Source organism: Marmota flaviventris, chromosome 18 (genome assembly GCF_047511675.1).
Source record: "Marmota flaviventris isolate mMarFla1 chromosome 18, mMarFla1.hap1, whole genome shotgun sequence".
Classification (NCBI taxonomy): Eukaryota; Metazoa; Chordata; class Mammalia; order Rodentia; family Sciuridae; genus Marmota; species Marmota flaviventris.
The window spans coordinates 16,427,271-16,715,628 of NC_092515.1; the positions used below are offsets into that span (position 1 = coordinate 16,427,271).

Here is a 288,358-nt window from a genome sequence, read left to right on the forward strand (position 1 = left end):
CAGTGTTCAGCAGTTTTATTAAATACATATTCAAATTATGATATTATCAACTTGTTATGGGTTTAATGGCATAAAACCCCATCGTAAGTTAGGGAATATCTCTAGTAGAGTTCCAAACTGGCCAGAGCCAGTAGGCTTCACTCAATCAGCAAAAGCAGGTGCACATACTACCCTAATGGACTTAGAGCCAAAGCAGCAGTCAGAACACTCTGACTCTCAGAGGCATAGAACGTGGACTAGTGCCCCTCGCCATGGAATAAATAGGAAGCTCACCAAATTCTTACTTGATCTGTACAAGCAGAAAAACCCAGGTCAAGAAAACAAACCTGAATCATAAAATCAGAGTCTCAGTCCCTCAATTGATCAAGTCAACTTGTAGAGGAGTCAGTTCACAATGTTTTTCTTTTCCCCAATGTGCAACCTTGGTAAGAGGTTAATTGTCAATCCAAGTGAGGAAGACTAGAAGAAAGATTACCGAGTATAAATATTTGGCAGCATACTAGGGACTTCCTTCCTTCCTTTTTTTTTTTTTTTTTTTAGTACCAGAAATTGCACCCAGAGGTGCTCAATCACTGACCCAATCCCCGGCCCCTTTTTTTTGTTTTGGTGGTACTGGGGATTGAACCCAGGGCCTTGTGCATGCAAGCGCCCTACCAACTGAGATATATCCCCAGCCCCTCTATTTTTTATTTTGGGACAGGGTCTCACTAAGTAGCCTACCGCCTAAGTTGATAAGGCTGGCTTTGAACTTGTAATCCTCCTGCCTCAGCATCCACTCCAGAGTCACTGGGATTACAGGTGTGCACCACCACACCCACATCTGGGGACTTCCTTAAAGGGACTCATTCCCCTGACTTCATTCAAAGTATTCTGTACATTGTGAAAAGGAAGAAAATCAGACCTTTTATGGATTACTGCATACTGGCTCTAAACTGATACTAATCCTCCCTAAAATGTCACTATTAGAATAGAGGCTCATAGAATTCAGGTGATCAGTGGAGTTTAGCTCAGATCCACCTCACAGTGGCTTCCTGAGCCCATCTTGACTATTTCAATAGTTCTTGAAGGCTTAGTTCAATATACTCAGTAGAGCACTTACACTGACTTCCCAATCCTTGGAGTGAGAACTATTATGTTGGGGAAGGTCCAGTGGAAGCCATTAGAATGACTTCTACCTAGAACGAAAGTAAACCAAAGCAATACTGCTTCCCTGGAGTGGTGGCAGAGGTTAGTGCCACCTTTGAGTACTAGAATCATGTGGGGTGGTGATTTCCACCACACTCCCCTTCAACTCACCTATTCAGCTTTTGCAGAAGGCAGGTGGATTTTGCAGAATGACCGTGGATGATTGTACACTCAACCAGGTGCTGATTCCAAATGCAGGTGCTGTGCCAGATACGGTTCCAATGCATGAGTAAATAACACATCCCCTAGTGTCTGGAATGCAGCTATTGATCTGGAAAATGATTTTTTTCTCTTCATCTGTCCATAGGCCCACCAGAGGCAGTTGCTTTCAGCTGGCAAGTCAGCGGTACACTGCTGGGAGCCATTAGCCAAGTAGGTATGACAATTTCCTTGCCAGCGTACCCCATGTTGCAGTGACATTGAATGTAGGTGACCTTGCTCAAGGACCAAGGCGGATTAGGGCGTTCCCGGTTTAGGTTCCAGGTTTAAGGTTTAAGATTATTCCTGCTGGGAATAGGGCGTATCCTGCTGCCTGAGTTCCCCTTGAGTTCTCACGGGATTCAGACAGTATATTTTGGAGATAGAAGCCCAGTGGAGGTGGATTTGGGCAGAGAACGTGGATTTCCCCAGAATGTGATTGTAGACGGCTGGTGTGAGTTCAGGAATAAAGAGTTGCTGTTTGAATCTACAAGCTGTGTGGTGGCTCGTGATTTTGTGCCCAGCCAGACTGTGGCATTTGTGCCCAGCCAGACTGCGGCATTTGGCGGCTCGTACGGGGAACTTCTGAAGCTTTGGAGGTAAGTGAAATTGCTCGCCCCTGAGGAAGAGCGAAAGAATGGGTGACCAATTCAAAAAACAATGTGTTATTGTTTTGATTTATCTTGTTTTTGTTTCAAGCTGCCTATCCCTAGAAATTTCTCAGGCAAACTGGAAAAAATGGTTGACTAAAGGTTTGAAGTTTGCCGGCCCTGAGGAAGAGAAAATTGATACAATGATATTTTATTCCGTTTTTGTTTCATTCAGTTTGGGTTTTGTTTTGTGTTATCTTATTGGGTTGCGTTATCTTTATAGTAGATTAGAAATTAGTAAAAAACAAACCGAAAAGATGTTAAGTAAATTGTTACAGGTTCAGACCATGGAGAAAGACATTTTAGATCAAACAAAAGAGAAGGTCTCTCGAGCTAGTCAGACAGAGGAAGAAAATTTAAAGGAAAAGGGGTTGTTAGGAAAAAGGCCACAACAGGAGGCTGTTACTAACTCCGTTTTATCACAAGAGGGCGTAATTCAACCAACAGCCCCACCGATGGAGATAGCTGAGTGGCCCTCAAACCCCGTAGTTGATAAATGGGATCCTGAGACAGGACCTCAAAGATTAGCATGCCCTGTACTTGAACAGGCAGGAGGGCAGCGAATTCACTGTGCTTTAGATTTTAAAACAGTGAAGCAGTTAAAGGAGGCTGTAACAACCTATGGTCCCCAAGCTCCCTTCACGGTAAGCATGGTCGAGTCCATTACTAACTTGGACATGACGCTAGCAGATTGGGCTAGCATGTGTAAATCTGTACTAAATGGAGGACAATATTTGTTATGGAAGGTTGCCAATGAGGAATTTTGCGCGGAGACAGCTAGGCGAAATGCAGCAGCCGGTTACCCTCAAAGAAATCTAGGTATGTTGTTAGGAAAAGGACCTTATGAGGGTCAACGGCAACAAATTGAATATGATCCTGCTATATATGCACAAATTGCTGCAGACGCAGTTAGGGCATGGAAGACTTTACAAGGACATGGAGATTTACAAGGTCAGCTATCTAAGGTAATACAGAGAGCTAATGAAACTTACGCTGACTTTGTAGATAGGCTAATTCAAACGGCTGCCAAAATTTTTGGGGATACAGAACAAGCAATGCCATTAATAAAACAACTGGCTTATGACCAAGCAAATCGTTGCTGCAGAGAGGTTATTAGACCATGGAGACATGAAGATTTAAACACATATATTAAATTATGTAGAGATATTAATGAACAAGGGCAAGTCTTGGCAGCTGCAGTACAACAGGCTTTAGATGCCAGGCCAAAAACATGCTATGATTGTGAACAAACAGGACATTTTAAAAGGAATTGCCCCATAGGAGGAGGGTTTAACAAAAGTAGGTATCAAAGGAATAGAATACCAGGTATTTGCCCACGATGCCGTAGAGGGAGACATTGGGCTAATGAATGCCGTTCTCAAACCACCATAGAAGGTACTCCCTTATCAAAAAACGGACAAAGACCAGGTATTTATCCAAGATATCGTGGAGAAAGGCATCAGGCTCCATTGCCAAAAAACGGACAGGGGGGCCCAATGCCCTGGGGCCCACAACCACAAATCTACAGGGCAGTGGAGGAAACCAGCAACACCATCAGGCTAGTGCCCAGGACACATTATCCATTAAATCCCTCATCAGACAAACCCGAGGGAGCGCAGGGTTGGACATCTGCGCCTCTGCCAGAGCAGTATTAACTCCAGAGATGGGAGTTCAAATCATTCCCACAGGAGTAAAAGGACCTCTTCCCCAAGGAACAGTAGGCTTATTATTGGGACATAGTTCATCTACATTAAAAGGACTTATGATAAGTCCTGGGGTAATTGATCCCGATTATGTAGGTGAAATAAAAATTATAGCTAGTTCTCCAAGAGGTATATCAGTAATTTCACCTGGAGATAGAATAGCACAGTTGTTAATAATACCCAGCCTACATAATAAATTTCGTAGTCATAGTGTAGAAAGAGGTTCCAGGGGATTAGGCTCCACAGGTGTAGATTGGGCTATGTTGTCTTTAAATTTAGATTCTCCCCCAATACTAAAACTAAATATTCAAGGTCATGAGTTTAATGGGCTACTGGACACAGGAGCTGACCTTAGCATCATATCTCATCAAGAATGGCCAAAACACTGGCCACTACAACAAGCCACTCAAACGCTTCGAGGCCTAGGAGTGGCGACTAATCCCCATAGAAGTTCTATGATATTAGATTGGAAGGATCCTGAAGGATGTGAAGGAACTGTACAGCCATATGTATTGGATCATCTTCCTATAAATTTATGGGGACGAGATGTCCTAGATCAATTAGGTTTGACGTTAACAAATAACATCAATCCTAATGCGCCCACTACTAGGGCTAGACAAGGCTTTAGGAAAGAAAAAAGATTAGGAAAACAAGGGCAAGGTATAGCAGCACGAATACAAATAGATCAAGGAACAGACAGACATGGGTTGGATTTTCAGAAAGGGCCACTGAGACAATCAAAATTACTTGGAAATCAGAAAGACCAGTGTGGGTTCCTCAGTGGCCCCTGACTAAAGAAAAGATACAAGTAGCCCATGATCTGGTCAAACAACAATTAGCGGAAGGACATATACAACCTTCCATATCTCCCCATAATACTCCCATTTTTGTCATCAAAAAGAAATCTGGTAAATGGAGATTATTGCAAGATTTAAGAGCCATTAATAATGAGATGGTTATTATGGGACCTGCTCAATCAGGGATTCCTCAATTGTCTGCTTTGCCAAAAACTTGGCATGTTTTAGCTATAGATATTAAAGATTGTTTTTTTTCAATTCCAATTCATCCCGAGGATAGTCCACGTTTTGCATTTACTATCCCTGCATTAAATCATGAAGGTCATGATCAGAGATATGAATGGAAAGTACTCCCTCAAGGGATGGCTAACAGTCCAACTATGTGTCAAATATATGTTAACAAAGCAATCCAGCCACTTAGAAATCAAAATCCTGAACTACAAATATTTCACTATATGGATGATGTATTATTGGCACATAAAGATAAAAACATATTGCTGGAATGTTATGCCACACTTACAAACTTATTAAAAAATTATAATCTAGAGATAGCAATAGATAAAGTACAATTAAATTTTCCAATTAATTATTTAGGAGTTCGATTATCCTCAACCATGGTCCGTCCACCAAAAATTCAAATACGAGTAGATCAACTCAAATCACTTAACGACTTTCAAAAGTTATTGGGAGACATAAATTGGATAAGGCCTTATCTAGGTATACCAACAGGAGAGTTGGGACCTTTATTTGATATTCTAAAAGGTCCATCAGATCCAAATTCACCCCGCATGTTAACTCCTAAAGCAAGAAAGGCATTAAAAATTATTGAAACATATATGGAAAATATGCATTTGGATAGAATTGATATAAGTTTGCCTTTATTATTTATTGTACTACCAACAAAAAATATTCCTACAGGAGTATTTTGGCAAGAAGGTCCATTATTGTGGATACATTTATCTTATTCTCCTAACACTATTCTTACTAGGTATCCTGAGGCTGTAGGACAATTAATACTCAAAGGAATAAAAGCAGCGAAGGGAGTGTTTGGAATTTCTCCCAATAAAATTATTACTCCATATACTATGGATCAAATTGATGAGTTAGCTAATGAGTTAAATACTTGGGCAATAATCATGTGTAAATCTAATGTTACATTTGATAATCATTTACCATCTAATCCTTTGTTGCCTTTTTGGTCTAAGCATCCTGTAGTTTTTCCTAAAATGACAAGAAAAACACCTATCATGAATGCTCCAAATATATTCACTGATGGGTCTAATAATGGTACAGCAGCAGTAGTTACCCCAGATCGAACTTTTACATTTTTAGTACCGAAACAATCAGCTCAAAAGGTAGAGCTTAATGCAGTTTTACAAGCTTTTTTGATGTTTAAAGATTCTGTATTTAATTTATTTTCTGATAGTCAGTATGTAGTTAATGCTATAGTATCTCTTGAAGATGCTGGTAGGATTTCCCCTTCTTCTACTGTTTTCTCTTTGTTTTCCACTATACAAAGTCTAATCTGGGACAGAAAAGATCCATTCTTCATAGGACATATTAGGGCACATACAGGATTGCCTGGAGCCCTTAGTTTAGGCAATGATTTAGCAGATAAAACTACACATGACATACATATTTTCTCTACATTTGAAGAAGCTACAAATTTTCATAAAAGGTTTCATGTTAATGCTAATACTTTACAAAAGCGTTTTAAAATAACTAAGGAATAAGCCAGACATATAATAAAACAATGTCAAAATTGTGTGACATTTTTACCACAAGTTAATCTTGGAGTCAATCCTAGAGGACTGATACCTAACCATATTTGGCAGATGGACGTCACACACTTGCCAGAATTTGGAAAATTAAAATATTTACATGTTACAGTCGATACTTCTTCCAGATTTTTGATGGGCTCCCTTCATGCAGGAGAAAAAACTAAAGATGTTATAGCTCATTGCTTACAAAATTTTGCCACTGTGGGCGTTCCTAAACAGTTAAAAACCGATAATGGTCCTGGCTATACCTCTACCTCTTTTAAACAATTTTGCTCATCATTTGGTATTACTCATATAACAGGAATCCCATACAATCCACAGGGACAAGGCATAGTTGAAAGAGCTCATCAAACTATTAAAACATACTTATTAAAGCAAAAAGAGGGAATTGGAAGGGGGTATATATCCCCCAAAGATAAACTTAAAATAACGCTTTTTACTCTAAACTTTTTAAATTTGGATTCATCAGGACTTAGTGCTGCGGAAAGGCATATGTATCCAAAAAATGTACATAAGCCTAAAGTACTTTGGAAAGATATTCTAACAGGACAATGGAAAGGTCCTGACCCAGTGATTGTCTGGAGTCGGGGGTCTGTTTGTGTTTTTCCACAGGGAGAACAGCAGCCGATTTGGATTCCAGAGAGATTAACTAAAACAATTTCTACAGATCGAAAAGAAGATGATTTGACTCAAATCCATAACAGCTGATATCCAGAACTCCAGCTTGGCCATTCTTACATCTGCGACAGTGATTAACCAGGATGCTTTTTTCAATAGCTATTTTATTATTGCATTTTTCCACATCATAAGGTTCTATTTTTATTTTTTGAGCTCATACAAACCTAGGTTAATGTTTTTCTGATCAGTTTTATTTTTTGACTGTGGAGTTTTTAAACATTGCAATGGAGATTTCACCCAGGTAAAGCTACAAGGCCTTTACTATTTTCTTATGTGTTGTACGTTTGTGTACACTCTTGTGTTTTGTGTTGTATGTCTGTATGTGCGTATGTCCATATTTCTTATATGAGGAGCGCTCATGAAAAAATGGATCCAAATTATTATTATTTTTTTTTATTCACGTGATTTAAATGGTTTAATTTAAATTAGGTAAACAGCTGTTAAGGATTGTTTTTAAAGTAGGTTAACAGATCTGTTTGTTTACTTTCACCTTTCTTTTTCATTATATTTAATAATTCTTTTCAGGATAATGTCTCTTTAGCATCATTGCCAGAATTCCTATCTTCATCCCAGTGCCGGTGAAGACAAAGATACAACCAGACTACAGCTTCTATGATAGCTATCACAGTAAACTGTATAAACTGATGCATCAATGAATATAACTCAACAAGTAATGCTCAATCAAGGAGTTAACTTACTTTGGGAGGAAACGGATTTTGGGAGGAAATGGACATATTGATAGATTCCTCTGCTTTGAACTGCTTGCAGAACTTGCCTGGACTATGTAACTATCGTTTGGTGCAGCGAATTGTGGTAATGCTGACATATCTTTGCTGATGGTGTCACCAGTGATGCAATTTTTCCCAAGGAGCCGTCAATTGGCTTGGTGTCGTGGCATTTCTGTATCCTCCTCCCTTCTGCTAGTGATGGTCTAAAATTTGGGGGCCAATGGCTATATGCTGGACCGGTAGTCAGTGACGGGTATGATCCAATTGCAGTGGTATCAACCTAAGACAGGAGGCTGATACCTAAAGGTCAGTTTTCCGATGACGGGTAAGAACCATATGTTGAATTGGACAACCTACCAGGCACGGTCCTTAAGCCACATTAACCTCACTCCCCCACTGGCACCAAGGCCAAATTTGGGGGCCAACAGAGGTGAGGCAAAGAACCTCACCCCCCCCACTGGTGCATAGACCTATCCACAAGTATGGCTGTATGCTGGACCGGTAGTCAGTGACGGGTATGATTCAATTGCAGTGGTATCAACCTAAGACAGGAGGCTGACGCCTAAAGGTCAGTTTTCCGATGACGGGTAAGAACCATATGTTGAATTGGACAACCTACCAGGCACGGTCCTTAAGCCACATTGCTTGTTGTTTAATTAATCAGAAGGGGGGAGATGCTGGGAGCCATTAGCCAAGTAGGTATGACAATTTCCTTGCCAGCGTACCCCATGTTGCAGTGACATTGAATGTAAGTGACCTTGCTCAAGGACCAAGGCGGATTAGGGCGTTCCCGGTTTAGGTTCCAGGTTTAAGGTTTAAGATTATTCCTGCTGGGAATAGGGCGTATCCTGCTGCCTGAGTTCCCCTTGAGTTCTCACGGGATTCAGACAGTATTATTTTGGAGATAGAAGCCCAGTGGAGGTGGATTTGGGCAGAGAACGTGGATTTCCCCAGAATGTGATTGTAGACGGCTGGTGTGAGTTCGGGAATAAAGAGTTGCTGTTTGAATCTACAAGCTGTGTGGTGGCTCGTGATTTTGTGCCCAGCCAGACTGTGGCATTTGTGCCCAGCCAGACTGCGGCATTTGTGCCCAGCCAGACTGCGGCAGTACACCTTCACTGTCCTACCTCGGGGTATATGAACTCTCTGGCCCTATGCACAAGTTAGTTCACAGGCATCTTGGTCACATTTTCCTTCTGTGATTTCAGACAAGTTCATTACTCTAATGACATTGCTGCAAATTGGACCTAGTGAGCAAGAAGCAACTATTCTGTATTTAATGGTAAGATACTTGCATGTCAGAAGGCAGGAAATAAATCTGACAGAATTCAGGGACCTACTCAGTGGAATTTCCAAGAGTCCAATGCCATGATGTATGTCAAAAAAATCCTTTTAACGTGAAGGCTATTGGATTGTGCCAAGGGAGGTGGGGGGAGGGGTGGGGGAGGGGTGAAGAGGAAGGTAGGATGAGACAGACACTATCACCCTATACACATGTATAATCACACTACTGGAATGACTTGCACCATGTACAGCCAGAGGAATGAGAAATTGTGCTCCATTTGTGTAGGATGTGTCAAAATGCATTCTACTGTCATCTATAACTAATTAGAACAAATTAAAAATTTTTTTAAAAATCAAAAGGAGAGGGACTGGGGCTGGGGCTCAGCGGTAACTCACTTTCCTGGCATGTGTGAGGCACCGAGTTTGATTCTCAGCACTGCATATAAATAAAGGTCTATCAACAACCAAAACAAACTTTTTAAAAACCAAAGGGAGTGACATAAAATAGTGGAAAGGGACCAGAGAGTCGGGGGAAGAAAGGGAAATAAAAAGTGCTGGGAAATGATACCAACCAAATAATATTGTTCTATTGTGTGTGTGTATAACTAAAATGTGCCAATTAAAACGTGGGCAGAAAATAAAACTTTTCTTGTAAAACAGTAAAGAAAAAAAAAATCTCTACACTGAAGCTGATTCTCCAGACAAGAAGAATTCCATTTTAATATTTACTGAATAATATTTAAATCCACTAGTCTCTAAGTACCACTTTTGGCCATTTTAATACCATAATAATAGCTACTGTAATATGGCAGCTACTATGTTCTAGATGGTGCCAACAGTGTTTCACACATGTATCATATTATCCCAATTTGTAGAGAAAAATACTGGGTTTCCTTTAAGTAACTGAAGACAACTACTACAAAGCAAGAGATTTGTAAATCAAATAGCCCTGTATGTTTCTGAAGTCTGTTCTATGGAGTCTATACCTCCCACGAATGATACTCTAGTACAAATAAATCAATCAATAAAGAAATAAAGTGAAGGATAAGCTGGGCATGGTGGCACACACCTGTCATCCCAGTGGCTTGGGAAATGGAGGCAGGAGAATCACAAGTTCAAAGTCAGCCTCAGCAACTCAGCGAGGCCTTATGCAACTCAGCAAGACCCTGTCTCAAAGTAAAAAATAAAAAGGGCTGGGGAGGGGATGTGGCTCAGTGGCTCAGCAGTCCTGGGTTCAAGCCCTGGTACCAAATAAATAAATAAATAGAAGGATAAGTGTTGCAGCTGACCCTCCTGCAATAAAAGAGGAGCAGTGACCATTTGGCCTCCTTGGAATTTGAGGAAATACATTCATTCTATTCTGGGTGTGCTACCCTGGTCCCCTTACCAAGTGATCCGAAAAGGCTGCTACTTTTGAGCAGAAGCCTAAACAAGTGAAGGCTGTGCGGCAGGCCCAGGGTGCCTTGCTAGCTGCGTCACCACTTGGGCCACATGATCCAGCAGATCCAATGGTATTTGAGGTGCTAGTGGCCATGAAGGCACGTGCTGTTACATGAAGAAGTTACATGCAGAAGTGACCCAAAATTCCAGGTCCTCACTCTTGCTGTGCTGCCTTCTCTCTCCCAGCCTGCATCCGTGGCCTCATGGGAAGTTTCCTACAATCAGTTGACAGGAGATGTGGGCCTGGGTTACGGATAGTTAGGCACAAAAAGCAGGCACCACTGCAAGTGGACAGCCGTAGCACTAGGATCCATTTCTGGGGTATCCTGAAGGACAGTGGTGGAGGGAAATTCTCCCAGTCAGCAGGACTTTGAGCAGTGCTCCTGATTGTTCATTTTGCTTAGAAGAAGAAATGGCCAAATGTGAGATTATATACCAGTTCAGGGCTGTGGCCATGGTTTGGCTGGATGGTCAGGGACTTGGAACTTACACAATTAGAAAATTGGTGACAAGGATGTCTGGGGAAGAGGCAGGTGGACAGACCTCTATATATGGACAAAAAACATGAAGGTATTCGTGTCCTAGGTGAATACTCATCAAAAGGTGACCTCGGTGGAGGAATATTTGATAATCAACTGAACAGGATGACCTGTTATGTAGATACCCACCAGCCTCTTTCTCCAGCCATCCTCTCATCATCAAATGTGTCATGAACAAAGTGACCACAGTGGCAGGGATGGAGGTTATGCCTGAGCTCAGCGCAGCATGGATTTCCATTCACCAAGGCCAACCTGGCTACAGCCACTCAGAGTGCCAACTTCAGAGATCAAGTCCCTGATGTAGCACTGTTCCCAGGCGGGCAGCCAGCTACCTAGTGGCAGACTTACATTAGACTGCTTTCATCATGCAAGGAGCAGTGTTCCAGGGTTCCTGGATCAGAGGATCTGGTTATGAATGTGCCTCTTCTGCATATCAGTGCTTCTGTTAAAACTCCCATCTGTGGACTGTCATGATTGTCCCCAGGGCTGCTTCTGACCTAGGAACTCACTTCACAACAAATGACATACAGCAATGGACCCAAGCTCATGGAATTTTCGGGTCTTATTGGTCTTCTGGTTCTTCGACTTCTGTGATGTAATGCGTATTTTGTTCCAATGGATGATATCTCACAGATTCCTGAGGCTCTAGTTATTTGGCATCATTTATTTTCTCTGCTTCTCAGAATGGGTGATTTCAAGTTTCTGATCTCCAAGTTTACCAATAGTTTCTTCGACCCTCAAATCTTCCATTGAATCCCACTAGTAAATTTCTCATTTCAGCTATTGTGCTCAGAATACTATTTAAAAATGTTTTTATTTGTAAAAGGACGTAATACCTTTATTTTGTTTATTTATTTTTATGTGGTACTGAGGATCAAAACCAGTGCCTCACACAATCAAGGCAAGTGCTCTACCATTGAGCCACAACCCCAGTCCCAGAATACTATTTTTAATTCAGTTATTTTCCCCATACATGACATTAGAGTGTATTTTGCATACATGGACTATAACTTCCCATTCTTGTGGTTGTACATGATGTGGAGTTACATTGATCGTGTATTTATATATAGACATAGGAAAGTTATGTCTGATTAATTCTACTGTCTTTCCTATTCCCATTCCCCCTCCCTTCCCTCATTCCCCTTTGTCTAATCTAGTGAACTTCTATCCTTCCCTCCCCTCTGCCTATTGTGTGTTAGCATCCCCATATGGCCTTTGTTTTTTGGGGGTTTGACTTATTTCACTTAGCATGATACTGTCCAGTTCCATCCACTTACTGGCCAATGCCATAATTTCATTCTTCTTTTTTTAAAATTTTTTTTTTAGTTGTTGATGGACCTTTATGTTTTTACATATGGTGCTGAGAATCGAACCCAGTGCCTCACACATGTGAGGCAAGCGCTCTACCACTGAGCCATGACCCCAGCCCATTTCATTCTTCTTTATGGCTGAGTAAAATTCCATTGTGTATATGCCACATTTTCTTTATCCATTCATCTGTTGAAGGGCATCTTTGGGCCATAGCTTAGCTATTGTGAATTGAGCTGCTATAAACCTTGATGTGGCCATATCACTATAATATGCTGATTTTAAGTCCTTTGGGTATATACTGAGGAGTGGGATAACTGGGTCAAATGGTGGTTCCATTCCAAGTTTTCTGAGGACTCTCCATATTGCTTTCCAGAGTGGTTGAACCAATTTGCAGTCCCACTAGCAATGTATGAATGTAACTTTTTCCCCACTTACTCTCCAACATTTATTATTACTTGTATTCTTGATAACTGCCATTCTGACTGGAGTGAGATGAAATCTCAGTGTAGTTTTAATTTGCATTTCTCTAATTGCTAGAGATGTTGAACATTTTTTTCATATATTTGTTGATCGATCTTATTTCTCTTCTGTGCCTGTTCAACTTTACCCATTTATTGATAGGGTTATTTGTGGTTTTGGTGTTAAGTTTTTTGAGTTTTTTATATATCTTGGAGATTTATGCTCTATCTGAGGCGCAGGTGGCAAAGATTTTCTACCATTCTGTAGGCTCTCTCTTCACATTCTTGTTTCTTTTTCTGTGAAGAAGCTTTTTAGTTTGATACTATCCCATTTACTGATTCTTTTTTTTTTAATTTTTGTAGTTGTAGATGGACAGCATACCTTTATTTTATTTATTTATTTTTGTGGTGCTGAGGATTGAACCCAGTATCTCACAGGTGCAAGGCAAGCGCTCTACCACTGAGCTACAGCCTCAGCACCTAGTTTTTCTTGCTATGTTTTCAGGTTCACTAATATTTTCTTCTATCCAGTGATTTTTTTTTAAATCTCAGTCACTATAATTTTCATCTTTCAAGTTCAATTTGAGGTTTTAAATATATATATATATATATATATATATATATATATATATATATATATATATATATATATATATATCCCAGCTGGGCATGATGGTGCATTCCTGTAATCCCTGCAATTTGGGAGGCTAAGACAGGATGATTGCAAATTTGTGATTAGCTTCAGCAATTAAGTAAGGCCCCAGCAGGGATCCAGGTGTCCTGATGGATGAGTGGCATCAGCAAAGAAGAGAGACAGGATGGACAACAGGTTGCAAGTTAGGAGCAGCCTTCAGAAGGATCTGCTGCCCCTAGAGGGGACTTTATTTTTATACCATTTTTGTAGGTGTTTTTTGAGGCAGTTAATGGATAGCCTCAAAGCTGAAACTTCTTTGATTTATGTAATTTTCAAAAGTTACAATCTTTTCTGACATATATTGATTACCTAAAATATTGAGTACATTGTTTAAAATATTTTCCTGTAACCTTTGCCAATCATGCTTAAACTTTTACATTTTCACCTCCATCACTAGGTGCTAGACTACACAACTCTACTACATGTCTCCTGACCTATTATTCACTTTTAACTTTAAAACATACCTATAATTATTTCATTAACTTTTAACTTTAAAGCATACCTATTATTGGTAAGCTTTCTTACTTCTAATCTAAAGTCTGTAAAACACACTTAAAATAGTGAGAGCCTATTAATCTGAAGTGCCTCTAAAATATATCTATGTTAATTATTCTATTTTTAATTTCCAGGGTAATTTCCTTTTTTCATATGACCTATTTAACTGCTTTCTTAAAGAGTTTCTTTGGTCCTTGATCAAAGCACACCAAGTCTTACGTCTTTGTAATTTTAACTAAAGGGCAGGCTCTGCACCTCAACCCATTTGCCATTAATATTAGCTATGTGTTCCCCATTCTCATCATAAATTCCTGTATAAGGCAAAGGAGGGTCTGCTGGTGGGAAATGTATTTTTATTAGCCTCTTGTCCTCGAGGGGGACACCATAATCTTCCTTTAATTAAGTAACCTACATATGGTGGTCCTTGTACTGTTGGCACAGCAATTGTTTTTCTGTAGCTAGGCTACACAGGTTGTGGCTTTAGAACTGTGCGGGGGGGTTGTATAACTTGTTAACCATGGGATAAACGTTTCCTGTAGTTTAGGCTTGAGGAATAACACTATTGTTTGTATCCTGAGAGATACTGAAACACTCTTCCAGGCATGTCTTAATTGTATCCTTAGTGTCATTCTGGGAATTTTCCTGCAATCTCAGGCAATATGTACTTTTATTATTGATTGACATATGCCCTGTTATCTGTATCATGAGGATCATAAACAAAACACTCAACATTCCCCACAGTTCTGGTTTCCAAATGGTGTGGCCCTGCCACAGCATCCCCCACGCACGCTGTGACCCTGTCAAACAGCGGGTACAGGAATGCCTTCACCACCTATCAACTTAGTGAGACCTTGACTCAAAATAAAAAATTTTAAAAGGGCTGGGATGTGGCTCAGTGGTAAAATATTTTTTGTTTAGTACTAGTGGATTCAATCCCTAGTACTAAGCAAAAAAATGTATACATATGTGTATATGTATATATATATACATATATATATATATATATATATATATATATATATATATACATATATATATATAAAACTATGCATACATGTGTGTATATATGTTAAAAAAGATAAAATCTTCTTGATTAATCCATTAACTTACATCAGGATTTTCTTGTATAGCTTTCAAACTTGATAGCTGAATTAAAATTTAAAAAGTACAAAAAATTCAGAAGAGACAACCCAGGAATCATGTACTTAAAAATAATAGTGATGGGGGCATGTCCTACAGATATTAAACATATTAAACATTATTAAACATTATTCTGAAAACACAGCACAAAACAGTTTAATAACTGCATATGTCTGAGACACCATAGAAAGGGATCAGTGTCAAACATAAATCAAAATACAATTCATTAAAATGAGTGTGATATTTCAAATGAGTGAAGAAAAGGTAAATTATTACCCCCACCAATCATTAGGAGAATGATAATGTATTAGGAAAAAGCACACATGAATCCCAGCCTCAATCCTGAACATCAAATGCATTTTACATGGATCACTGGTATGCAAAACTGTGAAGATAGTATAAGAAAAACAGTGACGAATTAGGCATGGTTATAACACTGAGACTGAAATGGTAGGAACCCAGAATTCTAAAGATAACAATAGTTGGAAGGACCAATAACACAGTGAGAAATAAATACCAGCAATGCATACAAGAAAAAAAAATCTAAATTCCTTTCTAATCAGCAGAAAAAAAAAAAACAATCATCTAGCTTTTAAAATAAGCAAATATTTTGCTGAAAGTACATAATAAAAACTCAGGCTCACTCATAAATAAAAGCAAATAAAATGAAATTGTTTTCATCTGACAAGACTTAAAAACTAGGATTAATACCTCTAGTTGTAGATGGAAGCAATGCCTTTATTTTTATTTTATGTGGTGCTAAGGATCAAACCCAGTGCCTCACACGTGTGAGATGATTACCCTACCACCAGGCCACAACCCCAGCCCCACTTTATAATTTTTATATTTGTTAAAGGACATACTATTCTTTGATTAGAATGGAGAAGTAAAGGAAAAGTGTTAGTTAAGAGAAAATTTTTAAATTATTTTTTGAGCTTAAAGGTAAATTGGTTCTTCATTTTATCTTGGTTCCCACTTAAAAGCTGTATACATATATACAAAGGGAAATGCACTTTAAGAATACAGCATTTGAGCGGGCTGATGTTGTGGCTCAGTGGTAGAGCACTTGCCTAGCACATTTGAGCACTAGGTTCAACCCTCATCACCACATAAAAATAAACAATATAAATGTATATAAATGGAGTATAACTTATATAAAAAAAAGAATACAGCATTATGTGTGTGTGCACTGAAGATTGAATTCAGGGCTTTGTGCATACTAAACATGCACTCTACCACTGAGCTAAAGCCCCAGTTCCCCAGCAATGTTTTATTTTGCTTTTGGTACTTGGGATTAAACCCATGGGCACTTTACCACTGAGCTACATCTCCAGCCCTTTTTATTTTTTATTTCTGAGACAGGGTCTCACTAAGTTGCTTAGGGCCTTGCTGAATTGCTGAGGCTGGCCTCAAATTTGCGATCCTGCTGTCACAGCCTCCTGAGCCGCTGGGATTACTGGTACCCAGCTCCCAGCAATGTTTTAAATAAAAGAAACACATTACAGATATGTGGCTACCTCCTAGGGGTGGTTTAAAGTGAAGAAATCTGTGTAATTGATTACATCAGAAAATTAAAGGAGAAGCTGGGTGTGGCAGCACACACCTGTAATCCCTGCTAGTTGGCAGGCTGAGGCAGGAGGAGCACAAGTTTGAGGCCAGCCTCAGCAATTTAGTGAGACTCTGTCTCAATATAAAAAATAAAATAAAGGCCTGGTAATATCACTCATGGTGCAGCATACTGGGGTTCAAATCCTAGTACCGCCCAAATAAATAAATGAATTAAATAAAAAAGAAAGAAAAAGGAAAATTGAAGTAGAAAAATATGTTCACATCAACAGATGATGAAATAGTTTTTGATAAATTCTAGTCCAGGATTGTGGCTCAGTGGTAGAGTGCTTGCCTAGCATGTTTGAGGCTCTGGGTTTGATCCCCGAACTACATAAAAATAAACAAATAAAAAATAAAGGTATTGTGTCCATCCACAACTAAAACAAAAATATGTTTTTAAAAAATCTAGGAGCTGGGATTGTGAACGTTTGCCTAGCACATGTGAGGCCCTGGGTTCGATCCTTAGCACCACATAAAATAAATAAGTGAAATAAAGGTATTGTATTAAACTACAACTAAAAAATAAATATAAATAAATAAATAGGTAGAATAAAGGTATTGTGTTCAGCTACAACTAAAAAACAAATATTTAAAAAATCTAGTAGGCATTAAATAAAATAGGGACTGATCGAAACTATGCATAACAAAGAGTACTTACTCTAAGAAAACCCATGATGCTAATGTTTAAAGACTGTGTGATTTCCATTAATTGAGTAAATGATGGAAATGACTGCTATTCCCACCAATACTCAACTTTATTCTGAAGATTTCAGCTGCTGCAATCAGGTGTGTAAATATATTAAATGTTGAGAGGGCTTATTTCTAGTTGAAGATTCATGATGACATGGCAGAAAACATAAAACACTAAAAGAAAGAAGGTTTAAAGAAGGTTTAAAATGAAGAATATAAATTTAGAACATTCGTAAAATAATAAACACCATTACAGATTTATAACTAACAAGTATCTTAAGAGAAATACGTCCAACTTTTATAAATGTTTAATATTTACAATGATCAATACCTGGAATATTTTAAGCATCCTGAAAATCAATGAGATAAGTAATCTAAAAGAAATAAAGCAAGCACACAAATAAAAACAGCACAGTAAAGTAAACATACATTAAAAGATGTTTGAACTTATCTGTAATCAGGAAAATAAATGCTGAAACCCATAGAAGATATAGAAAAATATGAACTCAGATTCAGTGACTGAAGAGATTCAAAACTGGTACAATAGAGTAAAAATCTGGCAATAAGTGGTGAAGCTGGAAGTAGTTACAGCCTATAATAATCAACCTCACCTCTAGATAACCTCTAGATAACACCTTGCAGAGACTGTAGGCTCTAAGAGAACCCAAAACTAGGCAAAATAGTATTCAATATAGGATTTTATTACAATGAAAAATTATTTACATCCTAATGACAGTGTAACCAAATAGTTGAGCCTGTTTCATACATACATGTCCAGGACAAGGCTGCGATCTTTTCTATTCTGTAGAGTATGATGAGAGCTGCAAAGAAAAGTTCCCCACCTCACCCCCTGCAATACAATCAGTCATTCCCATGTCTGATATGACATCCCTGTGGTTAGGGTAGCTGCTACCAAAGTGCTCATATACCAAAGGTCTTAACAGATATTGGAAGTGAGAATTCCCAATGAAATAAATTTTAGATACACTCAAATAAATTTTCTTTTCTACATCTTTTGAAAAGTTGATTACATGTACTTGGAATCCCCCGAAGCAGGAGATTTTGTTTCTTTGACTTGCTCATTTGCATACTTTTCCAAGAAAATATTTTCAAATATCATCGAGAATTAGTATTCCCTGAGACAAAACATGTGAAGAACATTGGGGGTTTGGGCTGTATACTGTGTTAATCACAGGTCTGGAGACATCTGGTGCTTGGGAAAGGAAACTCACTAACATATTAATGAAGACTGGTATTGTAATGAATACTAGAGTTGTGAAGAATACAATCTTCACTAATGAAGCTGGTCTAGATTTTGCTTTTTTAGGAGCTATCTTTGTCTAGTTTTATTATCAGGATTATTTTAGCTGTACAGAATTGTTAAAAATTTGTTAAGGATTATCTGTTCCCTAAAGCTTTTAGCTACACAGTTTTCAGATTTTCTTGTTCTTAAAAAAAGAGAACAAAAAAGGGGAGCTCACACACACACTCTCTCTCTCTCTCTCTATTGGGTTCTACTGTATCAAGTCAATTGTAACGCATTCTTAGAGAAAAATGTAATCCTTCTATATTTTTACACATTTTGAAACTGAAATGAATATTTCTGTGCAGGCATTGAACCCAGGGCCTTGTGCATGATAAGCAAGCACTCTTAACACTGACCTACATCCTCAGCCCTTTCTTATTTTGAGACAGGATCTCACTAACTTGCCGAGAATGGCCTTGAACTTGCAATCCTCCTGCCTCAGCCCCTCAAGTAGCTGGATTACAGGTATGTGCAACCACATTCTTATTAATTTTTTCTGTAGTTGTGTCACCTTTAGCATCATTAATACTCTATGTGTATTATCTTTCGTTTCTTTTCTTGGATTAGACTGCAAAAATCTAGTCATTAATACTATATCAAGTCTACTATTTTCTTAATTTCTACTTTACTGTACTTGGCTTCCCTTTACTTGTGCTGGTTTTATTCTGGTGTTTCTGGTTTCTTTACATAGATGCTTATTCATTCCTTCATGACACTTATCCATGTGACAGACCCTGTGTTGTTCACTTTGCATAAGTGAAGATGATGAAGATGGGCCCACAAATGAGACTTCATTACTACATCAAACGGCATTATTTGCTCAATGAATAAAACTTTGGTGACATGTGACATGCTAGATGAGCAAGCATCTCATCATTAACTTCTAAATAGTTCATAATCCCAATTTTGATTTTAAATATTTTATTACTGAAATGTTAAATACATACAAAAGTAGAAATATTAAAACAATAAGTTACCATAAACAAATCGCTGCACTTCAATGATTACCAACATTTTGCCATTCTTTCTTTTGCTAGAATATTTCAATGTAAATCTATGTATCTTATAATATCAGAAATATGTAAATATGTCTAACACATAGGATATTTTATTAGTAACCACATTGACATTATCCCTAACAAAGTTAATATATCTAACATTCAGTCCATGTCCACGATTCCTCCACTGTCTTCAAAAACTCTTTTAACATTTTGGTCAAACCAGATCCAAGCAATTCCCATGCATTGAATTTAGTGATGTGACTCTTAATCCTACTCTATTATTAAGGGTTGCTCCTCTTTGTTTTTCATGCCTCTCGTTAGTGGACAAAATCAGGGCATTTATTCTGTAGAATTTTACACATTCTGAATCTCATTGGTGACTTCCTTGTGGTGACTCTGACTTTATTCATTCATTCCCCAAATCTTGGTTTAAAGAATATGATTCAAAAGTATGATTCCTTCAGTTCACTGTTTTGGCAAGAAGGCCTCACAGGTAGTGGTATGTACTTCCTATTGGATTTCACCAGGAGGTGGACATTGTGTGACAGTCCCATTTTGACTAAGGCTAAAATTGGTCAAAGGATTCAGAAGTGGTCAGTATGATAAATCCACTATAAAGTCTTTCAACTAAAAGTTTTTTTATCCATGGAACACTGTTTTCAGGTCCATTATTCCATTAAAGTCTAGAAAATGATGGTTTTTCTAATCCTATCATTCTTTTTGAATTTATTGATTAGACTTTTTGTTAAAACAATACCATTTGAATTTGATGAATTTTTGGTGATGCTGAAATTTGGTTCACAATTTAATGATTTTAAGAATGATGATCGTGTCATAGCATCTTGCACAGCTGACAAACCGTATAATCACAACCAAGTCATAAACTATCAAACTACTATTTGTGGGGCTATCTCAAAACGCCCAATTTGTGTTGCTGAGGCTGGCCTCAAACTTATGATCCTCCTGCCTCAGCCTCCCAAGTTGTTAAGATTATAGGCATGCACCACTATACTTGGCAAAACACCTAATTTGAAAAAACTAATTGAAGATGGGGCAATTTAAGCATCAAAAAGCATACTGACTATAATGGTATTTTCTTTTATATATAAGTTTTACATACACACACATACACATACATTTAAATTCCCAACTGGTTAGTTTCTTTTATGCCATCTTTTTTGAGAGTTTGTGATATATCTTGAATTCTAGTCAGACAACTAGGATTTTAAGCCATTTGCTTTTTTAAAGGATCAGAAAAGATTCTGATAAATTCATACAGTTCTTTTCAGCATGAAATTTCTGATGCAGATCAAGTGATGAAGAACTTCTGATATTCACTATAATCTCCTAGATTTTACTAGAATAAATTATTTTCATTTTATTAAGTGCAGAGATGTAACAGGAGGCATTTCTATACTTATTACTCCTATAGAATCTTCCATGAGAATTCACTAATACTAATGATGTTAATATCAATTATAGACAGTATTTACAGAATACATGCTATGTGACTGGCTACTCTTCTAAGTATTAACTACTTAATCCTTACAATGATTATATTACACAGTGTGACTGGCTGACTCTTAATTGACTCCCAATGGTCCCTGTCTCCTGGTATTCACTCTCAAGTAATCCCCTTTTCTTGAGTGTGGGCTGGTCTAGTAATTTACTTCTATCAGTAAAAGGTAGCAAAGGTGATAAGATGTAACTGCCACAATTAGATAACACAAGATGCATCATGTCTATATTGCTAACAGACTTCCCTCTTGCTAGTTCTTGCCTTCTTGGCTTGCACACTTTGATGAAGTAGTCATGTGAAGAGGCCGCTGTAGCAAGGAACTGCAGTCAGCTTCAGCCAGTAGTCAACTAGAAACTGAGGATCTCCATCAAGAGCCCTCAAGAAAATGAATTCAAGCATTGTTAGCTTGGATATGGATCCTTAGTCTTGGCTGAAACTTTGTAACCTTGTAACTACAAGGACTCAACTAAGTCATGCCTGGATTCCTGATCCATAGAAACTGTGAAATAACCTATGTATATTATTTTAAGCTACTATGTGTTCTAGTAATTTATCACACAGCAATAAATAAGTACTACTATCATAATTTTAAAAATGAGCACAAAGGTTTAGTATCTTGTTCAATATCACAATGGTAGTAAAGTGGCAAAATGGAGATGACAGATAAAGCTAAACATTTTCCTACATTCATTAAATTATTCTCTCAAAGGAATTTGCTGAAGATAAACAATGTTTGAAGGGTGATGGAAGGCTCAAAGCAACACATTCCTTCCCTAATAGAAAATTTCTTACATTTAGTTGTAAGTGTATTTTCTCAAAAATGGATTTACTGGTGTTTTGTAACAAAATGCAAATTTGAAAGCTTTCTTGTATTAAATTCCATTATGAATCTTCTGATGTTGAGTAAGGTGTGAATGTTGTCTGAAGGCCTTCTTACATTCCTTACATTTATAGGGCTTCTCCCCAGTGTGAATTCTCTGGTGTTGAGTAAGAAATGAATAAAGTCTGAAAGCCTTACCACAATCCTTACATTCATAAGGTTTCTCTCCAGTGTGAATACTCTGATGCTGAGTAAGTTGTGAGAGCAGTCTAAAAGGCTTTCTGCATTCCTTACATTCATAGGGCTTCTCACCAGTATGAATACTCTGATGTTGAGTGAGTTGGGACAGCAGTCTGAAAGCCTTCCCACATTCCTCACATTCATAGGGTCTCTCACCAATATGAATGCTCTGATGTGAAATAAGTTGGGAGTAACTACTAAAGGTCTTCCAACATTCCATACATTCATAGGGTTTCTCACGAGTATGAATTCTCTGATGGCGAACAAGTTGCTGCCTTAATCTGAAAGTCTTTCCACATTCCTTACATTCATAGGGTTTCTCACCAGTATGAATACTCTGATGAACAGTAAGTTGTTGGCATATTCTAAAGGCCTTCCCACAGTCCTTACATGCATAGGGTTTTTCACCAAAATGAATTTTCTGATGTACTCTAAGGTCTGGGCCACATACAAAGGCTTTCCCACATTCCTTACATTCATAGAGCTTCTCGGCAGTGTGAAGTCTCTGATGTCTGGTGAGGTGTGTACATTGTCTGAAAGTCTTCCCACACTCCTTACATTCATAGGGTTTCTCACCAGTGTGAATTCTCTGATGCCGGGCCAGTTGCTGATGTACTCTGAAGGCCTTTCCACATTCCTTACATTCGTAAGGTTTTTCACCAGTATGAAGTCTCTGATGTTGAGTAAGTTCTTGGAGCACAGTAAAGGCCTTCCCACATTCCTTACATTCATAGGGTTTCTCACCAGTATGAAGTTTGTGATGTCGAATAAGGTGTGCACGCTGTCTAAAGGCCTGTCCACATTCTTTACATTTATAAGGTTTCTCACCTGTATGAATTCGTAGGTGCTGACTAAGTGTTGAGCGACGAATGAAGGTCTTCCTACACTCCTTACATTCATATAATTTTTCTCCATTATGAATTCTCTGATACTCAGCAAGAAAATTATTCTTTTTGTAAGTGGTCGTTTTTTCAGAGGTAATTTTCACCTGCCCAAAATAACCCTCTTGTGGTTCTTTTTGTCCCTCAATCTTGCTTTTACATTCCCAATCATTTCTAAAAATGGAGTCCTGAAGGGTATAGCTTTTAATTCTTTCCATTATCTCCCACTGTAACGAATATATTTCATAAATGTCCTTTTCTGGAGATGAAGTATTGGTCCTATATCTGGGCTCCAAATCTGAAAGAAAACAAGAAAGCAAATATATCCTCATCTTCAACAAAACTGTGCACCAAAAGTAAACTGAGTTTATAGGGAAATGGATTGGAGTAGAACATTTAGCTCTATATAATTTTATTAGGAGAATACTAACAAATAGTTCATATCTCAAGGGATAATACAAAAGACAGATCACTATGGTTGAAGCTCACTTTATGAACACTGGAATGCACAAAAATAAAGCAGAAACTCCGGATGTCAAGTGCTGAGGCACTGCATGTGTGGAAATAAAGCTCTGAGTTGGGTACGTGGTATGTGCCTATAGTCCCAGCTCCTTTAAGGCCAACCTGGGCAGTACAGTGAGGGAATGGAAGGAGGGAAGGAAGGGAGGGAGGGAGGGAGGAAGGGAGGGAAGCAAAGAAGAGGAAAAAGCCTCAAGTCAGTGAGGTAGGAGTAAGGTGAAATGCAGCCTGACTTGCTGAGTGTGGTAGTGCATGCATGTAATCCCAGCAACTTGGGAGGCTGAGGCAGGGGGACTGAAAGTTCAAGGCCAGCTAGTGAGGCCCTAATCAACTTAGCAAGACCCTGTCAAGTTGAAGGCTTTTGCCTTTCATGCTGAATCTTCTAAATCTCTACATGTGTGTCCTCACTTAAGTAGGAGAATTACCTGTAAATTTGTTCTACATGATACTACTATTATTCTTGATCACTACTAAATGAATTTATATCATGGAACAGGTTGAATTCCCGTACATATTGACAAAAGGCAAGGGAAACACAAAAGAACAGAGTCCAGGAGTGGAGGAGATGTGGCTAGTGATTAGGGAAACAAGCCAAATCAGTGGAGCCCTGATTTAAGTGTGGCTAAGGATCATCTAGAGACTTATTTAAGCTATGAAGAGGTTTTGTTTATTTGTTTGTAAGTTTTTGGGTACTGGGGGTTGAACTCAGGGGCACTGGACCACTGAGTCACATCCCCTGCCCTTTTTGTAGTTTATTTAGAGACAGGATCTCACAGAGTCGCTAAGTGCAACTGTGTTTTTTACCAGCATCTTGATACAGTGGCAGACTAACTTGTTAGCTTGCAAGCAGGGTAAAGTTGCAAACCTTTCAGTTCTTCTTCTTCTTCTTTTTTAAATATATATATGTGTAGTTGTTGATGGACCTTTATTTTATTTATTTATTTATTTATATGTGGTGCTGAGAATCGAACCCAGTGCCTTACACATGCTAGGCAAGCATTCTACCTCTGAGCTATAACCCCAGCCATTTAAATTTCAGTTCTTGATATTAGCAAATAACTAGCAAAACAGATTTGATATTTTGAAAATCATAGAGGACTACAATCTCAATAAAGGGTAATTTTCTAAGAAAGCATTGAGAAAGTCATGAGAAAGGGCCTATTCCAAAAAATAATAAAATCCAAATTATTTCTAAGTGAGTATAAAAATGGAGTCAAATCCTAATAAAGGAAAGCTATATGCCAAAATCACTTTTGAGAATCCCCCCCTCAAAAAAAAAAAATAACAAATCTCATCTCTAGGATAGCAGGTTAAAAGCCAGTCTCAGCAACTTAGGGAGGCTATAAACAACCTAGTGAGACCTTGTCTCAAAAAATCAAAAGGGCTGGGATGTAGCTCATTGGTGAAGTGCCCCTGGGTTCAATTCCCAGGACTAAATAAATAAAGAATACCAAATGTTTTTTTAAAAAGAATATATGGTTACTTCATTATCATGATATAAATGTATTTATTAGCTCAAAAGTTGGGCTTAACTTAGGAAACACTGGTGTTATAAAGAAATTCTAGAATCAGGTTGGGGTTGTAGCTCAGCGGCAGAGCACTTGACTAGCATGTGTGAGGCACTGGGTTTGATTCTCAGTAACACATATAAATAAATTTTAAAAAGGTCCATTGACAACTAGAAAAAAATATTAAAAAGAAAATCTGGAATCATTCTGAAACTTTACTGTGGTAGTAGTTCCACAACTATATGCCTTTGTTAACATTCCAAGAACTGGCCACCAAGCAGGGTGAATTATGATGTACATAAATTTTATATTCATTATCAATCAGACTTTTAAAAGTATTTACAAAATATTATCACAAAAATATCTAATCACAAAAGATATCAATTCTCATGAAATCAATTTATAAAAAAGGAATGCAGTTCTCAGGGGGTATATGGAAATCTCTGTGCCTTCTGTTCAATTTTATTATGAACCTAAAACTGCTCTAGAAAATGAAATCTATTTTTTAAAACAGAAGTAAAGTGCCTCTTGCCCTAAGTCACCACATCCTATGTCTTTATTTTTGTTCTAAAGTATTTATGAATTTGAAAGAATTTTTGCTCTTTGTCCATACATACTTCCTTCCAAAAATCAACTAGCAATGATTTTCTTTAGCCTGCTGGTCAAAGATATAAGTGGCCCAGCACAGTGGCATGTGCTTGTAATCTCAGCAGCTTGGGAGGCTGAGGCAAGAGGATAGTGAGTGCAAAGCCAGACTCGGCAAAAGTAAGGCCCTAAGCAACCCATTGAGACCCCGTCTGTAAATAAAATACAAAATAAGTCTGGGGATGTGGCTTAGTGGTTAAGTGCCCCTGAGTTCAATTCTTGGTACCCCCACCCAAAATGATAAAAATGCATTTTATATATGTGTGTGTGTGTATGGCTAGATGAAATATAATACTAATACAATAATTTGAATTAAGGAATAACATTATATTTTGAATACAAATCTGTAATTGGCTTTTAGGTATATTTAACAAGGACTGATGAGAAATTTTTGTTGGGGTGGGTGTTGTACTCACAAAGATATAGCTACCATTGATAAACTTGGATTATTGACCCTTTAAATCCAGGTCAGTCTCATTGAAATTAGATGGCTCAGTCCTTATTTATTAGGGTGTCACTAGCCTGACTCCATAATAAGAAGGTCTAGAGGATGTCTTACCGAGATAGCCACAGGGGTCAGGCTATAAAACCACTCCTATGCTGTAATATGTTACGACCTGCTAGAGGAAGTGCTGCCACTGTTTTGGGTGATGAACTTTTGAGAGGAAACAGGACAAATGGATCTCCCCCAAGAGATCCCAGAAGCATAAGAGATGGCAAGTAAACTGGATTATATTTTTATCGATGTTCTGTGAGGAGGAATAACAATTTGTTTTCTCCTAGAACTTAGAAACTCCTATTTTATCAAAATTATATACCAATATAATGATTGATTTCTTTATTTAATGCCTCTCAAAAATGAAATCTTGGGCTGGGGCTGTAGCTCAGTGGTAGAGTGCTTGCCTAGCATGGGTGAGGCACTCGGTTCGATCCTCAGCACCACATAAAAATAAACAAATAAAATAAAGATATTGTGTCTATCTATCACTAATAAAAATATTTTAAATGAATAAATAAATGGGCCTCTTAAGTGTGGGTGTGTCAGGGGGTGGAGGTCTATTTCTAGGGTTCCTGTGTTGTTCGTTATCCTTATGGCAATGTATTAATTACCATGTCTTGATTATTGTAGTTTTATAATAAATTTTGGAGTATCTTGAAGTCATATCATTTAAGTTCTTTTTTAAAAATAATTTTTTAGTTGTAGAGGGACACAATACCTTTATTTATTTATTTATTTTAAGAGAGAGAGAATTTTTAATATTTATTTTTTTGTTTTCAGCGGACACAACATCTTTGTATGTCGAGCTGAGGATCGAACCCAGTGCCTCACACATGCCAGACGAGTGCACTACCACTGAGTCACAACCCCAGCCCATATCATTTAAGTTCTATAATAAGTCCTTCCACCTTTCTAGATTATTTTCAAACATGCTAAGTAAGTCCTCTGTATTTCCAAATATGTTTAAAATCCGCTGGCTGCCAAGTGAGGTAGCACACACCTGTAATCCCAGCAACTCAGGAAGCTAAGATAAGGGGATTGAAAGTTCAAGCCTAGCCTGGGCAACTTAGCCAGACCCTGTCTCAAAAACTGAAAAATAAAAAGGGTTAAAGATGTAGCTCAGTGGTAGAGCACCCCTGAGTTTGATCCCTAGTACCATAAAAATAGAATCATCTTGTTAATTTCCAACCCAAAGAAGCTGGCTAGGATTATGGTTAAAATTGTATTGAATCTATAAAATTGAGTTTTGCAATGCTGAGTTCCATTTATTTAGGCCTTCTTTAATTTTTCTTAACAATGTTGCATAGTTTTCTTTGCAGGGGTCTTGCACATTTTATCAAAGTATTTTATGGATTCTGATGCTATTATGGATTGAGCTATTTAATTTTCTAATTTGTTTTGTTGCTCCTACTATATAAAACACTTTTGATTTTTTTAATATTAACTTTGAACCCTATGATGTTACTAAGATCTTCATTTAATACTCTGAATCATATTTTTTTTCTTCTTTTAATCAGGTGGTTGAATCACTGTCATTATTTTTTCTCTCTTTTTTTTTTTTTTTTCGGTACCGGGGATTAAACTCAGGGACACTCAACCACTGAACCTCATCCCCAGCTGATGTTTGTATTCAATTTAAACACAGGGTCTCACTGAGTTGTTTAGCACCTCGCCATTGCTGAGGCTGGCTTTGAACTCTTGATCCTCCTGTCTTAACCTCTTGAGCCGCTGGGATTATAAGCACGTGCCACCGTGCCCAGCCTAAACAGTTGTTTTTTACTATTGTTTTTCCTTTTTTTAAATGTATTTTTTAGTTGTAGATGGACACAATATATTTATTTTATTTATTTTTAGTGAGGCTGAGCCTCACACATGCTAGGCAAGCGCTCTCCAATGAGCCACAACCTCCGCCCCACAGCTTTGTTTTTTTTTTTTTTTAAAGAGAAAGAGAGAGAGAGAGAATTTTTTAATATTTATTTTTTTAAGTTTTCGGTGGACACAACATCTTTATTTTATTTTTATGTGGTGCTGAGGATCGAACCCAGCAACCCGAGCATGCCAGGCGAGCGCGCTACCACTTGAGCCACATCCCCAGCCCACAGTTGTTGTTTTGATTTCTTAGGATTCTTCATGTATACAATTGTGCCATCTCCAAATACAGACTTTTACTTCTTCATTTTTGTATATTTTATTTATTTATTTATTTTTATTCTAATTTGTTATATTTGACAGTAGAATACATTATAATTCATATCACACATATAAAACTCAATTTTTCATATCTCTGGTTGTATATAAGTATATTCACACCATTCATGTCTTCATACAAGTACTTAAGGTCATTTTTGTATCTTTTAACTTTCCTTATTTTATTGCATTGGCTAGAATTAAAATTAAATTTCCAATTTAATGTTAAATAGATGTGGGAAGAGTGGGTATCTTTGCCTTATATCCAAGCCTATGTAGAAATTCTTCAATCAAGTATCATGAAGTTTATAATGTAGTATTTTTTCTTAGCAGATGCCTTTTATCAGGTTAAGGGAATTCCCTTTAATTTCTAGTTTGCTGAGAGTTTTTATCAGATCTGGATGTTGAATTCTGTCATATGGTATATTTATTTATTTTTTATTTTTTTGTAGTTGTAGATGGACAGAATGCCTTTATTTTATTTGTTTATTTTTATGTGGTGCTGAGGATCAAACCCAGTGCCTCATGCATGCTAGGCAAGTACTCTGCTATTGAGCTACAGCCCCAGCCCCACATGGTATATTTATATCTATAGAGATGAACATATAATCTCTCACGTTTTCCTTTTAAAATGGTGAAATTACACAGATAAAATTTCTGAATGTTAAAAACCAAGCTTGCATTAATTAAGTATGGATAAGGCCCACTTGATCAACATTTTTTTTTTTTTTAATTTTTTAGTTGTAGTTGGACACAACACCTTTATTTCACTTGTTTATTTTTGTATGTGGTGCTGAGGATCGAACCTAGGGTCTCACACGTGTGAGGCGAGCGCTCTACCGCTAAGCCACAAACCCAGCCCTGATCAACATTTTTATATATTGCTGAATTTGATTTGCTAATGTTTTGTTAAGAATTTTACACGTATGTACTTGAGAATATGAGTGTAAAAATTTTTTTAATAATTTCTTTGTCAAGTTGTGTTGGCCTAATAAAGTGAGTTGAGAGATGTTTCTTTTCTGAGGATATTTATATAACAATGCTGTTATTTTTTCCTTAAATATTAATAGAATATACCAGTAAAGCCATCTGGGTCTGGCATTCTCTTTGTGGAAGGAGAAAGAATTCTGACAACATAAGGTTATTTGTTTTCTTTTTTATGATGTCAGTTCTGGTAACTATTTTTCAAGGAATTTTCCATTTCACTCAAGCTATCAAACTTACTGGCATAAAGTTATTCATGGAATTATCTTCTTATTCTTTTTTTTTTTTTTTTTTGGTAGGAGGGATTGAACCCAAGAGCACTTGACCACCGAACCACATTCCCATTTTTTTTAAATAAAAAAAAAAATTGCTTTAGTTATAGATGGACACAATTACTTTATTTATTTATTTTTATGTGGTGCTGAGGATTGAACCCAGTGAGGCAAGCGCTCTATCACTGAGCCACAACCCCAGGCCTCCCAGCTCTTTTTATATTTTATTTAGAGACAGGATCTCACTAAATTGCTTATGGCCTCATTAAGTTGTTGAAGTTGGTTTTGAACTCACAATCCTCCTACCTCAGTCTCCTGAGCTGCTGGGATTACAGGCATGTGCTACCATGCCCAGCTCTTGGCTCTTCTTATTCTTTTAATAGCTATAAGATGTGAGTGAAAAACCCCTCTTTCATTCCTGATATTAGTAATTTATGTTCTCTAGGTGTTGTTGATCTTCTCAAGAAATCAACTTTTGGCTTTATTAAATTTCTATACTTTTTCCATTTTGTTGATTCCTGCCCTTATATATATTATTCTTTTGGTTCTTTTCAGTTTTTTTCCTTACTGAGAACAGCTCTTCTCTTTGAAGTGAGAGAAAATAAGGGAGATTAGGAATAGTGTAATCAAGGTCAATACAAAGTTGCTTTATAAAGATCTTAATTTGCTTCAGGTCTCAAGCTTTTCCCTCACAGGCTGTGGGATTTTGAAGAGATGCCCAACAAATTCTCAAGAGTGTGCCACCAAGTCAGGTGTGGTGGCGCACGCCTGTAATCCCAGAGGCTTGAGAGGCTGAGGGAGGAGGACGTGAGTTCAAAGCCAGCCTCAGCAAAAGTGAGGCACTTAGCAACTCAGTGAGACCCTGTCTCTAAATAAAATATAAAAAAGGGCTGGGGATGTGGCTCAATGGTTAGGCGCCCCTGGGGGTGGGGGGAGAGTGTGTCACCTGCCTAGCCAGCTTAGCTATCACCTATAATAACGATTTCTCCATAGCTGCTCAGTTCTTACTCACCAGGGCAAGATCTTTTTATTCTTTCCTTCACAACCATTCCTTCTTCATCCATTAAGGTAATCATATCTGGTTTAGAAACAGAAGATCCTGCTTAAAAGAAAAATTCAAGTGAAATTATAAACCTAAAAGTTCTTACATTCAGATTTGGTTATATAAATTTACCGTTAACTATAAATAAAAATGGTACTCAATAATGCCTAAATGCAAACAGATGCAAGGAACATTTCTCTTGTCCTCTTTCTTTCTGAACTCCTTTGATTTTTAGGGAAACTTAGAAGCCATCTGAATATCCTCGCTGCAGAAAGATTAGAAAGGAACATGAAGCAACTATGTCAACTCTGATCTCAAATACAATGTGAAATCTGGTTTCTTGGGCAATATTCTGCCATATTCAAATTCAGCTCCTGGAATACTAAGGACACCAAGAATTAGAGTCTGAAGAAAGTGTGAAAAACACAGCAGGCTGAGAATGATTTCATGTTAAATGAAGGGGCTCATTTCCAATTTAACAAATCCTAAACCATTCTTTTTAAAAACAGACAGTAAAAAATATAGCTAGATTTTCAAAATATGTCCTGAAATAGAGAGTAAAAAAAGTTAATTTCCTTTGGGATACTCTTACCTAGTGAGAGGAAGTTGTTGTAGTTCTCCCACATTACGTCCCTATATAAGTCCCTCTGAGCAGAGTCCAGGAATTCCCATTCTTCCTGTGAAAAGTCTATGGCCACATCCCTGAATGTCACTGAACCCTGAAATATAAACTCATGGATTACTTGTGGAAATAGATTAAGTATTCTTTAAATGAAAAGAGAAAAGACTGATGATTACATGGTACAGTGAGAACTACATAGCATGTACATAGCACAAGGCTGAAAACTTATGATGTAAGTAGGGGACAGCAAGAAAATTAGCATCTCTAAAGCAGTGTCTATATGTTCTTGAATAATGCTGTGGCTACAGAAAAAATTTTTATCCAAACATATCTGGAAATGAACAAATAACCAAAAAAAATGTCAGACTAAATTATGCATACAAGCCTTCTGCTTCCACTATAAATTCTAAAGAAATATGAATGAGGTCTTCTACCCTCTTATAAATTCTAAAGAAATATGAATGAGGTCTTCTACCCTCTTATCCCTTTAATGATTATGAAAAAAAAACTGACAAAATTTCTCCCAAATGTACTTTAAAATCTCTAAGAAGCCTCAAGTTCACACAAAGTCAGATTTTATTAAAACCTTTTCCCATGTTCCAACCAATTCTTAAGTAAACTTTTCAAAATTTGTTACCTAGTAGTCCTCATTTTGAATATATTTGGTTCTCTTTTTAAAATTCAGATGTTTGAATTCAATGTAATCTCAAAAGTCTTCTTTTATTATCTATAACATCTAATATTTATGCATTTGAATAACCTTCTTATTCTTTACTATAAGCTCTCACTGAGCATCTTTTTTGTTCCTGAGTTACAGAATTCTGAATCATAAAGATATGGTAAAGAGAACACTACAGACTGGTGGTTTTCAAAAAGGAGTGATTTTTTTTTTAATATTTATTTTTTAGTTGGACACAATATCTTTATTTATTTTTATGTGGTGCTGAGGATCGAACCCAGGGCCTCGCATGTGCTAGGTGAGCACTCTACCACTAAGCCACAACCCCAGCCCCACCACAAGGAGTGATTTTGTTACCCAAAAGACATCTGGCCAGGGCTGGGGTTGTGGCTCAGAGGTAGAGTGTTTTCCTAGCATGCATGAGGCATGGGTTCGATTCTCAGCAACACATAAATTAAAATAAAGACTTTGTGTTCACCTATAACTAAAAAATAAATACTTTAAAAAAAAAAAAGGGCTGGGGTTGTGGCTCAGCGGTAGAGTGCTCGCCTCGCACAGGCGAGACCCTGGGTTTGATCCTCAGCACCACACAAAAAATAAATAAGTGAAATAAAGGTATTGTGTCCAACTACAACTAAAAAATAAATAAATAAATACACACACACACACACACACACACACACACCTGGCCATATCTGGAGACAATTTTTTTTGTCACAACTCAGAGGAAGGGATGTGACGTTACTGACACACAGTGGGTAAATGCCAGGAATATTGTAAGACAACCTACAATACACAGAATAATCCTTTAAAATAAAGGATTCTCTTGCCTCAAAATGTCAATAGTTCCAATGTTGAAAAATTCTGATCTAGATCAGCACATCCTATGAAAATACTCAATGACTTTGTTCCTGACATTATTCTTTCCGGGAGAAAGTCATCAGAAGTGATTCTTGATCTTTCTATTTGCAGCCCTGTTTCATTCACCATCCACTCACCCTAGTGGTGAGAGGTGATCTACCCTAAAAAAGCACTAGATATACAAACAAGCAGAGGCTAGACAGATGAGACTGACTCCAATTTATTATTCATATATACTCATAGTCTGAGGGAAGATGTCACACATCATAGAGGGCCACAGGGGTTACATTCAGAAATAAAGAGAACAACAGGGGCAATGGGAGGAAGCTAGGCTTTTAAAGAGGATGAGGTGTTCTCTGGTTCCATAGGAGAATGTGACTGGCTTGTCTGAATAATTCCATGGGCAGCCAGGAGGAGAAATCTGAGGACAACAAGGGGTATAACTTGTCCAGCTGATACAGGAACTAGCTAGGAAGGAAGACTTTTCCACTGGTTAAACGGGCATATCTGGTGTGAGCAGGGCACTCATGGTTAAACCTTTGAAAACTTGACAAAGATGTCAAGACAGCACATGCATGGCTGGGGCTGGGGTGTAGCTCAGTGGTAGAGCACTTGCCTTCCATGCTCCAAGCCATGGGTTCAATCCCTAGCACTACCACCAAAAAAAGAAAAAGAAAAGAAAAGAAAAAAGAAAAAAAGACAGTACACAACATTTTAGGTCCTACCATATAAGGTCTCAATTACATCCCTATCCAACCCATCCAATCTTAAAAGATCTCAACACATACAGAAGTTGAGATCAGTCAATGTTTAAATCCTAACTTATATAACTTAAAAATTCAGCTTGGTGGAGGAGTTTAGAGTTTTTCCCATAAAAAATCAAATAGGTACAAATTCTCTCTTTCATCAAACCACAGATATTCAAGGAATATTCAAAACACTATCAATAATCCATTCCTAAAAATCAGGCATTCTAATATATTACCAGATACCTATTTTTTTCATCATTTTAAATTAGAGATTAATAATACATTATATGTTAATTTCAACCTTCCAATTAGCTTCACAAGATTTTCCTCTAACACAGAATTGTAATATACAGTGGGTCAGAGCATATATATCATTTTAGACTTTTTTACTAAATTAATTAATATTAATATTTCTCATTTGCTTTGCATCTTTCTCCACAATTTTCTTCAATTGTTTCCAATCTTTAAAAAACTAATTTTATGCTAGAAAAACACCAAGAGCTTAACATGTGCAATACACTATGAAAAAAATTTCCAACAAGGACATAATAGTAGGAATGACCCACATTTATCTGATGCTCAGGTGCCTACTTTACCACCAGCAGCACCAGATATACACATTTCCTTTAATGACACACATATATTTTTTTCTTTATTAGAGAGAGAGAGAGAGAGAGAGAATTTTTTTAATATTTATTTTTTTAGTTTTCGGCGGACACAACATCTTTGTTTGTATGTGGTGCTGAGGATAGAACCTGGGCCGCACGCATGCCAGGCGAGCGCGCTACCACTTGAGCCACATCCCCAGCCCCAAGACACATATATTTTAAAACATCTGTAGGTGATTCTGGTGGTCTAGCAATTACATGTGGAATACAACTAGACTCTTCCAGGACACTGTTTTTGTTTTAAAAGATTAGTATTTTAAAAAATACTAATGAACTATATGATTCCATTTATAGTTCTAAATATAAGCACAACTAATTTGTGATGTTCAAAGTCAGGATAGTGGTTATATAAGGAGTGACTGAAAGAGGGGCATCTGAGGTGCTAGTAATACTCCTTTCTTGATCTGGAACCATAAATGTACTCAATTTAAGAAAATTCATTCAGTTCAACACTTAATATTTTTATGCTTCTCTGTTTATATGCTAAATTCCATGAAACAGCCTTACTTTTTGAAAATGCCACAAACCAGGGACATAAGTTTTTCTATATAAAGAGATCAAAAATCATTGTATTAAGGGAAATACATTTTTTCTGAAGTTTAAGAATTAAAATCAAAAGTCATTCCATTGGAAAATGTTAAAAGAGGGACATTCTGCAGATAAAGTCTATATTTTCTCAAGGCATTCCACTTTTGCTTTTGGCAGAAGGTTCTGAAGATGGGTGATGGTCAACACTAGTGAAGAAGGGAAGGCATGGGTGGGTTCTCTGACCCAGTCCTCTCAGGAATGAGAGAAATTGGAGCAGGTTCTTGGATGGAGTTCTGTTAAATCAGAAGATTCAGAAAAAGAAATGAATATGTACAGATGATATAGAAATTGATCTAGAATGATCACTCTAGAAATAATATGGAAATCTGATGTTTCAAAAAGGAAAGAGAAACATTAACTTACATGGGCCATGGTTTTAGAACTGCAAGAATTGATTTAGTCCTTTTCAATATATTTCTGTTGGAGAATTCCAGAATCAAAACAAACCAGAGCTGGAAGAAGAAAAAGAAGCTATAAGACCAGACCAAATAACTTATTTTTTTTTAATTACTTAACTCAAAATAATATTTATTAAAATAAAAGTGTGAACTACAAGAAAAGAAGGAACATTAATGAATGATTCACATAAACAAAAAATTAAATGCTCATTCATTGCATATATTTATAAAATATTTCATAAAACTACCTTAAAATTTAAACTTTAAATATTTATGTGGAAAGCAAGATAGTTCCAAATAACTTATTTTAATATGAACATTTTTTTCCTCTTCCATTCCAACTTCCAACAACTTCCCATACTATACCCAGACATACCCCATAGCCACACAAAACTAGAGGAGAATATGGGGAGTTTGATGAAATATAAGCCTTGAAAAAAATCCAAATGAATGATGATGGACTTGGTATAGAAGTCCAGATACTTCTACAGGAGGATTTCTGATCTCCATTCAGCAATGTGAATCTGGTCCCAAAATTGGACTAGAACTTCCTAAAGAGAAAAGACTAAAAAAAATCACACAGATTGAACCTGGCAGCTGCTTCCATTATAAGACTGCACTTCCTTTCCCTAGCAAGGACAACTCATCACTCCAGTTTCCCAATCAGGACATCCGTTTAAGTATCCAGACTGGGGAGGAGAAGAATCATGATTCCTACAGTTAGCCAACATCATTTTTTCATTGAGAATCTATGTGATGGGTACTTCACAAATATTTGTAAATTAATCCTCAGTATCATGACACAATGTAGTTTTCGCCTTTCGGCATACTTTTGCTCAGAAGTCAAACCAGTCAAGTGGAAGATGTTTGTTTTGAATGCACATTCTCTAACTAAAATGCAATTCTCTTTCAACTTTGGTTTTGGGTTCTGATGGACAGGATTTCTACTTCACTCAGAGAAGTCTGAGCATGAACATTTCCCTAAAAAAAGAAAAAAGAAAGAAAGAAAGGAAAAAACCCAAAAAACTTCAATTCACAAGATGGCCCAGCATGTCTCTCTAGCAATCTACAGAAACATCAATTAGAACAACTATATACAAATAAAAATACTTTCACATACGCTAGGAAACCATGAGCTAAATCACCATAATTGGTTGTAGCTCAACAATAAGAAAAGACACAATGAATAAGGCAGCAAGGATAGTTTTACATAACTTGTGTTTCCCCTTCCCCAACTCCAAGTTATATGGCACAGAGAGATATTATCCCCCTGGGGGAAAGAAAAAGAAAAAATAAGCACTGAACTATGCCTTGGAATCCAACTACAATAAAACCAGCAATGGTTTCAGGCTTACCGGGTGGACATGATCTTCAGCCTGTACCACCATCAGCACAACATCAATGGGCCCAGACTCTGCATATCCCTCAGCAGCAGGCGGACTCAGTGGCCTCTCACTTCAAGAAAGCCACAGTGCCATGACAGCCACAGCAGGCACCAGACTTCTAGTGTACCCTGGCATAGTGCTAGCAACGGTAGCCTGAAGCTTCAGATGTGGGCAATGCCGCTACAAGCATAGTAGTTTCTGGCATATCCCAACACTGGGCCAGGCACAGAAGCTCCAGGCTTATGGCACATCCAAGCTCCATGCCCACTGTAGTGGCTGAGGCTGAGATCACAACAGACACACCAAATCTCCAGATGGGCTAACTATTGAAGGGCCATCTCTCAAGACTAGAATAAGTACCTACTTCTTCAAATGCAGACACTGACAGATGGAAATAAGAATCAAGAACAACCAAGGAAACAGGACATTACCAATGTGTCAAAATAAAGAACCAATGACTGACCCTAAAGAAATGGACATAGATGTGATGCCTAACAAAGAATTTAAATTAACTGTTTTAAGGAAGCACACCAAACTTGAAGAAAATGAAAAGAGACAAATCAACCAAGGAAACAACAATGAAACAAAGGAACAATAAGTGACCAAAAGGAGAGATTTAATACAGAGTTTGAAATGATTAAAAAGAAGAAATCCTGGAACTGAAAAATAAAATGGAGGAAATAAAATATAGAACAAAGGAGCACCAACCTGAGAACTAATCAAGCAGAAGAAAGAATCTGTGAACTCAAAGACAGGTTATTTGAAAATATATAACTACAGGATAAAGAAGAAAAATGAAAAGGAACAAAGAAAGCTTTACAGGGTTTATAGGATAACAGCAGAAGAGCAAATGTTTTAGTCAAAGAAATTAAAGGAAGAGAGAAATACGTAGAAAGCTTACTTCAAAAAGTAACAGGGATGGGGGCATAGCTCAGCGGTAGAGTATGGTCAGAAAGTGTAAGGCCCTCGGTTCAATGCCCAGTACCCCAAAACAAAAAGAAAAAAAATGAAAGAAAGAAAGGGAAAGGAAATAGTAGCAGAAAAACTTTCCAAACCTGAAGAAACTGTAAATACCTTAGGATAGGAAGGTCAAAATTAACCAACCAGACTCAACCCAGACAAGACTACCATAAACACTATAATCAAACTATCAAAAATGAAAGACAAAGAGAGGAGACTGAAAGCAGCAGGAAAAAAGAAGCAAATAATATATAAGGGAGTTCCAATATGGCTAGTAGCAGACTTCTCAGCAAAACCTTACATGCCAGGAGAGGATTTGATGATATATTCAAAGTGCTAAAGGAAAAAAAACCTATAAACCAATAACACTATGCTCACCATAGGTATCCCTCAGAATTGAGAGCAAGATAAAGACTTTCCCAGACAAACAAGCTCAGGGAAAGCCAAGCGCAGTGACACATGCCTGTAGTCCCAGCAGCTCAGGAGGCTGAGGCAGGAGGATGGTGGGTCAAAGCCAGCCTCAGCAACTTAGTGAAGCTCTAAGCAACTTAATGAGACCCTGTCTCTAAATAAAATACAAAAATGGCTGGGGATGGGGTTCAGTGGTTAAGCACTCCTGGGTTCAATCCCCAGTACCAAACAAAAAAGCTGAAGGAATTTATCACATCTGAAACTATAAAATTCACTGGTTAAAAAGGTCAAACTCAGTATACTCCAAAACTGTAATGGTGGTATGTAAATCATATCTTTAGCATGAAGGTTAAAAGAAAGATATTAAAATAATAAGAGCTACAATAATTTTCAGGGATATGCAGTAAAAACATTAAATTATAACATCAAAAATTCAAAATGGGAGGATCAGAGTAAAAGTGAAGATTTGAGGGATTGTTTTGTGATTAAAGGTAAGTTGTTATCAGCTTAAAATAACCTGCTGTAGGATTTTTTTTAATAAGCTTCATGGTAACCACAGAAGAAGAACCTAGAGTAGATATTCAAAATATAAAAAACAAGGAATTAAAATATACCACTAGAGGAAAATGACTTAATCACAAAGGAAGCTAGCAAAAGAGAGAAATCAAGACACACAATGGATGAAGTTATTAAAAAAACAAAATGCTACTATATACTGCCTAAAGAGATTTACTTAACTTGCAAGAACCCTTATAAACTGAAAATGAAGGCATGGAAAAAGATATTTCATGAAAATGAAATAAAATAAAACAAAATAAAAAATGGCAAAAAGACAGAGAATGTCAGCATACAGTGATAAAATAGTTAATTTAGCAAGAGGATGTAACAATTATAAACATATATACAACCAACATCAGAGTACCTAAATATATAAAGCAAATATTGACAGATCTGAAGGGAGTGGAGGACTACAGTAGTGGAGGACTTCAAAATCCTGCTCTCAGAAATGGACAGGAAGAGAATCAATAAGGAAACATCTGCTTTAACCTATGCTCTAGACCAAATGGGCCTAATAGACACACGTTTGATCCTCAACACCACATTAAATAAACAAATAAAATAAAGGCATGCTGTCCATCTACAACTATAAAAAAAAATTTTAAAAAGAGATAACCTACAGAATGGGAGAAAATATTTGCAAACTGTACACCCAATAAGGTGTTAATATCCAATATACTAGGATCTCAAACGACTCAATAGCAAGAAAACATACAATTAAATTTTAAAATGAGCAAAGACATGAATAGACATTTCTCAAAAGAAAATATATAAATGGCCAAACAAGGGCTGGGGTTTTAGCTCAGTAGTAAAGCCCTCACCTAGCACGTGGGAGGCACTAGGCTCGATCCTCAGCACCACATAAAAATAAATGGATAAATGAAGGTATTGGTCCAACTACAGTTCAGGAGCCTGAGCAGGAGGATCACGAGTTCAAAGTCAGCCTCAGCAAAAGTGAGGAACTAAGCAACTCAGTGAGATTCTGACTCTAAATAAAATCCAAAATAGGAGCCATACCTCAATGATCGATTGCCCTTGAGTTCAATCCCTGGTACCAAAAAAAAAAAAAAAAAGAAATATATATATATATATATATATATATATATACACACACACACACACACACACACACACACACACACACACACACACACAAAGATCCTCACCTCACAAAAAAATAATAGATAAGAAGTACTGGAGAGGATGTAGAGAAAAAGAACCCTCACACTGGTGGCAAAATAAACTGGAACATTCATTATGGAAAGCAGTATGGAGACACCACTAAAAGTTAAAAATAGAACCAAAAGTCATCATACTAAGAGTATATAGTGAAAAGACACTGGCATTTTGAAGCAGTAGCCATACTCCTATGTTTATTATAGCATTCTTCACAAAAGCCACGATATGGAATCAACCTATGTGTCCATCAACAGATTAATGGATTTTTTTAAATGTGATATATATACACAATGGAATAACACCCAACCGTAAAGAGGATATCTTGCCAGGTATGGTAACAACTGTAATTACATCTCTAATTCCAGCTACTTGGGAGGCTGAAGCAGGAAGACTGAAATTTTGAGGCCAATGTCAGCAAATCAGTGAGACCCTGTCTCAAAATAAAAAATAAAAGGGGCCTGCGGTTGAGGCTCAGTGGTAGAGTACTTGCCTAGCATGTGTGAGGCACTGGGTTCGATCCTCAGCACCGCATTTAAATAAATAAAAAATAAATAAAGATCCATCAACAATGAAAACATTAAAAAATAAAAATAAAAGGGCTGGGGATGGTTGGGGGTGGTGGCTTATTCCTGTAATCCCAGTGGCTCAGAAGGGTGAGGCAGGATTGAGAGTTCAAAGCCAGCCTCAGCAAAAGCAAGGCACTAAGCAAGTCAGTGTTTCTAAATAAAATACAAAATAGGGCTGAGGATGTGGCTCAGTGGCCAAGTGCCCCTGAGTTCAATCCCTGGTACTGCCACCGCCCCTCCATTCAGTGGTAGAATACCCCTGGGTTCAATGCTCAGTACTACAAAAAAAAAAAAAAAAAATCCTCTCATTTGTTATAATATTGATGAAGGTAGAGGGCATTGCCAGGGCGGGTGGTCAAAGGATACAAATTCTAAGACAGGAGGAGTAAATTCAAGAGCTCTATTGTACAACATAACATAAGGCTGCCTCCTTTCTCATTTTTCTGACAAATGGGCTTATTTTGCTTCTGAACCAGTCCTTTATAGGCTAAGATGCCTATGAAGCCCTACGACATCTGCTGAAGCTTCTTGTCCTTTTTTTTAAATTCTTTTTAATTATTTTATTTATTTATTTTATTGTGGTGCTAAGGATTGAACCCAGTGCCTCACACATGCTAGGCAAGTGTTCTGCCAATGAACTCTAGCCCCAGCCCATCCTGCACATTTTTAACATTGGCAAAATAAAAATTGTAAGCTGGCCTCCGTCCCAACCAATCAGGATGCTGAGGTGGGAGGATCACTTGAATCCAGGGCTTGGAGACCAGCCTGGGCAACATAGCCAGACCCTTTCTCTAAAAGTACATAAATAAAAACTGTAAGAATTATATCTTACATTAAAAAATACATTTACCACCATGGCAATGTCATAGCTTCAGTATTATCTGAACATACCTTGATCGTAACTTTTTTATCATCAAAACTGGTATTTTTCCCCACATGGTGATGGATTACTAAAGCAAGTATTTTTTTTTTAAGTATACATAATGATAAGATTTGGTATACTGGTATACTATTACTAACATGCTTTGCTGTCAGACCCCCCCCCCAGGATAAAAACCTCAGCTCTAATAGTTATTAATCATGTTATCTGTTACTTTTCAATATTTTAGTGTCCCTCTAAATAAAATGGTGATAATTATAGGGGTTTTTTTTTGTTGTTTTTGTAGCTGGGATTGAACTCCTCGGGTACTTAACCACTGAGCCACAACCCTGGCACCCCCCCCACACACACCTGAGCCACATCCCCAGCCCTATTTTGTATTTTATTGTCTCGATGAGTTGCTATGCCTTTCTAAATTGCTGAGGCTGGATTTGAATTCACAATTCTCTTGCCTCAGCCTCCCAGGACACTGTGATTACAGGCTTGCGACATTACGCCTGGAATAGTTTCTACCTTTGACCTTATGTGGACTAAGTAACACATATCAAATAAAGCATTTAGAGTTGTTTCATTAAAAAGTATTTAATGAAAGTCAGCTATATCTTTTAAGATAAAGAATCCACATATCCTTTTCTCTATAATAATTAAAGAAACTCTTTTTGGCTCTTTTCTCTCTCAATAAAAAATAGGCTTCTTAGCCTTGCTCTTTTTTATTATGCTAATTAATAAACTACAAAGCATCACCTTTATAGGCAATTCTAGATTATCAACAATTTACAAAAGGAGGAAATGTGGATGTATAAAAGCAAATGTAGCAAAATACTTGTAAATTTTGGACCTAGACCATGAAGAAAAATACAGAATTACAACAGAAGAGTTAACAGTTAAATTAACTGTATCAAGCACTGTCTAAGGGGTTTTAATAGTTGTGTTGTTTTGTGATGCTGGGGATAGCACTCGGCCTCACGCATGGAAAGCAACTGCTCTACCCCAGACCTCATTAAAGGATTCTGAAGAGGATCTAAGGACAGTGGGGATCTAGAATGGCTGCTGTTTCTAAAATGAAATTAGAACAGAGATTACTTGGGAGATTGAGTGCTAGCCTGAGTGTTAATATGAGGTGGCTGGAATTGGTATTTCCAGTTACAAAATAAAAATACCAAAGCAACCCCTGGCCCAAGTCAGAGCTGCTTCTCACACAGCCCGAATTTTCCCATTCTTCCTTGAATGTGTATGTAATTTTCCTAAATAAACCTCTGTCTATTCCCCACGCCCCGCAGGGAAAAAAAAAAAAAGCAAAGCAACTTGGAGCATCATTCATAAGAAAGTCATAATCTTTAAAGAGGAAGTATTTATGGTATTTAACAACTGTGGTATGACCTAGGGGGAAATAATGTTTTCTATTAATTTTGCTTTAGCTGTCTCTTCTTTCCTAGCCTGATCATGACAAGGCTGCCGCTCTCCCGGCGCCTCCGCCCCGCCCCCGTCCGTTCGGATTTTGCTCTTTCCCAGAAGATGGAAGCAAAATATCCCATGCCTGGAAAAAATTAAAATTACATTTAATAAAGGAAGAAACACAAATTAATATTGACGTTACGTTTTTATATATGCAACAACAATAACTTCCTCCATTCCCTCCGCTTTCCTAAAGATCATCAGGATTGGGGAAAAGAGATGAGAATCGAAACATCGAGCCTTTCTTGGAGCCCGGCCTCGGAGCCCTGACTCAGGACCCAACTCCGCAGCCACTGCTACTCCCACCATCTTCCACACACATAAGCCGCTGGAAATGAAGACGTAAAGCCGACCCTTCCCAGGATCAGTGAGAAAGGCCACAGTACACCAAAGCTAAACTGCAATCTGTTCACCGACTTCCTAGGGAGGGAACGCCTTAACGCGGTGCTCTGGAGCTGTTCAGCAGTTCTCAGGATTGCGTCTTTTTGTTTGGGGGCCTTCACTCTGGGGTTCAGATACCTAACTCGGAGCCATTCCTGTGGGCCCAGAAGCTGGAGGGCAGAGGGCGCAGTAGGGCACCTGGTGCCCAGGCAGCGTCACAAAACTCCAGAGTCACTGCAAACCCGAATCACACAGAAGTCCGCGCCGCCCCCGCGCCGCCCCCGCGCCCATTTCCTCAGTGCACGCGACCAACTCACCTCTCCCAGCCGACAGCAGCAGGGAAGCCGGAAGGAAACCGCGTGGGGGCTTGTGGGAAATGTAGTCCGCCGTGGGGAAAGTCCGGCTCCAGTCCAACCAGCTGCACAGAGTGCGCAAGCGTGGGGGCGGGAGGTGGGGACCAGCGCAGCTGCTGGGGGTCGGGAAGAACTGGCTGGCCGGCTAGTGGAAGGACCAGGAGCTCTCCACCCTCTTAAGAGTTTTTATTGTTTCCCTACTAGGGTTAGAAAAATTCATGCTACCTGCAGACACCTAACATATGTACTGTGTGTTCAGTATATATACTCCAGCGGGGCGGGCCTATATATCAGACACCCCAATAAAAATACCCGCAAAGAGCGGGGGCTGTAGCTCAGTGGCAAAGCGCTTGCCTAGCATGCATGAGGCACTGGGTTCGATCCTCAGCACCACATAAAAATTAAAGTAAAGAAAGGCATTCTGTCCATCTGCAACTACAAAAAGAAAAAAAAAAAGAAAAGAAAAAAGAAAAAAATCTCGCAAAGTCCAGCAAAATCTACACGACTTGAAAGGTTGCTCCAGCTCCCTGAAGCTCTCAATGTCGCCCTGCCTCAGCCCCTTTTGCACTCTAGCACTCTGTCGCACACTACCATTGTGAGAGTTCCTGTTCTGTTATGTTAAAATGGTTGACATTGCCATTTTATTATTTGTTTGTTTGTTTGTTTGGGGATGTCTGGGGTCGAGCCTCAGGGTCTTTCCACCAAGCAACGCTCTCGGTGCTAGATATTTATTCTTACTGATTTTTAAAATCATAGTTCTGCTAGTTACCTAAAGAGGCTGTGTATTTTCCGTTTCGTTCTGTCAGGTTTTGCTAAAATATTTTCAAGCTCTCTTAAGCACATATATTTAGAATTGTTGTCTTCCTGATGAGGAGATTTGAAAAGTGAACATTAGAGAGAATGTGTTGCGAGATCTTTCTCAGAGGAGTTATTGAGCTTGTCCTGGCCTGGGTTCCTTGGGAAAAGACACAGATGAGCCCGCCAGGGAGTACATGATGGCATCCTCCCCATCCTAGATTGTTAATACATTATTAATAGATAGAAGATTGAGTTCTTAAGAATATAGTTTTAGCAGATCCTTGAAAATATCTAGGCTGATCTTATTAAGCCTCGATTTGCAAACAATAAATGTGAAGTAGGAGATAAAAGAAAATTCTGAGCTCCTTAAGATTTTTGTGAAAATATTTTAAAATTCAAAACAAATTACTATTTACATGTTTATGATTGAGTTTATGTGAGGAAAGCAACAATCCATCCAAATAAAACAAAAATAATAAAAAGGGGCTGGGGTTGTAACTCAGAGTGTGAGGCACTGGGTTTGATCCTCAGCACCATATAAAGATAAGTAAATTAATTAAAGGTTTTAAAAAAACTTAATAAAAAGAATTTAGTTTCTCCATATTTCCTTTTTTAAAATTTTTTTAGTTGTTGGTGGACCTTTATTTATATGTGATGCTGACAATCGAACCTAATGCCTCACATATGCTAGGCAAGTGTTCTACCACTGAGCTATGACCCCAGACCCTTCCTTTTTGTTTTGACTAAATTTTGAGGCATTTTGAAACTCTATAACGAATTTAAAATTTTTTAAAATTTTTTATTATTTTAAAATATTTTTAACTGTAGTTGACACAATACCTTTATTTTACTTATTTATTTTATATATGGTGCTGAGGATGGAACCCAGGGCCTAGCACGTGCTAGGCGAGCACTCTACCACTGAGCCACAACCCCAGCCCTCATACTGAATTATTTACACCCCTCACTAAGGAGCCTTGACATTTTTTTTTCTTTTTTTATGGGCTGGGGATTGAATTTTTTTAATGTTTTCTTTTCTTTTTTTTAAATTTTGAGACAGAATCTCACTAAATTGCTCAGGCTGGCCCACCTCCCGAGTAGCTGGGATTACAGGTGTGTGCCACCATGCCCAGTTAAGAACTGAATTTCTTTAAAAGATATAGGGCTTTTAGATTTCAATTTGTATAAATTCTCTTAAGTTGTATTCTCAGGAAATTTGTTCTTTTCATTTATATTGAATTTATTATAATGTTTATGATGACCTTTGAATGTCTATAATTCATGTATTCATTCTCTCTCTCTCTCCTCCCTCCCTCCCCTCCCCTCCCCTCAGAGGGTCATGCCATGTTGCCCTGGCTGGTCTCCAACTCCTGGGCCCAAGGGATCCTCCTGAGTACCTGGGATTATGGGTTCCCCTCACTGTGCTTGGCTATTTTTTCTCTCTCCATTAACTTGCTCAGATTTTTACTAATTTTATTAACATTTTTAAGAAACTAAATTATAATTTTCTCTGTTGTATACTTGTATATGTCTTCTTCAGTATGTCATCTCTGCTCTTCAGCCTTTCATTCTACTTGAGTAATTTATTCTTTGTAGCTTCTTAGCAAACAGGTCTAATTGATTTAAAATATTTTAATCTAAGCTTCCAAAATCCATAATTTTTCTTCTAAAGTACTACTTTAACTATATTCCACAAATTTTGATGTGTTGTCATTATTGTTTAGTGGGTATTTTTTGTTGTTATATTTGACATTTTTCTTTAGTTGTTCTATCAAGTCCAGAGAGTTTTTGAAATGATTTTTGAAATTTAGAGAAAAAAATTATTGAAGATTTGAAAAACAATTCCTAAAAGATTGACTTTTCCAGAAAACTGTAGCTACACAATGCATTGTCTGTCATGTTAAAACGTGCATAAGACACAAATACAAAAGCCATGAAACAAGCCACCATTCTTCAACAATTTGAGCAAAGATATAATACCTAAGGAATAATATGGATGACTTGCAAAGGATGGGTCTTTACTTTAAGCACTATTTAAAAAGGGGGGGGGGGGAGCAAAAATGGATGAGTGTATTCAGTTATACACACTGAATTGAAACTTTGGCACTAGGAATCAGAACATTTTATCATAGAGCATTAACATATTATAAAAGTGTATAGTGTCAAAGGAATAGAACCACCAGCATTCAAGAGCAGCTTTTGGGGTTGGGGTTGTGGCTCAGTGGTAGAGCACGCGCCTAGCATGTGCAAGGCCCTGGGTTCCATACTCAGCACCACATAGAAGTAAATAAATAAATAAAATAAAGTTATTGTATCTATCCATAACTGAAAATATTTTAAAAATTCAAACAGTTAAAAAAATTCTATTATACACCAACATCTTCAAAGGACTGCCGCAGTCTGGCTGGGCACAAATCACAAGCCACTAAAGCAGGAACAAACTTTATTTCTGAACTCCACCAGCACACTCCACACACACTCCCCGGGAATTCTCCCCAACGCCATGCATGCATCTCCTCCAGGAACCACCAACCGGAAATCCCTCCTCCGGCACTTCCCCAACCAATGGGAACTCTCCAGGAATCCCCACGAGAACTCCAAAGTAGCAGGCCGAGTTGGGCAGTAAAGATCTAATATACAACCGAATCAATCCAGCATCATCTTAATGGCTTGCCTCTCAACCAATACTATTGGCAAAATGCCAGGGGCCATTCTGACTTGGCTGTGGCTCTCAGCAAAGGATCAAGAACAAAAATGTGTTTACATAGATCCAGACACAAGTGAATGAAGAGCATCTCCTCACCCTGCTTTCCCATGGTACTCAGGAGGGGCTACTTCATAATCGCTGGCACTACACAAAGTTGCAGAATTCTTTGTCAGGTACTTGAGGAAATCGTGAGGATATTTCAGTAATAAAGCAAGGCTCTTCTCATCCAGAGGCGTATAGGCCAATATCGCTCCAATTCCTACAAATAATCTCAGTAGATGTGGCGCTCCATATACCTGAGACATGGGTGCATCAGGATGACCTACAAGAATTTCAGCATGGTGTGGTCTCTTGAATTTGTAGAGCAGTGGGGTGCCCATTGAAGTATTCTTTTAGTCCTGCCACAATTCATTAATAGCATACTTATTATCTATTTCCTCGAGATTTCTTATAAATTGTATAATATCTAGAATAGAATCCACAATCTTCTTTGCAGGAAGATAAAGGAGCTATTTTGTCTGGTAATTAAGTCCCAGTCATCAACAAGCCGTGGTTTTAGCTCTTCAGGAATCTTTACTTTAGCTTCAACTCTGTTCATAAATGTTTCTTTATTTTCAACAGTAGGATCTACCCGGGGCCCTTTTCTTCCAAGGAGGCTGAGGTGTCGCACTAGTTACTGCCACCATCTCCATTTCCAGGTGTTTTCTGTTTTTTCTTTTTTGTTTTCACCTCAACGTTTTCTGTTATAGACTAGATGTATTCTTTCCTGGAACCCCTCTTTCACCTCCCCCATGCATACTGCCCCCATTGGCTTTTTGGGGTTCTCGCTGTTTCTGCAGATCCGTGTCCATGTACCTGAGTACTCTGCTCACTGGAACCCATTCATCCCAATTTTTACTCCAACCGCTGTAATGTATAAAGTATTTCACTTGTTTGTCCTTTATGGCAACCTTAACACACTATGCTTCACAAAGAGGCCCATGAAAGCACCCTACTCGCTCACCCTCCTGGCATTTCAGCTTCGGGTCCTGCTTGAGCGCAGTTTATAAGTGACTCATCGCTGCCTCCTTCTCCCACCACTGGTGGCTACTGCTCCCTACTCTACCTGACCCAATTTCGCGTCAGAGGGGAGGTCAGGCACTGTAAGCTCCACGTCTTGGATCCGATTTGGAGTTTTGAAATTTCAAACCACTATTGTAGATTCATCTGTTTCTCCCTTTAGTTTGTTCAGTTTTTGCTTCATGTATTTTGAATATTTATTACTTGGTGCATACACACTTGTGTGTCTTTTTAATGAATTGACCCTGCTGTCATTCCTTTTATCTCTTAATACCAATTTTGTCTAATACTAATACAACCAGGCCAGTTTTCTTGTACTTACTATTTGGATGGCATATCTTATTCCATCTTTTTTCCTTGAACTTATTTGTTATTTTACATTTAAAATGCATCTCTTGGGGGCTGGGGAGGTATATAGCTCAGTGGTAGAGTGCTTTCCTCTTATGCACAATGCCCTGGGTTCAATCCCCAGCACCACACACACTCTGTCACACACACACAAACAACAACAACAACAACAACAAAACATCTCTTGCAGGCAGCATGTGGTTGAGTTTGACTTTAAAAAAAAAAGCCAGTATGACAATCTCTGGACCATTCACATTGATTATTAACTTGTCTGGGTTCATGTTTGCTTTTTTGTTGATTTCTATTTGTTCCATTTTAAAATCCACTACTTCTGCTTTCCTGCCTTTTTTGAGGGGGTTAATCATTTTTTTCTAATACATTTTTTGTATTTGCTTTTCAGCTATATTTCTATGTATCTATTGTAGGAATTACAATAGACATTCTTATTTAACAGAGTCTGCTTGGAATTAATATTGTATCACTTGAGTATATGAAGTTTTCTTAATTAGCTACGTACTTACTGGCTGCTTGCTTCCTATATTTTCATAGAGATTGGGAATCTTTTTTTGTGGATGTTGGTGATTTTTAGAGAGGGTCTAAGTTTCTTTGGGCCTAACTTGGAATCATCCTGCCTCAGTCTCCAGTCACTGGGATTACAAATGTGTGTCACCATGCCAGGCTTGAGGATTTGGTCTTTAATATTCAGTATTGTTAGAGGCTGGAACATTCTGTGGCACACTGTGTAGGCATGCATTGTACGTAAGCACTTTGTACACATTTATTCTTTGGTGAATCTGCTAGGTATGTAGTGATATCTCACTGTGGTTGTAATTTTTCTGTTTCCTTAATAAAAAAAATTTGAGCACCTTTTTGTTTGAAGTGCTTATTTGCTGTCCCCCCCCCATTTCCTGTTTGATTATGCTATTTACTGATCTATAGGGGTTCTTTATATATTCTGGATGAATCTTTATTCAAATACATTATGAACATTCTCCCACTTTGTGTTTTGTTCTTCCATATTCTTAATCGTGTCTTTTGATAAAAATAGATTCTTAAACTTAATATGGTAAAATTTACCACTTTTTTATTTCTGGTTAGTGCTTTCTTAGCTCTTTTAAGTAATCTTTGGGGGCTGGGATTGTGGCTCAGTGACTATGTGCTTGCCTCGTACATGTGAGGCCCTGGGTTCAATCCTCAGCACCACATAAAAAGAAAATTAAAGTTTTTTTTAAAATGCCCTCATTTGCTATTAAAAAAAAATCTTTGCAACCTCAGTTCTATAAAGATATTGTTTTCCTCTAAAGAATTTGTTTTACTTTTTAGAATTTGATCATTTATATATCTGGAATTGTTTGTGTGCAGTGTGAAGTAAGAGTCAAGAGTAATTTTTTGCCAGGCACAGTGGTGCACACCTGTAATCCCAGCTGCGCAGGAGGCCAAGACAGGAGGATCACAAGTTTGAGACCAGTTTCAGCAACTTAGCAAGGACCTATCCAAAACAAACAAACAAACAAACAACAACAACAACAAAACGGGGGGGGGGGGTGTGTGCTGGGGATGTGGCTCAGTGGTTAAGTGCCCCTAGGTTCAATCCTGGTAATTAAAAAAAAAAAAGTAATTTTTCATTCATACAGATATGTGACTGACCCAATGCTCCTTATTGAAAAGACCACAATTTCCCAACTACATTGCAGAGGAACTTTTATTATAAATCAGATGACCACACATATATATGTTGGGCCTTTTTTAGGGTTCTTTATTTTGATCCATTGTTCTATTTTTTCATTCTTAAGTAATACCATACTGCCTTAATGACCACAGATCACATTAACAAATTCAAGGAGAAAAACATTATTGTGCCAAAATGGCATCTGACAATATTCCATTGGCATTTCTAATAACAAAAGATAAGTAGGGTCTTCAAGAAACAACTGAGACAAACAGTCTATTTAAACCTAGAGTAAATATTACACTGATTTCCATTAAATTTGGAGAAATAATTAGATCCTGCTATCATCAATAATCCCACTAAACCTTTTCTGAAGGTTCTATTATAAGATTAATAAAATAATTACTATACATATTCAGGAAAAACCAAAATTATATCTATTTGCAGTTAACAAAACTGTTTAGAAAACTAAGAGTCTAGTAAAAACATAAAATTAAAAAGATTAGACCTTTGAAAATCTTTTGTGATAATGAAAACTATTATTGCATTCATATTTAAATTTTAACTTGACAAAATCACCATAAATACAGATATAAGCCACAACCTGGAAGACAGTTAAATCCATCACTTATAACACATAAAGGATTACTATCTGGATAAGAATATCACAAATCTTACATAAATTTATTTTAAATGGGCAAGATGTGAATTAGCAAGTTGTTTAGTCATGAAACAGATGTTTACAGATGCTTAACTCATTATTAACCAAGAAAATATTAAAACTCATACCAGACATGGATATAAGGAATTGCTTCACTAGTTAAAGGCATTATAAATTTACCATAATGCTACTCTACTTCTGTAGCAATATCCGACAAGGGTGAAAGTGAACATAAATTGTGAGAGAGTAATCTCGCTTTTTGATAAGCACCTTAGAAAAACTCTCATGTATAGCAAGAAACACAGAGATATTCAGTAAGGCATTTTTCACAGTGAAAAATTGTATATAATAAAAATATTTATCCATAAAAGGTTTAAATACAGACAGGGCCTATGGGTTTTCTATTCCATTGAAAAAGCACCTTGTATAGACTGTGGAGTGCTGGATATCAAACCTCAGGGCCACATGCATGTTGGGCAAGGGATCTACCATTGAGTCATGCCTTTAATCCCCTAAAAAAGCACCATTTTAAGTTTTAAAAATTCAAGCAGCTGGGTACATAGCATGTTAGTTGCTTTCTTTGCCATACAACCATAGATCTGCCATAATGGAGACATTTCAATCCTTGAAGTACTTCTGGTAATGGCAACATCTGCCCAAGAACATCTGGAATAGGTAAGGGGAATACAAGTTCTATATGAAGTCTGAGATGTTTTTGGTTTAGATAAAATGAAACAGTCTGTGAATATTTTTATAGGCACTTAATGTGATTCCTACCCCCAAAATTATGGCATGCAGAGCTCCTATGCTTGTTTTAACAAAAACATTTTCTTCAAATACTATTAAGTACTATATTTTCAGAAAATTTCAGTAAATGTGCTGACTCCAAGAAACCTCTGTTAACATGAAATTGTTACAGATTGTTACAAATTGTTATCAAACATCCATCTATAAGCAAAAACTAATTTTACTCTTATATCAGTAATTTTACTTAAGATATTATTTTTTGTGTTAATTTTACTCTTTATGAATACAAACAATTTGAAATCCTGAGTGGTAAAGATGTATTATTCCAGATGATGAATGATTGATTAGCGACAACTGCCCAATCAGAGCAAAATAGACTTGGAAGTACAAATCTTAAGGTATATCTTTAGCGGCATCAGAGATTTGGTTGAAAATAAACAGTTGTGACAATATTCATTTTAATTTGTAGAAGGTGCTATAGGTTGAATGTGTACCCCAAAGTTCATGTGTTGGAAAATTTTATCCCCAGTGGGACACTCATAAGAGGTGGGACCTGGAAAAGATGAATATGTCATAAGGCCTCTGTCTTTATGAATGGATTAATGTCATCATTTTGGAAGTGGGTTATTTATTGCAGAAATGGGTTCCTCTTCTTTCTCTCCCCACCCCCAGTACTGGGGATTGAACCCAGAGCTTTGCATAGCTAGGCAAATGTTTTGCCACTGAGGCCTCTACCTTCATGAGAGGATTATCATGAGAATGGGTTTGTTATAGAAGTGGGTTTCTTATTATAAAAGGGAAAGCTTACCCCTCTTGCTCTCTCTTATCCTCAATTTTTCCTTCCACCATGGGATGACAGAATACAAAGGCTCTCATTAGATGACAGCCCCTCAAATCTTGGCCTTTTCAACCTCCAGTACCATTAGCCAATAAATTCCTATTCATTGCAAATTACAGTCCGCAGTATTCTCTTATAGCAGCACAAAGCAGACTAGGCCAGAGGCAATAAATTTCATGTTGAATTTCTATGTTTTCATATGTATAAATTGCTGAGGCTGGTCTTGAACTTGCGAGGAGGTCTCCTTGCTGGAATTACAAGTGTGAGCAAAGTTGATGAAATTCAGATAAATGAAAATAGTTAGGAAAATAATGTAAAAAATCATTGGAGGGTTGGGGTTGTAACTTATTTGGTAGAGTGTTCGCCTAGCATGTGTAAGGCACTGGGTTCAATCCTCAGCAACACATTAAAAATAAATAAATAAAGGGATTATATCTGTTGCCTACAACTGAAAAAAAAATGGAGCTGGGTCATGTCTTTTGTCCAACATTGTTAAATTGTTCAAGTTAGAAATAAAAAAAATCTAGGGTCTGGGGATATAGCTCAGTTGGTAGAGTGCTTGCTTCACATGCACAAGGCCCTGGGTTCAATCCCCAGCATCTCTCTCTTGCATGCACACACACACACACACACACAAAAAAAAAAAAACCTAAAAAGTCTAAATACATAATTAAATCACAAGAGGTCAGAGCCCTATGTATTTCTGGCAAGATTATTTTATATTTTATAATTATTTTAATAGATATTGCATTCAATTTACTGATACTTTACTAATGTTTGCATGTATCTTAAGTAAAATAGGTCCAGACTTTTCTTTTGAGATGGTATTCTCATCTTTTTTTGTTGTTGATAAATACTTATTTTTATTGTAATTGGATACAATACCTTTATTTTATGTGATGTTGAGGATCGAACCCAGGGCCTCACAAGTGCTAGGTGAGTGAGTGCTCTACCAATGAGCTACAACCCCAGCCCTCTCATCTATTTTTATTATTAGGATATTTGCATTATAGAATAATATAGAATTTTATTAGAGATTATTAGTTCTTTAAAATATTTTATTACCTGAAAAACTATTAATTCTTTCTTTTTAAAAAATAAGATCATAACCACATTTCATTTTTTCCTTTGTCTATAGATCTGTTCAGGGTATCTGTAATATCTTGAGCCAATTTTGATAATTTAGGTTTCTTAGGATAACTCATTCTCTGTTTGTTTATACATATGCAACTATATGTATGTATTAACATATAACTTAAATTTTTAAAATCTCCTTGATATATTTAGCTATTTCACCTTTCTCATACATAAAGCTGTAACTGATTCATCTTCCCCCCCTCAATAACTGCCAATTCTGTATTAATGATCTCTGCAAAGAGAACACCCTTGGTTAGAGTCTACTACTTTATTAACTGTTCCATTTATTTCTTTTATCATATAAATTACTTCCTACTACTTATTGTATCCATTAGCTTTTCATCACTGTGACGACATACCTGAGGAAATCAACTTAAAGGAGGAAAGACTTAGTGTGGTTCATGGTTTCAGCTGGGTAGCTCCATTGTTTCTGAGCCTGTAGCGAAGGGAACATTAGTGAAGCAAAGCTGCTTACCTCATGGCAGCAGTGAAGAAGAGAGAGAGAGGCCAGGACAATATTTACCCTTCAAGGACATGCCACCAGTCACCTCCTTCCTCCAATTGAGCCCCACCTCCTAAAGTTTCTGCCATCTCCCAATACTGCCACCAGCTAGGGATCAAGTCTTCAACACATGAGCCTTTGGGGAACATTCCAGATATGCACGGTAACAAACACCTTAGTGTTTTTTTTCTTCTTATTTTAATCTTCTAGCTTAAGTTAATGCTATTTTTTTTCCATTGCATATCAACTGCCTGTTACGTGACAGTCATTATAGGTATTGGGAAAAGCATGGTGAACAAGACAAACACTGGTTCCTCAATCCAGGTTTTCTAAATGCATTGTTTGGGGTTTTCTGTTAGTAGAGCTTTGGTGATTTCCCACAAATTTTCATTTGTAGGCAACACATTATTATTCATCTCTAAATATTTTAACACTTCAGATTTGATTCTCTACCTTAAAATTTTTATTATGGAAATTTTCATATATACGTAAAGATAGTAAAAATAGCACAATGAACCCTGTGTGTCTATTATCAAGATACAACACAGCAACATTTTGCCAATCTTGTTTCATCTATTCCTCCCACATATTTTCAGTTACTTATAGGGATACTTTCTAAGGAATGCATCTTTAGGTGATTTCATTGTTATGCAAACATCACAGAGTCTACTTTGACACCTAAGATGGGTAATGACATTACATTAATATCATGACATTAATGACATTACATTAATGACATTAAGATAATAGGTGATAATATCTTATGGGATCAATGTTGAACATATGGTCAACTTTTTTGGGGGGTAGATGGACAGAACGCCTTTATTTTATTTGTTTGTTTTCATGTGGTGCTAAGGATCGAACCAAGTGCCTCACACATGCGAGGCAAGTGCTCTGCCACTGAGCTACAGCCCCAGCCCTGTGGCCCTGTTGACTGAAAAATCATTATGTGATGCATGACTACATTTTAAAGCAAATCATAGGGCATGATATAATTTTACCCTTCAATACTTCAGTATAGATCTCTAGCACATACTTATACACACACCCATAATGCCAACATAATGCCTAACATAATGAACAATTGCTTAGTATCATTTAATACATAATCCATGGTTATATTTACACAATATATAAAAACATTGTCACTAATTTGTCCAAATCAAGGTTGGACTGACTACATTTTCTGTACCCTTAATGCTCTGGCAGTTCAGGCCTTGATCCTGAAGACTCCTCCCAAGACTAGCTAATGCATAGATAGCAATAGTTCTCCTGTGAGTAGATCTTTGATATACAAACCAAACAATCCAGAGCCCATACTCCCAACCATGCTTTATCAAACTCACACACCGCATCAAAACTCCCCAGCCCTAAATTACCCTAGGGCCAGGTACTAGGAATCACCTCACAACTAGGAATCACCTCTGTAGCACAGAATCTGCCAAAATTATTCAAACTATCCACCCTAAAAGTACTCAAGTGTCTAGCCTGCCTTACCCATTCCTTCCCCCCAAATAAAACAATAAACAACAAATCATTAATAAAGGCCTTGGGGTATGCATTATCCTCTCTATTTCTGCTTTTACCCAAGTCTTTGGGTGCTTCCCCATATGGCCCTACATGCAAGCCATGCCTCCTGATAGATAGTAGAATACCTATTTTTAGGGATCTGAGAATAAACTTTCTTCAAGACAATCATTTTTATGTCTATCACCATGCGTAATTAAAACAAATCCCAAGTACATCAAAATGTTAAAACACAAGGATACCAATATGTTCCATACACTGTACTTGATATGTCTATTATTCTTGACATAGGATTATGGTTCTTTTTGTTCTTGATATGTATTTTGGTTAAGAAATTAAACCATTAATTCGGGAAACTTTTCAAATTGTGGATTTCGTTATTTGCTTCTTTGTGTCACTAATCTGTTCCTTAGTTCTCCATGTTTCCTGTAAAGGGGTAATTAGATTCAGAGACTAAGTTGTAATTCTGAAGCAAATTTTTAGCGGGGAAGGAGGGGGAATATTTCACAGGAGATACTTTGTATATTGATTGTATCACATATAGAAGGGCATAGCCTGGCTGATCTAATTTAGAAATGTTAATGTAGATTAGTGGGTGCTGCCATTCAGCACCACCAATCATAAGCTTTCTATCAATCCTTCACCCATGGTCTTGTATCCATGGATATCTCCACCAAGACCCATTATTTTATAAATAAGCATAATTTTCAAATTCTATCACTCCTTTTGATCTTTACCAGCTAGAATTTTCTATTAATAATCTATCCTTCACAACTTTTGGTTGTTTTGAAATGCAGTTCATAAAGGTAAGGAAAGATTTAAATGTTCCAGTCTTTCCCTTTATTTATCAATAATGCACTAGTGTGCTCCATAGTTGATCAATGCATTTGGTTAGGAAAAAAAGCAATCAAAGGCTACAGTGGTCTAAAAAAAAAAAAAAAAAAGGACACAGAAGCCAATATGAAGGGAGTCGAACTAGCCTATGTAGAATAATCCAGCATTTTTTTTTTTTAAGTTACAAAGGAGTGACTAAACAAACAATGTAGGCAGGCGTGGTGGCACACAACTGTAAATCAGTACTTGGGAGACTGGGGATCACTTGAGTTCAGCGGTTTGGACACCAGCCTGGGGAACATGGCAAAAAACTCATCTCCAAGGGGGCAAAAAATGCAGGAGTTATAATACAGGTAAGTTTAAATTTACAAATAGCTTCCTTTTATGTAATCTTTTGTTAGCCTTTAATTAAATATTAACTAGGACTTGAGAATGTAGATTGTAGAATACCTGTTTTATTATAAACTGGAAAATAATTTCTCACTTTCAGTATTTTAACAAGAATAAGGGATAAATGTTGGTAGAAGGCATATTTATATTCATTACTTCTATAGTCTTTTTTTTTTTTTTTTGTACCAGGGATTGAACCTAGGAGTGCTTAACCACTGAGCATAGTCTTTCAAGAGAATTCTCAAAAGATTAATATTAAGAATAAAATAAATAAAACAAAATATAGTGGCTTAAAACAACAACCAATTTTTAAATTCTTTTATGATTGTGTGCATCAGGAGTTGGGCAGGGACTTAACTGGTTGAGTCTTCTATTCCACATGGTGTCAGCTGAGGTTACTCAGTGGTGATCAGCTGGTCTAGAGGATCAAAAACTCTTTCAATCAAATATCTGGTGTCTTAAAGGGCATGTCTGGAAGACTGGATTCATCAGGTATCTCTCCCTGTATATATAATCTCAGGGCTTCTCCATTTGCTAGACTTTGTTACATGACAGTTCAGAGCTTGAGAAAGTGTTTTAAGAGATGAAGTAACCTTACCAGTAAAGCATGGGCCCAGAAACTGGCACAGAAGTACTTCTACTATGTTCTACTGGACAAAGCAGTCACAGATTCTGCCCATATTCAAGGGAGGAAATATGGACTCCATCTGTTAATGGGAACAATGTCAAGAATTTGCAGCCATTTTTGCTACAGTTTTATACCATCATTTTACAAAGAAGAAATTACCGCACGGAGCAGTTGTGTCTTCTTCAATATAACCAAAAGAAAAAAGTGATGGGATAGAGATAAGTATCTTTCCCACATTGTTATATTAATAGGATCAGTTACAACAAATGTGCTGAAATGATGGTAGAACATATCAACATAGCCTTTTAATGGTATAAAACCCCTTACGCCAAGTCAGCTACATGTAGGAAGCAAAAGAGATTATTACATTCATAGAATGTTCTACAACATAGGACTGATAAGATTTTCTTACATTTTTACATTATGAATTTTCAGATGATGGGTAAGGTGTGAATGTTGTCTAAAGGCCTTCTTACATTCTTTACATTCATAGGGTTTCTCACCAGAATGAATTCTCAAATGTTGGATAAGAGATGAATTGAGTCTAAAGGCCTTCCTACATTCCTTACACTCAAAGGGTTTTTCACCAGTGTGAATGCTTTGATGTAGAGTAAGTTTTTGGCGCAATCTAAAGGCTTTCCCACATTCCTTACATTTATAGGGTTTCTCACCAATATGAATACTCTGATGTTGTGTAAGTTGTGAAAGTAGTCTAAAGGCTTTTCCACATTCCTTACAATCATAGGGTTTAACACCAATATGAATACTCTGATGTGAAATAAGTTGTGAGTAACGACTAAAGGCCTTCCAGCATTCCTTACATTCGTAAGGTTTTTCACCAGTATGAATTCTGTGATGGAGAATAAGATGATAACCACGACTAAAGGTTTTTCCACATTCCTTACACTCATAGGGTTTCTCACCAGTATGAATTCTCTGATGGAGTGTTAGTTGCTGTCTTACTCTAAAAGCCTTCCCACATTCCTTACATTCATAGGGTTTCTCACCAGTATGAAGTTTGTGATGTACTCTAAGTCCAGAGCCACACAAAAAGTCCTTCCCACATTCTTTACATTCATACAGTCTGTCAGCAATATTAAGCTTTTGATGTCGAGTAAGGTGTGCATACTGTCTAAAGGCCTTCCCACATTCTTTACATACATAGGGTTTCTCACCAGTATGAATCCTCTGATGGAGAGTAAGTTGTCCTCGAACTCTGAAGGCTTTCCCACATTCTTTACATTCATAGGGCTTCTCACCAATATGAATTTTCTGATGTACTCGAAGATCTGGGCCACACATGAAAGCTTCCCCACAATCCTTGCATTCATAGAGTTTTTCTCCAGAATGAAGTCTCTGATGTCGAGTAAGGTGTGCAGTTTGTCTGAAGGTCATCCCACATTCCTTACATTCATAGGGTTTTTCACCAGTATGAATTCTGTGATGAAAAGTAAGTTGCTGGCGTACTTTAAAAGCCTTCCCACATTCCTTACATTCATAGGGTTTCTCCACTAATTGAATTCTCTGACGTGGAGTCACAGATGTGCGCTTTTGATAAGAGGATACTTTTTCAGATGTGAGTTTCACTTGACTGAAGTATCCCTCTTGAGGTCCCTCTTGTCCTTCAAATTTTCTTTTGGATTCCCAATCATTTTTTAAAATGAGGCCCTTAAAGCCATGGTTTTTAATTCTTTCCATTAGCTTCCACTGGGATAAATTTATTTCATAAATGTCATTTTCTGAAGATAATTTCTTGGTCTCACACCTGGTCTCCAAATCTAAAAGAAAAAATAAAAGAGGTAAAATTTTGGGGCTGGGACTGTGGCTCAGTGGTAGAGTGCTCACCTAGCAAGGGTGAGGCACTAGGTTCGATCCTCAGCACTATATAAAAATACATAAAAATAAAGGCATTGTGTCTAACTACAACTTAAAAAAAAGTATTAAAAAAAAAGAAGTAAAGTTTCGACAGTGGAAACAAGACAATTAATGAAAGTAATACTCAAACTCTAAATAATATGGGGGAAAAAAAGCAAAAAAAGGCAAAAAGGAACACCAGGAAAATGAGAGTTCATATAAGACAGACTAATGGTTAAGCATTTAAGCCAGTGATTTTCAAGTTGAGGTGTGAATCAGAATTCCTGGGGAGCTTATTACAAATACTAAGGCTTAAATATCGCCCAAACCATGTGCATCAGATTCTATATTCCCAGAGGAATATTTACTATTCTCCACACAATGATTCTGAAAGAGATGAAACATTAGGAATCCATACTTAATTTTTTCTTTTCAAAAATGTCTCTTTATTCTTAAAATTAAAATCAAGCTCATTTGGTTAACAAGGCCATTTACCTACATATATCTTAAACCTCTGTTCCCTTTATTGCTACCTGGAAAGGCCTCCTTTTGGATATTACGACATCTCCCAACTTCCTTTCATCTCTCAGGAATTTGCACAGTCTGCTCCATCTCCCACAAATTTCCTGATGGAGCTCTTTGCATGGCTGGCTCCTTCTCATCCTAAGCTCTTAGATTAAAAGTCACTTCCTTTGAGATCTACCCTACTTAGTACCTAAGTCTATGCTGTCATTCTTTATTTCTTGCCTTTATAACATATCCTACTTTTTAACACATATACTCACTAATTTTTGCCTTCTACATGATGGGCAATTGCTTTACCAGTGGCCTTTAGCCCCAGTCCTATTTTGCTTATTTTTACCCATAAATCTCAAGAGCAGAGACAATCCTAATTTACTCTCTATTAAGTAATGAATCCATAACATATAAGTTTACTCATTTAATTCCCATAGTTATATAGTTATTCTGAATAGATCTGTCTGCCCCTAGTCTCTTATACTTTCCTGTAATGATTAAATTCTCTCTTCATTCATTCAAGCTTGCTCAGCTAAATAAACAAATGGAAGAAGGTGGCTGCATATGTCCATATCTATGCAGTATTCTCTGTACTACCCTACTACCCATTTATTTATTCCTTCACATGGCTATGTGTTATTTTTTGTCTCTACATTATGTCAAAGTTACTGAAGAATTTTATTTACTCAATTTCCCCTTAAGTTTATTACTCATTCATTTCACAAATATTCAACTGGTTTCCTTCTTTCTTCCTCTTACTCAGGTCTCTTCCTTTCTCTCATAGGCAAGACTATTTCAATATTTTCTGGAAACATATTAGTGATTTTTAAAAAATATTTATTTTTTACTTGTAGTTGGGCACAATACCTTTATTTTATTTATTTTTCCTCTGGTGCTGAGGATCAAACCCAGGGCTTCGCATGTGCTAGGCAAGTGCTTATTGCTGAGCCACAGTCTCGGCCCCATATTAGTGATTTTTTGAGACAGGAAATCATATTTATACCTTATTGCAGTTCTTATGAAATTCTTAGGCAAGAAATAAAAAATGTAACTTACCCATATGCACAACTATATTATGACCAATTTACCTATAAACATAACTATATTGCCTTCTTCCCCTCTACCCCAGCCTAAGGACATTGTTACCACAATCATGCCTCTCTCCATTGCATTAATTTCCTCTATAGAATCATTCGCATGAGCACACAAATATGCTCTAATATATCATCAAATACACTGCTTATAATCCATATCCTCAATGTTAACTATCAACATATTTCTTAGCACCACAACTTTAGCCTTTAACTAAGTACATTTACCAAATTTTTTTTTAGTTGTGGACGGACACAATACCTTTATTTATTATTTTATGTGGTGCTAAGACTCGAACCCAGTGCCTCACATGTGCCAGGCAAGCATTCTATCACTGAGCCACAACTCCACCTCCATAACTAAGTACATTTTAAGTATAAGTACAATGTATTTCCCAGTAAGTATCAGATAAATAAACTCTCTAGACAAAATTCTAGTTTTAGAGACAATTACACAAAGAAGGTGCTTCAGGTCCATTTTAAAAACAATTGAGATTCTTTGAGAAAATTGCATTAGTCTTTCTTTTTATCACCGATTCCTGTTGGTCTTTTGTTGGTAATCCATTTCTGTCAGTATCCTTACAGTCAACTTTGCCTTTCTTTTTTAATCATTGGATTCTTGTACAGCTTTTCTAGGCCATATGCAACTAACAAAAGGGGAAATCATAGAATATATGTATAGCTCCAGAGAAGAATAGGAATGACAATACAAGGAATGCACACCACTGTCCCTGGCTCAAGCTCCTAAACCAAGAGGATGAAGTGGCCAAGGCAAAGTCCACATTTGGGAGGGAGGGAGGAGGACAAGCTGTCGCCCAGCCAATAAGCACCTCCAAACAGGATGACAAAGGATTCTGTGTCAGCTTGAGGACACAGGGCAGATGCCCAGAACCAGAGCCTGGCAGCTGGGGCCACAAACTCAAAGAGTCATCTTACATACATTCTCCTAACTGCCTCCCCTATATCTCTCTCATCAACTCACCCCAATCAGGTTTTCATCCTGAAATAAATATTTACAAGGTCATCAGTATTCTCCATCTTACTAGAACCTGAGATCATTTCTCAGTTCTCACTCTACTGTTGAAACATTTATTACTGTTTTTATTTATTTTCTCTCAGTGAGTGGATATTCCTTCTCTATCTCCTCTGTTGTCTCTGCCTTCAAAGGTCTAAGTTCTCCCATGAATCAGTTCTTAGGATTCTTTTTATATCCTTTCTTCTATCTGCATGCCTTCCTAAGTGATCACATCCAGATCCATGGATTTAATTCTAATCATAAAAGTAAAGATGCTCAAACATATATCCAGCTGTAATCTTTCCTGGCTCCAGATGGACATTTTCAATGGCCTCTTCAACATCTCAAACTGAAAAAGTTAAAATATACAAAATCAGAAACTGTCAATGTCAACCTTTCAAGCTGCTTTTCCTTATCTTCCCCTCTTAGATAAATTGTGCTTCTGTTCAACCAGCTTTTTTTAAGCAAATACCTTATCCTCCCTCTCCACTTTTTGATACTGGGGATTGAGTCAGGGGTACTTAACCACTGAACCACATCCCCAGTCCCCTTTTTTTAAATATTTATTTTTAAATTATAGATGGACACAATATCTTTATTTTATGTGGTGCTGAGGATGGAACCCAATGCCTCATGTATGCTAAGTGAGCACTCTACCACTGAGCCACAACCCCAGCCCCCCCAGTCCCCTTTTTTATATTTTATTTTGAGACAGGGTCTTGCTCAGTTGCTTAGGGCCTCACTAAATTGATGAAGCTGGCTTTGAACTCATGATCTCCCTGCTTCAGCATCCCGAGTCGCTGGGATTACAGGTTGTGTGCCATCCTGTCCGGCCCTTTCTCTCCACTCTTTACCACTTACTCCACTTGTAATCTCAGTAACATATTCTTTATGGTTTTTTCAGGGTTCTTTTTTTTGGGGGGGTGGTATGGGAGATTGAACCCAGGGGCGCCTAACCAATGAGGCACATCCCCAGCCCTTTTTTGTATTTTATTTAGAGACATGGTCTCACTGAGTTGCTAAGCGTCTCACCATTGCTGAAGCTGGCTTTGAACTTGAGATCCTCCTGCCTCAGTCTCCAGAGCTGCTTGGACTACAGGCGTGGCCACCACACCTGGCTTTTTCATGGTTCTAAAGATTGAATCTAAAATACTCCATCACTGAACTATATTCCCAGCTCTTTTTATTTTTTATTTTGACAGAGTCTTGCTAAATTACCCCAGTTAGCCTCAATCTTGCAATCTTCCTGTCTCAGATTCCCATGTAGCTGGGATTCAGACATGCACCCACATGCCCAACTCAATAGCATATTCAGCGCGCGTGTATATATATATATATATATATATATATATATATATATATATATGCTATAGATGGACACAATACCTTTATTTTATTTATTTTTATGTGGTGCTGAGGATCAAACTTGGTGCCTCATGTGTGCTAGGGAAGTGCTTTACCACTGAACTACAACTGCAGCCCTGGCAGTACCTTCTACATGCTATGACTCCAACAGTTTTCTTTTTCTTGGTGGGGTGAGTACACCAAAGATTGAACTTAGGGCACTCAACTGAGCTACATCCCCAGCCCTATTTTGTATTTTTTATTTAGAGATAATGTCTCACTGAGTTGCTTAGCACCTCGCTTTTGCTGAGGCTGGCTTTGAACTCAGGATCCTACTGCCTCAGCCTCCCAAGCTGCTGGGATTATAGGCATGCACCACCGCACCTGGTTTCTAACAGCTTCTTAGTACTTCTTATCATTGTCAGTCTTATCCAAACAATCATTATGTCTAGTCTGAACAACTGAAACTGGCTCTATACTGATCCCTCAGGCTTTTGCACTCAATCAGAGGGATCATTTTATAATACAAACAATGGCTTCTGATTTTTCTGATTACATTATCTGATCTTTTCCTAACACAGACTTCATATCTCTTGTTCCTTCTCCTTCTCTGACCATAATGGCCTTCATGTCATTCCTCAAACACAAAAGGCTGACTTCTTACCCAGACCATTTCCATCTGCTCAGAATAATCTTCTCTCAGAAAATTTTATGGTTTAAACCCTTACTTTATGTCTTTCCTCAAATATCAGCTCCTCAAAAAAATCTTCTCTCGGGGCTGGGATTGTGGCTCAGCAGTAGAGCACTCGCCTAGCACGGGCAAGGGCCGGATTTGATCCCCAGCACCACATAAAAATAAAGGTATTGTGTTGTGTCCATCTACACCTAAAAATTAAATATTAAAAAAAAAACTTCTCTCGTTTGTCCAATTTTCCATATGCATGCAATACTTCAATAAAACTTACTTAAAAGTAGAATAGAAAAGGAAAGGGGAAGGAAAGAAAAAAGAATGTACTCATTTAAGATGTCTAACTGTGAGACAATTATTATTTGGGCTAAATGCTTTCTGACTAAACTGATAACTTATTCATTTGGAATCTCTGCATTTCATTTTCTTTGAATGTTAATACTTGTAAATGTCATTTTACTACCTGAATTTGAATAAGAAAATAGGTTAGGATGGGGGGGGCAGGGTACCTTTTTTTTGGTAGAAAGGAAATAATGTAGGCATTAAAATTATCTTATTATTACAAAACTAGAGCTATTAGCCTAAAATGATTCTTCTCATTCAGACCTGAATATACAAAGGACAAAATACATAATATGTATCTCTACACAAAATTTTAAGGAATCTTTTTTAACAAAAGGTATAATGAGAGATGAAAATAGGTCAGAAGTAGAAGCTAAACCAAGGGATTATTGTCCCTATAGTCTACTACATTTAAGTTTCTTCTTAACTTGAAGGTAGATAAATTAAAGAAAATAGGAATGATATTCTGTAATTTGGGGTCTATCTTCTAGTGTAATTCACATGAAACTTTAGTTGCTGATAAAACATAATATTATAACAGCAAGCATATATATTTTCACAAATTAATGAGAAAAGTTGAAAAAAAGTTTTCTTCATCATAACTAAAATAGCCTTTCATGGGGCTGGGGCTGAAGCACAGTAAAGCGCTTGCCTAACATGTGTGAGGCACCAGGTTTGATCCTCAGTACCACATAAAAATTAACAAATAAAATAAAGGCATTCTGTCCATCTACAACTAGAAAAAAAAATTAAATAAAATAGCCTTTCATCCCATATCATTCTCTATCCTCTTACTCTGCTTACTTTTCTTCATAGCACTCTCTTTATAGCTGACATTTCTTTTTTTCCTCTCTTTTTTTTTATTAGTTGTTCAAAACATTACAAAGCTCTTGACATATCATATTTCATACATTTGATTCAAGTGGGTTATGCTGACATTATATTTCTATTTAATTACAGTAACTAGGTTTCTCTTATTACCAGGTAAACTCCACAGGGACAAGGACTTTATTGGTTTTGTTTACCACAGTATTGACAGCACCTATAATAGTGCCCAGCCCAGAGGTTATCTATCTATCCACCTACCCATCCATTAATGTAAAAGAAGAAAGAAACAGAATCAAAATATAGAATGGCTGGGGCTGGGGATGTGGCTCAAGTGGTAGCGCACTCGCCTGGCATGCGTGCGGCCCAGGTTTGATCCTCAGCACCACATACAAACAAAGATGTTGTGTCCGCCGAAAACTAAAAAATAAATATTAAAAAATTCTCTCTCTCTCTCTAAAAAAAAAAAAAATATATATATATATATATATATATATATATATATATATATATATAGAATGGCTGTCAGTAATGAGGACACAAGAAAAACTGAAAGAACAGAAAAAGAGTGGTAAGTGGATAAAGAAGTAGTTCTTTTAGTATCCCCAGCTTTAACCTTAATTTTCTCCACAGGTCTCAGGCATTTTTCCTTGGGCATTAGACAAAAGGATGTGCCTCCTTCTCATCCAGAGGGTTGCCTTCCCACAGTAACTGGTCCTCACTTACCTGAATATTGTCTTTTTCCTTTCTTCATAATTTTCCAGGGATCTTTTCCTTGTTCCAATAAGGAAATCACATCTGGTTTAGAAATGAAGCACCCTGCTTAGAAGAAAGGAAACAAAGTGATATGGAAATAAAACGTAAGTTCAAAATTACTTTGGTTTATCCTGGTTAAATGTGTAATAAACTACAGGTTAAAATGGTAATTGGTGGGGGACTGGGAATATAGCTTAGTTGGTAGTGTGCTTCCCTTGCATGCACAAGAGCCTGATTCACAAGCTGAGGCTGTAGCTCAGTGGCAGAACAGCTGCCTAGCATGTGTGAGGCACTGGGTTCGATCCTTAGCACCATATACAAATAAAATAAAGGCATTCTATCCATCTACAACTACAAAATTTTTTTTTTAAAAATCACATTAATCCAGACGCAGTGTTGCATACCTGTAATACCAGTGGCTCAGGAGGCTGAGACAGGAGGATCATAAGTTCAAAGACAGCCTCAGCAATTTAGCGAGGCATTAAGCAACTCAGTGAGATCCTGTCTCTAATAAATTACACAAATAGGGCTGAGGATCTGGCTCAGTAGTCAAGTGCCCCTGAGTTCATCCCCCGGTATCAAAACAAAAAAATTCACATTAAGGTTACACAATTAATAGAGATTACAGAGGGAGGGAAAAGATCTTTTAAAAATCTGTATTCATATACATCTTCTTCTTCAGAGGAAATCAATGGCTGAGATCATAGATCACACGGTTCAAATCCTGCCTCTTTCACCTCCCAGCTGTGTGACCCTGGGCATGTTACTTCTACATTTCTTTTTCCTTATTATAAATTAGTGTTATTGGGGCTGGAGTTGTGGCTCACCTAGTGCATGGGAGGCCCTGGGTTCAATCCTCAGCACCACATAAAATAAGTGAGTAAATAAAGGTACTGTGTCCAACTACAACAAAAATAAATATTTAAATAAAATAAATTAGTGTTAATACCGCCTCCTTACAGACTTATTGTGAATTTTACATGAATATATACTTATACCTAAATATTAGTCATCAGTTATTGTTATTTTACTGAGAAGAAAACAAGAAGCTTCCTAGGAGACATTAATTGTGATTTATTAGGGTATTCATACAACATTAATTGCAAAGCTCTTAGATTTTTAATTTTCAGTCATAAAAGTAGGTAAAACTGAATGTTTATTTACAAAAGGAATGAGTTATCTTGAATTGTAAATAAATCTTTTTTTTTAAAGACAGAGAGAGAGAGAGAGAGAATTTTTTTAATATTTATTTCTTAGTTTTCAGCGGACACAACATCTTTGTTTGTATGTGGGCTGAGGATCGAACCCGGGCCACAGCATGCCAGGCGAGAGCACTACTGCTTGAGCCACATCCCCGGCCCCTGTAAATAAATCTTGGTAATCCAATTTACCACTATGTAAATTATGTTTTCTTTTGATAGAGAAAAATCAAGACACAAGGTCTAGTTATTCTTCTTACAGGTATATAAATAAAATATCTAAAGCAATTCTGAGTTCAAAAACAAAGTGAAATATTTTCGTTGACACTGATAAGTCTATAAATCACCTAGATTTGAAGGACAGGGAAGCCAAGCATAGCATATTCCTGTAATCTCAGTCTCTTGGGAGGCTGAGGAAGGAGGATCACAAGTGTCAGCCCAGCCTGGGCAACAGAAAACCCTGTCTCAAAACATAGAAAGAGCTGGGGATCAGGGCTCGGGCTGTGGCTCAGTGGTAGAGTGCTTGCCTAGCAGTATGAGGCCCTGGGTTTGATCCTCAGCACCACACAGAAATAAATAGATAAAATAAAGGTATTGTGCCCATCTACACGTAAAAAAATTTTTTTAATTAAAAAACAAAAATGATAGGGAAGATGAATATACTTAATGAAGATGCTCACTTCCAATGAAATAAAGCTGAAACCTTTCCTTTAAAAACAGGGAGGAGGGCTGGGGATGTGGCTCAAGCGGTAGTGCGCTCGCCTGGCATGCGTGTGGCCCAGGTTCGATCCTCAGCACCACATACAAAACAAAGATGTTGTGTCCGCCGAAAACTAAAAAATAAATATTAAAATTCTCTCTCTCTCTCTAAAAAAAAAAAAAAAACAGGGAGGAGGGCTGGGGTTTTGGCTCAGTGGTAGAGCACTTGCCTATCATGCCAGGCACTGGATTCAATTCTCAACATCAATTATAAATAAATGAATAAAATAAAGACCCATCAACAACTAAAAATTAAATTAAAATTTTAAATTAAAAAAACAGAAGAAATTCAGTTATTTTTTTTAAGATGGACACAATATCCTTATTTATTTATTTTTATGTAGTGCTGATGATTGAACACAGTGCTTCACGTGAGCGAGGCAAGAACTCTACCACTGAGCTATAACCCTAGCCCCTAAGTTAGTTTCTTGAAAGATAGTCTTCTCTTTTTTTTTTTTTTTTGGTACTAGGGTTTAAACCCAGAGATTAAATCTGAGCCTTATGCATGTTAGACAAGTGCTCTGCCTCTGAGATACAGCCCAACTCTTTTTTGTTTTATTTTGAGGCAGATTCTTGCTAATTTGCTGAGGCTGGCCTCAAACTTAAGATTTTTGCCTCAGCCTCTCAAGTCATCAGGCATGCACCATTACATCCAGCTTGAAAGATAATTCTTGAAATTTTCAGAGGAAAAAGCTGATGTTAACAGAAGACACTTAATATAAAGGTAGAGAACCTTACCTAGTGAGATAAAGTTGCTATAGTTTTCCAGCATCACATCTTTGTATAAGTCCCTCTGTTCCAAGTCCAAGTATTCCCACTCTTCCTGAGAGAAGACTATGGATACATCACTGAACATCACTGATCCCTGAAATGACAAACATTGTTTGTCATATAATTGATACGAAAAAAAAATCTTGCAGGAAATGGAATATGATGGCAAGGAAAGAGCCTTGAAAGCTGGAAAGTTGTTAATACACCCAGTTCGGAAATGAGTGTGCCTGAAGCGGAGTACCTACCTGGTCCTGAAGAATCCTGTTGCTACTACAAGGCTGGGGTTATAGCTCATTGGTAGAGCACATAAACAAATAAATAAAGGTATTTTTAAAAAATCCTGTTGCTACAGATAAGCCTCTTACACACTGGTTTACCTCAATAATCTAAACAGGTGTGTGTGTGGGGTTTCCTATTAAATGATACCCGAGCCTCAAGTAAATGTTATACTGTATATAAATAAAGCAACTGCCTGTTATATGTCTGCATCATAAGTTCTCAAAAACATGAGTTCTTCTATCCCCCCTCCTTAAATAACAGATTAAAAACAAAAACAAAAAACCTCTCTATTCTCTGCCTTAGAAAAGGGATCTGTAATCCCAGAGGCTTGGAAGGCTGAGCAGGAGATCATGAGTTCAAAGCCAGATTCAGCAACTTAGCGAGGTCCTAAGCAATTGAACAAGACCCTGTCTCAAAGTGAAATAAAAAAAGGACTGGAAGGCTGGGTGCAGTGGCACATGCCTGTAATCCCAGTGGCTCAGGAGGCTAAAGCACAAAGATTGAGAGTTCAAAGCCAGCTTCAAAAAAGCAAGGTTCTAAGCAACTTAGTGAGATAGGGCTGGGGATGTGGCTCAGTGGTTGAGAGCCCCTGAGTTCAATCCCTGGTACCAAAATAAATAAATAAAAATAAAAATGGCTGGAAATGTAGCTCAGTGGTTAAGCACCCTGGGATCAATCTCCAGTACAAAAAAGAAAAAGAAAAGGTTCTGAGTCCAGTTAAAGAATTTCTTCTGTTTATATTCAAAATCAGAATATATGACAATTATTAATAATTTTTCCTTGTTACAATTTTTTTTCTTTTTTAACCAGGGATTGAACTCTCGTGGGGCATTTAACCATGGCACCACATCCCCAGCTTTATTTTATTTTATTTTTTATTTTGACAGTGTCCTGCTAAGTTGCTTAGGGCCTTGCTAAATTGCTGAGGCTGGCTTTGAACTTGTGATTCTCCTGCCTCCTGCCTTAGTCTCCTGAGCTACTGAGATTACACCATGCCTGGCATGACAGATTGGGTACTGGGGATTTAATGCAGGGGCCCTTTATAGCTGAGTCACATACCCAGCCCCTTTTTATTTTTTATTTATTTTTTAAATATTTATTTTTTTAGTTTGAGGTGGACACAATATCTTTCATTTATTTTTATGTGGTGTTGAGGATCGAACTCAGCACCCCGCGCATGCCAGGTTAGCGCACTACCACTTGAACCACATCCCCAATCCTTATTTTTTATTTTAACCCAGGGTCTCACTAAGTTGTGGAATCCTTGCTAAGTTGCTGAGGCTAGGCTTGAACTCACGATCCTCCTGTCTCAGCCTCCCTTGCTGCTGGCATTACAGGTGTGTGCCACTGTGCCTGGCCATTAGTGTGCAACTCTTTTTTTAATATTTATTTTTTAGTTGTAAGTGGACACAATATCTTTATTTTTTTAATATGGTACTGAGAATTGAACCCAGTGTCTCGTGCATACTAGGCAAGCACTTTACCACTGAGCCACAACCGCAGCCCCTAGTGTGCCTCCCCACATACTGAGGATGAAGCCAAACAACAGCAAATCTTATATACTTGGAAAACTCAAGAATAGAAAAGTTCATAATTTTCCTACAAGTGGTTAAATGGACCTATCTTCTCTCATCAACTCAGAAGGGATGGTAAAATATCTCCTGTGAGCAACTTCATTTCTGTGTCATCACAGCTTTTAGCAGAAGACTTGACACATATAGGAGATACTAAAGGATTTGTTCGATGAATACACAATGATTGGGAAAAGAGGTTTCATAGCATTGTGATATTTAGCTTCATCCCTCACTGAATTTAGAACTAGGGAGAAAGTTCCTGGATGTAGCTTTGATAGGCAGGAAGTTTCAGAAAAGAAATGTTCACAGGATCTGAACATTATAATATTTCCAGAAAGAGAAATAAGCAGTAACTTACCCGGGCCATGATTTAGTAATTCAAGAAATGGTTAAGTCCTCCTTGGGGTTTGTTTGCCAGGGGAAGTAGAATCCACAGAGGCCAGAACTAGGGGGAGGAAAACAAGGCCATGAGCTGAGATACACCCTAGAACTCCCCAAATGATGTGAGTTACTATGACTTTTTCCCTCTTCTGATCTCTCCATCACACACAGATATATACTTACAAGGAGAACTGAGAAAGTCTAGATAAATCTAATCCCTCTTAAATTTCATGGCTGATAAGGGGCCATATGATCTAAACCAGAGTCTCCTTCAAAGTCTGACAAATATCTGCTTGGATTCACTAGATATAAAAAGAGAAATTCAGTAATAATAATAACAACAACAACAAAATCTGACAAATAAGAAGATGGAAAAAAATCAGCATTTCCTTACAATATTTCCTTTACCTCTAGATGTTGAGGCTGGACAGTGGCATTTACAAATCCTTTTAGGATCCAGATTTGGAGGAAAGATTGTAACTGAGAAGAAAAAGTTGAAATGATCTAAAAATGAGGTCAGGGTGGATCATAATGAAGGGGAAAAATCTTAACTTTCTTAGTTTTTAACAGGTCTTTGGGAGACTAAGGATGCCCACCAGGCTGAGATGGTTTAATTAGTTGGCAATGCAAAGTTATAGGTCTTGTTGCTTCTTCATTCAAAAGACTTGGGCTCATGTCTTGAAGTACTAAACATCTAATCATCTTTATTATCCCTATTTTTTGACTACACAGGCACATACATACACACACACACACACACACGTGTGTGTGTGTGAGTGTGTGTGTGTGTGTGTGTGTATATATAATTTTTTTTTTTGGTACTAGGAATTGAACTCAGAGGCTCTCAATCACTGAGTCACACCCCCGCCTTGTTTTGTATTCTATTTAGAGACAGGGTCTCACTGAGTTGCTTTAGCACCTTGCTTTTTGCTGAGGATGGCTTTGAAGTCACAATCCTACTGCCTCTGCCTCCTGAGCTTCTAGGATTACAGGCATGCACCACTATACCTGGCATATTATTTTATTAATTGATACACAAAACTTGCAAATTGTATATATCAATGAGGTACCATGTTATGTTTTGATATATGTTTGCTTTACACAATGGTTAAAACATATTAATCATATTTGTCTTTTAAGTATACATCATTTCTTCATGGTGAAAACTTTTAAAATCCTTTTTTTATCTTTTTGAAATCTACAGTACATTATTGTTATCTAGAATCACACCAGAACTTCTGCTCCTATCTAACTGTAACTCAGAGCCCATTAGTCAATATCTTCCTGTCCCTTCCCACTCCCAATATTCTAGTGACCACCTCTGTATTCTCAATTTTATGAGATCAGCTTTTTAAAATGCCATGTGTGTAAGATCATGCAAGTAATCTTTCTGTGCACGGATTATTTCATTTAATATATGATCTCCAGTTCCATCCATGTTGTTGCAAATGAGAGGATTTAAATTTTTATGGTTGAATAGTATTTCATTGTGCATATGTATGTATTATTTACCCATTTATTAGATGATGGATATTTAGATTGACTTTATATCTTGGCTATGGTAAATAATGCTGCAATGAACATGGGAGCACGAGTGTTTCTATGACATACTAATTTCATTTCCTTTGGATATACACCCTCTGGTAGGAATACTGGATCATATGGTTGTTCTATTTTTAATTATTTGAGGAACCTCCAAAATGTTTTCCATAATGTCTGCACTCTTTTACATTCCCATCAGCAATGTGCAAGGATTCCCTTTTTTCCATATCCTTACTCACCAACATTTGTTATTTTTAGTATTTTTTTATAGTAGCCATGCTTACTGGGGTGAGGTGATATTTCATGGTGACTTTGCATTTCCCTGATGATTAGTGCATTATCCTTCTTCTGAGTTTTGCAGTCTCTAGGATTACAAACTCAAGAAAAAATTTCCTTTTTAAAATTTTTTTTGTTATCAACAAGCCTTTATCTATTATGTGTGATGCTGAGAATCGAACCCAGTGCCTCACATGTGCTAGGCAAGTGCTCTGCCACTGAGCCACAATTCCAGCTCAAAAAAAAAAAAAATTTCCTTTTATATGTGTATAAACTATCCTGTATTGAGAATTAGCAATAATACTTAGAACTAGAGTCTATATTGTCTCTACTTGGTATCTCTGGAGAATTGGTTTCTGGACCTCCTTGGATACCAAAATCCATGGATGCTCAATCCTTTAAATAAAGTGGTGTCATATTTGCATAGGACCTACGTACCTCCTCCTGTATACTTTAAATTAATCTCAAATTACTTATAATGCCCAATACAAGATAACTGTTATGGAAGTAATTGTTATACTATATTAGTTAAGAAATAATAAAAAGAAATCAGTCCTTACATGTTTCAGGACAGATTTAATGTTTTGAATGTTTTAAATCCCAGGATGGTTGATTCTATGAATGCCTAATCTGTAGATATCAGGGGCTTACAGTTTTCTTCATGAATTTCCTCTACAAATTACCTGCTAGAAGCCATAGAAATGATGTCTCTCTATATATGAGTAGTGGAGGGCTCCCAGTGTGACCTTGCTTGGAATCTTCAAATGTCTCCTAAATTCTGGAAAATTCTGGAAATGTGCTCTGAAGATTTTCTATCCAAAAGCCAGCTTTCATTCACAGGTCTCTGTGAAAGCAAAGTGATGGGCCCAATGATGAGAGCTTTAAATAATGAGAAGGGGATAGTCTGAAGAATGATTTCTCTCAAAGGAAGAAATAAAGAAGGACAAGCTTTTTAGGTAAGAAAGCAAGGCTTAATGTGGAGACATCCTGAAAGGATCTTACATGATGATTTAGCTTGATTTTGTTTATGTTGAAAATGAATATTCACACAGCTTTTATATTAATGATGGTGGGGATATTAAAGAGAAACAGAGAGTGAGAAAGAGTTTTGATTGAGTCATATAAGAATTAAGCCTGATGGCCATTATCACTGCAAAACTGAGGCACTGGCAGCCCAGCCTGTCAGCAGCCAGGACAACAGCTACCAAAATCCTTTGGGCTCATCCTATTTTCAATGAGAATTACCCACACTGTTTTCCTGCCTGACTTCATTTACCATTCTCTTTCTCACAACCTAGAGTGAAGAAGTATGGATTACTAGACAATAAAACATATCCACTTATCAAGAATTTCCGCTTTCCGGTCCCCTTCTTCCTCCAGGGAGAAGTCTTTTCTGCTGTCCTTTAATAAAGCCTTCTACTTTCTACTCTAAAAAAAAAAAAAAAGAACTTCCAACAAGGGTGGTGACAGACGCCTGTAATCCCAGTTATTTGGGAGCCTAAGGCAGGAGAATCACAAGTTCAAGTCCAGTTTGGGCAACTTAGTGAGACTCTGCCTCAAAATAAAAAATAGAAAGGACTGGGGATGCAGCTCAGTGGCAAAGTGCCATAGGGTTTCTCCTTGGTTAAAACAAAACTAAACTTCTAAGTAATGGGTGTTTTAACTGAATCTTCAGGACTGCTATTTAGTATGATATTCTTTCTAAAAATTTTTTTTTAGTTTTTGATGGACCTTTATTTGATTCATTATTCATATATGGTGCTGAGAATCAAATCCAGTGCCTCACACATAGGTAGGCAAGTGCTCTACCTTTGAGCCACAACCCCAACCCTTTAGTATGATATTCTATCCATTCAATAAATCAGAAAATTTGAAACCACTGGGAGAAATTCAATTTAGAAGTAGCAAAGCTGCATTTAAAATCCTTATTTTTCTAACCAAAAGCCAGCTTTCATTCAACTCTAGCCTCTGAAACACAGAATTTCAATTCCAGTGTGAGAAGCCTGGCATGCATGATTCTCTTAAATAAAAAAAAAAAAAATCAAATCACCAAAAGAAAGTAAATCTCACTTTAATACTGATGCCCATATTATCAAGTATGTGAGAAAATGAACATTCTAACCAGTATGCTATAGACTTAACTTACAAGTATGTACAAGCAGTGCTTAAACCATGCAAACCCTCTGACTCAGAAATTCTATTTGGGGGATTAAAGAAAATAATTATACACATGGTCAAAGGTGTATGTAAAAGTATACTGACATTGTTTCTAATGGGAAAAAGTTGGAAAGAACCCAAATGTCCTTCAGTAGGAAATAGATTAAATAAATCATAAAGCACCTATAGAATAAAAAAGAATGGGAATACAGCTTAGCAGTACTGCACTTGTCTAGGACATGTGAGGCCCTGAGTTTGATACCCAGTCCTGCAAAAAAGCAAAAACAAAACAAAACTATTATAATTTTAAAAGATGATGTATATCTTTAACTTAAATATGCTTACTACATTTTACTGAGTGAAGAATCCAGATAATAAAAGAGTTATAAGTACTGTATTTGTGTTTTGGCAGGACAAAAACATTTATGTGTATGTGTATTTACTTTAGTTCCCAATATCTACATCTACACTATGATTTCTAAGCTTGTTTACATACATTGGAGTTTTGCCTATTACAGAATGACTAACCATAACTAATGCCTTGTTTCAATGATGTTGCTTCTCATGATTTCTTGACTAATACATTTATCTTTCTTCTGAGTCATTTTAGTCATGATAGCACTCCAAAGAGCTGCTGAATTGTCTCATCCTGTTAGTCTCACTCTGCATCCATAGCTGAGCATAAAAACTTTAAGGCACAGCTGGGTGAAGCAGTGCACACCTGTAATCCCAGCAATTTGGGAGGCTGAGATGGGAGGATTTTAAGTTTGAAACCAGCCTCAGCAACTCAGTGAGACCCTGTCTAAAATAAAAAATAAAAAGAGCTGGGGTATGGCTCAATAGTTAAAAAAAAAAAAAAGAAAAAAAAAAGAAAGAAAAAAGAAATTTATCCTTATGAAATGTATGTAAAAGTAAACAAAGATGTATATGAAAGGAAGTTCATCAAAGAATAATTTATGACAACAAAAATCACCTAATGATAGACAACAGGTTGAATAAATTATGTTTTAAGATATAATAGCACATTGTGCAATTATTAATGATGATGGCTCTGGTCCATATTAACTAATGAAGAAAGATATTCCTGACAAATTACTAGGTATGATAGACTAAAAAGAATATGTGTGCGCGCACGCACACACACACAAAGAATATGCACAATGTCAGGAGGTGGAAAACTCTCATATATCAAAAACAGGCTTTCTTGTTAGCATTCAGGATATGAGTCTAAGCTCTGACAGTTATTTTTTGTATTTTTATTTTATTTTATTTTATTTTGTACTGGGGTTGAACCCAGGAGTGCTTAAGCACTGAGCCACATCCCCAATCCTTTTTAATATTTTATTTAGAGACAGGGTCCTGTTGAGTGGCTTAGGGCCTCACTAAATTGCTGAGGCTGGCTTTGAACTTGCAATCCTCCTGTCTCAGCCTCCCCAGCCTCTGGAATTGTGGACATGCACCACCTGAATATTCTTTTTAGATATACATCCCAGGCAGGAGGATCACGAGTTCAAAGCCAGCCTCAGCAAAAGCGGGGCACTAAGCAACTCAGTGAGACCCTCTCTCTAAATAAAATACAAAATAGGGCTGGGGATGTGGCTCAGTGATCCTGTGCCCGAGTTCAATCCCTGGTATATATATATATATATATATATATATATATATATATATACACACACACACACACACACACACACACACATGACAATAGGGTGTATTTTCATATATTATACATACATGGAGTACAACTTCTCATCCTTGTGGTTGTACATGATGTGGAGTGATACTGGTCGTGTATTTATATTAGCTCTGAGAATTTGGACATGTAACAACTTCATTGTCTGTGCTTCCTCATGGATAAATTGTCGAATAATAACTATCTACCTTATAGGATGAGATTAAGAACATAATACATGCCAAGGGTGGGAGAGCATGCCTGTCATGCCAGCTACTAAGGAGGCTAAGGAAGGAGGACAGCAAATTCAGGGTCAGCCTAGGCAACTTAGTGAGACCCTGTCTCAAAAATAAAAATTTTTAAAAAGGGCTTGGGCCGGGGATGATGGCTCACACCTGTAATCCTGATGGCTCGGATGCTGAGGCAGAAGGATCACGAGTTCAAAGAGCAACTTAGCGAGGGCCTAAGCAACTCAGTGAGACCCTGTCTCTAAATAAAACATAAAATAGGGCTGGGAATGTGTCTCTTGTGGTTAAGCACACCTGGGTTCAATCCTGGTTCTAAAAAAAAAAAAAAAAAAGTGGGTGGGGTGCTTAGGATACAGCTCAGTGCTAGACTACTTGGCCAGCATCCATGGCATGAGGCCCTGGGTTCAATCCCTAGTACCAAAAAACTAAACATTCTTAGATATTACAATCTTTAAATTTATGGCAATGGATGTGTATCTTTTGGGGTCATGTTAAATTACAGAATTTGTCTCCAGAAGAATGACATATTAACGAATATCTACAAAAAATTTTTACATACAGTTTCATAGGGTGTTTAGTCTGCTGAAAGACCTAAATAGTTTCAAATTACCCTGGTTAAGAATTCTTGTTCAGGGCTGAAGTTGTGGCTCAGTGGAAGAGCACATGTGTGAGGTACTGGGTTCGATTCTCAGCACTGCATATAAATAAATGAATAAAATAAAGCTCCATCAACAACTAAAAAAAAATTTTAAAAATAATTCTTATTCTAGGGCTGGGGTTGTAGCACAGATGTAGAGCACTTGCCTAGCATGCGTGAGACACTGGATTCGATTCTCAGCACAATAAAGATATTGTGTCCACCTAAAACTAAAAAATAAATTTTTTTTAAAAAAAATATATATACATATTTAAAAAAGAATTTTTGTTCGAGCTAATGTTTATTATCTACTTATTCTAAGAGTTCATAATTATAAAAATAAAGCCCACAAGGCTGATGTAAGCTCAGTGGTAGAGCGCTTGCCTAAAATGTGTGAAGCACTGGGTTCAATCCTCAGCAACACATAAAAAACAAACAAAAGATATTATGTCCATCTACAACTAAAAAATTCTTAAAAAAATAAAGTTGACAGAAGTACTGAAAGCATTCCAAATGGATACCCGCATAGAGGCACTAGGGAGCCAGCCTAGGTAGCAGTTCAATGAAGATAACTTTTAAAAAGAAGAGACCACAGTACCTCAAAAATAAATAAAAAGAGAGAGAGAAGGGAGCAAATGTTCCTATGTCCTAAAAAATAAAAATGCATTTCACAGAACAAGGGGAAACTATTCGTCTTGACCTTGACTTTTAAATGGTAAACGGCAATTCTTTCCTTTTCCTTCGAGGCATGTACAAGTTCAGCAGAACTGGGAAAGAAAGAAATCTTAAAATCCAGGCCTTTCTTGGAGCCCAGCCTGTTTAAATGAGGTCACAGAGCCACGACCCCATATGCCTCTACCCAGTCACGCCTACACCTATTCACCTATTCACACCAATTCAGAACCCTTCCCTGTATCCATGAAAGGCAGGGGTCACGGATACCCAGGGCTGGACTGCAGTTCATAATAGCTTCCTGGAGGGCACTCTGCATTCAATCCCTAGTACCTGAAACCTGCAGGTGGACCCCCATCCCCAGAACTGAGTGTGAGGGCGTGGGAGTCTGTCCGCGCATCGGGACGTGGTATGGTGGGAGTCCTCCCAGGAGCCAGGCTTGGAGGGACTCGTTGACTTCTAACATTCTTATCCCAAGATCAGGTCAGAGCCCTTTCGCTGGGAGTCTTCTCCCTGGCGCTCAGATGATGTCTGGAGGGGCCATTTCACTACTCTGGATTGGGTGTGGCTATATGGCAGATGTCACTGGGGTCACAGTCATACTCTCCACGGCCACAGCAACTTCGCTCACACAAGAGGCTTTGCATCCAATTCGGTCAAACGCCATCACGTACCGGTCCCGAGCTCACAACCGCTCCGAGTCCGGTTCCAAACCCAGGTCCTGTCACGCCCACCGACACAGCTACACCGCCCTTCTCACCAGCGGCCCGAGGCAGCGCGCTACAGTGCCTCCCTTCCCTCTCCTTACCCCCCGCGCCGCAGCGCCTTTGTTACGTAATGGCTAGGACCGACACTCCGGGACAGGACTGCTCACTTGTGGCGCCGAACACGTCTCAAGGTGATGCCCAGCCCAAGCGAAGACGCTCGGCCGGGAACTGTCTACAGCCCAAGGGACCTAACGGGCCGCACGCAGGGGTTGTTGGGAGGGCCAGCCGCGCGCTGAGTGCGCAGGCGCGCCTGAACAAAGGGGGCGGGTCCAGGCGCGCCTTGTAAGCCTGAGAGCTAGTTCCGCCCTTGTTAGTGTAGGCTGCCCAGTCCTTTGTCTCAAACCGTGTGCTGGCGGGGCGTGGAGAGGGGCGGGGACCGACTGCCTGCGAGTTAATGAAGGAGTGAAGTTTGAAAACATGACACTCGGTGGGGCCAGCTGAAGAACTCTGTCCAAGGAAGCGCTGTGTCTGCCCTTGGAGTGGTTCTGATGTGATTCGTCCTGTGTGGTTTGTGTTTGAGACAGTGTTTCTGGGGTAACCAGAATTACATATGTGAGGGAGGTTTTATGAATTGTGTGTCGGGCTCTGTAGGACTGAATGATGTGGTGGTCTGTGGGATAATAGGATTTAATGAGTGCATGAGATTGTGTTTCTGTGGAATTGTCTGTAACTCACTGTGAACATTTATGATAGGTTTGTCTGTCAGGTCGTCCCTGCTGTGCACATCGCTGGTGTGTTCCTATGTGAAAAAAAAAAAAATTTTTTTTTAAAGTGGTACAGAGGACTGAACCCACGGGCACTCTACCAACTGAGCTATGACCCCAGCCCATTTTTTAAATTTAATTTTGAGACAGGGTCTTACTAAGTTGCAGAGGCTGGCGTGGAACTTGGGATCCTCTTGCCTCAGCCTCCCAAGTCGCTGGGATTGCAGTTTGTGCCCTTGTGCCTGGCCTATCTGGATATTTTGATGTGACCAAGATACATGTTCTCCTCAACTCTGATATGGAGAGAGGAGTGCTGCATCTGCAAGGAGCATCGATTATACTGAAGGATTCGATTTGAAAATGTTTTTAATTATTTATTTATTTTACAAATAATCACGGGTATAATATGCAAATGAGCATAACTTTTAAAATAAGATTTTTTTAGCCAGGTGTGGTGGTACACACCTGTAATCCCAGCGACTCAGGAAGCTAAGGCAAGAGGATCACAAGTTCAAGGCAGGTCTAAGCAATTAACGAGACCCTGTCTCATAATTAAAAAGTAAAAAGGGCTGGGAAGGTGGTTCAGTGGTTAAGCACTGGATTCAATCCCCAATAAAAAAAAGGGGGGGAGATACCACCACCCCCCAAAAAAAGACACAAAACGTGAGTTCATACTGGCACAAGTAATTCAAATTTAACATCACAAATTTTTTTTCTAGGCTTTTATATTCAGCCTTCTTTAACAGAAATCCTGGTTCCTAGTCACACTAACATTTATTTCTTGGCTTTAACCAACTATTGGCATAAAATAGTTTAAAAATGCAACACCAATATTATTACTGACAATATTAAGTAAAATTTTAGATTGTAGTTCTTTTATTTTTTTTAAAGAGAGTGGGAGAGAGAATTGTTTTAATATTTATTTTTTAGCTCTCGGCAGACACAACATCTTTGTTTGTATGTGGTGCTGAGGATCGAACCCAGGCCGCACGCATGCCAGGCGAGCATGCTACCGCTTGAGCCACATCCCCAGCCCGATTGTAGTTCTTTTAGATCAGAAGTTGATAAACTGCAATCTGCAGTCCAAAAGTGACCCCTCATTTGTCATTAAGTAACAGCTGAGAAAGGTTTGTATATATTTAAATATTTAAAAGAAAAATAAAAGGGCAAATGATATTTCATGAGGTTTGAAAAGCATGCATTTCAAGTTTCATTGTCCATAAATAAAGTTTTATTTAAACATAGCCAATATGTATGTGTACTAATAGTCCATGACTGTATTTGAGCTACAAGAACAGAATTGAGGGGTTACACAGACCAAATTGTAAGCCTAAAATATAGTTTATTTTCATTATTCACAGTAGTTATGGCCTGTAAATTTCCTGCAAACACTGAATTGGTAAATACTAAACCATTGCTCTGAGAGGAAATACAGGTTATATATATATTTTTTTTTTGAGAGAGAGAGAGACTCTGAGAAGAGAGAGAGAATTTTTTAATATTTATTTTTTAGTTTTCGGCGGACACAACATCTTTGTTTGTATGTGGTGCTGAGGATTGAACCCGGGCCGCACGCATGCCAGGTGAGCGCGCTACTGCTTGAGCCACATCCCCAGTCCACAGGTTATACTCTAACAAGGATATGGCCACAACATTTTCACTAATAAATACATAAGCTTGTTTTGTGTTTCTATTATTTATTTTTTTTAGTTTTGGGGATTGAATCCAGGGACACTTAGCACTGAGCTACACACCTTGTCCTTTTTATTTTTGTATTTTATTTAGAGATAGGGTCTCACAAAGTTGCTTAGCACCTCGCTTTTGCTGAGACTGGCTTTGAACTCGAGATCTTCCTGCCTTAACATCCAGAGTCACTGGGATTACAGGTGTGAGCCACTGCACCTGGCAAAAGGGGAAAAAAATTCTTAATGAAAAAATAAAAGAATAGTCTCCACTGAGGTGGTCAGAACTGGTGAAGAAGATGGATTGTAACTGCCTATGCTCAACTGCCATTTCCATTTCTTCTTGGGGTATTTTCTGAGGAAAAAAAAAGGGAGAGCATGAGTGAGGGCTGGGAATTATTAAACCCTTCATTGCTCACTGAGCTGCCAGCTGGAGTGACCTAAAACTGAAGCTTATTGAAATAGCTTTCAACTTCCCTTCTCACCATATAAGGTACAGCAGAATGGAAAGTTCTATGGATTGGAGTTTTGTCCAGGCAGACCACAATGTTGCTCTTCCAAGGGTGAAGCTGCTACAGAATTTCTAAGTAGAGAGTTCCAGAAGCTGGGGCTTAGCTCTAGTCAGGCCTTATGGACTTTGTTGTGTGGTACCTGTTCTGGAGAGATTAGATCAACATACCTCTGGGCAGGGCAGATGCTGAATCTGCATCTCAGGAGACTACTAATTCTACTTGAGGAGCAGCGGAGCCAAACTTCCACAGGTCTCCCACACTCTGCTTCCCATGAATATGGCCTTCCCAGACTTAGTCCCCAAGAATAATCACACACCTCTTCAGCTTCCTGACCCCTTCAGCTGATCACTTGATTGGCCAGTCTCAAAAGGGAATTGAGTTGCACTCTACTCTGTATCTCTGACTTGAACCTCCCTGGGTACAATATTCTCTGTTTCTGTTTGCCTCACATTTTGCTAGGTACAACCTAGGCCATACAATAGATGCTTGCCAAAACAGTATGGCAATATTTGCAGCAGCAGTTTAAAGTGTAGCCTCCTCACAACGGCTACCAGATTCAGCTCTCTGCTTGCCAGTTGAGAAATACAAAGCAATTTTCAAACTCCAGCTCAGTCTACTGTGCAGGCTCTGGATCAGCTAGGTTCAGGATGCTTTTCTGTTCTACAAGTTTTTGTTCATTGTGATTCTCTGTGTCATCCCACCCCTCTGCAGTGAACCAATGCTGCTGTCACAGCCACAACCAGCTTGGCCCCAATGTATTTTTCTTGTCCTTTGTTCAATGCACCCAATAATTTCAGTGAATTCTCTCTTTCACATACCTTGCTAAGAATCAGGACTCCCACTGCTTGAATCCCTGGCATGGAGCGACTGGAAATGCAGCCTTCCTCTAGTCTACCATCTTGAATCTCTCCATACAGCTAATTTAACACAAAGACATTGTAGTCTCTTTGTGCTTTGGAGCACAAAAGAGCACTTCAGCACTTTAAGCAGCAAAATCACTAAAAAAAAAACAACACAAAAATATGAAAAAAGTGGTATTAAATAGACTGCAAAAAGGATACCTATTTATCTTATGAGATCTGAAACAAGAAAGATCAGGATTGTCCAATTTCAACTGAAAACATGACTACTAAGGGACACATTTCTCACAACTCTTCAAATGTCCATAAATGACCTCAAAAGTGCAGCAAATATTGACTTTGGGGAGGGACTTTACAAATACAAAATCCATAAATGAAGATTAATTATATTTATTATTATGTGGTCCTTTATAGAAAATTTTGCCAGCCCCTATATTTTTATAGTATATCACCCACAGATATATAGCTAGTGTTTAAAAACTATTTGATAACAAAATTTTCCCTATGTTATCAATAATATCTGTAAGGAACTGTAACCATCTAAATAAAAGAAAAGGGTAAATGGCAGCTCTCTTTATAGAAGAAAATGAGATAAAAATGTTTTATTTTACATGATTCATGTCAAATACATTTACAATATTCAAATACATTACAATATTTAGTTTTGTCTTTTTCTTTTTTCTTTTTTTTACAATATTTAGTTTTGATGGAGATTTTATAATATATATATATATATATATATATATATATATATATATATTAATTAATTATTATTTTTTTAAGTTCAAAGTCATTTCTACCTCACCTGCCTTACGTAAAACAGCAACATCATTAGAATTAATACATGGCACAAGGCTAGTCATCAGCAGGGTAATATTGACATGGCTCTCTAGCCACCAAGCCATGCAACCAGCACCCTGGTCCCTGAAGAGAAGTAATAGGCGAACAGCAGCCCAGGTGAGCTGAAGCACAGGCAGCAAGTACCTGCTGCCGAGTGGAGTCTGCCATGGATGCATGTGCCTGAGGGCCAGAGGGCCAGGCAGAGGTGAGCCAGGGCAAGCCAACCAGTCACCCTACACAGTCTAGCTTGCACATGGTTTAGATGCCCACTGCAGAAGTTCATTCCACACAGGCACTGCAGCTCCAGACATCTCAATTCAATGACTTCAATCTACTACTTCCCAAAGCAGGGGTGAAGAATGGAAGTAAGGCAAACCTGAATGAGATTCAGGGCTAACCACTAGCTTTAGTCTTTTCACAAACCCTAATTATCATAAGTTTCAACCAATAGCAGTGATCCAAGACAAACCCCTAGACTAGCACACTTGGATGGAGAAAATCTGCTCTTGGGTCCCTTCTTGCACTGTGAGAGTTCTATTTTTTAATAAATCCTACTCTTATACTCACTCTGTGGATTTCATTCTTTGAATATGCAAGACAAGAACCTGGAATGAAGAAGAAATTGATGGTGTTGCTAGGGTCTGCTGCAACACTAGAGGGCTAGCCCATCATTGAGAGCTGTAACACTTTCAGGGCCAAAGGCCTACAACCTTACACAGACCCCACCTGCCAGCAGCAGCAAACTCCAGTCTCACTTGGCAGCAGAAGCACAGAATCAAGTTTCATCTCAAAACTTTGGTTTCAATATGATAACAAAATTTATCAGGCAATACTGAATTTTCTTTGAAGTCAGTCTTAGACTGATTCCTCAGAATACTGTATGTCTACCTTTCCTGCTGATGATTAATTCTCCTGTTTCTTTACAGAGCCTTGCTACTCAGTGCATAGATAGTGGTAGAAACAAGGTACCCAGGAATTAGCTTTTCTTAAGCTGGGCCACAGGTAGGAAAATGAATTCTAGTTATGGAAACAGAGGTAGAAGCTCATGCACATCCTCAACTGCATTGGGGTTTAGTACTATACTGTTGTTGGGTCCCTGGGCAGAAAGAATGGCTGTTGTATCAATGATTCTCAGGTATAGACTTCCTGGATCTCACCTCCTATTTGCCTACTCTCTATTAACATTGCTTCCATGAGCAGGTGGGCTTCTCAGCTCCTCAGGACTGTAAGGACAAGCATTCTTGCATTATCAAAGTGAGAAATTAAAAATGCCTTAACTCCTTTATTTGTTTTGGATCTTTTATTATTGTCATTGTTATTTTGGTATTTGGTTCAATGGTATACAACAGTGTATTCATATATTAATGGAATGAGAAAAAAAATAATAAATAATAAAAAAGTGAACACAGCAAAGAAAAAGGAATGTGAGTAGGCATTTACTAAACACTGAACATCCCTAGTCCAAAAATCCAAAATCTGAAATGCTTTATAACCTAAAAGTTTTAGAACGCTAAGAAGATGCCATAAGTGGAAAATATCACAGGACAAAGTTTGTTCCAGGCACAAACTTATTTAAAATGCTATATAAATTTTTTCAGGTTGTGTACATAAGATATATATGAAATAAATGAATTTAGTGTTTAGACTTAAGTTCCATCACCAAGAAATCTCGTTTATATGCAAACATTCCAAAACCTAAAAAAAATTCCAAACTTCCAATTCTATTCTGGTCTCAAGCATTTTAGATAAAAGATACACAACCTGTAAAAGAAAAAAAATTGCAAAGAAACACATAAATTCAATAAGTTAATTAGATATCTCAAAAGAAATTGCAATTTAAATGAATTATTATAAATGGAGAAGATAAAATTTTTTAAAAATCAGTGATGTAGGTGTGGAAATGTAAAACAATCATGCTCATGAAGGCTTTTGCTAACATATCTGTGAAGCCCAATGAGTCAACTTTTTAAATTATTTTAGTTGTAGATGGACACAATATCTTTATTTATTCATTTATTTTTATGTGGTGCTGAGGATTGAACCCAGTGTCCCACATGTGTGAGGCAAGTGTTCTACTGCCTGGTTTCTGTTCTCGAGACTAAAAGGCTCAGGGATCACTCCAGGTAAACTGGGCTGACTGGGCTGTGCAAAATAACCACACAAGAGACACAAATACCTTTTACTTTGGGGTCGCTGTGATGGCTCCTCTGACCTTAAGGGTCTGCAGGAAGAGAGAGAGAGAGAGAGCACGTGCTGACCCCTTTTATTGAGGAGAAGCTATTCAAATGAGGCAAGGGGTCAGGTTTCAGGGGGCTGAGTCCATCTTCATGATGTCCACTGTCAACAGGTTGATTGACATCTGGGTAGGCCACACCCAAGGGCACAGTAAGAGAAGGGGACACACACAAGGCACTTCCATGGAAGATTCTATCTTAAACAGGACAAGGGGTTATATTACAAAGGTAAGCATAGCTTCACCCATGGGGCTGTAGGAAGACACAGTCACTTGAACCCTAGAAGAGTGGGGCAGTCTAGCAGCAAGGGTGCCTGAAGCCACATCGCCCAGCAGGGGAGTTAACTCAGTCACATGCGAGGTTGATCTCCCACATTCTACCACTGAACTACAGCCCAAGCCCAATGATTCAACTTTTAAGAAGTTATCTTATTGTTGTGACACACACCTGTAATTACACACATTCATGAGGCTGAGGCAGGAGGATCACAACTTTGAGGCCAGCTTTGGCAACTTAGCTAGACCCAGTTTCAAAAAAATAAAAATGGCTGAGAAGGTAGCTCAGTAGTAGAGTGCCCCTGAATTCTGGGCTCAATCCCTAGTACTTTGAAAAAACCAAATTTATCTTGAGCTGGATTTGTAGCTCAGTGGTAGAGTGCTTGTTTAGCACATGTGAGAGGCACTGGGTTTGATCCTTAGCACCACATAAAAATAAATAAAATAAAGGCATGTGTACATCTACAATTTAAAAAGTATTTAAAATTATCTTAAGAAAATAGTGGGACAGGGGCTAGAGTGGTAGCTTAGTGGTAGAGTGCTTGCCTTGCGTGTGTGGGTTTCTGGGTTTGATTCTCAGGACCACATATAAATAAGTGGATAAAATAAAGGCCCATCAACAACTAAAAATATTTTAAAAAGAAAAGAAATAGTGGGATAGACAAATGCACGAAAATGTGTGTGAGGTGCTTGTTCACCACAGCACTGTTTATAAAACTGCAAATTGTGAATGATTTGGGAAGTAGTAAATTTGCAGGCCTGCTACAGTTTGGATCTTAAATGTGTCCCAAAGGCCCATATATTAAAGGCATGGTCCCCAGAGTGGAGCTAGGGTGACGTAGTGAAAATTATAAGCGGTGGGGACTTGTGGGAGGGCCTCAGATCATTGGATGTGTGCACTTGCTAAGCATGGGAAGGATCTCAACCCATTCCTCTTATACTCTTTTGCTTCTAGCCATGAGTTGACTGGCTTTGCTGTACTGTGTGCTCCCAGCCCTGGTGTAGTGACTCACCACATGCAACAAGCCCAACTCATCATAAACTAGAACCTCTAAAAATGTGAGCCAAAATAAAACTTTTTTCTTTATAAGTTAATTCTCTCAGGAATGTATATTATACCTTTGTATGGTATATAGCTATGTTATAGTGCTGGAAAGCCGACCAACACAAGGTCCCATATGTAGACTCTTCATATAGATAAAAGATAGCATGAATAGTCTGGTCTGAAGATAAGTGATAAATACTTACTATTTCCTAAATAAGATTGTACAAATTGTTAGGTGCAGGACAGGCTGAATAAGTTGTCTGCAGGGCTTGCCAAATAAAGTTAGCTGCAGGGTGACCTGGCCACTCAAACCCTCTGTCTGGTTCTTTATCACCTGTTTGCTTCAAGCCCAAACGCCCAAGCCCCTGCTCAAGGCTGAACGCTTTGCCCGCCTGCTCAAGGCTGAACACTTAACCCTCCTAGTGCCAACAAGGCAGCTTGCAAACCCAGAGACCCTGTTAGATTTAGGCAGCACAGCAGAAGGGCTATAAAAAGCTTCCCCTGCCAGGGCACCCGGCTTTTTCTTTCTCTCTTTTCTCCTCTGTTGCACTGTTGCAATAAAAATCTCTTGGTTGGTCCACGTGTTGTGGTCACTTTCCTTTCACAAATAACCTAACCCTGAATGTAGGATTTCAGGAAAAATGTCTTTTTAGATGTTCATAAAGAAAGAAAAATAATGAATTTATTTTATATGTATTATAAAATCTATTAAAGTTAGCAGTTTAATGTCACTTTTCATCTTTATATTCATTATTAACATCAAAGTTAAAATGATATAATCAACAGTTAATTTATTGTACACCCTTAATAAGTTTAATGAATGTATATTATACCTTTGTATTGTATATAGCTATGTTTATTTCACTCTCACATGGAGTTTACCTTGAAAGGGAAGTGATCTTGTTCTGTCTAATATAAGGAAAAGTTCTGATTTACATGTTTGATCTTGTTCATGGTCCCTGTTATTAAAATGTAATTTCATCTCCTGCCTAAGTTGTTGTTGAGTTTTGAATTCTATCTTGGCCCATAACAAATTTCTCAAGTACAGAAATCACCCTCAATTAAAAGGTTTAGTTTCCAGGAAAATAATGCTTGCAATGTATTCCTTACCCAGCTCATAGGCTGGAGAAGGAGCCAAAGGGGTGACTGATTGCCAAAGCATGATTAAGCAACAAGAAGGAGATATTTTCAGCATTTTAGAAAAACCCAGGCTACAGGCAGAAATGTTTGGTTTTGTGCTTCTTGTAAGTAGAGAATAAATATTTCCCCTGTGAGATAAGTCCAACACAACTTATGAGGAATTTTTTCCATTTCAATGGAGAAATGGAGAAATTTCAGGAAATCAGCTGCTTTCATGCTTATATTTCTCCTCTAATGGAGATATGCTTATACACAGGAAAAGAAAAAAGATTTGACCTGAATTCTTTTCATTAAGGACCCAGCTATTTTTCTCCTGATAACAACTGCTTTCTCAGTGCAGAGCAAATGCCATCCTAGGCTAAATGACTCATAAGTCAACACATAATCTCTACTTACTCAGCAGTGCAAGTGAAAAGTAAAATGTACACACACATACACACACACACAAACACACACCCCCCACACACACACCATATATATGTGCATAATTAATTAGTTTTGGGTGATGAAAAGCTAGAGGGAAAGAAGAAGATGACAGAAAGCTCTTCCTTTTAGGACCAGGGATTGCAGATTGGGATGGTTGGAGACTTCAGCTATTAATTTTTGAGTTAACATGGCATCCTATCCATTCACAGCCATTTAAGTCCTCTTCCCCTCTTTGAAGATTTTCTGTAGAGGAGTCATAACTGGTGTTTTTTTTTGTTTTGTTTGTTTGTTTTTTTGGTTCTGGAGATTGAACCATTGAGCTACATGTATTCCACCCCTCTTAGTTTTTTTGGCTTTTCCTTTGTTTTCATTTTGAGACGGGGGATCCTTAAATTGCTTAGGGCCTTGCTAAGTTGCTGCCTCAGTGTCCTGGAGTCCTGGGATTATAAGTGTGGGCCACCACACCTGGTTTCCTTTACATTTTTATAATTAGAAAATTAAATCTTAAACATACATACATGTATAAAGCTGGGGAAGGAAATCAGGGCCTCAGACATGCTAGGCAGGTAACACTGAGCTATACCCCCCAGATCCCTATGCATCTTATCTTATAGACAAGCTCTGTGACCAAAATTCCTGTATTCCTTGTATGCACCTTACAATGCTATTAAATAATTATCTTTGGTCAAATTTTCTTAACCCTGGCATTATGTTTTGGGTAATTCAGTGTTGTGGGGCTGTTCTGTGCATTGTAAGCCACTACTTACTTTACCTAATAAAAGCTCCCTAATCTGCTAGTGAAAAGGGGAACATGTTACAACTATTAGTTATAGAAAGAAGACTGGAACATCTATCTACTTAATATGCATGTAGTTATTATCTCATTTATTTTTTTACTCTCCCTCTTCCTCTATATAAATTGAGTTACAACTTAGATGAAGATTATAGCATATGTACACAGGATTCTAATAAACAGGAGACATTACCCAACATACTTTTCAGCTGAAAAAGGAATGGCTACATTATTTTAGGTAAGGTTTGAATTTTCAGTTATGGGAAGAAACATGCACATTGTTGGGATGTCATCTTGTGAACACTGACCATTAATTTGGCTGCCCAGTATTTGTGTATCCTTGGGAAATACCCATCTTTAGAAGCAGAGGCCATTCCAGCTTCCTCAGCTGTTAATGTGTAGGGATGGAGTCTAGGATCTACCACTCAAACACCACCTCAGAACAGTAAGGCATAATGATGCAAAGGCACAGGTCCATGGAGAACCCATCTCTCCCAGAAGAGTGATTCCAGGTGAACAGTTGTCACTAGCAGGAATAGTCACAATCCAGCACTTACACTGTCAATCATATAAACTAGAGAATCTGTGCACAGTGATAATACCAGAGGTGATCTCACCACACAAATTCTGTTATTTGGGACATTTTTCCTGGCTCTCTATCTTTGCCTGCTTAGATTTTCTATTGTGGGGAGCCACATTGAGTAACCATGCCTTCCAGTCCTGATGCATCATGAGGATCTGAAAGATCACTCTTGTCTGGCGCAGTGACTTGATCTTCCGAGTTACACTCACCTGTTCCCTTGTAGTCCTGCCCCTTCTGACCTTTTTTGGATAGAACTTTCTAGGAACAGGAGTCCCCCCAATAAAATCTCACTTCTGAACGTGTTCCTTCTCTATTGTCAGTGACTTTCTCTTGCTCTCCCTTTTGGGGAGCCTGAGGCCGAGAGCTGGGGAAGCTTTCCTGAAGCTTGTGTAAAACAAGGTAAATTGTGTCTGGGTTTTATTTGGTGTTCCCGTAAATTCACACAAGTTATCATATTTCAGCTGCCCATGCTGGTTGATGACGACATTCTGTGTGGAACCCAATATCCTTTGACTGAGTTCCTTATCTCCTCAATTAAACAAAAATTAGAACATATTGTCGGTAACCAATGTGTTACCATTATTATTAGAAATAAGACAAAGAGGGCTTAAGTAGACATTTCTGTGTATTACTTATACCTCTTTCCTCCTGATTTCTAGACTGAGAAATACAGCATTTTTATGCTTTTGAAAGAGGCAGCTTGAACTTGAAGTTAAAATGCACATTCTGAAGCTTCATGAAACTCTAGATAACTGGGATATATACATAAAGAGCACTGGGCTAGGAGAGTAGGCATAGTCATAGTCTGCTGTAGGGACCATGAAGAAGTTATGAGTAGTGTAAGTTTTAACATATTTCACAAGGCAATAAATCATTTCTCTTATGATATATAAACATGAGTAGGGATGAAAATAAGAAGCAGAAATAATCCTAAAAAACTGACCCTTCTGTCCATAAAAAAGAAAATATAGTGAAAAGAAAAAATCCCATCCAACACCGTCACCAGGTCTTTAACATGCAAAAAGACAACAAACAAACAAACAAACAAAAAACATATGTAAATATTGTAAGATGGGTGTATCATCTTTATTTTATGATGGTAAAACCTGAGAATTTATCATCTTATAACTAATACCTTATAAAATATATTAAAATTTCAGATATTACTAGCATATTTTAAGTGTTGTGCAGCATTACATTAGAAGGTATTTTATTAGCTATAAGAGGATGAGAAAAATGAGGAGTAATCAAAGAAATTTCACAACATATGTATTAATAGATATTCCTTAACGGATATTCATCCATTCAATGTCAACTGTGCAGTCATTTGGGGTTCTCTGTATTTAAATAAAATAAAATTCAAAGTATAAACCCAATGAGTTTTTATTCAAATTGGATAAAACAACTTAAATTTTATGGAGAAACATCTGTCTTTATTTCCAAATAATAACCTATATATTAATAATATGCAATATTATTTATTTCCAAGCAATAAAAGTGTTTGAAAAATTTAAGTCAAACATTGATGGAACAAAGAAGATAGAAATAGATATGAGGATAAGAGCTACAATACATGACACAGTATTTTAATGTTCAGTAGGAGAAAAAATAATAATAATTGGTTCTAAGCACAATTCATCTTATTTCTGGATGGAAAAATACTGACATCCTGTATCATACTGTGAACCAAAATCAATTCCAAATAGATTAAAATGTTAAATCTATATGTTTGTATACACATTCACAGAAAATTGCACTTGGCTCCTTTATTCCATGGCTGTCTGAAATTTTCTATAAGCAAAACTTTTGTAAGAAACAGAAAACACTGGAAATAAGACTGGGAGTATAGTTCAGCAGCAGGTCTTGCCTGGCAAGCACAAGTTGCTGGGTTCAATCTCCAGAAACACACACAGAGAAAAAGAAAACATTGGAAATAGCTTGAGAAACAAAATAGATAAGAATATGAGAAAGTTTATTGTAGCATTACTCTTTGCTATTTTTTGTTTTATTTTTCTTTTTCCAATGCTAGGGACTAAACTCAAGACCTTGTACATCCTAGGCAAGTACTCTTACTACTGAGCCATATTTCCATCCCAGAAGCATTACTTTTAAAATATAAAGAACAGAAGACAAGCAGAAATAATAATTGGGGAAATGTTTGAAGAGGCAAAGGCATACATATACTGTGGAACATACTGTAATTATTAAAGACTTGAAGAAAAAAATTAAAAAATGTAGTTGAATGTAAAAAGGCAAATTTCAGAGAAATATATAAACTATTGTCCATTCTTTTTTTTAATTTATTTTTTAGTTGTAAATGGACACAATACCTTTATTTATTTTTTTTATGTGGTGCAGAGGATCAAACCCAGGGCCTAGCACGCACTAGGCAATCGCTCTTCCGCTGAGCCACAATCCCAGCCCCATCCATTCTTTTAAATATAATGATTTATTTTGTGTATTATCATTTGAGCATAAAGAAATTCATGAAGGGAAAGCTTTAGGCATTATTCAAAGTGAACAGCTATGGAAAGACAATGAGGAATGGACAGGGACAGAGATTGATTTTCATTTAATGGCACTATTTCATTGACCTAGTATAAAAGCACTATTTCTGTAATTTTAGATGAGGACTTAATCCTCCAAATATGCACATAAAACAAAATAGAAATGCATTTGGCAATTCTCATTGTTTACCAGTTTTCTTTGTGATAACAATGTGTAATAATTCTCCCATTTGCAGGTATTTTTGTTCACTCTACATTTCGCAAACTCATTATAAAATTTTACTTTTTTTTGGTTCTGGGAATTGAACCCAGTGGTTAAGGGGTACTTATGCACTGAGCCACATCCAAGCCCCCCCTTTTTAAAAAATATATTTTGAGACAGTGTCTCTCTAAGTTGCTTAGGGCCTTGCTAAATTGCTGAGGCTGGGTTTGAACTTGTGATCCTCCTGCCTCAGCCTCCCAAGCCTCTAGGATTACAGGTGTGACAAAATTTTACGTCTTGAGAGCTTGTCTGGAGGTTCTAGCAGGGGAGCACAGCTACTCATATAACCTTGACCAAAGAACAGTCCTCCTCTATCAGGGAAGGTCATCTTTGACCCAGCACACAGCTTTTGGAGGGATGCACATGGAGCAGTGAAGGAGGAAGGGACACCTGCTTAGCCAGCCAGATCAGCTGAATCAACCCTGGTGATCAATGGGGTGACAGATGTCACAGCCAGATCGCCCTCACATCCAAAAATTTTACCTCTTTAAAATTATAAAAATAAAGTAATTCAGTGTCCAAAACCTCTTACTGCCAAGTACACATGAGGCCTGGGATTTAATAGCAAGTACCACAAAAACAAAAACAAATCAAAAATCCTGTTTACACAGAATTTAAGAAAAATTAGAGTGGTAGGGAATGAAAGGATGGACCTCTGGCAACAATATATGGATTTCCCTTCCCCACAATGGTTACCTGTCTGGTAAACCTGACAGCTATTTGCTAAGCATGAAAACTGGGGCACAAGAAAAGCCCATCTCAAAACATTAACTTAATCCTAAATAAAGCCCAACTGTGGGTTAAAAAAAAACCCAACCAAAAAATAAAAATTTAAGGAGTTAGGTGGGATGGCACAAGTCTGTAATCCCAGTAACTCAGGAGGCTGAAGCAGGATCCCAAGTTGGAGGCAAGCCCAGGGAATTTAGGGAGACACTGTCTCAAAATAAAATGAAAAGGGGTGGAGATGTAGCTTAGTGGTAGAGCACCCCTGAGTTCAATCTCTGGTATCACAAACATCTTGATTTCTTTTTTTATAATTTTTTTTAGTTGTTGATAGGCCTCTTTTTATTTACTTATTTTATTTATATGTGGTGCTGAGAATCGAACCCAGGGCCTCATACATGCTAGGCAAGTGCTCTACCACTATGCCGCACCCCAGCCTGACAACTTGATTTCTTAAAGTATTTTTATTAGGCTTCTGTACTACAATGGCAGAGTTGAGCAGTATCAACAGAAATATTTTTTTATGGCCCACAAAAGCTAAAATACTTACCCCCTTTCTTGCCCTTTATGGAAAATGTCTGCTGACCTTTGGTCTAGAACACAATATATAATTCCATTGATGTATTTGATGCAATTGCAAAATTATGACAATCTGGGTTCTCAATAGGTTAACCCTAAAAAGTTTTATTTTCATGTATGTATTTATCTACAGCATAAGAATGATAACTGACATGATGCTTAGAATAAGTAAAAACTGCATATAGGGGAAAATATTAGGAGTAAAACAAGTCCTTACCTTGAAGAAAGAAAAAACCCCTTCATATTTGGATTCAGCTATTTCATCTCTGGAAAAAAATTTCAGCTGGAAACTGTTCACATCTATGAAACTTTAGGGAAATTACCTTGTACTGTACTATTTCTCCCGTGCCCCCAAACCTTTATAGGGCCAAGGAATTTGCCCCATTAAAAGCTCCTATTGTGGGGCTGGGATTGTGGCTCAGTGGTAGAGTGCTCGCCTAGCACGGGCGGGACCCGGGTTCGATCCTCAGAATCACATAAAAATAAAGGCATTGTGTTGTGTCCATCTACACCTAAAAAATAATTTTTTTTTTAAAGCTCCTACTGTGCCAGGCCAGTGGTACATGGCTGTAATCTCAGCAACTCAGGTGGTTGAGGCAGGATTTCCAGGCCTTGTGTCAAAATAACAAAAAGGGCTGGGGATATGGGTCAGGGGTCAGTGGTTAAGCACCCCTGATACAAATAAAACAAAACAAAAAACAACACTTGTAGAGATGACATATCTTCTTTGGCTTTTTTTTTTTTTTTTTTTTTTTTTTTGTATTGGGGAATGAACTCAGGGGCGCTTAACCACTGGAGTACATCCCCAGCCCTTTTCTATATTTTATTTAGAGACAGGGTCTCAACTGAGTTGCTTAGCACCTTGCTGTTACTGAGGCTGGCTTTGAACTGGCAATCCTCTTGTCTCAGCCTGCCCAGCTGCTGTGATTATAAGGTGGGTACCACCTGGCCTGGCCTTTTTTTTTTTTTTAATATGAATGATCAATTATAAATCAGGAGCTATCACTTCAAAAATGTAGATATTTGGTCAGGTGCAATGGCACACATCTGTAATCCACACTACTCCAGAGGCTGAGGCAGGAAGATAACAAGTTCAAAGCCAGTCTGGGCAATTTAGCAAGACCCTGACTCAAAAAAAGGACTGGGAGGGCTGGGATATAGCACAGTTGGTAGAGTGTTTGCCTTGCATGCAAAAAGCCCTGGGTTCAATCCCCAGCAACACACACACACACACACACACACACACACACACACACACACACAAAAGGACTGGGGACACAGCTCTGTGGTAGAATATCTGCTCAGGATGTGTGAGGCCCTGGATTTTATCCCCAGTACTAAAAACAACAAAACACTACCACCACCAGTAACAAAAACCCCAATGACAAAGTGAATTTCTGGGTTCTCTCTCTGGGCCTCTATTTCCTTAGAACATCACAGTTGACTTGAGCTGGACACTGGACATCTCACGTCCCAACGAGTTTCGTTTCTAATTTTCTTTATTAAATAGACACTTACCATTGGATCATTTGTTTAGGGTGCGCATATGCTTTATCTGACAGTGAAAAACAGCGGTCTTTTTCATACCTTCCTAATCAACTGCTGGCATCAAGATTTTTAGAATGGCAAAAGGAGACATCTACTGTTAATATAATGGTTCTTTGAACACTTGATAAAGTTGCTGCTTCATTATAACTAGTTAATTGATATCATGCTAATTTATTCTGTTCCTTATGTTTAAACTCATATTTGTATTTTCCTAAAAATAATTTTTTTTGGTTTTCAAATGTTTCTGAAAAAACATTGTATTCAGAATAACAAAGTCTGTATGTTTTTCCCATGAAACAATGCTGTTTGTTTTTTTTTTCTTCATGAGCATCACCAACGTTCTATCTGTAGTTTTTTATACCAGGTATCATATGATGTAGCAAAAAGGAGATTAGTCTAAGTCCTTCCCACATATTATTAACATTTCCCCCATCAACACCCAGGATTATTTCATGTTCAATAGGAAAGAAGTGATCATGGAAAAATTTCTTAACATATTACTCTTACATGGTCTTTAATACACTGCTTAATGGTAAAGTCTTCAGAAAGTTAATATCTTTCAACAAATAATACTGATGACAACAATGAATATAAAAACAATGATTAACATACAGCAAATATGTATTTATTACATGGCAGGCACAATTTTAAGCACCGTGTCTCAACTCATTTAATCCTCGCAAAGTATTATGAGGTAGGTATTATAAATATCTCCATTTTATAATTTCCACTGAGAAATACATCTATAAAAACAGGGCTGGGGGGGCTGGGGTTGTGTCTCAGTGGTAGAGCACTTGCCTGGCATGTGTGAAGCACTGGGTTCGATCCTCAGCACCACATAAAAATGAATAAATTAAACAAAGGTATTGTGTCCAATCTACAAAAAACAAATAAACAAAACAACAACAAAAACAGGGCTGGGCATGGTGGCACACATCTGTAGTCACAGCCACTTGGAAAACTGAAGCAAGAGTCACTTGAGTCCAGAGTTTAAGCCCAGTCTGGGCAACAGTGACATCTTGACTCTCAAACAGAAACAGTATCAAGGGTAAGTAACAAACTGATAATGACTATTTTTTGGAAAGGGGAATGAATAGAAGGATGGCAGTCAGTGGATATGTTTTCCTTATTTGTAATGTTTGTAAAATTTTTAATAAGCAAAAATATTCATGACTTATTTCTACATTAAAATAAAACACATAGTACAGATATGCCTAGACAGAATTTCCGAGGGACATGCATTTTTGCATGTATCATGGCAAAATAGATGGAGGAAAGTACAATGTCCATTAGTAGGGATTTAATAAGAGATCATAGTAGCACAAGGAAACATCAGGAAAGTGTTTAAAAATCCCTATTTATTGAGTGGAACGTCTTTTATGAATATTTTTACTAAAAGAAATCCTTAATTTTATAAGAGCTAAAAGGAACAAGCCACTTAGGCATGGTGGTATACACCTGTAAATCTCCAACAACTCAGGAGACTAAGGCAGAAGGGTCTCAAGTTCAAAGTCAGCCTCAGCCATTTAGTGAGATCCTGTCTCAAAACAAAAATAAAAAGTGGATGGGGATGTAGTTTAGTGGTAGAGTGCCCTGGGTTTAATCCCCAATACCATTTTTTAAAAAAGTCATCTTCAAAAATAAAAAGGTCACTTCTCTCAGTTATTAGAGATATTTTTTAAAATAAAGGCAGTTTACAAAACATGATGTAAAAACATCTTTATAGTCATATATTTAAGATAGATTAAAATATCAATAATGTAAGAATTATAGAAATAAAGGAAAAAAGAAAATGAAAATCACAGGATTATATAAGTGCATGAATTCTATGATGTATAAGAATATCAGAAAGGTCAAGTGTTTTTTTTTCAATATTTACTAGACTGAATAATCTGAATTCAAATGAAAAATGAATTTTTATTAAAAAGCTTCCAAAATATATTCTATATCTCCAGCATGATTTTTCTTCGACTGAATAAGCTATAGTTAATAAATAAAATGTTTCTACATTCTTATGTATGGAGGGGGTTATCAGAAAGATAAATTCTCTGACAGTCAAAAAGTTTTGAGCCATAATCAAAACCTTCCCACACATTTTGTACATTCTGGTTTATCACCAGTACAGATTTTGATGCTGAATAAGTTGTGAACTATAATTAAAGTTCTTTCCACAGTCCTTGTATTCACAGGTTTTCTCACCAGCATGAATTCTATGATGACTAATAAGTTGTGAACTCTGAGAGTAAGCTTTCCCACAAATCTTACATTCATAGGGTTTCTCACCAGTATGAATTCTCTGATGTCGGGTAAGGTCAGATCCAGAACGAAAAGCTTTTTCACATTCTTTACATTCATAGGGTTTCTCACCTGTGTGGATCCTTTGATGTTTAATAAGTTGTGAACTCTGACTAAAGGCATTGCCACATTCCTTACATTCATAAGGTTTCTCTCCGGTGTGAATTCTCTGATGCTGAGTAAAGTTTGAACTACTGCTAAAGGCTTTCCCACATTCTTTACATTCATAAGGCTTCTCTCCAGTGTGAATTCTGTGATGTCGAGTAAAGTTGGAACCACTACTAAAAGCCTTTCCACATTCCTTACATTCATAGGGTTTCTCACCAGTATGAATCCTGTCATGTCGAGTAAGGTCTGAGCCACAAATAAATGTTTTCCCACATTCTTTACATTCAAAGGGCTTCTTGCCAGTGTGAATTTTCTGATGATGAGCAAGTCTTGAGGGATGTCTAAAGGCCTTGCCACACTCCTTACACTCATGGGGTTTCTCAATGGTATGAATTATTTGATGTGTAGTAAATTCAGAGTCATGTCTAACATTTTTTCTATATTCTTTTGTTGCACAGTATTTTTCTTTATTATTAATAAGTTGCTGTAATGTAAAGGATGGGTGTTGACTAAAAGTGGGCACATCTTCATGGGTGATTATCAGTTCACTGAAGTGCCTGTCCTGAGAGCCATGTTGTTTCTCAAACTGGCCATTACAATCCCAATCATCTGTGAGACTAGAGCACTGAAGGTCATGTCTTGTCAATCTTCCCATTATCTCCCACTGGGCTGATTCTATTTCATAAATTTCTTTCTTCAGAAATAACTTCTTGGTCTCACATGTTGATTCCAGGACTGAAAGAAAACACGAAAGCACTCACTCAACATTTTTATTATTTGGGAAGAATGAAACTTCAATTAAAACGAGTGAATTAAACTGAAGTTTAAAAAAAATGGATGAGAAAAGAAGAAAGGAGGGGGGCTAGGGATGTGACTCAGTGGTAGAGTGCTTGCCTTGCATACTGAGGCACTGGGTTCAATTCTCTGCACTGCATATAAATAAATAAATAAAATAAAGGTCTATCAACAATTTAAAAAAATGAAAAAGAAGACAGTAGGGAGATCACACAGGAATACTGTCAAATATGTGGCACATAGTAGGTAATTAATATTACTGTGGAATAACATTCTCAATTAAATAAGGAAAAGAGCTTGAAATAACATAAAATCATATGGCAATGTATCACACTGAAACTTTTTTTTGATAGAGATATTAAATCTGATCATAATAAAATAGAGGACAGATTAGAAACGAATACTTTTTACCACATTCTCAGTAAGACTAAGAGTCATGGCATTGATAAAATAAGCAACTTATTAGAAAAAAATGATGTGAAATACCTACAAGTTAGAGTCATGATAGCTAAAATAAAACCTTAAAACAGACAATAAAAACTATTAGCAGAATAGAAATTGTCGGTGTTTGTCCCTTTGCAGAGACATCAATTTGAACAACTAGACATGTCTGAAAATACCCTCACAATTGCTAGGCAATCAAGATGAAAGATTATAATAGCTGGGTAAAGTTTAGAAATAAGAAAAAAGATACACTGAAGAGGGTAGGAAGACGGTGTTATATTACCCATGTCACCTTTTTGCAAAGCCCAGGCAGTGAAACAGGACAGAGATAACATTTCAGGGAAGGAACAAATTGAGTATCTGACTTTACTGCAGATGGTAACAATAGGTCTGTCCCAGTTAATCCCAGCACCAAATTGGCACAAGGCTTTAAGCCCACATCATTGACAGACTAACTCCTGTGGCCCCAGGTTCTAGCTGACTCACATAGGCCCAGACTCCAGGCCAGTCCAAGTGATAGCTAATCTATGCAGACCAATTAAACAGACCAGCACCCTCGTGGACCCAACTTCCAGGCCCACCCCAGCAATAGACCAGTCCTATGACCCCAGGCTCCAAGCTGGCCCACAAAGACTAATAACTCAGGCCCATTCCCATATAATCAGGTTGCAAGCCTGTCCCCACAAGAACTGCCCACATGTACCCAGGCTCCAAAAACACTCCCATGCTATGGGCTCCCAGGCCTACTCATGTGGAAGCCAGCACCAGGTTAATCCAAGACCCAGGGCCCCCATGTGTCCAAGCTCCAGACTAAACCCAATGGACCCAAATGTCAAAACCACCTCACAGAACCAGAAACCAAACCACATAGACATCATGAAAAAACAAGGGAGGAAGTGCCCCAAACAAATCAAGACACTACAACAATGGAATCCATAGATAGCTCAGTAGGTGAAATGTCAGAGAAGGAGTTCAGAATATAAATAACTGAAATGATTTGAGAATTAAAGAATGACTTAAGTGAGCAGATACAGGCAAAAATCAATCACTCCAATGAAGATACAGGTTGCAAGAGATTACTTCAAGAAAGAGATACAGATACTGAAACAAACAAACAAACAGAAACCCTTGAAATGAAAGAAACAATAAGCCAATTAAAAAACTCAATAGATAACATCAACAAGAGACTAGACCACTTGGAAGACAGGACCTCAGACAATGAAGACAAAATATACAATCTTGAAAATAAATTGACCTCACAGTGAAGATGGTAAGAAACCATGAATAGAATATCCAAGAATTATGGGATACCATCAAAAGATCAAATTTAAGATTTATTGGGAGAAAGGAAGGTTCAGAGATTCAAACCAAAGGAATGCACAATCTTGTCAATGAAATAATATCAGAAAATTCTCCAAGCATGAAGAATGAACTGGAAAATCAAATACAAGAGGCCTATAGGATACCCAAAATACAAAACTACAAAAGATTTACACCAAGACACATTATAATAAAAATGCCTAGCACACAAAATAAGGATAGAATTTTAAAGGCCTAAAGAGAGAAAAAATCAGATTACCTATAAGGGAAGACCAATTCGGATCTCAGCAGATTTTTCAACCCAGACTCTCAAAGTTAGGAGATCCTAGAACAACATATACCAAGCTCTAAAAGACAATGGATGCCAACTAAGAATCTTAAATAAACAAAAATGACTGGTAATACAATTCAAGTCTCTTTCAAGCCTTTTTGATAAATTTTTACACAAAAATATCTAAGTTTTCAGACTTTTGTTTATTTTGTAGTTTTTTGTTTTCCATTTCTCTTCACAAAGTCCACAAATATTTTCTTTAAAAGTTTTAGCATTTTATACATTATATTTTAATATATAATTAATCTAGTATGTATATATACATTGTCTGTGATATGAGTATATTTTACTCTCTTATAATTAAAAAAAACATTACTCAAGATTCAAGGATGAAAAAGATCAATCAGGGTAAAAATTGTTTAATAAGGTATTTAAAAAGGTAAGGGTAAGATTGAGGGAAACCAACAAATTTTGTGAAGCACCTTTCCTTCTGTAGACTTGGAGAGGTAGGAGGTGACATAAGAGAGAGCCATTTTGAAAACCTTGTAGGAGAAGGCCACCTAACTGAAGTTATTCCCACCAAAAGCATGAAGAAACCAACTCACAGTCTAATAGAATCTTATAGGGAAGAATAAAGCACCTCGCTTTACTCTTGTATATTCTAAGTTCATATCTTTGGTGTCCCTTTCGGATGGATCTCAACAAAAAATAACACATAACAAGGGGACTCATCATGCAGTCTACAGCATATCTCTCACCAAAAGGTAAAAGATGGAGAAAGGAGCCATTGGTTACATGAGGCTATTGGGTATTTGAAATGTGTCTAGTCTAAATTGAGGTATGGTATGTGTTAAATAGACATAAGATTCCAAAGAATTACTAAGATAAACAAAATGAACATGAAATATCTTACTAACAATTATTTTCTTAGCAAATTATGTTGGTAATCCATTGGGTTAAAGGAAAATATATTAAAATTAATTTCTCTATTAGTTTAAAAAAAGGAAGTGAAGGAGAACAAGGTAACATATTCTGTATCTTGACTGTAGTACTGTACATCCATATATGTTGTCATTTTTTCATATTTGTGTTGTCAAAATTCATATAACTATAAAACTAAGTAGGGCAAATTATACCATATGTAAGTTATATCTCAACAAACATGACAATAAGGGGTTGGGGATGTGGCTCAAGCGGTAACACGCTCGCCTTGGCATGCACGGGGCGCTGGGTTCTATCCTCAGCACCACATAAAAATAAAATAAAGATGTTGTGTCCACCAAAAACTGAAAAATAAATATTAAAAACTCTCTCTCTTCTCTCTCTATCAAAAAACCAAAAACAACAACAACAACAAAAAAAAAACATGACAATAAAAAGAAATGTAGTTCATGAAGTGTTTTAACAGTATTGGGCACATACTAACCACCTGATAAATAATGGCTATAATTATGATTCATTAAAACAACCAGCATCAGGCTGTTTCATAGTGGGGTAGGGAGGGGGAGCATGGGATGAATACACAAACTCTAGATACGGCAGAGGGGTGGGAGGGGAAGAGAGGGGGCATGGGGTTAGAAATGATGGTAGAATGAGAAAGACATCATTATCCAAAGTACATGTATGAAGATATGAATGGTGTGACTATACCTTGTATATAACCAGAGATATGAAAAAATGGGCTCTATATATGTAATATGAATTGCAATGCATTCCTCTGTCATATATAATAAATCAGAATAAAAAAATAAGAAAAGAAATGCCAAGAGTTTTTTTTTTCCCAAATAGAAACAAAAGGACATTCACAATGTGAAAATACAAAACTCACTATAAAGTAACAAACAGTCATATTTAGAAGACTCTAATAATATACCAGTAGTATATAAATTGCTTTTTTACTCTAGTTAAAAGACAAAAGTATTAAAAATAACTAAGCCAAGTGTAGTGGCATTTACCTGTAGTCCTAACTACTTGAAAGGAGGATCACTTGAACCCAGCCTAGGTAACAAAGTAAGACTCTCAAAAATAAAGAAACAAATGCCAAGCATAATGGCGTACACCTGTAATACCAGCAGCTTGGGAGGCTGAAGAGGATCTCAAGTTCAAAGCCAGTCTCAGCAACTTAGTGAGGCCCTAAGCAACTCAGACCCTGTCTTAAAATAAAAAATAAAAAAGGGCTTGGGAAGGCTGGAGTTGTGGCTCAGTGGTAGAGCACTTGCCTAGCATGTGTGAGGCATTGGGTTCGATCCTCAGCACCACATAAAAATAAATAAAATAAATTTATTGTGTCCACCTACAGCTAACAATAAAAAAAAAAAAAAAGGCTGGGGATGTGCTCAGTAATTAAGCATCCCTGGGTTCAATGCTTAGTACCACCCCTCCACAAAAAAAGGGGAGCGAGAGAGCATGCATCCAAGAATTATATGAGAAAAATGCATGTAGAAACTATTAAAATATCTACTCCTTATGGCACACTGTCTCCCATGAGTTTGGCTTCTATCCCCAACTGCTCAACCTACAATTCTTTGCCATACCTTTGTATTCTGTAGACTTCTAGACACTGGGGCACTTAAGGGTGCTGTCATTGCCTTTAATATATACTCATGCCCCTAGGTTATCTCATCCAGTATAATGCGGGGTATTTCTATAGTGAAGGCTCTCCAAATTCTCCAAACCTGATTTGACCTCGACTTATGTATTAAATTGCCTATATGACATTTATGCTATATCCAATTAGTATCTTGAGCTTAACACATACAAACCTGCCCCTGCTTTTGCAACACATGTTAGTAAAACAGTAAATACTGGTTAAAAGTATGATTGAATCAGTAAAGATTTGGAGCTTCTAGATCTAAAATGAAAAATTAGTTAAAGAAAATAAGTATTTGGTTGTGGGAAGCCACTCTGAATGACCCACGCCTTCATCCTGAAGCAAGAGGCTCTGACTGATTACTACATTTCCTGGTGACTTAGGCATTGTACCAGCCTAGGAAATAGAAGGTGTGTCTTCAGGAGCTAAATTCACCTATTCCTTTGTAATACTAACCCTTTGACCTGTTTGGGAATAGAATGTTCCATGGAAATGCCCTTTGTATGTCCCCTTCTCTTGCTTTGCCTTTGGGTGTGGCCTTCCTAGATGTCAGTCAACCTGCTGACAGCAGATGTCAGGAAGCTAGACTCAACCCCCTGAAACTTGACCCCTTGCCTCATTTGAATGGCTTCTTCTCATTAAAAGGGTTCAGCATGTGCGCTCTCTCTCTCTCTCTCTCTCTCTCTCTCTCTCTCTCTCTCTCTCTCTTCTGTGGACCCTTAAGGTCAGAGGAGCGGTCACAGGACCCAAAGAAAAAGGTGTTTGTCTTTCTTTGTGTGGTTATTTCACGTAGCCCAGTTCACCTGGAGTGACCCTGAGTATTTTAGTCATGAGGAATGTGACATTTGGCAATGTAGGAAAACATGTATTTCAGGAAACAGTGAGTTTTTACAAGACTAAATACAAGAGGATGAGAAGCTGGGAAGAAACTGGATCCAAAATATGGACAGAAAGGAATATCATTAGACAGGGTGGAAGAGAGTACTGGCTAATGAGCAGAAAAGCAGACAAAATGAGTTATGTAAGGGGAAAAGGTAACCTTCTTTGAAAGCTTATGCATTTGCACAGCTGGACTAAAGATTTTGAGGGGAGCTTCTCAGAGAGCATGTCAAAGAAGCTGTCTCTCCAACTGGATCTTTACCTGCTGTGCCTCACTTACCTGGCCATTGGCCTCTTGTCCACTCTCTGTCAACCAACCAGGGCTCCTTTCCTTGCTCCAAGTAGGAGATCACATTTGGTTTAGAAATGGAATGTCCTGCTTACAAACGAAATAATGAGACAAATGTAGAATGAGAATTGTCTCAGATTTCAAGTCTAGTCCCTTCACTGTAAAGAAAGACATGACATTATAGGAAGGATCAAAGAAAGGATGTAGGACTCCAACTGGTCTATGAAAGGTAGGAGAACATTTCATACTGGAGGAAACAAACCTTCAAGGGCAGAATCTGAATTATTATGGACAGATGTCCTTACCCATTGAAACCAGGTTGCTGTAATTCTCCAACATCACATCTCTGTATAAATGTCTCTGATCATCAGTCAGGCATTCCCACTCCTCCTGAGAGAAGTCTATGGATACATCACTGAACATCACTGACTCCTGGAACAACAACCATGTATATGACTTGATTAATAAAAAGAAGTGTTTTGTGTAGGAGAAAAAGATTAAGGTAGCAGAAGTGAAATACAATGAGCATATGAATATCTGGGATGCATATAGAGGACTGTAAAAAATAAGCACAACAGGATCATTGTGCTTCCATGTCATTCTATTTTCTCCAGACAAAACTCTCTGTTTAGTGGGTATTTTTATCATCTGAACAAGGGTGGGAAGGTACAAAAATCCAGCCAAGATGAGTATTGTAATTAATGGAATTGTGTTCACAATGTCTTGCATGATACCTGACATACAATAAATCATGAATACTGTGTGATCTTCATTTTCTTCCCCTTCTCTCAAATAGGTAAGAGTAAAATTTCAGAATAAGGGATAAAGACAGAACATTAAAAGCATCCAGAGGATAGCAGGTCATATAAAAGGCATTAAGAATCAGAGGGTCAATGGAATTTTCAAGAACACTCTAAAAGCAAGAAATAATAAGAACAATTCTTCAATATCCTGGGGGAGAAAATAAATTCTGACCTAGAATTCTAAAACCAAACTATCTACTCTGTTCTGAGTATTTAAAAATGACATTTCTAGAGATACAAGGACTCAAATACAATTTCCTAGGAAAACTACTGGAGGATATATTCCACCAAAATGAGGGAGTCAACCTGAAAAAGATGACATGGGATTCAGGAAACAGGTAAAGAACACTAGACAGAGTGTATGGGGGGGGGGATCCAGGGAAAGTGATAAAAGGAAAGTCTTAGGAAAGCTGTGTCACAGGTCTAGAGAATAACCAGATCAGATGGGAGTAGGAGACAATGGAATAGGGAAGAAGTTTCTATGTTCAAAGGGAACTGATGTGTTCCTGTGTTATTGACTGTGGCATGTGGCAACAATACTGGGAATTCTTAGCTATAACACAAACAACTAAACAAGTAGTAGAAGAAACAATTAACCCCAGGGAAAATGAAAGAGTATATTAAAATAAAGCCATGAGATGGCTTGATAGAGAATAATTTTTTCTTTTTTGGTACCAGAGATTGAACTTAGGGACACTCTACCACTGAGCCACATCCCCAATCCTTTTTATTTTTTATTCTGATATAGGGTCTTGCTAAATTCCTTAGGGTCTCACTAAGTTGCTAAGGCTGGCTTTGAACTTGTGATCCTCTTGCCTCAGCCTCCAGAGCCACTGGGATTACAGGCATGTGCCACTATGCCCAGTGAGAATGATATTTAAAGCCATGATAACATTACAGGCTTTTTTCCTGACTCTGTTTTTCCTTAACAGAGTCAGGAAAAATGAAAGGTAAAATATGGGAATATGATGTCCCTTTTTATTTTGAAGTGAATCGAGGGATCATTAATAAAACAAATTTATCAAAAGACAGCAATTAAACCATATTCAAGAGTTGAAGTTGGGCACAGTGACACATGTCTGTAATCCCAGTGGCTCAGGAGGCTGAGGTAGGAGGATCTCAAGTTCAAAGCCAGTCTCAGCAACTTAGTGAGGCCCTAAGCAACTTAGCAAGACCCTGTCTCTAAATAATATATTACAAAGGGCTGGGGATGTGTCTCTGTGGGTAAGTGCCCCTGGATTCAATCTCTCATACCAAAGAAACAAATAAACAAACAAAAAGTTAAATGCAGATGGGACAGGACTGGAAGAGTTTTACTTCACTTGAAAACATATGTAAATGGCTTTAAAAATATTTTTAGAAAATTAAATTTGCATATAATTTAAGACTAATTCATCCTGATGCTACTATCATAAGAACTGTTACAATAAATGCTTTTTATAAGTATATTTATTTCTCACTGAATTCTATCGTAAGGATATAAATATTAACTTTTTTTGCCTTCAATTAAAAATTTAGGCCAGAAGTGATCTTTAAAGACCTCCTTGACAATGGCTTGATATTAACCATCCACTGTCCAATTTTAATTTCTCACTGAATAATATTCTATTGTAAGGATATAAATATTAACTTTTTTTGCCTTCAATTAAAAATTAACCATCCACTGTCCAATTGTTCCTGAGTTATAGAAAAATGATGGTGGATGATCCAGATTAACATAATGGTATTATCAATTTTTCCCTCCAGTACTGGGGACTGACTCAGAGGCGCTAGATCACTGAGCTACATTCTCAGCCCTTTTTATTTTTTATTTTGAAACAGGGTTTGCTAGGTTGCTGAGGCTGGCCTTGAAATTGTGATCCTCTTGTTTCTACCTCCCAAGTAGCTGGGATAACAACCATGTGCTACCACGTCCCACTTGATATCGGTATCTCATGGACGCATACTGGAGTATTAGAGCTTTAATCAATCAGCAGTTATTTTCCCAAACCTAAAAATCTCATAAACCAGGGGATCTTGCCATGTACTAAGACTGAAGTTGAACAAAACCATTACAAAAATTCTTACTGGAAAACCAAGGTTTGTGGAGATAATTAGTGCTTCTCTCTATGTGCCCTAGTTACTCACTTCTTTCCCATTCAAGTGTCCAGGCAAATTAGATTAATTCAATATGAGGAACATATTTCTGTACTATCAGGATTTGTGGAAGAAGTTGGAGATAGGAAATGCTGGAGCACTTAGTAAGGGAGCATGTAAACATTGTTTTAAAAAGGGGGAAACTGTACCCGGGCACAGTAGTGCACACCTGTAATCCCAGCAGATTGGGAGGCTGAGGCAGGAGGATCATGAGTTCAAAGCTAGCCTCAGCAAAAGCGAGGCACTAAGCAACTCAGTGAGACCCTGTCTCTAAATTTAAAAATATAAAACTGGGCTGGGGATGTGGCTCAGTGATCGAGTGCCCCTGAGTTTAATCCTATTACCCGCCCCCCCCCACTCCCACCCCAGCAAAAGGAGGCAACTATAAAGGGTACTGGATTGTTTAGGAGGAAATGGAGCTCAGCTCCTGAAAGGGGAAACTGATAACCAATGTAAAAAACATTAAACCTGATCTAGGTCAGACTTTTGTTGTTGTTAAAGAGACAGGATTTCACTGTTTCCCAGACTAATCTTGAACTCCTATTCTAAAGTGATCTTCCTGCCTCAGCCTCCCAAGTAGCTGGAACTACAAGCACTTACTACTGCGCCTGGCTTTGGGTCAGACTCTTTTTTTATTTTTTAATATTTATTTTTTAGTTGTAGATGGACACAATATCTTTATTTTATTTTTTGTGGTGCTGAGGATTGAACCCAGAGCCTCGCGTGTGCTAGGCGAGCGCTCTACAGATGAGCCACAACCCCAACCCAGTCAGACTGTTTTTACATTAAATAATTTTTCAACTAAAAGAATGATGAGGAGTTGGGGTTTTGCACTTCCCACACAGTGTGAGGCCCTGGGTTCGATCTTTGGCACCACATAAAAATAAATAAATAAAAAATAAAAAATACTGTGTCTATCTATAGCTCAAACTATAAAAAGAATGATTGATAAACCATTTTCTGATGAAAATTCCATTTTAAAATTCTGTTTAAGGGGCTGGGATTGTGGCTCAGAGGGAGAGCGCTCGCCTGGCATGCATGAGGCACTGGGTTCAATCCTTAGCATCATATAAAGTAAAATAAAGACATTGTGTTCACTTATAACTAAAAAATAAATATTAAATTTTTTAAAAAAATTCTGATTAAAAGTTCTTTAGAGAAACATGGATGCCTAACAGTTACCTACAACTTAAGAGTATAAAAATTAAACAAGATTATGTAGCCATTTCTTTTTTCTATAACTATTACCAACAATGGAAAAAATTTTAAACTGGCCTACTAAAGACCCTTTCTTTTATAGAAGAGTAAGAACACTTTGGCACTACTTACAATGAGACTGTCTAAAAGGAGTTTTTAAAAAACAATAAAAAGCACCAAGATAAGAAAGCAAATGTTCCTATGTGCTAGAGGTAAAAACGTTTCTATCTGAGCAACAGGAAATAGCATCTCACCTGAGCCATGGCTTTGATATTTGTTGAAAGACCTCTGGGTTCCTCTTTTGGAAAGCGGTAGAGCTGGGAAAGGCAAAAGGAGAGACATGAGATCCCACTTGCCTCAAAGCTCCCAGAATGATAATCTCCCCTCTATTCACCCCACACAAACATTTGAGAGCTATCAATGAGAAGAATGGGCAAATCTCCTATCACCCCCAACTCCCAAGAGACAGTTATATTTGGACTCCAACAGGAGGATTTCAGCAAGATAAAGATGGCCTAAAGAATATATGTTTGTGTACATGCAAACATACACATATACAAGGATATAAAATTCTTTTTCTCTAATTGTAGTATATTATACATACTATTATAGACATTGCTATTTTTACTGGTTGGAATTCATATATCTTAAAATGAATCCCAACCAGTACATATTATGATATGTAATTGTCTTCATAATCACATTGCATTTCATTGAATAAACATATCTCAATTTTTCAACTCATCTGTAGTCAATGATCCTTTGGTTATTTCCAGTCTTTCACTATAATAAACAATGCTATAATATATATCCTGTGTGTGTATCATTTTACTTGTATCCTATGTAAATTCTGAATGGTTAATTACTTAAAGTAAGTCAACAGTTTTCAACTGTCATGTGTAACTAATTAAAACAAATTAAAAAAACTAATAAAAAATAAATACACATTAAAAAAAAAACAGTTTTCAGTAAGCTTGGTTAGTATGATTAGGTCCCAAGTCCTAACAAGAAAAAATAATCCTACATAGTTTAAGAGGATTTGCGGGATAACAGGTCTTGATTTAAGATAATTGAAACCCATAGGGCTGGGGATACAGCTCAGTTGGTAGAGTGCTTGCCTTGCATGCACAAAGCCCTGGGTTTAATCCCTAGCAACACACACACACACACACACACACACACACACACACTCACGATAATTGAAACCCAGAAAAGCAAACAAAATAATATTGCTGACCCAAAAGTCCCATATCTTCTGCCAACATCTGTGAAACTGTGTCATACTAACTTGTTACCTGACATGCAGGGTCAAATTTCAGATACTCTACTGTTCTTGACAGAAACTTGTGATTTTTAAATTGGAATTGAAGGTATGGGTTTGAATTTGTAGTTTTTTTTTTAAGTTTTTTTTTTTTTAAGAGAGAATTTTAAAAATATTTTTAGTTTTCGGTGGACACAACATCTTTGTTTGTATGTGGTGCTGAGGATCAAACCCAGGCCACACGCATGCCAGGCGAGCACGCTACCACTTGAGCCATATCCCCAGCCCGAATCTGTAGTTTTAAAATATATAAACAGCTGGGTGTGGTGGTACATGCCTATAATCCCAGAAGTTCAGGAGGCTGAGGTAGGAGAATCATGGCCAGCCCCAGTAACTTAACTAGGTCTTAAGCAATTTAGCAGAGACCTTGTATCAAAAAGAACAACAAAGCCAGGCATGGAAGCACATGCCTGTAATCCCAGAGGCTCAGGAGGCTGAGGCAGAAGGATTACAAGTTCAAAGCCAGCCTCAGCAAAAGCAAGGTGCTAAGCAATTCAGTGAGACCCTGTCTCTAAATAAAATACAAAACAAGGGCTGGGGATGTGGCTCAGGTGGTTGAGTGCCTCTGAATTCAATCCCTGGTACAACTTCCCTTCCACCCACCAAAAAAGAAGAATAAAAAGGGATCAGTGGTAAAGTGCTCTAGGTTTAAATCTCTAGAACAAGAACAACAAATACATATATAATGTGCAAACATATATATGTAAACACATATATATGTATACCAGATATAAATGCATGTAGCAAAATTTATATATATATATATATATCTTTCTGATGACTGAAATCCAGCAGTGGCACACCAAGTGCCCAGATCTTGGTTTATAAATTCATTCTCCGATAAAAGAAACTAGGGGTCCGTGAAGAAATTGCTGATTTCAGGGCTGGAAGAGGGAAAATACCAGATAAGTTCTGAATAGTGAATGGTGCTAGAAAGTAAGATGCTCATTTTTAAAAAATGCATTGAAAGGACACAGGATCAAACTTAAGTAACTCCTAATGGCCAAAATGGGCTAAACTCTGGGCAGCAAAATGAATAATGATAATAATGGAATAAAACTCATAGAATAAAATAAAATATATATCTAAGAGTCCATAAATAATTAAATATACATGAGGAAGAGACAGTCCTTCCTTATAGTAAAATTCAGATTAAATGTAGGACTGATAGAAATCACCATTAGTCAAATATCATGGTGTTCTTATAGATAAGATTCATAAATTGAGGATAAAATTAATAGGCAAAAACATGATGAGAAATAAGATTTTTGCACAGTCCTGAAGTGTCTGTCTCCCCACAAGATATTACTTAAGACAATGGTAATAGCAGTGATTTTATCAAGTGATCAAAGAAACACTTTTTAAAAAAATTTTTTAAAACACTAATTTTAAAAATTGTGTTGGGCCCAATACCTTTATTTTATTTGTTTATTTTTATGTGGTGCTTAAGATCGAACCCAGTGCTTTACATGTCCTAGGCAAGCGCTCTACCGCTGAGCCACAACCCCAGCCCCAAGAAACACTATTAATACCAAAATATAATATCACATAACTCTGATACAACACATTGAGAAGAACACCACCATTTCAGTGATCTTTTGCCAAAAATGCATAGTCTTAAGTTTAACCATGAGGAAATATGAAGGATGAGCCTAAATTGAAAAAAGCATCCCATTAGAAGGATGAAAACAATTCAATCTGCTGTTGTCTTGAAGATGAAGGGGACCATATCAAGGAAATGGGAACCTTGGTCCTAGAACCTCTAGGACCTAAATTCTTCTAACAACCTGGATGAACTTGAAAACAAACCTTCCCAAGAGCCTCCGAATGAGAGGACAGTCCAACTGATACCTTGATTTTAGTAGGGAGGCTCTGAGTAGAAGACTCAAGTGATGAATGCTGTGCCCACTGACTTTAGACCCATGGTAATTATTTGTAGTAGCAATAGAAAACAATTCCTGTATTATATTTAAAGTCTTTACTGTTTAGGGTGTTTTCATTTTGATTTTTCTGTTATTTATAACTGAAAGAGAAATTATGTATACTTATGTATAGCCTTCCCCTAAAAATTAGTTCTTTTTTTTTTTTTTTGGTACCAGGGATTGAACTCAGGGGCACTTAACCAGTGAGCCACTTCCCCTGCCCTTTTTATGTTTTATTTTGAGACAAGGCCTTGCTAAGTTGCTTAGGGCTTTGCTAAATTGCCAAAGCTGGTTTGAGCTTAAGATCCTCCTGCCACAGTCTCTTGTGCTGCTGGGATTACAGGCACAAGTCACCTCAACCAGGTAGAACTTTCTATTCTTACAATCTATTGAATGTTTTGCCTTTTGGATGGAAGACTGCAATTTTCCTTCTATTAACTGAATGGCTGTCAAGAGCTAGACTCTGGGCTAGTCAGTTTATAGATTTCACTCCAATCCTCAGATCATCTTTTATGTCACAGATAAAAAGCAAATGATCAAATATCGGTAGACAAGCCCAGCAAACATCGCCAGTGATAAGCAGAACAAGAAATATTACTTCAAAAAGGAAACAGGTTTATAAGAAAATAGTTTAGTTTTTAACCTGCCTCTAATATGAAAAATGTCCAGGATTTCAGGAGCCAGCTATTGAACAGAAATGTTTTTATCTCAAAGGGTTTTGACTTTCAGGCCACAAGCTGAAGTATGCAATAATTAAAAACAAAAGAAAGAAAGGAAAAAAGTCTATCAAATAACTGGCCAATATTGTTCAAAATCTTCTTCATAACAGATATAAAGGGCAGGCTGAAGCAGGAGGATTACAAGTTTGAGATCAGTATCTGCAACTTAGCAAGACCCTGTCTCAAGATTTAAAAAGGGCTGAGTATGGTCTGAGGTTGTGGCTCAGTGGTAGAGCACTTGCCTAGCATGTGTGAGGCACTGGGTTCGATTCTCAGCACCACATATAAAATAAAATAAAAGATTCATCAACAACTAAAAATATTATAAAAAATAAAAAGGGCTGAGTATGTAGGGTATGTAGCTCAGTGGTAAAGTGCTCCTGGGTTCATTCCTTAGTATCAAATAAAAAACAAAAACCTACTGGTGACAGAATTCTGAAGAGTGATTGTAAATGAGAAATGACAGAAGAGGCATCACAAGGGACCCATGTGGGATCTTGGCAAAGTTCTTAACATTGATCTAAGAGATTGTTAAGCACCAATGTAAAAAACATTTATGCGGAGGTGCAGAGGTCCAAGACCTGGAGCATTGGTGGTGAAAGATAGCTCTTTAAGTCTGCAATTTAAAAAATGTTCTCCAATAAAACTACATTGCAAAAATTGGGAAAGAAACAAAATGGAAAGAGTAAAACAAATTGACAGGAAGAGACTGAAGAATTTGTAATAGGAAAAGTACTAGATTGATGTATCATAAATGGAAAGAGGGAATTATTTTCTGAAGTGGAAGAGATTTAGAGATGCTGACAATACTTGGGAACCTGAAGAAAATTTAGATTGTCCAGAATTGATGCATTTCTTAATTCTCAAAAAGCTTGTAAAGAGGGGCTGGGGTTTTGGCTCAGTGGTGGAGTGCCTGCCCAGTGCATGCAAGGTCCTGGGTTCAATCTTCAACACCACATATAAATAAACAAAATAAAGGTATTGTATCAAATTACAACTAAAAAATAAATATAAAAAAAAGCTTGTAAAGAAAAAATGGTACCAAAAAAGATCTTTTTAAAAAATATTTATTTTTAAGATTTTTAGGTGGACACAATGTCTTTATTTTATTTTTATGTGGTGCTGAGAATCGAACCCAGTGACTCACGCATGCTAGACGAGCATGCTACCCCAGCACACCCCCCAAAAAATCTTTACCTGACAATGAATCTGATGATAGCAAGCCAAAAAGAAAAGAGAAACCACTGACAAACCAAGAGGCTTTGCCCGAGGTCTTGATCCTGAGCAAATAACTGGTCCCACAGACAGCAGTGGAGAACTGATGTTTCTCATGAAATGGAAAGATTCAGATGAGATAGCCCTGGTGCTGGCAAAAGAGGCAAATATGAAGTGTCCTCAAATTATAATTGCTTTTTTATTAAGAGAGACTAACTTGACATTCTTGTCCAGAAGATGAAGCTCAATAATTGTTTGTATTGTTTTTCATATGTGTAATACATAAAATATGGGTTTTGGTTTTTGCTTTACTAGTATGAAAAAATAACTACATTCTAATGAAAATCAAATTTGATATATTGGTTTTGAAAGTAGTATTGGGGTAGTTGTTGGGTTTTATTTTATTTTTTTTTGTTTTGCATCAATAGCACTAGTTACTTTGAACAAAAAACTTTCTTTAGTCGCATCCTTTATCAGGAAAGAACATTTGATATGATGGTATATTTCCTATGCTTTTCTAAAAGTTGGGGAAATTTTCCATAGTCATTACTCAGAACTTGTTTTTAACTCATATGCTTAAGGACCATTTTGGGGTTTTTGTTTTTGTGTGTGCGTGCGTATACACATGCACATGCATACATAAAATACTTACATAACGGATGGTTTTTATTTTTTAAAACATTCACCAAAACAAAAACCATGGGTGGTAAACCCATGTTCCTGAGATTCCATCATTCTGTGCAACCTAAGAAATAAGTCACTTCAAGTTAAATTGAAATTTTTCCTGAAACCATAACCCTTCAGGTTAAATAAATGATTCTATAGTTAACTGGATAGTTTAAATTGGATAATTAAAAGTAGCCACAAGGTGGGGCTGTGGGGATGGGAAGGATGGTAGAATGAGACAGACATTACTTTTACCCTAAATATGTATGATTACACTTACTGATGTGACTCTGCAACATGTACAGCCAGAGGATTGAGAAGTTGTGCTCCATTTCTGTACAATGTGTCAAAATGCATTCTACTGTCATCTGTAACTAATTAGAACAAATTTTAAAAATCCAACTGTTATGTATTATTATAATGTGCCAATAAAAAAAGGAAAATAAATAAGCCAGGTGTGATGGCACAAGCCAGGCATGGTGGCATAAGCCAGGCATGGTGGCACTCACCCGTAATCCTAGCAGCTCCAGAGGCTGAGTCAGGAGGATCTCAAGTTCAAAGCCAACCTTAACAAAGGTGAGGTGCTTAGTAACTCAGTGAGACCCTGTCTTTAAATAAATACAAAAAAATGGGCTGGGGATGTGGCTCAGTGGTTGAGTGCCCCCAAGTTCAATCCCTGGTACCAAAAAAAGAGGAAGAACTAAATTAAACATTAAAAAAAGAAAAGAAAAAGCCACATTAAATCTACATCTATAGTAACATAAATGCAACAGTTTTATTTGCAAAATTCTTGAAAGGAAAAAATACTATTACTCAACAACTTGGGCACCCAGACAAGTAAACTAGACAAATCCTAGTTTGTCTTAATTACCAAGACTTAAGCAGACATTTTAAGGGTTCTTTTAATTAGCCATTCCTTTTTTAAAGTTGAAATCTATGTAATAAAAGGTTATAATTCATGGAATGTCTTAGATTTGGCTCATGGAAACCTGATCAGATGACTAGAGATGCTGGCAATTTACAACCTGCTCACATAAATGAGTGACAAAATTTTTAATTTAAATTATTGACTTGCATATTTTTTCTCTATCCCAAATCATTCCTTACATGTAGGTAGGTTCAGTCTTTTCAGTATTTGGATTACTGGTTCAACACAAGCCAAGAAAATAACTTTGTAGTAATCAGAATGTTACCCAAATGTATATTATTTAGTTTATTGTAAGTACTACTGAACAATGGTCAATAAATATTCCTTTAAAAAATTTACGCAATTTACTATATATCTACTCATAAAAATTTTAAAAATTATTTTTTAAACATAGCTTTAACCGTGTTTTGATGGGAAAACAGAGCAATAAGATGTTTTAAACATTTCTGTGCAAGTGTAAATGTGTGCATTCACTTTGGTATATATTTTGCACCATTTGGTAAAGTGCAAAATATCGTTTGATGAAGCAATTCCTCTGGTGAACAAGCATGTGTGACCCTATGTAAAAGAATGTTAGTGGTAGTGTAACAAGGATTTAAACTCTTTACTTTTGCCTGCAAATATCCAATGGGTGGCTAAAAGTAGGATTAAAGACTTGGCATCTCTGTTTCGATTTCACATCCATCTCCTTTGCTTGTGGTAACCTTGGATCCAGGAACAGGGTCTGATCAATACATATATTGTGATGAATTGAAGTTAGCTCCCCTCCACGTGAAACAGTAACTCTCATATTTTAGATAAGGTTCTGCCTTGTCCTGGGATAATGATGGACCAGACCATGTCTGGTCAAGACCACATGCTCTGTCAACTGTTGAAAGCCTCCAGTTATCTAACTCTCAAACCTTGCCCTTATTTACCTTTTTATAAAACGTCAAAGTCACTGTCAGCCCCTTAAAGACAGGGCAAAGGACACCGGTCCCCTTGTCTTCTCAGTGTAGCTACACTGATTAAAGTTGCTTTCATGATTTTCTCCATTACCTTTTCCTTTTGTTTTTTGGGGTGTGTGGCTAGACCTGAGTTGTTGGATTCCCAAGAGTCAAGCTTCTGGCCTAGAGTATGAAAACAGCAGCATTATTTATAAAATAAAAAACTAGAAATAACTCAAATATCCTCCATTATTAGCAGGGATGAATAAGTGCAGTATATTTTAAAAAGAAAAAAGAAAAAAACTGAATGAACTATTGTATCTAATATGAAATATTCTTAAAAACATTTGAACAAATAAATAAATATAATAAAAGACAAAGGATTTCATGATTACATGCGTATTAAGTCCTAAAACTAGAGTATATTGCTTTAAGGTACCATTCAGTTCCAGGAAACCCACTCTCAAAACCACAGGCCACACACACCCAGAATCTCAAAAGGTCCTACAGGCACAACCGCACATTTACCAAGAAGAAGCTCAAAGTTACAACTGCGGTCACACACACGATTCACCTGTACCCTGGACACAGTCAAAATCCCACACTAACCACATGCACACACACAACTACAACCACACAGTCTGCATCTGTATTCCCACCTGTAACTTGCTGCACGTGCCCACAACGTCACACAATCATACACCACAGAGGAGACAACTCCGAAACGCCCAGCCAGTCACGAGCGCCCAGGATCCGCACACAATGCCGCGCGCGGTCCTAATGTCTCTCCCACACGCAGCAGGTTCTCCACTCCGTGTGACCATTAGACGGAAATACTCAACAGTCTGTTAAGACCACACGATCCTTCTTCAGAAACTACCACACACATTATAACAGCCACACAATTTCAACCTCAACTCCTCCGCGGCACAAAGACAAGCCTCGGCTCCAGCCCCGCCCTCCTCTGGAGATCTCACCTCAGGCCTCCCAAGCTTTCCAGGCAGTAAAACACTCCACAGCACTGGATTAACTGCTGGTGAAGCCCCCAGGATCCCGCCAGCGCGTGACTTTAAGGCTGAATTCCCGCGAGAAGGAGGTCATGCCGAGTAGTGCTCTGGGAAACGCAGTTAGAAAGGTAACCAGAGGTGGACAAGGTGGTTCCGTGTTTCAGGATTCCTGTCAGCGATTAGCTGCGGCCACCAGAAAGGATTGCACACTTTATTGAAACACACTGCGAAGGCCTGAGTCCTGGATCAGCCTCCAACCCCGGCTCCCAAAGAAGGCCGCTCCAGTGCGTTTGACATGGTTTTACTTTCCGCCCCTTCCTTACTATTGGTAGGAACCGGAGAGCCTCAGGAAGAGGAGGGCAAGTTTGCCTAGGAAGGTAATTCTCACCGCTGAGCCTTCTGGGAAATGTAGTTCGGAGCAGGGCAGAGGCTGTGGGCGCACCATTCAAAAGTTACCTCAGGCTGGGCGAGTTATCCCAGCGGCTTGGGAGGCGGAGGCAGGAGGATCAAAATTCAGACCTCGCACCAGCAATTCAGCGAGGCGCTAAGCAACTTTGTATTTTATTTAGAGACCCTGTCTCTAAATAAAATACAAAATAGGGCTGGGGATGTGGCTTACCAGTCGAGTGGTCCTGAGTTCAATCCCCGGTTTCCACCCCCCGCCCCCCCCCCCAAAAAAAAAATTCATCTCAAGAGATTAGCCTCTGCTTTGCCACTCCCTGGTGACTGATGCCTGGGAAGGCTAGTGGGCCTAGGAGGTACTCGGACACGGATTTCCTGGGGTGCAGTACTGTAATAGTGATCCCTTTTTTTAGGTGCAGGACAGGCTGAACTATGTTGTTTGCAAGGCAGGCTGAAGGAATGTTAGCTGCAGGATAACCCACGCACTAAAACCCCGCCCCGCTGTCTGGTCCTTTATCACCTGCTCAGGTCTGAACACCTAACCCCACTCAAGGCTGAACACTGGACCCTCACGCGTCTGGTGCAATGGAAACCCACATCTAGCCCCTGCCCCATCTGCCTAAACGCAGACATTACTGTATGATCCAATCACTGTTGCCAATAAGGCAGCTTGCAGACCAAAACCCCATTAGATTTGGGCTATAAAAAACTCCCTCCTGCCGGGCCCTTCTCTATTGCTCTTATCCCTTTGTCTCTCTCTCTTGCTCTCTCTTTCTTCTCTTGCTTTTGCTCTCCCTCTCACTCTCTCCTCTCCTCTCCTCCTCCTCCTCCTCCTCCTCCTCCTCCTCCTCCTCCTCCTTCTCTCTCTCTCTCTCTTCTACCCCCCTCTTTCTTCTTTCCCCGCTCTTTCTTTCTCTCTCTTTTGCACTGTTGCAATAAAGATCTCTTGGTCGCTCTGAGTGTTGTGGTCACTTTCCTTTCACCTTCACCTTCTGAATATAGTCCTTCTTGCTCGAAGGCTTATTTTTTAAAAGAACTTTTTTTCTCTTTGTCTCTTCTCCCCTCCCTCTCCCCGTTCCTAACAAGATTAGGGAGACTCTTTTTCTTCCCCTGGTTAAGTGCCCTTGAACACACCCACTACAGGAAGGAAATGTCTGCTGAGAATCTGGGAAGTGAATATCTCCCAAATGAACAAGTGAATCCTAACACCATCAGGACTCCCTGGGACCCCCCCTACCAGAGCACACCTGGAATGTAACCCTTAAAGACTTTCTTTAAACCCCTCCCTGTTCCTCCTGATGGAGCCAATCATAGCCTTGGGGACAGGAGTCCCCCGTGTTTTCTCCTTCTCCTCCAATAAACCTTCTTTTTCCTTTTTCTCAAAATTGTGTCCTCATTATTAAATTGGCATTAATTGGCATTGGGGACAAGGACTGAGCTTTCAGTTACAGTATCTGTTCAGGGATAAATTTGGGTGGGCATTCTTCTGTGCAGAGGGATCGGAGGGTCTGAGGCTGGGAGACCCAAAGCTGGTCTGGGAGGTTGAGGGGGTGGAGAGCAGGAGCACTCAGTGACTGGGAAGGCTGAAATCATGGATTTGCTTAAACATGCGACAGATTTGGGGACACTATTGCAAAGGGGTCTCTTGTTATTCTGAGCTACTAACCTCTGATGAGGAGGATGAGGGGTCGGTGAGGTGGAGTTTGCAGCAAGCAAGGAGAGTCCATGGGTGTATGACTTAGGTGTTGGGGGTTTGTAGAGAGAAACTGCATTTAGAAATTGTGTGTGTGTGTGTGTGTGTGTAATCAATACTTTATAATTGTACCTATGACTGGGATTGTATTTTGGGGGTCATCTTTGAGCCTCATCTGTAAAACAATAATAAAGATAGATCATTCTAGAGCATCAGTTTTTCTTGAAGATTTGAAGGGAGAAAGATTGTAACTGAACTTGTAATGACTTAACACTTATGTAAAATTAGAAACACCTATTATGGAATAGAAGATGAAATCGCTCTTGGTTTCTTAAAAAAAGAAATTGATTTCAAAGAATTTTGTGGGAGAGAGTGTGCACACGCGCCCTCTACAGGTGGGTTCTTGCTCTTTAGAGCACAGGCCCAGAGTTCAATCTGGGTTGTTTTAGAGTGCTGTAGGATGTTTGGGACCAGGTATAGGACTAAGGGATCTGATTTGGGAAGTCCTGGATTAAGAAACAACAACCTTCAAGATTGAAGAGTAGTGTTAACTGTTGCAATTAGCAGAGAGGTGAGTTAGGCCATGAAGAGACAACCATGAAAGAATTGCAAAGGGGTCCCTTGTTATTCTGAGCTACTAACCTCTTTTTGAAGGGTGGGAGACAAGAAGGATGAAGTTACTGTCAGGCCAGGTGTGTTTTGTTAGGTATGAAAATAAGTAGCTTCTAACTACAAAGATGTTCTCTTGAAATGTTCTGCTCTGGTTCTTTGACTATAATTTTAAATAGAAGGAGAAAATGAGGTAATTGATAGAAATTCATGTGATTATACGAACAAAACCATGGAGAAGTATAAAATGCTTAAGAATAACCTTATCAATATATAAAAAAATTAAATTAGAAAAAATTAAAACACTACTAAAGTACATGAAGACTTAAATGAAATCTATATCATATTTTTTTTAGTTATAAATGGGCACAATATCTTTATTTTGTTGATTTATTTTTATGTGGTGCTAAGGGTCAAATCCAGTGCCTCACATATGTGAAGCAAGTGCTCTGTCACTGGGCCACAACCCCAGCCCTCTATATCATATTCTTTTTAAAAAAATATTTATTCTTAAGTTTTAGGCGGACACATATCTTTATTTTACATTTATGTGGTGCTGAGGATCGAACCCAGTGCCTTGTGCATTCTAGGCGAGCGCTCTACCACTGAGCCACAACCCCAGTCCAATATATCATATTCTTGAGTGGAAAACTTACCATCTTAAACATGTCATTTTAAATTAACTTATGAGTTTAACACAACCCCATTGAAAATAATGTATTTTTTAAGCAAAATTCAGAAATTCAAGGATGATATGTTGTCTTTCATATGTGAAGCTAGAAAGGAAAAAGGGAAAGAAAGCTGGTGGAGGGGTCTCATGAAAATAGAAGGGAGATCAGAAGAGTGGAGGAAAGGGACAAGGCAAAGGGAAGAGGGGAGGTAAAGGGGAAATACTAGGAAATTATATTGGCCAAATTATATTGTTATATTGTGTGCACATATGAATATGTAACAACAAATCTCACCATTATGTATAACTATAATGCACTAATAAAAAAATTGAAAAAGGAAAATAGTGTATTTTTCTAAATAAGAGCTATTCTAAAATTCCAGTTTAAAAACAAAACCAAGAACAGAGTAAATCAAGGGGATAGAAAGTAATGTGAAACAGTTGGGGTTAGTCTCCCCAAGTAACAAAACATACTCTAACCTTTCAAAAGTTAAAATAATATAGGGGCCTGGGTTTATACTCAGTGGTAGAGCGCTTACCTAGCATGTGTGAGGCACTGGGTTCGATTCTTAGCACCACATATAATTAAAATAAAAGTCCATTGACAACTAAATATATATATATAATACATGTATAATATATATAATATGGCACTGTCAACTAACTGAACAGAATGGGTCATCTCAAATCAGTTGGGAAAAGATGACTTTTCAATGAAGGTTCTGAGGTCAATTTATTAATCTTTCTGGGGGAAAATAATGGGCTTTAAAGGTTCAACTCCAAATAGGTCAAAATTTATAACCAAAAGAAAAAAATTATAAGGGGTGAAAGATGGGAAACTGACTTTATGACCATGTAATGGAGAAAACCTAACTTCAAAATGTGAAACCTGGGCTGGGGCTGTAGCTCAGTGGCAGAGCACTTGCCTAGTATGTGTGAGGTATTGAGATTCTCAGCAACACATATAAATAAATTAATTAAATAAAGGTCCATCAACAACAACAAAAAATTTTAAAAAATATAATACCTGAACATAAGAGATTGATCATCCCTTTCATGTGAAATTTTTTAAAAAATTACAAACTGGCTGTAATCCCAGAGACTCAGGAGGCCACGGCAGGAGGATCTGAGTTCAAATTAGCCTTAGCAATGGCAAGGCCCTAAACAACTCCGTGAGACCCTGTCTCTAAATAAAATACAAAATAGGCTTGGGATGTGGCTCAGTGGTCAAATACCCCTGAGTTAATCCCCAGTACCCAAAAAAAGAAAACAAATTACAAGCTGGAAAAATAATTGTATTTTATATTATAAACACTCCCTAATATGTAAGAAGCACCAAAATACTGGATATTTTTAAAAGACTAATAATCCAATTAAAAAAGATAAGGAAAAAAAATAATTCACAAAACTGGGTCTCTGAGTTGATAACTATGAGAGATATTGGGACCATAACTCTACAGAGAGATAGTTTTTTAGCTACTTAGAATGGCAATAAATAAATACAATCCAAAAAAATTGAAAACTTGTAATGCTAGAGAGACTGCAGGCTGGTACAATCTCTTTGAAAGCCTTTTCTCTTTGTGTGTGTCCATTTTCCCTCTAATTTTTTGGGTGGCTTGCTGAGTCTTCTCTGCATTTAATTACTAATTTTTCCCCACTCTCTCATATTCCATTTTGGAGTCAGCATGGGAACCAGAAAGTGCTCAGGATACAACAGAAGCCTGAGTGAGTGAAAAGAGAGTTACGTTGGCATGGTGATACACATCTGTAATTCCATTACTTGGGAGGTTAAAGAAGGAGGATCCCAAGTTCAAGGCCAACCTGGAGAAATTAGTAAGACCCTATCTCAAAATCAAAAGTGCTCATTGGTGGAGTGCCCCCAGGGCTCCATTCCTAGTACCAAAAATAAATAAATAAATAAAATTGATGAAGGACTTGAGTAGACATTCCTCCAAAGATAAATAGATGTCCAATGAGCCAGTGAAAAGATATTCAACATCATGAATCATCAGGGAAGTGCAAATCAAAACCATAATGACATACCACTTCACTCCCAGTAGGTTGGCTATTGTTCAAACAATGAAATAACAAGTTTTGCTGAACATGTGGAGAAATTGGAAGCTTGTGCATTGTTGGTGTTAGTTTGGAGGTTTGTCAATATGTATGATTCAGTAATAATCCTTCTGGTTGTATACTCAAAAGAATTAAGAGAGAAAAAAAAGAATTAAGAGCAGGAACTCAAACAGATATCTGCAGTAGAGCATTATTCACAGTCATGCAATGATAAAAACAAACCAGATGATCATCAAGAGATGAATGGAAAAACAAAATGTGATATATTCATACAATGGAATTATTCAGTCTTTAAAGGTCTAAAATTAAAAACGGTTAAAATGCAAAATTTTATGTTAATATATATCTTTTTAAATATTTATTTTTTTAGTTATAGGTGCACACAATATCTTTATTTTATTTTTATGTGGTACTGAGGATCAAACCCGGTGTGTTGAGAGCCACAGCCGAAGGGGCCCCAGCAAACTTCCAGCTGCCAGCAATCCAGCTGCCGGCTGATGATTGGCTCACAGCGGCCCCAGCAACATCTAGCTGATTGGCTCCTCGGCCCCAGCAACATCTAGCTGATTGGCTCCTCTGCGGTGATGCTCATTGGACTGTTTCCCTGCCCTTTCAGACCACGGAGCTGCTCATTGGGGGACTTTTTTGGCTCCGCCCACGTGACCCAGCCAATCGGCCTCAAGAGCAGGAGGATTGGGGGAGGTGGAGAGAAGCTTGGGGGGGAGAGACAGGCTTGTGGAAAGCCGGTGGTGGCAGTTGAGGCTCTGAGGGTTTTTCCTGAGAGGCTGTTTTGTTTGGCGTGTTTGGTTCTAAAAATAAAGTTAGTTTCTTTTGACAAGTGGCTCCTGATTGTGCCCAGCCAGACTGCAGCATCTGGTGGCCCGTACGGGGAGCGACTGAGGGTAAGTGAAACTGCTCGCCCCTGAGGGCAGGGCGAGAGGATGGGTAGCCATTTTAAGATTCTTCTTTTGTTATTTTGTTTCACTTTTGTTTTAAGTTGCCTGTCCCTGGAGATGTGTAAGATGGAAGAAAAACAGCTCACATCTGAGGAACAGATAGGGAGAAAGGACGGATGGACATTTCAGGAGGCTATTATAATGATTTTGTGTTGTTTCAATTTTGTTTCACTCTGTTTCAGTTTTGTTAGGCGTCATCTTGTTGGGTTGTATTATAGTAGAAATACGGGATCAGAAATTAGTAAAAAACAAACTGAAAGAGTGTTAAGTAAATTGTTAGAGGAAGGAGGCATCCCAGTAAAATCAATAGCAGTCAGGGCATACGTTGATACAATACAAAAATGTAGCCCATGGCTTTTTAAGGAGGAGTTGTTAAATATATCACAATGGAACCATCATGGTGAAGATTTAAAAAGAATAGAAAATAAAAGCCCAGGGACTCTGCCAGTTGGCACATTGCCATTGTGGACGTTCATATCTTGTTTGCTTAGTCCAAAGCCTTCAGTTCAGACAATGGTAGAGGAAGGAGAAGACATATTGATTCAAGTAAAAGAGAAGGTCTCTCAAGTTAGTCAGACAGAGGAAAAGATTCAAGTAAAAGAGAAGGCCTCTCAAGCTAGTCAGACAGAGAAAGAAAGTGTAAAACAGAAAAAGCCATCAGGGGGAAAGTTACAACAGGAGACTGCTACTAACACCTTTCTATCACCAGAGGACGTAAGTGTCCAACTAACAAGGCCACCTCCATATGCTGGGAGGTCCCCAACCCCCGCAGTTGATAGTTGGGATCCTGAGACAAGATCTCAAATATTAACATGCCCTGTATTTGAGGCAGGAGGGCAGCGATTTTACCAAGTTTTAAATTTCAAAACAGTGAAGCAGCTAAAAGAGGCTGTAACAACCTATGGTCCTCAAGCACCCTTCACTGTAAGCTTGGTCGAATCCATTAACAACTTGAACATGACGCCAGCAGATTGGGCTAATATGTGTAAAGCTGTGCTAAATGGAGGACAATACCTGTTATGGAAGGTTGCCAATGAGGAATTTTGCAAGGAGACGGCTAGGCGAAATGCAGCAGCTGGTTATCCTCAGAGAAATCTAGATATGTTGTTAGGAAAGGGACCTTATGAGGATCAGCAGCAACAAATTGCATATGATCCTGGCGTATACGCACAAATTGCTGCAGATGCAATTAAGGCATGGAAGACTTTACAAGGACATGGAGGTTTACAAGTTCAATTATCTAAGGTAATACAAGGAGCTAATGAACCTTATGCTGAATTTGTAGATAGGCTTATTCAAACAGCTACCAGAGTTTTTGGGAATACAGAACAAGCAATGCCATTACTAAAACACCTGGCTTATGAGCAAGCGAATCCTTGGTGCAGAGATATCATTAGACCATGGAAACATGAAGATTTAAACACATATATTAAATTATGTAGAGACATTAATGAACAAGAGCAAGTCGTGGCAGCTGCAGTAAAACAGGCTTTAGATGCCAGAGACATTAATGAACAAGGGCAAATTGTGGCAGCTGCAGTAAAACAGGCTTTAGATGCCAGGCTACAATTGTGAACAAACAGGACATTTTAAAAGGAATTGCCCCATTGGAGGAGGGTTTAACAAAACTAGGTATCCAAGGAGTAGAATACCAGGTATTTGCCCACGATGCCGTAGAGGGAGACATTGGGCTAATGAATGCCGTTCTCAAACCACCATAGAGGGTACTCCATTATCAAAAAATGAACAAGGACCAGGTGTTTATCCACGATATCGTGGAGAAAGGCATTGGGCTCCATTGCCAAAAAATGGACAGGGGGGCCCAATGCTCCGGGGCCCAAAACCACAAATATACGGAGCACTGGAGGAACCCAGCAACCCCATCAGGGTAGTGCCCAGGACACATTGTCCATCAGATCCCTCATCAGACAAACCAGAGGGAGCCCTGCAGGGTTGGACATCTGCGCCTCCGCCAGAGCAGTACTAACTCCAGAGATGGGAGTTCAAATCATTCCCACAGGGGTGAAAGGACCTCTTCCCAAAGGAACAGTAGGCTTATTATTGGGACGCAGCTCTTCTACTCTAAAAGGACTTATGATAAGTCCTGGGGTAATTGATCCCGATTATGAAGGTGAAATAAAAATTATAGCCAGTTCTCCAAAGGGTATATCAGTAATTTCACCAGGAGATAGAATAGCACAGTTACTAATAATACCCAGCCTACATGATAAATTTTCCAGTCGTACTGTAGAAAGAGGTTCCAAGGGATTAGGCTCCACAGGTGTAGATTGGGCTATGCTTTCTTTAAATTTAGATTCTCACCCCATGCTAAAACTAAATATTCAAGGACATGAATTTAATGGGCTACTGGATACAGGTGCAGACCTTAGCATCATCTCTCGTCAAGAATGGCCAAAACATTGGCCATTACAACAAGCCACTCAAACGCTTCGAGGCCTAGGAGTGGCGACTAATCCCCATAGAAGTGCAATGGTATTAGATTGGAAGGATCCTGAAGGATGTGAAGGAACTATACAGCCATATGTATTGGATCATCTTCCCGTAAATTTATGGGGACGAGATGTCCTAGATCAATTAGGTTTGACATTAACAAATAACATCAACCAAAATGCACCCACTATTATGACTAGACAAGGTTTTAGGAAAGGAAAAAGATTAGGAAAACAAGAACAAGGTATAGCAGCACCAATACAAATAGATCAAGGAACAGACAGACATGGGTTGGATTTTCAGAAAGGGCCACTGAGACAATAAAAATTACTTGGAAATCAGAAAGACCAGTATGGGTTCCTCAGTGGCCCCTGACTAAAGAAAAGATACAAGCAGCCCATGACCTGGTCAAACAACAATTAGCGGAAGGACATATACAACCTTCTGTATCTCCCCATAATACTCCCATTTTTGTCATCAAAAAGAAATCTGGTAAATGGAGATTATTGCAAGATTTAAGAGCCATTAATAATGAGATGGTTATTATGGGACCTGCTCAATCAGGGATTCCTCAGTTGTCTGCTTTGCCAAAAACCTGGTATGTTTTAGTTATAGATATTAAAGATTGTTTTTTTTCAATTCCAATTCATCCTGAGGATAGTCCACGTTTTGCATTTACTATCCCTGCACTGAATCATGAAGGTCCTGATCAGAGATATGAATGGAAAGTACTCCCTCAAGGGATGGCTAACAGCCCAACTATGTGTCAAATTTATGTTAACAAAGCAATCCAGCCACTTAGAAATCAAAATCCTGAACTACAAATATTTCACTATATGGATGATGTATTATTAGCACACAAAGATAAAAACACATTGCTAGAATGTTATGCCACACTTACAAACTTATTAAAAAATTATAATCTAGAGATAGCAATAGATAAAGTACAATTAAATTTTCCAATTAATTATTTAGGAGTTCTATTATCCTCAACCATGGTCCATCCACCAAAAATTCAAATACGAGTAGATCAACTCAAATCACTTAATGACTTTCAAAAGTTATTAGGAGACATAAATTGGATAAGGCCTTATTTAGGTATACCAACAGGAGAGTTGGGACCTTTATTTGATATCCTAAAAGGTCCATCAGATCCAAATTCACCCCGAATGTTAACGCCTGAAGCAAGAAAGGCATTAAAAATCATTGAAACATATATGGAAAATATGCATTTGGATAGAATTGATATAAGTTTGCCTTTATTATTTATTGTACTACCAACAAAAAATATTCCTACAGGAGTATTTTGGCAAGAAGGTCCATTATTATGGATACATTTATCTTATTCTCCTAACACTATTCTTACTAGGTATCCTGAGGCTGTAGGACAATTAATACTCAAAGGAATAAAAGCAGCAAGGGAGTGTTTGGAATTTCTCCCAATAAAATTATTACTCCATATACTATGAATCAAATTGATGAGTTAGCTAATGAGTTAAATACTTGGGCAATAATCATGTGCAAATCTAATGTTTCATTTGATAACCACTTACCATCTAATCCTTTATTGTCTTTTTGGTCATTGCATCCTGTAATTTTTCCAAAAATGACAAGAAAAACACCTATCATGAATGCTCCAAATATATTCACTGATGGGTCAAATAATGGTACAGCAGCAGTAGTTACCCCTGATCAAACTTTTACATTTTTAGTACCCAAACAATCAGCTCAAAAGGTAGAGCTTAATGCAGTTTTACAAGCTTTTGTGATGTTTAAAGATTCTGTATTTAATTTATTTTCTGATAGTCAGTATGTAGTTAACGCTATAGTACCTCTTGAAGATGCTGGTAGGATTTCCCCTTCTTCTACTGTTTTCTCTTTGCTTTCCACTATACAAAGTCTAATCTGGGACAGAAAAGATCCATTCTTTATAGGACATATCAGGGCACATACAGGATTGCCTGGAGCCCTTAGTTTGGGCAATGATTTAGCAGATAAAACTACACATGACATACATATTTTTTCTACACTAGAAGAAGCTATAAATTTTCATAAAAAGTTCCATGTCAATGCTAATACTTTACAAAAGCGTTTTAAAATAACTAAGGAACAAGCTAGACAAATAATAAAACAATGTCAAAATTGTGTGACCTTTTTACCACAAGTTAATCTTGGAGTCAATCCTAGAGGATTGATACCTAACCATATTTGGCAGATGGATGTCACACACTTGCCAGAATTTGGAAAATTAAAATATTTGCATGTTACAGTTGATACTTCTTCTGGATTTTTGATGGGCTCCCTTCATGCCGGAGAAAAAACTAAAGATGTTATAGCTCATTGCTTACAAAATTTTGCCACTGTGGGTGTTCCAAAACAGTTAAAAACAGATAATGCCCCTGGTTATACTTCTACCTCTTTTAAACAATTTTGCTCAACATTTGGCATTACTCATATAACAGGAATCCCATACAATCCACAGGGACAAGGCATAGTTGAAAGAGCTCATCAAACTATTAAAATGTACTTATTAAAGCAAAAAGAAGGAATTGGGAAGGGGTATATATTCCCCAAAGATAAACTTAAAATAACGCTTTTTACTCTAAACTTTTTAAATTTGGATTCATCAGGACTTAGTGCTGCGGAAAGGCATATGTGTCCAAAAAATGTGCATAAGCCCAAGGTACTTTGGAAGGATATTCTAACAGGACAATGGAAAGGTCCTGACCCAGTAATTGTCTGGAGTCGGGGGTCTGTTTGTGTGTTTCCACAGGGAGAGCAGCAGCCGATTTGGATTCCAGAGAGATTAACCAAGGTCCTGACCCAGTGATTGTCTGGAGTCGGGGGTCTGTTTATGTGTTTCCACAGGGAGAACAGCAGCCGATTTGGATTCCAGAAAGATTAACTAAAGCGATTTCTACAGACCAAAAAGAAGATGATTTGGCTCAAATCCATAACAACTGATATCCAAAACTCCAGTTTGGCTATTCTTACATCTGCAACAGAACCAGGATGCTTTTTTCAATATCTATTTTATTATTGCCCTTTGCCATATCATGAAGTTCTATTTTGTTTTTTGAGCTCATACAGACCTAGGTTAATGTTTTGCTGATCAGTTCTATTTTTTGACTATAGAGTTTTTAAACATTGCAATGGAGATTTCACCTGTAAAAAGTTATAAGGCCTTTACTATAATGTTATGTGTTGTATGTATTATGTTATGTGTGCACACTTGTGTTTTGTGTTATATGTTTGAATGTCCATATATCATATATGATGAGCGCTCATGATAAAATGGATCCAAATATTTTTTTTTCACGTGATTTATATGGTTTAATTTAAATTGGGTAAACAACTGTTGAGGATTGTTTTAATATGTAAACAAAAAAGAAGGTTAACAGATCTGTTTATTTACTTTCACCTTTACTTTTCATTATATTTAATAATTCTCTTAAAGATAATGTAAATTGTTAAGAAAAGTGTTTTCTTTTAGTGCCTTCTGTAATGTTACATAATTTTTTCTTTAGCCATTATTGCCAGAATTCCTATCTTCATCCCAGTGCCGGTGAAGACAATGTAAATTGTTAAGAAAATTGTTACATAATTTTTTCTTTAGCCATTATTGCTAGAATTCCTATCTTCATTCCAGTGCTGGTGAAGTCAAAGATAAAACCAATCTACAGCTTCTACAATAGCCATCACTGAACTGCTTGCAGAACTTGCCTGGACACATTGTGAGCTCACCTGTATGCATTGTGAACTATCTGTTGGTGCAGCGACTTGTGGTAGTGTTGGGGTATTTTTGCTGATGATGTCACCGGTGGTACAATTTTTCAAAGGAGCCCTCAATTGGCTTAATGTCATGGCATTTTGCATCCTCCTCTACTAGTGATGGTCTAAAATTTGGGGGCCAACAGAGGTGAGGCAAAGAACCTCACCCCCCCACTGGTGCAAAGGCCTATCCACAAGTATAGCTGTATGCTGGACCGGTAGTCAGTGACGGGTATGATCCAATTGCAGTGGTACCAACCTAAGACAGGAGGCTGACGCCTAGAGGTCAGTTCATCCGATGACGGGTAAGGACCATATGTTGAATTGGACTGCCTAACAGACACGGTCCCTAAGCCACATGCTTGTTGTTTAAACAGAGAGGGGGAGATGTTGAGAGCCACAGCCGAAGGGGCCCCAGCAAACTTCCAGCTGCCAGCAATCCAGCTGCCGGCTGATGATTGGCTCACAGCGGCCCCAGCAACATCTAGCTGATTGGCTCCTCGGCCCCAGCAACATCTAGCTGATTGGCTCCTCTGCGGTGATGCTCATTGGACTGTTTCCCTGCCCTTTCAGACCACGGAGCTGCTCATTGGGGGACTTTTTTGGCTCCGCCCACGTGACCCAGCCAATCGGCCTCAAGAGCAGGAGGATTGGGGGAGGTGGAGAGAAGCTTGGGGGGGAGAGACAGGCTTGTGGAAAGCTGGTGGTGGCAGTTGAGGCTCTGAGGGTTTTTCCTGAGAGGCTGTTTTGTTTGGCGTGTTTGGTTCTAAAAATAAAGTTAGTTTCTTTTGACAAGTGGCTCCTGATTGTGCCCAGCCAGACTGCGGCACCGGTGCCTCATGCATGGTAGGCAAGTGCTCTACCACTGGGCCACAACCCCAGCCCTAATATATATAATAATAAAAAATAAATAAATAAAACTATAACCAAAGACAAAAAAAATTGAGTCAGCTGATTTCAGCATTGAGGACTGAAGCTTCCATAGTTTCATCACCTCCCCAGGTGGATCAAACTGTATATGTATAAGCCTTCTACTCAATGGCTCTCCTTTCCCAGGAGAGTTTAACTCTGAGAGTTAACTCTTCTTGAGTTTAACTCTGCTGAGACATGTTTTTTTCTCTGGGGACGCAGGAGGAAAATCTGCCATTGCCTCTACAAAAACTGTCTTCTCAGTGTACGTGCCAGATACACATCAAAATAGGTTTAGGACAGAAATCATCTTTAGGAAGAAAAGTTCAAGAATTTTGGAGAATTTCTTGTAATTAGTCTTCTTTCCCCAAATTTTACCCAGTTTTTAAAATATTATCCCAAGTAATCCTCCACATCCACCTCCTGGCTGACTGTACTTTGCCAAGTGCCACTCAAACTCAAGGAAAAGAGATTGCCAGTTCCCTACAAAAGTGGCATTGGGATGAATTGGAGTCTCTGAAATTCTTTTGTAAATTAAGATTATATACAGATGCCAAACTAAAGTCATGGTGGTGGTACTAGTGTCAATCATTTTCCCATCCTTTAGATGTGCAATCTAGTAAATAAATCTGAGATACAAAGAGGCAGTAAGATAGGCATTGATAACCCATCTTATAAACGTTACACATAACACCATGCACCATTTATCAGTCCTAGGAGAGCAGAACACTGCATAAGTTATCATTCCCAAAGGAGAATTCTAAACACTTCTGCCTATTGCACCTTGGTTGCCAAGGGAAACACAACATTTTTCCATCCAGTCAAACAATGATGAAACAATGCTTTAACCTACATAGAGAAAAAAACAAAAGGGTGAGCTTTGATAATATGCCTCAATCCCCCTTGGCCAGGGGTTCCCATTAACCAACACAGGGCAATGGGCTACAAGCATCCTTCTTCTGCCACAAAAGAATGACCCCATTCTGTCCCCTTTCCTTGGCAAACAGATTACAATAGTGGGTTTGGCTATAGTGGGGATTGAACCCACAGCTTTCCACATGCTTCAGCAAAACAAAGGCTTATGTCCTGGGCCTGAAATAGAGAAAAATAATTCCCACTCAAGGCAGTAAACCCAGCATAAGTTCTTCATCTTTTGATTAGGAAACATTCCAGGTCCAAGATCTATCTTATGCGGACAAGTGGGGGATCAAAAGACTTTGGGGTAAAAAAGATGGTGGAACGAGATGGACATAATTACCCTAAGTACATGTATGAAGACAAGAATGATATGACTCTAGATATGAACAACAGAGATATGAAAAATTGTGCTCTATATGTGTAATATGATTGAAATGCATTCTGCTGTTATATATAATAAATTAGAATAAAAATTTTTTAAAAAGATAGAGAGTAGGATATGTAGAATGACTAATTGCACATCCCAGTTTTCACCTTTTGTCCTTCTATGCCAACTGTTTTGCATTTCACTTTAATTTTCTTTCATAACAAAGTATTACTTTTAATACTTGCAATAAAAAAATCCTAGATGGTTTGGGTTAATTTCCTTTAAAAAAAAAAAAAAAAACAAAGACTTGGAGCTGGGGATGTGGCTCAAGTGGTGGCGCGCACACTTAGCATGTGTGAGGCCCTGGGTTCAATTCTCAACACCACGTAAAAATAAAATAAAGATATTGTGTCCACCTAAAAAACTAAAAATATAAATATAAAAAAGACTTTACATCTTTCCCCACAGTGTGTTCATATTCTCATATATCACAAGATTGCCTAACATTTATAAGGCTTAGAAAATAGGATTTGCTATGTTTGGGAATTTCCAGAGCCAGCTTAAGTCCAGGAAATCTAGGAATAACAATGGTATTTGGAAATAAGGGGGGATGATATACGTAACTGAAGCAATTAGTTAAGACTTCCTGGAGCTGGGGATGTGGCTCAAGTGGTGGCGCACTTGCCTGGCATGCGCAGAGCGCTGGGTTTGATCCTCAGCACCACATAAAATAAAAAATGAAGGTGTTGTGTCCACCGAAGACTGAAAACTGAATATTGGGAAATTCTCTCTCTCTCTCTCTTAAAAAAAAGACTTTCTGACATGAGGCTTCACTCAGAGGTTCTGGAAATTCAGCTTACAAAATCTAGAAGGTCAGGGTGAGAGTGGAGTTCATATCTCCACTGATTTCTTCATCTGAGAGTACCTGCTAAGGACCAAAGTTTTTCTACTTTGAGAACAATTCAGTCCCTATTTTTTTCTATTCTAAATTATGTTCAGCCTCATTATCCAACACAGGGTTTCTGCAATAAGGAATAATAAAATATCCAATATAAAATATACAAAAGTTGAGAGAAGTGCTTCCTTCTACTCAATTTTTCAGGGAGAAATTAAAGTTACCACACTAAAGTTAAAGTCCAAAGTAGTCAACATCCAAAAGAGTTGAGTTTGAAAACCTATCCTCTTTCTTCTTTGAAAAACACATTCCAAAATTCCAAATTTCATAAAATAAATAATGATTAAAAAGTCATTGTCTCCACCTTGTTATTCTCAAACAAAAGGGTTCCTGAGGACTGGCTTGAATTTAGATGCTTTTAACAGTTATGCCTGGGCTGCTTCTCATTGAAATTGTTACAGTTCCTTTTACATAGATGTGCAAATATTGTTTTTTAAAGACTCTAAGGAGCTATTTGAGCACATCATATCATCATAATACCTGCAAACTCTTCCCAAATATAGAAAGTATAGCTGGGCACGGTGGCTCACACCTGTAATCCCTGTGATTTAGGAGCCTGAGACAGGAGGATCACAAGTTCAAAGCCAACCTCAGCAACTTAACAAGGCCCTAAGCAACTTGGTGAGATCATGTCCAAAATAAAAAATAAAAAGGGCTGAGATGTGGCTCAGTGGTTAAGACCCCTAGTTCAATTCCTAGTACTCAGCCATGCGACCAGCACGCTAACTTCATATTAGAGGTTCGAAACATAGAAATTAACTAATGAGTTCAAATTAAAGACACATGACTCTCAATTTACCTTTTGTTTGCCCAGCTCAGAGACGGCTTCTCCCAGCTCTTGCCTCTAGCCACCTGATGCAGTAACGAGGTTTACACAAGAGGCCAGCAAGAGAGAGGGAAAAACACCAGGGAGTGAGCTTTTATTGGGGAACAAAAAATTCAGGGGAAAATTCCATCCAATGAAGGTCGAGGGGGGCAGCATTCCAAGGTCAGGGTCAGTGATTGGTTTTCAGGTCAGTGGTCAGTTACACCCCCACACGGACAAGCCCTCGCACCTGGGGAAGGGTGGGGAAGGCTCTGACACAGCTTGTCTAAGCGCCTCACACCCAGCCAGGGAGGTAGCTCAAATCACGTGCAAGAATGGCTTCCCACATAGTACCAAAAAAAAAAATTTAGAAAATAACACCCCTTGGGCTGGGGATGTAGATTAGTGATAGAGCACTTGTCTGGCATGGGCAAGGCCCCAGGTTTGGTCTCTGGCATTGCAAAATAAATTATATTTAAAATTAAAAGCACACACACACCACCCTCCAATTGTGGATACAATTAGCTCAGCTGCTGCAATGTGCACAGGGTCAGTAATTTGAATTGCCAAAGTGCAAGTACTCTGTGTTTCCTGGGAGAGAGTATAGATGAAGAAAATATTCACTTTGGTTTTACCAAAGAGCTGGTCAGTCTGTGTCAGGGGTCCATGGCCTGTGAATCTGAGCACAGTTGGAAATCTCATATGCAAGAGGAAATTATGGCATGTTTACCAACTCTGGGGCAAATTCTTCTATTCAGAATTCCTTTCTTTGAATCTGTATTTGAAAAACACTTTTTTTTTTTTTTGCAGTAGTGGGGATTGAACCCAGAACTTTGCCCATGCCAGGCAAGTGTTCTACCACTGAGCTACATTCCCAGCTCTCTTCCTAAAGGTTCATTAATGTAACGATGGCTGATCCAGTCACCAGGGTTTTTTTGTTTTTGTTTGTTTGTTTGTTTGTTTTTGGTACCAGGGATTGAACTCAGGGGCACTCAACCACTGACCCACATCCCAGCCCTATTTTGAATTTTATTTAGAGACAGGGTCTCACTGAGTTGCTAAGCACCTTGCCATTGCTGAGGCTGGCTTTGAACTTGTGATCCTCCTGTCTCAGCCTCCGGAGCCACTGAGATTACAGGCTTTCACCACACCTGGCTCAGTCAACTCCTTTCCTTCCCATTGTGCATGTTCAAAGCATCCTCATTTCTAATTTTCTTTTGAGTTCTGTTTTGGGATCCCTAGAACCACCTTGATGGTGGGGTGAAAATGAAGTCATGGCCTTTTCCACCTCCTGAAACAGCTATTTTCAGTTCTTTGCCATTGTAGATGTTGCTGTGGAATTTATTCATTCTGCAACCTCCTACAGTGAGGCAATGGAGGGACTATGTACTGGGTCGGATACTAGTATTTAATACCAAAGTTAGAGAAAGGCTAATACTAAATTTAAAATTGGATTTAGCCCAAGTTTGGATTTTTTATTGGGTTATTAATAATAGGTTTAGAGTGAAGAGAAGCATCTGGATTCAGGATAAGATCACGAGTTTTAAGAGACATGAAAGTTAAGGTTAGGTTTATAGATACAGAGCGAGTGCAGTTAAAGTTAGGGTTAAGACCAGGGCTAGGGCCTGGGTGGTAGAGTGCTTGTCCTAGCATGTGTGAGGCCTGTGTTCAATCTCTAGCACAGGAAAAAAAATGATTAGCGTTATATTGGGCCTTTATTGAACAATTGACCAAAGGTCAATATAATTAATAGAACAAGAGTTTAGGTAAAGAGCTTGGTTTAGTAAGGAGTAGTTGGTGGACAACTAGGTGTTCAGAAATGTTTGTAGTTAAACTCATAAACTTTCTGCATGAGAAACCAGGATGAATGTCAATTCAAGATGCTTGTTGGGTTTGAGTTTCTCATGCAGGTCAGACTAATTTCTTTATGGTTTTGATATAATATCTATATTTTCTATGATTCCTTAACATACATTTCAAGGAATTTGGCTCATGGCTAAAAACTTGTGAAATTTGTCATGCCTGACCACAGACAAATACAAAGGCTTTCCCCTGGCAGGTGATGAGGAAATGCTGCCTTCCCCGACCAGGCTTGGTGCACAGCCAATGTACCACAATCTCTGGAAGGAGTCACAGTCAAGGTCTCTGGTCCCTGGTGTGGGCCATGCTCTTACACATATTTGCACTTCTAGCCTAGGCACTGTCCTACAGAATCCTCTGTATCAGAGGTCTTGGGTGGTGGCCTTCCTCAGGCATCTCTGCAAATATCTTCTTATGGCAGCAGGAAAAAACAGGTGGAAATGCCAAAGACAGTCTATCACACTCACCTTCCTTTCTCTCCCCACATCCCTTCACCTTGAATCCTCAAAACTGCATGCAGTGACACACTCCTGTAATCCCAGGTGCTGGGAGGCTGAGGCTGGAGGGTCAGAAGTATTTTATTTTGAGACAGGGTCTCACTGAGTTGCTTAGTGCTTTGCTTTTGCTGAGGCTGGCTTTGAACTTGTGATCTTCCTGCTTCAGCCTCCTGAGCAGTTGGGAATTTTTTTTTGTTTTGTTTTGTTTTGTTTTTAGTTATAGATGGATGGACACAATACCTTTATTTTATTTGTTTATTTTTATGTGATGCCAGGGACAGAACCCAGTGCCTCACACATGCTAGACAACCACTCTACCACTGAGCCACAACCCTGGCCCCCAGCTGGGAATTTTTTCCTTTACGTTTTCCACATGCTATTCTCTGGATTTGCTCTCTTTACAATATGCTTTGCCCATATAGAAATATTCTTAGGTAGAGCATGGTGGTGCATAGCTGTAATCCCAATGACATGGGAGACTGAGGCAGGAGGATCACAAATTCAAGGCCAGTCTTGGAAACTTTATGAGAACCTGTCTCAAAATAAAATTAAAAAGGGGTTGGGGATGTAGCTCAGTGGCAGAGTGTCTGTTGATTAAATCTCCAGCACCACAAAAAAGAAAAACAAAAAACCCAGTAGCATCCTTAGATCTTTCATTCTTTAGTATAATAAAACTTTTTCAATTACCATTCAACTCTTAGCTTTTCTAAGCAAATATTAGTTTTTGTCACTGCTCAGATCAATTTTGTAGGTTTAGTATATTCAACTTGCTTTTTAAAAAAGTTGTTTTTTAGTTGTAGATGAACACAATACCTTTTATTTATTTACTTTTATGTGGTGCTGAGGATTGAACCCAGTGCCTCACATGTGCTAGGCAAGTGCTCAACCACTGAGCCCCAGCCCTTAATAATTAGTTTTAAAATATACTAAGCACATAGTTTCTACCAGGAAATTAAACATATATACAAACAAAACAAACATATATTTTTTGGTACTGGGGATCTAATCCAGGGGTGCTTTATGGTAAGCTGCAGAGCTAAGCCACAGAACCATATCCCTTGCCCTTGTCGGTTTTTTTGTTTTTTGGTATTAGGGATACCAATCAGGGGTGCTTAACCACTAAGCTATATCCCCAGTCTTTTTATTTTTCATTTTGAGACAGAGTCTTGCTAAATTACTTAAGGCCTCACTAAATTGCAGATAAGGCCTCAAATTTGCAATTTCTTCTTAGCCTCCTAAATCACTGGTATTAAAGGGTGTGTCATCTTTGCCATTGTAACCTTTTTTTTTTGTGGTGCTGGGGATTGAACTAAGGGTCTTGCACATGCTAGGCAACTGCTCTACCACTGAGTTGTTTCCAGCCCATGCTTTAATCATTTTTCCCCCTCCTTTTTGGTACTTGAACAGACAGGTACTGTACCAGTGAGCTATAGCCTCAACCCTTTTTATTTTTAGACAGGCTCTCACTAAATTACTGCTTCAAACTTGTGATCATCTTGCCTCAGCCTCCAATGGGATTACAGGTTTGTGCCACACCATTTTTAAGTATACAGTTTAGTAGCATTTAGTACATTCATGTATTGTGCAAACATCACTTCTATCCATTTTCAAAACTTTTTCATACTATTAACAAAACTTCCATGCTTAGTAAGTAAAAACTTCCCTTTTTTCCCCCCATCCTCTGTAACCTCTATTCTACTTCTTGTCCCTATGAATTTGCCTATTCTAGGTCCTTCATATAAGTGGAATCATTTAGTATTTGCCCTTTTGTATCTGAGCTATTGAACAGCATATTGTTTTCAAGGTTTGTCAATGTTGCATCAGAATTTCATTCCCTTATAAAGTCAGAGTAATATATCATTTTATGTATAATCACATTTTGTTTATTTGATATTTATCTGTTGATGAGCATCAGGGTTGTTTCCACCTTTTGGCTATTGTGACTAGGGCTACTATAAACATATATGTATAAATATCTCTGACTCCCCACTTTCAAGACTTTGGCAGTATATACCAAGAAGTTGAATTACTAGATAACATGGTGTTAGCTTCGTCTGTTTTATGTTGCTATAACAAAACATTGGAGGCTAGCTAACTTATCAAAAAAAAAAAAAAAAAAAAAAAAAGAAGCTTATTTGAGAGGCTGGGATTGTGGCTTAGTGGTGGAGTATTTGCCTAGCATGCATGAGGCACTGGGGTCGATCATCACCACCACATAAATGTAAAATAAAGGTATTGTGTCCACCTAAAACTAAAAAATAAATATTAAAAAAAGCTTATTTGCTTCATAATTCTGGTGGTTAGATGGCTCAAACAGCATGGTGTTAGTATAGCTAGCAGGGGCCCCTGGCTGCATTACGACAGAGATGTCAAAAGCAAACTGGTCTTCATGCAGAGAAGGCCAAGGTTTAGGTGGTGTCACTTTAAAACAACCCACTCTCACAAGAACTAGTCCACTCATGAGACTTGACCCACTTTCATGATAGCATTCATTCATTTGTGAGAGTGGCAGCCCTATGACCTGATTATATTCCTCTAGGCCCTACCTCCTGAAGATTCTTCCATCTTAATATTCTTATGTTAAGGACCAAGCTTTCAGCTCATGAACTCTGGGGAATGGGCTGGGGAGTGGACTACAAACCATATCCAACCACAGAACATGGCAATTCTATTTGTAACAGTTTAAGTGCCATCAACTGGTTTCCCCACACCTACACCATTTTACATTCCCACCAGTGATGCACAAGAGCTCCAGTCTCCACATGGTTGCTAACACTTGCTCTGTACTTTTTGATAATTGCCATCCTAGTGGGTACTAAGTGGTTATTGATTCTATGAACGTTTGTTTAAGGTGGCAAATAAGTGACAAGTCAATCAACAGGAAGTGACTGAGTATATTCCCAGTACATATTATCACAGAAATACCATGTAGCGATTGCTTCTTATTCTATATGACCATCACAAATGCTCCTTTATGCTGGCCGACCATCTAAAGGTAGCCTTCCTAATTTAGTTTTAATTATTTCCTAGTTCTTCTGATGCTAATGCTGAGCAAGGATATGCAATGAATACTTATTTTGAAAGAATGTTCAAGTAAAGCAATGTAAGGAATGGAAGAAAACAGAGAATAGTTTATTCATGTTGATATACATGTATTGTTTGGGCACATTATTTCAGAACTCAATACTTACCATTTTCAATCTTATCTCAAGACAAACCTTCAAAGATGTTAAAACCAGTGAAGTACTGTAGTAATATTATCACTTTATTATGTTAAATTTAAAAGAAATTAATATATCTGCAATTAGTCTAAGGCTTAATTGCTGTGTACTTTCATTTTTATCACTCTTCAAAAAGACTATTTACAGTTTTCTGGCAAGCTATCATGAAAAGGGATCAAGTAAACAAAAATCCTCGCAAAAATATTGACTTACAAGCTTCCTTTTCAGCACCACTTTTCCCCAAGGAAATAAACGTGGGGACTGACTGTATCTGGTAGAACTAAAAACAAAATTATGTGGCAGGTCAAAATTGAAGGTGAAATCCAAGAGTTAACTCAAAAAAATAAAATAAATTGAGTGACATGGTATCTTAAAAATTTAAAAATGCTTTTAAAAAATATTTTTTAGTTGTAGTTGGACACAATACCTTTATTTTATTCATTTATTTTTATGTGGTGCTGAGGATCGAACCCAGGGCCTCTCACATGCAAGGTGAGAGCTCTACTGCTAAGCCACAACCCCAGCCCCCAAAATTTTAAAATTTAAAAAAATGTCTAATTTCTAATGCTAATGTTGGTAATGTGAGGGTATTAAAATTTTTGATGTTTCAGTAAAAACTAATTCCAATTCAGAATATAAACGGAATGGTAGGATACTTAAATGTATGTGACCTAACCTGTTCCAGAAGTAAAGACAATGTACAGATTAATGTGACTTGAGTTAATTCAAATAATTGCATTTGTTGTCACCACAATATTAAAAAGTTATCTCATATTTGAACATATTAGCATTGAACTGAGAATAAAATCCATTATATAGTCACCCCTCCTTATCTGTTTCACTTTCTGCAGTTCATTACCCATGCTCAACCACTGTTCAAAATATCAAATGAAAAATTCCAGAATTCAGAAGTTGTAGATTGAGCACTGTTCTCAGTAGCATATTACATGTCCTCTCATTCCATTTGTCCACAGATGTAAATCATTGCTTTATTCAGTGTATCCATGTGGTGTACACTATCCACCCATTAGTCACTTAGTAGCATCTCCAGTTACCAGAATAACTGTTGGGTATCCCAATGTTTGTGTTTAAGTAAACCTTATTTTACTTAATAATGTAAGAGTAGTGATGATGGGAACCTGGGTATGCCAAAGCAAAGCTGTAGGTGAAAGTTCTCAAGTTAGTAGAAAAAAAAAAATTATACACTGAGGTTGCTGTGCTCTACAGTAGATCATTGTTAATCTCTTATGGCACTTAAATTTAAAAATTAAACTTTTATGTTAGCTATGTAGAGGAAAATCCTAACACGTATAGATGTTAAGCATCATTCAGAGTTTCAGGCATTGACTGGGGGTTTTAGAATGTATCCCCCAGAAATAAGGGAGAATTCTATCATATGTACTTCATGTACAGCTTCTTTACCCTTCCATTTTTTTTTTTCTTTTGTACCAAGAATTGAACCAGAGGCACTTAACCACTGAGCAACATCCCCAGTCCTTTTTGACTTTTTAATTTTGAGACAGGGTCTTACTAAATTGCTTAGGGCCTAAATTGCTGAGCCTGGCCTCAAAATTGTGATCCTCCTGTCTCAGCTTCCTGAGTTCCTGAGATTACAGGCATGCACTACCACACCTGGTACCACCTTCCTGCTTAAGAAAATAGTAGAAACAATAGAATGAATACATACATTACCACAACTCAGAATTAACTAACATTAGTCAGGTGAGGTGGTACACGCCTGAGCAGCTAGGCTGGCTGAGGCAGAATTTTGAGTTCAAAGCCAGGGTCAGCAACTCAGTGAGAGCCTGTCTTTAAATAAAATATAAAATAAGGCTGGGGATGTGGCTCAGTGGTTGAGTGCCCTGGAGTTCAATCCCCAGTAGCCACCCCAGCAACAAAAAAAAGAACTAACATTTTGTTACATTTACTTAGAATCTTTCTTTTTAATGGGAAATAGATTATTTTGATACACAACTAAATTGTTCTTTATTATGCTGGTCACATTTCCTTTCCATTTTCCTTTATGCTAGAGGCAACCATTTTTGGGGGCTGTTTATATATCCTTCTGATTCATTTTTAAAGAATTTTTTTTGTAGTTGTAGATGGACAGTATACTTTATTTTTATGTGGTGCTAGGGATTGAACCCAGTGCCTCACACATGGTAGGAAAGTACTTTGCTACGGAGGTACAGCCCCAGCCCCTTATTTATTTCTGGGGCTGGAGATGTGGCTCAAGCGGTAGCGTGCTCGACTGGCATGCGTGCGGCCCGGGTTCGATCCTCAGCACCACATACAAACAAAGATGTTGTGTCCGCCGAAAACTGAAAAATAAATATTAAAAAATTCTCTCTCTTTAAAAAAAATATTTTATTTATTTCTGTGCTCTTGGGGATCTAACCCAGGCTTTTGTACATAATAGGCAAGTACTCTATCACTGACCTCTCTAGCTCCAATTAACTCTTAATAGTTTGTTTATACAAACCTGGGTATGATGGTGACTCATGCCTATAATCCCAGCAGCAGAGAAAGCTTAGACAGGAGGATTCAAAGTCAGCCTCAGCACTTTAGTGAGGCCCTAAGCAACTTAGCAAGACCATATCTCAAAATACAGAAAAGGGCTGGGGATATGACTCAGTAGTTAAATGCCCCTTGGATCAATTCCTGGTACAGGAAAAAAAAAAGTTTCACAAAAAAGCATTTATCTATAACCAACGCTTAAGGTACAGGGGTTGGTTAGTGTTGATTTTATTTAGATTCACAAGGGTATCTCTACAATATATTCATCACTTCAGTTTTCTTCATTCTGTACGATTTTTCATATCTTTCACTGTTAATATACATACAAATTTAATTTGTACTTGACTGCTAGAGAGTATTCTACTCTATGACTATCACATTTTATATATCTATTTCACAAGCAACAGACATCTGTTTCCGATTTCTGGCTACCATTTTTCATGCTGCAATGAACAGACACATTATACTCCCTGTGTACATGTGTTAGTGTTTTGGGTATATGTATATATATTTAAAAGTAGAATTGTTGATTCTTCTGGAATATAATTTAGAAATTCTTTCTTACCCTAAGGTTTTAAAAACACTCTTGTATAAAATTTATATTATTGTTTTGCTTTTTGCATTCCAGCATTCAATAGTTTTGGATTTCATAATAAATAAATATTTTAATGAATAATGACAGAGGTCGCTTATTTTTCCAAATGAAGAAATCAATTACCCTGAGATCATTTTTAAAATAATCCCTAAATTTGGGATGCCACCTTTATGAATGACCAATTACCCACAAATTCAGGCTTAATGGATTCAGTACTCTGCCCCAACCTCAATTTTCTACAACTGCATCAACACCAAATACTTTGATGATTAGTTTTACAAAGTACACATATAGCAAAGCACATAACAAAAAAATAATTGTCTCTCAATTTCAAGTCCTTTTCTCTCATATAGTTGTCTTAATGTATCTCATAGGACTCCCAGAAACATGCTAGTTGGTCTCCATAACTGGATTCTAACTCAACAAGAATGCTCATAAAAGTACAATAATATTTATTGTGGAAGCTTTTTGCCCTGGCTACTTCTTATTAAACATCTTTGTATTTTGAGTTGCTGCAGGATTTCCCACATTTTGTGTCACTTTAATGTAAAATGAGTTTTTTGATATTATTAAGTATAAATTCTGATGGAGTTTTTTCTATATCCAAGGCCTTCATAGAGCTTTAATGAGTATGAATTCTCTGGTGTCTAATGTGATGTGACTTCTGGCTGAAAGATTTCCCACATTCGCTACATTGATAAGGTTTTTCACCAGTATGGATTCGCATGTGTAGAGCAAGAGTTGAGAACTGAGAAAAGGCTTTCCCACATTCATTGCAACCATAGGGTTTCTCACCTGTGTGGCTTCTCATATGTACAGTAAGAGATGAGCTTTGACAGAAGGCTTTCCCACATATTTTACATTCATATGGTTTATCACCTGTATGGATTCTCACATGTACAATAAGTGATGTGATTCGAGAAAAGGCTTTTCCACATTTATTACATTCATAGGGTTTCTCTCCCGTATGAATATTGTGATGTTTAATGAGGTATTGCTTCTGCCTGAAGATTGTTCCACATTCATTACATTTATAGGGTTTCTCTCCAATATGAATTTTCTCATGCTCAGTGAGATTTGATTTGCCACTGAAGGCTTTTCCACATTCCTTACAACTGTATGGTTTCTCTCCGGTATGACTTCTCTGGTGTCTAATGAGGCTTGACTTCTGAATGAAAGCTTTCCCACACCCTTTACATTCATAAGGTTTCTCTCCAGTATGTATTCTCTGATGGATAATGAGGTTTTCCTTCTGGCTAAAGGCTTTCCCACACTCATTACATTTAAAGGGTTTCTTTCCACTATGGATGTTCTGATGTTTAATGAGGTACTGCTTCTGGCTGAAGGCCCTTCCACATTGATTACATTCAAAAGGTTTTTCTCCAGTATGAATTTTCTCATGCTCACTGAGATATGATTTTCCATTAAAAGCTTTGCCACATTCCTTACATGCATATGGTTTGTTTCCTGAATGATTTCTCTGGTGTTTAATGAGGATTGGCATCTTAATAGAAGTTTTCCCACTTTCATAAGATTTTTCTCCAGTATGATGTTTCTGATGAGAAAGGAAGTTTCTCTTCTGGCCAAAGGCTTTTCCACACTTATTACACTTATAGGATTTCTTTCCTGTATGACTTTTCAAATGTAGAGTAAGTGATGAGACCCGAGAGAACACTTTACCACATTCAGTACATTCATGTGATTTTTCTCCAGTATGCATGTTCCTTTGCTCTATCAAGTTTTCTTTCAGGCTAAAGTTTTTTTTACACTCGTAAGGTTTCTGATCAGTATGAATTTCATCATGCTGAAGTAGATCTGAATCAGGCTGAAGACTTTCCAACATTCCTGTCATGCACAGGACAATTCTCCTAGGTTTCCCTTTTTCCTTGTAGCTACTGAAATGCAGTAAGGATGAAAGCTTTTCCACGTTTCACTAAACTTGTGTGATTTCTTTTCAGTATTCTCAGGTATCTAACAAATTTGAGCTAATGATGGGAGATTTTTCTCACACTGATATATCCTGAGATGAGATGATTATAAAAAGGAATGAGATATAGCATTCTCTTTGTATTAATGGTTCTTTCTTTCTTTCTTTTTTTTTTAGTTTTAGGAGGATACCATATTTTTATTTTATTTTTATGTGTTGCTGAGGATTGAACCCAGTGCCTCATGCATGCTAGGCAAGCACTCTACAACTGAGCCACAACCCTAAGTCAATGGTTCTTTCTTATACTGCTTCTTGCATATTTAAGCATAAATTATGTTTCAAATTCTTAAACTGAGTCCCATACACAGAAGTGTAGTCTTGAAGAATCAATGCTGTGCTCCAAGGAAATACTATTTTGTTTCCTCAGTCTATATTTTCACAGAGAACAATGAGACTTTACTCTCAAGTCTTTCACGTTGTATCTTTATTTGTTTATAAACTTCTCAGGTTTATTCTAAAAAAAAAAAAAAATCATCATGGAAAAACAGTTAACAAGTGCCTGTGCCTGGCATGTAGTAAGCATCTAATAAATTAGCTTATCATTATCAACAACATCACTAACTAGGTAAATTGCTTTTCAAAGTGAAAGCATAGTGAATTTTCCCACAATCATTAATATAATTTTAGAAAAGTGCTTTTAAAATAGACTATTCCAGAGTAGTCATCAGTATAAAAGTTCAAACACATATAACATTCATAGGTATATACATCTTTACTTTTAAATATAACCCTACACACACCATGAACAGTAAAATAAGAGAAAATGTAAAAACTAGGCTTACAATGAAGGGCAAATAGAAGATTGGAAGAATGTAGGATAAGAGCAAAACATAAAATGAACAGAGAGAATATAAATAAGGCATTTATTTCTACATCTTAATGAAATTCCACTAAAATTAAAAAAAAAAAAAGGTGAAGGTAGGCAAATACAAAAACTAAAAGCTTGAGACCCCGAAGTGAACAAAGTATTGTGGAATTCTAGAAGGAAAGGAAATGGAGAACTACAACTCAAGGGGACGAGTAAATGTTTACATATAGAATAGGCTGGATTCCCACAACGTTGGTGGTTGCCAGGTATCTACAGATGAATGGATTCTTTTCTGAAAAAAGGATAATCCAAGGTTGGGGTTATGGCTCAGCAGTAGAGTGTTTGCCTAGCATGCATGAGGCACTGGGTTCGACCCTCAGCAACACATAAAAAATAAATAAAATAGGGGCTGAAGTTGTGGCTCAGCTGTAGAGTGCTTGCCTAGCATGTGTGAGATGACACTGGGTTCGATTCTCAGTACCATATATAAATAAGTAAATAAAATAAAGGTCTATCAACAACTAAAAAAGGGCTGGGGATGTGGCTCAAGCGGTAGCGCGCTCACCTGGCATGCGTGTGGCCCGGGTTCGATCCTCAGCACCACATACAAACAAAGATGTTGTGTCAGCCGAAAACTAAAAAATAAATATTAAAAAATTCTCTCTCTCTCTCCTCTCTCTCTCTTTAAAAAAAAAACACCAAAAAAAACAAAAACTCTCTCCTCTCTGTCTTAAAAAAAAAAACAACTAAAAAAATATTCAAAAATAAGTAAATAAAAAAAAAAAAAGGCATTAAGTCCAACTACAACTAATGAAACCCCAACAAAATAATTTAAAAAGAAGAATCATCCACGAGAATACTTATAGACACTATTTGGAGTAATATATATATATATATATATAAAAAAAAAAAAAACCCTAGAGGGATTGGGGGTTTGTGGCTCAGGGGTAGAGCACTTGCCTAGCATGTGTGGGGCCCTGGGTTTGATTCTCAGCATCACATATAAATAAATGAATAAAATAAAGGTCCATCAATGTCTAAAAAACAATAAAAATTTTTTTTTATAATTTTATTTTTAAATTTATTTTTATGTGATGCTGAGGATCAAACCCAGGGCCCCGCACGTGCTAGGCAAACGTTCTACCACTGAGCCACAATCTCAGCCCCCTGGTGGGAAAAGTTATTTTAAATTAAAAAAACAAAAACAAAAAACAACACCTAGATTCCTAACTGATTGCTGCACAGTGAAGCTCACAATATAATTGGGCTATGTAGCTCAGTGACAGAGCTCTTGCCTAGCATGCATGAGGCCCTGGATTCAGTCCTCAGTACTGAAAAAATTAAACATTACAATTCATATCACAAAAAGCCAAGAGAAGCAAAAGAAGATTATTATAGCAATGAAATATTAACAGGGTTCTAAAAAGAAGTGCCTTTGGAAATTAACTTTAAAAGTTTAATGCATTGGAAAAAAAAAAAAAAAGGTTAGGAAATCTCCTGGAATAAAAAGAGAAAGAATGGAAGAAAAGGCAGAAAGTAATAGGGATAGATAGACATGAGTGATGGGAGCATGATATGAGGTTAAGGGAATAATTCTACAAACTGGGCTCACTGTGCTGACCCCGCCCCCAAATACTTTTGCTTTTTTGGTGATGGGGGGAGTACTGGGAAATGAACCAAGGGACACTTTATCACTAAAGCTTCATCTCCAGGCCCCACCTGTTGCATTTGAGACAGGGTCTTGAGAAATTGCTTAGGCTCTCATTCAGTTGTCAAGGCTGGCTTTGAACTTGACAATCTCTTTGCCTCAGTCTCTCCAGCTGCTGGGATTACAGGTATGCACCACCCATGCCTGGCTATGCTTTCACTTTGAAAAGCAATTTACCTACAGCCCTGTCTAGCTTAGTGGGCAGGATATGTTAACTCTGGGGAGCCTTTTTATTGTGAGAGGAGGGAGAAAATACTTGGGATTGAACCCAGGGGCACTTTACAACTGAGCTGTATACACAGCTCCCCCCCCTTTTTTTACTTTTTATTTTGAGATAGAGTTTCACTAAATTGCTTAGGGCCTCTTTGCTGAGGCTGGCCTCAAACTAACAATCCTTCTGCCTTAGCCTTCTGAGTTGCTGAGATTACAGGTGTGCACCACCACACCCAGCTCCCTTTCCTATCCCTTCTAAAGAACCATGCCTGTTACACTGAGTGATATGTCTGAAATCTTTCTGGCATACTTGCAAAAATCAAGGTTTGAAGAGGGGCCATTACACTGCCTCAATTTCATGGAAGGCCCAGCTCTGTAATGAAAGGAATAAAGAGAGTAATGATTGGATGGTCCAACAACTATTAAGAGTAGAAAGGACATTTGAACAAAAATGAATGCAGGGGGCTGGGATTGTGGCTCAGTGGTAGAGCGCTTGCCTAGCATGTGTAAGACACTGGGTTCAATTCTCAGCACTGCATATAAATAAAATAAAATAAAGGTATTGTGTCCATCTATAATTAAAAAAAATTTAAATGAATGCAGGAAATTTTCAAAGAATATAAGAAAATCTTTCAGAATTACAGATTGAATCTATGTATTGAACAGGCCCACTAAGTACAAAGAACATTCCATTTAAAAGGAATCTACCTTGGCTGGGCACTGTAATCCCAGTTGACTTTAAAGCTCCTACTCATTATACCTACAGAGTTGGACTTGAAGACCTTGAAATTGAACCCATCTATAACTGTATCTAGAGACTGTGCTTTTTTTTATGTAGTTGCAATTTGAGGCTCACATGTGCTAATCAACATAGTATATATATAATTAATGATCTACCCTCACCAAAGAAATAGACCCAAAAAACTATTTTTGCATTTAAACCTGGTTACTATAGTGTTTTAATTATCAATATTATCATTTCTGTGTAAAAACTGTCATTAGCATCAATTTCTGTTTTCATCTGTTTGCTTTCAGCAGGCCTGATATATGGATACCCAACTCTTCTGTAAAGAGCCTTTTTCTTGCTCTCTCCCAAAACATTTGTTTTTCATTCTTCAACATCATCCCGATCTTTCTGTCAGAATTTTATGCTTATTTTCTCATAAACCATTTTAAGAACTGAGTCTGGTAAATGCACTGTCACTCATATTAATGCTTTAACTTTCATAATTTAGAGAAAAAAATGGCCTCAACCCATTCACATATCATAAGTGAAAATTCATTTAAAACAAATCATGGATCTAAAACACTACAACTATTAAAGTAAAAGAAAAAAAATGATAGATTTCATCAAAAGTTCAAAACTAATGCTCCTGAATTACAAGCAACAATAAATGTTGGCGAGGACATGGGGAAAAAGGTACACTCATACATTGGTGGTGGGACTGCAAATTGGTGCAACCACTATGGAAAGCAATATGGAGATTCCTAAGAAAACTTGGAATGGAACCACCATTTGACCCACTCCTAGGTTTATACCCAAAGGACTTAAAATCAGCATACTATAGTGAGGCAGCCACATCAATGTTTATAGCAGCTCAATTCACAATAGCTAAACTATGGAACCAACCTATGGTGCCTTTTAACAGATGAATGGATAAAGAAACTGAAGTAGGGGCTGGGGATGTGGCTCAAGCGGTAGTGCGCTCGCCTGGCACGCATGTGGCCCGGGTTCGATCCTCAGCACCACATACAAAGATGTTGTGTCCGCCGAAAACTAAAAAATAGATATTAAAAAAATTCTCTCTCTCTCTCTCTCTCTCTCTAAAAAAAAAAAAAAAAAAAGAAACTGAAGTATAGGGCTGGGGTTGTGGTTCAGTAGTAGAGTACTCGCCTAACCTGTGTAAGGCCCTGGGTTCAATCCTCAGCACTACATAAAAATAAACAAAATAAAGGCAATGTGTCCAACTACAACTAAAAAATAAATATCACCCCCCCAAAACCTGAGGTATATATACACAATAGAATATTATTCAGCCTTGAAGAATGAAATTATAGCATTTGCTGTTAAACGGATAGAACTGGAGAATATTATACTAAGCGATATAAGCCAATCCCAAGAACCAAAGGCTAAATGTTTTCTCTGATATGCAGATGCTAATTCACAATGGGGGCAGGGAAGAACAGAGGTATTTTGGTCTAATTCAGAGCTAAATGAAGGGAGGGGCAGAGGTATGGGGGTAGGAATGATAGTAGAATGAATTGGACATTATTACCCTAATGCATATACGATTACACGACCTGTACAATTCTACATCATGTACAACCAGACGAATAAGAAATTACACTCCAGGCTGGGGATGTGGCTCAAGCGGTAGTGTGCTCGCCTGGCATGCGCAGGGCGCTGGGTTCGATCCTCAGCACCACATAAAAAAAAAAAAAAGTAAAACTAAAGATGTTGTGTCCACCGAAAACTAAAAAGAATAAATAAATATTAAAAAAATTCTCTCTCTCCCTCTCAAAAAAGTTACACTCCATTTATGTACTATGAATCAAAATGCACTCTACTGTCATGTATAACTAATTAGAACAAATAAAAGAAAAAGATGGAAGAACATTACAAAACAACAACAACAAAACTAATGCTCCTCAAAAACAGTGAAGAAAATGAAAGGGCAAGCCATAAGCTGGGAAAACTTTAATCTTGAAAAATACACAAACCAGGCTGGGGATGTGGCTCAAGCGGTAGCACGCTCGCCTGGCATGCGTGTGGCCCAGGTTCAATCCTCAGCACCACATACAAACAAGATGTTGTATCCACCGAAAACTAAAAAAAATAAATAAATATTAAAAAAAAAAAAAAAAAGAAAAGAAAAATACACAAACCAACCCTGGCTGGCTGCATGGAGGAAGGGGAGCAAAGCGATAAACAAAATTTAAAAGAATTTACAAAAAGAAAGCCTGCACTGCAGAACATTCTCAGCCAAATATTCCATGAGGAGGAAATGAAAAACAATGAGGAACATCAGCAAAGGGAAGAACTACACTAAAGGAAAAGCCAATCAAAGAAGAAACCAAGTTAAAAAAAAAAAATAAACCAAAATGACCGGGAATACAAACCATATTTCAATAATAAACCTGAATGTTAATGGCCTAAACTCATTAGTTAAAAGACATAGACTGGCATATTGGATTTAAAAAAAAAGACCCAACAAGATGCTGCCTTCAACAGACTCATTGCTTAGGAAAAGGATGGGAAAAAACACATCACTCAATCACTCACATGGACCATGTAAACAAGCAGGAGTTTCCATGTGCATATCAGATAAAGCAGACTTCAAACCAAAGTTAGTCAGAAGGGATAAAGAAGGTCAATTCATACTGCTTAGGGAATCATACATCAACAAGACACAATAATAATAAATATAGATCCCCCAAACAATGCAGCATCCATATATATCAAACAAACCCTCCTCCAATTTTAAGAAAATATACCAAAACACAATAATACCGGGTGACTTTAACATACCTCTTTCACCACTGGATAGATCTTCCAAACAAAAAATACACAATAGAACTCAATAATACAACCAATAATTTAGACTTAACCAGCATATATAGAATACTTCATTCATCAACAAGTGAATATATTTTTTTCTTAGCAGTGAATAGATCCTTCTCTAAAATAAACCATGTTATTCCACAAAGCAAGTCTTAGCAAATATAAAAAAACAGAGATTCTATACTGTATTCTATCAGACCATAATGGAATAAAATTAGAAATCAATGATAAAATAAAAAATAGAAGCTACTTCAACACCTGGAGACCAAACAATAGCTACTGAATGACACATGGATAACAGAAGACATCAGGGAGGAGATTAAAAAAAAGAAGAAAAAGTCAACAAATAAACAACCTGACATTTCATCTTAAAGCCTTAGAAAAAGAAGAACAAACCAATTCCAAAAGTAGAAGGCAAGGAAATAATCAAAATCAGGGCTGAAATCAATGAAATTGAAATAAAAGAAACAATTGAAAAAATTAACACACACAAAAAAAAAGCTGGTTTGTTAAAAAAATTAATAAAATTGATAAATGCTTAGCCACCCTAAGGAAAAGGAGAGAGAAAAATCAAATTGCTAAAATTTGTGATGAAAAAGGAAATATCATGACAGACACTACTGAAATACAGAAGATAATTAGAAACTACTTTGAAAATTTACATAGTAAAATAGAAAATCTCAAATAAAATAGTAAAATAGAAAATCTCAAATACACGGACAAAATTTCTAAAGGCATATGATTTGCCCAAACTGAATCAGGAGGACATACACAATTTAAACAGATCAATTTCAAACATGGAAACAGAAGACAACATGAAAAGCCTCCCAATCAAGAAAAGCCTGGGACCAGATGGATTCTCAGCCAAGTTCTACATGACCTTCAGAGGAGAATAAATACTGATACTTCTCAAATTAGAAATAGAAAAAGAAGGAACCCTTCCAAACTCATTCTATGAAGCTAGTATTACCCTGACGCCAAAACCAAAGACACATCAAGAAAACTTCAGACCAATATCCCTGAAGAACATAGACCCCAAAATTCTTTTTAAGAAACAAAAAATTTATGTTTTAGGTGTAGATGGTCACAACACAATGCCTTTATTTTTTATGTGGTGCTGAGGATCGAACCCGGGTTCTGCCAGTGCTAGGCGAGCGTTCTACGGCTGAGCCACAATCCCAGCCCCATTTTTTATTTTTATTTTTTAGTTTTAGGTGGACACAATATCTTTATTTTATTTTTATGTGGTACTGAGAATCGAACCCAGTGCCTCATGCATGCTAGGCGAGCATGCTACCACTTGAGTCACATCCCCAGCCCCCCAAAAATTCTTAATAAAGGCCCATGTGGTGACACATACCTGTAATCCCAGTGGCTCGGGAGGCTGAGGCAGGAAGATTGTGATTTCAAAGCCAGTCTCAGCAAAAGCAAGGCGCTAAGAAACTCAGTGAGACACTGTCTTTAAATAAAATACAAAATAGGGATGGGGATGTGGCTCAGTGATTGAGTGCCCTGATTTCAATCCCTGGTACCAAAAAAAAAAAAAAAAAAAAAAAAAAAATTCTGGCAAATTGCATACAAAAACATTAAAAAGATAGTGTACTATGATCAAATGGGATTCATCCTAGGGATGCAAGGTTAGTTCAACATATGGAAATCAATAAACGTAATATATTATATCAGTAGACTTAAAGACAAGAATCACATGATTATCTCAAAAGATGCAGAGAAAGCATTTGACAAAATACAACACCTCTTCATGTTCAAAATACCAGAGAAACTAGGGATAGTAGGAACATATGTCAATATTGTAAAAGCTATCTACAATAAGCCCATGGCCAACATCATTCTAAATGGAGAAAAGTTGAAAGCATTCTCTCTAAAAACTGGCAAGACAGGGATGTCCTTTTTCACCACTTCTATTCAACACAGTCCTTGAAACTCTAGCTAGAGCAATCAGACAGACAAATGAAATTAAAGGGACACTTATAGGAAAAGAACTCAAACTATCACTATTTTCAGATGACATGATTCTATATTTAGAAGACCAAAAACATCTACCAGAAAACTTCTAGAACTAATAAATGAATTCAGTAAAGTAGCAGGATATAAAAATTAATACCCATAAATCAAATGCATTTCTATACATAAGCGATGAATCTACTGAAAGAGAAATTAGGAAAACCACCCCATCATAAGAGCCTCAAAACAACAACAACAAAAAACTAAACTTGGGAATCAATCTAACAGAAGAGAAAGAATGAAAGAACTTTTGTTTGTGGTGACGGTGGTGAGGGGAGTGAGGGGAGGGGTGGGACTGTGGGGATGGTAAGGATGGTAGAATGAGACAGACATTATTACTCTCTCTATATGTGTGATTACACTACTGGAGTGACTCTGAACCATGTACAGCCTGAGGAATGAGAAGTTGTACTCCACCTGTGTACAAAATGTCAAAATGCATTCTACTATCATGTACAATTAATTAGAATAAAAAATAAATAAAAAATGCACATACACACGCAATTAAAAAAAATTAAAAGGACTGCCAACCCAAGTGAGAGTGCAAAGCAACCACAACACTCTCACATTGCTGGTCATAATGAAAAATGGCATAGCCACTTTGGAAAACTGTTCTATATCTTGATTTTAGCATTGGTTGTATGTTTATACACAATTAGCAAAATTTATCAAATATTTAAGGTGGTGACTTATTTTATGTAAGTTATATTTCAAGTTGAAAAGGCAAATCCTTCTACATTAGTGCTCTACAATAATCATGAATGATTTAATGATAACCTAGTTTATGCTCAAGACTGCAGATAGGAAGGATAAAATGCTGCCTTTTCTCTGAGTTTCATGTATGTGGCAGACATCAAAATGACAATATGAATATAAGTTATTATACAATTACTATCCAAGTTGCTCAGAAGCTATGATATGTGATGGGAAGCAGAAACTGGAGAGTTCGGGCTAGAAGCAATAGGAATGTCTTAATAAAAATGAAGCTCAAAGTGGGGTACAGTAATGCTAGTTACTTGGGGGGCTGATACAATAGGATTATGAGGACAGTCTGGGCAATTCAGTGAGACTCTCAAAAAATAAAAATAGCTGGGAATGTAGCTCAGCGGTTGAATACTCCTAGGTCTAATTCTAGTACCACTAAGTAAGTAAGTAAATAAATAAATAAATAAATAAAAAAGAAGCAGCTCAAGGTTAAATGAAGAATAGAACCTTATTAGATGAACCAAAAGTAAAGGTACAAAGAAGCTCCCGTCCACCTATGAAGCTCATGTCAAACCCATGAAAAAGGTGCAAATGATATTACTTAAAATAAAACAATAATTATAATCATCAACTGTGGTAGAGAAAAGATTGAAAATATACTAATAGCCCCATTACCTCCAGTGGAGTGTAAATAGCTATTGCTTAAATAAATCAAAGATTAGGGGCTGGAATGTGGCCCGGTGTAGAGTGCTTGCCTAGTATGATGAGGTTCTGAGGCCCTGAGTTCAATCCACAAATCAAGGATCAAGACTAAAAAAATGTGGGGCTGGGGTTGAGGCTCAGCAGTAGAGCGCTCGCCTAGCACAGGCGAGGCCCTGGGTTCAATCCTCAGCACCACATAAAAATAAACAAATAAAGGTATTGTGTCCAACTACAATTAAAAAATTTTTAAAAAGTCTAAAAAAATTTATGAAAATAAAGGTAGGTAACCCAGAAAGCTTTCCAGATTTTTCAGAAGAAAAGACATGCTCAAAACAAGCAGAGTCAAAAGATTCTATAAAGATAAATATGGGACAGAATATAAAACACAATTTATAAAAGAACTGGGCTGGGGATGATGCTCCATGGTAGAGTACTTGCCTAGCAGACATGAGGCCCTGAGTTTGATCCTCAGCATTATAACAACAAAAAGAACCAACACCAGCCATATTGTTCATGCCAATAAATGCAATTAGAGCAAATATGACTATAAAAAAGCACTATGATAAGCTATGTAGAGTATTCTCAGGCCCTATCCCACATCTCTTCTGTCAGACAAATCTGAGGTTGGGGTCCAAACAATCTGTATTTAATATGATTTACATGCCTGTGTTTAGCAATTCCTCATATTGCAAAATCCACCTATCCTCTCGCTACATAAGACACGTATCTAAAACAATATATATTAGAGATGCTGAAAATAATATACAATGAAGATAAAATAAAGAAGATACAAAAGCACATTAATAATGGAGAAAACAATGGGGCTGGGGATGTGGCTCAAGTGGTAGCGTGCTCACCTGGCATGCGTGTGGCCCGGGTTCGATCCTCAGCACCACATACAAACAAAGATGTTGTGTCCGCCAAAAAACTAAAAAATAAATATTAAAATTCTCTCTCTTTAAAAAAAAACAAACAAAAAACACAAATGGTAGCAACACCATTACACCCTGTTAAAAAAAAAATAATAATGGAGAAAACAATTTCTCTCAATTTATGAAATCAAATGTATAAGAACATATAAAAAATAAGAATATAAAGAAAAATAAGCCAAGTCCAATGGTTCATGCCTATAATCCCAGTGATCTGGGAGGCTGAGTCAAGCAGGAGGATTGCAAGTCTGAGGTCAGCTTGGGCAACTTAGGGAGACCCTGTATTAAAATACAATAAAAAGGGCTTATGGACTAGGTCAATTCTAAAAAAGGACAGGCAAAATACTCTGACTAAAAAAGTAACAGCAATTACAAAACAAAAATTAAAACTTTTTTTTTTTTTTTTAAAGATCTAATGATTTAGGCCAGGGGCAGTCACATGTACCTTAAATCCCAACAATCTGGGAAGCTGAGACAAGAGGACGTTAAATTCAAAACCAGCCTCAGCGACTTAACTGGAACCTCAGCAATGTAGAGGGACCCTATCTCAAATAAACGTAAGTTTGGGCTGTGGTTGTAGCTCAGTGCTAGAGCACTTGTCTAGCAAGTATGAGGCACTAGGTTCAATTCTTAGCACTATATATAAATTTAAAAGAAAAAGAAAAAAAGAGTTTAACAAACTCTTTGGCTAAAAAGGATATTTTAATAAACTTCAAAATAATGACAAATATTACTCATGAAAACAAAGTACAGTAGAAACTATGGAACATATTTGAGCAAATGCTTAGAGAAGAACCTTTAGAATAAATCTTTCCAATATTTAAAGAAGATATAACAACAAAAAGAAAATTAACAAAAAGAAATTTTAAAAAATTCATGAGTTGATTCTTCGGGAAAAATTTAAAAAGGAATAAAAGAATAAAAGAGAAAAAAAAAATAAAAGCAAAAACCTAGTGAAAATTACCTCTAAAACTGAAAATGTAAACAAAAAGAAAAGGAACAGAGACAATTATATTTCATTAACCCTAAGGCAGAGATGACTTAACATGTGAATTTCACCAAAATTTTTTTTTTTAACTTTTATTTTATTTTTTTTACATAATTTATTTATTTTTTTAACCATACGATTTATTTTTATTTTTTTTTTAGTCATACATGACAGCAGAATGTATTTTGACATATAATACATACATGGAATGTACATACATCAATCATGTTGTCTATTCTATTCTGCTGCCCTTCCTATCCTTCCGACTCCTCCCCTTCTCTCTCATCCTTTCTCTCTATCCAATCTAATGTGACACACTTTTTTTTTTCTTTTTCTCATTACAACATCATATATGTATTCTGTATAACAATGAGGTTCTCCTTCCATCTTCCATGCAACTCCCCTTCTCCCTCTTTTTCCCTCCCACCTCTCTTCCCTATTTAGTGGTAGTCTTCTTCTCATGCTCTTCCTCCCTATCCCATTTTGAGTCACCCCCCTTATATCAGAGAAGACATTCGGCATTTGTTTTTTAGGGATTGGATAATTTCACTTAGCATAATCTGCTCTAATGCCATCCATTTGCCTGCAAATGCCATGATCTTGTTATTTTTTAGTGCTGAGTAATATTCCATTGTGTATAAATGCCACATTTTTTAATCCATTCATCTATTGAAGGGCATCTAGGTTGGTTCCACATTCTAGCTATTGTGAATTGTGCTGCTATAAACATTGATGTGGCTGTGTCCCTGTAGTATGCTCTTTTTAGGTCTTTTGGGTATAGTCCAAGAAGGGGAATAGCTGGGTCAAATGGTGGTTCCATTCCCAGCTTTCCAAGGAATCTCCATACTGCTTTCCAAATTGGCTGCACCAATTTGCAGTCCCACCAGCAACTTTTATTTTTTAGTTGTGGATGGACACAATACCTTTATTTTATTTTTTCGTGGTGCTGAGGATCGAACCCAGTAACTCATGCATGCTAGACAAGCGCTCTACCTATGAGCCACAACCAATTCCTTCACTAAAGTTTTAATAGATAGTAATAATATTACTATTGATTTTAAATTTCCCAAGTTACTTTTTTTGGGGGGGGCGGGGGCTGGGCTGGGAATTAACCCACAGGTGCTCTATCACTGAGCTACATTACCCCAGCCATTTTTATTTTGAGACAGGATCTCATAGCTGGCTTAGAACTTACAATCATCCTCCTACCTCAGCCTCCCAAATATCTAATTACTTAATATGGGAAAATATGATATACAACAGATCAGGGCTTAATGTACTATATTCCTAATAAGAAAATAAAAGATTACTTATCCTTTGTAATTAAAGCCCCTCATATTGTTATAGGCATTACAATCAACATCCTTCATACACACATTAGAACTGAATTTTTCACACTGTAAGTAACGAGGCTGAAGTAGCTAACATTATCTGAGTACCAGGTAAAATGGTCCTTTCTACAGTATTTTTCTTCTGGTTTAAAAAATATTTTCAAAATATCAATTAAAATGCTCTAAAGGAAAACAAACTCTTCAATGTATCCTGTGTAAATGATGACCTATTAAAATGGGTTGGGGAAGAAACCACACTACCTATTTTATAAAGAGTTTTACTAGAACATACCCAAATTCATTCATTTTCTTATTGTCTATGACTACTTCAGTGCTACAATGCCTGAGCTGGGTAGTTTTAACAGTAACCCCATGGCTTACAAAGTCTAAAACACTTATTGTCTGGCTCTTTACAGAAAGTTTGCTATCTCCCTGTTCTCAGTGTGTCCTCTCTTTTCCAACTGTCTCTGTTGCCAGGCACGGTTGTGCACGCCTGTAATCCCAGCAGCTTGGGAGGACAAGGAAGGAGGACTGTAAATTCAAAGTCAGCCTCAGCAAGTTAGAGAGGCCCTAAGCAACTCTGTGAGACCCTGTCTCTAAAATATAAAAAGGGATGGGGATATAGCTCAGTGGTTAAGTGCCCCTGGGTTCAATCCTCAGTACCAAAAAAACCCCAAAAACAATAATAAACAAAAACAAACAAATGGCATTGTTAAAACAGCTCTAATCACAATTATTCACTAGGCAACCTAGAAGGACCCCTAATCCTTAAAGGACCTCAAAGACCAAAGATACCATACAAATCTGTACAATTTACCACATGACTGTTATATGACAAGAAATCAACTCCTGCATTCCTTAAACTAGTATAGTTAAGGTTCATTGTAGTCACTTAGCTTTACATAATTAGTACACTTATTAGTCCTGTCTCACTGCTTTACCCACTGTCTCAGAGATGCCTAACAAATGTTAATTAGTGATCTGTACCTCTCTTTAACAACTGATTCACATATTTAACTCCTTCTCAACATCTCTAGTTGGATGTCTACTAGGTATTTAGTTTACTTCCCCGAACCAATTGCTCCTGAATTCTTCTATCTTTAAATAGCAACCTAATCTCCCAGTTTCTCAGGCATACTTCTCTTTTTCTCAGATCATACATTCATTATACTATCATTTCTTTTTGGCTGTATCTTCAAAATATGTCCCAAATCTGGCCATGTCTCACCTCCTTATTGGGACCACCAAGGCCTAAGCCACATTATATCTTGTCTAGATTATTTACTAGGTTCCTCATTGGTCTTGCTACTTTTGCTTTTATGTCTTCACAATTCTCAACAGAGCAGTCACAGTAATAAATCAGGTCACTCACTGCTCTACCTAGAAGCCTTCTTCTATACTTACAGAGAGTCGAGGGGCTATAAATAAGGAGACATACTCTGAACTTCCTATCAAGTGTATGTATTAAATTTTAAGAATTATATTATTTCTTCTTAAAAGTAGCAGAGAAATGATCTAGTAGGATTAGTAATAAGTTCCAAAGTTGTAATATTATTAAAAGTCAAGAAGCAAGGAAATGTTAAACTATAATGACTCCAAGTAGGAAGACAAAAGGAAATGAAACTAATGGGATAAAATTCAATTCTGAGGCATTGAACAGTGAAAGGAGGGCAAAAAGACAGCAGTTAAATTGTAAAGAAAAGTATCTACACACTAGTTTTTATTAAAAATATTTTTAGTTGTACATGGACACAATAACTTTTTATTTTTTTAATATTTATTTTTTAGTTATAGTTGGACACAACATCTCTATTTTATTTATTTTTATGTGGTGCTGAGGATTGAACCCAGAGCCTCGCATGTGCTAGGTGAGTGCTCTACCACTGAGCCACAAACCAGCCCTACACACTAGTTTTTGAAGAACTGAATGCTTAAGGAAATGAGTCTCAGTAACCAAAGAAAAGTGAAAAATGGAGAGTGTCAGTGAAAGGAGAACAAGTATGACAGAGGCTATAAAACTCAAGAAAATTGGCCGCGGGTGGTGGTGCACGCTTGTAATCCCAGTGGCTGGAGAGGCTGAGACGGGAGGATTGTCGAGTTCAAAGCCAGACTTGAGGCACTTGCAACTCAATGAGACCCTGTCTCTAAATAAAAATACAAAATGAGGCTGGGGATGTGGCTCAGTGGTCGAGTGCCCCTGAATTCAATAACAACAACAACAAAAAAAATCATAAAATTAAGGCTATAATTGAGAGACTAGTCTCTAAATTAGAGGTTAGAGAGGCAACAAATCTTCTAGAATCCGAGCAAAAGGAAGCAAAGAATCTGGAAACCCTCCCTGAATAACTATAATGAGCCTTTATCTGATTCATAACTGCCAGGTTCTCACTCACCTAGAGAACTCTTTATATTTCTTCTCGATTATCCATTGATCTTTTTGTTTTAACTGGTGACTTTAAACTTGTAAAGAGACAAAGTGACACAGAATCTGCGATTATGGTTGGGAGTCAAAGCAGCATGCTAGAATTCAAGCTGAGTTCTTAAAATCCTCAAAGGTTTTCAAAGATAAAGAGAATGCAGCTCCTGGAGATTCATGAAATATCTGGCCTGCAATAGATAACAAGGTTACTATGGTTTGGCTATGAAGTGACCACTCCCCCCAATAAGCCCTTGTGATAGACAATGCAGAAATGTTCAGAGGTAAAATGATTAGATTATGAGAGCCGTAGCCTAATCAGTGAATTAATCCACTCAATGGATTAATAACTTGAAAGGATTACTATACTGGGTAGTTAACTGTAGGCATGTGGGATGTGGCTGGAAGAGATAGGTCACTGGTAGACTGTCCTTAGGGATTATATTTTTCACTCACGGCTCATCATGCCCTGTTTCCTAGGTGCCAAGGGCAGAGCAGGATTTCCTCTACCATGCCCTTCCCCCATGATGTTCTACCTCACCGTGGGCCCAGATCATTAGAATAAGGCCACCATGAACTGAACCTTTGAAACCATGAACTAAAATAAAACTTCTCCTCCTCTAAGTTATTCTTGTCAAATATTTTAGTCACAGCAATGAAAGCTGACTAACACATTATGATAAGGCTTGGGCACGTATACATATTAAAAGTACTTATAATTTCCATCTCAGGCTAAACCCATTATTCCATTTTAAAAAGTTCCACATATGCTGGGTGTGATGGCACATGCCTGCAATCCAGCTACTTGGGAGGATGAACCTGGAAGATAACAAGTTAAAGGCCAGTATGGGCAATTTAGGGAGTCCCTGTCTCAAAAAATAAAAAGGGCTGGGGGTATGGTAGTGCACATCTATAATCCCAGCGATTTAGGAGGATTCCAAGTCAGGATTAGCAACTCAGCGAGACCTTCAGCAACTTAGACATTATTTCAAAATAAAAAGTAAAAAAGTCTGGATATGTAGCTCAGTGATAAGCACCCCTGGTTCAATCCCTAGTTGTATAATATAAAACAAGGCTCTACATATTTCAGATATGGAAAACAGAAGATAACTTATTTTCAGAAACTATGAGTCTGAGTTATCATAGTCTTCAGAATCACAACCTCAACAGGTTTTTAAAAAAATATACATATTTTTAGTTATAAATGGACACAATACCTTTATTCATTTATTTATTATTTGGTTCTAAGGATCAAACCCAGTGCCCCACATGTGCTACGCAAGCACTCTACCACTGAGCTACAGCCCTCTCAACAATATTAAGCAGGTATCACCCCAGGCCTTGCTCTTGATTGAAATCAAATTTTGGGGTACCATTAACAACATTTCTCTTATAAATGTGAAGTCATCAACCTTGAGCAATATGGACAAAATATTAAGGAAATTATTCTGATAGTATTCATAGCTCAGAGCTCTTAAAAATTTTAGAGGCCTAAGTTTTATTAGGTTAGTTTACCCTAGGAGAAATTAAATGTAGTAAGTGTCCCATAATTATATGCCCATTCACTGATTCAGCAAATACATTTATCTAGTATATGTTATGAAGAAAACTTGATTTTCAGTTTTTAATGGGTTATGACAGAGAAAAAGGTCAAACTTACTCAGGGGCTTTTCTCCTACTCAGATGGTGAGAGCCTTAAAACCTGGCTTGACAGTGCTATGAGTGCTGAAACAGAGAATACAAAAGGGAGAATGAATGGAGGCAGATTGTAAGAGGCAGATATCAGTAAAATATTTTGGATGTAAAGACTCTGAAATTCCTGTGCATAAAAATGGACCCCTAATACTGGAATTGTTGCTGCTGATTAAGTACTTTGAGGTGAAAAAGATGACCAAGGCCAAAAATGTAGGAACACCAATAACAGATGGACAAGGAGAAATAAGACCTGCCTTCTTTATAGCTTTTACTAGTTTTTTAATATTTCAAAACTATTGTTTCTTTAAGAGTTTTTGTACCCTGGTACTTTTTCATTTAATTGAGACTGTGGGTAGAAGAAAATTTGTTTCACTACATTTACATAGGTCATTTGGTATGGGGAAAAACTGGTTAGGACTCAAGACTTCCCTGCCCTTTGCGACAAACTAGGGAGTCTTTAAACAGGTTCCTTGACCTTTCTTCACTAAAGGCAGGACAACTAGCTTTCCAATTCTGTGCTGTGCAAACTACCTTTTAAAGTTATTCCTTAATTCAAGACTTCTCAAAGCAGGTCTACCAAAGTTTCTCCAAAGTATTAAGAAATTCTTACTAGGAATCTAAGCACCCAACAGCACATTATTCTGAAATATTTTTTTCTTTTTTAAAAAGGTAATGTTGATTTCATCTTCTACTCCACAATGGGTCTGTTTTTATATGACACTTTTAAAATTACCAACTTAGTTCCTTAGCCCTTTCCCTTTCTTATTTTCCAGAAAAGCGCACCTTTATTGTTTTAGAAACGAGAATAGGGAGGATTAGCGGTTAATTTTCATCCTCACGAACTTGGAACTATTTCCAACTCTGCAACCCCAAACTAACCCTCACACCCTTGGTCACCCACCCTCAAATACATCCCAGATTCCTCCAGTTCCCCCTGCCCCCATCCGCAAAAGCTCTGAACTCAGCAAGTCACAGGAGGCGACATCTGTCACTTCAGCCTCCCCAGGCCCTTCGCAGGCGCTGCGAACCCTCCCCAAAAGCCTCCCTGGCCGGGTTCAGGACTTAGAAACCCAGGTCCTACCAGGCCGAAACCAAACTCACCAGCAGACAAAGACGACGATGGCGAGCCAGAAGTTCTGCGCCTGCGCACTCCTGAGGCGGGTTAGCGTTCCCAGAGGGCCCCTGGGCTCCGCCACGCCGGGCTCTGAACCCGCCAGGACCAACCGATTTTGGCGGGTCGTCTGCCTTTTTTTTTTTTTTTTTAAACCGTGGATTACATTTCCCATTAGTTTCGGTGGTTCGAGTAGCCTTTTCCGCGAACTCTTTCTGCCAGAGCTTGTGGGACTGTCTCCCCGGTGGCGGGGTGTAAGCAGACCGAGTCTCAGGACTCAGCTAATTCTACCTGCGTTTACCTCCGGGAGAGGGCAGTGGTGTCCCAACAATAAGCGCAGCTCGGACAGGGTGGTCCAACATTAAGAAGGGGCTCCTGGGGTCTTCCAGGCGCAGTTCGGTGATGTAGCAACTCCCTGGACGGCTCGAGGCTGGCGCCCTCACGTCTTTCGCGGCGCGGCTCCGAACTACATTTCCCAGAGGGCGCTGGGCCCTTGGCCCCTGCCCCTCCTCGCGCGAGCCTTAGTGTCTGAACCGTTCTCTGCAGTTGCAAGCCGACGCGTTCCTGGGGAGGCCAAAGATGGAGTTTACAGCCCGGGGCGGGGATTTAGAACGAGCCTTAAAGCCTGTTGGGTGAATGCGAGATGAGCTGTTGTGAAGTGGTGTGATATTTATTTATTTATTTTCCCCCAGCGTGGCTGTAACACCCTTTGTGCGGATGTGAGAAGTATTATGTGGGCGTGCTTTAAGTCCCTTTGGTATGCTTGTAAATGTGTGGCCGTATGTAACGCTGTACCTATAGGTGTGCGATAACTGGAAAGCGACTGTGTGCGCCCGCTCGCACAATTGATTGCGCCTCTTTGTGGGAAGGAATAAGGAGGGAGCTTTGTGACGCTGTGGCTGTGACTGTGTCTGTGGGCATGGTGACGGCAGCATTGCGTGGGAGATGCATACGTGGGAGCACATGACCGCTCGGCCCCTCGACAGTAAAGGAGCACTTTTCTGTGACGCCAAGTTTGAGTAGAAGCCCCAGTCCACTACTAATAGCCCTCCCACGGTGAGGGGCAGGCTAACTAAGCTCTAAACTTGCCGTGAGCTGAGACTCAGGAAGGTTTGTACCTTGTTTCGTTTCCTATTTCTGTCCTCCAGCAGAGGTGCCCAGGGGCTGGGGGTGTAGCTCAAGTGGTAGCGCGCTCGCCTAGCATGCGTGAGGCACTGGATTTGATTCTCAGCACCACATAAAAACAAAATAGATATTGTGTCCACCTAAAACTAAAAAATAAATATTAAAAAAAGAGGTATCCAGAGGGGGAGGAAATAATGGTTTTTAACATCTGAAACTTGTGTGTTATGTTGTTTAATGTTTTCTTTTTATTCCTGAGATGCTTCATTTATTCAGGACATTTTCTTTTTCTTTCTTAGAAATGTCTAAGACAGACCTATCAAGTAAGCTGGAATCTACTCTTTGGAAATATCTTCCTTGTACTCCCAAATTTTCTCCTATTAATGTGGCATATGTTTCAGTATATCTATGCTATTTTCTTTTTACATATATACACAAACATGCACATGTATGTAAATATAGGTACATATATGTATAATGTTTTCATCTGAATCAGTTACTTTTGTCACATATGTGGCCAATCCAATATCCATTCCCTCTTCTTTATTGCTAAAAAAGTCCTGACCTTGTTTTAAGAAAAATAAACAAAAAACTCTATGTTCTAACTTCTCCTGTAGTTGTAAGCAAAAGTTATTAGATTGAGTTTCTCAGATAATTCTTTAAAAATGCAGGGTGAGGGCAGGGCCAGACTCAGTAAGCAGGTATTCTTTTGGCCTTTCTCCACTTTCCATCTGGAATGTGGATGTGGTGCCACATGTGAAGCATTGAAGCATTTATCTTAAAACCATGCATTTACCATGAAAGGATGAATAGGAAGTTTGCTATATTAAATTAAAATAGAAGATTTTAAGTTTCTATTTTGTGAAAGCAATTTGGCAAAAAAAAAAAAAATTCTACCTATATATACATGAAATGTATAGAATTTTAATTTTCTTCATTGTAATTAAACTCAAATCGGTGTTTCCTTGTCTTTTTGTTTAGTTTCTTCCATGTTCAATTTACCACAATAGCTAGCCTGTGGTTTTGCTGTTGGTAAATATTTGATTGATGAAAGAATAATGATCATGTGATAAATGATAGTAGTATTATTTAGTTTGTTTTTGGTTGCACAGAAGAAACATGCACAGATTGCCTGATGTTTGCATTATTCTGAAATTACTGTCTCTATGTTAATTCTACCTCGGGTGTGGCATAGTAAGCATTCTTCAAACTAGGTATGAATTCTTAATAATCTAGAGGACTTATTTATTTGGTACCAGGAACTGAACCCAGGGGCACTAAACCACTGAGCCACATCCCCAGACCTTTTTTTTTTTTTAAATATTTATTCTTAAGTTTTTTGTTTTTTTTTAAGGTGGACACAATATCTTTATTTTACATTTATATGGTGCTGAGGATTGAACCCAGTGCCTCCTGCATGCTAGGCGGGCACTCTACAACTGAGCCATAACCCCAGCTCTTTTTAAGACAGGATCTTACTAAGTTGATAAGGCTGGCCTCAAACTTGCTATCCTCCTGCTTCAGCCTCCCAAGCTGCTGGGATTAGAGGTGTGAGCCATGTACCCAGGCACAGGACTTTTTTACAAGGAATGAAAGATATTCACTGTTCCTCAGTGTACTTTTGTTTTCTTTTATGCTTCCTTTATTAAATTTCTAAGCTAAATGAATAAAATATTTCTAATTTTTTTCTTAAGCACTCAAATTTGATTACTGGTTTTGGTTAATATGTATACCTTAAGATATTTAAAGTTCTCTTACAAATTTAAGAAGGCTTATTTTTTTTTTTAGTATTTTTTAAGACACATTGATGGACCATGATATTATTCATTTATTTTTATGAGTTGCTGAGAATCGAACCCAGTGCTTCACATATGCTAGGCAAGTGCTCTCCCATTGAGCCACAGTCCCCCCAAGGTTAATTCTTTTGGATACTTAAAAAAAATTTATTAGTTGTTGGTGGCCCTTTATTTATTTTTATGTGGTGCTGAGAATAAAACCCAGTGCCTCACACATGCTAGGCAAGCACTCTACCACTGAGCCACAACCCCAGCCCCTTTTGGATACTTTAAACATGGAAATATCAGAAAAGATCAGAAGAAGGTATAAAAAGTAGGGACAGGGCTGGGGTTGTGGCTCAGTGGTAGAGCACTTGTCTAGCATGTGTGAGGTACTGCATTCAATCCTCAGCACCACATATACATAAATAAATTAAATAAAGGTATTGTATCCATCTACAACTAAAAATATTTTTTTAAAGTAGGGACAGACTTTTAAAAGGTAATTGTGGAAGGGATAATAAGGAAGAGATAATGATGATCTAGACGAGTGAGTTGGTAGTAGAGATGGGAAGAAATGGATGGATTTTAGATACATTGAGAGTAAAATGGGAGAACTTGCTGAAGGACTAGATGTAAGAAAAGGGAGAATGAGGGCTGGGGTTGTGGGTCAATGGTAGAGGGCTCTCCTGGCATACATGACACACAGGATTTGAACCTCACATAGAAATATAATATTGTGGCTGGGGTTGTGGCTCAGTGGTAGAGTGCCTGCCTTGCACGCATGTAGCCCTGGGTTCAATAAATAAATAAAAATAAAGATATTGTGTCTATTTACAACTAAAAATATTTTTAAAAAGAAATAATATTGTGTCCATCTAAAACTAAAAAATAAATATAAAAAAGAAATGGAGAATGAAAACTGACTCAGGTTTCTGAGTAATTAAGTTGATTAGAAGTGGTACAAAGGAGGAGCCAAAGAAACATGCAAATTGTATCTGCTGGGGTCACTTTACCTAGTAGAGGACTGTTGGCATGCCAGACACCTCTGGTTTCTCTCCTGAAGTAGGTAAAGTAACTCGTAACTATTATGTGGTCTTGAGTTTGAATCTTTCTAATGATTATCACACAAGCTATTCTTTAATGTTAAGACTCTTATTTTTATATAAAAATTTAAAGGATAGAGGAGTAGGTAACAGAACACTGGTCATACTTTCTGGAGGTAAGAACTTGATGCTGTAACTTGGATTCAAATCATCTAAGTATTTGCAAATTTCTCAGATTGAAAATCAGAACAAGAATTCATTTCCCCAGTGTTATTTAGTCAAGAGTTTTTCCATCTGAATTTCCTTAGACATGGATTATGTCCTCACAGTCCATTATATTCTGAAATCTATGTTGAGAGTCTTTGTCACCTTTCCTCACTATATTGCTCCTCTATATTGGTCCACATTGAAATTCACTCTTTTCCAATAGGGATTCTTCACTTTTCTGACTTAATGAGCGACTGTAGGAACATAGTGACTGAAGCAGAAAGTGCACAAGAGAAGAAATTACAGCTGGGCATGGTAGTTTATACTTGTCTCTTTAGTTGCCTATGCTGATAAGATGAACTGGGTTCAAAGAAGCTGGCTGCAACATTAGACAAAGAAAATGGCAGAGAAATCATGCACCACACAGACATGAATTTCTCAGACTGAGGGTGGGACTGCTCTGAGTCCCTTCACATATGCTAGGCAAGTGCTCTACCATGCTGGACAGTGCTAGAAAGAGGGAGCGTACATCCAGAATCTATTTTATAGGGGGGGACACACAAAGGAGCTTCGATGGAATGTTCTTCACCAAATAAGGCAGGGGATATGGTTTTAAAAGGTGGAGTTTTGCAGTCAGCAGATGGATATCTTGGCAAGTCACGCATCTTAGGTGCTGTGGGATCACAGCAGAGCAAGAGGAAAAGTGCACTGATGTCACACAGCCCAATCAGGGCACAACGCCAGACCTGCCCCCTTATATAGCTCCAATGCTCATAGTTCACACCCATAGCCGGTGGATAGCTTGCAACATGCCTGTAATCCCAGCAATTTGGGAGGCTAAGGCAGGAGAACTGCAAGATTGAGGCCAGCCTCAGCAACTTCGTGAGATTCTAAGCAACTCAGGAAGACCCTGTCTCAGAATTAAAAACAAAATAAGAAAAAGGCTGGGAATGTGGATCAGTGGTAAATGTACCCCTTGGATTCAATCTTCAGTGCCAAAAAAGAAAAAAATTAGAAATTATTATTTTTTTATTTTTTAATGGTACTGGAGAGTAAACCTGGGAGCTCTTAACCACCGAGCCACATCCTCAGCCCTTAGTTGTTTTTTGAGATAGGGTCTCTTTAAGTTGCTTAAGGCCTCACTAAGTTGCTGAGGCTGGCCTTGAACTTGTGGTACTCCTGCCTCAGCCTCCCAAGCTGCTGGGATTACAGACGTGGTGTACACCAAACCTGGTCTGTACCGTACTTTCTGATTATTACAGCTTGATAGGGAATATTGAAATTGAATAGTCTTAAGTTCTCCAGCCTTGATCCTATTTTTCAAAATTATTTTGAGGGCTAGAGTTTTAAAGTGCATGCTTAGCAAGCACAAGGCCCCGGGGGGTTTCATCCCTAGTATTCTGCCTGCAAATTGTATTTTGGTTATTCTGGGTCCTTTGCATTTCTATATAAAATTTAGAATCTGCACACCAATTTTCTACAGAAAACCCTGCTGAAAATTTCATAGAGACTTATTAAATTAGCATTATCAATTTAGAGAGTTGTCTTAGCCTTAATAATATTGAATCCTCCAATAATAAAAATGGAATATCTCCCCCATTCAGATCTTTTATTTCTCAGCAATGTTTTTAGAACTTTTATTGTACAAGTCTTGGTTTTGTTAAATGTGTTTCCAATTATTTTATTCTTTTGGATTATATTATAAATAAAATTATTTACTAAATTTCACTTTGGCTGGCTTATAGTAATGTATAGAAATACCAGTATCTGCTAGGCACAATAGTGCATGCCTGTGATCCCAGCAACTCTGGAGACTGAGGCAGGAGAATTCCAGCCTTAGCAAATTAGTAAGACCCTAAGCAATTCAGTGAGACCCTGTCTCAAAATAAATAATAAAAAGGGTTAAAGGGGTGGAGCTTTAGCTCAGTGATAGAGTGCTTGCCTAGCATGTGTGAGGCACTGGGTTTGATTCTCAGCACCACATGAAAATAAATACAATAAAGGTCCATCAACAACTAAAAAAATGTTAAAAAAAAAAAAGGTTAGGGTGTGAGCTCAGTGGTGGAGCACACCTAGGTTCAATCCCTAGTACCAAAAAAAGGAAAAAAAAAAAAAGAATACTGTTATTTTTGCATGTTTATCTTCTTTAATAAAATACCTTTTTATTGTGGATTTTAAACATACACCATAACGTCATCTTCAAATAAAGGTAATTGTATTTCTACCTTTCAAATATGAATGCACCAATTTTTTAAAAAACTTATTGCACTAAAATATTTCAGTAATTTTTTTTTTATGAATGTATGTCCATTCTTTTCTCCACTTTTGAACAGTGGAGAAAAGAATGGACATACATTCTGTGATGTGGTGTGATTTGAAGGAAAATTCAGTTTTCACCATTAGTTGCTGGATTTCTTTTATTTTGGTGTTTATGATATCTTTAAAATGTTATGTTGCCTTCATTTAGGTAGGCTAAAATAAATTTCAAAGGGTTGCCTTCCTTGTATATTTTGTTTTGCCCAGGGCTGAGAACTGAACTCAGGGCCTTGTATAAGCTAGGCAACACAGTTTGATGACATAGTTTGATGACACTGTCAAGCAGCATTTATGGCTGCAACTGTTCTACCTTTTCTTGACTCTCCTTCAGCTTTCCTGACATTTGGGATATGGTTAATTCTGTGAACAAAGTTTTGGGATTAAGATACCTTCCATTTTTTTTTAAACAGGCACCTTATAGAGACTGCTTAATCAACTCCCATAATTGGACAAGTCGATTATGTCTAACAAATCCTTTAATATGTAGATACGTGTTTATCTCCTATTGGCTCTGCTTCTCTGGTTTGACTGCCATAATACCCTTTACCATGATGAAGAAATGTTTGGGAGGGTACCAGGGGTTGAACTCAGGGGCACTCGACCACTGAGCCACATCCCCAGCCCTATTTCGTATTTTATTTAGAGACAGGGTCTCACTGAGTTGCTTAGTGCCTCATTGGGGTGCTTTTGAACTTGTGATACTCCTGTCTTAGCCTTCCGTAATCCCAGCAGCTTTGGAGACTGTGCCACTATACCTGGCCTAAAGAATTCTTTTTTTTCCTACTTGTATTCCTAATGTTTTGGAAGTTTTAAGTTGAGAAATATATTAGACCATGTCAAATATCTTTTTGTGTCCACTGAGATCATCTTTTTAAACTTTTGAATATGTTCAGAGCTTATACCAATCAATATGTTTTGGAGTTTGACAAGTTCTCTTTTGGGTTGGTAAAGGTTTGGGGTCTATTCATCAGAGTCTGTATATTTCTTTGATATTTTTAAAAACATTTTTTATTTTTTGGAAGTAGTTGGAAACAATACCTTTTATTTTATGTATTTATTTTTATGTGGTGCTGAGGATCAAACCCAGGGCCTCACACATGCTAGATGAGTGCTCTATTGCTGAGCCACAATCTCAGCCCCTCTTTGATATTTTTTAATCTGCCTTTAGTACCAGCATACACTGATTCTCATAAAATGAATTTGGAAGTGTTTCCCCCTCTTCCTTTGGTTTCTGAAATAAATTATTAAGTATTGGTATTATTGTTTCTTTAAATAGTTCTTACATTTTATCTGGTTTTGAGTATCTGGTTGTGAGTATTCTTCTTGGAAAATTTTAAGTGAATAATTATTAAATCCTTTACTTATTATAATTCTACTTTTAATTTTTTTTAAGAAGCACCCAAGATCCCAAAAAACCAAACACCAAATGTTTTCTCTAATATGCAGATGCTAACTCACAATAAGCGTGGGGGGGGGGGCACTAGAGCTGAATAGTGTTACCTTAGATTAGGTAGAGGGAAGTGAAGGGAGGGGAAGGGAGGGGAGAGAATGTGGGGATAGGAAAGATGATAGAATGAAACAGACATTATTATTATTATTGTTATTATTACTTTATGTATATGTGTGACTGCATGACCAATATGATTCTACAACATGTACACTCAGAAAAATGATAAATAATATCAAAGTGCATAAACACATTCTACTATTGTGTATAACCAATTAATGCAAAAAAAATTGAAAAAAAAGAAGTACCCAAGAGATAATTTTGTGTAAAGACTAATTGCAGGAATTTTCCACATCACATATTAAGGAAGAGGGAAACTATGACCCATGTACATGGATAAAAACTAAAGGCTTTGGGCTGGGGATGTGGCTCAAGCGGTAGCGCACTCGCCTGGCATGCGTGCGGCCTGGGTTCAATCCTCAGCACCACATACAAAGAAAGATGTTGTGTCTGCCGAAAACTAAAAAATAAATATTAAAATATTCTCTCTCTCTCTCTCTCTCAAAAAGAAATTAAAAGCTCAGGGTTAATCATAAGTCATGGGTCTTTTAGGTCCTTCTGGATGTCCTACAAGGTATCTGTACTTTTCTTGAGCTGAGCATTCTCATTATTCTTCAGCTCTGATTGATAATGCTGGCTAATCCCCCAGGATTGAGAATACATGGAAAACTCAAGATTTCACTCTCAATGCCATACAGCTCCTTTGTCACTGCTAACTTTGGATGAATCCTGGATAGGTTTTTGAATAGGGATTCAATGAGAACTACATTTATTAATCCTATAGTCCAGTTGATCAATCCTTTTAGCTTGATGAATTCGCAGGCACTGCCAACCAACCATCTTATGTACTTACTTCCAGTTTTTACTATCATTATCCATTGCTACATTCAGATCCTGGAGAGGAACACTTGCCATGTTTACTCCACTCCAGCCACACTCGCAGCACACTCGATTTGCCATGTTCTCCCAAAATCCATCCATGGCAGCTGTTGAAATTAATGCCAAATCTTTCAGTCAAAAGATAGTGAAATCTAACAAAATTCAGTTTGCACCCACATTCAATCAAGAGTGTTTGGGTAACAGTTTCCAGGTAACACATATAAGTATGCTTACTGGGTTAGAAACAATTATGATGTAATGTCAGGACTGTATTTGACAATCTGAGGAGTAATGAATTTGAAAATATTAACATTTCTCTGCACAAGATTGAGACAACTCTCCTCTTCTTGCCAGTGGATTGCTGCAATACCAGAAATTTAGAATCTGCAGTCATGAATTCATCTTTACCAACCAATTTTTTTTCTTTTCTTTTTTTATGGTGGTGGGGATTGAACCCAGGGATGCTTTACCACTGAGCTACCTAGTCCTTTTTATTTTGAGAAACAGTCTTGTGAAGTTGCTAAGGCTGGCCTTGAATTTGCAATCCTCCTGCCTCAGCCTCCCCTATCTGCCAAATTTTTATGTCTGAAGAAACATGCTCCCATGCTTATTTTCACCATTTTCCTATTGAGCTTACCTTCCAAAACATCCTCAAGGGCAAATTCAATGGTAGAATTTTCCAGAATGTTGACAGCACACACAATAGTAGCTTGTCTAATACTCACTAATCTGATCTTACTGTTTTAGATCTTTGCCTCTTCTGCAAAGGGATATGATGAATTTTTCTGTAAAGGCTGCCATTTAAACATTTAATGTAATTGACATGATTGATTCATATTTGTCATTTTGCTGTTTTTTGCATATTTCTTTTGTTCCTTTGTTCAAACTTTTGTACTTCCCCTACTCTCTGGGTACTGGGGATTGACCCCAGTACCCAGAGGGTAGGCAAGTGCTCTACTACTGAGCTTCATCTCCAGTCTTTACTGCAGTATTACAAGATTTTGATTATACTACCTCTATACTAATCATGAAGTGTACATCCTCCTTTTTTTTTTTTTCAGTGTTGGAGACTGAATCCAGGGTCTCACACACAGTAGGCAAATGCTCCTACTGCCAAGCTACATCCCCAGCCTACTTAGTTAGCTATTCAAGATCTCTTAATATTCTACATGATATATAGGATGGGCTTTTATGTTTCTACAAAGAATAAACAGAAACAGCCATTGCTGTTTTAATAGAGATGGAATAAAGTCTATAGATTGCCTTGGATAGTGAAATTTCATTTCACTTACTTTTGAACAATGAAGTTTTCCAATTCATGAATAGGATATGTTTCCATTTATTTATGTCTTAAATTTCTTTCAGCAATATTTTGTTGTTTTCCTTGTACAAATCTCACTTCTTCAGCGTATTTATTTTTCGTACTGGGGATTCATCCCAGGGGTACTTTACTATCGAGCTACATCCCCACCCCCATCTCCTTTTTTAAATTTTGGGTCAGGGTCTTATGAAGTTGCTTATGGCCTTGAACTTTTGATTCCCCCTGCCTCAGCTTTCCAAGCTGCTGGGATTAGTCTTCCCAGCTCTTTGGCTATTTTAATCCCTCAATATTTTATTTTTCAATTATTATTGTAATCAGAATTGCTTTTGTAATTTTCCTTTTCAGATTTCTGTCTTTGATTTGAAAGTATAAGCCTTTTGTAAATATTTATATTACTGAAAAGGAAGGACTTCTCTCTCTTTGCTGTTTTCTATATTATAATGTCTTTTGTGGGGCTGGGGTTGCAGCTCAGTGATAGAGCACTTGCCCAGCACATGTGAGGCACTGGGTTTGATCCCCAGCACCACATAAAACTAAATAAACAAAATAAAGGTATTGTGTCCATCTACAACTAAAAAGTGAATAAATGCCTTTTCTGGTCCTTCATTCCCTGTATTACTGTCTTCTTTTAGACATAATTTTTTGGTAGTGAAATATTTGAATTTCTTTTCTACTTCCTTTTGTGCATAACTGTTTTCTCTATGATTATGATGGAGATTACATTAAACATCATAACAAGGTAATACTCTAATTTGAATTCATACCAGCTTAATTTTCATACAAACAATTGCTCCTTACAAGACCATCCCCACCTCACTCCTTTCCCTTGTCACAAAATTACAGCTTTATATACTGTGTGCCCAAAACCTACACTAATATTTGCTTGAAGGCATTAGTATATTAAACAATGTATAAAACAAAACATGAAGTTACAAACTGTGAATAATAATAATAATAATAATAATAATAATAATAGCTATCAGACTAACAACTCTGATTTTCAAATATATTAGAGTTCTGGAAATAACCCAGTGTACCAGAACCGGCCACCCAAAACAAAAGGTGCTATGACTGAAGAACCAGGTGGGCAAATCCAGGATCATACAAAATGCAACTTATTAGGGACTCAGGCAGAAGCAAGATACCCCAGGACAGGAGGAAGGGGCTTATATGCTAACCTAGCCAACCAGAATACACCTGGGCTTTCTCAGAAACTATTAACACAGCAATTGTCAGAGACAGTCCAGGCCTTAATTCCTGGTACAATATATGGTCTTATTATCTTATTTATCCTACAGGTTTTGGAATGTATGCCAGGAGCACCCGATAGGCAAGACAGTGGTTATCACCAAGATGGCTGTAGTCATGTCAAATTGGATCCTGACAATTAGCATCATAAATCATGTTATTTCCATGATTACAATAATACTAGCTTTTATAATTACCCAGGTATTTACCTTTATTGAAATCTTTATCTCTTCCTATGGTTTCAAGTTACTGTGTTGTAATATTTCATTTCTCTTTGCTGGGCTCCATTGAACATTTCTTGCAAGCCAGGTATAATAGTAATGACTTTTATCTTCCTAGATAAAGAAAAAAATTTAACCCTCAATTTTGAAAAACAGTTTTGCCTGCATATAAAGATACATTATGGCAGCGAGCATGTGGCAGAGGAACTCTGTTCTCTTCATGGCAGCTGGGAAGGAAAGAGTGAAAGGGGTTAGGGTCCCAATATCTCCTCTAAGGGCATACCCCTAGTGACATAACTTCCTTCCACTAGGCCCCACTTCATAAAAGTTGCATCATCTCCCCAAAGTGCTACAGGACAGTGACCAAACTTTCAACACATGTCCTTTGAGAGACAATTAAGATCTAAAATGTATCACTGGATCATTGACTATTGGCCACCATTGATTTATCTTGAGAAATCTGATAATCTTGTGGAGGATGGATCCCTTATATGTAACAAGTCACCTCTCTTGTTGCTAACAGGATTCTATTTTTTACTTTGAAAATTTGATTATAATGCATTGTAATGTGGGTCTCTGAGTTCATCTTACTTGAATTTCACTGAGCTTTTTGAATGTTTATATTCACATATTCCATCACATTTGGGATGTAGCTTAGTGATAAAATGTTCCTTGGTTCAATCCCCAGAACTACTGAAGTTGAAAAACACAATAGCAAAAATGAATTACATATTAGCACCAACATCAAAATGATGAAGCACAAGAAAGTCAAAGAACTTGAAGATGGGCTACTTGAAAACACAAGAGAATAAAAAAGAGAATGAGAATTGAGTGAAGAATACTTATAGGATCTGTGGGACATGATCAAAAAATAAATCTATATATATGTCATTGGTATCAAAGAGAGGCTTGAGAATGACAAAGTGGTAGAATGTTTATTTTAAAGATTAACAGAAAACTTTCCAAACCTGTAGAAAGATACAAATATCAAATATCTAGTATAGGAAGGCCAAAGTTCACCAATCAGATTCAACCCAATAAGACTATCCCAAAATAAAAAAATTTTGATACATTAAAAACAAAAAGTCGGGAATAAAAACCTACTGATAGAGAAAACCACTTAACCATAAAGGAGGACAAATAAAGGAACAAAAAGATCTACAAAATAACTAGTAAACAGGGAGTAATATAATAGTATCAAATATTATCTATCAATAATTATTTTGAATGAAAATCAATCTACCATTAGTCTTAGAACTTTTCCAGCCTCTCTGCCCATTACCTATTTCCAAAGCCTAGCTTCTGCATTTTTAGGCACTTGTAACAGCAATACCCTAGTTCTGATTACCAAAACCTTTGTTAGTCTGTTTGAGATGCCATAGCAAAGTCTTATACACTATACGACTTAAATAACAGATAAGTATTTTCTTACAGTTCTGGAGGTTGTGAAGTCCACAATCAAGGTGCTAGTAGATTCAGTTCCTGGTGAGGGCTTTCTTCTTGGCTTGTAGATGCCCATCTTCTTTTGTTCTCATGTGGCCTTTCCTTGGTGTGTGAGCATGCAAAGTGGGATGTCCCTTAGAAGGTCACTATCTTCATGCAGAAGATCACCATCCATTTTAGATCAAGATCAATTCTTTATGTCTTTATTCAACCTTGGTTACATTTTAAAAGGCCTATCTCCAAATACAGCCACACTGCAGGTTAGGGCAGGAATGTGGGGAAGCAATCAACCACAGACTCTCCATGCATCCCTTACATACATACTAGTTTAATGCTATTCACCAGTAAACAGAAGTGGGATTACTTTCTTAGGAATAGATAAGTTCAGGACAGCAATAAATTGGAAAGTATCATCTTGAATTTGAACAAACACAAAGTTTAAATGTAGAATAAGGAAAATTCAGAAAGGATAAAGGGACAAATGAAAATGGAAACAAATGGTGAAGTTTCATATTTTTGAGCACCAAACTATAGTAAAAACAAAGACAATAATGAACACAAACAGCATCAGTTTTATTGGCTTTTAGGGTTCATATAAAATTCAAAGAAAAATGTTAATATATGATAAAAAATGTGGCTATAATTAAAAAATAAGGGAAACACAACAAGGATACATTTCACTCATTCATTTGTCATTTATTCAAGAGGGACTTCAAAAATTAAATGCCAAGAAATTTAATGGCTATTTTGTTTCTACCATCAATTTTATGTCTATATACAGTTTATACAGCTCATTGCTTTCATTTCCTTAAATTGGAAAGGAAAAACACATACACAAAGGAATACATGACAAGTAGTCCTAGAGTACTATGCCCAAGAAAATTAAGCAGCCTGGATATTAACTCAGAATGACCACGAAGAATAAAATCCAAGAGTAAATCAGTAGTGGTGGTCACACAGTAATTCAATAAATAATGTTCACTCTTTTCAAAGATACAAAGTAGAAAATTACCCTAATACCAAAGTTAACATCACAGACTCATTTTCTTACTGTGTAGGACATAAACTAGCCACCAACTACATGTACAAAAACATGTATAAAATACTCATAAAGAAATACTTACAGAAAACATAGCTTAACATATCCAATGAGAAAGTTATTACTACTGGTGATCATGTGAAACTTTGAAAAGCACCCAAGTTCTGGGAAACATGTCAATTTAAAATCTAATGAATAATGGTGACATAAAGTTATCTAAACATAATGGTTAAATTTTCTTCTAAAAAAATCTAAAAACCAGTGACTTATGATCTCATTTGATTGCATAACTTTGTCAATTGTCAAACAGACAATTTGGGGCATTTAAGATTACTAAAATAGGGCTGGAATTCTACTTATAGCTCAGTGGTAGTGTACTTGCCCAGCATGTGTGAGGCACTGGGTTCGAACCTCAGTACTAAATAAAAAGTAAGTAAATAAAATAAAGGTATTGTGTCCCTTTACAACTAAAAATATTTTTTTAAGAAAGACCTTAAAAAAAGAAAGGTATACTATTTAACTCATTTGCTTATTTGTTGGTGCTGGAATTTGAATCCAGGGCCTCACGCATGCTAAGTATGAGCTCTACCTCTGATCTACTCCCCTAGCCCCAAAGAGAGTCTACTGATTATTGAACTCTGGTAATTCTGAGAGGAAATAAAAAGAAAGGATCTACACAAAAACAATTGAAACCATGGTAATATATACTTGTAAACCTTAATTTAAGTTCAGTGATCAGATTATAGACACTCCAATAGTTAAGGGTGCTAAACAAGTTTAAAAGACTAGTTTAGAGCTAGGCATGGTGGCACACACCTGTAATCTCAGCGACTCGAGAGACTGAGGCAGGAGGATGGAGAGTTCAAAGCCAGCCTCCACAAAAGCAAGGTGCTAAGCAACTCAGTTGAGACAATGTCTCTAAATAAAATACAAAATAGGGCTGGGGATATGGTCAAATGCCTAAGTTCAATTCCCAGTACTCACCCCCCCAAAAAAGAAAAAAACGCTGGTTTAGTAATTTTCATCAAATATATCAAGATGTTCCTTTCACTTTAATCCTGGCTGGTACCACCTAGAGATAAAAGGCTCCTTAACAGAATTGTTTTATGATAGATATTTAAAGGAATCTGTTGTGTCAAAACAAAATAGAAATTTAAAAATAAATCAAACAACTGATGAAAATGGAGAGGTGGTTATACATCTATAAATAAAAAGCAATAGAAACCAAAAGAAAATTTAACAAGGCAGGGTCGTAAGACTTTAAAACTATGTTTTATTTAACTGGGAGCTCTAACTGTGTAGATGAAGAAAAATATATCAGATAGAGAAGCAAAGAATTATAATACAAAAAGGATATTTTATTAATATTACAAATGATAAAATTGACAAAACAATGAAAACATAAACACCAAAAGCTATTAAGAGAAAATATATAGACAAGAAACTCACAAAATTAACTGAAACCACTAATTATTAGATGAACATGTATTCCACAAATTTCAGAAATGGATGAAGACACCATCATGAGTCAATAGAGAATGAGAATGTTAATATAAAAACAGAAATTTTTGGCAGTATTTACAAAATTATAAAGGTATACATGTCACCAATGATTGAAAAATTCCTTTTTGGAACACAGAATGACCATGAAGTCTGGGAACAGACTGTAAAAGGAGAGGGATATGAATCATCCTTGATTATATTTTATATCCTCAAATTTTTTTCCAGTCAAAATCACAAGGAAAAGGCCCTCACACACTCATTTCATTCAAATAAATACTCATTTCATTAAAAAATAGTAGAAATTTTTCAAGTAATATTCTCACCCACACTAAAGGCATTCCTGCATTCCTTACATTCATAGGGTTTCTCAGCACTATGAACTCTCTGATGTTTTGTAAAAGATGAACTATGTCTAAAGGCCTTCCCACATGCCTTGCATTCATAAGGTTTCTCTCCAGTATGAATTCTCTGATGTTCAGTAAGGGCTGAACTATGTCTAAAGGCCTTCCCACAGATCTTACATTCATAGGGTTTCTCACCACTGTGAATTCTCTGATGTTGAATAAGGGCTGAAGTAAGTCTGAAGAACTTACCACACTCCTTACATTCATAAGGTTTCTGACCACTGTGAATTCGCTCATGTCGGGTAAGTTCACTGCCTACTCCAAAAGCTTTCTCACATTCTTTACATTTATAGGGTTTCTCACCAGTATGGATTCTCTGATGCCTAGTCAGGGATGAACTATTTCTGAAGACCTTTCCACATGACTTACATTCATAGGGTTTCTTACCTGTATGAATTCTCTGATGTCGAGCAAGTTCTCTACAGACTCCAAAAGCCTTCCCACATTCCTTGCATGCATAAGGTTTCTCACCAGTGTGAATTCTCTGATGTTCAACGAGTTGTGAACTAATTCTAAAAACCTTCTCACAGTGGACACATTTGTATGGTTTCTCACCAGTATGAATTCTCTGATGTTCAGTAAGCTGTGAATGAAATCTAAAGTCCTTGCCACATTCCATACATTTGTAAGGTTTCTCATCAGTATGAATTTTCTGATGTCGAGTAAGTTGTGCAAGCACCCTAAAGGATTTCCCACAGAATGTACATTCATAGGGCTTCTCACCATCATGAATTCTTTGAATGGGAGTAATTTCTCCAACACTTCTAAAGATCCTCCCATATTCCTTACACTTATAGAACGTCCCAATGCTATAAATTTTTTGGTAAAGACTAAGATCTTCATAGAAACTAAGTTTATTCCCATGTTCCATATATTTACAAGGCTTCACTCCAGTATGAATATTCAATTGTAGTATATGTGAATTATCCATCCCAGAGTTTTTCCGGCATCCATTACATTCATAGGTTTTCTCATCAGTATGTATTATTCTCTGATAGTGATCAAAGTTTGAGTCACAACTGAACACTTTCCCACATTCCTTATATTCATAGGGCTTCGCACCACCATGCATTCTCTGAGGTAATGTAAGATATTTATAATTCTTATAATTGGGCTGTTTGTCAGAGATGATTTTCATCTTACTGAAACATCTCCATCCAGGTCCTTTTACTTCAATCTTGTTTTTGCTTTGCCAGTCATTTCTGAAAATGGAGCTTTTGAAGTCAATGAGATTGCTATTTTCCATTACTTCCAACTGAGAACCACTGTTTTCAAAAACATCCTTTCTTACAGATAAAATCTCTGTCTCACACCTAGACTCCAAATCTGAAAAAAAAGGGAAAAAACAATTTTTCCCCCATCACAATAATAGAACTCATAGAAAACTTAAGAAACAAACAATATAATTCACAGTACAAATGAATATTTAGCTGGGCTTGGTGGTAGATGCCTGTAATCCTAGTGATTAAGGAGCTGAAGCAGAAGGATCACAGTTCAAAGCCAGCCTTAGCAACTTCGCAAGGTCCTAAGCAACTTAATAAGATCCTGTCTCAAAATAAAAAATGAAAGAGGCTGAGGATGTATCTCAGTGGTAAAGCACACTTGGATTCAATTCTTGGTACCAAAAAAACTAACAAAATAAATAAGTAAATAGTTAAAGTACTGTTATAAAATCTGCAGAAAGAGAATTCAGACAGTGCTAACAGTGTAATATAACATTGTGAGATTTCTGATAAGGAAACATATTAAGTCAGTGGATCTGAAATGTAGATGTTGATCATCTTTGTAAGCTTGTTGTAAGTACTGATGTTGAGGAACCAATCTAGATAAAGTGAATCAAAATATATATATGTAGAATCCATAATTACCATCTTATAGAGCTACTGTTTATAAACATAAAAATTTGACAATATACACATATCAACAATTTTATCATTAACAATTTACCATGGATAAAAAGGTGCTGGTCATAAGACCTCATTTTACTCAACTTCCTTCCTTTCTTTTAATCTCTTTTCACCTCCTAGATAAAAACACATTTCTTACCATTTACACCAACTCAAAGGACATTTTATCTCTCACAAATAATCTCTTTGTATTCCAGTTCCTTTTCATCACCTCAGGTCTAAAAGTTAACTACCTTAAGATAGCTGAACCTAAAGTAAATTAATTTTTATATCTTCATTCAAATATCTGGTTCATTGCCTTCATATTTTTCTTTTTCTATTTTTAAAATTTTTTAAAAAAATATTTAAGTTATAGTTGGACACAATACCTTTATTTTTTTATGTGGTGCTGAGGATCGAACCCAGGCCCTCACACGTGCTAGGCGAGCCCTCAACCGCTCAGCCACAACCCCAGCCCCCTTTAATTTTTTTTAAATATTTATTTTTTAGTTTTCGGCGGATACAACATCTTTATTGTATTTTTATGTGGTGCTGAGGATTGAACCCTGCGTCCCGTGCATGCCAGGAGAGCGTGCTACCGCTGGAGCCACATCCCTAGCCCCTTTTATTTTTTTTTAGTTTTAGGGGGACACAGTATCTTTATTTTATTTTTATGTGGTGCTGAGAATTGAACCCAGTGCCTCACACATGCTAGGCGAGTGCGCTACCACTTGAGCCACATCCCCAGCCGCGCCCTCATATTTTTCAATTGTGTGTTCAATAGTTGTTTACTTTTATTATGCCATTAATTTCTCCATTCCTTAAACTGCACAAGGACAAATGTCTTAATTTTTTAATGTGCCAATGAATAATAGGCCCCAAGGATATAGTATATGACAATTAATTACAGGAAAAGTAAATCACTGGATGAAAGCAATTTAAATAAAAAGAAAGTATACATACAAATGTATGTCAAATGGAAAATGGCACATTATCAAATTAATTACATAGATTTGTACGCTTCTCCACCTACACGTCTTTACCAGTATTACTCATCCTCCTACACAGAGCCTTGATTGCTTTTTTTCATCTCACATGTCAACCAATACTTCTCATTGGTAATATTTTCACTATTACTCATCTATCCTTGTGAAATCTTTTTTTCCTTCATGATCTTTCCCAAATACTCATTTCCATTTTCCGATACCCAAAGTCAGCCACTTCTGTACTACCCCCAAAAGTATCACCATATTTCAGATATACAAATAAGAATATACCATATTGTTAAATTTATGCAATTCTGAGTAAAGTCTTGTGATTGAAAAGGAGAATATGGTGCGGGGCTGTGGCACAGTGGTGTAGTACTTGCCTAGCATGTGTGAGGCACTGGGTTCAAACTTTAGCACCACAAAAATAAACAAAATAAAGATGTTGCGTCCATCTACAAATAAAAAATATATTTAAAAAAAATAAAAGGAGAATATGATGAAAGAGTCACATGGAGAAGGTGGATTAGGTGGGCAAGATTTTAAGACATTTTGTTACAAAATATTTTTTCAGACACTCAAGTTTGGCAATGAGATAAAGCTTAAGGAAAACTGAAAGATCAAGAATAATTTCCTATAAGTGAATTATGTTATGTGTAACAATAAAAAATAATGCTAGTATCATAATTTAATGAAAGCAGTAAACCAGTACCAGTATCAATAAACCAAAAACATTTAGAAATAAAATTCTCTATTAACTATGAGTCAATGTGGAAGTGTAACTGAAATAAAAAATATTTCCTGAGAACAATGATGTTGAAATCTTTATAAACTATAATTTATGAAAATTATATTGGTCACATAAAAAGTAAAGATTTAAATGGTATTATAAAGAAATGAATGAAAATGACCAATGTATACATGCCACTCATAAAAATAGAAAAAAGATTTACCTGAGGAAAATATGAAAGAGGAAATTAATAAACAGAATAAGAATGTGATAAAAACATAAAAACAGAATTAACAAATATACAAAATAAAATGTAAAAGGAACCACCATAGATTGCATTTTATGAAAGTCTTATAATACCCCACCCCATACCAATAAAGTTGAAAAATGTAGAATGATGAATTAATTTCTAGGTAATTAGATATTTAAAACTAACCCCAAAAGCTACAAAAGTTGAAAACCATTAATTTGCTAGAAAGAGAAAAAATTTTTCAGAACCTTAACTCCCATGAACAAAAAATCATAACCATGCCTACTGTCCTGGATGTAACAATAAATAAGGTAATGAAGCAGGGATCCTACAATAAAGATCTGAATTATGATCTGGAGTAAGGTCAGTATAAGATATGCCTTGAATTGTTGTATCAGAAAATAGAAAAGTTTAATACTTAAGGATGATGTCAACAGGACACAGAAATCACCTGAGGGAGTTAAAGTAGACTACGATTTTAAAAGTACAAGAGTCAAAAGAGGGAGAAAAAAGCTTGTGTACTAAAACACGTTAAACACAACAAAAGGCTAGAAAACACACTTGTAACTAATTTAGGTGGATGGTCTGAGACTGGGAGAGTACTGGGATAGCCAGATAGCCTGTGTCAAAAAGCAAGAAATTTAAAGATTAAAGAAGCAAGGGATGGGATTGTGGCTCAGTAGCAGAGTGCTAGCCTTGCCATGTATAAGGCATGGCTTCAATCCTCAGCACCGTATAAAAATTTATAAATAGGGCTGCGGTTGTGGCTTAGCGGTAGAGCACTTGCCTCACATGTGCAAAGCCCTGGGTTCAATCCTCAGCACCACATAAAAATAAATAAATAAATAAAAAGGTATTGTATCCAACCACAACTAAAAAATAAACATTTTTTTAAATTAATAAATAAAATAAAGGTATGTGTACATCTACAACTTAAAAAATTATTTTATAAAAGAATAAAGTTAAAGTTCACAGAAATCACCATGAGGAATTATCCAAACTTCAAATAACTGTATATAAAAAATTAAAAACTGGCTGGGTGCAGTGCAGTGGTGCATTCCAGACTCAGGAAGCTGAGACAAGAAGGATCACAAGTTTCAGACTAGCCTCAGCAACTTAGGAAGACCCTAAACAATTGACTGAGACCCTGTCTTAAAATAAAAAAGAAAAATGGTGCGAATGTAGCTCAGTGGTAAAGCACCCCTGGGTTAAATCCCCAGTGCCAAAAAACAAAAACAAGGGGCTAAGGTTATAGCTCAGTGGTAGAGTGCTTGCTTAACGTGTGAAGCACTGAGTTCTAGTTTCAGCAACACATAAAAATAAATAAAGTAAAGGTATTGTTTCCATCTTAAAAAATAAAAAAATACTAAGAAATAAAATACTAAATAAAAAAATAAAACAAAAAACTGGAGTCTAAAATATACTGAACCAATGAAAATCATTAAATTCATAATGAAAAGTCAGAAAATTTAAAGTGCACCATTTGAGATCATTAATTAGATAAAATAATATAAAAGATATGGTGTTTCTGCCTCCTGCCTTTCCTATTAGAATTACATTTCAAGTTTATCAACAAAGCATGAGGGCTACTGATAGGATTGCAAATTGGTGTAACCACTCTGGAAAGCAGTATGGAAATTCCTCAGAAAACCTGGAATGGAACTACCATTACCCAGTTGTCCCACTCCTTGGTATATACCCAAAGGACTTAAAATCAATATACTACAGTGATACACGCACATGGATGTTTATAGCAGATTAAAACAGCTAAGCTATGGAACCAACAGATGCCCTTCAAGAGATGAATGGATAAAGAAAATGGAGTATAAATACACAATGGAATATTACTCAGCCATAAAAAAGAATGACTATGTAACTTTTGGCAGTAAACGGATGGATCTAGAGATATCATGTTAAGTGATATAAGCCATTCCCCCAAAACTAAAGGTTGGATGTTCTCTGATAGGCAGATGCTAACACAAAACAATCGGGCAGGGAATAGAAGTTCACTGGCTTAGACAAAGAGGAATGCAGAGAAGGGAGTGAGAATGGAAATAGAAAAGACAGAAGAATGAATCAGACATAACTTTCCTATGTTCACATATGAATATACCACCAGTGAAACTCCACATCATGTACAACCATAAGAATGAGATCCTAATTAGAATTAAGTTATACTCCATGTATGTAAAATATGTTAGAATATGCTCTACTATCATGTATATCTAAAAAGAGCAAATAAAAAATTTAGGCAAAATAATGACATTTTTATAGATAGACTGAATAAAAAAAAATGTATTTCCAGCCTACCCGCACTACAAAAACTAATACTTAAGGAAGTTTTTCAAGCTGGCGGGACATTATCCTAGATAGAAGACTGGATATTTATGATAGATTAAAAAAACAAAGAAAAGAGTAAAAAATTAAAAACAACAAAAAACAAAACAAAAAACATGAGGGCAACCAATATATGAAAAGAAATGATAAATTTAGAAACTTGCTGACTTAAAATATTAGGTAAATCACTGACAAGAAACTGTATGTCCATAGATTAAAACCAAAGAGAACCTGTTTGATTTACAATATCTGGATTAGCTATTCCCCAGCATCCTCTAACCCTTTATTCTTACACTTATCGCTATATACATTCTCTACTTGTTTGTTTTCTTATACGTCTTAACTAGTAGTATGTCATTTTGGTTTGGGTCACCATTATAAAAAGGGATAGCTTAATAGCTGTCTTCAGTGTAGGCATCAAAAAAGTATGTGAATATCTATATTTTGTGTCAATATAGACATATATAAATCTATAACAGTATACAGAATAGCTAGCTGTATCCAGCAGAATCTTAATTGGCTTCCCCCAAGTGTCAGACCTTTGTATATAGGGTTTTTAAAAAGAGTTTGCCAGTATCACAGGGCCTTACTTCCTCTGCTTCATAGGCTATCACTCACCTGGCCCTATCTTCCTGTCACATCCTTGCAAATCCTTTAGAGAACATCCTTTCTCCAATAAGTTAGAACATAATTGGCTTATAAATGCAAAACTCGGCTTACAATGAGGCAATGTAACAATGTATGTTTAAAACAAATTGTAATTAGTTCAATATATATATATATATATATATATATATATATGTATGTATGTATGTATATATATACACACACACATATAAATTATAGAGGGAGGTACTGGGGATTAGGCAAGCACTCTACCACTGAGCTATAGTCTTAATCCCCAAAATGATGATAAACATGGGGATGGGGTTGTGGCTCAGCAGTAGAGTGCTCGCCTAGCATGAGAGAGGCCCTGGGTTCAATTCTCAGCACCACATAAAAATAAATAAAATAAAGATATTGTGTCCAACTACAATTAAAAATTTTTTTTTAAAAAAATGATGATAAACACTTCATAGAAGAGAAATGTGAAGGAATTAGAAGAATATTTCACTTTGGGAATAACCACAGAATTACAAAACACGGAGAAACCAGACAGTTAATACAGGTCTTACATTATTTGAACCCATACTGGTTCTTTGTCTTGAGAACCAGTTTAATGTGACAGTTAAGAATACTGTGTGTTTGGGCTGGGGCTGTAGCTCAGTGGTAGAGCACTTGCCTGCCATGTGTGAGGCACTGGGTTTAATCCTCAGCACCACATTAAAATAAATAAATAATAAATAAATAAATAAATAAAAATCCAGCTAAAAGAAAAAAAGAATACATTGTCGCCAGCCTGCCTGAGCAGAAAAGCTGCCTCTTTTTTTTTTTTTTTTTTTAAGATGGACACAATGGGGCTGGGGATGTGGCTCAAGCAGTAGCGCGTTCGCCTGGCATATGTGTGGCCCGGGTTCGATCCTCAGCACCACATACAAACAAAGATGTTGTGTCTGCCAAGAACTAAAAATTAAATATATATAAAAAAAAGATGGACACAATATCTTTATTTGTTTTTATGTGGTGCTGAGGATTGAACCCAGTGCAAGTGCTCTATCACTGAGCTATAACCCCAGCCCCAAAAGCTGCCTCTTGATACTAAGAGGTGGTATAACCCTAAACATATACCTCATATTTTTTGTCATAAGCAATCTCTTCTATAAAACAGTATGTAACAGTGTTACCTTAAGAATTAAATGGGTCAACCCACCTATATGATATACTAAAGTGCAGAAATGCAGTCTACTATCATATATAACTAACTAAAATAAAAAAAAATTAAATGAGTCAATTATTTAAAGCTTAAGGTGAGGCAAAAACTTTGTAAGCTAAGAGGAAAATAAGTAGCTTTCTGAGACATATTGACTTGGTGTCTATGTTGAAGACACAGTGCTCTGTACAATGGTGACTAAGACCAAAACAAACCCTGTATTAAATGCAAAGTTCTTTAACCAAAAAGCAGCTATATTTGTGGCAGTAAATGAATATGAAGAATTCTGTTTATCAACCCAACAATATGTAAATTGTAGAGATTCTTCTAATAGTCATAAAAATTGGGACTTGTCATAGTGTTTGTCCAACAGAGTGGAAAAGAAAACAACACAATAAATCTACAGCAATTCTGAGATCAAATACAATATAATATCCCTATGATATGCTATATATGTCCTATAAGTCAATTCCAGCTCCCTTAGAATCAAGGAAGATAGAAATTATATAAACTGCCTGGTATGAATATGAGGAAGATATTTAGTGGAGGATTACTCTGGAATATAACAACAATGAAACAATATTTTTGGAACAGGGAGAAGAAATTCAGTAGTTTTTTTTTAAAGATAGTCTTGAGTTCACTGAATATTAGTTTATATTCTAGAGAACATATTCTAAATTATTTGATGCAGATAAATTTACCCAGTGAGACCAAGTTGCTATAGTTCTCCATCATCACATCCCAATATAAATCCCTCTGAGCAGAATCCAGGTATTCCCACTCTTCCTGAGAGAAGTTGATGACAACATCTCTGAATGTCACCAATTCCTGAAACAATAAACCCAAATATTACAGTAAAATTTAAGGAAATCTTTTCAAGAAAAAGAAATAAAAAACTGCATTATAGAAAGGGAACTAGATGTTAATCAAGTATACTGTGGATATAAGCCTATGACTTAAGAAATAAGGGAATTAGTGTTTCCAAATCAGGCTATGTATGTCTTTAAAGAATCCATTTAATGCAGAGAAATCTGAAACAATGTGGGATTTTGTAAGTAGCCAAACATGTCTGGGAATTAATAAAATAATCAGTTCACATATTAAATGAGATAGTGTCTACATGCCATTGCATGTTGCTATGGGTCCACTTCATGAATCATCAATAAAGATTAAGTTTCTGTATCTTCATTCCTCTGCATAAGAAAAATATCTAACTTAGAAAATAAATTAAAAATCCCTCACAGGAACTAAAGGTATAATAGCTTAATAGTAGAGCACTTGCCTACCATGTATAAGACCCTGGGTTCTATCTCCAGTGCTTCAAAAGATAAAACTTACATACTTCTTGAAGCCCCCAGTTCAATGCTATATGTTATGTATCATTTCATATTTTACAATTATTACTTCTGATGACAAATTATTTAATACATGCTTTTTAGTGGCTACAAAATAGACTACCTATTCAAAAGCGACTTACTTACACTTAAGCATTTAGATGAGATATTTTGTAATTATTTTTTTTTAATATTTATTTTAGTTTTTTTAGGTGGACACAACATCTTTATTTTTATATGGTGTTGAGGATCAAACCCAGAGTCCCGCGCATGCCAGGTAAGCCCGCTACTGCTTGAGCCACATCCCCAGCCAATATTTTCTAATTTTAATCTTATCATTTTGTATAACTTGGGGCCAAATCAAATCCATCTGGAAACTCAGGTCTGTGGAGAATTTTAGAGTTTGCCCATGTCATCAAATATTTGTCTGTTTTTTTTCCCATATTCAATAATATGACAAGGAAAATCCAGGGATTCCATTCTTACTCTATAGTAGACTGAAGACATAGGGAGTGTTGAACATCATTTGGAGAACAGATGGGCACACAGAAGGGACACTGATTGATTCTAGCCCTCACTAGAAAATGAAAAAGATGAGGATGTGGTATTCGTTCTCTATTATAGCTGTTGTGTATTCAGAAAAAGGAAATATTCATGAAGAGAGAAATTACTCACATGGTCCATGGTTAGAACTGTGAAGAACCGGTCAGGAAATTCCACTTCTGGCATAAGAGTGGGTAAAGCTCGATGGGCATGTTCCCCAGTGAAACTGGTAAAATATTATCGCAACAACACAAAAAAATTAAGGCCTCTGGAAATGGCCCTAGGAACACACAGTAACTGAAGAAATAAATGGCACTGGAGGAAAAGGGGATCCATCTCTATGTTATTACTTAGGAAGGGAAAATCTAGGAATTAGATAAAAGGATAGGTCACAATAAGGCAAAGCAATTCAGGAGAAGGAAAGCAAATAGTTTTTTTCATAAAACAAAAATATATTTGACATAGCATGCACAAGGGCCTGAGTACTTTTTTCAAGTACTCAGCACTCGAAAAAAACAAAAAAACGAAAAATGCATTTGACAGAACAAAAATAAATACAAACTGACCTTGAGATGGCCGTTAAAAAGCAGTGCTCCTTTCCACTTCAGGAGCCTTCTTTCTCTTGAGGAATAACATGACCAAGAAGAAAGGACTTGTGAGATCAGTCTGACTTGTGAGATCTTGGACTGGCTAAATAATACTGTCCACCACCAGACAAGCACCCATCATACACAACCCATAAACCCAGATGGAAGAGGGGAAACTAGAAAACTACAGACTCTTCTCCGTGTCAGAATCATCAATGCCTAGAGCCTGTCCTCGGGGTTCACATAGGCTTCTAGGGGACACAGCTCAGGAAATACTGTGGTTAGGAAATGTGTAAATGCCTCCACAGGGTATTCAAGGGGCCATCTCCCAGGAAAAACTCCCTCCCCTCAGTATCTTCGCCGGAGCATATCTGGGAGGCCAATGCAATTCACACCTCATGACTTAGAATGTTCTTTTCTGCTTGGAACTTCCACTCTGGGCCGAAATACACGACTTCTCTTGTGATGACTATTTCTCTACAGCTAGCTGTGAGGACAGAAAAAGACAATTCCGGAAACATGTTCCAAAAAAACCACGGAACCCACAACTAGAACCTGGGGTGGGTGGTCACTCACGCCACAATGCCCTTCTATGTTATGCACCAAGCTGGGTACCGAGAATATCACAAAAAAGAAGAAGGGACACTACGGACTCGTTGAAAACAAAAACTTCATCTGGTACGCTCGGCAAGTAGGTCACAGAGTGAAACACCTACATCACCAAACACCAAGTGAAACGGTCACACGAGTCCAATCAGAAACCAATCAGGGCGCACACCAGGGCGTCGTCACAAACACATTCAGCCCTTCCCTCTCGTACATCCACACCCTGCAGGGTCGCCGTCACAAACGTTCGCGGCTTGCGCAGGTTTGTAGCTTCGGGCTCCACAGTATCCATCCCGCCTCGGGAGAGCCGGGGCCTGACCTCAGCCGCCTCAATTCCCCAGGAAGTGCGGCACACCACCACACCGGAAGGGGAACCAACGCTCCAGGTTCATCCGTGGCTCTGAGCCTGTGGGAAACGGAGTCCAACGCCGGCATGTCCAAACGTTCAGGCAGAACCCACCGGCCACACAGACCCCACGAGGCTCGGGAATCTCCCGGGAGTTCCCAGGAACTCGGAGGAGGGTTGAGGATCGCCAGTCGTCTGGAAGCCGGCGGAGAAAATAATGAAAACCCAGGCCGCCGAGCAAAGGAACCCGGAAGTGCTTGCTAGGGTTGGCGCCGGAAGTACACCGGAATACCGAGTTGCCCCCACCCGCTGGAAAACTGGAACCCCGAACCCTAAAAGGGGTATCTTGAGTTCGGCCGAGTAGAGCCGAGGTCAGAACTGGGACCCTGGGTAGGAGGGAGGTTCGCTCTACTCGGGCCTGAAAGTGCAGAGCCCCAGGGCGTGGGACGTGCTCAGGACCGAGGGTTGCTGGAGGGTTTCGTTAGTTATTCCCCAAAAGAACGCCCCAGCGCCCAGGGCGGCGTCGGACGTGTTTGTAGACGCTCAGTTTGTGGCCAGGAACTTACCAGCTGTCCTTTTCCAATCAGTTTCACTACAGAGTTCGAATTTCTGTCACCATAATTTAGTTTTCAATTGAGAATTCCCTGTCTCCTTTAGCTGATCATAGTATCTCATACTACTTCTTTAAAAAAAAAATATTGTTTTTAAATTGTAGTTGGATACAATGTTATGGGCAGCCACTCCAGAAACCACTCTTTTAAGTCCGAATTTCAAATCAAAAAGGAGCTTTATTTACTGGGTCAGTGACTGTCACCCACAGCATAGACTCAAGCTCTATGAGAGGATAGCAGCTTCCTGGTCCATCCAAGGAGACTATAAGCACAAAAATCCCAACTCAGTGACCCACATAAGCGAGCCAATCACAGAAATTAAAACATTAATAAGTGGGACTTGTGGGCTCTAGGCAGGACTGGAATTTTCTGGTCAACAATCAAGCGATAAATAGAAGCTAAAAAAGAGCATTACCTTTGCAGTTCAGTTGACCATCTTCCTGGGTTCAAGCAGGTGCTAGACAGTGGTATCCTGAATTTGGGGGATAGGGGTCGGTGGGGGCGAGAAACCAATTCAAAGTCATGTAGACCCACAAGGGCACTCACACCAAGGTACAATTTGTGGAGTACAAAGTACAGAAAAATAATTTTTATAAGAAAACAGCTTTTATTTCATTTTCTCATAAACAACTCTTGTAACATTTTTTTTTTACAGGAGGCAGCAAAATGGAGTCAGGCCTGTCTGTGACTGTTCTTGCTTTATAATTATCTTATCTCACTTATCAAAATCTTATATCCATAATCTGTATTCTTTTTTACTAATCTATAACCTTTATTATACTCTTATTGATTAGTATTTATCAGTTCACAACACAACAATATTTTATTTATTTTTATGTGATGCTGAATATTGAACCCAGGGCCTTGCACTTACTTGCTAGGCAAGTGCTCTACTGCTGAGCCACAACCCCAGCCCTCATACTTCTTAATGTAGTTTATATTTTATTTATATACTTCTTAATGTAGTTTATACTATATTAATGTAGTTTAAATTTCAGATGAACATTCCATTGTGCTAATGTGCCACAATTTGTTTATTCATTTTTTCTCTTAATATCATTTGGTTTATTTACAGGTCTTAAACATTGTAAAGTTAACAATACTTTCATTTCTTCTGGGTAAAATCTAGAAGAAATAATTGCTGGGTAATTGATAAGTTTAACTTTCTAAGAAACTGATAAAATTTTAGGATAATTAATTGTAAAGGAGTTGTGTTTGAGGCAACTGCTTTCTGAGTTTGGTTTGATGTCTATATAGGGTTATGTGATGGATTCCTTGGATTTGTAAATGGAATGTCATGGTGGGTCTGTGGGATTGTGGGTTTGTGACATGAGATCACAGGAAAATCAATGAGTCTATACCAACTATTTATTATGGTTTTGTTTGTACATTTCATGATGACTAAAAGTGGATCACTTTGTGTAATACTAATGAGTTATTGAGAAATTCATGTTTCATATATGTTATTTTGCTTGCAGAATTGTTTCTAGTGAGCAAGTAAAACTTGAAAGAGGTAAAATTATAATTTCTAGATCACAGGATTGTATAACTAGAAAAACCATACAAATTAAAGCCAATATGTTGCAGTTGCATATTATCTATAGAACAGAAGAAAAATACTTTTGCTCCTACCACTTAAGTTGGTTGAAATTATTTTTTTTCTTGTTACTACTGAATGAAATTGTGGGTGATTAACATCTTTAGACATTCTAAGTCAACGGAAATAGTTCTGATCACAAGATACAACTCATAGTATCTAAAAAATCATTTCCTAAATAAAATATATTCTGTAAAAATCAGTATTTCAAACTGTTTAAAGTACTTAAAGGAAAGTTCAACATCTCTAGCAGAGAAATGTAAATTAAAACTACACTGAGATTCCATCTCCCTCCAGTCAGAATGGCATTCATCAAGACTACAAGTAATAAAAATGTTGGCAAGGATGTGGGGAAAAAAGTACCCTCATACATTGCTGGTGGGACTGAAAATTGGTGCAACCATTCTGGAAAGCAGTATGGAGATTCCTCAGAAAACTTGGAATGGAACCACCATTTGACCCAGATACCTACTCCTCAATTTATATGCAAAGGACTTAAAAACAGTATAGTACAGTGATGCAGCCACATCAATGTTTATAGCAGCCCAATTCAAATACCTAAATTGTGGAACCAACCTAGATGCCCTTCAATAGATGAATGGATAAAGAAACTGTGGTTTATATACACAATGGAATATTACTCAGCATGAAAAGAGAATAAAATCACGGCATTTGTAGGTAAGTGGATGGAGTTGGAGAACATCATGCTAAGTGAAGTAAACCAATCACCAAAAAACAAAGGCTGAATGTCTTCTTTGATAAATGGATGCTGATCCATAATGTGGGTTGGTGGTGGAGAGCATGGGAGAATGGAGGAATTTGGATAGGGCAAAGTTCCAGGAGGGGAAGGGAGGGGGCATGGGAATAGAATTAGATGGACATCATTACCTTAGATACATGTGTGAAGACATGAAGATCTACTTTGTGTACAACCAGAGAAAATGTGTGCACTATTTGTGTACTTTAAAAAAATACAAGTAAAAATGTTGGCAAGGATGTGGGGACTGCATCGCTGGTGGGACTACAAATTGGTGCAACATTGCTGGTGGGACTGCAAATGGGTGCAAACACTCTGGAAAGCAGTATGACAGTTTCTCAGAAAACTTGGAATGGAACCACCATTTGACCCAGTTATCCCACTCTTTAATATATACCCAAAGGACTTAAAATCAACACTCCACACTGATGCAGCACATCAATGTTTATAGCAACTTAATTCACAATAGCTAAGCTATGGAACCAACTTAGGTGCCCTTCAACAGATGAATGAATAAAGAAAATGTGGTATATATACACAATGTAATATTACTCAGCCATGAAGAAAAATGAAATTATGGCATTTGTTGGTAATGGATGGAATCAGAGTATCAGACTAAGTGAAATAAGCCAATCCCCAAAAGCCGAAGGCCAGATGTTCTCTGATATGCGGATGCTAACACACAATAACAAGGGGGAGGGAAGAATAGAAGTACTTTGAATTAGACAAAGGGAAATGAAGGGAAGGGACATGGATGGGAATAGGAAAGACAGTAGAAGAATCAGACATAACTTTCCCATGTTCATATATGAATATATGACCAGTGTAACTCCACATTATTTTAAACCACAAGAATGGGATCCTAATTAGAATAAGTTATACTCCATGTATGCACAATATGTTAGTACATTCTACTGTCATGTAGATCTAAAAAGAACAAATTTTTAAAAAAGGATAAATCTCCCCCCAAAAAAAGAAATAAGGTTCTAGGACTAATATATTCCCTCACTAGAACACAGGTATAAACTGGAAAACAATTTGGCATTATCTAATAAAGTTCCCTATGACTGAGCCATCCACTCTACTTGTGTTGCAAAATATACTGTGGAATATGTAGTCTTCTTCCTGTTTCCTTGCAAATGAGGCCTAAAATCTTTAGAATCTTCAGTGTCCGAGTGCGTGCTAATGAGTTAGCTGATGGCTTCCGTAGCTTCAGGATGGAGGATACTCACCTGAAAGACATTAGAGGGTTGGGACTTTCAGCCTTGGTGGTGGGGCTATGTGTGCAAGTTAAGTCCATCACCAGTGGTCCCTGATAGAAAATCCTGCCTGTGTATTAAAGTTTCCATAAAAGCTCACAAGTGACAAGTCATGGAGGTTCCTGAAGGGCACTGTTTCTGTAGAGGACATGGAAGACCTGAGTCCCTTCCCCCATTCCTATCCATATGCATCTCTTCATCTATGTAATATCCTTTATAATAAAATAATAAACGATAAACTTTTCTGAGCTTTGAGTCACTCCAGAAAATTAATCAAACCTTAGAGGGAATTGTGGTAACCCTGATTTATAGCCATCAAAAGTATGGGGGCAGAGTTGTGCCTCAGTTGTAGAGCGCTTGCCTAGCATGCATGAGGCACTGGGTTCAATTCCTGACACCACATAAAAATAAAATACAGGCTTAAAAAAAAGGAGTCGGGGGTAGTTTTGGTACTTAGCCCTCGATTTGTGGGATGTATGCAGTCTAGGTAGGACTGTATTAAAGGACACTTGCTGTTACAAAAAAACTATTGCTTTTTTGGTGTGTGGGGAAACCCCATATATCTGGTATTATGGAAATATAGTACAAAAACAGTTTTGAGTTGTTTTTCCTCTACATTCTCATATGTTAAGAATGGCAATGAGATCAGAACACACAGATAATTGAGCCTGCTTCATTTGTATACACTGTATGCAAAAGATAGTTTTACTTAGTGAAAATCAATACTCAAACCACCATGACAACATAACAAATCAGATATACAAGAAGAGATTGATGGAGATTTACACAAAGGAATTGATGGGTAATACTGTATTAAGGCAGTTTGTTATACTACAATAGCACCTGCAACTGTCAGGAGAAGGGTTAAGAGTCCCCAGAGAAGAGGGGAACTCAACTCAGGACCAGCAGGGTTCTTGGCATAGGAGACGGAAAAGAATTTCAACACAAGCCAGACAAAGGCAACAGACAGGTTTATTTAGGAAGTCATACACACATTCAAGGGAGAATGCAGGCTATCCCAAGAGTGAGCAGACCTGCCTTGGGCTGACAATCCAATATTTATAGAAGGGCTATATCAGGAGCTGGATTAGAAGTGGATTTAGGGTGGAGTTTCCCTTGCCCTTGTGAATTTCCCTCATTCTACAAGGGCATGTTGCTCAAGATTTACAACTGTTTTTTCTTCATCTCAATTGGTTTTCCCTCTATATTCTCATATGCTAAGAACAGCAATGAGATCAGTATACACGGATAATTTTTAGAAATTAAGCCTGCTTCATTTGTGTATGTAATATGCAAAAGATAGTTTTCTGCATCTCAGTAGCTTGTGAGCATTTCCCTTAAAATTCAGTATTTCTCTATCCTAAATCCCTATCTCATTACCATATATTGGTAATGAAACACAACAAACTGTATGTCATCAAATATGTATTTTGTTGGAATAGAATATAAACAATTTATATTCACCTGTGTCCAGATTTAATGCTACTTATAAAGACATACATATCTTAGAGAAAATTCTGCTTACATAAAAAGGATATCTTTATCCTTTACAATAGTGAAAAAATTCTAACTACTACATATTTAAAAATAGAAATGTAGGTATATAAATGATTGACAAAGTATTTCCATTCTCCCACTTATTACACAAAGAAGTCATTTTCTAACATAAATTTGATTATGTTAAAGAATAATTGAATGGTGTTGGACACCACTTTATATTGCTCAAAATAACAAATGGCATATGAAATTGCTTTTACTGAATTATTAGAGTTCATGAAAAAAGCAATTTTTATAGTCACATAATTTTTCTCTATGGTATAAACATCCTAATATTTAGGAGAGAAGTGAAAGTCATTAATTATGTTAATTAAACATTTAAAAAATTATTTGATAGAGAATATTGCTATAAAGACCTTAATACATTTCTTATATTTGCATTTTCTCAAGATATAAATTATCTAATCATCATGTGAATAAAATCTTTTTTGGAGGGGCAGTATCAGGGATGATATCTCAGGGACACTCAACCACTGAGCCACATCCCCAGCCCTATTTTGTATTTCATTTAGAGACAGGGTCTCACTGAGTTGCTTAGTGCCTCACTTTTGCTGAGGCTGGCTTTGAATTCACATCCTCCTGCCTCAACCTCCCAAACCTCTGGGATTACAGGCATTCACCAACGCACCTGACTTGAATAAAATTTTTTTTAATTTTTTTTGACAGAATGACTTTATTTTATTTATTTTTATGTGGTGCTGAGGATCAAACCCGGTGCCTCACGCATGCTAGGCAAGCGCTTTGCCACTGAGCTACAGCCCCAGCCCTTGAATAAAATATTATTGTTATCCAATTTTAAATATATTTCATAGTGTTTCTTACCAAGAAACCTTTCTGATAAAAGTATTCTTTCCAAGTATAGGTCTTCCCATATTCCATAATTTTATGACTTAACTACCAGTATGAATTCTCTAAAGAGTCTCCTATACCACTTAACAATGTGCTTTCACAACAGCGATTTCTTAATGATCTCCACCCCACAACCCTCAGTTTTTTATTCTAAAGGGGACTTAACCGATAGGGTGCTTTACCACTGAGCTTCAACCTCAGCCGTTTTTATTTTTTCTTTTGAGACAGGGTCTCACTAAGTTGCCAAGGCTGGCCCTGAACTTGAAATCCAACTGCTTCAGCCTCTGGAGTTACTGAAATTACAGGTTTGTGCCACCGCACCAAGCTCAATGATCTTTAAAGTCTTTACAAAATCTAAAGGCCCTGTGTATAATTTATATTACCGATTTTTGTAGTGAACTGGAGTTACACTTTGAATGTTTTAGAAAGCAATCATCTTGCTAATGCTCTTGTGAAAATCAAATGCCTGACCCTTAGCGGGTGATGCTCTTCAGCTGTGTACATATTCTTTTAGTCTCTTTTGTAAAGTTGAGAATTCATGTACCATAAAATTTACTCTCTTAAGGTACAGAAATCAGTAGTTCTTGGTATATTCACAAAGATGTATAACCATCACCACCATCTAATACTCTAGTACATTAAAAAAATACACACACACACACACTTTTAGTTGTAGGTGGACACCATACCTTTATTTTATTTATTTATATGTGGTGCTGAGGATCAAACCCAGGGTCTCACACAAGCTTGGCGAGTCCTGAGCCACACCCCCAACCCTACTCTAGTACATTTTAACACCAGAATAAGAAACACTACAGACAATGGCAGTTCTTCCTTGTCACCAGCCCCTGGGTTTTTTTTCCTTTCTTTTCTTTCCTCCCTCCCTCCCTCCATCTATCATATACTAGGGATTGAATCTAGTCTGTAAGGTATGTGTGAGTCAGACTGGCAATAGTCTGACTCACACATACCTTAGTAATGCAGTTTGAATATTAAATGCAAATTTCTCCAGAAAGAAACATCCAAGTTTTTTTAACCATTTTTTTTTTTTAAGACAAGGTCTCACTAAGTTGATGAGGTTGGCCTCAAACTTACAATCTTCCTCCCTCAGCCTCCTGAGTCACTGGAATTACAGGACTGCACCACCACACTTTGCTCTATGTTGTGGCATGATTCATCACTTCCTTTTCTTTATATGACTGAATACTGTTCCAGTGGATGGACAGGGTCGATTCACCAGCTAATGGGCATTTAGCTGTGCATTCTTTTTTTTTTTTTCGCCCACTGCTGGGGATTGAACCCAGGGTCTTGTGCCTCCTAGGGTCCTAATGTACACATTTTTGAGAGGGTCAATTTAGACTCTAAAACTGATAAGCAGTGTAGGCTTTGTAGCGGTCAAATAAATAAAACCATGATTTTTTGGAGATCTTGAATTCACATATAAAAATTGTTTATTTATGACTCTAATTTGAAACTGGACAATGACCTGTTTCAGCCTTAGCACAACAAGATTCTATGCAACAAGTGGGACTCAGAATCTAGAACTATTGAAGATTTAGAACAGCACTTTTAGGAACTATAAACTACGAAAAACATCAATGCTAGCTGGACTGGCTGGATCACTTGCAGGTACATAAGGAAAGGGCTTGTTTTCTGGAGAGACCATCTGAAATTGAGTTACTGATAAACTCTATATTTTTGATGCAGAGATTGATTCATTCTGGACTTATGATTCATTCTGAATGTTTCAAGTTATGGGAGGCCATGTCACAGGGAATGTCTCAACAGACTCAACTCTCAACTTTCTTGGAGTTATCCCACCATTCTTAACTTGTTATATTCGGCTTTCTTTTCTTTTTTTTTTTTTTAATTTGTTAGTTATTAATGGATCTTTATTTATTTATAGGTGGTGCTGAGAATCGAACCCAGTGCCTCACACATGCTAGGCAAGCCACAACCCTAGCCCCAGCATTCAGCTTTCTATATTAAATGAAGTTTTTAAAGACAGACTGGCAACAGTCTGTCACTACTTTCCTTCTTTTTTTTAGTTTTAGATAGACACAATACCTTTATTTTATTTATTTTTATGTGGTGCTGAGGATTGAACCCAGTTCCTTACACATACTAGGCAAGTGCTCTACCACGGAACTACAAACACAGCCCCCTAACTCTGCTTTTCTTGTCTTCATTGTTACACATACCTTAGTAAAGCAGTTTAATTATTAAATGCAAATTTCCCCAAAAAGAAACTGCTCTTTCCTGGGCTACTTATTGGATAAATAGGATAAAATGGGTGGAAGGCTATGTGAAAACAAAATAATAAGCTTCAGGATTTTGTCCCAACTATTTCTTTAAAGTATCTTTATGGTTATATTATATTATCATGTTTTTATATGAAAATGCTTTTTTTTCCTTCATAAACAAAAGGAATGAAAATAAAAAATAATGAGAACAATGTAAAATTTAAAGTTATGGGGACATACTGATTTTGTAGTAACAGATAAAGAAGACAAAAGCCGCATTTGGGGAAACCTGGGGTTAAGGGGTGAGAACATTAATGATCTGTATTTTTTCAGAACTGCATTTGGAAGTTTTCCTTTTCTCCCAATACAAAGAGAAAGTAGCTTGCCTTTCAAAGACACTACAAACTTTCAGAATTTCAGCTGGCTACTTAGTCTAGGGTAAAATCAGTAAGATGTTCAAGGTGGCCCCAACTCTGGTACTTTCCATGCAGTCCTTCTGGATGCTGTTCATAGTCCTGAGGTAGATGAAATGATGTTATAGACAAAGCAAACAATTTGAAACCAATTGCCTTCAGGAAGTTTCTCTGAAGCCAAAAAACCAAACTGAATTTTTGGGTGGGAGACTGTGATTGGAGGGCCATATGAGGGGCCTTCTTAATCTTTTGTTGTATAAATGGATCAAAGATGGCTCCTGTTTATTAGGCAAAACTGGCTCCAAAGCAGTTTACTTCTTCACAGAAGGCTAGGACCTTTAGCTCAGAGCCCACTAGAGGCAAACAAAAATTCTCACAAATTAATATGTTTTATTATACCCACATAAACATTTTTCCACATTTTTTATTGGTGCATTACAGTTATACATCACATAAACATATTTTTGGCCATTTAGAGCCCATCCACTTTGCATACCCCTGAAGCACCAACATGTGTTAACAATAGTTTAGACAAATGCTATAACTATAAACAAACAAAACACCCACTGACACCCTTCAGAACTCTTGAGACTCCCTACTCATTGCTACATCATCACCTACGTGCATAATACCCTTGTTTCCCCTAGAAGATAATATTTATTCCCTTGGGCAGTGGTCTCATGCTGCCATCTCTGTTGGGAGGGACACCCCTTTCAAGAATCTGTGAAGTGCCACTTAATAAAGCTGACTGTATATTACTGTCTCTTGTGGTCTAGTTTTTTCCTAATTTACCTCTAAGTCCTTGAACTACTATACCTGTATGGCCTGACTACTGCATGTTATGCTTAGGATTTCCAAGGGTGCTATTACAGAGAAGTCCCTTTAGAAAGTTGTCTTTAGCAGAATTATGTTCACCTCCCTCCCCAATCCTTTTCTGTCCCCTCCATTTCCCTTTTTGTCCCACTCCCTAATCCTTCTTCAAGGTTTATACCACCTCCCTTTTGCTGTGATTATAAGTTGTAAAGAGAAGCCCCACCTATGTGGTGAAGATGTTAACTGCTAACTAATCTTTCTTCAGATTTCCACCTGCTATCCTTGGTGACACCCCCCACCCCCCAGCCTTTAGTCTTCAGTTCTCTGCATCAACTATAGGAAGTAGCCCCAGGAAGTTCAGGATCATTGAGATTTTTAATTATTGGGCATGAAAATAAGGGAGACATGCCCAGGATGACAAAGACTTGGCTCAGGACATTGCCTTCTTGCCCTGTTCCTCCCTTTTATCCCTATAAAAAAACTCTTTGTACCCAGTTACTTCTGAAAAGGGAGTCCTCAAGGTCGTGTACTTTACTTCTATCCATTACCTCACACTGGGAACCATTTTTTCCTCCTCAAAAATGTTTTTATCGCCCATCTGGACTCCAAATCTGAAAGAACAGAAGAAAGAAAACAAAGTATTTTATTTCTCTTGTACCAGAAAATTAAGTGACGGAAAACTGAAAATAATGAATCAAAATTAATATAATATTATGAAATTTGAACATAGGCAACAAATAGAGAATGAGGTTATATATAAGATGTGGAGGTTATGAGAGGACAAAAATTAAGTCCATAGTTCTGAAATTCAGGTGTTGACCAGAATCAACTGAGAATGTTGTTGCAGGTACTGATGTAAAGCCACCAACCCAAATTAACTACATCAGCATCTAGAGGATAGGTCCTAAACATATATATTTATTTATCAACTAACTGCAGTGTTGAAGATCAAATCCAGGGTCTTTACCTCTATATTTTTAATATTTGTACAATATGATACATGTTGAAGGTCATGTAGTCTTTACTCAACATTTTTTAATTGTTTCATTTTTTCTTTAGAATAAAATGCAAATAAACCCTCATGGTTAACGAGATGTATTTTCCCATTATATCCTGTACCCTAAAATCTGGTTCAAGTTTCCAGACCATGCATTCATTTCTCATCTTCTGGAGCTACCCAAATTTTTCATTTCACAGATGGGCTTCGTGTAGGCCTGGCTCCTTTTTATCCTTCAAATTTTAAGGTCTCTTATTCAAAAAGAATAAAACAATTGACCTACTCAAAGAAGTTCATGTTTATATCTTTCTATTACAGCACCTATTTCCTTGCTTTCATCACACATTGATTTCTCTTTATGTTGTTATTCAATAATTATTTATTATTTAAATTAATGCATTTACTTCTTTATTCCTAAAGCTTTACAAGGGCAGAAACAATAGTTTATTCATATATCACTAAACAAAAAGCTCCTAGAACAATGCAGTTGGTTACATAACAAATTTTTCACCAAATAGATTTCAATAAGAATACAGGTAAACATTAGGAATATAAGAAATTAACATTGAAAGAGACAGATGAATATCAAAATAAGTATTAACCACAAGAATTAAGCAATAGTTATCCTCTTTCTTCCTCTGCCTGCCATCCTTCTCTGATCTTACTACAGTAATTGAGTATCTTCTTTCCTATAATATTTTCATTTAGATGAGAATAAACATGTATCCAAATTAGCATAACTAAGGTCAAACATTGGCCATGATTTTTTTTTGCTGTTATGCTAAAACTAATGCATTTTATTGACTAGTTTTGTTCTTTAAATACTATTGGTTACCAAAGGAACAGTTTGCACTGAATCCAAATTAAGGTTTCAAAAACTTACTAGTTGCAGAAGAGACATTCTTAGGTACAACACAAAATATTTTTATTGTAATATTCAGAAAATCATAAGAGTTAACTTTAAAAGTGTTCAGGTCAGCCAGCCGCAGTGGCACATGCCTGTAAATCCAGTGACTCAGGAGGCTGAGGCAGGAGTATTGCAAGTAACACCTTCTCTCAAAATAACAAATAAAAGGGGCTGAGGATGTAGTTCAATGGTTAAGTACCCTTGGATTCAATCTCAAACAAACAAACAAACAAAGCCAAAGTGCTCAGGTCAAATAACATTATCTCAACAACACAATGTAGTAAAGTTGAAAATCAAAACAAAACTATAAACACTTTGTAACTACAAAAGAATATAAACATTTTGGGTTTGGCTGGAAGTCGACTTCTTTTCATGATGATTCAATATCTTCTAGTACATATTTAGGATAGTTGCCATAAATATCAACAAGGTGAATCCATTTACTCAAATTTCAAGGGAAAACAGGTTTTTTAAAATAAATGTAGTATTTAATTTTGTCAGATGGCAACTTGAAATTTTTGTAGAAGTGATTACTAATACTTCTTTGTAGCTAATGTAGTGCCACTGTGACTGGCTGACTTGAGCACTTTAAAGTTAAATTTAAAAGCAGTTTTAAAGTAGCTTTACTTTTCTCTCTCACTTAAAAAAATACCTAATGCACATTGTTCCTTTAACTAACTAACTGGGTTATTTGAAAAAAGAGGTTAGCTTTCATTACATTCAGGAACATGATAAAAATTCTGAGCCATCATTCTTTTATCTCAATGACTTCAACAGTAGTTACTATAGAACCACTGACACACAACATCAATCTCCCTAGATCTTTTTTTTTTAATTTTTTTTAGTTGTAGTTGGACACAATGCCTTTATTTTATTTATTTTTATGTGATACTGAGGTTGCACTGTTGATGCCAATCTGAGCATTCTCAACTTGATTTCTGGGGGGAAAAAAAGAGAGAAAAAAGAATATTCCCAAACTGATTAACACTACTGTGTCTCATGGGCTAGTGCCCAAAAGATCTAGCAGAATCTATAACTTTCCAATCTCCCAGAAGAAGATAATGTCCACCAATATGTTATCAGAAAGCCCTCTTAAACAAACCAGGTAAAACAGTGTTTTGTTATTCCACATGTCTTGCATCACAAACACTGATATATTTCTCTGAAGAAAAAGCCTAAGAAAAATAAAGGCCAGGCATGGTAGCACATGCCTGTAATCCTGCTGCTTAGGAGACTGAGGCCCGGGGATCATAAATTTGAGGCCAGCTTCAGCAACTTAGCAAGACCCTGTCTCAAAATAAAACATAATTTTAAAGAGGCTGGGGATGTAGCACAATGACTGAGGACCCTGCAGTATTGGGCTCAATCCTTATACTGCAAAAAACAAAGAAAGAAAGAAAAGAAAAATAAGGTGGAGGCTAAAGCATATGCTTTTGGACAACAGAAGAAAAATGAGAGAAACAGATTGTGAAAAGATGCAGGTTGTCTTCTCTCAGAGCTTCTACTTAGTCCAGTCAAAATTAAGAAATTTTGAAAAGTAACAAAAAGATTGGACCTCAAAAAAATTAAGAATTAGTCTTAAAGGCTGGCGATATATTTCAGTTGGTAGAGTGCTTGAGCCTCACGTGCACAAAGCCCTGGGTTCAATTCCCAGCATGACACACACAAAAAGGCAGTCTTAAATAGTCTTTCCTTGAACTTTGAAAAAATGCTTAAGATACTACATAAATTAAATGCCATCTGAATGACTTTTCTTTGGCTCCTAACACCCGCTTTAACACTCTGATTTTTATATATTAATGATGTTTGGAGTTTTCTTTAGAAAAGAATGGTTAAAAGTCCCCAAGAGATGTCTCCCAGACACGAGCATGTTCTAAATGTTGCTTTCATATCTTTGACATATTGTTTTAAACTTGTTTCTAATTCATTCCTCTTTTGCAATACCCACCCAAAAGCTATTTAATTTTCTTGTTCTATTAGTTTCATTTATATATAATATTACAAAAGTAAAAGCTTATAAGGCAAAAAGCTTATTACATAAAATCTATTTACTGGAGCTCTCAAGTCTTCTTTATAATTTGGTCATAACCTGAAAATGCTTGCCATGATCAGAATCTCTCTTCCCTATGTTAGAAATATCAGGATGCCACAGAAATCAGACACATCCTCAAAAGTTACTCAATAAGGCAAACTTTTCTTCTGTGAAAGAATGTATTACTGAACAAAGTCTGGCAAGCAAGCATGCTAGGGTGAGCAGTCCACCTGTTTTTAATTCCTGAAGTAATCACTGCCCCTTGCTCTGAAAGGAGGAGCTCGGGATTACAATGCAATTGGCTAATTTTAAACTTTTGTAGAACAAAGGAAAACACTATAATCAAAATGGCTATCACTGGATCTTATATCCCAATTAAAGCTAAATATTATATTTTGAAAATGAACCACCAGACTTTCTACTTCTCACACCTATGAATTCCCAACATGTTATCTTAACTTCTCTAAGACCCCTTTTATCACACTCTCTTTTACTCCCTTATATATTTGATCTTTGCTAAATGATTAGCATCTCTTTTTAATTCTGGTGTCCCTTCACATACTAGGGACAAGTTCTGGCATATATGGGAAGGAATAGATATGAAAGTAAACATAACTCAAGGATATTCTTCACAGAATAGTTTTTGGAACCCATAAATATCTAGGGGTAGAGAAAATGTTAAATAATAGTGGGTAGTTATTATTCATATGTATACTCATTTTTAATCATAATAACCTTAATTCATATTAAATGTTAAGGAATGACAATTGTGAATTACCAAGTGAGAGAAGCAGGTTAAAAAATTACTGGGCGGGGCTGGGGTTGTAGCTCAGTGGTAGAGTGTTCGCGTAATGTGAGGCCCTGGATTCGATCCTCAGCACCACATAAAAATAAATAAATAAAAATAAAGATATTGTATCCATCTACAACTAAAAAAATATTTTAAAAAATTATTGGGAGGTTATGTACATTCGAAAATAATAATAATAATATATGTGGTTAAGCTCTCTCTGCTTCCTGGTGCCATATTCCCAGCTGCTTTCCTCCACCAACCTTTCTCCCATGATGTTCTGCCTCACCTCAAGCCTTGAAGAAATGGAGCCAGTAGTTTGTGGACTGAGATCTCTGAAACCAGAAGCATCAAATAAAAATAGTAATGTGGTTAAGCTTTCAGTATGTTAATTTTTTTAAAATATATTTTTAGTTGTTGACAGACCTTTATTTTATTTATTTATATGTGGTGCTGAGAATCGAACCCAGTGCCTCACACATGCTAGGCAAGCACTCCACCACTAAGCCACAACCCCAGCCTCTCAGTGTGTTAATCTTAACTCTGAACATTACTAATTCTGTGCCTTAGCAAGTATATTATTTGCATTACCAAGAATGCTTCGTCAATAAAATGAGAAAAATAATAGTACCTAGTACTCAAAGAGTTGTCAAGATTATGTGAGGGGAAAAAAAGAAAAATAACAATAACAAATTACTTCTATGATGTACCTAAAAAAACCTAATAAATATTATATATTTTTATTGATAGACTATTTCACATCATGTAATCCATTACTACTAAAGAAAATTTCCTTATGTCCTTACCATTTTGGGACAGAAAATTTCAGCTTCTTAGGTCTGCTCTTCCTTATAAAGCTAATATAGGGTATAGCCTGCAAGCGTAGCCCCTTCATTAACATTATCCACAATGATTTTTTCAGAAAGACAAGGAAGAAAAAGAGAATTCTGCTCACAAACAAACATAGGTCAAAAAATCTAATTAGATAACAAACATAATTAAAAGATCAATTTTGTTCACTGTCCATCATACTTTTATGCACATGTATAACTACTAACACCTAATTCTGTTATCATATATTATAAACTTACCCTTGACCATGTGATTTATATAATGAGGTCTCCCAAGACAACTGGTCTTGAGAGAATAGTGCTGTTTTATGAAAGGTTACTTAAATCTGTTAAAAATACTGCTACTACTAATAATAAATATAATACTCAGTAGTTGCCTTACTTAGCTAACTACCTATTCTGTTTTCCTGATAATTATGAGTAAATTCCAATAGGTACTCAGAAGGGTTATGAAATCAGTTAAGTATCACTGGCACTTCCTTTTTCTCCTTACATGCAGGGAAGAGAGCAAAACCAGTGACTGGGATGAATTCTTTCCAATCTGAGAAGTAGAGAAGTCTTTTCTCATTAAATAACTAATTCATGTAAATTTTCTAAAAAAAAAAAACAACATTTAAACATACACTGAAAGAAAAAAATCTGGAAGAATATATACTACAATATCAATAATGAACGCTTCTAGATGCTAACACTATAATTACTTATGTATCCTGTGTGTGGTGCAAGAGATTGAACCCAGAGGCACTCTACCACTGAGTTACATCCCTAGCCCTAATTTATTTTTAATTTGAGACAGGGTCTCACTAAATTTCTGAGACTGGTCTGGAACTTGAGATCTTTCTGCCTCATCTTTCAGAGTTGCTGGGATTACAGGAGTGCACCATTGACTGGCTAGTACTTACATATTTTTAGTTTTATAAATCAACTTAGGTTATTGAGTTTTTTCCAACAAGACTGCATTAATTCCATCATCAGGGACATACAATAAAACCTACATATATTTAAAGCATTTTTCTGAAAAGTTCGGAAGGAAAGCTCGTCTAGTTATTACAAAAACTAAGGAAACAGGCTAGCAAAATGACAGGGAACAGTACTAAAACCAAATGACTGAAATAATAAGCCCACCAAGTCTTGTACATTCTTTTACCATATTTCACCAATATAATGACATTTTCAATATTAAGATTTTTCCTGTGAAGTCAGGCCCAGTTGTGCATCCGTGTAATTCCAAGGGCTCTGGAGGCTGAGGCAGGAGGATCACAAATTCCAGGCAACCTGGACAACTTTGTGAGAACCTGTTTCAAAATAACAAAAAAAAAAAAAAAAAAACCAAAAAACTAGGGCTGGGGATGTAGCTCAGCAGTAGAGCAACCTTTAGGTTCAATATCCAGTATGAAGAAGGGAGGTGATTCGGTTCTCTGAAGTCTGAGACTGGAATCTGTTTCTGCGTTCACAGCTGTTTTCTGTAGATAGAGCTATGAAAAAGCTGTGGATATGCAAATTGCCCCCACAAAGCTTCTAAAAAGGGATTACCAGGGGGAACGAATTGTAGTTTTGGAACCTCAACATCTTGTCTTCCCAGGACTCTGCACTGGGGACAACTCCAGTCCTAAACTCTCCGTACCAACACAAGGCTCCTTTTTTAAATTCTAGGTTTCAAATATCCAACCTTCCCTTTGGTAACCATTTGACCGCATGCTCCGCAGTGTGGCTATAAAGTGAAATGGCAGTGAAAGAAATCCCAGTGCAACAAATTCCTTGGAATTTGGGTGGGCTCCACTGCATGCCTAAGGTGTATTAAGCCCTGAACAATGGATACCGAATGCACTCATTCTGTATGAAAGCAACAGAGGCCATACCCTGGAGTCTTCCAGTCGCCTGGGGACCTGGTTCACATCCGCAGGTCTTGAACTGCCAAATGAATCTCTAGTTTCCTAAAAGTTGAAAACAAAACAAAACTACAGGTCAGTTTTGATCACAGTCTCTGGTCGGTCACAACAGCCAGGCACAGAATCACTAGGGTCACGGAATGACATACCTCACAATCGCCGCTAACTAGGGGCACACGTGCGGCCCCGCCCCCACTCGGTCCCGCGAGCCCAATCAGCAGTCGGGCCCCTCCGCACCGCGCACACGTGACCACGACCACAAACACTCGCCACAGCAGCTGGCTCCGGCTTCGCCTCCACGCTCCCCACCCACATCCCGGGAACTCGGAGCCTCCTGCTGCGAATTCCTCTCGCACCCGGACCCGGGTCACCTCAACTCACCACACAGAAAATAATGACCTCAAGTCCAGAAGAAAATGAAGCAGGGATCGCATTTCATTGGCAAACCTGGGGACCTGGGGTAAACCTATCCACCCCGGAGCCGAGCAGAGGTTGATAAAACCGCGGAGCGCGGGGAACCAGGACCGCGCAGCAACTAACGGGCCGCCCCGGAGACTCCTGGGAGCGCAAACCCACGGCGCGAATGCGCAGGCGCAGGCAACAGGCTCGGCCGGGGGTGAGGCTGGTGGGTCTTAGGGGTTCGGAGGAGGCCGAGGAAGGAGCTTTGAAGTCCTGCCGGGAGAGCAGACTCAGGGAGAGGAGAGATCCGGGAGGGGAGATCGGGGAGGAAACCCGGAGTCCGATCCCAGCCTAGCAGTTTAGGGGAGGGAACCAGGACCGCAGTATTCGAACGCTCAGATCTGTAAGAGCAGGGCCTCGGGCGTGGTTCGTGGGCGTGACCCTGAGGATGACCGTCAAGTGACCTGGAGCTAGCCCTGCGAAGAGGGATTTTGCCTGTTTGACAACCCAGAGGAATTCTGTCGCGCAAATCGTGTCCCTGCGCATAGCGGGTGCTGCGAGTGTGTATATATGTTTGGGGGTGTTCCCCTGTACACAACCTGCTGCCTTTTGGGTGCGTGCCACTCTTTAGGATGTACCCTCCGATTGTGTGAAAGATAGACTTAGCTGTGTGGCTGCATGAGGTTTCCCCTGCGTGTGTGTAGTTTTAGATTAGGTGTGAGTAGTATTCGAGACTGCATGTGGAGAGTTGAAAGTGATTTGTGAATGTGATTGTGACTTTACCTGGAATTGCATAGTGTGCTTTATGTGGCTATGAATGACATGTGGGGGGCTATGGGTTGGTGGTTTTCGGAAGAATCTTTAATTGAAGATCACTATGTGTGTATGACCTACCGTTTATTTCTGATGGTTTTGTGACTATGGTAACCTAAATATTAAATGATTGAAGAATTCTGTAAGAGCACATCTAGTTGGTTGTGTTATATTTGATTATCTGAATAGTAGCCATGAAGCCTACCTCCAGAATTTTAACTAAATAGCAATTTTGCAAATACAATAGAAGTATAAGTAGTAAAAAGCAATAGTAAGATTTTCATAATTCCCAGGAGGTTAGATTCGTGTCCTGTAAGCACCATAATAACCAAAATCAATGTGTCGAACAGTGTTTCATGGAGAGCATGCAGGAAAAAATAATTTTTACCCATAACTACCACTTTTAACACATATATTAGTGAATTTTCTTGCTCATGGATTCAATCAAGGCTGATAGCGTCTTCACGCATTCTAAGAGTCTTTGATAACACTTCTAATTACAAGACCAGTCTCATTTTAGTACTTAAAATAATTGAATTTTTTCCCTGCTGTTTTTACTGAGGATGAATCCATGGTGACTCTACCACTAAGCTATCTCCACAGCCTTTTTATTTTTTATTTGGGGTCTTGCCCAGGCTGGCCTCAAACTTGCAATCCTCCTGACTCAGTCCCCAAGTGGCTGGGATTACAGGTGTGCCCCACTGTGCCCAGATAAAATAATTATTTTGGTAACTAAAATATTCACTGCAGCAGTCAACATTTCAAACTTTGCTTAGCAAAATAATATTCCTTCTGTCTGGAACCCTACAGAGTACAAAGTGTGCTTAAACAGTTACTTTTCTATTTCCCATACATGTACTACAACAGAATACTTAATTTCAGCAACCTTGCTTCTTAAGTAATGTTCTTCAGGTAAAGCAATAAAAAGTTGAGTAGAAAAACAGAATGTTCAGACTTAGTCACCTAGGGAAATTGAATGTGTGATAAAGATCACATTTACCATCAGTTGAAATTATTTAGATTATATAGTATGTGGTATTGCTAAATAAAACTTTTTTATTGCTCAAAATATTACAATGATCTTCACATATCATATTTGATTCAAATGGGGTACGTAATCTTATTTTTCCACGTGTACAGATAATAAAAGTGGATTTCTTTTTTTTGGGAGGGGGTGCTAGGGATTGAACCCAGGGCCTTGTGCATGCAAGGCAAGCACTCTACCAACTGAGCTATATCCCCAGCTCCTACTAAATAAAACTTATAGGAGAAAAAAATATTCAAAAGGCAAAGACACTAATAGTCATATGACAAACCAAGAAAATTTGTTTGCAACTTAAAATAGGTAAAGGGTTAATTTCCTAAATTAGAGAAAAAGAAAAAACACAGAAGATATAGGCTGGGGGTACAGCTCAGTGGTAGAGCACTTGCCTAGCATGCATAAAGCTCTATGTTCAATCCCCAGCACCACAAAAAACAAAAACAATAAAACCTAAAAACCCATGATAAATAAGTAAATAAAATAATCATAAGGAAATGCATTAAGAAAGAAATAAGGAATGGCTTTTAACTTATTGAAATAAGCTTATTTTCATCATAGTAAGTGTATACTTTAGAACTACCAATAGGCAAAGATTGAAAAGTTCTGAACTTGTTTGTCAGGGCATGGGAAGATAGTCTCATGCACTGTTGGTGACAGTGTAAATGGACAGTCCATGAAAAACAATTTGGAAACATACAAACCTGTGCTCCATGGGAGATGGGAGGTAGAGTCACAGGGTGTAAAACAATGTTTCCTTTCCAAGCTTAACAGGCTTTACAGGTTCCTAGAATCCATTCTTCTTCAGCAAGAGACTAGGGTTCTAGAATTGGGGAAAAGCTGAATTTGTCCCATGTTCCCACTAACCTCTAGCCTGTATTTCTGAAGTGTATGCAGTGGGCAAGTGATGAAACTGTGAAAATTAATATAGCTTTACCTAGTTATTCTGGAAGATCTAAGTCAAGTATGTACTCACATGGCTCCTTATATATCTCTATTTTTGCCTCAATAGGACTCTTTCCTTACCAAAAGAAGAGTTCAAAGAGAAGTTTCATCTCCTACAAATCTCAAAGCTATGTCTAAGGTGAGATGATATTTCCTCTCTTTTTTTTTCCCCAGGGAATATGAACATTTATTTAGCAATGTTACTTAAACTTCCTGGATGTTGAGATTTGCTTTCATGAAATGTCTTCAGTCAGGACCCAGATTAGGGTGAGGCAAGCAAATGGCGTGAGGTACGATTTTTAAGGCATACTGTTAGTGCTATGCCTTCCTAAATTTTGCACCCTCAGTGTTTCACCCACCTTATCCTATTTGCAACCCTGTTTCCAAATTCTCCCTTCCAGCCAGATAAACTGAAGCCTTCCCCAAGTGTGATTGGATATATCATTCATCATCTCCTTTCTCAGTCTTCTCACTAACATACTGCTGTAACAGAAAGCTATTGTCTTGATTTAATGGAAATATATTACTTGGAATGAATCTACCTTCTCTTGACCCTACTTCTACACCCAAGTTGTAACTAGTCAAGGAGCAGACAGAAAAACCTTGCTTATCTCCACTAATCAAGATTTTTGCAATGATATGGTGGGAGGTAGAATGGGTAGTTCATATTATTACTTTGTGGAAGGATGTCATGTTTTGTGAGGTTTTTCAGTATGGAGATTTGATATGAACTTGTATAGAAAACTGAGGGGTTTTTTTAAACTTTATTTTACTTATTTATATGGTGCTGAGGATTGAACCCAGTACCTCACACATGCTAGGAAAGTACTCTACCACTGAGCCACAACCTCAGTGAAAACTCAGGTTTTGTATTCCTCTTCTCCTGTCTTCCTATTTTACTCATGTCTGCCAACAGTTTCTACAAATTGTGGCCTGCCAGTGAAAAATCTTTCCAGTATTCCAGTGCTGTTATTGACTTATTCTTTTTAGTTTCTTCTCATTTTTTATGTTTGTACAGGGGAAGGAAATGCATATGCTAGTGCACTCCTGAAATATCTACACTTAAATCAAAAGTGGTACTCTGTCCTATTTTTCTTTTTCTTACAGAAAATTCCTCATCTACCAACCTTTAAAATACTGGTTTTCCCCAGGTGCTAATTGGTTTTCTTCTCTTTACAGCCTTTTCCTCTGTACATGTCAGATTCACTGTGAAGGCTACACATTCTTGATTTCAGTGGGTCTCACTTTGACCTCTTAAGTGTCTGAACCATATATTCAACATCCAATAGTTATCACCCCCTATATGTTACTTCACTTTAAGTATCTTTCTAAGGTTACCTTATAACCTCCTTTTGCTCAGCCTATTCTCTCTTTTTCCCATTTCTATTTACTAGTCCTAGCACCTATACACTTGCCTATTCAGATAATCTGATAGTCCTGCCTTTCTTTTTTCCACTCTAAAGCCAATTTGTGACCAATTCTGTTGATTTTCATCATCTAGTAACCACCTATCTTCTCTCAGTTCATTACTATGATCTTAACCTATGAGGAATTTCTAAGTGGTTTCTTGCCTTTCCTACCTAACACACCATAAGCATCTTTGCCAGTCATTGAAAGTGTTGCCTCAAAAGTAAAAATTTTATCATATAACATGTATTTACTTATGTTTTTCATGTTCTTTATACTCCTTAAAACAGAGACTCAAAATGGGGCTTGCATCATAGTGGAATGTATAAGACATTATACTGGAAGAGAAGAAAATGTTAACAGTATATATTTGAGAGCAGTTATCATTAACAATATGGATTGCCATTAATGCCTATTTGTTATTTTATATGTAACCATGAATATTTTGGGAATGTATTCACTACATTTTAAAGACCACTGCTATAAAGGAAAAAAAGTTCAGTATTATTCCATAATAAAACTCCTACCTTCTTCCATATCTTTTCCTTTTCAGAGCTCAAAAATTGTTTCCTAACATACTATACCTTTTGCTATTTCCTGAATTTACTAACTGGTTTTCTTCTCCCCATGAATTTTTAAAAGCAGATGCCCTGTATTCCTACAAAACAAATTTATTGTGAGTACAAAACTTTTATGTCCTCAGTGAAGTTTCAGAGTACAAAATGAAAATTTTCTTTGCTTTATGACACTTTCCCTTGTATGTATTTCTGTCATTGCATATGTAATACCTATTGAGTGCATGTATGCCTCTCTCTTAGCCTGTACTTTCTCATGAGCAGAATCAGGATTGTATTCATTTTGATCCACCAGATAGCCAGTCACATTCAGGTCAAATAATGTGATCACTCTATATAGATACATACATACATGTATATAGATATGTACACATATGTAATATATATACATATTAGCATGAGACAATAATTTCGATAAATATATCTTCAGAGAGAAATTTTATAATATAAAATAATTTTAAAAACTGTCTGATCACTGAACATTTTTAGAACTAGGTTTCCAATATCTAGTTCTCACCCATTTCCGATCACTTCAGGATGAACTAGAGTATGCCCTTACAGGGATCAGTGTCATTCAAGGATGTGACTGTGGACTTCACCCAGGAGGAATGGCAGCAACTGGATCCTGCTCAGAAGGCCCTCTACAGGGATGTGATGTTGGAAAACTATTGCCACTTCATTTCTGTGGGTAAGGGACCCTCCTTGAATCTTTCAATATCATATACTTCCTTTCAAGAATTCCTAAAACAGGTGGGGATGAATGGAAAAGCCCATACTTAGATGCAGAAGACCCTGGGTTGGATCCAAGCACCACAGGAAAAACATCCTGAAATATAAAGAATTTTGATTGCAGGTATCAAAAATGATAAATTTCTTTTTGTTAGCAGAAATCTTGCTGAGGGCAAGATATTAACTTAATAAGATGTTAGCATGTCCCTCATCTGCCACCTTGATGCTATATCTTTCTTTTCCTTCAATATTTTGGAGTCCAGTTTAGACCAAGTCTCTTTTTCATTTTCAGGATTTCACATAACTAAGCCTGATATGATCCGCAAGTTGGAACAAGGAGAAGAACTATGGTCAGAGAGAATTTTTGCAAGTCAGAGCTACCTAGGTGAGTCTATACAGCCAAAAGTCCAGTGGACATCAAAACTCAGGTAGTTGATACCTTTGCATGTTTTTAGGGACCTACTTTTAAAAATTGTGGTAAAATATACATAACAGAAAATTTACCATCTTAAATATTTCTAAGCATATACTTCAGCAGTGTTAAGTATATTCACATTTTTATGCAGTCATCACTACCATCCATTTCCAGAACTCTACATCTTGAAAAACTGAAACTCAGTACCCTTTAAACAATAACTTCCCATTACTAGAACTCCTAGCCCCTAGCCACCACCATTCTTCTTTCTGACTCTGTGAATTCGACTACTGTGGGTGCCTCTTATAAGTAGAATAATATAGCATTTTTCCTTTTTTGTGACTGGCTTATTTTACTTAATGTCCTCAAAGCTCTTCCATGTTGAACATGTTTCAGGATTTCCTTCCTTTTTAAGCCTGATTAATATTCCACTGTTGGGCTGGGATTAGTGGTAGATCGCTTGCTTGGCAGATGGAAGGCTCTGAGTTCAATCCTCAGCACTACATAAAAATAAATAAATTTAAATAAAGGTATTGTGTTCAACTACAATTAAAAAATTCCATTTTTGGGCTGGGGATGTGGCTCACCTGGCATGCGTGCGGCCCAGGTTCGATCCTCAGCACCACATACAAACAAAGATGTTGTGTCGGCCAAAAACTAAGAAATAAATATTAAAAAAAAAAAAAAAACTCTCTCCCCTCTCTCTCTATCTTTAAAAAAAAATTCCATTGTTTACATATACATATACTATGTTTTGCTTATTCACTCATTCATGAATGAGTTGAGTTGCTATTATGAATAATGCTGCTATGTATAAGCATATGTATCATCGTGAGTCTCTGGTTTTAATTCTTTTGGGTATGTTCCCAAAAATAGAATTCCTGGATCCTGTCAAGACTCTATGCTTAATTTTTGAGGTGTTACCATTCTGTTTTCCATATCAGCTGCATCATTTTACATTCCTACCATAGTGGGCAAGGGTTCCTATTTCTTCACATTTTCACCAACACTTATTTTCTAGGTGTGTGTGTGTGTGTGTGTGTGTGTGTGTGTGTGTTACTAGGAATTAAACCCAGAGGTACTCTACCACTAAGTTTCATTCCCAGCCATTTTTATATATTGATTCACATTATGTTACTGGGTTTGTTTATTTATTTATTTTGCCACACTGGGGATTGAACCCAGGGTGGTCCACCACTAAGTTACTTCCATCTCCAACCCTTTTTATTTATATTTTTATTTTGAGACAGGGTCTCACTAATTTGCCAAGGCTGGCCTCAAACTGCTGGGATTATAGGCATGCACCTGTATGCCTGCCCCCTCACCTTCTTTTTTTTTTTTTTTTTGAGATAGTGTCTTGCTAATTTGCCCAGGCTGGCCTCAAACTTAGAATCCTGCCATGTCAGCCTCCCGTGTAGCTAAGATTACAGGTGTGCACCGCTATGCCCAGATCAATTTTTTTTATGATAACTATCTAATTAGGGATCTATTTCTAAAGACCTGAGATCTGGGCTGGAGTTGTGGCTCAATGGTAGAGTGCTTGCCTAGCACATATGAGGCACTGGGTTCAATCCTTAGCACCACATAAAAATAAATAAAGGCATGTGTCCATCTACAGCTAAAATAAAAAAAAAGACCTGAGATCTGTGAAGTGTCCATATGTGGCTGACTGTCATACTCTAAAAATCTAAATTTTAGTTTTCAATATCATTTCTCATATAAATGTTTTTCTTGTTTGCCTTCTGTTTATAGAAATATTGGCTCACTGTTAACTTACCAAGAATCCATTCCAAGATTTGTAGGTATTTCATACAAAGTGACCTTCAGTAATTTCTTTGAGTTGTACAAAAGTAGCAACCCATATTCTCACATCCCATTAAGTTCTGTCAGGTCTCCTCCAGATCAGTCCCTCCCCAGGATAATCACAGTTGTGATTTCCACCAGCAGAGATTCGTTTTGCCTTTTATAGACCTTTGTCATATGGGCTCCATGTCTGAGAAATTTACACTTGTTTGCATTTATACATAGTTTCTTACTTTAATTGTGGGATAGTATTCAATTGTACAAATATACCAGTTTGTTTCTCTATGTTCTATTAATAGACATTTGGGGTCTTTCTAGTTTGGATACATTATGAATAAAGCTGCTGTAAACATTCTTATAAAAATCTTTTTGTGGACATAGGTGTTTATGTCTCCTCAGTAAACACCTAACAGTGATTCTGTTGATTCATAAATCAGGTATATGTTAATTGCCAGTTTTTTAAAGTTACTGTGCCATCTTAGACTTTTGCCAGCAATGTATAAGAACTTTATCCCACATTCTCTTCTACATTACTTCCTGATAGTATATCTTTCCAATTTAACTTAGATTTCTCTTATAAATTATATGTTGAAAAAAATTTTAAGTGCTTTTTATGTTACAGGTGTTCACTCAAGTGTTGATTTTTTATTGGGTAGTATATATTTTTCATTGAGTAATAGGAATTTTTTACATATTTTAGATAGGAATCTTTTGTTCGATGTACACATTGCAAATATTTCCTCTATTCTTTAGTGTGCCTATTCATTTTCTTAAGTATTTAGCGTTTTAACCTACCCAGGATCCCAAAGAAGAAAAAGAGAAAAATATTATATTAGCTGATACTTTATAATCTTTCTTATTTTACCATTGTTGTACTGTGTGATAGTCACTGTTCAAGGCACTGTGTGTACAGCTGAATTTTCTTGCCTCATAAAGCACTTATTCTGCTGGGGGATCCATGCCAGAAACACCATAAAGAGGTATACGTAGAATAGTATGGTATGTAATATGAAAAGTGGAAAGGAGGGAAAAGTGAGGCAGAGGAAGAGAATGTGGTGAGGAGGTTGTGAATTTTTTTTTACAAGGCAGGGAGTTAATTTTTAAAAAAAGAAAATATGAGTGAAGACCTAAGGGAAGAGAGGAAGTGGACCTAGCAGAGTTTAGGAAGGGACCTTTAATGCAGGTCCCTTTTATGCAGAACAGTAGGTGAAAAGCACTGAGGGTAGTTCTGTTTGTCATCTGTGACTGGAGCAGAGTGAATGGCGGGGGAAGGGGAGAAAAGAGAGAAGAGGCCTGAAGGTTAAGAGGCCTGAGGCACCTGTGTCCTTGGAGGGCGCTGTGAGGGTTTTGACTTTTATTATGGCTATATTAAGTGGGAGCCATTGGAAGGTTTTCAACAAGGCATTCATGATCTAATATCAGTTTGTTTGTCTGTTTTTTACAATACTGGGAATTAAACTCAAGGACAATTTACCACTGAACTACATCCCCAACCCTTTAAAAACAATTTTTTTTTGAGACAGGGTCTCCTCACTAAGTTGACAAGACTGGACTCAAGCTTGAAGTCATCCTGTATAGCTGGGATTATGGACCTGAACAAATGTGCCCAGCTCAACTTCAGTTGGAATTTATTAAAATTGTGTTCCTTGGTGTAGTATAGTAGCTGAAAGTGGCATGGTTGAGAATTGACTGAGAGGAAGATAGATATAGATCTAGGAAGGTCAGGTAGGAGGCCAGTCAATGCATTGATCCAGGCAAGGGAAGATGGTGGCTTGGCCCAGGGTGTACCTATTCATTTTTAAGGTATCTTTATGAACAGAAGTATTTAATTTTGAGGAAGTCCAGTTTAGCCATTTTTTCTTTTATAATTAGTTCTTTGATCTCACAAATATCTGTCCAAGTTATTATGGTAGTTCCCTATATTTTCTTCTGAGAATGTTGTGTATATTTTTGTTTTTATGATTAATTTTATGATCTATCTCATGTTAAATTTCACTTATGATATGAGGTAAGTCCTCAAGGGTATTTTCCTCCATATGGATCTCAATTAGTTCCATCACTATTTGTTAAATTGAATCAAATTGTTCTGGTGATCATATAGAAAATTATTTGATCATATTTGTGTCACTCCATTTTTTAACTCTCTATTATTTCCTTTGATATATTTTAAGTCATATTTCCAATACTACCTGTTCTGTGATTACTGTGATTTTATAATGAGTCTTGAGGACAGTTAATTTAAGTCCTCCAAGTTTATTCCCTTTTAAATTGTTTTGGCATTCTAGGTCATTTTCTTCTCAAGTACATATTTCAATCAACTTCTTTATTTCTTTAAGTAAATGTCCCAGGATTTGAGAGAACTAATATCTTAGCACTATTGAGTCTTCTGGTTTGTAACCATACTTTAGCTTTCCATTTTAGTAGCTTTCCAAATTGCTATAAGGAGTGTTTTATTATTTTTATTATTGTACATTATTAATTAAGTTTATATTTTTAATATTTTTTATGATATTGTAAATAGTAGGATTTTTTGTGTGCTCTGACTACGGAATTCTAGGGCCTTTTGCATGCACCACTGAGCTATACTCCTAGCCCAAGGCAGGATTTTTAAATTTACTTCTTCTAGTTTGTTGCTGATTTATATAAACACAATTTTCATATATTGACTTTTCATATTTATGGTTGTGTTAGGTTTTATTGTTGTTGTTATTACTGTTTAATATAGTAATATGCCTTAACCAAGGTTTCAGTTACTTACAGGGTCATCTACAGTCCAAAAACTATTAAATGGAAAATTCCAGAAATAAGTAATCCATGAGTTTTAATATGCACACTGCTCTGAGTAGCATGATGAAATCTCATAGTGTCTCATTCTGTCCCACCTGGGATGTACATCATCCCTTTGTCCAGCAACTCACTAATCACTTAGTTGCCTCTTGGTTGTCAGATCAACTGTCATAATATCAGTATCTCAATACTGTGTTCAAGTGATTCTTGGGTAGTAGCCTAACTATATCACAATGCCTAAGTCATTCTTCTCATCATATGGGCTTTATATCATCTCCTATTATCACAAGAAGGGTGAGTATACAATATAATAAATATTTTGAGAGAGGGAACAAGCCTAAATAAATAGAGGTGATAGAATTTGCAGACTAAGATGTTAAAACACCATCATAAGTTACCTCATTGTCTCTGGACACAGTGGCACACACCTTAATCACAGAGCATGAGTGTTTTATATTGACTTACCTGTGTAAAGTAGGATGGTTTAAAAAAAAGGGGGAAAGATAGTCGGGCATGTGGTGCAGACCTGTAATCCCAGCTACTCAAGAGGCTAGGGCAGAAGGATCACAAGTTTGAGGACATTCTTGGCAGTTTAGTGAGAACCTGTCTCAAAATTTAAAAATAAGTAAATAAAAGGCTAGAGTTGGGTGGCACATTCCCATAATCTCAGCAACTCAGGAACCTTGAGTCACAAGATTAAGGCCAGCCTTGGCAACTTAGTACAACCCTATCTCAAAATTTAAAAAATGGAAAAGTTTGGAGATATAGCTCAGTGGTAGAGTGCTTGACTAGCATGTGCAAAGCCCTGCTGTTCAGTTCCTAATATTGCCAAAAAAAGAGAGAAATAAAGACAAGTCTAGAAAGGTAGCAGCAGTAAGGCATCAAAAATGGAGTCAGACTCTGCTACACATATAAATGCTTAGTAAAAGAAAATGTAGTGACTATGTATCAGACAGCAAATTTCAGCACATGGAATATTATAGCAATAAAGAGGGACATAGTATCAAAATTTTTTTAGATGTTGATGAACCTTTATTTTATTCATTTAGTTATATGTGGTTCTGAGAATCAAACTCAGTGCCTCACACATGCTAGGCAAGTGTTCTACCACTGAGTCACAACCCAAGTCCACATAATATCAAAACTTATAACAGTCTTCTGGCCTTTCCTTGGAGTGATGGTATACACTTGTAATCCCAGAGATTTGGGAGGCAGAGGCAGGAGGATTGCAAGTTTCAGACCAGCCTCAGTAATTTAGTGAGACTCTGTATTAAAATGAAAATAATGTTTTATTTATTTACTTTTTAATATGTATTTTTTATTTTTAGATGGACACAATATCTTTATTTTTTATATGGTTTTGAGGATCAGACCCAGCGCCACGCACATGCCAGGCGAGCGCGCTACCGCTTGAGCCACATCCCCAGCCCGAAAATAATGTTTTAAAAAGTATCTGGTTTGAAACTCAGTGGTTAAGTGATGCTGGGGTTAAATCTCCAGTTCAAACAAAAAGTTATAACAGTCTTTAACAGAGCTTCAAAATATATCAACATTCACCTTTTATCATAGTCACTCTCCATTGGAGTCTTTTTAGTGTTGTTAGTTTTTTTTCCTTTAATGCTGGGGATTGAACCCAAAGCCTCATACATGGTAGGCAAGTGCTCTCCTATATTTCTGGCCCTTTTTATTTTGTATTTTGAGACAGGTTCAGGCTGGCCTCCTCAGCATTCTGATCCTCCTGCCTCAGTCTCCTGAGTCTCTGGGATTACAGGAATGGATCAACATACCTAGCTAAAGTCCTTTATTTTGCCTCTCCTTACTATAGCTTGTAGCAGACTAGGTATTTAATAGTTACCTTATTCATTATCTTATGGTGCCATGCAGTGAATTCATTCAGAAATCATTTAATGTTAAGTTCTTTTTAGATATATCTGCTGAAATAACATTCCCTCACCTCGTATAACAACATGTTAATGTGTACTCAGAATATCTCAGATAGTCAGTTGACTGTATAATTATTGACTAATAAAAGCACATGTTTTGGGCTGGGAAAGCAAAATTATCAAATTGAGCATTTAAATGGAATAGTCATGTTAAAATATCAGGTTTTTAAAAGATTTCTTGAAATGGATGGTCTAGACCCTACTTTTATGCCAATTTCAGACAAATTAGACGCTGAAAAGTAGAAAGACCATGTGAAGGCCTTGGGGAAAAAAAATGGATAGTAGCATATCTTGGAGCTATTTGAGGTTCTGAGGAAGACAATTTAACTTCAATTACCAAATAGCCTAGTCTTACGTGTTTAAGAACTACACATAAGTGGAATTATATCATATATGTACTTTATTGCATAAATCTTACACTCTGAAAAATGAGAATCATCCCTGTTGGCCATTATATATTATAGGTTTCCTTTTTCTTGCTGAGGTATAATTCCATTGTGTGTGTATACAAAATACATTATTATCTGTTTACATTTTGATGGATATTTGAAATTTTTTCCAGTATAGTGCTATTATAAATAAAAATGTATCATAGGTAAGCTGAATCTACCCTTGAAATTGCTCCCCCAAATGTGAATGATAGGTAATAATACTATTATATAGTCAAGAACTTATAGAAAAAATATAGTTAAGCCAGATGTACTGCTGCACACCTAGAATCCCAGCTAATTGAGAGGCTGATGCAGGAGGATCACAAGTTCAAGGCTAGCCTGGGCAATTAGTGAGACCTTGTCTCAAAATTAAAATTAAAACAGGCTAGTGATGTGGCTCAGTGATAAAGTACCTCTGGGTTCAATCCCAAGTAACCAAAAAACAATTATATTTAAGGTCAGTTAGTACCCTACATATTCATTGAAGAATCTATTCCTTCACACCCCTACAGAGAATAACAAAGCTGATGTATGTTTCTACATTGGGAGGAAAACTTGAATCCTTTTCCTCTAAAACTGAAAAACAGTAATTCAACATATTGAAAAGAGAAGATGTTAAATTGATGGTCAGGAGAATTTTATTACTGACCATTTCTGGGAGAATAAATTGATGGTGGCAACAATCATAATACAATAATGATTATATTCATGTTGCAAGTATAATTTGTCTTCTTGTTAACTTTATAATTCTTCATGGAAATATGTTTTCTTGATTCTTTACTTCAAGAGAAAATAAATCATAGTCATATGGACAGTGAGGGCCAGGACTGTAAATCAGTGTTTCTGTACATTAGGAAATGAGTTTGAGAAAGTTCATTTGCTATGGATTGAATAAGTGGAAATGAGGAAGAAATGAGTGGAAGCATTTTACAATATTTGTATAAGAAATGAGGAAATAAATATGTAGGTTTTCATCTCTGCCTAAATAATTTTCCTTGTTACACTACTTACTATTTGGTTCCCTTGCTAGGCTCATTTCATTATCTCGTAATTTTCCCATCTAAGAACAATTACTCTTTCACAATTCTTATCTACTGTTCACCTCTGTTTGTGTTTATTATACCATCTCCATGCAGCTGACAATTGCAGCATGCCAAAGATATAATTGTTCTTTGTTTATGCCAGTTTTTCCTCATTTCGGTGGCACAGCAGGGTTTTTGTTTATGTTTTATCTACCAAGAGGTTATTTATTCTAGCCTTTTTTAGACCACAGTAGCAAGACGGATAGTTTCATATGAGTTGTTCATATATACATGCAATCCACAGTATGTATAAGAAGACTTACAATGTTGTTAATTGTATTCTTTTCTAGAAGATGGGAAAGCTGAAGATGTTTTAGTGAAGTTCAAAGAATTCCAAGACAAGCAATCTAGATCAGTTGTGTTTATCAATCACAAAAAACTTATTAAGGAAAGAAGTAATATGTATGGGAAAATCCTTACTCCAGGCAAGAACCGCATGATTTCAAAAACAATGTTATGTGAATATAATAAACCTGATGGAAAAGTTTTGAAAAATATTTCAGAATTAGTTATTAGAAATATAAACCCTGCAAGAGAGAAGTTTGGTGAGAGTAATGGTTGGGAGAAATCAGTCCTCAATACTAAGCATGAGAAAATTCAACCATCAATAAATTTCCATAAACAAACAGAAAAGGATGTTGATGGTAAACAGGAAGTTACTCAACATCAGAAGGTTCAAACTCCAGAGCAGCCATTTGAATGTAATGAACGTGACAAATCCTTCCTTATGAAAGGAATGTTATTTACACAGACTAAAGCTCACAGAGGAGAAAGAACCTTTGAATTCAATAAAGATGGAATTGCCTTCCTAGAAAGGTCAGATCTTGGTATCCATCCACATAATCTTATAGAAAAGAAGTCCTCTGCATACAACAAATATGGGAATGGGAAATTCCTGTGCAGAAAGTCTGTTTTTATTATGCATCAGAGATCTCAAATAGAAGAGAAACCCTTTCAATGTCCTTACTGTGGGAATGGCTTCAGAAGGAAGTCATACCTCATTGAACATCAACGAATTCACACAGGTGAGAAACCTTATGTTTGCAGTCAATGTGGAAAGGCCTTTCGCCAGAAGACAGCCCTCACTCTTCATGAAAAAACACACATAGAGGGGAAACCCTATCTTTGTATTGATTGTGGGAAATCCTTCCGCCAGAAGGCAACCCTCACTAGACATCACAAAACACATACAGGGGAGAAGGCCTATGAGTGTACTCAGTGTGGAAGTGCCTTTAGAAAGAAGTCATACCTCATTGATCATCAGAGAACTCACACCGGGGAGAAACCATATCAATGTAATGAGTGTGGGAAGGCATTTATCCAGAAGACAACCCTCACTGTACATCAGAGAACTCACACAGGAGAGAAACCCTATATTTGTAACGAATGTGGGAAATCCTTTTGTCAAAAGACTACCCTCACTCTCCATCAGAGAATTCATACAGGAGAAAAACCCTATATTTGTAATGAATGTGGGAAGTCCTTCCGCCAGAAGGCAATCCTTACTGTTCATCACAGAATACATACGGGAGAAAAATCCAATGGATGTCCTCAATGTGGGAAAGCCTTTAGTAGAAAATCAAACCTCATTCGCCATCAAAAAACACACACAGGAGAGAAACCATATGAATGTAAAGAATGTGGGAAATTCTTCAGTTGTAAGTCAAACCTCATTGTCCACCAGAAAACTCACACAGTAGAAACTATGAGAATTCAGTAAGTGATGTGACTTTTTTAATAAAAGCTTTTCAAGTCATAGCAACCCTGTACCTAATGTTGCTTGCAAGTGTAATAATATTTAGTAATTTAAGATAATATGCCATGTATTTACTGTTTGGTAGCCTGTAAAACACATATACACACACAATATTGTTGGAAATTTAAACAAAAATCTTTGAAAATAAAAGCCTAAATTTTTATTAAATTCACTGGACCAAAACGTCCTCTTTAAATTGCTATGAACATTTAAAATTATTTTCAATTTCGATACAAAGTAGTTTCAATACTTTTTATGAACTAATAATAAACAGTTGGCCAGCTGGCAGTGGCCCATGAATACACTGTGAATAGAAGTCATTTGGAATAATGGAGGTATGCTGGGCATTGTGGCACATACCTGTAATCCCAGCAACTTGGGAGGCAGAGGCAAGGAGGATTGCAAGTTTGATGCTGGCCTCAGCAGCTTAGCAAGGCCCAAAGAAACTCGGTGAGACCCTGTCTCAAAATAAAAAAAAAATAAAGACTGGGGATATAGCTCAGTAGCAAGGTGCCCCTGGGTTCAATCCCCAGTAACAACAACAACAACAACAAAAAGAATAAAGAGAGAAAGGAGGTGAGAACTTTTATTTCTTCTTGCAAAAATGGAATAAAAATTAGTTACCTCCTCAAAGTTAACCATAACTTTGACCTCTAACATTATAAATTTGTTTTTCCATATTATAAACCTTTATATTAATTGGATTATGTACCGTGTATTCATTCAGAATTGGCTTGTTTCATTCATCATTGTCTCTCAGTGTAATCATTAGTGCATGTGACAGAAGTTCATTTCTTTTTATTCTATATAGAATTCCATTAATATGAGTATATCACAATTTATCCATTTTCCTATTGATTGCCTCTTACATTTCTTACAGCTTAGGGTCATAATAAATAATGCTTCTGAGAACACATTAGTCTTTTTGTGTACATATGTGCACTTCTCTTATGTATATAGTTAGGGAGTGGAATTTCTGGGTCTTAGGGAATTTGTATGCTCAATCACCTTTGGTAAATAACTGCCAAACAACTCAGAATTTTCACAGCATGAGATAATTTACTCTAAAGGGAAACTACTATGTATATTATCAACATGGTGGTGGTTCAAACCACAGAATTCATGCTAGGGGAAAAATTAAATCAATGTTGGAAAAACTGGGAACATGAATATAATGCATGTAGAAAGGCTTTTAGCAACAGCTCTAATTTTAATACAATTCCAGACAAATATAATAAATACAGGGCTAACTTTTAGCCATAGTTAATGACTTATTTGAAATTTTGAAAAGTTATACTAGAGGATATGGGGTTCTGGCTCAATGGTAGAACACTTGCCTACCACATGTGAGGCACTGGGTTTGATCCTTAGTGTCACATAAAAATAAAATAAATAGGGACTGGGTGTGGCTCAGTGGTAGAGCGCTCACCTAACATGTGTGAGGCACTGGGTTCATTCCCCAGCACCACATAAAAAATGAATGAATAAATAAAAGTTATTTACAAAAAATAAAACAAATAAAATAAAGGTATTGTACCCATATACAACTAAAAAAATTTAAAAGAAGTTATACTAGAGAAAGATACTCAACATTTTCCTTTCTCAACATCAGAGAATTCTAACTAGAAAAAATCTTATGAGAATATGAAAGTTGGAAGGTGGGTGGACTTTATATTACTTGTCATTTGTAAATGTTGAATATGGAAAACTTAAATCTTAAACGTTGGGAAATTCATCTGGATAGGAGTTATTCAAGTGAAATGATTGTAAGAATAAGTTTAGAAAAAAATGAAGAATGACTTTATCCATAGCTCCTAATACAATGTCAAAGAATTCATACCAAAAAAAAAAAAAGTAAAGAATGGATACTTTTAAATTAAATTTGATTATTTGGTTAAGAGAACCTAGTTAAATTACATATTCAAATGCATACTTCCCAATTTTGCAAAAATGAAAATGGCCCCAAATGTCTGTCTTCAAACAGTTCTATACAGAGTCAGTTCTCATGAAGTCCCACAAACTAAGGAGCAAAGAGGAAAAAAGAAATGGATTACAACAAATATAAGTACACTCACATCCTCCTAGGAGGTACTTTTGAATGCTTCAAAGAAAGCCTAATTGAATTTTTATTTTGTAGTAGCTACTTATATTTAAGCTGCTCTTAGAAAATTTGGGTCAATTAGTTTATATTTTGTCATGAGGCAGCATTAGACTAAATTCCAGAATCCTGCTTGAAGATCTCTGTTGAAGTTGGAGATTTTTTGACACTAATTTTCCATTTATGAATTGATAAACATGAGGATTTTTCATGTAATTCAACTATTACTATATTATGTGTGGGCAGCTGTGAGGAGCAAACATGATTTTAACATCCGAGTCTGCTTACTTCTAAATATGTATATATTTATTTAGGAGTAAAGAAGACATGGATTTATATATATTATATTTAACATATATGATACATTTATATGTTATATAATTATACATTTATATATTATATAAATTCATACATTATAAAATATATATTTCAAAACACTTTAATAAATATATATTATAAATATATATTAAATATAATATTCTATCTATGTATAAACTTAAACATATAAGTATAATTTTGCAGATTCATATGTCGTAGACCCAACTGCAAAATCACAGACATGTACAAAGATAATTATTCACTCAAAGGGCTCCACAGAGCATATCCATGTAATGGTTTTATTTAAAAGCAAAGGGCATGCAAGCGTTGGGTGGGGGGGTGTCTGTGAATAATCCAGGTTTAAACTCTAGTGTCCTTATTCACAAAAGACTGCACACTGCCTCTGGGATTAAATACTAAGATGTATATGAAACTTGCCTTTGAGAGCACTCAAAATTTCTCTGCAAGTGTTCTCTGTTCACTGATTACATAGTCTAGCCAGGCTATCTGACTAGCAAATTGAAAATCATCAGTAAAAAAATTGCCTCCAGGGCAGTATCAGGTTTTAAATATACCTTGCATATCTCACTGCCCTCATCTCTACCAGGAATCAAAATTAGACATATAGGCATCAGGGAGGTAATGCTAGAACTTGGAATCCAACTGTAAATCAACTCCATCCTCTAAATATAGTTCTTCAATTCTTGTGTATTTTCTCCTAGAGTATGTGATCAAGCCTACCTCATTCCCTATGGCCCCAGTGTCAGTGTTAAGTGCATCTTAAACATGAGCCTTTTAGCCAGGTAATCCTTATATTTCTCCACTCAGTTTCCAGTCTAGCACTAGAATCAGGCTTGCCATGCCCAACTCACAACAGCAAAACAAAATAAAACAAAATACACCTATTTCAACCATTTCAAACAGTCATAAATTTATATAATCTTGGTTTCTTCAAAACCCTAGGTATAAACAGTACCAAGTTCTATGACAATATGGAGTAACTTTCACATGTTGCTAATATAAATACAAAATGGCTAAGCTACTCTCAAAAACAATTTTTCAGTCTCTCTCTCTCTCTCTCTCTCTCTCTCTCTCTCTCTCTCTCTCTCTCTCTCTCTGTAGTGGTACTAGGGATTGAACCCAGATCCTCATGCATGCACTTTACTACCAAGCTACATCCCCAACCCAATTTTTCAGTCTCTTAAGTTACACATATACTTCCCATGTGACCCAGCAATCTCACTTTAAGTATTTACCCTAGGAAATTAAAACTTATATTCACATACAAACCTGTATATGAATGTTTATAGTATCACTTAAAATAAAAAACTGGAAATAATCCAAAGTGTTCTTCAGTGGATTAATGGATATATTCACAAAATGGAATGCTATTCACCAATTTTAAAAAAAGAACTACTGATATATGCAGCAACATGGATGAACTTCACATTCATTATGCTAACATAAAGACCCCAGTCCAAAAAGTTATATGCCATGTGATTCTTTTATATGACATTCTGGAAAAGGCAGAAAACTAATCAGTGTTTACCAAGTGTTTGGATAGGGGAGGATCTCATTACAAAGGACATGCACAAAGAAATTGAGGTGTTGGAATTGTTTTATATCCTATTTGTGGTCATAGATGAAAAAATTTATGCATGCTTAAAAAACAAGTAGAAGTATACATGCACACAGTGAATTGTATTGTTTGTAAATTTTATAAATAAATTTTAAAACTATAGATCTGTTCTCCAGCTCCATTATCAGCAGAATCTGTGATTTGTGATCTGCCCCACAAAAAATTTTGGATGTTCAATAGCCTGCAAGCACATGTGTATGCATGTATACATATGCACAAATGCGGGCACACACACACACACTCTCACATACACACACAGGCCTTGCCGCATGATCTCCTTATTTCTTGTTTCTCTGTCAACTACAACACAAGGAATACAATGCATTTGACTCATGTTTGTAATCTCCATCCACATGATCAGCCCACAGCTGGAGTAGCAGACTCCATTTCTGGGGTGGGAGAGTTAGAGAGCTCACCTCTAAAATGGGGTGTGTTGTATTGGGCATTCTCCAACAGAAATGACAATAGATGGCCTACCAGCCAATATATACCTAGAAGTGCACTTGCAATCATTGAGAATGATATTAAGAGTGGTCAATATGGGGCTGGGGATGTGGCTCAAGCAGTAGCACGCTTGCCTGGCATGCGTGCAGCCCGGGTTCGATCCTTAGCACCACATACAAAGATATTGTGTCTGCCGAAAACTAAAAAATAAATATTAAAAAAAATTCTCTCTCTTTTAAAAAAAAGAGTGGCCAATATGCTTCTATACCTTGGTTCTCATCAATATTCTTTTTTTTCAAAATATCTTTATTTCACTGATTTATTTTCATGTGGTGCTGATCGAACCCAGGGCCTTGTGCATGGCAAGGTGCGCTCTCTACCGCTGAACTACAACCCTAGCCCTCATCGATATTCTTTTTTACAACACAACATAAAGGTCTGAATTCTAGAGGATGACACTACATCCCAGCAGAATATGTCCTTTGTGCCTTCATTTTGGCTGTACTTAGAGAAGGCCATTCCAATGATTTATCAGGGGTATTTATGGATGGTGCAGTAGGGGATACCAGTAGTTCATTTCATTGGTATGAGCCAGCCCCTGCAATTTTTTTTCCCTGCAAAAGTGCATTTCCTAATAAGATGCTATGGTATGTGAGATATCATGCCTTTGTGTCAGGTATTCTATTTTTATAATTTTTTTGTAGTTGTAGATGCATTTACTTTTATTTTTTTTAATGCAGTGCTAATGATCAAAACCAGTGCCTCACACATGCTAGGCAAGCACTCTGCCATGGAGCTACAACCTCAGTTCATGTCAGGCATTCTTTAACAGCATACCTTTATTATATTTCTTTATTTTTTAATATGGTGCTAAGGATCAAACCCAGTGCCTCACACGTGCAAGGCAAACACTGTGCCACTGAGCCACAACCCCATTCCCCATGTTAGGCATTCTTTAAGCACTCATATGGTGGTGTTGGCTGAGGTCTTGTAGGCACAAAAAGCAGACCCATACCCAGAATAGTTGTTCACAAGAATAAATTGCAGGCTCTTGCAGGATAGAAGAGACCCAATTTGGTGAACCCAGCTGGATAGTATGTGGTTGCTTATTTTCTCAAAGAATACTGCCAATGAAGGTTTATTTTTGATGTCTCTTACTAGAAGATTGGACAGTCAGAGGCAGCAGTATCTGGAGTCCATGATATAGATGTCATCCATATTCTCCATTATTTGCAGTTACCACCAACTTATATATGTGCTATAATGCCTAAACTGGAGGACAGGTTATTAAGGCTGGGTAATAACAACCTAAGTCATTTTACACATTTGGATGTTTAGTGACTTTTTGATACAAAGATCTTCACACATCATGCCCGCTATTTCATATGTCCATCTATTTGCCTTTACACCTCATATATCATTGTGGTAGTCAATTTTATGCATTGGCTAGACTAGGCTACAGTCCCTCGTTATTTAGAAACAAATAAAGGTATTGCTATGAAGGGACTTTGTAGATGGATTATATTCCATAATCAGTTAATGCTCTCACAGAGAGATTTATTTTCTAAGAATTGGTTGACACGATTATGGAAGCTGGCAAGTCCAAAACCTACAGGGTAGCCCAACAGGCTGGAAACTCAGGGAAGAGTTAATGTTATAATTGAAACCCAAGGCAGTTTGATGGCAGCATTTCCTCCTCTGAGAGAAGTAGGTCTTTTAAGGCCTTCAACTTGTTGGATGATTCTGACTCAGGTTATGGAGCATAATCTGCTTACTCAAAGCCTGATTTAATGTTAATTTTATATAAGAAAAATATGCAAATAACTAGAATAATGTTTGACAAAATATAGGTATACCAATGACAAGGATGTATTAATTCTCCAGCCCTATGCTGCTGTCTAATCTACATGCAACTTGATCAGGTTTCCCTTCTGGAAGACACCATAATGGTCCATTATATTGATGATATCATGCTTACTGGACCAGGTAAACAGGGTAAACGTGAAGCAACAAGTACTCTGGACATATTGGTAAGGCTTTTTTGGGGGGGATAGTACTAGAGATTGAACCCAGGGGCACTTTACCACTGAACTGCTTCTGCAATCTTTTTTGATACAGGATCTCACTAAGGTGCTCAGGCTGGCCTCAAACTTGTGATCCTACTGTCTCAGCCTCCCAAGTGGCTGGGATTATAGGTGTGTACCACTATGCCCACCTTGGTAAGACATTTGTATGTTAGAGAGTGGGAAGTCTGGCAAAAATTTCTTTGGGGTCAGTAGCATGGTGCATGTTGAGAGAGCCTTTATAAAGTGAATTTTTCCATCTGCCCCCACATAAAACAAAAATATAACTACCATATCTAATTAGCTTTTTTATGCACCATATTCTTTATTTGGGTTTGCTACTCTAAGACCAAGAATTAGTTTCCAGCCAGGAACAGTGGCACACATCTGTGAGCCCAGTGACTCAGGGAGGCTGATGAAGGAGGACTGCAAGTGTGAGGCAGTTCACCATCAATTTCTTCTTCTTTCCAGGTTCTTGTTTTGTGAATTTGAAGAATGAAATCAACAGACCAGGATGAGTGAGTGTAAGAGTAGGATGAATTGAAAAATTGAAACAGGGACAGAACTCTTACAGTATAAGGGTGTTGAGAGCCACCGCCGGTCAGAATGACGCCTGACATTTGCCAGAGGGAATGTTTGAAAGGTGACGCCAGAGAACCAAAAAGAAGATGATTTGACTCAAATCCATAACAGCTGATATCCAGACCTCCAGCTTGGCTATTCTTACATCTGCAACAGTGGTTCTCCCACACCTGGAGACTAATGAATAATGAACACCATTAAAGCCTATTTCAAATGTAAAAAAACTTGGGGCTTGCTTGTTGGGAATACCTTCAGACCCATTATGCAAGTTACAGGAAAAAGGATGGGATATCCAAAAAAGAGTCAAACCCAGGTGGTAACCAGGATGTCTTTTTTCAATATCTATTTTATTATTGCCCTTTCCCACATCATAAAGTTCTACTTTATTTTTTGAGCTCATACAGACCTAGGTTAATGTTTTTCTGATCAGTTTTATTTTTTGACTGTGGAGTTTTTAAACATTGCAATGGAGATTTCACCTGTGTAAAGCTACAAGGCCTTTACTATTGTCTTATGTGTTGTATGTTATGTGTGCACACTTGTGTTTTGTGTTGTATGTCTGTATGTGCGTATGTCTATATATATGAGGAATGCTCATGAAAAAATGGACCCAAATATTTTTATTATTCACGTGATTCAAATGGTTTAATTTAAATTGAGTAAACAGCTGTTGAGGATGGTTTTAATATGTGAACAAATAAGGAAGTTAACAGATCTGTTTGTTTTCTTTCACCTTTCCTTTTCATTATATTTAATAATTCTGTTCAGGATAATGTAAATTGTCCAGAAAATTGTTTTCTTAGTACCTGTTGGAATGTTACATAATTTTCTTTTTTAGCCATCATTGCCAGAATTCCTATCTTCATCCCAGTGCCGATGAAGACAAAGATAAAACCAAACTACAGCTTCTTCGATAGCTATCACAGTAAACTGTATAAACTGATGCATCAATGAATAATAACTCAACAAGTAATGCTCAATCAAGGAGTCGATTTACTTTGAGAGGAAATGGACATATTGATAGATTCCTCTGCTTTGAACTGCTTGCAGAACTGCCTGGACTATGTATTACTTGTATACATTGTGAACTATCTGTTGGTGCAGCGAATTGTGGTAGTGCTAGAGTATCTTTGCTGATGGTGTCACTGGTGGTACAATTTTTCCAAAGGAGCTGTCAATTGGCTTGGTGTCATGGCATTTCTGTATCCATCTCCCTTCTGCTAGTGATGGTCTAAAATTGGGGGGCCAACAGAGGTGAGGCAAAGAACCTCACCCCTCCACTGATACCAAGGCCAAACTTGGGGGCCAACAGAGGTGAGGCAAAGAACCTCACCCCCCCACACACTGGTGCATAGGCCTATCCACAAGTATGGCTGTATGCTGGACAGGTAGTCAGTGACAGATAAGATCCAACTACAGTGGTACCAACCTAAGACAGGAGGCTGACGCCTTGAGGTCAGCTCATCCGATGACGGGTAAGGACCATATGTAGTATTGGACAACCTAACAGGCACGGTCCCTAAGCCACATTGCTTGTTGTTTAATTAAACAGATGGGGGGAGATTTTTTTTATTGGTTGTTCAAAACATTACAAAGCTCTTGACATATTTCATACATTAGATTCAAGTGGGTTATGAACTCCCATTTTACCCCAAATACAGATTGCAGAATCACATCGGTTACACATCCACATTTTTACATAATGCCCTATTAGTAACTGTTGTATTCTGCTACCTTTCCTATCCTCTACTATCCCCCCTCCCCTCCCCTCCCATCTTCTCCCTCTACCCCATCTACTGTAATTCATTTCTCTCCTTGTTTATTTTCCCATTCCCCTCACAACCTCTTATATGTAATTTTGTATAACAATGAGGGTCTCCCTCCATTTCCATGCAATTTCCCTTTTCCCTCCCTTTCCCTCCCACCTCATGTCTCTGTTTAATGTTAATCTTTTCTTCCTGCTCTTCCTCCCTGCTCTGTTCTTAGTTGCTCTCATTATATCAAAGAAGACATTTGGTATTTGTTTTTTAGGGATTGGCTAGCTTCACTAAGCATAATCTGCTCTAGTGCCATCCATTTCCCTGAAAATTCCATGATTTTGTCATTTTTTAGTGCTGCGTAATACTCCATGGTGTATAAATGCCACATTTTTTTTTATCCATTCATCTATTGAAGGGCATCTGGGTTGATTCCACAGTCTAGCTATTGTGAATTGTGCTGCTATGAACATCGATGTGGCAGTATCCCTGTAGTACGCTCTTTTAAGGTCTTCAGGGAATAGTCCGAGAAGGGCAATAGCTGGGTCAAATGGTGGTTCCATTCCCAGCTTTCCCAGGAATCTCCATACTGCTTTCCAAATTGGCTGCACCAATTTGCAGTCCCACCAGCAATGTACAAGAGTACCCTTTTCCCCACATCCTTGCCAGCACTTGTTGTTGTTTGACTTCATAATGGCTGCCAATCTTACTGGAGTGAGATGGTATCTTAGGGTGGTTTTGATTTGCATTTCTCTGACTGCTAGAGATGGTGAGCATTTTTTCATGTACTTGTTGATTGATTGTATGTCCTCCTCTGAGAAGTGTCTGTTCAGGTCCTTGGCCCATTTGTTGATTGGGTCATTTGTTATCTTATTGTCTAATTTTTTTGAGTTCTTTGTATACTCTGGATATTAGGGCTCTATCTGAAGTGTGAGGAGTAAAAATTTGTTCCCATGATGTAGGCTCCCTATTTATCTCTCTTATTGTTTCTCTTGCTGAGAAAAAACTTTTTAGTTTAAGTAAGTCCCATTTGTTGATTCTTGTTATTAACTCTTGTGCTATGGGTGTCCTATTAAGGAATTTGGAGCCCAACCCCACAATATGTAGATCGGAGCCAACTTTTTCTTCTATTAGACGCAGTGTCTCTGATTTGATATCAAGCTCCTTGATCCATTTGGAGTTAACTTTTGTGCATGGCGAGAGGAAGGGATTCAGTTTCATTTTGTTGCATATGGATTTCCAGTTTTCCCAACACCATTTGTTGAAGATGCTATCCTTCCTCCATTGCATGCTTTTAGCCCCTTTATCAAATATGAGATAGTTGTAACTTTGTGAATTAGTCTCTGTGTCCTCTATTCTGTACCATTGGTCCACCCGCCTGTTTTGGTACCAGTACCATGCTGTTTTTGTTATTATTGCTCTGTAATATAGTTTGAAGTCTGGTATCACTATACCACCTGATTCACTCTTCCTGCTTAGAATTGCTTTTGCTATTCTGGGTCTTTATTTTTCCATATGAATTTCACGATTGCTTTATCTATTTCTACAAGAAATGCCATTGGGATTTTGATTGGCATTGCATTAAACCTATAGAGAACATTTTTTTCGCCATTTTGATGATGTTAGTTATGCCTATCCATGAACAGGGTATATTTTTCCATCTTCTAAGATCTTCTTCTACTTCTCTTTTTAGGGTTCTGTAGTTTTCATTGTATAAATCTTTCACCTCTTTTGTTAGGTTGATTCCCAAGTATTTTATTTTATTTTTTGAGGATATTGTGAATGGAGTGTTTTTCCTCATTTCCGTTTCAGAAGTTTTGTCGCTGATATACAGAAGAGACAGAACTCAAATTACTAACATACAGGATGAAAAAGGCAATATCACAACAGATGCTACAGAAATACAGAAGACAATTAGAAATTATTTTGAAAACCTATATTCCAATAAAATAAAAGATAGTGAAGACATCGATAAATTTCTTAAGTCATATGATTTGCCCAGACTGAGTCAGGAGGATACACACAATTTGAACAGACCAATATCAATGGATGAAATAGAAGAAGCAATCAAAAGACTACCAACCAAGAAAAGCCCAGGACCGGATGGGTATACAGCAGAGTTTTACAAAACCTTTAAAGAAGAATTAATACCAATACTTTTTAAGTTATTTCAGGAAATAGAAAAAGAGGGAGCTCTTCCAAATTCATTCTATGAGGCCAACATCACCCTGATTCCGAAACCAGACAAAGACACCTCAAAGAAAGAAAACTACAGACCAATATCTCTGATGAACCTAGATGCAAAAATCCTCAATAAAATTCTGGTGAATCGGATACAAAGGCACATCAAAAAAATTGTGCACCATGATCAAGTAGGATTCATCCCTGGGATGCAAGGATGGTTCAATATACGGAAATCAATAAATGTTATTCACCACATCAATAGACTTAAAGATAAGAACCATATGATCATCTCGATAGACGCAGAAAAAGCATTCGACAAAGTACAGCATCCCTTTATGTTCAAAACATTAGAAAAACTAGGGATAACAGGAACTTACCTCGACATTGTAAAAGCTATCTATGCTAAGCCTCAGGCTAGCATCATTCTGAATGGAGAAAAATTGAAGGCATTCCCTCTAAAATCTGGAACAAGACAGGGATGCCCTCTATCACCACTTCTATTCAATATAGTTCTCGAAACACTGGCCAGAGCAATTAGACAGACAAAAGAAATTAAAGGCATAAAAATAGGAAAAGAAGAACTTAAATTATCATTATGTGCGGAAGTCATGATTCTATACCTAGAAGACCCAAAAGGGTCTACAAAAAAACTACTAGAACTAATAAATGAATTCAGCAAAGTGGCAGGATATAAAATCAACACGCATAAATCAAAGGGGGGAGATGTTGAGAGCCACAGCTGGTCAGAATGACGCCTGGCATTTGCCAGAGGGAATGTTTGAAAGGTGATGCCAGCGAACCATTGAGATGATGATTTGAGTTAAGCTATATATAATTGCTGTGATGCTGGATTGATTGTATTGCACATTTAACCTTTACTGTCGGGCAATAGGGCGGCTCTTGCTGCCTCGGGTGCCCGCTACTTTGGAGTTCTCGCACTACTTTGGAGTTCTCGTGCCTGCTACTTTGGAGTTCTCGCGCTACTTTGGAGTTCTCACAGGGATTCCCAGAGAGTTCCCATTGGTTGGGGAAGTGCCAGAGGAGGGATTTCCGGTGTGGGGGGTTTCTGAGAAGGCCGCGTGCGTGGCATTCGCGGGAGTACAGAGAATAAAAGAGTTCCTGTCTTGAACCTACAAGGCTGTGTGGCAGCTCAGTTATTTTGTTCCCAGACAGACTGCGGCATAAGGGGACCTAATGGCAGATTTTCTTCATTTAAGTGTGCTTGTTTATATAGCACTTGGTATTGCTATTGGTCCCATCTTATTGCTAATTGGTGTTTGAAAAAAGTACCAAAGCTATTGGTCCAAACATATGCTAATTAGGGTTTGGAAAAATACTAATGCTATTAGTCAACTCTTGAGGCCCAACTTCTATTCAGATCTACCCCACTTCTATTTTCTGGTCATTGGATGGTCTATACTCACAGGTTATGGGGCTGTAGTACTGCACGGAGCAGGCTTCTGCTCCAGGCAACCATTCTGTGCCCAGACCTGACTGACAAAGTGTGACAGGTTGGCACACCTTGGCTCTGTGTACCTCAGGCCTGCTAAGCCTCCATGGTGGGCTCTATGTGACTGCAGGCTGCACTTGCTGCCCACACTCCAACCCACTTGGGTTACCATTCCATGGCTCCACCATTCTGTTGACACTTCTTGGCAGGAATCAGTAGGCTGGCTGTGTGGCTTGCCAGCCAGGGAACTGAGTCAATAGCAAATATCGCCATACTACTCTGGCAAATGCCTAATGTGTGGCCTAGTGTGTACCTAGGAGAATGTGAGTAAAACAGGCACAGAAAAGATTGCACCCTGGGGGATTCAAATCAGAAAATGAAGGAGAGTCCAACTCCTTTCCCTCTGAGTCTGGTGGTTAATATGACCATCTCAAGAAGGCCAGGAAATTAAACAAGCGTTGTGAATACATTCAGGGACTAAGGATGTGTGAAGGCTGTCCTCACAGGCAGCAAAATATATGGAGGGTTGGTTCCCCAGCTCCATAAGTAGAATTCTTGGGAGGCTCCTGAGATCCAGATTCTTAGCAGAAATCAGCATTTGCCAAATCTAGGGGTAGGTTGATATAATCTCTTCAGTGCATATATCACCTAAGGCCTGATTAGACCTAAGACTCAGTCACAGGGACCCCTCACATAGAACTCTGCAGCGATCCCACCCTTGGAGTGCATAAATCTGATCTATGCAGAAAAACCTCCAATTGACAGTACTTCCCATTCCATCCTACCTTACACCAGTGAGAAGGGAACATGAAAGCTATTGCAACCATCTTCAGTTTTAGGTCCTTCTAAGTGCTCACTGGGTCCTTCCCAGTGAGCAACACAGAAGTATAGGTTAATAAGAGCTACCCTTCCTCTCTCTTAGTGAATAACCCAAGAAGAAACAGAAAGGAGGATACTTAGACTTAAGATAATCACTATGTAGTCTGATTGAGCAGTTTGACCCCTCAATAGAAATGATTCTTTCATTGTTCCCTTTTTCTTTTTTGGTGTTCTTGCTGTGCTGATTGGTTCATGGACATATATACATGTTTGGTTTTTTTCTCATTTTTAGCATCTCTTATGATAGTTATTATTACTTGCCTTGTAGTTTGAGGATTAGTTTTTTTAATATTTATTTTTTTAGGTGTAGATGGACACAACACAATGCCTTTTTTTTTATGTGGTATTGAGGATTGAACCCGGGTCCCGCCTGTGCTAGGCGAGCGCTCTACCACTGAGCCACAATCCCAGCCCCCAGGATTAGGGTTTTGTTTTGTTTCTCTTTCTCTCCTTTCTTTTTCTGATAACAGCCAAATTCTCTTGTCTTCTCTTTCTCTCTCCATTTAGTGTTTCATATTCTTCCTCCTCCTCCTTTATAGCCATCACTTATTATATCTCTTCTGCATTCTCTCTGTTCACATTATGAACATTTTAAGCTCTCCTACCTTCCTATCACATTACATTTTCTTTTCTCTTAATGAACTGTTATTTTTACCATTTTTAGGACTATTTTGTTTATGTAACTCTGGTCCTCACCATTCATGTTGTTGAAATTATAACTGCTATGAATGATACAACAGACATCTACTCTTTGCTTTAATGCCAGATCTAGTTCGTGGTTAATTACTATTTTGTTGTTGGCAACTGATGACCCAACCATTCCTATTTCTGTGGTAGTTAGTATTGTAGATGTCATAGGAACTGGGTATTTATTGTAGTGCTATATATTATATCAGTTGTTGCTAGTATTTGCTTTCCTCTTTTCTGTGAAGTGTTGGGAATATTTAAGGACATGAAAAGTTCACAAGGTAGATTCTGCTACTGAACCCAGCCAAAGGACAGCACTCTTTACTCCAAAAATTCAGTACATTCAAACCTCAAACTTCCGCTCTACTTTAAAACAAAAAATAGAAGAGACAAAAACCCAAACTAAAGACCAGGCCCCAAATAGAAATAGCTAGGTGTGGGCCTTTAGGTCTCATTCATTGATATCCACTCCTACAGCAAAAATAGAATTAACACAGAGACTGGATACCATATCTAAGAGGGGGTTTCAATCTAGATCACTCTAGGGCAATTTGTCAAGAAAAAGTTGTGTGTTAAAAAGACCCACACATGATAATAAAAGAGAAATTCATCCAAACAGATGCATAAAATCCAACACAGGAGAACAAAAAAATATTTTTAAAAAGCAACATGATACCTCCTAAAGTTGATAATTCAGTCAGCAACTGACTACAAAGATATTGAAATGGATAAAAGATAAATAAATCAAAAAATATTATTAAAATGATCAATGAATCTAAGAGAATACAGAAAAACAACTGAATGAATTAAGAAAGTCAGTACAGAATATGAAAGATAAATTCTATAAGGAAATAGAGATATTCAAATAGAACCAAAGAAATATTGGAAATGAACGACACAATAAATAAAACGATCAGGTGACAATCTAATAGAGTAAACCATGGTGAATACAGAATCTGAGCTGGAAAACAGAATGACAAGCCTTGAACATTCAGACAATATTAAAGAAAATAAGTAACCATGACCAGAGTTTACAAGAACTCTGGGAACACATTAAAAGACAAAATTTAAAAATCACTGGAATTGAAGAGGATTGCAAAATACAAACTGTTGGAATCAATAACCTCTTAAGGGAAATAATAATTTCCAAACCTTGAGAATGAGATGGATATTAGATATAAGAGGCATTCATAACCCCAAACAGATAAGATCAAAAAAGAACCTCTCCATGACACATTATAATTAAAATGCCTAACATAAAGAACAAGCGTGGAATTTTCATGATTTAAAGTTGGTACTACAGAAAATACTCCACACAGAAAAAATATAAAATAAACCCCAGAGCTCACAAATGAACAAATCTCATTTGCAGTATAGCTAATTTAGAATCAAATTAAATATTAGGAATAAATAACAATGGCAGGAATTAATAAACATCTCTATAATAACACTGAATGTTATTGGTCTCAACTCTCTAATTAAAAGACATTGGCTAGCAGAATTGATTAAAAAACAAAGAAAAAGACTATATGCTTTTTGCAAGAGACTCACATTATAGGCAAAGACAGCCACAAGCTAAAGGTCAAAGGATGGAAATTGGTATATCATGTGAAAGGACTCCCAAAACAAGCAGGTGCAGCTACTCTCATATCCAACAAAGCAGACTTCAATTAAAATCAGAAGAGACAAGGAAAGTCACTTCTACTGCTAAAAGGAACAATCCAACAAGAAAATAGAATGACCGTAAATATTTATGCCCTAAATGTTGATGCATTTAATTAGATAAAAGATAAATTACTTCAATTAAAACTTCAGATATGCCCTGCTACATTAATACTGAGTGATTTCAACACACCTCTCCCACCAATACATATGTCATCAAAACATACTCAGTAAAGATTCTTTTGACCTGAAAAATATTGCAAATCAAATGGGCTTACCAGACATTTTTAGAATATTTCATCCAACAACAACTGAATAAGCTTGCTTCTCAGTGATTCATGGAAACTTCTCCAAAACAGACCATGTTTTAGGCCATAAAGCAACTCTTAGTGTTGTGAGTCCCCCCACCCAAAGACTAATTTCCCCATCCCCTGAGAAGAGCCGCCCAACGGTGAGCCCTGCTGGCTCACATGATCCTTACCCACCAATCAGACTAGCCCTGCTGGCTCACATGATCCTTACCCACCAATCAGACTAGCCCTGCTGGCTCACATGATCCTTACCCACCAATCAGACTAGCCCTGCTGACTCACATGATCCTTACCCACCAATCAGAAAGCACCCCATGCCAACTGTCAAACCATTCAACCATAAAACTGTCATAACTGTCAAACCACCCCCAGCTCTATAAATATGCAGAGCTGTTCCTCAATAAAGGGGCATTTTCTCTGATGACGAGCCTTGTTCGTTCTTTCACTTAGCAAATACAAAAGGTTGATTTCATAATGGAAGGAAATTGGAAAATAACACAAACTAACCTACAGAAACTAAATGCATGGACACTGAACAATCCTCCCCCCTTTTTGTAGGTGGTCATAATGCCTTTATTTTTTTATTTATTTTTATGTGGTGCTGAGGATCAAACCCAATGCCTCATGAATGCTAGGCGAGTACTTCTGAGCCACAATCCCAGCTGCAAACAATACCATTTAGAATGATGATGGGCAACAGAATAAAACAGGAGAGAAATTAAAACGTCTTAGAATCAAATGAGAATAGTGATACAGCATACCAGAGCCTCTGGGACACCACAAAGGCAAGTAAGAGGAAAGTTCATAGCTATGAGTGCCTATGAAAGAAAATAAGAAAGATCATAAATAAGCAGCTTTATGATGCATCTCAAGGTCTTTGAAAAAGACAAACCAGGGGCTGGGATTGTGGCTCAGCAGTAGAGCGCTTGCCTAGCACGGGTGGGACCCAGCACCACATAAAAATAAAAGCATTGTGTTGTATCCATCTACACCTAAAAAATAAATATTAAAAAAAAGACAAACCAATCCAAAACCAGTGGAAGGAAATAATTAAGACCAGAGTTGAAATCACCGAAACTGACAAAAACAAACAAACAAACAAAACCAAAGAATTAATTAAAAAAGGGGTTGGTTCTTTATGAAGATAAAGCAAATAAAATTGACAAACCCTAAGCCAAAATAACCAAAGAAAAAGAGAGAAGACCCAAATTAATAAAATCAGAGATGAAAAAGGAGAAAACACAACAGACATCATTGAAATCCAGAGGATCATTAGGGACTATTTTGAAAACTTATACTCTTATACTTCAATAAATTGGAAAACCTAGAAGAAATAGATATATTTATACATACATATAACCTGCCAAAATTTAATCAAGAGAACATACAAACAACTAGCAATTAGATATAAAGCAGATAAGCAGTAATAAAAAAATTCCAAGAAAGAAAAGTACAGGACCGAATGGATTCTCAGCTGAATTCTACCAGATCATTAAATAATAACTAATACCAATGCTCCTCAAATTAGTCCATGAAATAGAAGATGAAAACTTCCAAATTGATTACTATGAAGTCAATATCACACTCATTCCAAAACCAGATAAGGACATATGAAGGAAAGAAAATACAGACTAGTAATACTGATGAACTTAAATGCAAAAATCCTTCAAAAAATGTTAGTAACTTGTATTAAACAACGTTTTAAGAAAATTTCACATCATGTCCAAGTTGGTTATAGGATGCAAGGATGGTTTAACACCTGAAAATCAATAAATGCAACTCATAATTTAAACAGAATTAAGGTAAAAATGACTTAATCATCTTAATGGTTGTAGACAATGCCTTCAACAAACTTTAAAACCCATTCATGATAAAAACAGTGAAGAAACTAGGGATAGAAAGAACCCACCTCAACATCATAAGGGGTATATATGAAAAACCCAGAACAAACATCATATTGAATGTGAAATATTGAAAGCATTTCCTTTAAAATCTAGAACAAGTCAATGATGTCTATTGCCAGTCCTATTTAACACAGTATTAAGAATTCCAGCCTGAGAAATTAGGCAAGAGAAGGTTGCCTAATAATATAATAATAAATGGGATAAAAATGAGAAAGGAAGAAGTCAAATTATCACTTTGAAGTGATATGATACAAGATATGATCCTATACTCCAAAGGTCCAGCAAAAAAAAATGCTAGAGGGGCTGAGGCTGTAGCTCAGTGGCAGAGCACTTGCCTAGCATGTGTGAGACACTGGTTCGATCCTCAGCACACATAAAAAAATAATAAAGATTGTGCATCCCTCTACAACTAGAAATAATATTTTTTATAAAAGACTGCTACAGCTAATAAACAAATTTAACAAACTAGAAGGCTACAATATAAGCATACAAAAATCAATAACTTTCCAAATACCAATAATAAATCTTCTGAGAAAGATAACAGAATAACAACCCCATTCACAGAAGCTTCAAAAAATCCAGGAATAAATATAACCAAGGAATTTAAATACCTCTATAATGAAAAGTACAGAACATTGAAGAAAAAAAAACAGACCATTGAAGAAAAAGTAAGAACATTGAAGACACAAGATGGAAAGACCTCCCATTTTCATGGAGGCAGGATTAATGTCATTAAAATGGCCATACCACCAAAAGCAGTATACAGATCAAAAGCAAACCCGATCAAAATACCAAATGACATTCTTCATTAGAACTAAGAAAAAACAGTCCTAAAATTCATTTGGAAAAGTGAAAGACCCAGAATAGCCAAAGTAACTCTAAGCCAAATAAGCAATGCTGGGGGCATCACAATACCTGACTTCCAATTATACTACAAAGCTATAGTAACAAAAAGTGCATGATACTGACATAAAAACAGACACATAGATGCTAATTCACAATAAGGGGGGCTAGGGGAGAATAAAGGTACTTTGGATTAGACAGAGGGGAGTGAAGGGAGGGGAGGGGGTATGGGGGTAAGAATGATAATAGAATGAATTGGACATTATTACACCATGTGCATATATGATTACATGACTGGTGTAACTCTATATAATATAATACCAGAAGAATAAGAAGTCATACTCCATTTATGTATGATGTGTCAAAATGCATTCTAGTGTAATATATATATTCTACTGAATATATATATATATATATATATATATATATATATATATATATGTAAATTTGAAAAAGGCACATATACCAGTGGTACAAAATAGAAGATACAGAGACAAACCCACATAGATACAATCATCTGATTCTTGGCAAAAGTGTCAATAACACACTGGAGAAAAGACAGCCTTTTATACAAATAGTGCTTAGAAAACTGGTTATCCATATGTAGAAGAATAAATCGCATTTTGCACAAATCAACTCAAAATGGATCAAAGATCTACAAATTAGACCAGAAACTATGCAACTCCTGGAAGAAAATATAGGAGCAACATTCCAACACAGGCACAGACAATGACTTTCTCAATAAAGACCCTGAAGCTCAGGAAATACCAATTAATAAATGGAATGGCATCAATTTAAAGAGGTTCTGTCCAGCTAAGGAAACAAGAGTGTGAAGATGGGCTGGGGATGTAGCTCAATGGTAGATTGCTTGCTTTGTATGCATAAGGCACTGGGTTTGATTCTCAGCACCACATATAAATAACAAAAAGGTCTACTAACAACTAAATTTTTTTTTGAGAGAGAATTTTTAATATTTATTTTTTTTTTTTAGTTCTCAGCGGACACAACATCTTTGTTTGTATGTGGTGCTGAGGATTGAACCCGGGCCACATGCATGCCAGGTGAGCGCGCTACTGCTTGAGCCACATCCCCAGCCCTAAAAAAATTTTTTTTAAAAAAAGAATGTGAAGAGAGAGCCTACAAAATTGGAGAAAATCTTTGCTAGTTACTTTTCTGACAGAGGATATCCAGAATATATAAAGAACACAAAAATACTTAATACCAACAAATAATCCAATTAATAAATGAACAGAACTTCTCAAAAGGAGAAATAAAAATGGCCAACAAATATATGAAAAATGATTCAACACTGTTAGCAATCAGGGAAATGAAAATCAAAACTACGCTGTGATTTCACCTCACTCCAGTCAGAATGGCAGCCAACAAGAATACAAACAATGGCCAGGTGCAGTGACACACACTTGTAATCCCAGCAATTCAGGAAGTTGAGGCAGGAGGATCACAAATTCCAGGCTGTCCTAAGCAACTTAGCAAGACCATGCCTCCAAATAAAAAATAAAAAAGCTTGGGCATGTGGCTCACTGGTAAAACACCTCTGGGTTTGGTACCCAGTACCAAAAAAAAAAAAAAAAAATGCTGGAGAGGATATATGGAGAAAAAGGAAGCTCTTGTGGGATGATAATACAACCACTATGGAAATCAATGTGGAAGCTCCTCAAAATACTAGGAATAGAACTTGTATTTATCCTAAAGAATTAAAGTTATCATACTATAGGATACATGCATACCCATATTTATAGCAGCATAATGTACAATAGCCAAACTATGGATCCAGCTTAGGAATCTTTCAATGGCTTACTGGATAAAGAAAATATGGTATATATCATAAGGGAGTTATGTTCAGCCATGAAGAAAACTTTAATTACATCATTTGCAGGAAAATGGATGGAACTTAAGAACATTAGTTTAGGGAATATGCCCATTTCAGATGGTCAGGGGTCGTACATTTTCTCTTATATGGAAATTAGAGAGGAAAAGGTGTATTTTCTCCAAAAATAATTTTATGAAGTGAAACTTGGATGTGGAGGGAGGAGAGGAAACTTTACTGGTATCTCACCAGTATGAAGTGTCTGATGTAGATTGAGTTGTAAGCCATGATTAAAGACCTTGACACATTCATAAGGTTTCTTTCCAGAATGCATTCTCTGATGATGCAAGAAGCTGGAGTGATAGCTAAAGGTCTTTCCACATTCCTTACATTCATAGGGTTTTTCACCAGTGTGAATTCTCTGATGTTGAATAAGGTGTGAATGAAGTCTAAAGGTTTTACCACATATCATACATTCATGGGGTTTCTCATGAGTATGAATTTGTTAATGTCTTTTGAGGTGTGAATACTGTCTAAAAGTCTTCCCACATTCCTTACACTCATAGGGTTTCTCACCAGTATGAATTCTCTGATGTAGGTTAAGTTTTAAGCCAATTATGAAAGGCCTTTCCACATTCACTATATTCATAAGGCTTCTGACCAGAATTAATCTTCTGATGGTGAGAGTAGCTTGAGTAATAGCTAAAGGCTTTCCCACATTCCCTGCATTCATAGGATTTCTCACCCATAAGAATTCTCTGATGTATGGTAAGGTGTGAGCGATGCCTAAAAGTCTTTCCACACTCTTTATATTCATAAGGATTCTCACCAGTATGGAATTGCAGATGTTCAGTAAGTTGAAAGCCACAAATAAAAGCTTTCTCACATTGCTCACATTCATAGGGTTTCTCACCAGTATGAAGTCTCTGATGTTGAGTCAGTTGTGATCTCTGTCTAAAGGCCTTCCTACATTCCTAACATTCATAGGGTTTCTCACCAATGTGAATTCTCTGATGTAACATTAGTTCTGAGCCATAATTAAAAGCCTTTCCACATTCTCTACATTCATAGCGTTTTTCACCATTATTAATTCTCAAATGTTTTTTAAGTTGTGAACAATGAATAAAGGTCTTCCAGCATTTCTTACATCCATTGCATTGGTTACCATATTGAATTATCTGTTGTTTAATAAGGAACGGGGTATTAATAATTTCTGTGTACTCTTTACATTCAGAAAGTTCTTTAGAATGATTTTTGTGTTGACAAAAGAATAAATGATAATAGAAGTTTTTTCTACATTTTTCACATTCAGAGATTTTCTTTCCATTTTGAGTAAGTAAAGTATGTTGAATAAAAATGGGCACGTTTTCATGGTACATCATAAATTGCCTGAAATAACACTCCTTTTGCTCAAAATGACATTTGCATTCCCAAATATCCCTGAAAATGGATCCCTCAGGAATAAAATTTTCCACAATAGCCCATGGGGATGATTCTATTTCATAAATGTCCCTTTTTGGAGATAACTTCTTGGGGTCAGCTTTTGATGCCAAGTCTGAAAGAAAAGAAATATATTTTATTTCCTAGTTTTGTATACAAGAGAAATATACTAAGTTAATTAAGGGAGTAATAAATTCAATAGTGCTGAAAAAATGCTTTTTGGTACTAGGGATTGAATCAGGGGTGCTCAACCACTGAGCTATAATCCCAGCCCTTTTTATTTTTTGAGACAGAGTCTTGCTAAATTCTTAGGGCCTAAGTTGCTGAGGCTGGCTTTAAACTCCCAATCCTCCTGCCTGCAGAGTCACTGGGATTATGGCATGCATCACTGTACCCAGCAATAGTCCTAAAATTTTGATCTGCTTTGAAATCAATCACTGAATGTAATTATGTTATATTTAGGAAACATTCTAGACCAACCAAATCAAAATCTAAGAATGTTGATCATAGTATGAGATAAACTGAATGAGAATCCACAACAGTATGTTTAATATTCCCCACTAACCCAAAGGCTATGTGGCAACTGCAAGTTGTTCCCAAATTTCTGTTCTTCCCTTTTTGAAAATATCAATGAACTCATGTTTACATAGTTGAGAACAAATCTCCTCATTATAAACCTGCATTTCTCAAACTCTTCTGCACCTTGGTGTGCCATGTAACTGGGTTCTCCCTAAAGAAATCCAGATGTATTATATAGTAACTTCTGAGAACTTCTCCTCAGATCCAGATGACCCAAGCCCTAATTGCTAATTCTCCCTCTTCAATTTTTAAATTTGTTCTTTTTAAATATACATGACAGTAGAAACTATTTTGACATTTTATACATACATGGAGTATAACTTATTCCTATTAGGATCTTATTCTTGTGGTTGTACATGATGTATTCAAATGTGAACATAGGAAAGTTATGTCTGATTCATTCTATTGTCTTTCCTATTCCAATCTCTCCTCCCTTCCCTTCATTCTCCTTTGTCTAGTCCATTGAACTATTCTCCCTGTGCCCTGCCCCATTGTTGTGTGTTAGCATCTGCATCTCAGAGAGATCATTCGACCTTTGGTATTTGGGGATTAACTTATTTCACTTAGTATGATAATCTCTAGTTTCATCCATATATTGATGAAAGTCATATAGCATTCTTTTTTTAATTAATGAATAATATTCCATTGTGTATATATATCACATTTTCTTTATCCATTCATCTGTTGAAGGGCACATCGCTTAGCTATTTTGGATTGAGGTGCTATAAACATTGATGTGGCTGCATTACTGTGGTATGCTGATTTTAAGTCCTTGCTTATATACTGAGGAGTAGGATAACTGGGTTAAACGGTGGTTCCATTCTAAGTTTTCTGAGGAATTTTCACACTGCTTTCCAGAGTGTTCACAGTAATTTATAGTCCCACTAGCAATGTATGAGCATACCATTTTCTCCACATCCTTGCCAACATTGTTACTTACTTCTTGATAATTGCCATTCTGACTGGAGTGAGATGGAATCTCAGTTAATTTGCGTTTCTCTAATTGCTAGAGATGAAAAATTTTTCATATATTTGTTGACCATTTGTAATTCTTCTTGAAGTACCTGTTCAGCTGCTTTGCCAATTTTTGATTGGATTATTTGTTTTATTTTTATTTTGGGGGGTTAAGTTTTTGTGTTCTTTATAGATCCTGGAGATTAATGCTCTATGTGAGGTGCAGGTGGCAAAATTTTTCTTTCATTCTGTAGGTTCCCTCTTCATGCACTTGTTTAAGGATAGAAAATCAAGATATAACTAATAAGTATTCAATAGCCAACTGCTGAGTATGTGTGTGTGTGTGTATGTGTATATATATAAAATATATATATACACATTAGGTGCAGATGGACACAATGACTTGACTTTATTTTTTTTTTAATGTGGTGACAGGGATCAAATCCAGTGCCTCATGTGTGCTAGGCAAGTGCTCTACCATTGAGCCACAACCCCAGCCCGTGCTGAGTATATATTTAAAGAAGTAGGATTGAGAGGGGGGAAATGCAAAACAAGTCAAAGATAATAAACTGTTGAGAACTGTAATAATTTAAAACCCTTAAATTTGCAATAACTCCTTAACACGTCCCATAATTTTCCTCACCCCTACATCTACTGGAGTATTTGGTAGATATTTTATACACACACACACACACACACACAGGAGTATTTAATAACAGATATTTTATACACATACACACAATTTTATTTTACACACACACACAATCCACTATAATTTAGTGGATTAAACCAGTACCAATAACTTATCTTTCAGATTTGAGCTCAGTCAGCCATTCCTTACTTGGAGTTTCTTAGTGGTAGTCAGATAGTGGTCAGGCCAAATCATTTCAACAGCTTCCTCACTCACATGTCTGGTTCTTAGCTTGAAAAGTATGAGAAGCTGGGGATTAGAAGAGCTAAGTCTGTTGAGACCCTCTTACATGGCAGCTCAAGCCTCCAAAACATGTGGAGAGATACAGGAGGGAGGGTGTGAACATATGCCAGGCACAAGCTGACTACCTTTATGACTTAGCCTTTGAAGTCACAAAGTATCACTTCAGCTGCATTCTATTTGTTAGACACAAGTAATTTTGGGATGTCCCATTTTCAAAGTATAGTTAAGAATGTCACAGAATTTTTTAAAAGATGTATTTATTTATTTATTTTAGATAATTTTAGTTGTAAATGGATACAATAGATTTATTTGTTTTATTTGTTTTTACGTTGTGCAGAGGATCAGAACCATTGCCTAATATGGCTAGGCTACCACTGAGGTACAGCCCAGCCCTTGTTACATAACTTCTTTTTCTTTTTCTTCCTTTTTTTTTTTTTTGTTTTAACGTTGGTATTTTTTTTCTTATATCTTTATTTTGTTTATTTATATGTGGTGTTGAGGATTGAACCCAGTGCCTCACATGTGCGACGCGGCACTCTGCCACTAAGCCCCAGCCCCAGCCCCTTGTTACAGAATTTCAATACTTTTTTTTTGGTACCAGGGATTGAACCCAGGGGTGCTTAATCACTGAGGCACATCCCTAGCCCCTTTTTGTATTTTATAAGAGACAGGGTCTCACTGAGTTGCTTAGGGCCTCTCAAAGTTGGCTTGTTATTCACTCAAGGTAAACAATTTCCTGTATTCTTATACTAACACTGATTTTTTGTCTGTTTCTGAATTTCCAGTAAAAAGAATCATACAGTTTGTAATTTTTCCCTCATCTTCTTTTATCAAATACTGTGTTTGTAGGGTTCATCCATAATGTTACACACAGCAGTGACTTATTAATTTTCATTACTGTATATGAACAGTAAAGCATGCTCTAGCAACTCATGAGTGAATCTGAGACTCTTAGGGTCTTAGAGTCAAAGCTATCATCATACTAATAACAGAACACATTTTGCCTTTCTTTCCTTCCCCCCCCCCCCTCTCTCTAAGAGACAATCTTTCTAAGTTGTCCAGGCTGGCTTCAAACTCCTAGGTACAAGAGAACCTCCTGCCTCAGCCTTCAAGTAGCTGGGACTACAGATGCATGCCACAATGCCCAGCTTTTAGTTGCCTATTTCTTTCATTCTTTGACTAGTACTGGAAAGTTTCTGAGACTTCTGGATATGGGATATTGGTGAAGGTGATCCCCCTCTCACTGGCAAAGCTACTCTCCCACTGCCTTGACAAGGTCACAGTGAGGATGAATGCTGGCAAAGCCATGCTGGTTGGTGGGAAACCGAAACCATGAGACCCCTTTTTATGTAATTGGGACTTTTCATTTTCATGCTCATGTTCCTCACAGGAGGCATGAGTATGTTAAATGCCAAACCAAATTAAATTTCAGATGGCTAGAACATAACAGGTAGTTCATGCCTTAAAAGCTGTTCTACTACCCCTCAGCATATCAAGGACAAAGTAGAAAGCTGCTCTTCCATATCAGCACACTGAGGACAAAACTGATAATAGACAATCATTTTCTGAAAGGTCATGAGAATTTTAGGCACCACATTGATTATATCAACTAGAACCCAAGCCCATATTTCCGGCCTTTTAGAAAACCTAATCATTATGCTCATTGTACAAAACCCACCATATGTTGTTTCATTCTTGATTAAGGAAAGTTATGTTATACATTTAGGAAAGTTAAGACATATAAGGATACATTCTTTTCATTTCTATAAACCCTCTTTTACTTCATATAGGGATTTATGATGAGCATATTTAATATTGGCGGAAAGTGGACTGATGTTTAGAATTTACTTTTTATTGAGAAAGATTATAAAGATATAAGAACTTGTGTACCTTGACTGAGAAACAAAGATACTCTTTGAGAAAGCAGCTGAACCAGTTTTATGAGAATAAATTTAGGAATTAATTAAAGTAGCTTTATAAGACATATTTTTAGAATAATGTTAGAAGTATTATCCTATTTAGATTCTTGGTTTAGAATTCTTGAGTTTTTAGCTGTATGGGTTTCTGATATGTTTTAAGAATGGTTTATAAACTTTAGGATATTTTAAGTTTAAGATTTAAAAGGACTTTTTTAGATGGGAATTTTAGATTAGAAATAAAAGTGCAGGTGTACTTTAAAACTTAAATGTTAATGATAGGTTAGGAGACTTAGAGTCTGGTTACACAGTTTGGCATTAGTTAATAAGAAAATAGTACATCTTGGGAAAATCTGAAAAAAATGTGAATTAATGACGCATTTTATTAATGATTGATAACTAAAAAGTCACATCCTGGAAAAATGTAAATTGATGTTACACTTTTCTATACCCCTAATTATGGTTAAGGAAACATTATGTCTTGGCAAAGTTTTGAAACTGTATAATCAATGATGTATTCTGAATCTATAATGATGAGAAAAATTATAATAAAAGATGATCCAGAGAAAGCTGCATTAGAGCTCTCTCTCTCTGGAGATTGCTCCAACGAAACGACTCCTGTTCATCTTTTCACCAACGCCACTCATCCTTCAGGATTCCCTGGACCCCGCTAGGGCTGGACCCTGGCAGGATATTGTCATATTTGGAAATTTAATGGAATAATTATGTATTTGTATATTCTATTTGTTTCTAAAGTAGTAAATTTAGCCAATAAATATGTCCTTTTTTTTTTTTTTTGACATGGATGAATGACTCGTTTGCTCTTTGACCACCTATGTTGAGGTGATATGTGTATGGGGTCATGTGTATCTCCCCTGGCCTGGAAGTCGAGGCTGTCATTGCCCCCAGCATCCCTGGGCGCATCCAGCCTACAGGGACCCTGCTGGCTGGGACTGGGCCCAGGCAAGGGGGGTTGGTGAGCACAGGATGAGTCCTGGGGTACCCCTCTGTTACCATGGCTGTTCTCAGGTTCTCAGGACAGGAGCAATCCTCCATCTGTTGCCAGGAGCTGTACTGGGACAAAAGACCCCAACAGGAGAGAGGGAGGTTGTGGGTAGGAGCCACAGAGAAGCCCAGGTAACCACAGAGAGGAAAAACAGGAACATGGAGTTATTGTTACAGAACCATTACATACAAGTTGGGCAAACTGGGCAATATTGGAGAGAGCACGGGAGTCAGAGGTGAGAAAGGGTCATGGGGTATAGTCTGAACCTGTCCTGAGGGGCTCATCTGAGGGTCTGAGATGGCAGAGGCCAGGCTGCTTGTGGAGGCCCCACAGCTTGGCCAGCAGCTCTTGAACAGAATCCTGTATAGGATTCATGCATTTTTTGCTTCAGGAGTCCCTGGATATTCTGGCTTCTTTCCTGTTCATTCTCCAATTCTAATAACTCATTGATATTGACCTCATCAGGCATGTCTGCCTTGCTGCCACAGTATAGCTCCTCCAAGTTGATCCACTTCACGTCGTCCAGCTGCAGCTCCTGTGGGCCCACAATGGGGACTGCAGCTATGGGGACTGCAGCTTGCTTAATACTTACTTGTCCAGCCGCTGCGCTACCATCCTGCAGTGGCTAACCAGTGCCATGCAGTCTAAATGTACACTTTCAAAGACTAATTCATTTTGTTTTCAGCACTTCTGTGCTCTTAAAAACCATATTTATTCAGACATGCTTTTATCTCTGTAGCTTTATTACGGTCCAAGAAATTATTTTGAAATCCCAGTTTCCATGTAGCCACATGGAAATAAAAACAGGAAGAATAAGGGACCAATCAGTGTAAAGAAAAAGAAATTTAATATTTTTAATATTTAAAAAATAGCCACAGTGAGCTCTTTAAAAGACAGTTGTTTTGCTATAACTATTGAAACTAGAAATAAAAACTCCACTGAAATCATCTTATAGAAAAACAGTAGAAATTGCACACAATAGTTTTCAGAGACTTGTGTTTAAAGAAAATTTGTAGGCTGCTGTTAGTTGGGACTGAGTTCCTGCAATAAGTTCAACAGACCAACCAAAATGGAGTTACTCAAGATGAAAGTTCATGTCACCAAGTCAAACTGCATTTTTTTTAATCTGACTTGAGAAGTCAGGAGAAAGAGAATAATCAAATTCCTAAACAAGCCAGTTTTAGCTTATAAGATAAGGAAATACCTGATGTTAAATTTTTAAGGGTTAACCTTACCAAAAAAGTAACTTAATGTTACTTTTTTCTTTTCTCAGGTTTTTTTCTTTTCTACTGTTCTGTTTCCTTGTTCCCATGTTACAAAATTTACAATTCTGCTGCTGCCCGACGGGAGCTTTTATTCTATTTTATAGAGGGGCTGGAGTTATGGCTCAGTGGTAGAGCACTTGCCTAGTATGTGTGAGGCACTGAGTTTGATCCTCAGCACAACATAATAAATAAATAAATAAACAGATAGATAGATAGATAAATAAAGGTGTTGTGTCCATCTACAACTAAAAAATACTTTAAAATAAACCAATTAGATCTATAACCAATTTGCAGTAATTTTGTCTTTTGACATTTGTATATGTGATACCTGCTGGATGAGATGTCAGTAAAACAAATCACAAAAGTACAAATTTCAAATTAATAAACTCAAATTATAGACTAACCTGTAAACAGAAATACTAGATTGCAAACAGGAAGACTGAATTGTACTTTTGTCTTACAAATAAATTCATCCACGTAGCTGGACTTAGTGTTTTGTTTGTATCTGACTAGCGTGAGTACAAATTAATCATTAAAAGAAGATTCTTTATATAAATGCTTGATAACAAACATCGTTGTAGTACTAAAATATTCAAAGCAAAAAACTTTTTTTAGATGGGAATCTCATTATGTTGCCCAGAGTGGCCTTTAACTCCTGGGTTCAAAAAATCCTGCCTCAGCCTCCTGAATAGCAGGGATTTAAATGACTTTTTTTTTAATCTCATGATTTATCCTGGAAATTCCTATTAATATCTATACAAAAAGTAATAATGAGTAGAACTGCTCGTGCCTTAGCTTGAATCAAAGCAGTGGCACCAAAGTGTACATTATCACTCTTCTTCATTGCCATTATCTGTTGGGGGAAATGACAGATTCATTTAAGAATGCTCATGATGATCAGAAAATATGATTAGTTTTGTTATATCTCAGGCCTTCAGTTCATGTTTGGTATATTTTATATGATGAAACATGGTGCTGCTGTATACAAAAGTAGATTGACGGTTTTGAGGAAAAAGCATAAACTAAATTATTTCAGTTGCAAATTGAACTAGTTACTTTATTTCTCATGGAATTCAATTTTTACTTGAGAGAACAACAAACAGGCTATGGTAATTTAGACACCATAATTATTTCAGAAAACTAAAAAAAAATCTGTCACTTCAAGAAAAACTATTTGTCAATGATACAATTCTACCTTTCAAGTTAAAAACTAGACTTTGGCGGGGGGCTGGGGTTGTAGCTCAGTGGTAGAGCGCTTGCTTAGCATGTGTGAGCCACTGGGTTTGATCCTCAGCACCACATAAAATAAATAAATAAAAATAGTCATTGTGTCCATCTACAAAAACAACAACAACAAGAAGCCAGGCGTGGTAGCCCATGCCTGTAATCCCAGAAGCTCGGGAGGCTGAGTCAGGAGGATCAAGAGTTCAAAGCCAGCCTCAGCAATGATGAAGTGCTTAGCAACTCAGTGAGACCCTGTCCCGAAATAAAATACAAAATAGGGCTGGGGATGTGGATCAGTGGCTGAGTGGCCTGAGTTCAATTCCCAATACCAAAAAAAAACAAAAAACTAGACTTTTGGAAAGTTTGTTTCAGCTATTATGAGTCTAACATTTTCCCAATACTTAAAAAAGACTCTTCTGATGAGATCACCGATCATATTAACAAACATTACTGGTTATTATAAAATAACATATTTTTGGTTATTTGAGAGAAAATGTGTTAGTGTAGTGTATGCTCATGCACACAAAGTGTTAAGTTTTGCTGTGCTTAGCAAAACAAAGGGGTTCTGTGAGAAACTATGAACTCTTTGAACTGTGTCCTTGTTGCTGTCTTAAGAAGATAAAAGAATGTTTTGCCAAGTTTTATATAGATAGATAGATATAGATATAGATATAGATATAGATATGCTTGCCAAGAAATAACTAACTACAAGTCAGATAATAAGAAGTATGGAGCACTGTGACCATGAACAACGTTATTCTGAGAATGTTTATCCATGCTTTAAAAGATTAAGCTGCCCAGAGGATGTGATTCTTTTTTGCTGTATAAAAGAAGTAGGGAAAAATTAAAGAGGGGCTCATTTCTACTGGATGTGTGTGTGTGTGTGTGTGTGTGTGTGTGTCTTTAGCATGTCTGCTGTAACAGGAACTACAGATTGTTAGCGGGTTCTGACAGTGTAGGAATATCTGAATAATTAATTGAAGCAATATTTTCCAAGTGACTAAAGCACAGTATTATAAAATGGGTAACACAGGTAAGAGATCCATTCAAAACTAAGATAGGCCAAGATCAGTGGCACACGTCTATAATCCCAGCAACTGGGGAGGCTGAGGCAAGAGGATCATAAGTTCAAGGTCAGCCTCAGCAACTTAGTGATACCCAAAACGTCTGGGGATGCAGCTTAGTAGTAAAGCACCCCTGGGTTAATTAAAGGTCCCCTTCCCCAAAAAACAAAACAAATTTAAAAAATGGATTTTAACAGTATATGCAGACAGAGATGACAGTCCAGCTATCTTTTTTTAGTCTAGGCATTAAGGAAATATGCAAAAATAAAAACAAAATACTGTCACTTTCTCAGTAAATATCTTTGTTTTGGGAAAAATAATTGTCATAAAATATTTATGTTAATATTCTGTATACCATTTTTTTAAATAAGTAAATTTTTTTCCTAGATTTTATTTCTAAGATAGTAAATACTGAAAGATATGATATATATACACAAGAGCTCCTAGAGTCCTCAATAATTTGGGGGAGTATTCAGGTATCTTCAAAATAAAAACTGATGACTGTATATTCTAACACAATTTATTTTTTCTTATTCCTAATCATGGACATTCAGGTTGTTCCCAGTTGGTTATTATGACTAGTGGTGCATGAATATTCTTATACATTTCTTTGGATAGAAGTTAGGATTTCCTTCTAGTAGGTATACACACAAAAGTGAAATTGCTGCATCATAGTAAGTATATACACTTTTTTAGCCGTTAGTTGATACTATCCAACTGTTTTTTAATTAAAGATTCCTTCAGATGCTAAGAGAGGTCCAGTTCTATCCATCTTCAATAACACTTGTTATTGTCAATCTTTTTACCATTGGCTGTCATGGCAATTATGTTATGATATTAAATTGTAATTAATTTACAACTTCCACAACTGCAAATGAGGCACTTTTTCATATGCTTATTGGCTGCATTTGTCCATTATTATTGATATTTATGTAAAATTCATAAAACATAAAATTTACCATTTTAGCCTTTCAATAAGGTATGGTGGTGGTACACACCTGTAATTCCAGTGACTTGGGAGGCTGAGGCAAGAAGATTTCAAGTTCAAGGCCTGCCTCAGAAATTTACTAAGACCCTGTCTCAGAAAACAAACAAAATTGGTCTAGGGAAGTAGCTCTGAGGTAGAGCACCCCTGGGTTCAATCCCCAGTTCCATTCACACACAGACAAAAAAAAAAAAAAAAAATATATATATATATATATATACACACACACACACATACAATTCAATAACTTAGTCAAATCTCAGTATTGTACAACATCATCACTATCTAAACACAAGAATATTTTTATCACTCCAAAAAGAAATCTTATATACACAGTCATATCCCATTCCCTCCTTCCACCATCCTGGCAACTACAAAAATTTTTAAGCCTCTATGGATTTTCCTATTCTGGACATTTCATATAAATGAAATCAAATAATATATGACCTTTTAGATCTTGCTGTTTCACTGTACATGTTTTAAAGGTTCAATTATGTTGTAGCATTCATTCTTTTTTATAGCTGAATAATATTACCTTGGGTGGATATGCCACATTTATCAATTCATCAATTAATGGTCCTGTGGGTGGTTTCTGTTTTTTATTACTGATTTGTAAGAATTCTTTATATGTTCTGAATATGACCAACATATATATTGCAAATATCTTCTCCCACTCTAAGCTAGCACTTTCACTCTGTTTTTATTCATTATGTTTTAATGAGTCGAAATTTTTCATTTTAAACTAATTCAATCCAAAGGTCACGAAAATATATCCATACTCTCTTCTAGAAGTTTTACTCTTTTACCTTTCATATTTACATCTACAATACATGCAGATTTGATTTTTGATGGTTTGAGGTAGGAATCAATATTACTATTTTTCTAGACAGATACCCACTGATTCAGTACCACTTATGGAATAGAACTTCCTTTCCCTGCCTATATGTTAGTCATTTATAACTCACTTCAATAAATATTTCAACTCTACTGAAATATTTTTAGCCTAGGTCACCGTGAAAATCACCATCCCAAAATCAGTGCTCCAGTGCCAGTCTTCATTCCACATGACTCTTCCACGTGAGATATAAGTGGTCAATCTCTTTGCTTCCTGTAAACCACATTGCTATGGTTTGTCCCTTCCAAAATGCACATTGAAATCTGGCCCCCCCAGGGTAAGAGCTGAGAGGGGTGGGACTTTTAAGAGGTGGGTTTGTGTCATGGGGGCTCTGCCCCTAGGAAGGGATTAATGTTGTTCTTGGGAGAGATCTCATGGGAGGAAGTCATCTTTCTTTGGCACACACCTACTTGCTCTTCTGCTTCTCTGCCATTTTGTGGTATCACTTAAGGCTCTCATCATACATTAGTTTGATTTAATCATTCCCCAATGTATTCATATATGAAAATATGTTGTATACCATAAATGTGTACAATTTTTATTTGTCAATTTAAAAATTAATTAATTTAAAAATGATCTGCAGGTCAAAGAGGAAATAGCAAAGAAATTTAAAGGATCATAAGGACATCCTTTATTTAAAGCCACACATGACCTAAATATGCTTCAGTCAATGATAGAGTGCCTATATGATGGTGGTCCATAAAATTATATTGCCCAGTGATGGTGAAGCTATCTTAGTTTCTGTAAACATGAGTTCTATGAGTTTCATACAATAATGAAGTTGCCTAAGTATCATTTCTCATTGTATTCCCCTCATTAAGTGGCATGTAGCAGGATATATATATATACACCCACACACACACACAACTTTACACTTATAACTTCAATGACTTAGAAGAAATGAACTAATTCCTTGAAACAATTAACTATCAAAACTCAGCCAAGATGAAAAAGATCATCTGAATAGTCTAACAACTACTAAAGAAATTGAATTTGTAATTCAAAATACCCCTGAAAGGTGCTGGGGTTGTGGCTCAGCGGAAGAGTGCTTGCCTAGCATGTGCAAGGCCCTGGGTTTGATCCTCAGGACCACATAAAAATAAAGGTATTGTGTCCAACTACAACTAAAAAAAATGCCCCTGAAATAGCTTGGCACTGGAGCACACACCTGTAATCCCAATAACTTGGGAGCCTGAGTCAGGAGGATCACAAGTTTGAGGACAGCCAGGCAACTCAGCCAGAGCCTGACTCAACATAAAAAAGGGCTAGGGGTACAGCTCAGTGGTAGAGTGCCCCTGGGTTACATTCCCAGTAAAATACCCACATATACACACACATACACGCATGCACACACACAAAGTCCCCCAAAGAAATCTCCAGGTCCAGATTATTTCAATGGAAAATTTATTTTGCCACTCATATGTTTTAAATAATTTCTTCTAGAAAATAAAAGAAAAGGGAATACTTCCCAACTCACCTAACAAGGTCAGTAATTACTCTGATACAAAAACTGGGCTAAGTCAGAACAAAAAAAGAAACTACAGGCCAATATCTTTCATGAACATAAATAAAAAATCCTCAATTAATTTTATGAATCCAACCCAACAACAATAAAAAATACTGTTTTATCATATAATATACTACATATATTATACTATGTAATATATTATGATTTATCAATTGATGTAATACATCAAATCAATATGACAAAGAAGAAAAATAACTTGATTACATCAAAACCCATTCATGATAAAAACTCTTGGGGCAATAGGACAGGAGGGAAATTTCCTTCATCTCATAAAGGGCATTAAAAACAAAAATGAAAAATCTATAGTTTATATCATAATGATAAAAGACTCCAGTATAGGGAGTGGGGCAAGGAAGGATGAAAAGAAAAATTATAGACTTGGGGGAAAAAGTCCAACAAAGGCCTTCTAGAATACACAAAGAATGCATAGTGGCAAAGGCCTCTAATCCTAGCTACTCAGGAGGCTGAGGCAGAAGATAGAAAGTTCAAGGTCAACTGGGCAAATTAGACTCTGGCTCAAAAAAAGAAAGAATACACAAAGAACATTGAAACTTAACAGTAAAAAACAATCAAATTAAAAAATGAGCAAGAGACAATTTACTTAATAGGATATACAGACAACAAATACATGAAAAGACATTCAATACCATTTACCACTAAGGAAATTCAATTGGCTTTTTTTCCTATTTCATATACATACACATGTGCGCACGCACATGTACACACATATGTACACACACGTTTATATTTCTTACATTCATGTATATATTAGTACATGAAAATAAGTCTTAATTTGTCTACAATAAATGTTCAAGAATTAAATTGTGGGTGGTATGGTAAATCTATTTTCAGTTTTGAAAAGAAATGCCCAACTATTTTCCACAATGGTCATACATACCATTTTACATTCATTTTTACATCATCATGCACGAGCTATCCATTTTCTCTGAATCCTAGCCAGCATTTGATATTATATTTTTCATTTTACATTTTAACCATTCTTATAGGTATCTCATTTTTGGTTTTAATTTGAATTCATGAAACAATGTAATTATAAAGATGGATAAGAGCATAGTGGCTACCAAGGGTTAGAGAAAAGGAAAAAGAAATATGTGCAGCTATAAAGAGATAACACAGGGAGTCTTGTGGTGACTGGTCTGTTGAATATGTTGACTACTGTGGTGGAGATGCAAGGCTACATGTGATAAAACTACATATAGTTATTTATACACACACATAAACAAGGGCGTGTATAACTCAAGAAATCTGAATAATTTCTATGGATTGTAGCAATGTCAAATTTTTGGTATGATATTGTACTATAGTTGTGTAAGGTATTTATACTAGGGGAGACTGTAGGACTTTCTGTACATTTCTTTGTAACCTCCTATGAGCCTCCATTTAAAAAAAATTTTTTTTTTTTTGAAAAATCACTATACCAGGGCTGGAGATAACAGCTTAGCAGTAGAGTACTTACCAAGGCCCTGGGCTTAAACTCAGCAATTCAAAAAAAGATAAAAATAAAATCAATCAATCAATCAATCAATCAATCTCTATACCCAAGCCAAAGGGAAAGTCTAGTCAGGCAACAAGATTTCCTTGGTAAAGGAATGACATCTTTAAATTAAAACACATAGAAAAATATGTATCCTTTTTTCTATGATTTCCTTCTATTAGTATTTCATGGCTTCTACAACAAAATACTTCAAATTGGATGGCTTACAACAACACAAATGTATTCTTTCACAGTTTCTAAGCAATGTAATGAGTTGTAGACATCATTAAAGATCTTTGACCTGTATAATGATGTGCTCTTGGCCTCCAGAACCATAAATATTCCATGTTGGCACACAGAAACCCAAAAATTCCTTGCTGACCACTTTCCATCCCAATCAACTCTGCCATCTCTACCTCCTCAAAGTAGTCATATTTTATTTAACTCTCCCAACTTCTAAACAATCCTAATTCTTTCCTAAGTATTCTACTGAAACATTTTTTCTTATACTCTTGATCCCCTACTAGATTGAAAATGTCTTCATGACACATTAAAAATGTTATTCCATCACCTACCAAAGCAATTTATATGAATCTTTTAAAAAATAATAATAAACATTAGGCAGGAAAACTGCAAGTCTGAGGATAGCCCAGGCAATATAACCCTGTCTCAAAATAAAATTTAAAAAGGTGGGTGGAAGACTGGGTCAGCTACAAGGGAGGTCAAGGCAGGAGGACTGCAAGTTCAAGGTCAGCTTAGGAAACTTTGTGTGATACTATCTCAAAATTAAAATAAAAATGGCTGTGCATGAAGCTTACTGGTTCAATCCCCAGTATTTAAAAACATAAAAAAGAAAGAGAGAAAGGGCTTTACCTTAGTGATAAAGCACTTGCCTAGCATGCAAGAGACCTTGGGTTCAACTCCAGTAAAATACCCACACACAAAAAATAATAATAAAATCCTGTTGATTGTGTGTTATTTTTTAAGAATTTTTTACACAATGCCTATATTTTATTTATTGATTATTTTATGTGGTACTGAGGATGAAACCTAATGCCTCACACCTGCTAGGCAAGGGCTCTACCACTGAGCTACAGCTTTACTCCTGATTGTGTCATTTGATGAAAAGAAATGTTTGATTTGATGGATTCCCATTTGTCTCTTTTTGGTTTTGTTGCCTATGTTTTGGTATCATAGCCAATTAATCACTACCAAATCCAATGTCATGAATCTTTTCCATAATATTTTCCTCTAAGAGTTTTTATCATTTTAGCTCTCACATTTAGTTCTTTGATCCATTTTGAGTTAATTTTTATATCTGTTTGAATTTTATTCCCCTACATGTGGATTTCCAGTTTTCCCAACATTGTTTGTTAAAGTGTGTCTTTCCTCATTGAACAGTCTTGACACCCATGACTAAACCATTTTACTATATATACAAGGGTTTATTTCTGGGCTGGGTGCTTTATTCCAATGGTCTATATGTCTCTCTTCACTCCAGTAGCATCCTGTTTCATTTCTGTGGCTTTGTAACAGGTTTTTGAAATAGGTTTTCTGTAATTATTTGCTTACTTATTTTTCTTTTCTTTTTTGAGAGAGAGAGAGAGAGAATTTTAATATATATATATATTTTTTTTTTTTAGTTTTTGGCGGACACAACATCTCTGTTTGTATGTGGTGCTGAGGATTGAACCCAGACCGCACGCATGCCAGGCGAGCGCGCTACCGCTTGAGCCACATTCCCAGCCCCGCTTACTTATTTTTGTTAATAACCTTGCAAACTCAATATTCTGACCAGTTTCCAACATTCTGCAATAGCTTCCTGATAATGGCTTACTCACCTGAATATTTTCTTCCTGTCACTTCCCTCACAACCATCCAGGGTTCCTTCCCTTGCTCTAATGAGGCAATCACAGCTGGCTTAGAAACAGAAAGTCCTAGTTATAAGAAAAGAAATTGAAATGAGATGGAAATGATAATACCCAAACACAGTGACTCAGAGTTGATTTACATAAAAATAAATCACAGGTCTGTAGAAGAAAAATTAAAGGATAAATTATGTCACGTTCAGTTAAGTTCAAGATTATAAGAAACAAAACAAAGAAATACTAAAATTTATATAACCTTTTTGTCTTCTTATTTTGCTATGAGAAAAAAGTTTCCTGATATATTTTTTTCAGATTTTTTAACATTAAATGTGAAGTTCTTAGAATGTAACTTCCAAAGGCAAATTATGTAAAAGAAAGTGCATTTGTTATAGAAAATAAGATAGTGTCCATTTGAGCTATAAATAGTAAATGACTTTTACTGACCCAGCCTACCACTATATTAATTGGAAAAGCCAAACAGCTTCACATTTGGGATCCATGTGGTTAGTGTTCTATGCTGTGCACTGGCAGGTATAGCACAGTGAAAATAAAAGACAAAGCCTGGCTTCTTTAACAATGTTATGCTTTAACAATGCAGCATTTTAATTCTATCCATTAGTCATCAAGGAAAAAAATTACTATAAGAAAGGACCAGAACAAGTGAGGATAGGGAAATTGATTGTGCTAATAGGGAATCTAATTGTGTTCATTTCTACCCAAAGGAAATTTTTATCTAGTTAACTGAAAGCTATCCCTAAAATTCACAGGGGAGAGAGCAGATATTCTAAGAAATTATTCTCAATGAGTTGATAGAGACATTCTTATCTGTTAGGTAACTTTACCAAGTGAAACCAAGTTGCTCCAGTACTCCAACATCACATCTTTGTACAAATTCCTCTGTGCAGGATTCAGGCATTCCCATTCTTCTTGAGAGACGTCTCACATCTCTGAACAACACCAACCCCTAAAGTAATACATCACAGTACTATTTTATGATATTATAAGAAACATTTTTAAAAAGCAAAGATAGGTACTAAAAGAAGGCATTGGAGGAAAGGAAAAACAGTGTATAAATTAAGTCTTTGAAATTGATCAAAAAGGAATTTAGTGTGACTAAAGCAGAATGCTTATATTTCTTTGTTGTTATTGTTGTTGTAGCAGATGGATACAATATCTTTATTTATTTGTTTGTTTAAAAAATTTTAGTTGTATATGAGCACAGTAACTTTATGTATTTATATGTGATGCTGAGGGTCAAACTCAGTGCCTCACACATGCAAGGCAAGCGTTCTACCACTGAGCCACATCCCCGGCATCTATTTATTTATTTTTATGTGGTGCTGAGGATTGAATCCAGGGCCTTACATAGTCTAGGCAAGTTCTCTACCACTGAGCTACAGCCCCAGCACCCTATATGTTCTTAAACAATTCAGTTTCTGCAGATACATTTTCTTGCATGCTGTGGGAAACTCTTGTTAATCATCTAGAAATTAAGAATACATAGAGGTTCCCAATTAAATAGCTGAAAACTGTGAGGTACAGTGGTGCATATCTCTAATCCCAGCAACCTGGGGGGGGATGAGATGGGAGGATCTTAAGTTTGAGGCTGTCTCAGCAAGTTGGTGAGACCCTCTCTCAAAATAAAAAAAAGGGGGGGGGAGTGGTTGGGATTGGGTAAAGTGCCCCTGTTTCAATCTCCTGCACAAAAAAGAAAAAAAAAATTTATTTTTCCCAGAATGTTTTACAAAAATCTCCATCTTAGGGGAAAAAAATAAGCTTGAAGATATTCCTTCATCATTATGACTATTATGTCATAGATACTTTTACTCTTCACACAATTGCTTTAGTAAACATCTGATGCAGGCTATACTTCCCAAAGATGGACACAGTTGTATCTCTCACCATTATGCTCTTCTTCAATGCAACCTGAATTTGTTCCCTCCCAAATGGTGTGGAGATCATTGCTCCCTTCTCTTAGGCTGAGAGGACATTTGTGATTTAACTATAAAGTATGGCAAAAGAACTACATGACTTCTGAGGTTAGATCTCAAAAATGGCTCATATTTCTGCCTTACTTTCTTGGAATGCTTGTTCTTGAAATCCAGCTACTAGGTTTCTAGGAAGCGTAAGCAGCCTATGGAATAACTCATAGAGAAAGGAACTAAAGCCATCAAAGCAACAGCCAGAAACAGCTTGCAAGCCATGTAAAGAAGTCATCTTGAAAGTGGGTCAATTCAGCTCCCAGTCAAGCTACCTCAGCTGATACCACAAGAACAGAGACAAGCAATCCCTACCAAGCCCTGCCCAGACTATAGATGTCTAGCCAAACTATAACTTGTGGTTTTCATATATTAAATTTGGGACTGCTTTGTTTTTTTAATTAATTTTTTATTTATATATGACAGTGGAATGCATTACAATTCTTATTACACATATAGAACACAATTTTTCATATCTCTGATTGTATACAAAGTATATCACACCAATTCATTTCTTCATTCATGTACTTTGGATAAAAATGTCCATCACGTTCCACCATCATTTCTAACCCCCTGCCCCCTCCCTTCTCCTCCCACCCCTCTGCCCTATCATCTATTCCTCCCATGCACCCCCTACCTACCCCACTATGAATCAGCCTCTTTATGTCAGAGAAAACATTCGGCATTGTTTTTTTTAGGATTGGCTAACTTCACTTAGCATTATCTTCTCTAACTCCATCCATTTACCTGTAAATGCCATGATTTTATTCTCTTTTATTGCTGAGTAATATTCCATTGTGTATATATGCCACATTTTTTTAATCCATTCATCTACTGAAGGGCATCTGGGTTGGTTCCACAGTTTAGCTATTATGAATTGTGTTGCTATAAACATTGATGTGGCTGTGTCCCAGTAGTATGCTGTTTCTAAGTCCTTTGGGTGTAGACCGAGGAGAGGGATAGCTGGGTCAAATGGTGGTTCCATTCCCAATTTTCCATGAAATTTCTATACTGCTTTCCATATTGGCTGCACCATTTGCAGTCCCACAGCAGCGTATGAGTGTGCTTTTTCCCCCACATCCTTGCCAACACTTATTGTTGTTGGTCTTCATAATAGCTGCCATTCTGACTGGAGTGAGATGAAATCTTAGAGTAGTTTTGGTTTGTATTTCTCTAATTGCTAGAGATGTTGAATATTTTTTCATATATATGTTAACTGATTGTTTATCATCTTCTGAGAAATGTGTGTTCAGGTCCCTGGTCATTTATTGATTGGGTTGTTTATTTTGGTGCTTAGCTTTTTGAGTTCTTTATATACCCTAGAGATTAGTCCTCTATCTGATGTTTGAGGGGTAAAGATTTGCTCCCATCGGGCTGCTTTGTTAATGCAGCAATAGTAACTGATTTTTTAAAAACTGATGGTAAAACATTTGATCTTCTAATTAAGAGATTTCATCATTCTCTTAAACTTGAAACTCTGAATGGGCAAAGTCTTTAAAGCTTTTTCTTTTCAGTACTGGGGCTTCAGCCCAGAGATTCTTACCCATTGGGCCACATCCCAATCCCTTTTTATTTTTATTTTGAGACAGAGTCTCCCTAAATTGCTAGGGCTTGCTAAATTGTTGTGATACTCTTGCCTCAGCCTCCTAAGTCACGGGGATTACCATGTGAGTCAATGGGATTACCACCATCATGTTCAACTCTATAAAGTCTTTTTTAAGGCACATATAAAAGATTTTTGTTTTTAATTTTTCCAGGGGATAGGACCCAGGGCTGCTTTACCCTTGAGATACATCCCCACCCTTTTTATTTTGAGACAGTTCACTAAATTCCCCTGGCTGGCCTTGAACTTGTGATTCTCCTTGCTCAGCTTTTGAGATGCTGGAATTACAGTCATGCACCACCACAGCAGCTATACATATTCATTTGTAACTATACCAGTTACAATGGTGTAGTAGTAACTGTCATCAACTACCACCTCTCCCTGTCCTCTATATTCTGTCTCTAAGTTAGAGAATATTGATACAGAATGTTCCAGATTCACGGATATAATCTGAGATTAATATATCCTGTTCATCTAAAACTGGAGTTTGTAATTAAGTATTCACCTTTCTTTTGGCAAGATCTTTATTCTTTCTATGCAAACATCAATCATGTCTCCATCTAATTCTAAAACCTCACAAAACAAAAAGTCTTTCCATCCAGTGAGGTCACAGAAAACAAGTTCCCACAATATCTAACTGGGAAACCCCAAATATGAAAAAGCATAGATTTCCCAGTAGAGTGACATATTATCTGTTCTTTCCCTGTGAACTCTACTTCCCCTGAGGACATCTCAAGTTGTGGCTTTTTTTTCTCCTCCCACAAACGTTATACCATTATCTTCCTTGTTATTCATTGCTGGTGTCAGACACCTCTAAAATCTAATGTCATCAATTCTTCAGATTATATTATCTTATTATCTTATTCTGTTACAGTGATTTGTTGACATTCAGGCTTTTGCTCCTCAGGAATTTTATTTTTAATTATTTTTTTTCTTGCTTTTGAGACATGATTTTGTTATGATGCCCAGGATGGTCTTAAACTGATGGGCTCAAACAATTCTCTCACCTCAGTCTTCCAAGCAGCAGGACTACAGGCTTGTGCCACCACACCTGGCACCCCCCACTCAGGAATTTTAGCTTTTGGCTTACTGTCATTACTACCAATACTACTAATCTTAATTTTCAGTAATTTCAAATATCCACATACAGAATCTTTCTAACATGATGGCCTCCTCAACCCCAAAATACTTCTACTTCCATAATCTTGCCTCCTACTCTACTTCAATCACTCATCATTACTACTCTAGACCCTATTGTTATCAATAACCACAATATCTCCAAAATATCAAGTGATCTTCTCTCTGATCATCTTCCCATTTCACATACCCAGCTCATATTTCTTCTTCTACTTCTTACTAAGTTTACATTCTATGCTCAATTAATCACTCAATTCTCAACAATTTCCTCAAAAGAATACTATTTTCTATTCTCACCTTATTCCCGGTAGAAGACTGAACATATGAAACACAAGGAATGATTTATTCAATGAGTGTATGAAAACTGGTTGGAGAGGAAAGGAGCAAAAAAGGAAGGGCATGAACTTTTGGTACCATCACTTATTCACTAGTAAGTTACTGTATAATTCTGAGTACAGTAATAATATCAGGACGAAGAATGCAAATATTCATGTGTCTTATAAGAAAAAAATTACTTCAATTAGAAACTTGAAGTAGTAAACTTACATTGGCCATGGTTTATTTTAGAATTGAATGTATTAATTAATCCTCTTCTTGGTTCCACTGTAGAAGAAATTCAGTCCAAAGAATGTGTTGCTGGATGACAGGATAGAAAAGACAGGAGATTAAGCCTCTGAGGTCCCAAAATGATAATTTTATTCCCCCTTCAAGTATCCCTACTCCATAAACACATTCTTAAAATGGTTAGAAGAAATTTGGACAAATCCCATCTTTACTCTTTACTAAAAACTATGAGGGGGACACAACCACAGTAGATTGGACTCAAGAAAAACAACCTGGTCTCTTTAGCAGAGGGATTTAGTTAGGCCAAACTAGTCTCCTAACACTAAAATGAAATGGTCTTCACCCAGCTGCTCAAAATTGAGCACTGAACTAGCACATTCTCACTGTATTAAGAAGAAAAAATAAAAAGGCAAGACATTCTTATAAAGAGAAAAGATCAAGGAAATAGACCCAAAAGACCCAATAACAAGCATTTTTAAAAGAGACTAAAACACAGGTGGAAAACAAGAAATAAACAGAACAAAAATTTCCAGAGCAAAGTAATCCTTGAGTCTTTAGTTTGATGCACTATAAGAATGAAAGAAAAAACACACCGGGAAGCACCCTGGAAAATCTTAAGTTTGTCTTTTGATACCAAAAGATCTGCTAGGCAAGCACTCTACCACTGAGCTACGCCCTCCAGTCCCCTCCAAGTATTTTGTAATAAAGAATTTCAAAACAATGGGGTTGTGGTATAATCTTTGAATAATAACTTAAAAAAGCACATAAACATATTACACAAGTTACTTTTTCTGAAGCTATATGATAAATAAATGTGGGGTGGACAACATGATTTAGGCTTTTGTGCTGTGTGCGTTGACTACTTGAATGTATCCCTGAGACCATGTCTAACGTACTTTTATTACATGTAAGTAAAGGGACACAAACAGCACCCACAATCATGGTCACAGTCATACAAACTCCACTTACACAAATGGTCACACACAATCATACTGTCACAAAAGTACAATCACGCCCTCAATGTTGTCAGAGAAAATAGCCACACACAGAGGCCAAGGACAAACCCTAGACTCCCTAAGTGCTCTCAACACAACCCACCCCTGCTAGGGCTGTTCCTGCACTCAGGGTCCTAAACCTACAGACACTTCTCTTCCAGGATGCCGAGGAGCCAGAATTCCTCACTTCCGGCATCCTCAGGGTGCGCTCCCGCCCAAGTTGGGATTCAGCTTCTAGGAAAGGCCTCACGCCCACGCCTGACTCCCGGACCAGTCCCCAAAGGTCCTCAGTAGCCCACCGAATCCAGACCACTCCACCAAGCTCCTACCGGAAGTACATTTGGGCAGTGGAGTCTTCTGGGAAACTGAGTTCGAGGCAGAGATCCGGAGAGCGCAGACTTGGGGCTGCGCATGCGCAGGTTCACTCAGGGCTGGCGTGTGGCCAACGCCGGCGGTTGGTGTCTGGATTCCGGACTTTCTGTGTCCTCCGAGGACGGGTTTAGGAACTGGCACCGTGGCTAACTATACCCACTCAAAGTGGACTTCTGCAGTGGCTTAAAAGAATTGTTGGCTGGTGCGGAGGGACACGGTCTTTTTGTGAGGTTACGGAGGGAGGATGTGTCCTAGTCTGGGTCCGCACATGCGCGTGCCGGAAGGTGAGACGGAGAGGGTGGACGCGACCCCGACTGGGGTGTTGTGCCCGGGATTGTAATGATTTGAGAGTGGCCGTGCTGTCTGCCTGCGTGGGTTCATGCGGCGTGCTCGCCACTCGTACCGTGGTTGTGAGTTGTTACCCTGGGACGTGGCTTGAATGTGAGAGGCCATTTAAAATCATTTCTGTGCGGAGTGTGCCACTAACATAATGACTTTGTAACTGGTCTACGTATGGATGGGTTTAGCTGCTGCGTGTGTAAGAGGAATTCGGACCCTGGGGAAAGAGGGAACAGGTTGGGACCAGGAGGAACTGACATGGATAAATCACCCATCTCTGAGGCAGGGAGATCTTGTCCTGAGCTTTAGATTTGAGAGTGGGAGCAGTGTGAGGTGCTTTTTGTGTGTTAGGAATTGAGAAAGGCAGGAAGGACAAATCCATGGGAAAGACAACCTTTCTGAAATCTCACGACAGACTTAGTGAGGAAATGTTACTTATGTTTGAGAACAAGTGATTGTGCTTTTCTCTCTGAATCTTTGTTATGAATGGTGACATGATTTGCACTTGAGACTGTCACAGGGAGAGGATACTTGAGTGAAATAGGAGGTATGTGAAGTGGTTTGTGAATGTACCCAATTATTTAGATAAATTGTATAACAGTGATAGGGCAGGTGATTAAACTGTTATGGCCTTGAGATTAATGTGTTTTAAATGATTATGATTGAGTGGGCCATCATGTGAATGTTGGTGTTACTGGATGTGTTTGAATGTTTCTTCTATGAGTTAAAGTCTGGATGAAAGACAGTGAGACTATCTGGATGTAACAGCTTTTAAGAGATTGCAATGAGTGTTTTGAGATTGAGGATGGGTTGGTACATACTATGGGCCTCACTTTCTTTACTGCTAAAAGATAATAGGGTGCTAGGAATGTAACTCAGTGGCAGAGCCCTTGCCTAGCATGTACAAGGTCCTGTTTTCAATCCCCATAACCACAGGGGCGGGGGAAAAAAGTAAAGCTTCCTGAAGCATTGGATTTTGGAGGGAAATTTGAAATATAATTTAAATTTAAAACATTTTAAAAATATGGAACAAAAATTTATTGTGGTGAAGAATGCAAACAGACCATGAAAGATTTCGAGTTAAATCTCAGTTACAGAGTAATTGGGAGTATGGTTGTTACTCTTTGGTGGAAATTAAGTATATGGAACATCTACTAAAGTCTTACTCCATTTGTAAGTGCAAAAATTCTGGGTCAAGTGAACAAAAGCCTAATTTGAATTATAAAACAGAAAGTAAGGGCAGGGAATGTAGCTAACTGGTAAGCCCTAGTTCATCTCCAGAACCACATACACATACCTTTAATAATAAGACTTTTTAGGGATTACTGGACACTGGCTCTGAATTGGCACTAATTCCAGGAGACCCAAAACATTACTGTGGTCTACCAGCCAGAGTAGGAGCTCATGGAGGTTAGGTGATAAATAAAGTTTAAGATCTGGTCTGTCGGGCTGGCGTTGTGGCTCAGCGGTAGAGTGCTCACCTAGAACGTGTGAGGACCTGGGTTTGATCCTCAGCACCACATAAAAATAAATAAAAGTATTATGTCCAACTAAAACTAAAAGATAAATATTTAAAAAAAAAAAAAGATCTGGTCTGTCTCATTGGGCACAGTGAGCCTCCAAACCCATTTTGTGGTTATTTCCCCAATGCCAGAATGCATAATTAGAATAGATATATGGTAACTGGCAGAATCCCCACATTGATTCTCAGGAGTATAGGGCAAAGGCCAAGTGAAAGATATGTGAAACTGCCTTTATCTAGAAGAATAGTAAAGTAAAAGCAATATCATCCTTTCAATCCTGGAGGGATTGCAGAAATTAGCATCATCATTTCAAGATGTAAGGGTAGTGACTTCCATCATATCCCCTAATTCAACTTGCTTGTTTGGCTTGTTTGGAAGGCAGATGGATCATTCAGAATAACAGTAGTTTATCATAAGCATAATCAGTAACTCCAGTTGCAGCTGTTGTACCAGATGTAGAGGACGTTAACGTATCCTCTGGTGCTTGCTATGTACATCCATTATATTGATGACATTATGCTTATTGGACCTGGTGAACAACAAGTAGTAACTACTGTAGACTTTACTGGTAAGACACTTGCAAAACAGTGCAACTGATATGCACTGACAAATAAATCTGACAAGAATTCAGGGGATTTCTGTTTTAATGATATTTCTAGGGGTCCTGTAGTATGGGGCATGGTGAGATATCAGTTCTAAGGTGAAGATATGTTATTGCATCTGGCCCCTTCTACAACCAAAAAGGAGGCATAATGCCAAGTAGGCTTCTTTGGATTTAATTAGTACATCAGTACATTCTTTTATTTTATTTCTTAAGAGACTAAACTGTCTTGGGGAAGTGGATTTTATGCATTTATGTAGTGTTCATGTGTTTCCAGTATTAAAAGCAAATATTCTTTACATTGCCCATTTCCTTACATGGTAAAAATTAGAATATTGAAATGTAGAAGACATACTGTCAAAGGGTGGTGCATTGAGTTAAATACAGTAATTAGTTTTAAAAAAATGAAGTCCTCATCTGCTGGGTTTCTGTTCTCGCGACTAAAAGGCTCAGGAGTCACTCCAGTTGAATTGGGGTAACTGAGCTGTGCAAAATAACCACACAAGAGACACAAATACCTTTTTCTTTGGGGTCGCAGTGATGGCTCCTCTGACCTTAAGGGTCTGCAGGAAGAGAGCGAGCGAGTGCCCGTGCTGACCCCTTTTATTGAGGAGAAGCTATTCAAATGAGGCAAGGGGTCAGGTTTCAGGGGCTGAGTCTGTCTTCATGATGTCCACTGTCAACAGGTTGACTGACACCTGGGTAGGCCAAATCCAAGGGCACAGTAAGAGAAGGGGACACACACAAAACACTTCCATGGAAGATTCTATCCTAAACAGGGCAAGGGGTTATATTATAAAGGAACAAGTGAGCATAGCTTCACCCATGGGGCTGTAGCAAGACACACCCATGCACGAGATACCGACCCTCGAACCCAAGAAGGGTAGGGAAAGCTCTGCCACATTTCTGTGACTGAGCGCCTCAGCACCCAGCCGGGGAGTATGACCCAGTCACGTGCAAGGTTGGTCTCCCACAACCATCATAAGCTGATTTTTTAAAAAGTTACAAATTTAGGGGCTGGGGATGTGGCTCAAGCGGTAGCACGCTCGCCTGGCATGCATGCGGCCCAGGTTCAATCCTCAGGACCACATACAAACAAAGATGTTGTGTCTGCCGAAAACTAAAAAATAATAAATATTAAAATTCTCTCTCTCTCTCTCTCTCGTGTTTCTGTATTCATGAATTGTCTCTTTAAAAAATTTTTTTTAAAAGGAAGTTATAAATTTAGTTGAAATATGAAATATTTTAGTTCTACAGTTGAAATATTTGACATTTTTAAGTACACGATCCATTACCATACAAAACTGCCAATATCAAGGGTTGGTATGAAAGAGATCACATCAAACAACCTGTCAATTCTCTGGTTTTAGGAACTTAGGCAGTTTTATAACCTTTCTATTCCTGTTTCTGTATTTGTGTATTGGGTATATAAGTACCTCCTTTGGAATAGATACACTGTTATCTGTTCAAAGTTATGACAAGCAAAGCATTCATACAAGTGCATATAACAGAAAAGCTGCAAGTTTTGAATAGGGCCCAGAACAAGTGAAAGCTTTGCAACAGATCCAGTCTGCTGTGCAAGCTGCTCTGCCACCCGGGCTGTGTGATCCATCAGTGACAGATAGGAATGCTATTTGGAGTCTTTAATAGATACTCATAGAGCAATCATAGCACAGATCCTTAGGATTTTGGAGCAAAGCCCTTTCATCCTCTAGGTAACTACTTTCCTTTTGAGAAATAGCTTTGGCCTGCTGCTGAACCTTAATTACCCATGGACCAAGTTATTATGCAATCTGCATTGCCCATTATGAACTGGGTGTTTTCTGACTCATCCCCATAGTTAGGCCTGCACAGCAGCATTCTACCATTAAACAGAAGTGGTACATATGTGATCAGATCTGAGTAGGAATTGAAGGTAGAAGGAAGTTACATGAAGAATTTCCCAGAATACCCATGGTCCCCACTCTTGCAACATTACTTTCTCTTTCCTAGCTTATATCCATGGCCTCATGATTTTTTATAATCAGTTAACAGGGGAAGAGAAGACTTTGGCCCATTTTTGGCTGGTTTTACTTGATAGGCAGGTACCTTCTCAAAGTAGAGAGTTACAGCATTATAATCCCTTTCTGGGATATCCCTGAAGAATAGTGGTAAAGGAAAATCCTTCCTATGGCCAGTACTTCAAGCAGTGTACTGGATGGTGGTTTTTCTTTGAAGGAGAAATGGCCAGATAAAAGATTACATCCAGATTCAGGCACTGTGCCCAGTGCTTTGGCTAGGTAGTCAGGGACTTGGAAAGAGCATGATTGGAAAATGTGACAAGATAGCCTGAGGGAGAGGTATAGATCTCTGAGTAGGTGAAAAATACAAAGATATTTGTGTCTTATGTGAATGAACACAAATTGTGACCTCAGCAGAAAAGGATTTAATAATCAAGAGGATGACCTATAGTGTAGATACCAGCCAGCCTCTTCCCCAGCCACCTACTTCCATTATCCACTTGGCTCATGAACAAATTGACCATGATGGCAGTGATAAAAGTTATGCTAGGCTAATAGTATGGAATTCCATTCAGTAAGGCCCACCTGGCTACAGCCACTGCTTCTGAGTGCTTAGTCTGAAGCAGCAGAGATCAAAATTGAATCCCTAAGATGGCACCATTCCCTAGTGACAAATACATGGACTACTCTCATTATAGAGAAGCAGCATCATTTTCTTACTGAAATAGACATTATGAATATGGATTTGAGTTCCTTACATTGAAAAGCTACCAGAGCTACCATATATACCAAGAATGAAGGTTGAGGTCACTGTGCCACATAAAGAATCATGACTAGCTGAGGGGAAAGGAAATAACGGACAATGATGGTAGTTATAAAGGCCTGCTGCAACCGGGTAACCAGTTATGGAAACAGGAACTGTAATTGTCATGATTATTTCTTATTTTGTTTTGAATATGTGTGTGTACAACAAAGTTTTATTTTTCTTCTCATCATTTTACCAAACATAAGATGTATTATTGACTTTGAATCATAATATTTATATATTAACTTTACATTTTTAAGTTCTTGGATATCAAAATGAAAGGTAAATATCACCCAGACTTTACATCCTCTTCTGGGAAAGTGGTTAGTACATTTTAGGTTGTATACAGGATAATTTTATTACATTAAACAGAAATGTGACCTTGCTTATGACTTTGTTACTTTCTGTATTCAGGGATTAAGTATGGTTTTGGAAGATAATTATGGGTGCCAAGTTCATAAAAAAGGATTTGTGGTGGTTAATGTTGTATATCAACTTGGCTGAGCCACATTGCTCAGATATTGGTCAAATATCATTCTAGATGTTTCTGTGGTGGCATTTTTTGGATGAGATTAACATTTAAATTGATGGACATTGTATAATGCAGATTACCTTCCATATTGTAGGTAGGCCTCATTCAGTCAATTGAAGTCCTTAATAAAACAAAGACTAACCTCTCCTGGGCAAGAAAAATTGTGTCAACAGACTGCCTTTGGACTCAAACTGCAATTTTTTTAATCCATTCAAATTGATGTTTAGGGCCTCATTAGTTATAAAGGAAAGGCAAAATAAATCTACAGGGTAGCACTTCATACCCATTAGAATGACTATGGTTTTACTCATAAAAGCCTCAAAGTGGAAACAACCTAAGTGCCCTGTTCATATGGAGTCCAAAACCAAACAAAACTAAACTATTTTGATGGAGGTCAAAGAAATAGTTAACTTTGAGGTGTATTGATTGGTAAGAGTCAGGAAGGACCCTTTATTTCTATGTCTTTATCTAATATTGATTGAATAGTTTTTTTTTTTTTTAATAAAAACATCAAGCAGAGGTTGGGGTTGTAACTCAGTGGTAGAGCACTTGCCTGGCACCTGTGAGGCACTGGTTTGATTCTCAGCACCACATAAAAAAATAAATAATAAATAAAATAAAGGTCAAATTCTTTAAAAAAATCATCAAGCTATGATTTTAAGATTTGTGCTCTCTGTTATACAAAACTCTTATTAAAAATGGGAATGTTGGGCAGGGGATATAACTTAGTTGGTAAGTGTTTGCCTGGCATGCATAAGACCATGGATTCAATCCCCAGCACCACAAAAACAAACAGAAAACGGGAAAGTTGCAAATGCTTAAAGTACACTGTTGTGACCAAAAAAAAAAAAAAAAAAAAAAAAAAAATCCTATATGCCTACCTCCAGGTGCTCATCACAGAGAAACAGGTAAGTAATTTCACACACACACAAAAAAAATCTTCAAAGAAACTGTTTCCAGGTGAACTTTATTTTAAGCTTTTCTGCACTCTCTAAATTTCCTCATTTTACAATGAGAAATGTTTCTGCTCCTTGAAAGCAGGAAAAGCAATAAAAGGAGATATGTGTATGAAACATGGAGTATAGTATTGAAGCAGTTTGAATTCTGCTGCTAAGGCCCAAACTTTCTTCAGAGACATTTTGGAGTAACAAATCAAATACTATCTTAATGATCCTAAATCTAGAAACCTAACATTTTATACACAGTGGATTCCTTTTATGAGTTGCTTTCATTTATCCTATTAAAGCAATAAAAGGAGATATGTGTATGAAACATGGAGTATAGTATTGAAGCAGTTTGAATTCTGCTGCTAAGGCCCAAACTTTCTTCAGAGACATTTTGGAGTAACAAATCAAATACTATCTTAATGATCCTAAATCTAGAAACCTAACATTTTATACACAGTGGATTCCTTTTATGAGTTGCTTTCATTTATCCTATTAACCAACCTCTCCACCAGTCTTGCACCAACAAGGAAAATAGATGACTTGAAAATAGATAATTAATGAAGTAATGATAAGCCTTAGAGAAACCTTATTGTTAGTACTACTAAGGAGAACAAATGGAATTTAGGCCTGATATGGCTATGCGAAAACTGATACCATTCCCTTAATCATCAGGCAGAAAGGAGTTGAGAAAATATTCTAATAGATGGCAATGATGACACCTTAGAAATAACACTTTAGAAATTCCAGTTCTAGGAATCTTAAATTAATCCATCAGAAAATTAGCTATGCACTTTTAAGTTTCCTTAACGAGTCACAGTGAAGAAAGTAATACAGAATTTGAATTAGAAAGGGGGAAAAGAGACACTGCAATCAAGGAGACCCAGCGAAAGTAAAATAAATATATATAGGTCCTGTAATCATACCTTGAACAAATTCCTACGAATGAGTGACTCATATTTCACCTAGGAGAAATCTATACCACATTCCTGAGTCTGCATCCTCCTGAAATGACAGGTGCCCATTGCCCATAAGGACCTGGAAGGGAATGTAAAGATGGGCAAGACTTGAGAGTCAGCAAGAAGTTTCTCAGGAAAGCTATTGGTTAAATAAATTACCAGATCTCCATGTCGTAAAATACTAAAATGTGAAATTCTGGAAAATAGTTAAAGATATGGAATATTTTCAAGATATAACATCAGTAGAGAAATCACTTTACAAAACAGGTTGAATAATACAATTCTATCAATGTAAGTAAGAGAAAAAAGCCTGGAAAGTTAAACACCTGTTTCCATTTTCTATTGCTATGTAACCACATCTGAAGATTGTGGTTTAAAACAATGATCTCATTATTCTGGGGGTTGGCAGTTTGGGCGTGGCATACCTTAGTGGTTCTGCTGATCTTACTCATGTGATAGCAGTCGTTGGCTTGGAGGAGGTTAGATGGTCTCCCTGGGATATTGGGCAGTTGTTGCTGTCAAATGGACCTCACTTTGCAAATGATCATTTATTTTCAAGCTGTTCTTGGCCTCACAGTAGTGGGACTCAGGGCAGGGAGAAGACAAGGGCAAAAGCTGCAAGACCTCCTGCGGCATTGTTTCTGAAGTCTCATAGTGTCACTTCTACCAGATATCTTTGGTAATGTTTCTCTTTCTTCGGAGCTCTTAGAGAACTTCAAGGGAAGAGGGGAAAGCCAAAGGAATGGTAAGGAGCGCCCAGACTAGCTATATTTGAAGAGATTCTTCACCATTACACAAACTCCCATTGTCTTCTACACACATGCAGATGAAAGAGAGATGCTGGAGTACTGCAAACACCTCTTAGTATCCAAAGGAAAGGCCAATGCCACTGGTATCCTGAACTGGAAACATTCTCTAAATTTACACCAGTTTCCTGGGGAGAGAGCTCCTGGAATGGTGTGGTTCTAAAACATGAAACTTGTCCTCAGTAGAACAAGGGAGATCCTCAGAGGAAGCAATCCTATTCCTAGGCTCTCTTCATCATGTCTTGATAAAACTCTGCCTAAGATACACTTCCAACCTTAAAAGTTTCATTCCAAAAAGAGATTTGTGTTTGCAACCTGTATTCTACCACTCAAATATCTGACTCCTATTTTGATGACCATATCTCTGCAGCTGGAGTCCACATCGCTACAAAGCTGGAGGGGAAAGAAGCAGCAGGGAATTCAAGAGATACTGATCCCAAGAAAAATCTAAAACCGGTTACTAGGCAGGCATTCACTGATTTTTCTCTGTGTGTTAAACACCAGGATGAGCTCTAGAAGCAGGGGTGACCTGGTGAAGAGGCATCAAGTCATGCATACATTGCAAAACTACTCTGTTCGACCTATGAATGGCTGTAGTCTTCACTGGCACACACATCAACTCGGACATCTTCCTTCAACAAATTCCTTTGTCCAAAAATTAAACCTAGAACTGCAGAAAAGAAGTTGTCAGTCACTATCACAGTAGGTCACAGCAGCTCTGTCATATGATGGATGGTCTTAAGTCCCAGTGTCACACACACCACATTATAGCTAAAAACAGTCACCCAAAAGGTCCCTCGTCTGAGCAGATAGACAAGAGCACAATCACGCACCCGTCAACCCCTCATTCCACTACCCTCCTTTCGGAAACGCGCACACACACACACACCCTGGTACACAGGCATTAACTCCAGGCGCATATCTCTTTGCACCCAGGGAGCTCCTGGCTTCCTCAACCCGAGAGTCTCCTTCACCTAGACCAGGTCACCACTCTGTGCCAGGCAACTATTAGACTCGGAAGAGGAGCCTGCGATTAAAGTTTGAAAGCGGCCCCGAAGGTCTGTGGGAAATGTAGTTCAAGACTGGAAAAGCCCGGATGTCGACAAGGCGCGCTTAGTCTGAGGCCCAGAGGAACGCGCTGCCGAGACCGCTGGGAAACAGCGCCCAGCAATACGCAGGCGCAGACTCTTGGCCAGTGGCCGAAGGTGAGGCTCTTGGGTCCTCTGGGTGCCGAGGGGGCGGGTGATGATGGGGACCGTTCGGCGGGCCGAGAAGGAAGGTGGGAGCTCGGGTGGGGAGAGGAAGGAGGGAAAAGGGACCTGGACTGAGGAGACCGAGGAGGAAAGAGAGAGTCCAGGCCCCAGAGAAGACAGGAGGGGAACCGTTACCCCGAGGCTGGTGTGAGCTCTGCGGGGGCAGATTTCTGTCTGCCTTTTTTTTTTTTAATTTCTCCCCTCTCCACTAGGAAGTCCCAACGCCTGGAACGCAGCTTGGCACACAACTGGCATTCAGTTTGTGTTTTTTTGGTGCCTATTCTTGTGGGCAAGGGACGAGGAGGGTGTGTTACAATGCGTGATATGCAACCGATTATTTATGAAAGTGATAGGGTCTCTGCGTGTCTAAGTTTTAAATTAGGTGGGAGTCGATTGTGTTTCAAACTGTTACTTTGCAGAGAAGACAGTGAAGGGATTGTGAGCGAAATTTTGTTACTTTGTATAGAAGTATGTTATGGCTCCAAGACCGCACGTGACAGGGGGAGGCCTAGGAGATGATGAGTGTGCAGTGGGTAATATGTCTAATTTCTGAAGTATTTTGTGTACAGAACCCACAGTGACTATGAATGTGGCTTATTGTGTGACTAAGATGGAGTGCTTGAGAAACCGGGTACTGACTACTTATGCATTGTTTAGATTCTCCGAATACTGGCTGTTTTGCTTTTTTTTTTTTTTTAACACTGGCAATTAGACAAGTAAAATAAGTAGAGATTTTTTTAAATGGAGAGGAGATAAAATAAGTTTCAGATAGGATAGTATATTAGGAAACCCCCTATTGACAGGTGACAAATGGTGTTCTATCACTGGAAATACACTCTTTAAAAAAACAAAAGAGAATGAAAAACTTTTCTCCCATAACTGTCACTCTCAAAATTTCTATTTGGCTGAATTTTGTTTTCCTTTCCTATGAATTCCTGGAAGGTTCAAGAATTACTTTAGATATTCTTAATAAAAAATAAAATCTGTCAAACATCTACACACAAGATCAATCTCACAATAGTCACTTAGCTAAATGAACTAAAAATCAAACTTCAAATTTGTTTCAAAAGCAAAACTTTCTTCCACTTGATGGAAGTGGTGTGCAGTGTGAAAGGGTTCAAGATCAGGTTTTATTCTCTAATTCCCAAACCTCTATTTTGTCTCTGCTTTATTCCCTGTAGGTGAATAGACTCCAGCTCCAATGGATTGGGACCTGGGAAAGAAAAAAGTCAGAGACAAGATGAAGCCAACATGACTGATACTACTATAATTTAGCGTAAGTCATCTTTTATCTTTTGAGAGAACCTGTTTCTGAAAACCTCCAGATACAGTTGTCTCTCATGGGCACAGCCTCTTCTCCAGCTGCTCCCTTGGTGCTTCCTTTGGACATGCAATGGCCCACCTGCTCTGGTGGATCCTGTTTGTCTAGTTAATCCTCTTGCATAGGATCCAGGACAACCCAGGCAGCCTCCATCCGTATAGTCCTCATCAAGTGCTAAGTTGAGAATTATCCATCTCAGTTATTTGCCCTTACAAATCCTGGAAACATGCACATTTTGCCAAGAATTCTCTCACCACTTTGGTTTCTAATGGCATCAGAATGTGGGAGACCCTTGTTTGTTATGAAGAGGAAGCACCCACATTTTTCCCCTTAGAAAAGTATTCTAAAAATAATTTAATCTCTTTTTTTAATATTTATTTTTAAATATTAAAAAAATAAATATTAAAAAAAGAGACACAATATCTTTATTTTATTTTTAAGTGGTGCTGAGGATCGAACCCAGTGCCTCACGCATGCCAGGCGAGCGCACTACTACTTGAGCCATATCCCCAGCCCATAATTTAATCTCTTAAAGACACATTCCTCTCAGCTTCTCCAGACTCTTGAGGTACAAGTTAAATTAATGGTATCAAACCTTATCGTCAGCAGCTTTAGAAAATCCTATTTTAGAATGAAGGACTCAGAATTTTGTTTCACTCACCATCTTTGGAATATCCTCTGAGACTGAGGCAGAAAGATTTCTAAGTTACCATTCACTTCCTTATATTTATGTTGGATGTGCAGAGTGGACAAGGGCCCAAAAATGGAAATAGTTTTAATTGATTTGTAAGTATAGAGAACTGTTAGGCATGTGTAGTCTCATGTGGCTTTTTTTTTTCCTCTGTCTTAGCTTTGCTGTTTTAGAAATTGTCCGTTTTCTAAAGAGGAGTGCAAAGGAAAGACTGGTCTTCTCTTGCAGATCTCAAAATCATGGCTCAGGTGAGGTGATGGTTCCTTTCTGAAACTTCTGTTATTGTTACAAAGATATTTCTTGTCCTAAATTGTCCCACCAGTCTTCTCTCTTAGAAAACTGGTCCGCATTTCCTCCTTTCTCAGTCTTCTCCCAGAAGATATACAGGGACAGAAGTGCATTTCCTTGAATTAATGAGAATATAGATTTTAATTTTTTTTAGTTGTAGATGAACACAATATCTTTATGTATTTATTTTTATGTGGTGATGAGGATCAAACCCAGTACCTTACTTGTGTGAAGAAAGCACTCTACCACTGAGCTAAAGCCCCAGCCCCTTATATAGATTTTAAAAAGAAGATAAAACCTTTGTCACATTCACAGATCTGAGTAAAGATGGATTTAAAATTGATAGAGTGGTATCAGTAAGTGGCAAGAAGTCATGTCCTGAGGCTTTGAGGATAGAGATGATTGGCAACTTGTACAAAGAACTGAGAATCTTGTTTATCTTGTAAATCCTTTAATACAGAAGGAAAAACCTATGGCCTTCTAATAACATGATTTCTAGAATACTGATGTTATAGATTTATTCCTATTTTAAAATTTCTTCTAATTTTGTATTTGAATATAGAAAGAAATAAGTGTAAATGCATAGACCATCAACTGAACTAGATGTATAACTCTTAAACTATTCTGCTTTTGGTTTCAAAGACACTAATCTTTCCTGTTTCATTCAGAGAATTTGATTTATGTCTTGACCTTTCTTAAAATCTGATATTCTCCAGATTATATGTTAATTTATTTCTCTTTCGTTTATTGTTCCCAATTCATAATGAACCATATTATTTTAATGAAGCCTAAATAAGTTTTACACTTCTATCCTGAGAATCCAAACTTTATATCCATCATCCAACTACACAACACCTACATGTTCCACAGATACTTCATGCACGTGTTTGAGTTATCTTAGTATCTTCCCTGCCCATCCTGTCATTTATGTTTTTTCAAACTGCTTATGGCCCCAGCCTCTACCCACCTGCTAATATAGCTGATATGATTTAAATGTCTCCTATTGAAAATCCATTTCATGGCAAATCCTGTTCCTTATACCACAGTTCCCTCCTTCCTCAATGATACCATTTTTATTTGGGTGTCTCTCTCATTTCCCATTTAACATCTTTATTGCTTTTTCAGTTCCCCAAGTGCCCCCCATAGTGCTTGCTTGCACAACTTTTTATTTATTGTGCTTTTTCATTTAACTTCTTAGTGTTGTAAAATATATAAAACATAAAATTAACATTTTAATTATTTTTAAGTGGGTAATTTGGTCCCTTTCAGTATATTAGCACTGTTGTATAACTGTCACCACTATTTCCAGAACAGGCAATAAATAGGCAAACTCGTACCAATAACTTCCCACTTTTGCTTAACACATTTAGAGAGAGGAAAATATTAAAATGTTCAATAGTTTAAATTCAAGAACAAATAATCATTAATGATAATACAGTTTTCTAATTCATTTATATGATACACATCTCTTTCTATTTAGATCATCTTTAAATTCTCTTGAGTAGCAGGGAATATGGCTCAGTGGTAGAACAGTTGCCTAACATGAATGCACAAGGCCCTGGATTCCATCCCTGGCACAAAAAAAGGAAGGAAGGAAAGAAAAGGGAAAAAATTATCTCAGTAATTATTTGTTGTTTTCAGTGTATCAGTCTTGCAAATTTTTTATATTACTCCTTAGATATTTCTTTTTTTAAGTGTTAGTATCAGTGATATTCGTTTTTATTTCAACTTTCTATTTTATTATTGCTAGTATATGAAATGCTGTTAATTTGTGGGGTGGGTATATTGACCTGCAACTGTTCTAAATCCACTTATTCTAGTAATTTTTAAATTTCTTTCTTGCCTTATTATGTTGTCTAGAACTTTCAGTACAATGTTGAATAGAAGTTGGAAGAACAAACTTTTTAAAAAATATTTTTAGTCATAGATGAACACAATGCCTTTGTTTTATTCATTTTATTTTTTTATGTGGTGCTGTGGATCAAACCAAGTACCTCACAAGTACTAGGCAAGCACTGTACCACTGGGCTACAACCCCAGCCCAAGAACAGACATTTTTGCCTTGTGTCTGACATATGTGAAAAGTATTCAGTCTTTATTCAGGCACTACTTTAAGTAGTGATAGTAATTCTATAGGGTTTTTTATTTTTTTTCAATTGGTGTTGGGGGGGCACATGCATACACATTTGTTTTTATTTTTGTGTTTGTTTCTTTTTGTAGTGCTGGGAATTGAATCCCGGGGCCTTCTGCATGATAGGCAAGTGCTGTATGAGCTTCTCCCTTATTAGTTTTTCATTTTCTTTTACAATTTGATTGAAGAAGTTAGCTGATTTTTTTTTTTTAATCATGAATGGTGCTGAATTTTGTTCAAGTTTCTTACATCTGTTGTTTTTTTTTTCTATACCTATATTTCTATAACATTCAATGGTTTTTTTTTTTTGGCGGTATTAGGCAATGAACCTGGGGGCACACTACTGCCGAACCACATCCCCATTGAGCTATATCCCCAGCCCTTTATATTTTTTCTTTTTAGGCAGGGTCTCACTAAATTGCTGAGACTGAGCTCAAGCTTGTGAACCTCCTGCCTCAGCTTCCCAAGTAGCTGGGATTATAAGCATGTGCCACCATGCCTGGCTATTCATTGATTTTGAGATGTAAACTTAGTTGTGCGAGGATAAACTATACTTGATTATAATATAATACTTTTGCATATATTGCTTGATGAATTTGCTAATTCATTGTTAAAGTAGCTTTTTGGGGGGGGGGTTGTTTTATCTGTGGTTCATTCAGGATTTGGTCTATAGTTTCTGTTTAATACCAGGTTAATCCTGCCTCATAAAATGGGTTGGGAAGTATTTTCTTATTTTCTAAAATAATCTTTCTCAAATGTTAGAATTCACCAGTGAAGCCATCTGAATCTGGAGATTTCTATTTCCTTATGAGAATATGTTAAACTACTAGTTTAGTTCTGTAATAGAATTAAGGCTATTGAGGTTATCACTTTTTTTTTAATTCACTGAGCTTTTGTAGTTTTGTGTCTCTCTAGAAATTTGTCCATTTTATATAAGTTATAAACTTTACTGGCATAAAGTTTTCCAGTTATCGTCTTTTATTCTTTTGGTATTTGAAAAATCTGTCACAGTGGTTCTTTCATTTTTCTTCTGGTAATTTGTGTCTCTCTTTTCCCCTCAGTCATTGGCCAGAGATTTGTCAGTTTCATTGACTTTTTCAGAGTACTTGCTTTGGTTTTTATTCAAGTCCTCCAGTGTTTTCTGTTTCTTTTTTTCTGTTTGTTTCATTAATTTGATTTTAATTAGTTCTTCTTTTCTAGTATTATACATGTGCATGCTTACTGACTTAAGGTATTCCTTTTTATCTAGTAGACGGTTTTAATGCTGTAAGTTTCCCTGTAAATACTATCCCTTATTGGCCGCCAACAAATTTCAATACATTGCATTTTTCTTTTCTTCTTTTAAACATTTTCTTCCTTTGCACATTTTTTTTAAAAATTTATTTTTATGTGGTGCTGAAGATCGAACCCAGGGCCTCACGTATGCCAGGCAAGCGATCTACAGCCCCAGCCCTGCATTTTTATTTTCATTCAAATGTTGAAAGTATTTTCTCTTGGGCTGGGGTTGTAGCTCAGTGGTGGAGTGCTTGCCTAGCACATGTGAGGCCCTGGGTTCAATCCCCAGCCCTACGTAAAGATAAATAAAATAAAGGTATTGTGTCCATCTACAACTAAATGTGTGTGTGTGTGTGTGTGTATACTGTATATTTTCTCACATCCTTTGTCATTTTTTTTTGACACATTGATTGTTTAGAAGTATTTAATTTACATGTATTTGGGGTTTTAAAGGATTTGGCTTCAAGTTTCATTGTTTTCTTCCCTATTGTTTGTTTTCCATTTCAGTGATTTTTGCTTTTATCTTGTATATTTCCTTATTCTTGCTTTGAATTTACATTTTTCAAGCCTCTTAAAATAGAAGTCTAAATTATTAATTTTAGAGGATTCTTATTTTCTAGTATAAGCATTTAAACATAAAAGTTTCTGAGCCTGTTTTAACTTCATCTGCAAATTTTGATCTATTTTTAGTTTGTTCAGAACATTATAAAAATTTCATTTTGGTCATTCTTTGATTCTGTTGGTTAGTTACAAGTATATTGTTTAACTTCTAAACTTTGGGACTTGCTTCTAGATAATCTTCTTTAAAAAAAACAAAAAAACGACTAATTGTTATGGCTTTGATCTGGAATGCCCCTCAAAGGTTCATGTGTTGAAAACATCATCCCCGCTGCAGCAATGTCTACAGGTGGGGCTTTTGGGAAGTGACTGGATCATAAGGGCTCAGACCTCATCAGTGGGTTAATCTATTGATGGCCAAATAGACTATGGAGATGGGGACTTAGCTGGAGGATGTAAGGACACTGGTGTGCACCCTGGAAGAGTGTATTTTCGCCTGGCTCCTTCTTGCTTCCTAGCTACCATGAGCTGAGCAGCCTTCCTCTATTACATCCTTCTGCCTGAGAATCAGCTAACCATGGACTGAATCCTCTGGAACCATGAGCCAAAATAAACTTTTCCTCCTCTAAGTTCATGTCAGGTCTTTTGGTCACAGCAACAAAAAGCTGACTAACACCAATTTAGTTCCATTTTTGCAGAGAAAATATATGTAATTCATCTTTATTATATTGAGACTTGTTTAGTGAATGGTCTACTTGCTCTTAAAAAAATGTGTTGAGAAATTACCAAAAGTTTTCTATCAATGTCAAATGAGTTTAGATTGTATTTTTTAGATATTCTAAGTCTTTACATATTTTTCTCCCTTAGTCTTCATTCTTTCGGTTACCAACAAACATATTAGCACCAATCACAATTTTGAACCTTTAAAAAATCTTGTTTAGCCACACACAGTAGTACATGCCTGTAATCCCATCATCTCAGGAGGCTGAGGCAGGAGGATCATGAGTTCAAATCCAGCTTTAGCAATTTAGTGAGGCAACTCAATGAGACTCTATTTCTAAATAAAAATATTAAAAAAGAGGTGAGGATGTGGCTCAGTATTTAAATACCTCTGAGTTCAATCCGCTCAGTATTTAAACACCTCTGAGTTCAATCCCTAGTATCTCCCCACAAAAAAATTTGTTTAAATTTTGTCAATTGCAACTCTGTGCCTATACATTTGTGATTTCATTTTCCTGATATGTTTACTCTTTTATTATTATGAAATTTTATTATTATGTCTCTAATAATAACATTCATCAACTCAGAATCTGTTTTGTCTTTTGATTACCATTATCAGTTCATCTTTCCCCATTGTATTTCCCATATATGTATTTGTGTATTATATCTTTTTTCATCCTTTTATTTTAGTTTGTTTGCATCTTTGGCATTTTAAATTTTTTTTTTCTAGAGAATTTCTTAATATTTATTTTTTAGTTTTCTGTGGACACAACATCTTTATTTTTTACGTGGTGCTGAGGATCGAACCCAGCGCCGCACGCATGCCAGGTGAGCACGCTACCGCTTGAGCCATATCCCCAGTCCCGGCATTTTAAAATATTAATCCTGAGTGGAGAAAAAGGAATACTTTTACACTGTTGGAAAACAGTATGAAGGATCTTTAAAAGACTAGACATGGAACCATCATATCACTCCTCGGTATTTATCCTAAAGAATTAAAGTCACCATACTGTAGTGCTACATGCACACTCATGTTTATACCAGCACAGTTCACAATAGCCAAACTATGGAACAAGTCTAGGTGTCCATAAAGAAAATGTGGTATATATACACAAATGGAGTTTTATTTAGCCATAAGGAAAATGGATGGAACTAAAGATTATTATGTTAAGTGAAATAAGCTAAATAGAAGGTCAAGGGTTGTATGTTTTCTCTCATATGTGGAAGCTAGAGAGGAAAAAGGAAAAGAAAGGTAGGTGGGGGGAAATCCCATGAAAATCAAAGGGAGATCACTAGAAAGAGATGGCAGTCGGGGAGGGGGAGAGCTGGGTAGTGATACTGGCCAAATCACATTGTTATATTGTGTGCATGTATGAATATATAGCAACAAATCCCATCATTATGTACAACTATATATAGTGCACCACTAAAAAAAAAAGTGGAAAGATAAAAAATTAGGCTTAAATTTCCTTAACTTAGCTTTGGAAGAAGATTGACTTTGTATAGATATATTTTATATCAATCATTAAGGAATTATACATTGATTCCTATTTGTTTTCATTTTTACTGTTGTATTGTAGAGTTAGTATACAATATTGTCAAATGCCTTTTGAGGATTTAGGAAGTTCACTATAATATTTAATTCATATATGTTAATTTTCTAAAATAAAATATTCATCTTGAGTTGGGGTGTACCTGGTATGTAGGAGCCCTGAAGAAATATTTATCCTTTCTCCTTTCTGACCCCTGGCAACCACTCCAAAAATTTGCCTTTTCTGGAAATTCTTAGCATTGGAATCATATGTTAGGTAACCTTTTCGGATTGGCTTCTTTCACTTAGTAATATGCATGTAGTTCCTTCTAATCGGCTTTTGGTGATCTATTCCTACATCCTGTTGTATTTTGTATCAAATCCATTGTTGTAATTAATTTTAAGTCATTTATTGGCACTTTAGTTATAGCTGCATTTTTTATGGTTACTTTAACATTGCAATATGCAATCTTTAACTTATCAAGGTTTACTTAAGTTAATATTAAGTTATTTGAGATAAAATACATCAATCTTGCAACATTTCAGTTTTATTTACTGACTCACATTTTTGGTTTATATGCCATGTATGTGAGTGATATTTATGTTTGTAATACATGATAATCAAATGTTTAGTTTAAAAGGGTGTATATCCCACAAATGAAACAGCTGCCCGAGATTTTTTTTTTATTTCTTTTTTGTTTGTTTGCTTTTTGCTTGTTTTTTGTTTTTGGCTGTGCTGGGTATTAAACCAAGGCCTCACGCATGATTGACAAATATTCTATCACTGAGCTGCATGCCCAGACCTTAAGAATAGTTTTTATGTTTGGAAAAATTCAAAAGGAAAACATTTCCAACATACAAAAATACCATAAAATTCAAATTTCAGCATCCATAAGTAAGTTTTACTGAAATATAACATTATCAAAGTTGAGTGTGGTGGCACTTACCTGTAAACTACTCTGAAGACTGAAGCAGGATGATTACAAGTTCAAGGCCAGCCTCAGCAACTTAGTAAAACCCAGTCTCAAAGTAAAAATAGGAAGGAAGAAAAGGAAGGGAGGGGAGGGGAGGGGACAGAAAGGAAACACAATATTGTCTGTGGCTGTTTGCATGCTAAAATAGTGGAAAAGGGTAGTCTTTTATATACAACATTTCTCATCATAATTAACCAGTGCTTTTACCTTCAACCTAAAGTGCCGGGTTTCTGTTCTCACGACTAAAAGACTCAGGGTTTACTCCAGTTGAACTGGGCTGACTGGGCTGCACAAAATAACCACACAAAAAACACAAATACCTTTTACTTTGGGGTCGCTGTGACGGCTCCTCACGGCTCCTCTGACCTAAAGGGTCTGCAGAAAGAGAGCGAGAGTACACGCTGACCCCTTTTATTGAGGAGAAGCTATTCAAATGAGGCAAGGGGTCAGGTTTCAGGGGGCTGAGTCTGTCTTCATGATGTCCACTGTCAGCAGGTTGACTGACACCTGGATAGGCCACACCCAAGGGCACAGTAAGAGAAGGGGACACACACAAGGCACTTCCATGGAAGATTCTATCCTAAACAGGACAAGGGGTTATATTACAAAGGAACAGGTGAGCATAGCTTCACCGTGGGGCTGTAGCAAGACACACCCATGCACGAGACACTGACCCTCGAACCCAAGAAGGGTGGGGAAAGCTCTGCCACATTTCTGTGACTGAGCGCCTCAGCACCCAGCTGGGGAGTGTGAGCCAGTCACGTGCAAGGTTGGTCTCCCACACTAAAGAAATTCCTTTATTAGTAATTTTGATGTTGCAGA

The 288,358-nt window shown here is 37.3% G+C and overlaps 6 protein-coding genes, 2 long non-coding RNA genes, 1 other non-coding gene and 4 pseudogenes across 28 annotated transcripts in view; 5 read left to right on the forward strand and 8 right to left on the reverse strand.

Annotated features, from left to right (window-relative positions):
* Positions 1-19,589: 19,589 nt before the first annotated feature.
* On the reverse strand, positions 19,590-117,559 carry LOC114097381 (zinc finger protein 14 homolog). Of its 11 annotated transcripts, XM_071605039.1 has the most exons (6): positions 70,918-71,450; positions 70,712-70,798; positions 68,468-68,594; positions 65,742-65,837; positions 57,761-59,118; positions 19,590-23,190 (listed from the first exon to the last, which is right to left on the reverse strand). In XM_071605039.1, exons 2-6 carry the CDS (start codon positions 70,718-70,720, stop codon positions 22,078-22,080), a joined length of 2,703 nt encoding a protein of 900 aa, XP_071461140.1. In that variant the 5' UTR covers positions 70,721-70,798; positions 70,918-71,450; the 3' UTR covers positions 19,590-22,077. The 11 variants fall into 11 exon arrangements, 10 of the variants coding, with proteins under 10 accessions (XP_071461140.1, XP_027797079.1, XP_071461139.1 ...); XM_027941278.2 differs by lacking the exons at positions 57,761-59,118; positions 65,742-65,837; positions 68,468-68,594; positions 70,712-70,798; positions 70,918-71,450 and adding exons at positions 30,773-30,859; positions 31,395-31,521; positions 35,333-35,421; positions 43,460-43,502 and having other exon boundaries at positions 19,590-23,444; XM_071605038.1 differs by lacking the exons at positions 57,761-59,118; positions 65,742-65,837; positions 68,468-68,594; positions 70,712-70,798; positions 70,918-71,450 and adding exons at positions 30,773-30,862; positions 31,395-31,521; positions 35,333-35,421; positions 43,460-43,502 and having other exon boundaries at positions 19,590-23,444.
* Positions 46,762-47,851, reverse strand: LOC114097410 (mortality factor 4-like protein 1 pseudogene; annotated as a pseudogene).
* Trnav-cac (transfer RNA valine (anticodon CAC)) lies at positions 52,855-52,927 on the forward strand. Its single transcript has one exon. It is a non-coding gene; the product is annotated as a tRNA-Val (tRNA).
* LOC114097297 (UPF0729 protein C18orf32 homolog pseudogene) lies at positions 59,100-61,839 on the reverse strand (annotated as a pseudogene).
* On the forward strand, positions 113,141-113,976 carry LOC114097419 (chromobox protein homolog 3-like; annotated as a pseudogene).
* LOC139702793 (uncharacterized) lies at positions 117,543-119,025 on the forward strand. Its single transcript, XR_011705372.1, has 3 exons — positions 117,543-117,629; positions 118,068-118,182; positions 118,798-119,025. It is a non-coding gene; the product is annotated as an uncharacterized lncRNA (long non-coding RNA).
* A 20,267-nt stretch (positions 119,026-139,292) lies between these two features.
* On the reverse strand, positions 139,293-163,143 carry LOC114097445 (zinc finger protein 260). 3 transcript variants are annotated; one of them, XM_071605043.1, is made up of 4 exons: positions 162,689-163,143; positions 161,553-161,617; positions 159,870-160,083; positions 139,293-144,962 (listed from the first exon to the last, which is right to left on the reverse strand). In XM_071605043.1, exon 4 carries the CDS (start codon positions 144,371-144,373, stop codon positions 143,144-143,146), a length of 1,230 nt encoding a protein of 409 aa, XP_071461144.1. In that variant the 5' UTR covers positions 144,374-144,962; positions 159,870-160,083; positions 161,553-161,617; positions 162,689-163,143; the 3' UTR covers positions 139,293-143,143. The 3 variants fall into 3 exon arrangements, 2 of the variants coding, with proteins under 2 accessions (XP_071461144.1, XP_071461145.1); XR_011705369.1 differs by lacking the exon at positions 139,293-144,962 and adding an exon at positions 156,170-159,620; XM_071605044.1 differs by lacking the exon at positions 159,870-160,083.
* An 8,065-nt stretch (positions 163,144-171,208) lies between these two features.
* LOC114097298 (L-lactate dehydrogenase B chain-like) lies at positions 171,209-171,944 on the reverse strand (annotated as a pseudogene).
* Positions 171,945-178,146: 6,202 nt separating this feature from the next.
* On the reverse strand, positions 178,147-190,381 carry Znf529 (zinc finger protein 529). 5 transcript variants are annotated; one of them, XM_027941275.2, is made up of 5 exons: positions 190,162-190,381; positions 189,172-189,679; positions 188,738-188,831; positions 187,430-187,556; positions 178,147-180,055 (listed from the first exon to the last, which is right to left on the reverse strand). In XM_027941275.2, the coding sequence occupies exons 3-5, from the start codon at positions 188,789-188,791 to the stop codon at positions 178,632-178,634; spliced, it is 1,605 nt and encodes a 534-aa protein (XP_027797076.2). In that variant the 5' UTR covers positions 188,792-188,831; positions 189,172-189,679; positions 190,162-190,381; the 3' UTR covers positions 178,147-178,631. The 5 variants fall into 5 exon arrangements, with proteins under 5 accessions (XP_027797076.2, XP_071461132.1, XP_071461130.1 ...); XM_071605031.1 differs by having other exon boundaries at positions 189,172-189,226; positions 190,013-190,381; XM_071605029.1 differs by having other exon boundaries at positions 190,013-190,381.
* A 9,386-nt stretch (positions 190,382-199,767) lies between these two features.
* On the reverse strand, positions 199,768-208,309 carry LOC114097446 (uncharacterized). The gene is made up of 3 exons (XR_003583583.3): positions 208,091-208,309; positions 207,680-207,754; positions 199,768-200,854 (listed from the first exon to the last, which is right to left on the reverse strand). It is a non-coding gene; the product is annotated as an uncharacterized lncRNA (long non-coding RNA).
* A 2,662-nt stretch (positions 208,310-210,971) lies between these two features.
* On the forward strand, positions 210,972-223,946 carry Znf382 (zinc finger protein 382). Of its 4 annotated transcripts, none has more exons than XM_071605021.1 (4): positions 210,972-211,044; positions 213,424-213,575; positions 213,909-214,001; positions 222,368-223,946. In XM_071605021.1, exons 2-4 carry the CDS (start codon positions 213,437-213,439, stop codon positions 223,795-223,797), a joined length of 1,662 nt encoding a protein of 553 aa, XP_071461122.1. In that variant the 5' UTR covers positions 210,972-211,044; positions 213,424-213,436; the 3' UTR covers positions 223,798-223,946. The 4 variants fall into 4 exon arrangements, with proteins under 4 accessions (XP_071461122.1, XP_071461125.1, XP_071461124.1 ...); XM_071605024.1 differs by having other exon boundaries at positions 222,371-223,946; XM_071605023.1 differs by having other exon boundaries at positions 210,973-211,044; positions 213,449-213,575.
* Positions 223,947-244,615: 20,669 nt separating this feature from the next.
* Positions 244,616-268,283, reverse strand: Znf461 (zinc finger protein 461). The gene is given in 6 exon segments (XM_071605042.1): positions 244,616-245,095; positions 245,097-246,037; positions 261,609-261,704; positions 262,478-262,599; positions 266,901-266,990; positions 268,243-268,283. Coding segments are annotated over 4 exon segments (1,491 nt in total). The 5' UTR covers positions 262,512-262,599; positions 266,901-266,990; positions 268,243-268,283; the 3' UTR covers positions 244,616-244,675.
* An 11,943-nt stretch (positions 268,284-280,226) lies between these two features.
* Positions 280,227-288,358, forward strand: part of Znf567 (zinc finger protein 567) — a 16,069-nt gene continuing 7,937 nt past the window's right edge. Inside the window, exon 1 of the mRNA XM_027941260.2 lies at positions 280,227-280,307. Within this exon, the coding sequence (XP_027797061.2) occupies positions 280,299-280,307 (9 nt within the window). The 5' untranslated portion in view covers positions 280,227-280,298. The remainder of the gene's footprint in view (positions 280,308-288,358) is intronic.

What these genes read in the sequence shown, in the direction of transcription:
- LOC114097381 (XM_071605039.1), bottom strand. An exon ending in TAGCAACTTTATCTCACTAG is followed by an intron (nt 65,838 to 68,467) that starts GTAAGGTTCTCT and finishes CTTTCTTCTAAG; the next exon opens with CAGGGTGCTTCATTTCTAAA. An exon ending in ATCATCTGAAAATTCATAAT is followed by an intron (nt 23,191 to 57,760) that starts GTAAAAATGTAA and finishes GCTGAGTATCAG; the next exon opens with AGAATTCATAATGGAGAAAA.
- LOC114097445 (XM_071605044.1), bottom strand. Translation starts at nt 144,373, where the DNA reads ATGACAGGAATGTTGGAAAGTCTTCAGCCTGATTCAGATCTACTTCAG.
- Znf382 (XM_071605021.1), top strand. Translation starts at nt 213,437, where the DNA reads ATGCCCTTACAGGGATCAGTGTCATTCAAGGATGTGACTGTGGACTTC. An exon ending in TTGCCACTTCATTTCTGTGG is followed by an intron (nt 213,576 to 213,908) that starts GTAAGGGACCCT and finishes TTTCATTTTCAG; the next exon opens with GATTTCACATAACTAAGCCT. An exon ending in TGCAAGTCAGAGCTACCTAG is followed by an intron (nt 214,002 to 222,367) that starts GTGAGTCTATAC and finishes ATTCTTTTCTAG; the next exon opens with AAGATGGGAAAGCTGAAGAT.
- Znf529 (XM_027941275.2), bottom strand. Translation starts at nt 188,791, where the DNA reads ATGCCAGAAGTGGAATTTCCTGACCGGTTCTTCACAGTTCTAACCATG. An exon ending in CAGTTCTAACCATGGACCAT is followed by an intron (nt 187,557 to 188,737) that starts GTGAGTAATTTC and finishes TTATTGTTTCAG; the next exon opens with GAATTGGTGACATTCAGAGA. An exon ending in TAGCAACTTGGTCTCACTGG is followed by an intron (nt 180,056 to 187,429) that starts GTAAATTTATCT and finishes CTTTTTTTTCAG; the next exon opens with ATTTGGAGTCTAGGTGTGAG.